Source organism: Lynx canadensis, chromosome D3 (assembly GCF_007474595.2).
Source record: "Lynx canadensis isolate LIC74 chromosome D3, mLynCan4.pri.v2, whole genome shotgun sequence".
Taxonomy (NCBI): domain Eukaryota; kingdom Metazoa; phylum Chordata; class Mammalia; order Carnivora; family Felidae; genus Lynx; species Lynx canadensis.
Window position 1 is genome coordinate 49,717,937 of NC_044314.2, and position 252,518 is coordinate 49,970,454.

Here is a 252,518-nt window from a genome sequence, read left to right on the forward strand (position 1 = left end):
TTGGAAGGGTGTGGGCAGGTCACCCCCACTGGAAAAACCCAAGTCAATTCTGGAGAATTCGAGGTGCCTGGGTGGCTCAGTTGATTGAGCGTCCGACTTCGGCTCAGGTCATGATCTCCTGGTTTGCAAGTTCTAGCCCCACGTCGGGCTCTGTGCTGACAGCTCAGAGCCTGGAGCCTGCTTCAGATTCTGTGTCTTTCTCTCTCTCCACCCCTCCCCTGCTCATTCTCTCTCTCTCTCTCTCTCTCTCTCTCTCTCTCTCTCAAAAATAAACATTAACATTTTTTTTTTTAATTCTGGAGAATTCATTTCTGACCAAAGATTCCAGCACAGATTCAAAATAGAGCTCCCCACCATTCGTTCACTGCCCAGCTCCTCCCTCCCCCATTCCTGTCTTTCTGGAAAGCCCATGAGTTATAAACACAGTGTGCCAGGCTCCAGGGGCCAGGATCAGCCTGTAAGACATTTAGATTTGCCCCTGGGATTAATGACTTCAAGAAGCGTTTGCCAGGAACTCTTCAAAGTTGAAAACAGAAGCCCTGGAGCATTAAATATAAATAAATACTTAGTCGATTGGTTTCTTCCTTGCTTTTCAAAGGGCAATTTACTTCCTGGATTATCATTACAGTAGTCTGCTCTCTCCGGAAACCAAGATTATTCAAGGGCCACAGCTCAGAGTTGGGGAAAAAGAAAAAAAAAAAAAACAAAAAAACTAAAGATCACCTTGTTACATAGTTCTGCTGTGTGCTGTATTTCCTTGTAGTTAGTTGGTCTGCATCTGGAAAGGCAGAAGAAAAAGCATTATTGTGGTGTGTGCCCCACCTCAGGCATATTGTTTCTGACTACAGACGTGTATTTGTCTCCCTTCGAGGTATATTAACTCCATTTGAGGGAGGTTAAAAAAAACTGCCCAGTTTCTCTATGTTAACAAGAAAGCAGGTGTCTGTCCCTGCAGCTCAGGTGGAAATTCAATTCAACAAACATTCAATGAGCTTCTAGAATGTGCCCGAAACTGTGTGGAGGCCACAGAGAGTGCTATGATTTAAGACCTGGTGCCCATTGTCAGAAAATCTGCCATCCATCATGAAAACTTGAATGACAGTACAAGGCCAAGGAGATAGTTATCACAACAGCATGGGTTTTTAACTGAGGCCAACAGACGGCCCCCTGGTCTGTGACCTGCAGACGCAGCTGCCAAAGTGCGCATGTGTGTGCCTAGAGACCTGCCCCCGGGAAGAGGGCCAGACAGTTCTTGCTTCTCACAGGGCTGTGGGACCCACAAGATAAGAGACTTCAGGAATAAAGGGGAGATGCACTCTGACACCTTCCCTTGCACCCTGCATCATTTTGTGGTGAGGTGGTGACCCTGAGACAGGATCGAGGGAGTGTGACCGTTCAATTCCGTTTCGGGAAGGGTTCTTCCATATTCTGAGAGACCCCCTCACATTATCACCTCCCCACAGGCAATCTTGGAGCTGACAACATTAGGTCTTGTCCTCCTGGAAAAGCACCCATATTCATGTTGACAGATTTTGGGGTGTCTTCAAAAGTGTTCCAGACTTTGCATCACTTCCGCTGCTGTGAAAAGCCTCATTGCCTACCTTGCATCTGGTATTTCTCATGGGATTCTGACCCACGTGAAAAACCTGTTCCCAAAATCACAGAAGGGATAATTCACATAATCACATAATTCTAAGGTGGTTTTTCTTACCCCAAAGAACGTTCCTGAAAACTCTAAGTAAACTTTGCAGAGTGATACCAGAATTACCCCAACCATCTCACAGCTGCACTTTCCCAACCCTAAAGGGAGGTGCTGGTGACAGATTGGTTCTGTGATCTCATCGGCTAGAACGGGAGACAAACCACCCCAATGTTCATTTGGGGGCTTTGTACAAAGGAGAATTCTTGACCTTGAAAGTGTTGAAAAAACTGGCCTTCCCATCTCATCAATTCTGTTTTTCATTCTCCTTCCAGCAAACAAATACCTTTTATTTGGAGATTTTCCATATGCTATTTAATTTACTTAGAATGCCTTTTCTCTTTTTGATGACTATCAGCCACGTTTCCTTCAAAATCTGGTTCAGAATGTTCCCTCTTCACAAACACTCCAGTCAAACCCAGACACCTCTGATCACTCCACTGCTTACATTCCTTGAAGGCCCGCTAGCACCAAATCCACTGTAGACAGCGATTCGGCAGGCCGTTCATGCGACGCACACATTATGTGCCACACACTGAAATGAGGAATTCCATTTAAATTCTACATCGATCCTGCAAAGTACAGTTATTTTTTTAAGCTTATTTATTTTGAGAGGCAGGGAGGGGCAGAGAGAGAGGGAGAGACAGAGAACCCCAAGCAGAGATCAAGCCTTCTCAGAGCTTGGGCTCACCTAGCCCACTCTCAACCCCACGAGTTAGGGGATCAGCTTTTGGTGAACCATCCAGATGGAACCCATAATTTTTTTCTTTCTAGTTCATGTTAGCATATAGTAGCATTCCCTTTTTTTTTTTTTTTTTTTTTTTTGAGTATTGTTGACACACAGTGTTCTGTTAGTTTCAGGTGATATCCCTCTTCTGTGCATGTAACTTGCCTGCTTCCCTTGGTAAGTGATAACATCCGATTCCAAATCCCCAGGCTAGACCCATCTCTAGGGCCCAGGGGTCAGTCTCATGGGGATCTGGTCCAGACTCCTCACCATCATCACACCCAATGTCAGGTTCAGCAAGCTTGTCCTAAAATGTGCTTCCCCACCCCCAGTAATCTTTATTTTGGTAAAAGGCTTCACCCAGTCACCCCTTAGTGTTGGGGGGAGGGCAGCCTCCACAGCTCTACACCCCCTCCCTTCTATTCCCCACATGCCCTCTGCCCACCCCTTCCCTGCACTCTCACCTCTGCCACCTTGGCTGAGGCTCTCAGCCCCTCTCCCCTCTCAACAGTGAGCCTGCCTTCCTCCCTGGTATTGGCTCTCAGAAGTAAGTCCAGACTCCTTAGTTTGGCAAAAATTTTTAAATAAAATAAAATTAAAAAGTCTCCAGGGCACACCTGGGTAGCTTAGTTGGTTAAGCAGCTGACTTCAGCTCAGATCATGATCTCAGGATTTGTGAGTTCAAGCCCCACATTGGGCTGTCTGCTGTCAGTACAGAGCCCACTTTGGATCATCTGTCTCCTTCTCTCTCTGCCCCTTCCCCACTCATGTGTGTGCTCTCTCTTTCTCTCTCTCAAAAATAAACATTAAAAAAATTTTTTTAAGTCTCCATGACCCAACAACCCTGCTCAGACTTGAGATGCAGCATTTCAACAGAGTAGAAACAGGGAATTAAACTGAACTAGGAGGCTATCAGGGAAAAAGACTCACAAGTGTGCTGTGTTAAGGATGAAAAAATATAAGCTTATGCAGAACAAAATAAGAATAACTTGACTTAATGGCTATTTCCAAAAAACAACCACCCTAGGGTTTCTGACAACTGTAAATCCAATATGTGACAACAAGATGCTGTCACCATCCACAAAAATGCCGCTCCCTGGTCCTGCTCTCTGGGTGATACATTTTTAAGTGGAATGTTGGCATCCTGGAGTTTTCCCAGAGGAGGATGGCTAAAGGCAGTGAGATTCTGCAGACCTAGCCAGGTACAGAAGTGTTCATTTGTTTGACTTTCATTCAATGAAATTGAGATGTGTCCTTGACCATCATAGGCCATGCTTTAAATCACAAAAGTAAGTTATGAAACCTAATAGAGCTTCAAGATCACTCTCTTCCCCCAAGACTCTAGATCCCCCTTACCCTGTTCCACATTTCCCCATTTTCAACAGCACTTATCTCTTTCTGACATACTATGTAATTTCTTTGTTTATTATGTTTTTTATTGTCTGTCTTCTCCTGCTAGTTCATCACCTCCAAAAAGGCAGAGATCTTGGTTGGCTTTATTCAGGAATGGCTCCCAAGTGCCTGCAGTAGTACCTGGCACATAGCAGGCACTCAATAGATAAAGGATAGAGATAGTATATATACATATATGTATATGTATATATACATATGTATATATACTATATATGTATACTATACATGTATATACATATGTATATATACATATGTATATATACTATATATGTATACTATATATACATATATATGTATATATGTATATATAGTATACATATATAGTATGTATATATGTATATATGTATATATAGTATACATATATAGTATAGTATATATGTATATATGTATATATAGTATACATATATAGTATATATATGTATATACACATATATATGTGTGTATATATATATATATACACTACATAAATGATAGTCTAGTGGAGGCTTACATGGAATTCTGCCCATCAATTTTGTTTCTCTCCCTTTCAGCAAAATTGGAAAGTGTGCCTTCTATGTTTTCACCCAAACTGCTAATTTAATGTGCCTTCTATATTTTCACCCAAGTTGTTGGAAAGTGTGGGACTATAGGTATGCTGATGCATATGCCCCAAGACTGTGTACAAGGATATTCATGGCCACAGGGTCAGACAGAACAAAAGATTACCTGCCCCTGTCAATCGATAGAGCTCTGATATGCTCATGTAATAGACTATCATGCAGGTTTGTTTTTTTCCCCCAAGTGATATGAAGGTACTTATTTATCAGATCTATGGGTACTGGTTTGACCTGATCTCCAAGACATATTATTAGATAAACAAAATGGATTTCTTTTTTTTTTTTTTTATGGCTGATTAAATCCTGCCTTTTGCAACAATATGGATGGATCTTGAAGGCGTTATGCTAAGTGAAAAAAGTCAGGTGGAGAAAGACAAATACCATATGATATCACTTATGTGTAGAATCTAAAAAAGTAGGGCTCCTAGAAACAGAGAATAAAATGATGGTACCAGGAGTTGGGGGGATGAAGGAAACAGGAAGATGGTGGTCAAAAGTTACAAACCCAGTTACAAAGTGAATACATTCTGGAGGTCTAATGCACAGCATGCTGACTATAGTTAACAATACTTTAATACTTTAATGTTGTATTATATACTTTAAAGTTGCTAAGAGAGTAGATCTTTTTTTTTATGCCAGGAGAGTAGATCTTAAATACTTTCACCACACACATGTGAGCTCACACACACACAAAAAGGTAATTACGTGAGGTGATAGAGATGTTAATTATCCTCACTGAGATAATCATTTCACAATTTATATGTGTATCAAATCATCACGTTGTACCCCATAAACCTACATGACATTATATGTCAGTTATATCTCAAGAAAGCTGGGGGAGGGTGCAAAGTGCATAACAGCATTTATTATCCTTCTGTGCCTTTTGTAATCTGAAAAAATTATTATATCAGCCTTGCCCCTGCTTTTGCTTTTTGCTTTGGTTTCTTTGCTTGGATTTTGGTGGTTGCATTAGTATTTATTTTATGGGTTTGTTTAGGAATAATTGAAGAACGAAATATTAATCAAGCCCCACAGTATGTCAAGCAGGTGCTAGAACATTTAAATATGCTATTTCCTTTAATCCTAGGACATAGTGATCACTATTTCTATTTCGCAGTTGAAGAAATTGAGACTCAGTGGCTTGCCCAGGATCACATAGCTCCTGGATTCTACTGGACCTCACCCCTCCATCCCCACACCTCTGTCAGGGCACAGTCTGCCCATGCATTTCTCTGCATCTCATCCCAGTACACAGACTATGCCACGGGCCACTCCACTGGAGCATCATGGTCTTCAAGGCACTCTGTCTTCCTGGCTTGTAGGAGCCTGGCGCAGCCTGGCAGGCTCCTCCTCCCCTCTCCTCCCCCTACCCCCCCCCCCCCCCCCCACAGAGATGTGGAATGAGGAGGCATTGCCACAGCCCAGTCCGAGAGCTGGAGTCTGGCAGGTTTGTCTCTCACCTGCCCAGGAATCAGAACCTTGCAGACATGCAAGTCTGCCCAACTGGGAGAACGGCCACCAGCCCTGCTATGACATGCAGGAGACCTGGTGCCTGCTCCTCCCACCAGCCTGCCTACCAGCAGTTGGGTTGCCTCGCCTACTTCAGGGCTACAGGGAGGAGAGAAGCCTCATGCCATCAGGGCAGCCTCAATATCAAGATGAGCTCTGTTATGTCTAAGGCAGAAGGCTGGAATTTAGTTAATTTTATCATTTTTAGGTAATACAACTGTTTTAATGAAAAGAGGTGACCTTGGGGCTGGTGGCGTCACAGATAAGGAGTGTGGACAGCAGCAGATGGGTGACCTTGTTCTGCTTATTAACGGCTTTCCTTCCCCTTTGCTCTTCCTTACCCCCTCCCTTGATTTCATTTTCTCGTCCAAGGTTTTAACACCAGGAGAGGAAGGAATAATTAGCACAGCCAAGCCTTGGGAAAATGCTGCTTCAGGGCAATCCACATGTGCTCCTCCAGATCCACGGCCTTCAAGCAGGGCCAGGCTCCCACAGGAGGAACGAGGCAGCCGGCCTGGCTCCCCCAGGGGCAGAGAATAAGGCCGTCTGCTGGGCCAGGCCGGCTGTCTGGGCTGAGGCACTCCGGGAAGTGTTAACCCAGGTGGCTCAGGAAGTGAGGGAGCACTGCTAATTCTCAGCTGTGCTAATTCAGTCTCATTCGGCAAACATTTATTGAGCGCCTGTTAGGCTAGGATTCGTAGTTAGGAGCAGGGGATTCAGAGAGAAGCGGCATCTGTCCCACCAGCCACCAAAGAACCAACCTGTGATTGTTTGGGTTGGTGGAGCCCAACGGGTGACCTGCCTGGGGATTAAAAGGAAATTACTGGAATAGACTAAAGCGAGAAATGAACCCAAGAACTGAAACCAGAGCTGTCACTTGGCCCCGGGAAGCCTGCTCAGAAAATGGGAAGGAGCCACACCAGGCGAGGACAAGGAGAGGCTTGGAGGGTCCAAGGAAGTTCTACGTTGTAAATATTCCATCCCATTACCCCCTTAAGGACGTCTGTACTTCTCATCTTGTAGGTGCTAATTTGTGGCTTGAAAATATGTTTTCCTGAGATAAATGTCATGTGATAGGGTGTGCGTGAGTGTGTATGTGTGTGTGCTGTTAATGTGCTTGAACAGCTACTGCCTCTAACCAGTCCTGTCTCTGACTTACACCCTGAGATGTTCATTCACCACACACTTCCATGAATTCTACACATCTAATTGGAAAACCACTGTGTAACGTTTTGACGTATTTAAAACATGAGACAACTTCACTGGCTTATCCATAAGGAGATGATATGATGTACTCTAAATATCATTCTCCAAAAACAATCTATCCCATGTGTAAATAACTTCTCAAGTCAATGTTGGGGTAAATCCCTGGAAGTTTTCAAATAGGGGAGTTTCATTTGTTTGGCATTATTAGTTTACATTCTGTTCCACATGAGTGCCTGCACAAAAACTGTTTTAGCTGAAATATGCCTTCTCGGAGCATGCTGTCTCTTCTCTGCCTTCTAAAATAGAGTGTGCTGAACATTTTCTCCATGACTCAGGGTATTATTAATTATATAATGATAGCACTTGAACATTGTACAATACAATGCCTCCACGTGCTATTGAAGTGCATTGGGCGGTTTCCCTTTACACTGACACTGTTATTTATTATTTTTTAAATGTAAGCTGTGTTCTTAATAATTTTTTTCCTCTTTCCCTCGATGTTAGGCTGTAACTGTTAAAAATTGCTTTTAGCATTCCAGATGTATATAGCACCCACTTTGTTGCCGATACTGATACCGATGACAGCAATGCTAACGTAAATAGCTATTTATTAGGCGGTTACCATGTACCTGGCACTGTGCTAAGCACTTCGGGAATATTTCTTCATTTAATCCTTGCAAGACTCGTATGAAGTATACTATTATTATCCACCATTTACAGATGAGGACACAGGCTTAGAGAGAGAAATTAACTTGCCCTTCTTCACACAGCTAGAGGCAATAGGGGAAGTTACACTGTCCAAATTCAGAGCTCATGCTGTTTACCACATTGCTATACTGACTCCTGCTGTGGCTTGGTCTACAAGCCAATTAAAATCAGTTACAAATATTTCTGGGGCGCCTGAGTGGCTCAGTCATTGGAGCATCTGACTTCATTCAGCTTGGGTCATGATCTTGGGGTTCGTGGGTTTGAGCCCTGTCTCTGGCTCTGTGCTGACAGCTCAGAGCCTGGAGTCTGCTTTCAATTCTGTGTGTATCTCTCTCTCTGCCCCTTCCCTGCTCACACTGTCTCTGTCTCTGTCTCTGTCTCTGTCTCTCTCTTAAAAATAAATAGGGGCTCCTGGGTGGCTCAGTTAGTTAAGCGTCTGACTTCAGCTCAGGTCATGATCTCACAGTTCATAGGTTCAAGCCCCACGTCGGGCTCTGTGCTGACAGCTCAGAGCCTGGAGCCTGCTTCAAATTCTGTGTCTTCCTCTCTGCTCCTTCTGTGCTCACACTCTGTCTCTCTCTCTCTCTTTCTCAAAAGTAAACATTTAAAAAAAATTTTTAATAAAAATAAAAACAAATAAACATTAAAACAATTTTTAATTAAAAAATCATTTATAAATATTTCTAAACTAAGAGTTCCTAGGCTCTAAGTGAGAATCTATGATATTCTCCAATTTGTAAAATCCCTGAGACTTCATAGATGTCCTTTCTTTTCTGATGTCTTTGTCCTTAAGCATAGTTCAAACAGCTAAAATTGCTGACAAATTGAAGCTGGCTAACTAAGTGTTTTGTTTTGTTTTTCTGGAATAACACCTTGTTTCTCTATTGCACAAATCCTGGAATTTGTTCAGAAACAGACATATTGAACACCTTATTTATCTTTACAACTTCTCTGAGATATATTCTTGTTAGTTGGCATTGTTATGGCAGCTTTACAACTTTCAAAATGAAGTTAGGAACACCAAACACCAAAATGAGAATCCACAAGAATCGTGAATGTACACGCTCACCCCAACATTTCCTTGACCCATTGTCCCAAACTGTAGGACCACTTGGTCCCCAGAAGCCCCAGATCTGCTCAGATACCATTAGGCAAATATTTGCTCTCCTTTTCTGTTCTTTTCCACGTTTTTCCATTGCTTCCACGTTGCTTGTTGACGTGGGAGGCCCCACTCCAGGTGCCGAAGACAGCTTTCTTCCCTTCCGTTCCTTCATGCGTGTAGCTACTATAGAATCAGAGTGGGTGCAGACTTGGTGTCTGCAATGACTTTATCTCTTCACCTTCTCAGCAAATGGCTATTCATTCTATTCTTCCAGTTTCTCAGGTCAGGAGCCCTTAAAGCATTCCTGACTCCTCTCTTCCTCATATGTCACATCCAGTCCATCAAAAAATCCTGTCAACCCTACCCCTCAAAATACATCCAGAATCTGATTCCTTCTCACCCACCCCTGCTCACCACCTGGTCCCAGGCCATCCTCACCCTTCTACCTTGTGGCAGTGCCCTCCCAGGTAGCTCCCTGCTCCCAGCTGTGCCCCCTGGTAGCCAGTTAAGTCAGACTGTGTCACTTTTGTGCTCAAAACCTGCCCATGGCCCCAGCTAACGCAGAACAACACCCAAAGGCCCTTTGAAGGCCTGCCCCTGCCTCACCCTCGTCTCCCCCACCCACTCTGTCACCCTCCCCTCTCCTGTCACAGTGGCCTCCTTTAGGTAACAGTTGTATATGTGTCCTTCCGGAGTTCAGGTTTTTGTTTTTGTTTTTTTAATCTCAAGCTTTCGACCTGAAAATGAACGCTGTAATACTGGAAAGAGGTGCCCAGTGGTCCTCAGAAGCCTTGGCGCCTGCTTGACTTTCCTCACGTGCCCAGCAAGGGGGCCTGAGCAGCCCCACCCCCGGGAACTGGACGGTGCCCCCCCACACCCCAAGCAAGCAGGTGTGCTCCACCCGCCAGCGCCCGCCCCTCCCTTGCAGGCCACAGCAAACACTGGTGGCGACAGTCAGGGCACACTTTCTTTTTCTGTTTGCTGTAGGTGGCGGACTGCCCAGGGCCGGCCCAGCACTGGCATTTCAGGGAGAAATTCCTGACTGAAGAGACACCTAGAGAACACGAGAGACGTGGAAATCCCTACAGGTTGCAACAGTTGTCCTTCAAAGCAGGCTGGAAACAGGGGAGGTTAACAGGAAGGCTTGAGGGCTAGTTCAGGCCCAAGCAAAGCCAAACCAGAGAGCTGGGCATCTGGAGGCAGGACTCCTTCATAGGCCAGCCCCTCCTAAGGGTCAACTTCTGGGTGCCCATGCAGCCAAGGCCAAGTTCTTTCTCCTGCTTCACCACTGCTCGGTGTCCAGGGTCAGGAAGGGGTCAGCCAGCCGGCAGACAGGTTCTCCTCCAGTTTTCTCTCAGCGGCATCACACGGCACCTGCACACAGTAGATGTCCCGTGCGTGCCCGGCTGGGAAAGCAGTGAGTCAAAGCCAGCCCACTTCCTGCCCCCCTGTTCTGACCCCCTTTTCTTTTGATTAGGAACCCAGAGGTCCCGCCCCTGTTGTTCTTAAGACCCATTCCTCAGGCTATACAAACGACTGTAATACTTCCCCTTCTGCCTTCCCGTCCTTTTGGAGGGACAAAGGGGCCCTGCTCCCAGAAACACTGTCTCCTGGAGTCGGGAGAATTCCTGGAATGGGCAGGGACCTCGCCTGAAAAAGAGAAAGGAGAACTGTAGGTAAAGGCAGAGGGGAACAAGGGGGCAGATCAAAGAGAGCCTGGCCAGGGTCAGGAGAAGGGAGTGCTGGCAGGGAGACAAATGGGGCTCCCCGAGGGGTCAGCGGAGGGACAGGCGTGCCTACACTCAAATGCACAGTGACAGCGCAAGAGCTCTTCAGGGAAAGACGGTCATTGCAGAGACAATAGATGGAAAAGATAAGAGAAGGTGTAAATTAATGGAGAAAAGGGCCGGCCAGAGATAAGGGGATCTCCCTCTAATTAAAAACGTACAGCCTCCCCATCTCCAGGGTTGGTGGTGTCCCAGACTGTCCTGTGTCTGAGCTGGGGTGGGAGCTGAGGTAAAGGAGGGCAGAAATCGGGCCAGTTAATGATTAGCTCCTCGCTGGGGGCTTAGAAGCTGACTCAGCTTCGTCCACAGACAGGAGGAGTGAACCATCCAAAATTACCAGAGATGAAGTGAGCGACTCACCCAACTCTGGAAGAGCCCGGGGGAACCTCAGACCCCGCACAGGATCTTCACTTCTGAGGCTGCCCAGGGCAAGTCTTTCTCTGATACTTCAGGCTTTTGTCGTTGTTGGTTGGTTGGTTTCAATTCTGGTTCTAAGATTCTAAGCTCTGCCTCAAATACTGATTGAATTTGAACTTGATCTTGCCGGTTCCACACCCACAAGGGGTGCTCAGTGGCAATTTCCGGCAAGATTCATCTGCTTATGGTCAGAGCTAATTAACTAGCAGAATGGGAGAGACGGTAGATTCTAGAGCCAGGCTGCCTGAGGTCACGTCCTGCCTTGTCCACTCACTAGCTGTATGACTTAGTACAAGATCCCTGACCTCTCAGAGGGTCCAGTGTGTCCTGGGCACCGAGTAAGCACTCAACAAATGCTAGCTGCCATCATCAGCCTCATTTTAATCAGTACCATCTTTCTCCCCCAACCTGGAAGCAACGCCCTGATATAACTGCAAACCCCACTTCCTGTCTGAGCAGGCCACGGCCCTCCCGCTCCCTCAGCATGGATACCTGTGGACATATCCTAGCATGGACAGTTCAGAGGATGAGACAAAGAAACCAGGAACTCAGATGTAAGTTGTGGGGGCAGGAGGAGGTGACTACGACACCCAGGAATACTGTCTGTAAATTCCTGCATCTTCCCTCTCTCCTCACATCCAGTCCTTCACCAATCCAGTCTAGTGTACCTGCACAATCAACCCTGACTCCGTCCACTTCTCTCCACCTGCACGGCTCCCCGCTCCAGTCAAGGCCACCATCCTCCACCTAGACTGCTGCACTAGCCCTCTGACTGTCCCCCCGACTCTGACTCCTACCTGCACCCCCTAACCTGTTTTCCACACAGCATGTACAGTGATGTTTTAAAAGCTATGACTACAGAAACCACATCACTCTCCTGCGAGAGCCCCTAGCCCATCCCCACCCACCCTCAATGGCTTCCCACTGCACTCCAGATAAAATCTCAAGTTCTTACTGGCCTAAAAGACCCTGTATGACTGGCCTCTGCCCACCTGTACAATCTCATTCAGCGCCACACTCCTCCTTGTCTACCAGGCTCCAACTTCACTGGCTTCCTTTCAGCTCTTCAAACACCCTTTCCTCCTCTTCAAAGGCCCAACTCTTTTTCAGGTCTTAGGGTCAATGGCATTTCTTGAGAAAAGCCTTCCCTGACTACCCTCTCTAAATACCTCCCCAACTCCTCCCTCTGACTCTCTTTCACAGCATCTTGCTCATTTTGTTCACTGTGTTTGATTCTGTAATTAGATATTTGGTTTTTCCTTTTTGTTTCGGTCATGGTGCTGTACCTATGTGAAAAAAGAGGCCTTTTGTGAACAATGAAGAAAGGAGGAACAGGAATAATTACATCTCCGGTATTAGAGATCCTGGCAGGAAGGAAGAGAAAGGAAGGAGACAGGGAAATAAAGCCATCAATTTTCAAAATTTTTATTCCAAGATGGCAGCGTAAAGACATTTCCATTCTCTTCTCTTTTCAAAATATATATTTTTTAATCCTAAAACATTGAAAACAAGAAACAAACACAAAATTAGAAATCCAATGCAAGTAAAAGATGTTTAACTTCAAACAAAAATATAAGAAGAACAAAACTGATGGACAAATGGTGAGTGACTCAGCACAAAGGAAGAAGGTCAAACACAAGTATTTTTTAGAGTGTGGCGTATGCGGTAGGCATCAGCAATCCCATTAATTTTGCAAAACCCCAGAAATGTTCAGATATTAGAGGCAGAAGTTAATATAGAGGATAAGGATAAGAGAGTATACTGAAAACAGAGGGATTGCTTGAAAGTCTGTGTCAGAAGCAGTCACTTCCTCACCTCTATACTGCGGTCAGGCAACTACTTCTGACCATCACCATTCCTTGACCCTGCATGTCCCCATAGTGAAACTAGAGAGTCAATCTCTAGAGAAGTCAAACAGAGGAGCTTCTATCTAGGAAGTTCTACTTCCAAATACAAGAAATTCCAGAAACATATTAAAAAAGAAATTAGGTGTGTTATGGGCTGAATTGTGTCCCTTCGGAATCAATATGTTGAAATCTCAACTCCCCAGTATTTCAAAATGACACCATTAGGGTGGGGCTCTAATCCAATATGACTGGTGTTCTTATAAGAAAAAGAGGAGACAGCAAGGACATACATGCACAGAGGAAAGACCATGTGAGGACACTGGGAGAAGGTAGCCATCTGCAAGTCAAAGAGAGAGGCCTCAGAAGAAACCAAATCTATCAATGCCTTGATCTCGAACTTCTAGCCCCCAGAACTATGAGAAATACATTTTTATTGTTTAAGCCATCCAGCCTGTGGTATTTTCTTATGGCAGCCCTAACACACTAATACAGGGAGGCAGGTAATTATCCAAAAGAAAAGAACATAAGAAAACTTGAGGGCACCTGGCTGGCTCAGTTGGTAGAGCATACAAATCTTGATCTCGGGGTCATGAATTCAAGCCCACATTGGGTGTAGAGGAAGGAAAGGGTGTATTAGGTGTATTAGAAGGAAATAAGAGGAGCAGAGGGAAGGGAAGGGAAGGGAAGGGGAGGGAAGGGGAGGGTAGAGGAAAGGGGGAGGGGAGGGGAGGGGAAAGGAGGGGAGGGGAAACTTGAAGGACAAACTAAGTCTCTGGATCCAAGCACAAAGAATGAAGACAAAGACACAGAGTCACCAAATATCACAAATGAATAGAATATTCTAAAAGCTTCCAGAAAGGAACTATATGTCATATTTAAGGGGTCATATGTGAGAATGGAATCAATTTTTTCAACACCATCATTGGATGCTAGAAGATAATGAGATAATATCCTCAAAATTCTGAGTACAAATTATTTTCTACTTAGAATTTTATACCCAAACAGAAATCAAGTATGAAAGTAGAATAAAGACATATTTTTAGATATTTAAAGAAATTGAAAAAAAACTGTACTCCCTAAACACTTTTTCAGGGAGGTACTAGAGAATATGTTCCACAAAAATGAAGTCAAAAGAGAATAAAACCTGGATCTGGCAAGGAAGGAATCCAGCAGAAAAGAGAAGAAATGAAATTCCTAAGATGACAGCAAAGAGGAGTTACATGACATCAGCTGTATAACCACAGGCCAACCAAGCAACCATTTCAGAGAGGTTGCCCGGTGACCTGTCATTGGCACAAATGTAAGTGCCAATGAGAGGCACTTAAATTTAAAAGTAAAGGAGCTACTGATGGGTGAAGGAAACTTCTCCATTAAAGAAAACTAAGTAGAAAAAATAAATCGACCATTATTATCTCCAGGAAAAACAAAATTTAAACAGGAAAGGAAATATGATCAGAGTACAGAATTTGGTTTGGCCATAAATAAGATTTATAAATCTGTAATAATTAAAATTTGATTATGAGTGTAATCAGTATTGGGATATAATTATATTCTCAGAATAATAGAGGGAGAGAGGAATTTAAATGAGCTATTATTCCATAAGAGAAAGCCAGTGGTTTATGTCTAGAATTGATTGATCAAATATACCCATATTATTTTGAAATATGAATATAGGAGGCATCCTTCCATTTGACCACAATTGAATAATAAGTTTTGGACTTACTCTATAAATTTAAGCAGCTATGAAACTAAACAAAATATGTGAAGCAACTCTTTTTAGGCATCATACAAGAGCACAAGGTTGTGGTCATTGAGAGACGGGAAACACACAAAGAGAGCTCCACATCCATCCTAGTTTCCTGCTGGGAGTACCTCCCAAACCAAGGCAAAGGGAGGTAGAGCCAAATAGAAAGGAACAGTGTTCCTGAGTGAAAGAAAAAAAAAATTGATTTCAGGGCTACAAAGCCAACTCAAATTTGCATGGAAGGGTAATAGAGAGGAGGCAACTATGAAAAAAAGTTTCATAAATCTGCATGGGGGTCTCCCCAAGTCTTCAGCTAAATATTGTCATACATGCAGAGGAGATTCTGTGAAGTATAGCAGACAACATTTCTGGGAATATGTGAGGTGAACAGAGAGATTCTGGAGATTGGACAATGTTGGGAGAATTGGAGTTCTAACAAGCTGGACTGGAGAGGTCTTACTGAATATCCCAAGCATTCAGCTGAGACTACAGAAAGACCACTCTTGGAAAAAACGCGTGCTCTAGCTTAAGGCTTGGTTAGACCTACCCTAACAGAAACTTAAAATAAGCTTTCATATAATCCAACTGATTCCCCAGGAAAGTAACTACATTCTAGAACAAAATTCAATGCATTTAAAAAGAAAACAACAAATCTAGACTATCATAGAGCTCACCATGTCCAGTAAACTATCATGAAACATTAGACATGTGAAGAAGCAGAAGCAGGAAAGCATGACACCTAATCTGGGAGAGTCTATAGAAACAAACTCAGAGGTGACACAGATGTTGTAATTGGCAGGCAAATGCCTTAAAACAGTTATTATAAGTATGTTTAAACATTATAAACACAAAGATGGACACAATGAGTGAACAGATAAGGGAAATCACTGCAGAAAAATTTAAAGTATGAAAAATAACCAATCAAAAATTCTAGAACTGAAATTAATATCAATTTCAAAATGGAAACTTCACTGGAATACAGTGACAGAACAAGTACAGAACAGAGAGGAGAAAAAAAGACTAAAAAAACTGAACAAATCCTCGGTGACCTGTAGGACAATATCAAGTGATCTTACATATAGGTAATTGGAGTCTCAGCTGTAGAAGAGAGATCAAGACAGAAAAAATTTTGAATATGGAATGGCCAAAAACTTCCTAACTTTGATGAAAATATCAACCTACATATTCAAGAATCTTTACAAACCCCAGCTGGGATAAAAAAAAGAAAATCACATGTAAGCACATCATGATCAACGTGCTGTAAACTGAAGATAAAGAGAAAATCTTAAAAGCAGCTGGGGGGTAGGATAGAATGGTACATGATAAACAAGGGAACAACAATTTATCGTAAGAAATAAGGTGGGGAAAAAAAGAAAAAGAAATAAGGTGAGCCAGGAGACAATGAAATGGCATAAACTGCTCTTTATGACAAAACCTAACAACTCAGAATTTTATATCCAGTGAAAATATCCTTGGGGCACTTGGGTAGCTCAGTCAGTTAAGCATCCGACTCTTAATTTCAGCTCAAGTCATGAAATCACTATTTGTGAGTTCAAGCCCTGCATTGGGCTCTTCGCTGATGGTGCAGAGCCTGCTTTTTCAATTCTGTCTCTCTTTCTCTCTGCCCCTTGTGCTCTGTCTCTAAAAAAATAAATAAATAAACTTAAAAAAAATATATCCTTTTAAAGGATTGGTAAAATGAAGATATTTTCAGACAAACAAAAGCTGAGAAAATTCATGACTAGCAGATTTATACTACAAGAAATATAAAAAGTTCTTCAGGTTGAAGGGAAATGATATCAGATGAAAACAATCTAGACTGAGGGATGAAGAGCTCTGAAAGTAGTAAATAGAAAAGATTTTTTTGTGTATAAATATAAAATACTTTTTTCTTCATTTTTAAATTTCTTTAAAAGATAATTGGCCATTTAGTGCAAAAATAATGACAATGTCATGTGAATTTACAGCATATATAGAAGTAAAATATATGCCATTATATGCAGCAAATGTATGGTAAATAGCAACTGTATTATGTGGGTGTACCATGAGCTATTTAACCAGATCCTTATCAATGGACATCCAGATTTTTTTGAAATTTTGCCATTTTAAATAATCCTACAAAGAATAGCCTCACACATGTGAATGTCCTTATAATTAATATTCTACAATTCTTACATTATACATTAGGTGGTACAATATTAATTAAAGGTACACATAAGTTAATGTTGCATAACAACCCCACTTTAAAAAAATAAACAAAGATATAGCTAAAAAATCCAATGGAGGAGACAAAATGGGATTTTAGAATATATTTTAGTATTCCAGAAGAAGTAAGGAAAGAAGGATAAGAATAACAAAGAGGGGTGCCTCAGTAGTTCAGTTGGTTAGGCATCTGACTCTTGGTTTCATCTCAAGTCATGATCCTGTAGTTGGTGGCATTGAGCCCCACATCAGGCTCTGCACTGACAGCACAGAGCCTGTTTAGGATTCTCTCCTTCCCTCTCTCTCTGTCCCTCTCTGCCTCAAAATAAATAGATAAACTTCAAAAAAAGGAAAAGAAGAATAAAGGATAAATGGGACAACTGGAAACAATAGCAAAATGTTAGGCTTAAACCCAGCCAAACCAATAATTACATTAAATGTAAATAGGCTTAACACTCCAGTTAAAAGGCAGATATTAACAAACTGGATAGAAAAAGCAAGACTAACTGCATGCTGTTTACAAAATAGATATAAAATATAGAAACACAATGCAATTACCAGAAGAAAGAGAATAAAAAGTATAAAGTAGTTGCCTCTGAGAAGGGAGCAAGGAAAAGAAAAACCTACTGGCTTTTAGCATAAACTCTTTTAACACTATTTGTGCACTTAAACGATTTGCTTGTAATGACTTGAAAAATAGTTTTAGAAACTGAAGGAATTGTTCTGAAAGCACTTTACAGGTTGGATCTTACCCTTTATGATTTTGGAGTGCATTTTGAAATTGCAGTGAGGTACAAAAACAGAGGAATAAAACCATTCTACCCAGAAAGGCAGATGAATCATGATTATGATGTTATTTGTTCATAATTTCTAGGCAGAGAGGTGGAAGTACACCTTAACATAATGAGTTCACCAGAAGCACATAACCCCCCAAAACAGAAACCAGGAGTGTTCTTCTCCAGTTCCTCATGCCAGCAGGAATCCAATGGGGTCCAGACTGTAATCATAGGTATTCATACTTAACCCTAGCTACTCTAGTGGTGGTCAAGTCTTACAGACATTAGAGTATAGTTTTTGAATATCCATTACATGCAAGATCCTGGTCTAGGCATTACATAAGGGACACAAAATATGAGACATAGTCCTACTCTTTTCTCTTAGTGATGGAGCACAAAATTCCTTTGCCAGTCATTAGATGATGCAGTAGATTGTTATATTAATGGCCCCCAAAGAATCATGCATCCCTGTGTCTGTATCTTTGTATGAGCTCCTTCTACATTGACTCTATGCTTGGATATGTGGTTTGCTTTGGCCAGTGGGACATTGGCAAACATAATATAAACAGAGGACTGAAAGGTACTCGTGCATTGAGACTTACACTCTCTTTCTTGCTGCTTTTGGAACACAGTAACTTATGAAGAAGCTCAAGATAGCCTGCTGGGGATACACAATCCAATCATCAACGAGCACTAACCATCAGACATAAGACTGAGGTTATTTTAACAACCTAGCTCCAGCCAAGCTGGTGAGTCAGCCTAGGTGAGACCAGCCACAGAACTGTCCCACTGGACCTAGCAAAACTTGCTGATGCACAGAATCATGAGTAAATAAAATGGTGCCTGTGTTATATGAATAAATTTGGCAGGTTGGTGATGCCACAACAGTTAACTGATACAAGTGTGATTGATGATCTTACTGTCACAGGAACATAACAGCAGGCCTTGAAGCCCCATCTTTTCTCTTAAAAGATTCTAATTTCATATAAACTGAGCCATATGTGATTTCCGAAGGAGTTTGAAATCCAGGCTATTTTCCTTCAACACCTAACATGACCTGAATAGTAGGATTCAGTCCCAGACTTTTAAATCTCTATTTTAAAATTCAATTTAATTTTTGAATGGTAATGCATGAACATGTTGATAAATCTAGCAATTCTACTTTGAAGTTCAATCAGAGAAACAGAATCATTAGGATACACACACACACACACACACACACACACACACACAGATTTGTTACATCTAATTGCCGGAGCTAGTTAAGTAATCTCTGTAGGCTATTGTCTTCACATCAGTTGCTACAGTTTGAAGTCCACAGGAAGATGGAGGTAAAGTGGGGAGAGCAAGGACAAGCATGAACCCACAAAGCTGTGCCAAAATCCATGAGGAGTAAGGGGTACCAGGGTGGCTCAGGTGGTTAAGTGTCCAACTCTTGGTTTCAACTCAGGGCATGATCTCTCTGTTTGTGGGTTTAAGCCCCATGTCAGGCTCTGTGCTGTCGGTGCAGAGCCTGCTTGGCATTCTCTCTCTCCCTCTCTCTCTGTCCCTTCTCTGCTCTGTGTCTTAAAATAAATAAAGATTTACAAAATAAAAAGTACTTTAAAAAATTAAAAAATAAATTAAGGAAAAAAAACAACCCATGAGGATGTACTGAAATATGTATCAATTCTCACTGCCTCTGATGTTGATGTCCTGCAGGAGAGGCCAGTGCCCTCATCATACAACTAAACACAGAATTCAGAATTGGCCCAGAAGTCAGAAATGCTGAAAAAGGATCCACAGGAAGGGGAGCCATTGTGGACCTCACTGCGGCTTCACTCTAACAAGGGCGGCCACAGAGAAGCAACAACATACTGAGATACAAAATAGCTTCTACTTCACTTCCACCCTCCAAAGTTCACACAGTAATCTCTTTCAGGGCCTCCTCATACTGGAACATACAAGAAAGAAAATTCTGGCAGATACAGTTCAGCCTAGCCGTGCTGACACATAACAAAGCCGCCACCCATACAAAAAATTCACACTGAAAAATGTCCCCCTACTCCCCCTCTCTCTCCGTTCCCCTCCCCACCAAACAACCAGTTATCAGTCTCAGTTTCTTGTGTTTCCTTCCTGAAATATTCTATGCACATGTAAATATACACATATATCTAGTACTTGGTGCATTTTACACAAAAGATCATATACCATACACATTGATCAACAACCTTCCTTTTTTTTTTTTTTTTAACTAAATGAGATACCTTGGAAATTTTTCCATAGCAACATAGGAATATTTGCCTTTTTTTCCTTTAGCAACTGCATACTGTACTGTGAGGGTATAGACCCTTATCAATGAACATCCAGATTTTGTTGAAATTTCCTATTTTGAATAATCCTACAAAGAATAACCTCACAGATGTATAAGTGTCCTTATAATTAATGTTCCTTGTCAACCTGGTATGGTACCAACCCAAGCAGGCCAGAATGAGAGACTAATGGGGCCAAACAGTACATATGGGCTGCAGCTACAATGAAGTGCCTTTCCCATACTCAGCCCACTTTAAGGTCCATCATTTGTAAATTCACTTTACACCTTCTGTGCATTTCTGACTTTTTCTGTCTCTGTCCTCGCAAGATCCTCTGCACCTTGGGCTACTGCTGAGATCGTTGTGTGAAGATCCTATAATCTAACCAGCAACTTAATATTGATGGGGTCACCCTCTAAAATGCTCATCAGTGGGGCACCTGGGTATCTCAGTCAGTTAAGTGTCTGACTCTTGATTTCTGCTTTGTCATGGTCTCACAGTTCGCGTGTTTAAGCCCCAAGTCAGGCTTGCATGAGTCTGCTTAGGATTCTCTCTCTGCCTCCTCCTCCCCTCCTCTGCTCACTCGCACTCTCTCGTGCGTGCACGCTCTCTCTGTCTCAAAAATTAAAAAATGAAGTAAAAACTTAAAAAATAAAATAAGATGCTCATCAGTGAAAATGCTCTTAATGATATAGATAAAATTATCAAAAACAAAGTAACATGGAAATTTACTGACAGATAAAACAAGTGGTTGACAAAGCTGCAAAATCATTTATTGTTCCACCATCTTAATGTTCCATTTTCCAATGGCAGAAATTGCAACTGTCAGGTGGAAGACAAGCTGTTTGAGCAAAGAAACGTGAGACCCACAAAGAAAGAAATTGCCCAGTTTCTTTTCCTAAGAACACTTTCATTGATTTTTTTCCATTATTGAGTGTTTGCTTAAAGGCCCTTTCACCCTTCATCCCCAAGGGTTTTATAAATATCACATTTGCTTCATTCATACTTTAAAGATCTGGCTTCTCTAGAGAGGAAATATTTTTCTTTTAGGAGTGAGTCCTTGTTTTAAAACATAAGCATAGACTGTCTTGACTCATAGCATAATGGAGGAGAGGGGATAAGACATGTACACAAAAGAAGAAAACTGGGCCGCTTGTAATAGTACATCTCAAAGCAGTTTGTTATGTTGTCCTAACAAAATCCCTCAAAGAGGGCACCTGGTTGGCTCAGTCAGTTACACATCTAACTTCCGCTCAAGTCATGATCTCACGGTTGGTGAGTTCGAGTCCTACATTGGGTGAGCACGAGACCCACTTTGGGTGAACACAAGCCCCGCTTCAGGTGAGCCCTGCTTCTCTCTCTCTCTCTCCCTCTCTCTCTCTCTCTCTCTCTCCCTCTTCTCTCTCTGCCCCTCACTCACTTGCACCCTCTCTCCCTCTCTCCTTCAAAAAAAAAGAAAATCCCTCAAAGAGCAGTGAGAAATTGATGAGGGCAACCTATCTGTCCTGGAGCTTCCACCTGACCTCTTTCAGCCTTTTCTGATCCTCCAGATTCCTTCCATCCCCAACAGGCTGTGGCTTTAGGAGGCATTTACTGGACAGCATGGTAGAAGGTCCAGATTGCAGAGTCAAGATTTTTAGCCAGAAAGGAGAGCAGTCTCAAGAAATAGTGTGAAGTCCTTTCAGCCAGAACAAAATATAGTTGCATGAAAATAGGGAGAACTGGGTTGAAGTTGGATTGGAGAATCCCTGAAACGCCAGGTTTGCAAAAAGAGTGTAGTTATCTGTGCAAACATAGGCCCCAAAAGTGGCTCAATGGGAAAATGCCTGATTAGGAAATATTAAGAACCATTTTATAAATGGATACACTCAAATCTGGATGAGGAATATTAGAACTGGTTCTTGAGAGTGGCAGGTTTCCAGGTCTGTGCTGAAGTGATCAAGTGAGCAGAGCTACTTAACAGAGCTCAAAAGATTTACAAACACATTTGGGGCTCAGCAGAGCCAAAAACCAGCGGTGCTCCCCAGTCCCAGGCTTGGGCTCCTTCATGGAAAGACTGCAACAAAACTGAACCCTTGGCTCCTGGCCATGTAATGAATCAACTAGAGTGAGAAAGCCTCATGAGCTGATTCCAAACAAGCTCCCCCTGGGGCCTCTAGACTGGCTCCTAATTAATAGGCTCTTGGCCCACAAGCAAGAGTAAAAATGTTTGCAACAATAAAAGGAAGACAGCACTCACAATGGGGGAGGGGCTAACAAAGAAAGCAGAGGGGAAAATTACGATGGGAAGATGGATCCAGGTCTAAAGTTAGCTGGCTGAGCGATAACTCAAACCTTTATTTATTTGTTCAAGTCAGATGTGAATAACTACATAAATTTGATTCCTAGTTTGGAAATTCAGTCTACACAGCAGAATATGAGAAAACAACAATGTTGATAGGATTCAAAAATACAGACAAATCTCCATCAATTAATATTTTGGGAGTCTCATCTTAATGCATTCCTGGTGTAGGGACTGGGAGAGTCCACAGAGAGGAAGGGGACACATGGTTGAGATTGAGAAGTGAGAAGTCCTGCCCTGGAAAGATGGCTTCTGAGCCCTAGAACTCTAAGATTTCCAAAGTTCGGAAGTCTTCTCTTTGCTTTTAGAGATGCAAGACAACAGACCAAAGAAGGCTTGGAGCTGTTGTCCAAAGTGCTGGCAGATTAGAAGTGAGGAAGCCAAGAGCAAGGAAGACAAGAGACTAATTTAGAATAATCAGGAATAAGACTTCAGAAAGTTTAGACTCTTCCATTTGTTTTTCCATTTGATGTATTTTCCTGTTGCCCATCTTTTAGCATAAATTTTAGCTTCTCCAGCCTGATAACGCCCCTCATGTTCCAGAAAAAGTTGTAATAAGGAACGTTAGTCTTCAGAGACAGCAGTACAGTCAGTACAGACAGCAGCTCAGACTTCTGTCAACAATTGGCTGGTGTTCTTAAAATGTTTAAGTTGGGTTTTTGGAATCTATAACACTTCTTGTAATAGAAATAGTGTTACAAATGGAAATTAGGTCCTTGCACTAGATCATAAAGCTTATTTAATAAAGTTCCTAAATATCATGTGCTCATTTGCAGTGAAAAATATATAATATTGGAAATGACTTTTTGGCAAATGATGATGTTTTAACTATAGGTTACACTTGAAGTAAAATTACAAAGGCTACCCTGGGAAATTAACTTGTAAAAGTGTTTTTGAGGCAAAAGGTGTTCTGAATTCCATCTTACAACTTGGAACTTGGGAGAAAGTTACACACACACACACACACACACACACACACATACACACACCATGTGTGGCAGCAGAACATACCCACTCAGAGAATACTTCTTGTTCTGGGTGATTCCAGTAAGAAAAAAAAGCTGGTGGTTCTCATTTGTAGGATATTTCCATGTCAGGGTTTTTCAATTTAAAAAAAAAAAAAAGCCTATTTAATTTTTTAATTGGTAACATTCATATCTTTTTTACATTTCCTCCTAAATTCTACACCATTGGCATGTCAGCTAGGCTGACCCTTCTATCAGGAAGGATGCTGGGAACCATGCCTCTCAAGAGCTAGGTCCTGTTCCCCATTGAGTTCCTTACCAGCTGTGTGACTTTGAACGGGCACCCTCACTTCCCTGGGCCTTAATTCATTTAAATTAAAAATGAAGAGAGCAACATCTGGTATCTCGTGCCTGTAGAGCTGCAGTGAGCACCAAATGAAATAACAATACTACCTTCTTTTTGTGTAATACTTTGACTTTTTTAACATGTTCACATGTTTTATTCTCAGGCTAACTCTGGAGAAAAAAATAACTCTTTAGATTTTAACATCCTCCATGAGGCCAAAATAGGAAAAAAATATGGAATAGTCCCAGGGCACTTGGTAACTCACACAGCCAACCACCACACCTCTGCCTTTTCCCACCGTTTATGCCCTAATATAAGCTGGTATCAAGAAAAACACTATTTTTTGTTTCTTCTTCACTCCCAGTGAACGTTCATAAAGGTTCTCCAATTTTTTATTGTGGAGAGCATTATGTAGCATATTATTCTCATTCAAGCACCTTTACAAATAAGTTTCCCTACATCTCCAGCAACACTCACAGGTTCTAACCCAGTTATACCCATCCAGGTATTATATGTGTTTAATGCATTCCTGCCGAAGAGCCCCTCTCCCTTTTGCCTGGTGACAACATACAGGATTGCCCTAATATCCATGATACATTAATTTCTTGCCTGAGTTTCTTTGTGGCCACTCTCAACTCACACTTCGATGGAGACGCACCAACTTCACAAAGAAGCCATGACTCAAACAGCGGTCAGTGAGACTAAACTCAACAGTGTAGCCACTTAGTTAATCATAAATCATCTTTATTTTCTCCTACTTCTTAGAACCAGAGTTCGCCCTTCCAAAGAAAGTCCACGTCCTTCCTTTGAGTAATGGGTTTGACAACCTCAACTCAAACACAAGCCTGCCCGGTGCACAGACTTATCAGAGCTGCTCGGAATGGACAAGGGAAGGTGCAGAGGGAGAGAACAATGGTGCCCTGACTGGAGAGGCAGGCGTTATCAGCCTGCCATCGGAACAGAGCCCGCACTTGTTTTTCTTTCTGTTGAGTGTGCGAGCTGGTTCCAGTGTACGGTACCAGGCAGTGTAAAAGGCTGCTGCTGGGCCTCTCTGTTTGTGAGAGCTGTTGACATAAGGTGGGGTCCAAGTGATATAGGTTAATTCCTGCCCTATTTTTCTGATAGCCATAAATGAAAGAAACCCTCTTGGGCAGGCCTCTGTGCCCAGAGCTCGGGAGTTCCGTCTCTTTGGAGATGTTGTACGTCCTAAGAAGAACGGTGGAATAACGTGCAAGGCCACCGGAGAGAGCACATTACAAAGAAAAGTTGCTTTAGTGAAGCATCACATACAACTGGTATCAAGGAGAAAAGGAAATAAGAACTTAAGAATGACTACAGAACTTGAACCTATGGCCCTCCAGCCAAACCATCTTCTAGTCATGAGCCCTACCAGACAGACTAAGGAAGGGCCTGACACCCACTCTTGACCTTAGCTTTAAGGCCAGAGTATGGCTTAAAATACTCCCCATTCCCCATAGTAATTCACATGACTGGTGGATTTGGGATGGATCCTCCTAGAAGTTATTTGGATTTTTCTGCGTTTAGCCTCTCTGGGAGTAATAAATAATCCAGCTCAGTTAAAGATGCTTTACAGCCCACTTCACCCAATTCAGGGCCCTTTGGCATATATCTTAGTAGCTAACCTTATTCCTAGCCTAAACTTCTTTTTCCTACCTCAACAATCTATTCTCTTACAGTTCAGTTGTGTATTTGTCAGCTACCTGAAATTCTGATTGGAAAGTGGTGAACCATAAGTCAAAAATATAATACTTCTAGAAAGGAGCTCTAGTGCCCTTCCAGGATGGGATTTCAGACCTTTTTTTTTTTTTTTTTTTTTTTACCAAGTTCTTTTTTTAACATTTACTTATTTTTGAGAGAGACAGAGCACGCGTGGGGGAGGGGCAGGGAGGGAGGGAGACACAGAATCCAAAGTAGGCTCCAGGCTCTGAGCTGTCAGCACAGAGCCCTATGTGGGGCTTGAACCCATGAACCTCCAGATCATGAACTGAGCCGAAGTAGGACTTAACCAACTGAGCCACCCAGGCACCCCCCGGATTTCAGGCAACCTTAGGGAACTTTTTTTCCAAACTGAAGACATGATGGAGGGGCTTGGAAGTGGAACTAGGTTTTAGTGACTTTGGGAGCTTGGGAGGGGTCTAATTTCCTTGAGGTACAAATACACATCCTAATTCCAGCTCTTTTCTGAGCTAGCTTGGGCTTTGGTCTCAGGCTGAAATCCCAGCTCCTTCACTTACAAACTTGTTGGACAAGCACTGAAGCTCTCTGAGCCTTAGTTGTGCCCTTGTGCACATGTAGTTCACATCCACAAAGATCCATGCACATTAATGAGTTCATGCATGTGACTGCCCTGGCCCAGCACACAGTGCGTCAGCGGGTGTTCCTCTCCTGCTTCCTTTCTTCTGTCTTCAAACTACTCTCTTCCTCATCCCACAGCAATGCTTTCTTTAGATGCTTTCTTTAAAATTTGGGTATCCCCCGCTTTTGGAAAGTTCATGTTATGTCACTTTGCTTTTATGAAAGACCTACATTAGTATTGCTTCTGCTAACCAAAAGAAATCCAGAGGATTTTCACTTTTACAAAAAAAGGCAAAAGCAAAAATAGCGTTCAGAGTTTATTTTGCAGGAAGCCGTTATAAGGCAGCGTGCACCCCAAACCTTGAGCAGCAGCGAGAGCAGCCCCGCCAGGCTCCTCCCAAACCACACTCAGCATCTCAGCATCAGGCTGCCGTGGCTTTGAACTGTCTGTGACCACCCGTGTTTCATCTTTTATTTAGTGCCTCCATTAGCAAGATGTGTCGTAAGGTATCAGGAAAGCCGAAGAGAGGTTGTTTTTTTGGTTAAGGGAACACCCTCAGTTTTTCCCATGTAAATTAATGGCAATTGTTCCTTCACTTTATGCCATTTCAGCTGACAAAAGCTTTCATAGGAACGTTCTACCTTCGGGGATCGGGGGAAACCAGTATATCAGAGAATCAGGCCAGAAAACAAACCTCACATATGTTGCCACCAAATGGAAAGAATAGCTCGTGCTTTGGTTTTTCAGCATGGTGGCTAATGCAGTGGTTAAGGGAACAATTTGTGAAGCCAGTAGTTTTGTGTTCAGATTTCAGCTCCATTTATAAGCTCTGGGCCTTGTGCCAATTCCTAATCTCCCTAGGCCTCAGTTTCTTTTTTCTTTTTTTTTTTTTAATTTTTGTTATACATTTGTTTACTTTTGATAGACAGAGAGAGACAGAGCACAAGTGGGGGAAGGGTCAGAGAGAGAAGGAGACACAGAATCCGAAACAGGCTCCAGGCTCCGAGCTGTCAGCACAGAGCCCCACGCAGAGCTCGAACCCACAAACCGCGAGATCATGACCTGAGCTGAAGTCAGACGCTTAACTGACTGAGCCACCCAGGCGCCCCAGGCCTCAGTTTCTTCATCTACAAACCGGGGGTAGTGCTGTGCTCATCATATGTGTTTTAAAAAATCAATGAGATAATCCAAATGAAATAATGATTTAACATGCTTGATACATAACAAGCACCCAGTTAATGGTAGCTATGGCCGGTATCTATTACATCATCATTATTGTGGTGGTGATTATTGTTGATTTTATTGTAGTTATTGTTACCATTATCCAGATTGGTATCAACAAGACATTAATCCAACTTCTTGAATCTCAAACTTAAAGTTTTAATATTTATTGATAGCAGCAGTATTAATAATGACCTCCCCCTCTCTACCTCCCGTGGGTCATCAGCTGTGAGGAAAGTATGGATTATTATTGAATTAGGATGAGGCCTGCGCTAGGCACTTTCCATGCATGAACTCATTGAATCCTCATAACAGCCTATGAACTCAAGTACTTTTATTTTCCCATTTCACGGCCAAGAAGAAAAGGTGTACTGAGATGACTTCACCTAGATCACCCTGAAGTGGCACACGGGAGAAGTCCTGAAACTAGCTGGGCTTCAGGAACAAAAAAGGTCAGAACAACGACGACCCCTAAAATGATCCCTGCCAGCTCCAGCATCTATTTTCTAAACTGATCATAATTTTGCTTTATTACCATCTGCTGTATATGTGAATAGATCCTATTGGACCAAGTCTAACTCATAAAGTTGTTGTGACTTTTATAAAAGTTTTTGCTCTAGCAAGTTCTATGTACGTGGATTCATTGTCGCTTGTGTCTCTCCTCCCTTTGCTCCCAAAGCCTGCAAGAAACTGCTCTTCCACCTCAAGATCCTCACCTCTTTTCCAACAGTCCAGGACCGGCCACCCCCCACCCCCCACCCCCACTCCCAGAACTGCCGCATTCCACCTGCCACCAAATCCTAAAGGCTATTTCTCTGAATGTTATCAGGACCCAATTCCAACCAGCAATACCGCTCTGAGACAAAGTCACTTCAAAAAGGCTGCAAAGAACACTACAAATCAAGAACTCATGCAAATGCGGCTTTTATCCTCTCCAAATAGATCCACACACTGATTCTTCCTTGAGAACACAGACTCCTGAAAGTTAACATGCCTGTGAATTATCAGGAAATCTTGTCAAATGCAGATCTGATTCGTGGGTCTGGGTTGGGGCCTGAGATTCTGCATTTCTACAAGCTCCCGGGGATGCTGCAGGTCCAGGCTGGGCCCTGACCACACACCTTATCTTGACTATGCCTCTCAACATCCCTTCAAGGAAGTCATGTGACTCACATCTTACAGATGAGAAATGGGCTAAGAGAGGTTAAAAGACAGACCCAAGGTCCCAGAGCAAGTGAGTAGTGAGGCAGGGATCTGAAACTAGCCAGATCTCTCTGACTCCATACAACAAAAAAGAAAAAGGAAAAATCACACACACACACACACATACACACACACACACAGAACTGTGTATATATATGTGTGTGTGTGTATAATGATATTGAAGATATTTAATTGTCCATCTCATTTCAATAACATGAACCCTCATAAATGACAGAAGAAAACTTTCAGTCAGGCACATTGTCAGAGCTTAGTAAAAATTAAATCTGTAGGTGTGAGTAGGAATGTATGGAGACCTGTTATATGGGAAGCCTGTTCCTTTCATTATGAGCAGGTCTCATGGAGGCCTTTCCAGAAGTTTTTCCTTGAGAATCCATACTTTGCTTATGTTACTGATTAAACTTATTGGCTCTAACACCTTCTTTTCCTCTAGCAATGCAATCCCATAGAGAACCTCGCAAATTAATTAATTAGGGCATTTCCTAATTAATTTGAATTATGAGAATGAGTGTGAATAATAGCGATCATTCACAGTGAGTCATTGCCATCTCATAAAGTAGGAGGAGGATGTTGTTAAGTCAGCAAGAAAGGGGATGGAGCCTTTGCTTCCCCAAGGGGGAAAACCCTGTGCAACAGCCACAAACTGGTCCAAAATGGATGCCTTCAGGGGCCCTGTAATTTAGTTGGAATATGTGTATGGGGTGGGGGGGAAGAATAGAGAGCTACAAATTAAACGGAAAACGCAGAGGACAAAGCAGCAAATACACAAAAGGTTAGCAGAGACCAGATGCCACAGGAGCCCAGAGGGTCAGCCCCTAGGAAGTGGACAGCAAGGCACGGTGGACAGGCCCCACATTGCCAGCCATGAAGGAAGGATGGGATTTGGGGGGGGATGGCATTTCAGACAGAGGCCCAGGGAACAGGGGAGGGGATCCAGGGTATTCTCAGGAAGCAGAGGAGTTGGGGAGTGGGACCCCTGCCCAGGAGACAGAGTAGAGAAATCTGAGTGGCCCCCCTACCAAGGGATGCGCTGATTACCTTGGGGTCTTTGCAAGCCAGGCCAGAGTGTGGTTGCCACACAGGAGGGACATGACTATGGAGAGGCAGCAGGCAGGGAAATAAGTAGTAAACAAGGCTTCTGCAGTCAGGAAAAGTGGCTATGGACCCCATGCTTCACCATTTAACAGGTCAAAAAAATGGGAAGAATCACACCTATTTGAGCTTTAAGTACTTTCATCTGTAACTTGGGCATAATACTTGTGTTTCATAGTATTCTTTCTGCAAGCCCTGGTTTAAAATAATAATAATAATAATAATAATAATAATAAATAAAAGAACTAGGTGAAGGGGATGCTAATGGCACAAAGCAGTGGGTGATGGGCAGCTGGGCACCTGCCAGGCTCTGAAACACTGGTCATTTTCAACTTGGTGATTCACATCCTGGTCCCAAGGTTAGTCAAGGGCACACTAGGTCAATGGTCCCATGTCCAGGATATCCCCAAGGGGTAGGGCGGGAAGAGGAGATAGAATAGTCTAGGACTTTTGTAGGGGGTCACAAGCTCTCCAGTGACAAGTTTGTCCCAGGGTGTTCCTTGGACCCTGCCCGGAATAGGAGGGGAAGGAACCAAGTTCAAACGGGGCTGAAGAGGCAGAGATGCCAGCACCTCTCCCCAGGCACCCGGCCATTGTTCTCTGTCCAGGGCCTTCCAGAAGGGGCCCGGAGAAACACGACAGGCAGAGGGACCAGCTCCTATGGGCTGGACGTTTCTTTGTGAAACATGAGTCAGGGGTCCAAGTGAAGGAAATTCAGTGTGTCTTTTTTGCTAACAGATTAGATGAACAAATAGCACAAGGTCTCCCAGAACAATGAGCCTAAAACATGGCCAGGCTAAAAAGGACGTGAGTGAGCCTGGGGCTCCTGCTCCTTAAGTACAAGGACCAAAGGCCACTTGGGTGGAAGTTCTGTGACCTAGCTGGGAGTGACCTGAAGGGGCTCAGTCCTACTCCTTCTGGGTGGATTTCAAAAGCTGCTCCAGGTTTCCAGGCTCAGAGGACTGAGAGCCTTCAATGAGTCATTATTCAGTAAGAAGTCAGATGCTGTTTAGAAAACAAACATTTCCTGCATATCTGTCCAAGTGGGACACGTTTGCATAATTACCCTACTTATCATCACAACAGCCCTGTCATGTAGGTATTTTTAATCCCCATTTTACAAATGAAGATATTAAGGCTCTCCATTCCAGGGTTCCATCCCCACTTTCCCTCATGCCCAGCCCACCATTTTGCCCAAGATGCTGCAATCAAAGCTTTCTTGCTTCCTTTTTTTTCATAGCCACAGGCAACATTTAGGAACTTGTACTGACGTGTCCATTCCTGCTGTGTTAGCCCATCAGGACACACCTACCATTACCTCTTTGAACTGTCCCCTGTGCTATTCCCAAGGAGAAATATTACTGCTAATAGAAATACTGGCACATGACCACTACGCTAATAAAAATGGCTTTCATTTATTGAGTATCTACTGTGCTCAGCACATGAGTTTAGATATATGATCTCACTGAATTCTATAATTCTGATTATAGATACTGAAACATAGAAAGATAAGCCCACTGGCCCAACGTCACACAGGTAGTAAGTGGTAAAAGTGGGAGTGCAACCCAGGAAACTTGAATCCAGAGCATGCACTTCTTTTTATGTTTGTTTATTTTTAAGAGAGAGAAAAAGCGCATTTGCGAGCGGGGGAGGGGCAGAGAGAGACAGAGAATCCTAAGCCGGCTCTGCACCCAGAGCCGAGCCCAATGTCGGGCTCAAAGTCTTGAACCATGAGATCACGACCTGAGCAGAGGTCAGAAGCTTAACTGACTGAGCCCCCCAGGTGCCCCAGAGCATGCACTTTTAAGCACACCCCAACCTGTCCTCCCCATTTCCTGTCTTGATCATTTTGGAAATGCTCATAAATGACAGAATGACATTTTGGAAGTGATCAAAACAGGGAATAAACATGTGACAGATTAACTTGTCCCAGGGCCTTTCCTGGGAACGGGTTTCATCATCTGCCCAGTTGCTCTGGACCAGGTATCCGAGTCATCTTGATTCAGTATGTTTTTACATATCAGCATTATTTTCTGGTAACTATGAAACAGGCAGTGTCTCACTTACAGTAACCAGTGATTATTCCATGCAACAGAATTTGAATCTATTAAAATGGTGGTCATTCTTCCTGAGCTGTAGCCATTAGTCTCCATTCAGGCTTTAGCCTTGAAACACATCGTGCTAAATCTAATTCTCTGCTGACACGCATCCGTTCTGTGAACAAGTGAACTATCCAGCCTAAATAAATAGAAACTTTTATGACTAGCCACATTGTTTTCACTTCTAAACAAGCCTCCAGGAAAGAATGCCCATTACCAACATATTTGTCAATTGTAAATTGCCATCATTAAAACCAACAAAGTTGAAACCTTTCAAATGTGTGGAATTTAGAATGTGGGGAGTCAAGATGGGGGTTGCAAGAGGAGGCAGCAATTTTTAAGAGTACAGAAGGAACCTCCATCTAAACTAAGAAAAAAAATTCTAACCTTTAAGGATCCATGTATACTTTAGTGAGAACAGCAGGATGCAAAATGAAATTATTCTAGGGGCGTCTGGGCGGCTCAGTCGGTTAAGCGGCCGACTTCAGCTCAAGTCACAATTTCACGGTTTGTGGGTTCCAGTCCCGCATCAGGCTCTGTGCTGACAGCTCAGAGCTTGGACCCTGCTTCGGATTCTGTGTCTCCCTCTCTCTTTGCTCTTCTCCCATTCATGCTCTGTCTCTATCTCTCAAAAATAAATAAACATTAAAATTTTTTTATTAAATAAATAAATAAATAAATAACATTATTATTCTAAAATGTATTGGCATGACATTTTTCACAGAAGGTGGGAGGAAAGAAATGGAAACTGACAGGCTTCCTAATCACCAGCTCAGATCCCTATATGGACAGTGGGGAGCGCATTCCCACTGTCGGTGTGATTTCGGAGGCACATGGCTCAAAGCCAACAATGGTCCTCTACAGCAGCTCTCAGGGTCAGCCCCTCCTATGTCCCCAAGACTCACCCTCCACATCCTCTACAAAATGCACAGATTGATAAAAAAGACACTGTCTGACCCTCCAGCACTCTCCTGCCAGCCTCGCCATGTTTACTTTTATTCATATTGTAAATATTCCCTTTACTTAGCTGAGACCCTTCATTTTAAAGTGTTTGAAGCCAGGCAGCCTTCCGTTGTCAAAGACCCGAAGTGCCAGAAGAAGCTACCAGCTTCCCCTGAAACAAGCGTGGTCATGGTTTGACTTTGCAAAGTTCTTTGACTCATAGTTTAAGAAGCCCTCCAAGCCTAGGAGAATGGAGTTGCCAAATAGAATAAAAACAGTGACTGTTCTGTGCTGTGACACTGCTGTTTGCTCTGTGGTTCGTTGTGCCCATGAAATGGTTGATACCCTCCACCTACAGCAACAAAAGTCGCCGACCTTAAAGTCTGCACAAAACCAAGCTGCTCAGGACGTACATAGAGCTCTTTTCTCTGAAAGCAATGTTTTAACGTATTCATCAACACACCGTCATGAATTTTTTTTAGCTTTGCAAAGCTTTTTTCATTTTATAGAGATGTCACGTTAACAGTGAAAGGGCTTCGCACTCTGTAAGGTGTTGCTTCACTAAACCTCTTACAAAATACTTAATTATAACTCCATTTTAAGGAGGTATAAGGGGCAAGCTCAAAAACCAACAGCCATCTTTAAAAAAAAAAAAGATGACAAGGCTTTGGTCCACAAACAATCAGAAGATCAGCAAGTTTTACAGATATTAACATTTCCATCCTTTCCTTAATGCTTGTTTATTTAGCTGAAGGCCTATACGTGTGATGTTCATTAGCATATCAAATGAGGGTTGTTTGTTTTTTAACTTGCATGGTGATGAATTCTATATTTTCATTCTTTGGGTGGAGGAATGGTGTTGTTTGAGGATGGTGTGGCGGAAAGAGGAAGGGTTTTGAAAACAGAAGGACTTGTCAACTTAATTCAAACTGTGGTTTGACCATTTCAGTCTTCATGGTCTGGGCAAGTTAATTTCACCCCTCTGAGCCACAGTCCATTTTTCTGCAAATTGATGCCACAGGGTGATAGTGGTGATGAAATAACATATGTTGGGGCCCACAGTGCTTCTTGTGGTAAGCATCCCTAATAAGTGGTCACACCTGGTTTTGGAGTCTCCCCATCACCCGCAAGAATCTGGTTCACGTGAGAGGCCTGATCACTCAGGGTGGTGCGGCCAGGCCCAGCATTGCAGACATTCCTTCTATTATTCCCAAATTCTTCTCATTTTTTAACACTCTCTGTCCTTTTCCCCAGGTCAAAAGAAGGGGTATGATCTCTACAATAAAAAAACACTTACTTTTTTCCATCAGCCTGTTGAATACTCCCTACTTGCCCCTCTGTGTCCCCCAAAAATGATGCAATAAACACCCCCAAGGAACTCCTCACCAACATTCTTATCTTTCTTGGATGAAACCGGGTTGGTCATTACAATTTTTGCAGGATTAAAAAAAATAGTAAGATCTGAAAACAAACAAATACCTATGTATTTGTGCTGTCCTTGGATTGTTATGGTTAAAAGTAGATTGGTAGTTTTAAGTTACATATTCCTTGTATTCTATCCACCTATCAAGTGCTAGCTTTGATATTTTATAGACTATGTGGTCTGACCTATTGACCTGGATCCTGATGTGCCCATGGTCAAGCCGGAAGGGCCACCCTTCCCACTGGCTTTGCAATCAGGAGGCTGACAACCACCCAGCCGGCCACCCGTCAAAGTCCCTGCTGGTGACTCTCTCCCCCAGCAAGCTGCCTCCCTTCCCCCACTTTCCCAAATATCTTGGGCATCTCAAACAAACCAATTACACTCAGGTTGTTTAAACAAACAGCAGCACAATTCCCTGGCCCAGAGCCCCAGCTGAGGGATTCTCTCAGGTCCACTCTCACCACCTCTACCCCCCGCCCCAAACCTCTTTCAGGCAAGAGTAGTCCGAGCAGAGACAATGACTCTGCGTTAACAGTGGGCACTTTTGCGCGTCTAAATGTTTACAGACACTTGGTAAAGTGTCCCAGGCCAAGTTTCCAAAGGACAATACCTCCACACCGCGTTTGTTTAAGCAGGCAATCCCAGATAAGAGGGGGGTTGTCTCCCCTCTTCAAAAGCTAAGAATGCAAGACAGAGACTGGAGGCCATGCTGTGGGAGGTTGGGGCAAATTCCACTGGAACAGGGAATACCTGAGTCTCTCTCTCTATTTCTACTATCCCTTCAAAAAATAGACTTACCCTACAGAGAATGGAAATCAGGGCATTGGGAGGATTTTTTAAAAGTATTTCCCAAATAAGACAACTAGGACAGGAAAGGTACAGTTTTCAATTCTGCAGCCGGGCTGACCTACAAGGTACATGGGTCCCTGCGGGACTGACTAGACCTCCCCCACTGGGCAGCCCATAACATGTGAAATCCCAGTCAAATGCCCCATACCGCACACTTCCTGTTGGCCTGTAGAATAGAAAAAGAACCCATCATTCCAGTGTCCCAGGCTCTCCCGGCCATTTCTGCAAGGGCTGCCCCCAAACCTATAGGGACCAGCTTGCAGTTGGATGAGTACTGTCTACAATTCATTTCCTCACCCAACAAATATTTCTAGATTACCTACTGAGACCAAATGCATAACAGTACAGAGGTGGGGAACAAAGGTGAAGTCTAGACTCTCACGTATGATAGAAAGTGAAACCCACCTTCAGAGAGGAGCAAACAAAGCTGCTGGGAGTTCAGAGAAGAGACAACTTCTGGTTGAGAAACAGTAAGCTGAGTGGAGAAAGCTTCACAAGGGAGGGGCTGCAGGAGTCCATTCGGAGCAGCTGCTGTCAGTGCAGATGGGAGTCAGCTCAGCAGTCTGGCTGTGGACAGGCTCTTCCCCACACAGTTGTACTTCTTGCTCCTTCATCCATTAAAAGAGAAGTTCTTATATTTTCTGAGTCACAGAGAATCTCAACTCCCTTCAGAAAAATGAACATGTGCCAAAATACAGCACACAATTTCCAAGGATACCCAGATTTCTCCAGGAACCTCAGATTAAGAATCCTTACAATCGAGGGGTGCCTGGGTGGCTCAGTCGGTTAAGCATCTGACTCTTGGTTTCAGCTCAGGTTCGTGATCTCACGGTTTGTGAATTCAAGCCCCGCTTCCGGCTCTGTGCTGACAGTGCAGAGCCTGCTTGGGATTCTCTCTGTCTCCCTCTCTCTCTCTCTCTACCTCCCCCATGCACAAGCGCTCTCTCTCACTGAAAAAAAAAATAAACTTTAAAAAAAAAGAACCCTTATAATTGAATGTTGGTATTGACAGATTCATTTTTGATAGGAGTATTGAAAGGAAAACAAAATCTCCATTTATCTATCCTTTACATTTTCGTTCTTTTTTTTTTTTTTTTTTTTAGTTAAACAATAGATGTGGTCTATAAAACCCTAAAGAAGAAAAGAAAGGGCCTCTTCCCTTTCCATATCATTTGAAAAGCCCATTGATCTGAAGAGCGACACCTTGGGAGAAACCAGAGAGCCACCCCGACTTGAGGCTGTCATATTTCTCATACAAAAGCCTCTCTGACCTTTCGTACCTTCTTTGGGTTGCGAATCCTGAAGCAAGCTTTTCCAAAGCCCAAAAAACTGATGCTCTGAAAGTGAGTTTCACAAAGGAATCTAAATCAAACTTTAGCGTTTCTCTGCTGCAAAATCTGAGAGCCATGAATCCAGGTGAAGAGATGGTGGCTGACTTCCATTCCATCAAAATGGGGGAGCATGTGGCTCCTAGCCTTGCTCAGATCTGCACACCAAACATACTGTGTGCATGAAAAAAGTCAATAATTGGAGGAGTGGATGAGAGGTTTTATGACAGAACAAATGGGATACTTTATACTACATTTCCTTCCAGAACACTGCATGTAACTAAAAGAGATGTTTTAAAGATTAATTTGATTTACTACTTAAAATATACATACAAGGCAAGCCCATAATTTAAAGATATTAGATTCCAAATCCTGATAACACTGAAAACTACCTTTAACATTTTTTTATTTTTTCAAGTTTATTTATTTTGAGAGAGAGAGAGAGAGAGAGACAGTATGAGTGGGGGAGGGGAGAGATACTCTCAAGCAGGCTCCACACCCTCAACACAGGTCCCAACGCAATACATGGCTCGAACTCACAAACCATGAGAACTACGAGATCATGACCTGAGCTGAAATCAAGAGTCAGATGCTTAACCAACTGAGCCACCCAAGCACCCTTAATTTAACGTTTAAGATAATTGTACATTCACATGCAGTTGTAAGAAATTGTAGAGAGATCTTGTGGACCCTCTACCCAATTTCCCTGACTGATAACATCTTAGGAAATCATAGTGCAATCTCACAACCTGAATATTGACATTACTACAGTGAAGAAACTGAACAGATCTATCACCAGGATCACTCCTGTTGTTCGTTTAACCACATGTGCTTGTCTTCTATCCCACCACCTCCTAAATGCCTGGTAATTACTAATCTCTTCTCCATGTCTATAATTTTGTCATTTCAAGCATGTTATTTAAATGGAATCATACAGTATATAACCTTTTGACTTTTTGGCTCTTTTTCAGCATAATGTCCTTCAGACCCATCCAAGTTGTTAGGTGTATCAGTCATCTGTTTCTTTTTATTATATTCCATGGTATGGATGCACCACAGTTTGTTCAATCATTCACATGTTGAAGGACATCGGGGTTGTTTCCAGGTTTGTGCTATTAGGAGTAAAGCCACTATTAGGGCATCTGGTTGGCTCAGTTGGTTAAACAACTGACTCTTGATTTCAGCTGAGGCTCAGGTCATGATCTCATGGTGGTTCATGAGTTTGAGCCCCTGTCAGGCTCCATGGTGCTCGGAGCCTGCTTGGGATTCTCTCTCTCCTCTCTCTCTACCTCTCCCCTGCTTGTGCACCTGCTCTCTCTCCCAAAATAAATAAACATTTTTTTAAAAATAAACATTTTTGGAGGCTCCTGGGTGGCTCAGTCAGGTAAGTGTCCAACTTTGCCTCAGGTCATGATCTTGCCTTTCCTGAGTTCGAGTTCGAACGTCTCATCAGGCTCTGTGCTGACAGCTCAGAGCCTGGAGCCTGCTTCAGATTCTTTGTCTCCCTCTTTCTGCCCTCCTCTGCTCACACCCTGTCTCTCTCAAGAATAAATAAACATTAAAAAAAATCTTTTAAGGGGCGCCTGGGTGGCGCAGTCGGTTAAGCGTCCGACTTCAGCCAGGTCACGATCTCGCGGTCCGGGAGTTCGAGCCCCGCGTCAGGCTCTGGGCTGATGGCTCAGAGCCTGGAGCCTGTTTCCGATTCTGTGTCTCCCTCTCTCTCTGCCCCTCCCCCGTTCATGCTCTGTCTCTCTCTGTCCCAAAAATAAATAAACGTTGAAAAAAAAAAATTTAAAAAAAAAAAAAATCTTTTAAGAATAAACATTTTTGTAAAAAAGGAATAAAGCCACTATAATCATCCACATATAGAGTTTTGTGTGAATATCAGGGTTGTTGTTGTTAATGTTTATTTATTTTGAGAGAGAGAGAACATGCACACACTCATTCATGCACATGAACGAGGAGGGGGATGGGAGGGGGCAGGGGGAAGGGCAGAGAGAGAGGGAGAAATAAACCCAGGCAGGGGATTCTCCTCCCTGACAGCACAGAGCCTGACCAACCATGAGATTATGACCTGAGCTGAAATCAAGAGTCTGACACTTAAATGGGTGAGCCACCCATTTAACCCGAATATCAGTTTTCATTTCTCTGGGATAAATGCCCGGGAATGTAATTGTCAGGTCACATCATAGTTGCATATTTAGTTCTTTAAGAAACTTACAAACTGTGGGGCACCTGGGTGGCTTACTTGGTTGACTGTCTGACTTCAGTTCAGGTCATGATTTCACGGTTCTTGAGTTTGAGTCCCACTTGGGGCTCACTGTTGTCAGCACCACAGCCCTTTTTGGAACCTATCTCCCTCTCTCTGTCCCTCCCCTGCTTGCACACACACTCTCTCTCTCAAAAATAAATAAACCTTTAAAAATGGGGGGAGGGGCACCTGGGTGGCTCAATCGTTAAGCATCTGACTTTGGCACAGGTCATGATCTCATGGTTCATGAGCTCAAGCCCCACATTGGGTGAGCACAGTCCTGCTTTGGGTGAACTTGAACCCCACTTTGGGTGAGCCCTCTCTCTCTCTCTCGTTCTCTCTCCCCTCGCTCATTTATGCTCTCTCTTTCAAAAAAAAATTATTTTTAAAAAATAAATAAATACAAACTGTTTCTGATTTCCAGAGCAGCTGTACCATATTACATTCCTGCCAGCTACATTTGCTGGTCTGCATGTCTTCACCAGCAGAAATAGTGTGGACACTACTTTTCATTTATCCATTCCAATAAGTATCTAGTGACATCTTATTGCGTTTTTTAAAATTTTTTTTTTCAACGTTTATTTATTTTTGGGACAGTGAGAGACAGAGCATGAATGGGGGAGGGGCAGAGAGAGAGGGAGACACAGAATCGGAAACAGGCTCCAGGCTCCGAGCCATCAGCCCAGAGCCTGACGCGGGGCTCGAACTCACGGACCGCGAGATCGTGACCTGGCTGAAGTCGGACGCTTAACCGACTGCGCCACCCAGGCGCCCCTCTTATTGCGTTTTTAATTTGCATTTCCTCAATGGCTAATGAGTGATATTAACTTCTTTGCATGTGCTTATTTGCCATCTATGTGTCCTCTTCACTGAAATGCCCATTTTCTAATTGGATTATTTGGTGTACTTACTGTTGAGTTTTTAGGGTTCTTTATATATTCTAGATACTAGTCCTTTGTCAGATATGTGCTTTGCAAATATTTTGTCCCAAACCCTAATTTATTTCTTCATCCTCTTCATATGCTCTTTCATAGAGTGAAAGTTTTCAATTTTAATGGAGTACATCTTATCATTTTTTTAACAGATCATGTTTTTGGTGTCAAGTCTAAGAACTCTTTGCCTAGCACTAGATCTTGAAGATTTTCTTCTGTGCTTTTGCCTAAAATTTTTATTTTGTGAAATCTATGATCAATTTTGACTTAATTTTTGTATAATGTGTGAGACTTAGGTTGAGGTTCATTTTTTTGCCTATGCAGTAGGCAAACCTTCAGACTTTTTATTGGATAAGGCTATTTTCCAAAGTAAGCAACTGATTCCTGGGTTTGAAAGTCTTTTTCATCTGCAGTCTTAAAAACAAACAAAAAAAAATGCCATCAGCTCTAAACGCATTGTTTGATGTTACCTCTTCCTGTACCAGTGAGACTGTCCTCCACATGAGAGAATTGGTGGATAAAATAGCATGACCCATGGAAAGGCAGGGGTCTTTACTTCACTAAATATCAACTAAGGAGGGTTATAATGCATACCCCCATTTTCACCTATCAATCTTAAAGAGCCAAGCCCAGGAAAAAAGAAAGTTTAGGATCTTCTCTAAAATAGTTCCCAGTTGGTAAGGGTTGTAAAGCTGAGGAAATATTTTCCAGGAAACCTGGTAAGATCAAGAAGAGGGACAGGGACAGAAAGAGTTCTCCATTCCTTCAATGGCGTTTCTAATTTTGATGACCACAATTTTGTAACAGTGATCTATTAATTCACAGTGAGCTTTGAAAATTCCTCGATTGATTCTGCAGCCCAGGTGAGCCAGCTCCACAGTGCATCCTGTGATCAGTATTTCCAAAAGAACTTGTTTGTTAACTCCAATAAAAAACAGAAGCCTGTGTCCATACCCTTTACTGGATTATTCAGAGTGGGATGGGTGCTGATTCATTTCCAAAGGCTCTGATGAGCAGGCCAGGGATGTTTTCCCAGTGGAGACCCACCCCTCAGCCCCCAGCCCCTCCTGCTCCTCCCCTCCCAGGATAAACACAAAGCAGAGACCAAGCTCCCAGCGGGATGACCTATAAGTGACCCTTGGACTGACCTAACACTCTGGTCACTCTCACCGACAGATTTGTTTATCTTGGAACCTCGGAGCCTCTGCACCCAAAAGCTTCAACTCTAGACTCCAAGTCCTCCCAAGTGAGCTGTCAGTCACAGCTTAAGTGCGTGTGGGACAGTTCACATGATAGCCTGAGTTTATTTACCAAAATCTGATGTTTATGCTGTCCAGCAACGAGTAGGGGCCATGGGCTGCTGCATTTAGTAATTGGGGAGCCAGCTAAATGTCTCCATCAGGCATTAGCTCTTACACTAAAGAATTATCAGTGGACTCTGACAGGGCATCTCCCCTTCAGAGATTAAACGTCCCAGGGTGATCCAAATTTGGCATCTCCAAGGGAGGGATCTGTGGTTAGGCCATTCCCCTAGAGCTTATTTTGCTGAAACATGAAGGGCAGAGCCACAACTGGGATGAGGGAGGAGTTTGGGCCACTCGCCCTGGTTCATCACATTGGGTTTGTCTGATGGGATGACAAGGAAAGTTTACACGTGCTAGTGATACCTTGATATTTACCTAAAAAAGATATAGATGCTGTCTCTCGTTTGAGCACTGGATGGAGTGATCAACAAATTCAAAGTCAAAAACAGGTGGAAAAATTTTACTAAATTACTTTTTAATAGATTTTATTTTCCCAGATACGATCACTTAAGGAACCCCAACTGACACATAGAATCTGCGCTGCTGGTCATATTTCAGTGGTAATCAATCCCAAAGGGATTGAGTCTATTCAGAGGATTGCATTCACTCTTACTCAAGCCCGCCCATACACAGTCTGTCTTCAGGTGCTATTTTCCAATGGTTAATAAGGCAAACGTGGAGAAATGAGGCCTCCTCTTTTGGAGAAATGAGGCCAAACCAAGAAAGATGACAAGGGTGATTACAGAAATGGGCTTTTTCCCCTCCTAGCAGAAAATTTCATTTAGATCTGAATTGTCAAGGAATGCTTTTATTTGGAAGACCAGATGAGGAGAGGGAGAACAGTCCCTTCAGAGGGCAGTGCAGAAAGAGGGCTCTCCTCCCCTTTTATCCCATTAAGCCCTGCTGGTCAGTGACTGAGAAGGCCCCTCTATTATCAGCCTTGGCTTAAATAAACCTTCTGCCTCTGCACCCAGCCGCCCCCCTCCAAGCTGCAGGCCCATCCATCACTGTCACCTTTGCAGAGCGGCTGCCATGACAGTTCATGATCATTAACCAGCTCTGGTGTGCTTTGTGTTAAAGTTAAGACACATCAAACACAGAAACTCCGCAGTTCCTTAAAGTTACAGGAGACGTAGATGCGCTAGGGCAGACATCAGCCAAACTTGACACACAGCTTTGACAAAAGGTGAAAATGAGGCCTGGGTAAAAGTGCCTCAGTATCCCTTCTCATTTCCCACCCCCCACACACTCTGGCGTGTGGGAAACTGTGAGCAAAAGACACAGCGACTTTTGAAACCATCGTTCCTGGTTGCCTTGTGAAGTGCCCCTTCTGTCAGGGTGCCTCCCCAATCCCCACAGCAGAAAGCCTGCTCCCAGAGAGAACACACACAGGAAATTATCTCCCTGCTGTCCTTGGCACACTTATCTTCTGAGCCATTTCATAAACTTCTAACCCATGGGCTCGAATCCCTGAAGGCAATGTCGGGTAAACGGTGTCTCTCTATTTCTTAAAAGGTTGTAATATATAAAGAACAGAGTGCACGAAAGACGTCTGTGTATTTGGGTGATCCTGCTTACATTTCATGATTTCTCTCTGGTCCCACTGTTTAATTAAGACATTTGCTTTTCTTATCATGACTTTTCTGCAACAAGGCCCAGCTTAGGGAAATGACCTTGAGAGGAAGTTTGAGAAGGCAAGGGAGCTGGCTCTGCCAGCCAGTATTTAAAAATTAAATAACAAAGAGAAATAAACAAGCAGCCCACAACCACCCAGCCATCAATGTGAAGGAATATGCATGTAATTCCTCTATGCCTTTCTTCATTCAAATGACATTTCTTCGGTGTCTCCTATGTGCCCCAAGGTTACAAGGAGCAAAAAAAGAGGGTTGTAACTCTTAAGGAGCTTCGGGTCTATGAAGACAGACAAATATAATATCTACAGTGGAGATAGGCACTGGGGGAACTGAGAATGAAGAGGGTATCAGGACAGGATGCATCAAGAAGGACTTCCAGGGGGTGTGGCCAGCTGGCTGGGTCTTGAGGTATGAACAGAACAACAGAGAAGGGGGGGTATAACAGCACGCAAAAAGGTACAAAATTAATGATTGGTAGCATTTATTAAGCCCATACTAAAATCCAGGCAGTACGCCCAGCGTGCTATAGATCTGCACAGCAGCCATTGGCCACAGGCGGCTATTGAGCACTAGAAATTAGACTGGCGAACTGAGATGTGTCATAAGACTAAAATACACAGAGGATTTCAATAACAAAGTATGAGGAAAAGAATGTAGCATATCTCAGTAATAATTTCATATTGATTACATGTTGAAATGATAGTATGTTGGATAAAGTGGGTTAAATAAGATATATCATTAAAATTAACTTCACCTGTTCTTGTTTTTTTAAAGAGGCTACTGGAAAAAACAATTACATACATGACTCACATTTGTGGTTCATCTTCTCTTTCTATTGTTGTAGATGGACTGTCTTTAATCTTCCCAACAACCGTGTGAGTTCTGTGCCCTGATGAAGTTCACTAATGTGCCTGCAGCACACAGCTGGTGAGTAGCAGGAAAGAGGTTTTCAAGGGTTCAGCACACATGGGCAGTGCTGGGGGGCTGGAGCATACCATGTGGGCCTAGAAGGGGAAGCGGAGGGAGTAAGAACCAACACAGCAAAGCAATTTCATTTGATATATTTGTGTGTGTTGTTGTTTAAAAATTCAAAAATATAAAGGAACAAAGTGACATGCAAGGATCCCTCAGCCCCAACCCGTTTGCCACCATTTTCTTCGTTTCCCTGAGTGGTACTCAAGGCATAACATTGATATATATTTGTATTATAGGGGCACCTGTGTGGCTTAGTCAGTTAAACGTCTGACTTCGGCTCATGATTCATGAGTTCGAGCCCCACATTGGGCCCTGCTCTCAGCACAGAGCCCGCCTCAGATCTTCTCTCTCCCTCTCTCTCTGCCCCTCCCCTACTCATGTTCTTTCTCTCTCTCTCTCTCTCTCTCTCAAAAGTAAATAAACATTAAAAAATATAAACACATAACAAGCATATTTATACACACATATTTTGTATATGCATATATACAAAATCTTCCGTCTTGTACAAATGGTATGGCTCCTCTTTTAGCTGTTTTGTGTACAGGGCTAATAAGATTTTGCTAAGGAAATTTCCTTAGCTTTAAAAACACTTTTTTGGGGCGCCTGGGTGGCTCAGTCAGTTAGACATCCAACTTCGACTAAGGTCATGATCTCCATGGCTCATAGGTTCAAGCCCTGCGTTGGGCTCTCTGCTGACAGCTTGTTCAGAGCCTGGAGCCTGCTTCGGTTTCTGTGTCTCTTTCTCTCTCTGCCCTTCCCCCACTTGCACTCTGTCTCTCAAAAATAATAAATAAATGTAAAAAAATTTTTTTAATAAGAAAAATAAAGGCTTTTTTTTTGAATGTTTATTTATTGTTGAAGGAGAGAGAACGCATGAGCAGGGGAGGCGCAGAGAGAAAGGGAGACACAGAATCCAAGGTGGGCTCCAGGATCTGAGCTGTCAGTACAGAGCCCGACGCTGGGCTCGAACTCACAAACTGCGAGATCATGACCTGAGCCAACGCCAGATACTTAACCAACTGAGCCACCCAGCTGCCCCAAAATAAAAACACTTTTGAAGCGACTTATTATATAGTGTCTGAGACCCCTCTGAGCTCAAAAATCCTTTGACTTTGGAGTATAATTTTATCGTTTGGTCCTGCTCTTCCACCATATTATTGGTCACCAGTCTGATTCATTTGATGTGAAATTCTCCGCCAAGAACAAGGCCCTTCATTGCAGCATTGCTCCTATGGGAAAATAGGATTTCGCTTACAATAAGTCACTCTCAAATACAGAACAGTTCCCTTGAACATAAAATGTTCAGTTGCATAGCATTTTTGCCAAATGTATTAATGAATACAATGGAAATTGGACATTTAAACAAAATTATTTTTTCACTTAAAGAGAAGAATTAGTCTTCCATTTTACCCTGTGTATTGGTACGTTCAAATCCCAGCCCGAGTTTTTTAAGGGTTCAGTGGCCTTAGGTGAACTGTTTAACCTCTCCATGTTCATTTTCTCATTGAAAACATAGACATAATAGTATCTACCTCATAGGATTAGGAAGAATAAGTGAAATAGTGTGTCTAAAGGTGCTTAGTTTAGCTCCCTGAATATAACACTAAATAAATCTGATTTACTATAATTATTACTGCATAACTTGCATCTTGTGAACTATAACCTTTAAATTACTTTTTTAATGTTTTATTTATTTTTAAGAGAGAGCGAGAGTGCAAGCGGGGAAGGGGCAGAGAGGGAGACAGAGGATCCGAAGCAGGCTTTGCACTGACAGTAGTTACCGAGCTCGATGCAGGGCTCAAACCCATGAACTGTGAGGTCATGACCTGAGCCAAAGTCAGACGCTCAACCAACTGAGCCACTCAGGTGCCCCTAACTTTTAAATTATAATAGTATGATGTTATAGTTATATACTTATAGTAATATAGTATCGTAAAGTATAGTAATGTAAAAATTAATTATATTATCAAGCTTAAATTCTTAATGTTATTCTAAATGGTCGCTACTCTATGGGAGTATTCTAGCATCATGTTTGGCTTTTATGCTCATACAGGTGATATTTAATATATCAGATCAATGCTTAATAAATATACTAAAGGGTATACACAGCTTTTCCATGCCATTCAAAGTCCTCACGCACAGCATCTCCTTAATGAAAACATCATACCTAAGACCAGATCAATACTGGACACTGTTTTGCAACTAGAGAAACCACAGCTACAGATGTATGGACATAATTTAAATCTTCAACAAGCTCCTCACCTAGACTTAGGAAAGTAGTCCTCGGATCCTGGTTCTAGTTTGTAAGTACCTCTAAAACAGACTTCATGTGGCTCGCGGTGCTCCAGGGCAGAGACTGGAGTAATTCAGGAAGTGAGCTGTGAGCCACAGCAGGCCAGTGGTCCAAGCACACCCTGAGAAGCCACCGCACAGCTCAGTGGCCTGTATGTCAACCTTGCCAAGAGTTATGTGGTGCAAAGTGGCTTACATAACTACTTCCTGACTTTGGGTATTATGTTTTTATTTACCAGCAGGGAAAAAATTACTGTATTTTCTATTCACTGTATTTCTAAAGGACAAAACTAGAGCAAAGAACCAACTGCCCCAGGTTGGAGACTCCCAAGATATAGGGGCAGTGGTTCAATGTCACCCCTGCTTTCACACCCACAAGGCTGTGCTAGGAGACTGGGTCTGGGAGGGGCTAAGACCTTGCTAAGGTCCAGGTGGGGGCTACTGGACAGCAGTTAGGCAGCACTAAGGATGTTTGCCCCAAAGTATTAATAAAATACTCCCCTAAGAGAGGCGTCACTCTGTGGCAAGCAAGACAGAACGACCTTGATAAAACTGTAAAAAGTGGGGCAAGGGGAAAGATCCTTTTCTTTTCTGCCATCACACTGCAAACACGGCCAAACAAATAAATATGAGTTTCAGGTGGAACATTGCAGGTGGCTTGAAACCAAACCCTGAGAAGTCTGTATCCAAAAGGAGAGACATCAAGTTTCTGAGTGAGTGACAAGGCTTTTATTGACACTGTGATGTCCTATTTTGAGGTCTCCCCCAGGGCCATTGTTTATGGAGTTGTACTTTCCGTGGACTTGTGTGAGTTTGCACCTTTCCTCCCAATGGGATTTTCACAAGTCCTAACAGCATCCCCCTGAGGCAGGTGAAGAGAAGTGCTCACACTGCTTCCCAGCACGAAGGCTCTGCTGGCGACCACAGGGACAGTGGGAAGGCAAAGGGGAGACACTGCTTCTACAGTTGCCAGAGGGAATCACAAGCCTCCACCCGTTACCAGTTGGGACATGGAAGGGAGAGGTTAAAGGTCAGGAGGTGAGCGTTACCTCCCCAGTGTCCCCCCACACCCAGAACCATTCCTCCCACTGGACCAGCTCAGGGAAAACAAAGGAAGCCATAAAAAACTTGGCTTTGTAACATAGCCAATCACACGCACTATAACACACTTTTGGTGGACCCGGAAAATAAATATAACCATTTTGGAGGCAATTTGGCAGGGGCTACCAAAATGTGAATAGGTGTTTCTTTTGAGTCAGCAGTTCTAGAAACTCACTCTACCAGCATACTTACCAGAGTATATGAAAATATTCCCCATGGCATTTATATTTACTGTAGCTTCTTTTTGTAAAAGTAAAAACTAAAAACAATCTAAATACTTATCAATAAAAGGATATACTTAAATAAATTATGGTGCCTATAAATCTATGCAGTCGTTACATGGATTGAAATTAACCTATACAGAAAGATATGGAAAGATAGTTGAGATTGTTCTAAAAAACACATTCAAGACTAATAAATCATACTCTGCCACTCCTGCGGTTACGTCATTTGCATGATAATAGAAGGCAAGGATGCCTGAAGCAAAAAGAAATGAGTCTTCTAGAGTGGAATGTGTGGATATCCCGGGGCTACAAGAGAAGCCTTAGTGGAGACAGATATTCCCATGGGAGGCAGAAGTCACCCAGTGGAGGGAGCCCATGTTCTGCTGACCCCTAAGGGAGGCTTCTTTGGTTGCTTGTGGGGTAAGGGAGCAAGGGTACCTCAGGAGAATAGTATCAGATTATGAATGAAGCCTAATCCTGTTTCATAACACTCTCTTCATTGCCTCATGCATCTGCTATTATTTGGTTAGTTTTTTTTTTTTTTACATGTTTCTTTATTTTTGAGAGAGAGAACCCGATGTGGGGCTCGAACTCTTGAACCACGAGATCACGACCTGAACCAAAGTCGGATGCTCAACCGAGTGAGCCACCCAGGTGCCCCTGGTTAGTTATTTTTGATTTTTTTTATAAGCACCCTCCAAACCATAATCCAAAATAAATCAAGCAACTGGATGATAACTCTCATTTAACCAGATGACACGATTCTAGCCCCTTTACCTGCCCACCTGCACCCCTATCCACCATGCCCTCACTCTCCTGAAGAGTTGTATTGACTATGTATATTTTAAAGTATATACATTTATTTTAGTTTTTAATTATAAAAAAAGGAGTATTATGCTGTTTGTAATCTTTTGGAACTTATTGCTTCACTTACTATATGCTAAGATTCATTCACATTGGTATATTTGGTTCATACATTTGACTGCTGTACAATATTTGTCTACTCTCCTGGTGTTTCTAGGTTTTTGCTGTTGTAAACAGTACTGTTTGAGCATTCTTGTGCATTCCTGTTATTGTTATTGTTGTTTTATGTAAGAATCACTCCTTGGTATATACCATGGAGTGGAACTGCCTAGTCATAAAGTTTGTAAATGCCCCACGTTAGGAAATAATGCCAATCAAATTTTCAAAGTGGTTGTACCAATTTACACTCCCACTGGCCATGTATTAGAGATCCTTTCTTGAGATCTGCATCTTTCCGACATTTGGTTTTGTGAGATTTTCTATTTTTGCCAATTGAAACGATGTAAAATGTCCCATTTTACAGGTGTCACAGTGGACTTGATTTGCATTTTGCTGATTGCTGGGAATACTGGATCTCTCTCTCTCTCTTTTTATTGAGAGAGAGAGGGCAAAAGTGAACAAAGGCAGAGAGAAATAGAGAGACAAAGAATCCCACAAGGGGCAGAGAGAGAGGGGGAGAGAGAGAGAGAAGTGGGGCTCGATCTCACGAACCTTGAGATGATGGCCTGAGCCGAAGTCAGATGCCTAGCTGATTGAGCCACCCAGGCGCTTGGATGTCACTTTCATATGTATGCCGACCACATGTATTTTCGTTTCTGTGAACTGCCCGGTTGTGTCTTTTGCATTCAAAGACACCAAGTCTTTGATTGGATTGTTTGTGGTCTAAGTAAATCTTGTTGCTGCCTGAAATGGAAATTCCAGGGGCAACATTTTTGAATGAAACTCGTTTTCCCCTTCCAAGAGACAGGGCCAGAGGGACACTCAGAATCGTAAGAAGCTGGTTTTGACAGAGTTCAGCTGAAGTCTGAGCATGAAATCCTAAACAGCCGGAGACAAAGGAGCTGAGTGGGGCTGGGAGGCTAGGCCAGCTACGTCAAATTCTTCCCCTTTCCTGCCTCACTACCTACAGCCGCTGCAACCCCCGGCACCCTGTGCCAGGGGCTTCCCTGCACTTTCCACAGCACCCTGCCAGGAGCCCTCAGCACCTACATGTTTGGTGTCGCTGCCGGTGGGAGCAGAACAGCAAGTTCAGATTTTTACCCAAGTCATTTGGCAACCAAAGCAATAGCTTCAGCGCGGCTCTCCAGCCATTAGGAAATGGATTTCCAGAGGTTTCTGAGTAGCGAGGGGAAGAACAACATACACAGACACAAATTTTCCAATCCATACACAGGAAACGGCAGATCCAGTTCTGTTAAGAAAAATAGATTGAAATTTAAGAGGCGATAAGAAAATAGGAAGCACAAAGCTCATTCCAGCTCTGCTCCAGACCAAGTCATTTTAAGCATCACAAATCACCCGTTCCTCCTATCCTGCGGCTGCAGCTCGTCCACACTGCCAGGAGCCCCGCAAAGCCGCCTGCGCAGCGGCTCTCGCTCGGATCATAAGGGGTCGACCAGCTGGCATCTTTGTTTAGTTATCAATTAATTTCCTCCTTATGACCGCCCAGGTCTGCCTCCTCATCCCAGTCCTGCAGACTCCCGTTCTCATTCCTCCCTGTTTTGCCAACACCTGACATCAGCCTGTCTTCTCTGGCCACAGGCGAGGTGAGGTCAGGGTGACCTGCCCTTGACTTAGTTCCTGTGCACTGTGTCAAAGAAGTCAAATGTTTCCTCTCACACACACACACATTTACTATATGAGATAATGGTGGGAGTCCTTGCACAATGTGTACTTCTACGAAATCATTGCGTTGTATACTTTATTTATTTATTTCCTTTTAAAGATTTTATTTTTAAGTAATCTCTACACCCAACATGGGGCCGGAACCCACCACCCCGAGATCAAGGGTCACACTGCTCCACCGACAGAGCCAGGCAGGCGCCCAGTGTTGTATACCTTAAAAATATTACAGTTTCATTTGTTAATCATACCTCAATAAAGCTGAAAAGAAAACAAAAACCGAACAAAACAATGACAGCCTGGGAAGGACATGAGCCACCGAGAGGCAAAGGGAAGGTGAGGCTCAAATTGACGATGAAGGCTTTGGTTTCCCTGATTTTAAATAGAAATCATAAAAGAAAATGCTTCGAGGAGTAGGGGAGGGGAGGGTGTGTATGTGTGTGTGCACGCATGTTGTTTTTATTGTGGTAAAATATACATGACATGGAATTTACCCTATTAACAATTTTAAGGGTACAGTTCAGTGGCATTAAGTACATTCGCAGTGTTGTGCAGCCATTACCGCCATCCATCTCCAGAACTTTCTCATCATCCCAAACCGAAACTCTGTACCCATTAAACACTAACTCTCCACTCTCCCCTCCCCACAGCCCTGGGGAACCACCATTGCACTTTCTGTCTCTAGGAATCGGACTAATCTAGGTACTTCATGTCAGTGCAATCAGACAATATCTGTCATTTTGTGCCTGGCTTCGTTCACTTAGCAGAATGTTTCCCAGATTCATCTACGTTGTAGCATGCATCAGAATTTCATTCTTTTTTAAGGCTGGATGATATTTCTTTGTACCTATATACCGTATCTTGTTTATCCACTCATCTGTTGATGGACCTTTGGTTTGTTTCCACCTTTGGCTAATTGTGAACAACACTGCTATGAACATGGTGTACAAGTATCTGTTTGATAAGCAGTTTTGAAACATTTAAAATCGTGTTTTCCTCCAATGCACAAACTACTGAGTACCTATCTAAGTAAAAACTGACCACCAGACTAAGTTGCCCACTGCAATGAGATCAGTTTTAAGATAGGAACCAAAGGACTGTGCACTGCCTGGGTTCTGCACAGTTCCTATAACGCTCAGCACCAGGGGATACATCCAATCAATATGGACCGCTGGGGACACAGGGTGTCACACGGGTGCCTGCTGAGTACTAGACCTCACAAGGGTCAGTGAAGCTCAGGTTATCAGTTCTTGCCACGGCCCTGCCTTATCAAAGGGTTATTTAGCCCTCGTTTTGATTAGTCAAGTACTTTATGATCATTTACTAATAGATCTTTTCCATCATCAACAGCCATCACCCAATATGTGGACATAGAGTATGTAGGGAAGGAGCCAATTTCAGTGGGGTTTATATGCAAATATGGATGAAATCACAGAGACCAAACCTGCTTTGTCCTTGGGAAATAGTGTTTCCATTTAGCCAAGCATAAATATTAAATTTGCTCTTTGGTTAGTGAAGGTGTAGTCGTGAGGCTGGCATGTGGTCATTGTACCTGATCATGGTATTAAGAACCCACTATCCAAAAGGATGGCATTAAGAGCCATGAGCCTGCACTGACTTTTCCCTATGCCCTCCCCAAAACTTCTTAGTTTAGAGCTTCTATTGGTAAGAAGGCAGTAGAGTGAGGAGAACAACCCCATAAGAGCAGATCCTCACTTGCTGAGCAACCTGCCCCAGTGACCTCATACTATCATCTTCTCACTCACTAATGCCAATTATGGGGCTTTCAAATCGCCTTCAAAACTGCAATCTTCCCAGTGTTTTACTGCTCATTGGCATACGCAATTATACAGAGTTCTGAATCTATTTTCTAAAATGAGCACATGTTATATTTAAAATGAAATGAATGTAATACATTTTATTTGAATCATTATTAACATATAAAAATGACTTGCATTGGTAATCATATTAATTTTTATGCCACATATATTACATTATGCATTTTATATGTATAAGATATTTCACAAACTTAAGAATTACTTTGCAGGTACTAGCTCTACTTATATTGTTATTTTTCCATTTTTTGGCTACAATATTCCCAATACACATTTCCATATCATACATGGAACTAGTGAATTTTCTTATGAATTCTATTTATACATTTCTGGCCTAAGGATTAGGATACCAGAAGGTAGCAAGCAGGTGCCAGAAAGTTCACTTATACAAAAATTATGACATAGTTTTCCACTATCTGAAATGGAAACCGAAAAGACAATAAAAGATAGTTACTTTGTAACCAAGAATCTGCATTTTGCAGATTATGATTAGCTAAACCTTAATGACTTTATTCAATACATTCATTTGTTCATTAAGCAACTACTCAATGCCTTTTATGCATGAGGCAAGTTACCAAGATGAGTAAGAGCCCTGCCCCAAGGAACCTCACTGTCAAGTGATTCTATACACCAGCAGTTGGCAAACTTGGGCCCATGGTTCCAAATCCACCTCACATCTTGCTTTTGTAAATAAAGTTTTATTGGAACACAGGCACACCCATTGGTTTATGTATTATCTGTGATTGTTTTCATGCTACGACGCAAGGTCAAGTAGCTGCAAAAAAGACCATATGACCCATAAACATAAAATAATTACCATTTAGCCTTTTACAGAAAAAGTTTGCTAACCCCCGCTCTTGAATGGACCAAAGTAACCTTAAATTTTGGAAAGTTCTGAGAAGATTTGGCCCCATTCCCAAATGCTCTGAAAACTCCAAGAAAATGCTCTTGCTACTCAAAGTGCTATCCACAGACCCACAGCATCAGCATCATCTAGGTACTTAGAAATGCAGAATCCCAGGTCCCACCCTGGAGCTACGGAATCAGAATCTGCAATTGAACAACATTTCCAGGGGATTCATATATACATTAGAGTTTGAGAAGCACGGTTCATGTTAGACAGGGTTCTCCAGAGAAACAGAACCAATAGGATGTGTGTGTGTATAGACAGAGAGAGAGATTTATTGTAAGAAATTGGACCAAGTGAGAGTGGGGGCTGGCAAGTCTAAAATCTGCAGAGCAGGAGGGTGGGCCAGAAATTCCTGCAGGAGTTGATGTTACAGTCTTGAGTGGAAGGCAGTCTGGAAACAAGATTCTTCTCTTTCTGGGGACATCAATCTTTTCTCTTTAGGGCTTCAACTGATTGGATGAGGCCCACCCCCATTATGGAGGGAAATCTTTATTCTAAGTCTACTGATTCAAACATTAGTCACCCCTAAAGAATATCTTCGCAGCAATATCTGGACTGGTGTTTGACCAAATAATTTGACTCCATAGTCTAGCCAAGTTGATACATAAAATTAACCATCATGTGTTTCTAGGTAGAAAACAGAGAATTTGAACCTCACCGTGTTATAGGTGGGAAACTTAGATGTCAGGGAAGAACAGGGGTAGATCTGTGACCCATATGTAGAATTGGTGAAAGTAGGTCTTCTGTCACCATCAAATACCCTCTCTTAGAATCTACCTCAGGCATACATGTCTCCTCCTAGGCCCCTACCAGGTCCCTCACGTGTTAGAAAGAGATTAACACTGGATATACACACGCAGGGACTTAAAGAAGTAATTAGAGTTATATGAGATCATACAGGTGGGACCCTGATTTGATAGGACTCGTGTCCTTATAAGAGGAAGAGACACCAGGATGTTGGCACACAGAGAAAACCCCATGTGAGGACACAGAAAGAAGACAGCTGTCTACAAGCTAAGGAGCAAGTTCTTACCAGAAACCAAACCCTGCCAACATCTTGATCTTGGACTCCCGGTCTCCAAAAACTGAGAGAAAATAAATTACTGTTATTTAAACTACCCAATCCAGGGCACGTTGTTATAGAAACCCTAGTAGCCTAATATTCTACTTAAAGTGTGGTCCATGGACCAGCAGCATCAAGATCACCTGATAGCTTATGAGAAATACGGAATCTCAGACTCCATCCCCGACCGTTGGAACCAGACTCTGCATTTTCACAAGATCCGCAGGTGCTCTGAGGACCCCTGTTCTGGAGCACAGGATCCTTTCAGGAGGATGGGGACATTTGTAAGGGATTTCTAAGAGAAGGGAGAAGGGATATAGGAGAGGTGTGTGGTGGGGTGGAGAAGTTAGGAGGCTTTGCCTGGAGGCCTCTGTCTCCTCTGGGAGATCAAACATCAGTAGATGATGCTGGAGAGAACCCTAGAATCAAAATACCCAGCCCAGAGGGCTTGTCTCTTTCTGACCCTAATGATTAGAATCAGCTTTTCAGAGCTGGAGGTGATCCTTCAGAAACTATGCAGTTCATATCCTTGAGGGGACACTATTCTTGAAGTCCGCTTCATGGAGATAAGAATGTGGCCTCCTCACTCCTAATCGAAAGCATGTTGCTACTGTTAAATCAGCATGAAAATTCTAGCAAATAATTACAATTCTAATAGCCCATGGGCAGAGCTGGTTTTTGTTGTTGTTGTTGTTGTTGTTGTTGTTGTTTGTGTGTGTGTGTGTGTGTGTGTGTGTGTGTGTGGTTTTGTTGTTGTGGTGGTGGTGGTGGTGGTTTCTAAATGCAGAGAAGCCAGTCCTGAGTTGGTCTTAGGGAAGCAGAGAAATCAGTCTGAGTCTCACAGACCTGAGGGGTGAACACACACTCTAATATCAACCACATGTTCTTTGCATGTCTGATAGGGATCCTGCACTTCTCACTGCAAGTTTTCTACTAAAGGTTACCATATGCCATAGGAATGTATCACCACCACGAATTGGCCATATAAGCGTAGAGCTTTAAATTACTGCACAGTCAGAGTGAGTTAATCTATGCCTTGATTATCTGTGTGTCTGGCTATCTAAAGACGTCCCTGGCATGGAGCTGTAACTCATGACTGACTTGCTAATTTGAAATATAGATGCATGCCTCCCTTCCTATCCCCCTCCTTGCGTGGCGTGCACACACACACACACACACACACACACACATTCACACACTTCGAGGTACATTACAACGGAAATTGCAAATGGATTGAATGTATTCTCAGATCTGTCCTCCATTAATTCCTATAGATATATTGCTGCCTGGGAATTACCATGCAGCTGAAAGTCACAGAGGGGAAGCTTGTAGAAGGGAAAAGGGGGTGGAGAAGATGGTGGAGAAAGACAGATGAGAAGTAGGTGAAAATTAAGTAGCTGTTGCTTCAGTTGAAAACTTCAGCTGGACTGAAAGAAAGTTCTAGAGTGCGCGGCTCTACAGTCAAGTCTCAGCTTCACCTCTCCGTGAGTGAGAGAACCTAGGCAAGCCATTTAATCCCTGGGTCTCAGTTCACTCACCTGTGAAAATGGGAATAAGACTTTTCTTGTAGAATTCTTTCGAAAATTAAATGAGAAGATACAGAAAATGCACGTGGTAAGTTTTCAGTGTTGATTTTTTCTTTCTTTCTACCCTTCTACTGAAACTGAGATGTTTTCCACACGTGATGCTGGCAAGGTGAGATTCTTTACACCTGCCCAGTGAAAGGAGCAAGTATGGACAGACACAATAAGATGTCTCAGGGACTTTGATTGCTTTGCCCTGATTGCTCTATTTAGCTGCTCAGTATTTTTCACGTTATCAGGAAACATAATTACCACAAGTAAACAAAGGAGATTTGTTAATAAAAAATAAAAGTGAAACAACAATAATATAATTGTTCCTTGTATACTGAAAATGTACGTGATCTTTGTAGCTGAATGTTTCATATACTTTGAATTTTTTTTTAATGTTTATCCAGAATGTTTCATGTACTTTGAATGGACATCTCAAGGTCTAGCTATTTCTGTTGACATAAATTTAGAAGGTAGGGGTGCCTGGGTGGCTCAGTCGGTTGAGCATCCGACTTCAGCTCAGGTCATGATCTCACGGTCCGTGAGTTCAAGCCCCGCATCGGGCTCTGTGCTGACAGCTCAGAGCCTGGAGCCTGCTTCAGATTCTGTGTCTCCCTCTCTCTCTGCCCCTCCGCTGCTCACACTCTCTCTCTGTCTCAAAAGTAAATAGACATTAAAAAAAAATAATAAAAAAAAATTTAGAAGGTAGCACCTGCAGGTAACTTTAGAGTCAGTAGGAGATATTTTTTCTTAATATTTTCTTAATATTTTTCTTAATATTTTTTCTTAATATTTTTCTTAATATTTTTAGAATGTCCTTGGCAAATAGGGCCTCTCCAAGTAGAGCAGGTTAAAATTTCCTCCATTATTTCAAGTGTCAAAGACACTTAGATGAGAAATAAAGTCCCTCCCTGCGTGAGGGGATCATGCTGGCTCTTGGTCAACTTTGTGGCTCTCTGAGTGGAGAATGAGTAGTCTAACTGGACCAAGAATGATGGCCAAAGCTGTCTGATTTGTCAGCTCATCCCCGGACTTCAGGACTTCGGAATCCCAGAGCCTCTCTCTCTCTGAGGAGCTGGAGTCAATAAAGACCCCAATTGAAATATACACATGCCTCTTTCCATCTACTTCTGCCAACTTGTTCCCTAAATCACCAGAAAATAGAAATAATACTATTTATTGGACCCTTAACTACATGCTGGAAATATGTGTTAACTCATTCAACCCTCAACCTTATGAGGTAGAAAATACTGTGTTTGTTACACAGGTTAAAAATTGAGACTCAGAGGGGTGCGTGGGCATGTGCGCGTTCTCTCTCTCTCTCTAAAAAAAAAAAAAAAAAAAGTAAACTCAGAGAAGTTAATTAACTTGCCCAAGTGCAGCCTGCTCCCCAGATCAGAACCATTTCCTCGGCTCCTTAGAGTTTTAATTTATACCTGTTTTACAAATTCATTATATTTCCTTGGTGTCTCCTTTTCCTTCAGATAAGAAGACATCCAGGATGCTTTTCAAAATAATATCCACATCTTCACCTAATCAGAAATGACTACCCTGTTTAAGCTAAGGAACTTTAGTGATCTGTTCTATTTTGTAAACATTCTTGGATTTTTTTGGTACCTACATTTCGTCTTCTTTCTTTCACTTCCCCAATCTCACAAAGCTGCCTCTGAGGCCACCATCTGCTATGAATTCACTCATTTGTTTGAATGTCCGCTGAGGGTCTACTCTGGTCAGGCACTGTGTTCTTCCCTGGAAAGACAAATATTAATCATTTCCCACTCTCAAGGTGCTCCCAATCTAGTGGGGACAGCAGTCATGCAAACAGACAATTTCAATGGAGTTTTATACACTTGCAGCCACTATCATATGCTTTTATACACTCTTACACAGTTATGGTCCAAACTGGAGAAACACAGAGGATCCAGAAATGACATCAACTTGGAAGCATTAGCGAGTGGTTAACATTTCAGTTGGTTCATAATGGTTGAAAAGATGATGGCCAGCTATCAAGGTAGGGAGCAAGCATTTTAGTAGGAGGCATGATGAGAAGGCATGATAGGATCTGGAGTATTTCAGGGATCACCTGTGTGACTTTGGGACATGGGGAGCAGAAATGCATAGGTGATGGGGGAGGTGTTGTCCAGGCTGGGTATGGCAGGCCTTGTGTCCCTTGCTCAGCTCTATACTGTGGGCAAAGAGGTGCCACAGAGGTTTTACAAGGGGAGTAACATGATGAGATTCTTCTCTCTTTTTTAAATTTTTTTAAATGTTTATTTATTTCTGAGATAGAGAGATAGAGCACAGGCAGGGGAGGGGCAGAGAGAGGGAGACAAGAATTCCAAGCAGGCTCCACGCTGTCAGCACAGAGCCCCATGCAGGACTTGAACGCACAAACTGTGAGATCACAACCTGAGCCAAAATCAAGAGTCAGAGGCTTAACCAACTGAGCTACCCAGGCACCTTGAGATTCTTCTTTTAGGAAGATCCCCTGGTAGCCCTGAGAGCTATTGCCAAGAAGAGAGAAAGTGATGAGAGGGAAATTGAAGGCATGGTGATACAGTCATCCAGATGCAGGATGGGCTTGCTGAAAGGGGATGGAGGCGGGGGACATGTTTGAAGACATTTCTGAGTTAGCATCGGCAGGCTGGAGTGTAGCCTGAATATGAAGGATTCAGGAGCCAAATTCAGGCCAACTCTGACATGTCTTACTTAGGAGTCTAGTGGATGGTGACAATATTGAATGAAATAAGGCATCTATTATAGGAAGAGTAGGTTTGGAGGGTTAGGGAATGGGGTATGGAGTGTGAAATAGAAAAGAAAAAAAAATAGGTACTGATGCCTGGGTCCTCCTCCCAGAGATTCTGGTGTAATTTGTCTGGGGGATAGCCTACATATTAGGATATTTTATTTCATCTTTCTAGGTGATTCTAACAAGAAACCAAGTTGAGAAGCACTGTTATGAAGACTGAAAAAGAGAAGACAGAATTCTCAGAAACACCACAACTTAAAAGGCAAATAGAATAGCACACCTGTCCATTTGTAAGGTGTTGATCAAATTCACTATGTGATTCCAAACTCAGCCCCGAGTTCCAGGTAAGATGGAGTAAGCATGCTCCACCCTGTCTCTCCCACTGAAAGCAGCCATAAACCCAGGGAGAATGCATGACCAGCAATTTGAGAACTCTGTGAGGTAAATAGTATCGGATGGATTGGAAGGGGAGACCAGAGGACAAAGTACCTCTGAATCCATGCTGAGTTTACCATATTGTTGGCTTTGGTGTTGCCCAGTCTAAACTTAAGATATCCTGAAACTGGAAATGGGCTCCAGAGAAACATTCTGGTTCTGGCTTAAGGAACAGGAAAGTGGTCTTCTAATGCTCCAAAGAATGGGAGAAAGTCCCTGTTTTCTTTCTGGTTTTTCTTCTACATGGAAGACTGAAAAGGGGACCCCAGGAACCAGAAAGTACTGGGACATGGTAGAGGGCAAAGACATTGGGAAAGTGACCTTATAAAGTTGTTCATAAATCCCCTAAGTGGCACATGTATGAATCTGACCCTGAAGAGTATACCAATAGCTTCTAGATGGAACTATAAACTGAGATAGACCACCATCCACATCCCATACTGGCCACCAGGTGGCACACATGCAAGACAGATCTGAATAGCACTGCAAAGATTTTAAAAGCGGAATTGACTGTGGAAACCACAGCCCACAGAAGGCTGGTTGGAACTTACAATTGCTTTAAATTGTAAATTGCTTTTAATTTCTTACCAAAGTAAATAAATCCACATTTTTCATTGGATATAAATAAGACCCAGAGACTTGTAATATTCACAATGTCCAGAATCCAGTACAGAATTACTTGACATGAAGAACCAGAAAAATCTCAACTTGCACGCTGAGATGATGCTGATGTATCGCTTCTCGGCCTTTTGGCTAAGATCAAGTGAGATGATGCTGATGTTGGAATTACCTGCAAAAGACTTTAAAGCAGCTATTACACAAGTGACCTAACAAGTAGGGTCAAATTTCCTTTAAATTAATGGAAGATAGTCCCAGCAAAAAAGAGGAAAATATCAAGACCATCAAACAGAGTTTTTAGAACTAAAAATAAAATAACTGAAACTTTTTTAAAAGATTTTAGTTTTAAGTCATCTCTACACCCAACATGGCACTCGAACCTACAACCTAGATCAAGAGTCACATGCTCTACTGACTGAACCAGCCAGGCACTACCAGTAACTAAAATTCTAAAACTCACTCATGGGCTCAATGGCAGAATGGAGATGACAGAGGAAAGAGTCAGTGAATGTGAAGACAGATCGATAGAAATTCTGCAGTCTAAACAACAGAAAGAATAAAGATTTGGGGCAAAAATGAACAAGCCTCGGGAATGTGTGTGACAACATCAAAAGGCCTAACATTTGTTGAAATCTCACAGCCAAATGGAGAAAAACAACATATCACTTATAAGGAGCAATGACCCAAATAACTGCAGACACCTTTTCAGAAATGGAAACCAGAAGGAAGCAAAATAGCATTTTAACAATACTGAAAGGAAGGAATTGTCAACCCACAATTCTATATCCAGCTAAATATACGTCAGGAATGCAGGTGTAACAAATAGAGTAGAATTTGTTGCCTACGGACCTTTTCTAAAAGTACATTCTTCAAATAGAAGAGCAATGATACCAGGTGGAAACTTGGTATTTCATCAGGAATGAAGGAAGAATAACAGATATGGTGAATGTATGGGTAAATATAAGAGAATTTCTTCTCTCAAGTTTTTAAAACTGGAACATGGTTGAAAACCAAAGGTATAACATTGTTTGACATTATATATGTAGGTGTAATATAGAAAACAACTATAAAATGAAGTCAAGAGAGGATAGGCACAATGAGGAGGCAGTTTCCACATTCCACTTGAAGTGGTAAAATACCATGAAAAGGTAAGGATGTATTTTGTAATTCCTAGAGCAACCTAGAACAAAAGATATTGTTTAAAGAGATACAGGGGCGCCTAGGTGGCTCAGTTGGTTAAGCATCCGACTTCAGCTCAGGCCATGATCTCACAGTCCTTAAGTTCGAGCCCCGTATCGGGCTCTGTGCGACAGCTCAGAGCCTGGAGCCTGCTCCAGATTCTGTGTCTCCCTCTCTCTCTGCCCCTCCCCTGCTCATGCTCTGTCTCTCTCTGTCTCAAAAATAAATAAAAACATTAAAAAATTTAAAAAAAAGAGATATAGCAGAACACACACACACACAATAAATAAAATATAATACTAAAATGATTCAAATAACCCAAAGGAAAACATGAGATGGGAAACAGAAGAACAAAAAACAGGGGGAAAAAAACCCAGAAAATAAATGATAGGCTTAAACCCAAACATATAACTACATTAAATGCAGTCTAAACAAAGCAATTGAAAGATACTGGCAGAATGGATTTTTTAAATCTGTTTTATAATAAAGTCACTTAAAATAGTATAGGAAGATTGAAAGTAAAAGGATGTAGCGCTAATCTATCCCAGAAAAATGAAAACTCAGGTCCACAAAAAAACCTGTATGCAAATGGTTATAGCAGGGTTATTTATAATAGCCCCAAACTGGAAACAACCCAAAGGTTTTTCAACCAGTGAATGGTTACAAAACTATGGTACATCCATACCTTGGAATACTACTTAGCAATAAAAGGAATGAGCTACTGGCACAGCTTAAATAATGGAAATTTATTGTCTCCCAACTCTGAAGACTACAATGATGTAGATAAGTCTCATGGGAATTATGTTGACTGAATAAAGCCCATCTCTAAAGGTTACATACTGTATGATTCCATTTATATAGCACTCTTGAAATGACAAAATTATAGAGTTGGAGATAGACTAGTAGTAGCCAGGGGTTAGGGAGTGGGATGGGAAGGAGGTGGCTGGGTCTAAGCCTAGCACAAAGGGTTTTTGTGGTGGTGGTCACATGCCTCTACATATGATAAAATTCCACAGAACTAAATACAAACACACACACACACACACACACGACTGCATATAAAACTGGTAAAATCTGAAAAAGGTCAATGGATGATATTGACGTCAATTTTCCAGTTAAGTAAGATTGTAAGATGTTACCATTGGGTGGAACTGTGCTAAATTTATCAGTTTACTAGGCTGCTGTAACAAATTTCCACAGACTGGGCAGCTTAAATAATGGAAATTTATTGTCTCCTAGCTTTGAAGACTAGAAGTCCAAAATCAAGTTGAAAACAAGGTTGATTTCTTCTGAGGGCTATGAAGGCGAATCTGTTCTAGGTCTCGCTCTGTAGCTTATAGATGGCTGTCTTCTGTCTGTGTCTTTGTATCATCTTCCCTGTAAAGGTATCTCGGTGTTCACATTTTCCCCTTTTATGAGGACACCAGTCATACTGGATGAAGGACCACTCTAATGACCTCACTTTAACTTGATTACCTCTATAAAGACCCTATTTCCAAATCCTTACGTTCTAAGGTTCTGGGGGTTAGGACTTCAACATATGAATTTTGTAGGGAACACAGCTCAACTCATTATGGGTATACATACCTTTTTTTTTTTTTACTATTTCTTACAACTGTATCTGAATCTACAATTATTTCAAAATAAATAAGATAAAAACAGAGAGGGAGGCAAACCATAAGAGACTCTTAAATACAGAGAACAAACTGAGGGTTGCTGGAGGGGAGGTGCGTGAGGGGATGGGCTAAATGAGCGATGGGCATTAAGGAGGGCACTTGTTGGGATAAGCACTGGGTGTTATATGTAAGTGACAAATCACTGGGTTCTACTCCTGAAACCAATACTATACTGTATGTTAACTAACTTGAATTTAAACAAATAAATTTAAATAAATAAATAGGTATTAAAAAAAGAGAAAAGATGAAAAGAATTATAGTCCTACAAAACATTCTCTGATCATAATGGAATTAGACTAGAAATCAATGAAAGGAAAATATCTAAACACTTTGAAATTCAGCATCCTACTTCTACATAATTTTTTGGTCAAAGAGGTAGTTTCAGGGAAAAAAATATTTTGAAATGCGTGATAAGAAAAAATACAGCATGTCAAAATTTGTGGGATGCAGCTAAAGCAGTGCTTAGAAATGTGCAGCATTAAATGTTTATATGAAACATCTAAGCTGTGGGATATCACCAGATGTTAAAATACTGAAGATATAGAAAGACTCTATAGTATGTATTATTAGATGTAAAACAGTGAAAAATCATATATAGTATGCTACTTTTAATGGGAAAGAGAGAAAAGCAGAATAAGTCACATCTGCTTGTTACTGCTTAAAGAAACACTGGTAGGGGCACCTGGGTGGCGCAGTCGGTTAAGCGTCCGACTTCAGCCAGGTCGCGATCTCGCGGTCCGTGAGTTCGAGCCCCGCGTCAGGCTCTGGGCTGATGGCTCAGAGCCTGGAGCCTGTTTCCGATTCTGTGTCTCCCTCTCTCTCTGCCCCTCCCCCATTCATGCTCTGTCTCTCTCTGTCCCAAAAATAAATAAACGTTGAAAAAAAATTCTTAAAAAAATAAAGAAACACTGGTAGGATGTGCAACAAGCTAATTAAAGTAGTTACCTATGTGGGTGGAGGAAAACAGAGCACATAGGGCAGAGGTAGGAGTAAGATTTTTCTTTTTTTTTTTTTATTTTTTTTTAAATGTTTATTTATTTTTGAGACAGAGAGAGACAGAGCATGAACCGGGGAGGGTCAGAGAGAGAGGGAGACACAGAATCCGAAAGAGGCTCAAGGCTCTGAGCTGTCAGCACAGAGCCCCACGCGGGGCTCGAACCCACGAACCGTGAGATCATGACCTGAGCTGAAGTCGGATGCTTAACTGACTGAGCCACCCAAGCACCCCAGATTTTTCAATGCATACCTTGTTTACTGCTTTCCACTTAAAAAAAAAAATGAGGTGAAATCCATATAACATGAAATCAACCATATAAAGTGCACAAGTCAGTGGCATTTAGTACATTCACAATATTGTCCAACACCATCTTTACCAAGTTCCAAAACATTTCATCACTCCCAAAAGAAAATCCTGTACCCATTCAGCAGTCATTGCCCATTCCCCCTTGTCCCCAGACCCTGGTAACCACCAAGCTGCTTCTATCCTCATGGAGTTCCCTATTCTGGGTATTTCATATAGATGGAATCATACAACATTTGTTTTGTGTGTGTGTCTAGCTTCTTTAATTTAGCATAATGTTTCCAAGCTTCATCCACATTGTGGCAAGCATCAATACTTAATTCCTGTCTGCAACTGAATAGTATTCCATTGTATGTACATACTACATTTTGTTTATTCATTTATCTGTTGATGGATCTTTTGTATATTGTGAACAATGCTACTATGAACATTCTTGTGCAAATTTCTGTTTGAGTCTCTGCTCTCAATTCTTTTAGATATATAACTAGAAGAGGAATTGCTGGATCATATGGCAATTCTATGTTTAACTTTTTGAGGAAACACCAAACCACTGTTTTCCACAGTGGCTGCACCATTTTACATCCTCATGGCAGTATACAGGGGTTCCAATTTCTCCACATATTTATCAAGATTGGGGCACCTGGGTGGCTCAGTTAGTTAAGCATCCAACTCTTGATTTCAGCTCAGGTCATGATCTCATAATTTGTGGGATGGAGCCCTATGTCAAGCTCTGTGCTGACAGCACGGAGCCTGCTTGGGATTCTCTCTCTCCTTCACTTCCTGCCCCTCCCTCACTCATTTTCTTTCTCTCTCTCAAATAAAAATAAACTTTAAAAAAGCCATTTATTTTAGCTGTATATTTTAGCCATCCTAATGGTTTGTAAAGTGGTATCTCTTGGTTTTGATTTGCATTTTCCTAACAACTAATAATGTTGAGCATTTTTTCATGTGCCCATTGGTCATCTGTATATATTTCCTTGGTATTGTTTTCTTTTTGTGAACATACTACCTATTAGAAACAAAAAGTAGGGGTGCCTGGGTGGTTCAGTCGGTTAAGCATCTGACTTCGGCTCAGGTCATGATCTCACGGTTTGTGAGTTCGAACCCCACATCAGGCTCTGTGCTGACAGCTCAGAGCCTGGAGCCTGCTTCAGATTCTGTGTCTGCCTCTCTCTCTGCCCCTCCCCACTCACACTCTGTCTCTCTGTCTCAAAAATAAATAAACATTAAAAAAAAAAGGAAACAAAAAGTAAATCAGTTTTAAAGGTAAAAGGCAGAAGAGAAGGACAAACTAGACCACTATGGTAAACAGAATAATAGTCCCCAAAGATGTCCACATTCTAATTCCTGAAACTTGTAAATACGTCACTTTACCTGGCAAAAAGGAGCTCGCAGATGTGATTTGGTTAAGGATCTTACAATGGGGAGATTATCCTGGATTCTTGGGGTGGGATGATGTAATTACAAGGGACCCAATGAGGAGTGAGGCAGGAGGTCAGAGACAGAAAAGGAGATATGATGATGCAAGCAGAGGTCAGAAAAAGACAGAGACAGAGAGACTTGAGGATGCTACACTGGGGTCCTTGAAGATAGAGGAAGGGGGCCACAAGCCACGGAACGCAGGCAGCTTCTAGAAGTGGAAAAGGCAAGGAAACCGATTCTCTTCTGGAGTCTCCAGAAGGAATGCAGCCTGCCGACACACAAGTTTTAAGACTTCTAACTTCCAGAATTATAAGACAATATATTTGTGTTGTTTTAAGCCACTGAGTTTATGGTAATTTACTACAGCAGCCACAGGAAACTAGTACAACCACAAATGTCCTGCTCCTTCCAGAACAAAGTATCTCCTGAGCCTCCTCAACAATGTTTCACTCTCAGGAAACACAGCTGAGTCTCATGTGTCTGCTAAATCCCCCAGGGAAAAAATGAACCACAGAGGGCAAAGTTGCATTGTCCTATGAGGTGTGAAAGATGTCCGTAACAAAGCAACTCAAGATCTGTCTCCTACACATCTCCAGAAGGAACACTGAGCCCTAAGTCTTGTTGGATAAACGTACATGACAGAAAGGACTCGAAAGTCTCATAAAAACTATAAGAGATCATTACCCTTCATGGAGATTGAGCAAGACCCTCAGAAACCAAAGCCAGTGGACTCCTTTTCTATGCCCACCGGCAGTGTTATTACCTTGGCAGCTGCAAGGCCAAGAAGTTTAAAAGCTTCCCTCCCTTTCATTCCACCTCCCTTCCCCTTTCCCAGAGCTCAGCTGTAACTGGCAGCACCTGCCCACCCACAGGTCATTCATCAGCTGAAATGTCTGCATGTGGTTTTGCTTCGTGTCCATCCTCTTCCAAAGCCCCAAATATGCTTCATATCTAATGCATGTAATATGTTCACTTCATGGAGTTGGCCCATAGAGGGTAACTCCACGTGATAAAAGGCCAATATCAGGTTGGGTGGCTGGTCCAAATAGCTGATGGCCTATAAATTTTTTCCAGCTCTTTCTGCTTCAGATGGATGAGGATACCGCCATTACTATCACCACCTTCATAGAAAAGACAGTTTTGGATCTAGGCCAGCTACGACATAAAAATCCACTTAAAACTCATTGAAGAAGCACTTAAAGAATGTGCGTCTATGGCTAGGGGATGGGCCCGAATAAAACAATGTAATATTTCTTAGAAACCAAAAGGAAAGGGTTACTATTTATTGGGGGGGGGGGGGAACTACTCAGTATCAGTCATAAGGAAATATTCTCCAGAATGTGGAATTTTGTTATTTAATAAGAACAATAACAATATTTATTAGGCACCTGCTGCACTAATCCTGTGACTGTCTCCACAGCATGAATTCCACACACCACCCTCTTCCAGACAGTATGTTTGGGTGGGATTTACCCACCCCCCAGCTCAAGGTGGGAGCCCTGATTGGTTAGAGCCAATTCCTTATTTCATCACCTCTGACACAGTGATTGGTTCAGGGTTAAGCACCCAATGCAGACCTCAGCCAATCAACACTTGGCATTTCACAGCCATGGGTTTAGAGTATGACAGCACATAAGGAAATGTAGCTTCATTAGAAGGAAGCCCAGAATTTCTGGTCCGCAGTTGAGGGAGAAACATTCTTTCTTTCTGTGATGGGGAAGCATGCAGTCCTGTACAGTGAGGGTAGCCATCTTGCAAGAAGGATGGAGGCAGTCTAGTGTAAAGCCAATATCTTGAAGGGCCGTGGCAATATGATTGGGTAACTAGATCAAAACAACTCTGAAGCCTGCCCTCTGAGTTTTCAATGACATGAAGCCATAAACTCTCTTTTATTTAGGCCAGTGTGTGTTAGGGTTTTCTCTGCTTCCAACTGACCTCATCTTAATTAATGCACTCACTCACTGTGTGTCAGGCACTTGAGTAAGGGGCTTTCACACATTCTGTCTCAGTTCATCCTCAACATGGCCCAGTGATGGAGGTTTTATCATCCCCTTTTTCCAGATGTCAGGTGTTGTATGTAACTTCCAACTATTTTTTTTTTTACTTTTAATTTAATTTTTTTTTTATTTACATCCAAATTAGTTAGTATATAGTGCCACAGTGATTTCAGGAGTAGATTCCTTAGTGTCCCTTACCCATTTAGCCCATCCCCCTCCCACAACCTCTCCAGTAACCCTCTGTTTGTTCTCCATGAGTCTCATGTTTTGTCCCCCTCCCTGTTTTTATTTTTGTTTCCCTTCCCTTATATTCATCTGTTTTGTCTCTTAAAGTCCTCATATGAGTGAAGTCATATGATATTTGTCTTTCTCTGACTAATTTCACTTAGCATAATTTCTAAGTAGTGCAATTGCTGGGTCGTAGGGTAGTTCTATTTTTAGTTTTTTGAGGAATCTCCATACTGTTTTCCAGAGTGGCTGCACCAGCTTGCATTCCCATATAACTTCAAACTATTGATGAAGGGTGAAGGCAGTCAGGATTTTGTCTCAGATCGTCTGTCCATTCAGACTTCTTTTTTTTTTTTAGGTGTTTCTCTCTCTCTCTCTTTTTTTTTTAAGTTTATTTACTTTGACAGAGAGAGAGAGAGAGTAAGCAAGGGAGAGGATCTAAAGCAGGCTCCACACTGCAGCAGAGAGCCCGATACAGGGCTCGAACTCACACACTAAGAGATCATGACTTGAGCCGAAGTCAGACACCTAACTGACTGAGCCACCCAGGATCCCCTCATCACTCAGACTTCTGCTTTCCACCATGTTCTCTTGGCTCCTACTGTAATACCTGTGGGCACCGTATTTCGAGGAGACTCCCCAGCACCACCCTCTGCAATAACTCTGCAGATAAGTCCTAGGAGAGATTGTTTCTACTGTCATTTAAGCTGTTATATATCATATCTGGCATCATGTTTTAGTAGTTGGATATTTCTTACAAGTGTTGATAATTCACTACACAAAATAGCAATTAATAAATCCCTCATTATAGAGGCACTGCAGGAAGATCTTTAACTCCAGATCCCCTTAACTTAAGCAGAACTTAACTCCAAGATCTCAAAAGTAAACCTCTAATATGAATGTTTCTAGCTCTAATTTTTTTAAAGATTTATTTTTAAGTAATCTCTACACCCAATGTGGGGCCCAAACTTACAACCCAAGATCAAGAGTTGTATGTGCCACCAACTGAGCCAGCCAGGTGCCCCTCTCTAACTGTAAATATAAACCTGCTACGTAAGAAGTCGCTTAAAATTGTTTTCCCGTTTGAAAATTGGGAGTTCGTGACATGAATCTACTTCCAGTTCAGAAAGGTCTGTGAGTAGGATCAGACTTGGAGACAAATAACTTGAACAGAAGCTAAGGGCTCTGTTCTTTGCAATATGGGGCTGAAATCATACCTCAGTAATGATGAAACTAGCACTTTTTCCAATGGGGCTGATCCTGTCCTTGGATTGTTTAGCCACAGTTCCCAAAAGAAAAACAGATAAACTAAAACTTGTCACTGCAAAATGCACATACATGCATATAATTCTCTGAACGATAGCAAAGGAGGTTTTCAGCCTGCTCAGAAAGAAAAGGCTTCAGAGGACATTGATCCAAACCTTAGGTCTACAACAAGCCCCACTCCCAGTTTCTACTTGGCCATCACCGCCGATAAGAAATGTGCCACGCTTCATGAGGCCCAACCCAATTTCAGACATTTTTATCTGATCCAAAGTGCCCTGTATGTTGAACCCAAATCTGTGTCTCCCCAGGAAGCAGTCTCTAAGTTAGACAGACTTGAGTTCAAATGACTGTTCTACCACTTCCTCCTGGGTGACCTTGGGCTGTTTCTCAATGCTTCCATACTCCAGGCTCCCTAGCCATAAAAATGGAGATGGTAATTCCTACCTCCGACCATCAACATAAGGTTTTAAAGGGATAATACATATAAAATGCATGGCAACTATTCCTGGCCCAGTAAACCTCAACAAGTGACAGCTACTATGAGCGATCATGGAGCGCATGCCTGAGGCCGAGTAGGCCTGCCAGTTGTAGTGAAAAAAAAAAATACAGAAAACCTTGGTGCGCCTGTGTAACTCAGTCGGTTAAGCATCCAACTCCTGATTTCAGCTTGGGTCATGATCTCGCGGTTTTTGAGTTCACGTCCCATTAGGACCCAGCCTTGACATTTGAGGCAGAAGTGGATGACAACAGGCAGACTGAGGAGCGGGTAACGGAGGCCAGAGGCCCCTGGAGACGGGACGTATCTGTGATTTTCCCCAGGTTGTGGGTGTGGGTGTCAGATCCGAGTGTCAGGTCTCCTCTGTGGATCAGCTGGAATAATGAACGAGCTGACACCTTGGACCAGGGTGACAGTTCTTCAGAGGAAATGGAGGAGGCAGCCTTCCTCCCGTAGGAAGGAGCCTGGGTGACAGACACCTTTCAGAATTACCAGCACCAATGTGTGCTCACAACCACCTTTCCCAGAGAAGGCATCCAGCCCCGGGAATTGGAAGGCTGGAGAGAGGCTAGGAAACTGGAGGTCCCTCATGAATTATTAGCTGGAAAGGCACGCCACTCCCCAGCCCTTCCCCGTCAGACACTGGCCCCATTGTTGACGAGCAATTTAGCAGTTACTCTAAAGTGGCTAAAATTTGGCACATCCTCCAAGGCCTTTCCTGGTCAGATCAGGTGACCATTTCCCTGAGCCCTGTAGAGAAAGAAAGGATTACCTGCCACCTCCCCACCCCCTCAGAGGCAGGTGAGAGAAAATCCATTTAACTGACCAGCCGCTGTCAGTTTACAAATAAAACATAAACTATAAAAGCCGCCTTTGTTCAACTGAGGCAGCCATCCTGGCGGGGAGGTTAGATTAGCAATTTGTCCTTTGTCAGAGGATTAGTAGAGCCTCATTGTTTTAATGTTTATTTATCAATTTGCATCTTCTAGCAGTTTCCGCCCAACTCAAGGCCCCAATTCCCCTGTGTCCCTGCTCATTTTACTTCAGCTGCCAAGGGGCTAACAAAGCCCTCACACCCTAACACGAAACTCCTTTACTTTACTTTTCTTTCTGCTCAGGTTCAAACTCCTTGGCCTTCTCCGGGCTGCAGGGTGGAAATTACAGCCTTGGCAAAAGGGAAAAGATGATTCATCCAGACAAAGGGATCCTTCTCGTCACCTGTAAATGTGCCATCCCCAGCACAGGACTTTGCACTCCACCAATTCTGGGGATTACAGAGTCCCAGTTTTGATGCCAGTCGTCCTCAGGTGGTTGGACAGGTCTCACCACACCTGGGGGTTTCCTTTAGATTTGGCCAGGGTTCTGGGGGATCTGGGAGGGGTGGGGTTGACCTCTGTGAAGCCAACAATACGCTGCACTGAGCTATCTGCAGAAGCTGACCAATTATTATCACATTCCTCCCAAAAGAGGATTAAGTATTAAGCACCTAATGGTGCACGATTCTCTATAGGTAGAACTAGACCATCCCAATACCTTCTCACCTAGAATATTTTGGTCTGGACTTTAGCGTACCCCTTTGCTTTAAAAAAAATAAAATAAGTTTTGGGTCACTTGGGTAGCTCAGTCAGTGAAACATCCAACTCTTTGTTTCAGCTCCGGTCATGATCTCACGGTTCATGGGGTTGAGCCCTGTGTCAGGCTCTATGCTGACAGCACAGAGCCTGCTTGAAATTCTCTCTCTCTCTCTCTCTCTCTCTCTGACCCTCCCCTGCTCTCCCTCTCTCTCTCTCTTTCTCTCAAAATAAATAAATAAACTTAAAAAAAAAAAGATTTGTTAAAAAATAAGTTTTTAAGCTCTACTTTTTTTTTTTCAAAGCTGCAAAATTGTTTTTCCCAATGAATTGTTATGTAGGCCCAAACTGCATGAAATAAAATAAGCAAACTGTTCTCTCACGTTGGCCACCCCGAGGTATCTCAGAGGAGTGTGTTCATTCTGCAGGACACAGTTTGAAACTTCTGGATTAAATAAAGGGAGTCTATATGTTTTCCTCTGGCTCTCCCAAATCAGGCTATGCCCTTTCCTTATCCATTTGCCCAACCTGCCATGTGTCCCACCAGATACTAACCCTGGCCCTCCGTTTTATCCTCTTTCTTGCATTTTCTAAGCATCACCAGACATTCTGGAAAGATTTCTTTAACATTTTCATCATGTCACCTCTCCACCTTTGGTAAGACATTCAAAGCCCTTGACAACTTGGCCTTCATTTATATTTTAGTTTTATCCTTCGCAGACCCTTAAACAAAACCTTCAGCTCCTGCTAGTCTTAACCACTTATCCTTAAGCACAGCTTGCCAAGACCCACCTCCTTACCCTGGTGCAGGCTGATCTTCACACTGAGGACACCAGCTTGTCCATTTGCAGCCCGACCTAGAACCACTTCAACCTTTAAAGTCCCACCCACCAAGTCTTCAAACTTTTCTGCTCTGTGGCATCTTCCACAGACACTCCGTGTGCTGGTGCATGGCATAGTGTGTGTGTGTGTGTGTGTGTGTGTGTGTGTGTGTGTGTTGGGGACTTGAGATTGTGAGCTCATATTCTATGGGGCTTTGCCTGTGAATCCTGTGCAGCCAGGGATGACAGTACATTTCACCACATCCATTTTGCATTTGCTTCTACCAGGTGCCCCAGGAGTAATATCACTGAAGCACTATTTTTGCATTAGTCAGTTGGCTTGGGGTGGGGGCACTCCTGGACCACATCAGTAGCATGAGTTTAAACCCCAAACCCCTGTGAGGCATCTATAGTTACAAATTCTCACAGGACACATTTTGTTCCACCTATTCTAAGCCAAGCTCCTCCTTGTCTTTCTTTGCTGGTGGGTTAATTTCTCTCTTCAATTCAATCATTTCATTGAAAGTATGGCCCCCTGAGTGTCCCAGATTTATGCAGGTCCCCTCCAATCTTTGGGTAACAAAAGCCACACCTCTAGGTTAAGAAGACAACAGTTCCTGTCTCAGGAGAACCCAAACATTAACTCAAATGCCAACCAGGTTGTTTTTTCAGTTTCCTCTGGTTTTTTGTTTTGTTTTGCTTTGTTTTGTTTGGAACTTGGGGGTTTTCTTTACATTTTATGAGTTCATTTATGCAATTTAAAATATTGGGTTTTTTTAAATCCAGAATTTTCAAGTGTTTTACAGTGAGAAGGGGGCAGAGTTCAGGCTATTAAGTTTGTGATATGTATGTGATTGTTTCTTCAATCACAGTGTACATTCCCACGTGTGTTTCTTTGTATTACACACATAGCCTCTAAAACTGTGCCAAGCACATAGCAAATTAACAACAAATGTTTGACAAATTAATGAATCAATGAATGGCATTTTTGCTCTTTCATGGAGAAAAGGCACTGCTTTAGAGTCATGAGGATCGATCCTGACTCTTCCACTAACCAGCTATATAACTTTGGACAGATCGCTTCTCTGAACCTGATTCTCCTGTGCAAACTCGAGACAATGCCCACCCTACACGAGAGGAGGGAGGATTATTATGTATTTCGTTCAGTGCCTGCCTAGCACTCAGTTATCATGTGGGTCTGGAGGACGCTCACTGAATGTTTTCTACTTAGTGATAAAGGGTTAGGTCTGATAATAATTAAAAAAAACAACCTTCTGTTATTCATTATGAAAGTCTCATCAACACTTGCAGCTCTAGATTGGAATCAAAGAAACAAATACTTAGGAATGTCTACCAAGAGCCATAACACATTTTCTAATTCCCTCGAAAGCCTAATCAATCAAAGTGTTTTTCTTCTCAGAAAACTTCAGAGAAGTTAAAACAACTTTCTGGGTTTTCTTAGTATGGCAGAAAGAAACATTTAAGCCTAGATCTATCTGACTTGTGTCAGTTACCATAAGCTGATTAGATTGTAGAAGGATGAGTATCACATATTCTGCAACAGCTTGATTAACTGGTCATAGGAGCAATTTAGAAATAAAGACCAAAGTTAAGCACCCAATCTCCTCTGCCATCCAAAGTCTCCACCAACCCCAGACAGCCTAACCATCACAAATGCCCACCTCCCTAAGCCATCCAGTCATCCTGAAGACCTCCAAAGCTGTGACTGAGATGTTGTCTCAGCTTCCACTTTTCTCCAAGATGTCGTCAAGGTATTTTGCCACCTGTGACGGGAGAATAAAGGTCATGGAAGATGAGAAAAATAATAGGAGTCTGTATTTCCCTCCGAATCCAGACTTAAAAAGAATCACATTAGTATGAGAAGAAGTAGTAGCAAACTGGTTAAGGGCAAGGCTGCAGATGCAGTCAGCTGTGGATTTGAATTCTGTCTCTACCACCTATTAGCAATTGATCCAAGTAAGTTACTGACCCTTAGTTTCCTTGCCTATAAAATGGGTATAAGGATATTCATCTCAGAAGGTCACTGTAAGGAATTAAATAAAATAACATGTGAGGGGCCCCTGGGTGGCTCCATCAGTTAAACATCCCCCTCTTGATATTGGCTGAGGTCATGATCTCATGATCATGAGATAGAGCCCTGCATGAGACTCTGCACTAAGTGTGGAGCCTGCTTGGAATTCTCTCTCTGCCCCTCCCCCGCATGGCTCTCTCTCTTTCTCTCTCTCTCTCAAAAAATAAACTTAAAAATAAAACCAAATAAATAAATAACATGTGAGATGCTCTTACTACTACCTGACACTTAGCAAGCATTCAATAAATGGTAGCTATACCACCAATAATAACAGAAATTTTAAGAACTTTGCATACATTACTGGGTGTTATATGTAAGTGATGAATCACTGGGCTCTACTTCTGAAACCAATGCTACACTGTATGTTAACTAACTTGAATTTAAATTAAAAAATTTTTTTAAATAAAATACTTTTATCAGCCAAATGGCATCTTTAAAAAAAAAGAGCTTTGCATGCATTAATTTATAATTCTCCTATGAAATAGAAACCCTTATTCTGGTTTTACAAATGAAAAACTGAGGCACAGAGTGGTCAGACTACTTGCCTAAGTTCACACAACTAGGAAGCAACACAGACAGAATGTAAACAGACTAGGTAGACTGCCCACAGAATCCATACTACACTATTCTGCCTACAGAACCTAGTATGCTTCTTGCCATTATCATTATCATTATCAATGTCAATACCATTAAATGGTGGTGACACGGGGGAATGCAGAGACCAATATAGGCAGGCAAAGAAAACAACAGCTCTAAGTTCATCTGCTAGGAGGTCCTCAGACTAAGCCAGGAGATCATCGTAGTGGGGGTGAAAATCTGGGCACCCCCAACCAAGCTTACCCAGAGAGTTCAAAGCCTCTGAAGCTAGGAGGACACCTACTTGCCCACAAATGAGATCTATTCTCCAAAAGAAAATGAAACAGTTCCACGCTTTGGGGAGACTGCTGAATAGTCCCCAAGTCCTTGTGAACAAATGTATGTTAGGTGTTACGTTAAGCACCGTATGAGGTTTCCAAACATGTATGGCCAGGAGCTTAAACCTTAGAAGGAAACATGTCAACACCCATTAAAGTCAGTGCTTGGAGAAAATCTCTTGGTGAACATTGGATTTGGCTGACCTTGAGATTGAAGCAGTCGTGGACAAGTAAGAATGTTCAGGTCAAGGAGCACCTGGGTGGCTCAGTTGGTTAAGCATCAGACTTCAGCTCAGGTCATGATCTCCCATGTGGAGCTTTGTGCTGATAGCTCAGAGCCTGGAGCCTGCTTCCGATTCCGTGTCTCCCTCTCTCTCTGCCATTCCCACTCTTGTGCACACTCTCTGTCTCTCAAAAATACATAAACATTTCTTAAAAATGTTCAAAAGGACCCCTTTTGAACAGCCATCTCACTGGCTTCATTAAAAAAAACTGGTTCACACAGTGGTCTACTCAAGGCGGCTGTGGCAAGAGAATTACCCGCAAGCCATTCTGGGTCAGCCGAGTCACCTGGTCTGAAACAAACCAAATTTCTCACTTCCTTAAGAACATCACTGGGAAACGCCAGGGTGAAAGGTTGATTTGGAAATAGCTGAGTTTCTGGCCCTGGAATTTTTCTGACAAGATGGATTCAGGAAAAATAAATTAATCTGTGCAGCAGGGTCAGCTGTGGAATTGTGAAAGAATGCTGGCCTTCACTGCAGGAAGGGAAAGTGCTCGCAAGCCCTTCAATGAGGGTGCAGGGCTCCAGGAAACGCTGTGTCCTGGCCTCTGCCCCACCCCCTCCACCGTGGGTAATTAAACTGGGATGGGGCGGGAAGGAGGCCCTTCAGCTTTCTCTTCTGTGCTGCTCTGGACAGTGAATACTCTTGTTTACTCTCACAGAGAAATCTTGGTCTTATCTTAATGTAGAAAGAATTAAGGTTGGAGAGATTTTGTTTCAATGGAACTGAACCCAGATGCATCTTGGGAAATTCTAAATTCAACTTGGAGAAAATAGATTAAAATTATACTTGACTAAAGCAAGAACGTTAGACACTTTGAGAACAACTGCTCCAGTAGTCATTTGGTTTTTAAGTACATAATCATTTTATATTTCCTATAAACATCTATGTGTAATCAATATTTTTACTTTCCCTGCAAGATGTAAAGAATCTTAGACTCTCCCCAATCCTTTCTCCCGTACGTTGATAACAGTAAAGATTTTACTGATAGACTGTTTAATATATTATGCAACACAACAAAACCTTTCTGGAATTAATTAAAAGTTTTACTTCTTTGCTCACCAGCATTTTCTGTATCATAAGATATAATAATACAGAATATTAAAGGTACACTACTACATGAGTGGTTTTCTTTTTTAGATTCACTTCTAATTTAACAAAATTACTTCCTTGAATCTTTTTTTTTCAAAATGGGCTCATGGGTAGGACACAGGTATTTGCATTGTCTTAGTCCCTCTGTTAAGTTTTGATTATTTTAAAAATAAACTTTACTTTTTAGAACAGTCTTAGGTTTACAAAAATCATGAAGATATTACAGTTTCCTTATATCCTGCACCCAGTTTCCCCTATTATTAACATCTTACATTAATATGATAACGTTTGTTGGGAGCCTGGTTGGCTCAGCGTCCAACTTCAGCTCAGGTCGTGATGTCGCAGTTTATGGGTTCAAGCCCCACATCAGGCTCTGAGCTATCAGCACAGAGCCTGGAGCCTGCTTCCGATTGTCTCCCTCTCACTCTGTCCCTCCCCTGCTTGCGCTCTGTCTCTCTCTCAAAAATAAATAAACATTAAAAATAATTTTTTAATATGATAACATTTGTTATAATTAGTCAGCTAATACTGATACATTATTAATAACTAAACTCCATACGTATTCAGATTTCCTTAGTTTTTTTTTTTTTATTAATGTTTATTATTTTGAGAGTGTGTGTGCATGTGGGGGAGGAGCAGAGAGAGAGGGACAATCCCATGCAGGCTCCACACTCAGTGCAGAGCCCAACCTGGGGCTCAATCTCATGACTGTGAGATCATGACGTGAGCTGAAATCAAGAGTCCCATACTTAACTGACTGAGCCACCCAAGCAACCTCAGGTTTCCTTAGTTTTAACTGATGTCCTTTCCTCCCCCACCCCAAAAAACGCAAGAAAATTAAAACAAACAAAGTAGTAATTTAGAGTCTAAGAACTAACCTCCTTTCCCTTTCATTTTAATTGAGAAAGAACCTAGGAAATGTGGAAAATGTTCATGCTTAACCAAAGTATTTCTCTATGTTAGAATTACATTTTTGTTTATTTAGTACTGGGTTCTTAATATGTGGTTTATCCAAACCCAACAGCAAGAAACAGACAGCATGTTCAGGGAAAATGAAAATCAGCTGCTTGCTCTGGAGTTAAGATGTCCTTGGAACCATTTACTAAGCCTTTCAGCCAGGCTGCTGTGAGCAGGATGATCACAATTCCTGAAGCAAAACCCAGGACCATCATCTGGAAGGGGGACGGAAGAATGGAACAATAAGTAATTTTCCTACCAGTTACATCTACATTTTCCCCTGGAATCTTCAGTAGAAACCAGAAACCCCAGAGAAAAGAAAGGAAACCCAGAAAGAACAATGAAGGACGTTCTAAGCTAAGAGTTGAGAGACGCTAACTCATTTCCTTTGGAAAAGTCGTTAGTTTGCAAGACAGAAAATAATCCCTAAAATGCATCAGAATGGCTAATTTAATGGGATTAAAGAAAAAAGATGGCCTATTGATTTATCTTTCAAGTTCAATAAATTACCCGGGTCAGATTATTCAACATGCTCCTGAACTAAAGAGTCAGGGTTGAGTGGATACAAAGTTGGATATGAATATGCGGGCTCCTTTTGAAAGGTTCTCTCAGCTCGCTAAATGTTCTGCTCCCCCAGGGAAGAAAGGACTGGACACCACACACCCACGACCCAAGATTTTCCCTAATGTACAGCACAACTCAATGCGAATGCCAGAATGGAACTGACAAAATGTTGAAATTGGACAGACACACCTCGTTGTTTCATATATATACATTAAAAGAATTTTTTGTGACGTTTATTTATTTTTGAGAGACAGAGCATGGGGCGGGGGCGGGGGGTGTGGGCAGAGAGAGAGGGAGACACAGAATCTGCCTGCTCCCAGCTGTCCGCACAGAGTCCGATGTGGGGCTTGAACCTACCAATTGTGAGATCATGACCTGAGCTGAAGTGGAATGCTTAACCAACTGAGCTTAACCAACTGAGCCACCCAGGCACCTTCATTGGTTCTTTTATTTAAACAAGGATCATTATTTTCATTGAGAGAAAATTTGCATGCATTAAAATTGACCCTTCTTAGTGCACAGTTCTGTAACTTTCGTCAAATGTATCATGTAATCATATTACTTCTTCTACAATCAAAATATAGAACAGTTCCATCAGTCCAAAATACTTCCGCAGACCCTTTTGTACACAAACACTCCCTGTCCTCAGCCCTCACAGCCATTGAGCTGTTTCCTGTTCATACAATTTTACCTTTCCCAGAAAGTCATAAAAATGAAATCATATGGTACATAACTTTTAAGCCCTGGCTTTTTATACTCAGCATAATGCACTTGAGATTCATCTATAGTAGTGTGTATATCAGGAGTTCATTTCTTTTTCTTGCTGAGTAGTTTTCCATGGGATGGATAATCCTTCGCTAGTTGAAGTACATTTGGGATTTTTTTTCCAGTTGGGGGCAAACATTTACATAAAGGTTTTTGTGTGAACATAAGCTTTCACTTCATCTGTTAAATACCTGGAAGTGTGATCTCTGAGTTGTACAGTAAACCTAAGTGTCACTTGATGAGAACTATGAAACCGTTTTTCCAAAGTGGCTGCACCAGTTTGCGTTCCCCCCAACATTGCATGAAAGTTCCAGTTGCTTCCCATCCTCACCAGCAGTTGGTACTGTCAGGGCTTTGGTTTGGTTTTCTAATTTTAGCCATTCTAATAGCTGTGATACTTCTTTGTGGCGTTAATTTACTAATGATGATGAACATCTTTTCATGTGCTCATTTGCCATCATAGATCTTTGGTAAAGAGTCCAAATCTTTTGCCTATTTTTTAAATTGGTTTGTTCATTTTCTTATCATTGAGTTTTAAGACTCTTTTACATATTCTGGATACAAATCTTTTATCAGACATGTGATTTGCAAAGATTTGTTCCCAGTCTGCGGCTTGTCTTTTCACTCTCCTAACTGTGTTAAACAAGGATCTTTTTACTTCAAATTACATTAGGTTATGAAACAGCGTGAGCAATCAGTCATAAAAGGGTGTGTGGTTTGTGTTTGCTTTACTACATTCATGATAGAAACTAGAAGACTCAGTTGTCTTTCTCCTGTCACATCCTAGGAATATGCCCTGTTACATAGTGGACACTCAGTAGAGCTGTACTGAGTGACCGATGAATGAAGTGTGGCGTAACCAGGGAGCACAACGGCAGATGCAGGTGGAGGGGAAGGCAGGGACCAGAACTTACTTAACCACCAGGCTCAGAATTTTATTTTTTTTTTCATTTTTATTTTTTAAAAATTGTTCCAATGTTTATTTATTTTTGAGAGAGAGAGAGAGACACAGAGTGAGAGTGGGGGAGGGTCCGAGAGAGAGAGATAGGCACAGAATCTGAAGCAGGCTCCAGGCTCTGAGTTGTCAGCACAGAGCCTGAAGTGAGGCTCCAACCCACAGACTGCGAGATCATGACCTGAGCCAAAGTCGGAGGCTAAACCCTAAACCGACTGAGCCACCCAGGGGCCCCCAGGCTAAGAATTTTGAACCTTAGCCTGTGGGCAGTTGGCAAGCACCAAAGGATTCCAAACAAGGATGTAGTGGAATGGAATTTGCATTTTTGGAAATCTCATACTGGAGGCAGCATAGAAAATGGATAGTAAGAGGAGTGACACCAACAGGGAGACTAATGAGAAGACCTTTGAAATTTTCCAGGCAAGAGAGGATGAATACCTAAGATACAGACTTAGCAGAAGGGACAGAAGGCAAGGGGCAGATACATGAGATATTAAATCGACAGGATATAATTTTGTCCCAACAGCACGTGAATTTGAAAAGCTCTGACCTATACTGTTATGAGAAAGAATGCAGCAATTTGTGGGGGACCCAATGTGCATCATATAATTTTTCCTCCTCAAGCCCATGCAAACTTATACACACCTCCTCCTAATTAGCTCCCCAGCCAAGTCTCTTTTCTAAACAACAACAAAAAAGTGTCCACTTGCTTTTTCTACTTCCTCACCTCCATTTTATGCCTTTTGAACTTGATGTGTGAATGAATCACAATTTACTTTGAATCAGAAGCCCAAGTACATTCTACTAGGATAACAATATTATTGAAATTAAGTAGGTCATTTCAACACGAATGTATGAAACAAGTAATCCCCTCTTTGTGTGCTGCCTAATCAAATCCTGTATGTCACTTCTCTCTGATCTGTTCAGTCAACAATTGTCCAAATGCACACAAACATTGACATTTCAAGTGTCAGGACTCAGGGCATATAGAGTCAGGATGTTGCCTTGCAGACATCTACTTTCAGTGGACTCTCCAAGAAAGCAACAGAAGATGTCAGGAGGTGGGCATTGCCCATAAATTATCATCTGGTATGACAGTAGGAAATCTTTAGGGAGACAATGATTATATTCCTAATTTAAGGGCTTTTGAGACAATGCCTTTGGCACTAGTCTTTCCTGCCAGCTATTGTTGATGGCCTGGTTCACTGTCAAGATAACAACACCTGGAGGTTCCACTGCTGGCACTGCTATTCATAACTCTGAAAAGTTACTTAATCCCCTGGTCCCAGCGTCACCATCTACAGATGAGATTGGACTAGAGCTAGATCATCTTTAAGGTTCCTGATTAAACAAGATTTTGGTTATAAACCTAACTTTAGGAGGAAACATCCTCATTTATAACAATTGACCTTAGTGAATTAGGGCAATAAATGTCTTTCTGAAGATTTAAAAGAGTGAATGCTCCTTTATTGTATCAATGGGGCAAATCAATACTTTTGTTGCTCCACTTACTACAGTTAATCATCTGGAACAAAGAGGAAAAAATCTGGTGTCTGTTAACAAAGTCCCCGTTTTATTTTTTTTTTTTAAATTTTTTCAACGTTTATTTATTTTTGGGACAGAGAGAGACAGAGCATGAACGGGGGAGGGGCAGAGAGAGAGGGAGACACAGAATCGGAAACAGGCTCCAGGCTCTGAGCCATCAACCCAGAGCCCGACGCGGGGCTCGAACTCGTGGACCGCGAGATCGTGACCTGGCTGAAGTCGGACGCTTAACCGACTGCGCCACCCAGGCGCCCCACAAAGTCCCCGTTTTAAAAGAAATATCCAAATGTATATTTGCATGTCAGCCACAACTAAATATTTTGCTACCTAAAAGTCAAACAAAAGAACCCTAATTACTCTTAAATTCTCTTCAGCCATCATTCCACCCCATTACTTATTGAATGAAATTTCCAAAATCCCCTCTAAAGGAAACTTCAACACATACACACACAAACACACACACACACACACACACACACACACACACACAGAACTCAGAGTAGTATGAACTATGCAACTTTTTTCCTCATGATACTCCCCAATTAAGAATTGCTTATAGGGTCTGTTCAATTTCCAGACTATAGAAATGTGATTTCAAGAGACATAATCTTTAGACCAAAATCCCATTATAACTATATCTACAGTTATGTAGATGTAGATAGTTAGGTATAGTGATATACAGATATAGTTATGTAGACTTTGTAATAATAAGATTTCACCAGTACTCAACAGACAAAATCCAGGACCTGAACATTTCTTTGACCTTAAGATGACATGCAGAAAAAAATTTTAGAGTTATCTGTGTCATATGGAGACACAAAGCTTTAAACATTTTTATAGATTTGTATCTGTTCACTTCTTCTCCCCTTTATTATTTTCAGGTTTCCAACATTTCTTTAAAAATTTTTCCCAGTTCCAAAATTATATAAGTATTCTAAATTTTCTCATTATATTTTTATTTGTTTACATTTAAGTATTGTATCTGGAGCTTGTTTCTGTATGCCATGTAACAAAGGAATAATACTTTTTGTCCCATATGGAAACTGCTACTTATGCCAGTATTATTTATGAAATAAATCATCTTGGGGCACCTGGCTGGCTCAGTCGGTGGAGCATGCAACTCTCTCTCTCTCTTTCTTTTTTATTTGAGAAAGAGAGAGAGCATGCACCAGTGGGGGACTGAGGCAGAGGGAGAGAGAAAGCATCTTAAGTAGACTCCATGCTCAACATGGAGCCCAACACAGGGCTCAGTCTCATGATTCTGGGATCACAACCTGAGCTGAAATCAAGAGTCAAACACTCAACCAACTGAGCCACCCAGGTGCCCCGAGCATATGACTCTTGATCTTGGGGTTGTCAGTTCGGACCCCCACGTTGGATGTAGAGATTACTTAAAAATAAAATCATAAAGAAATAAATAAATCATCTTTTCCTCACTGAATTTAAATATTACTTCTATGATATGTCAGATTGCTATATTTGCTGGACTATTTCTGGACTCCATCTATTGCATCTAACAGATCCAAGGATACTTGTTGCAGTATTGTTTATATTTACAAAACCTGGGGGGGAAATAGCATGTCTGTCAGCAGAAGAATTGACTAATAAGTGATGGAATATCCATATCACAGAATAGTATTTACCTAGGAAAAAGTGAATTAATTTATAAATATCTGGACAGATTGCTATGAATACTATGCTTTCTTTTAAAACAACAGGTTGAGAATAATTATTTGATAGATAGAAACTTCTATAACAATATATTTGGGAAAAAAAGTGTTTCTATCAATTATTTCAGAGACTGATGATGAATAAAGGAAGAATATGAAGTTTAGAGGTGTCTGAACTGCTTAATTTGTTGAAATAAGCAGGCGTACACTTTAAGTATATACATATATACCATAAACAAAATGTTACATATTTTGTTTTAAGTAAAACGTTAAAATAAAACTTCATATTTCATTCATCTCCAAAGAGGTTAGCGGCAATTGCGCACACTGCCCCACGTTAGAATAGCAATATTCTCTGTGAATAATATTCTCTGTGAACAATATTCTCTGTGAGGTAGCACAGATGTCCTACTGGAGTGAGGTACCGATTAAAACAGATCTGGACTGACCCCATGGCTAAGATACTACCAACTAAAGAAATTGGCTTTACCCAGTGCTGCTTATTTCTAAGAATAAAGAATTCCTGAAGCAGAGTTGCCTGGTAGAGATCATTCCTGAAAAAGGAACAATCAACAGTGGTTTTATGGTGCTCTATGCCATGGAGTTTACTATTCCCCTCGCCCTAATTCTTACAAAGAGGGACTTGTCCCATGGTCTGGTCTTCATACTTTACGCCAAACACATTACCAGAAACAGCAGCTATTTTCAGGTGTACACAAGCTCACAAGCACAAATAGATACTTGAGAAGAACTTCTTTAATTGACAAATAGTAAGATAAATAATATATACCAGGTAAAGCAGAATTGAAAAGAAAAACAGATGAAGAATTTAAAATGTGCATTATACCTATACATAAGGAAATAGTGGATTATATTAGAGCCATAAAATAAGAATTTAGTATCATAACATGAAGACGGCAGAAAAGTTAAATATAAAATACATAAAAATTGAAATAAGGAGCACAGTAGATAGAAAAAAATAACAGAAGAAAGAATTAGCAAAATTAAGTAGAGGAACTTTCCCAGTAGGCAACAGGAAAGGATAAAGACACACTGCAAGAAAGGTTAAGAAATTTTTCTTATTATTATTTGAGAGAGAGAGAGAGAGAGTGCACATGAGTGGGGGAGAGGGACAGAGGGGGAGAGGGAGAGAATCCCAAGCAGGCTCCCCACTCAGCACAGAGCACGATGTGGGGCTCAATCCCACAACCCTGGGATCATGACCTGGGCCAAAATCAAGAGTGGGATGCTCAACCAACTAAGCTACCCAGGTGCCCCAAGAAAAGTTAAAAGAGATTTAAAAGATAAAATATATGTCAATGTCTAATAAGAGGCCCAGAAGGAGAGAAGTTGTTTTAATGAAAAACAGGAAATATGTGAAGAAATAATGAAGATAAATATAGTAGAACTTAAAAAAAATTAATTCACCAATTAAAAGACTCTAGGAGTAGATTTTAAAAATCAGGTTTAAAAATATGTTGGCTACAAGAGAGCTACTTAAAACAAAAAGACCCAGATATGTTGAAAAATAAAAAAAAAAAAATAGATAAACACATGCTAAGAAAGTATGAACCAAGAAAAAAATGATGTAACCGTCTTATGCAAATAAGAAAAAAATGATGTAACCGTCTCATGCAAATATTGCATGACTCCACTTACATGAGGTATCTAAAATAGTCAAAACTCATTGAAACAGAGTAAAATGGTGCTGACCAGGGGCTAGTGGGAAGAGAGATATCAGAAGCTATTGATAAATGGGTATAGAGTTTCAGATGTGCAAAATGAGAATTTCTGGAAATTGGTTGCACCACAGTCTGATATACTTAATATTACTGAGCTGTATACTTAAAAATGGTTAAGATAGTAAATATTATGGTATGTGTATTTTACCACAATTTAAAATAAAAATTTTAAAAAGCAACGGCACTTTTTTTTAATTAAAAAAATTTTTTTCAATGTTTATGTTTGAGAGAGAGGGAGACAGAGCGCCAGCAGGAGAGGGGCAGAGAGAAAGGAAGACACAGAATCTGAAACAGGCCCCAGGCCCCAGCTGGCAGTACAGAGCCCAATGTGGGTCTCGAACCCATGAACCCGAGATCATGAACTGAGCCAAAGTCTCCCAACCAACTAAGCCACCCAGGTGCCCCTGGCACTTTTTGAACAGAGAGCAGGGAAGGGGGGGGGGGCGGGGCCTGAAGAGTTAAATCACTTCTTATCCTCGATTCTGCAATTCTGCCTTAGTGTTAACAAATAGAAAGTATATTGAATGAGCCACGGAGACAGTTCACATGCAAGGTGGGGGTCAACATCTGGCTCAGCATAGAGCAGTAACAAACCCACACAGTACAAAAGCTCTTCTAAGCAGGGACTATTTCTTATGCTTGTTTTATGCTCCCTGCGGCTCTGATTATGGATACACAATTATGGGTGAATAAAGGTAATATGGGCAAGTTTGCTTTTTTTTTTTTTAACAGAAGGAAAAAACTCATAGAAAGGGGGACTATGTAAAACATATTTGGTTAGAAATCTCTTATTAAAAAAAACGCTAAAGCAAATATCTTTCTTGTTATAATGATCCAGGAATACAAAAGGACACAAAATTAAAAGCACACAATGGCTTATTGGTGCACCTGAACCAAAGGTAGTGACGTTTATTGAATTATTAAAGAAGCACTTATGATAACCTACGGTATCAGAGACGGTGTTGTGTCTGTGAAGCCTCATGTGTTGTTCGCAGGGGAGCTGCCCTCCTTGCTGGCAAAAATGGATTTGACTACACAGATGAGCTTGTTCTCAAGTGCTACATTTAACAAAAGAACATGTATTTATTCCCAAAATTTTGTTAAAACAAAAACAAAAACAAACACCTTCGCATTTCCATTCCCGCCAGGGAATAGAGTTTTAATGAACACACGAAGCAACTAGGTGACATCTTTATCAGCCCTCATAAACCTTGATTGAACACACAGCGATAAGGCCTTGTTTAAACTATCCTCCTGATAACAGGCCTGGAGTCGGCACCGGCCTTAGCAACCAGCCTGGAAGAGAGGCCTCCCCCAAACCCAGAGTTCAGGCCGCTAGACCTAGGGAAGCTGCAAAAGTCCAAAGCTCCAGGCAGCTGGCTTATTTGGGGGTGACAGTAGGGTGGTGAGTAGGTGGGTGCAGGCTGGTCCCCCTGGTTTTCTTGGAAGGTGATTCTCCCAAACCGGCTTTGGCACCTGGGGGTGAAGAGGAGGCTGGAGAGAAAAGGGTGCTTTAAGCCCTTAGTGACCTTTAGCATTTACATCTGCAAACCCAGAGGATTCCAGAGGGGCCGTTTTAAAGGTTTTGGGAATGGCCAGCTCTGGTTTTCTTTCCACCGGCGCCATAAATGAGTGAAAGGTACAGACATCTGAAAAGAGCTGGGAGCCACGGGACTTTTCTAATAAGCTGTAAGTCTGATTCCTACAGCCCTTTTCTTTTATGCTCTAGCACCTCTGATCACTCACTAGCTACTTGGAATCCCATCCGCTGGCCCTCCAGCCTTCCCAGGCCAGAGTCCACAGTGACCCCGACAGGCTGCGGCAGCCAGCGCTATTGATGGGAGAAGCGGTGTTCTATGAAGCGGAAGGCCTGCCCAGCAGCCTCACCCACAGGACCTTCAGCACCCCGCCCCCCAAGCAGGCTGAAGGCCCCCTTCAAAGGCATCAGTGGAAAACTCTCTGCATCTCAGGATCCAGAGCACCTGGCTCTAGCCCCAGCCCTCTCCGACTAACTGGAAGTCCTTGGGTACAGCTTATAATTTCTGGAGTCAGTTGGACTGAAAAGTCTTTCAGAAACCTCAGGCCTATAATTACATGATTCCATTTAAAAGCATTTTCCATATTTCCCTAAGCTCCCTCTCCCCCACTTTTTTGATAATATTTAATCACCACAATGGATTATCTTACAGGTCAGGACGAAGTATACGGTAGTTCATTTCCTACAACACTAAGATACCAATTTTCACAATAGGCTCCAATACATGGATACTAGTAAAATTTCCCCTCTTCTCCCTCCCACTCCCCGCCATTAGACTTGTCGCCAATGAGGGCAGAGTCAGACCCTGAAGATGCCTTCCTGAGGGTCAGTAACTAGAGCTTTGGCAGAACAGTAGTGGAAGGAAGTTGTACCAGCTGGTAAATTCCACTGTCCTATGGAAAACACCTGGCCTGTGTGTGTTCGGGGACTTGTATCTTCAGATGGGTTTGCAAAGGAACTCAAGCCCTACTGACCCAGGAGGTCAATAGGAAGAAACTGGTTTAATACAGGAAACTGGTTTAACACATTATCTTTGGAGCTATACCTGCACATGTTCCTTGGCAGCAATTTCTCTTGAACATTTACATGGAATTTTATATTTGTGAAGTGGTTTCCTGTTACTTTGTCATAAATCTACACTCCCCACAGCAAACAGTATGGTTAATATTATTTGTGATTTTTTTTTTCTATGAAGAAGGGATTTTATGCACAGGGAGAGAGAACAAGCAAGCAACGTGACAAAACTAGCAAATACTAAGGAAAATATTTTGGCTTTATGTGTGATAATCTTACACACATCAGTACACTGCATATATTTTCCAAACTCAAAAGGAGCTCATGAGATGTGATGACCACGGATGTGCTTCTGAGGGGATGAGGCAGAGGAGCTGAAACCCCCAACTGTCTGAGGAAGTCTCAGGTAGTCACCAAACCTGCAGGAGATCCTGGGATGAGTCCCACAAAGCAGACACAGGGGCAGTCAGCACACACATGTACTGAACCATCATGATATTCATGCATCACAAGGGGGGAAAAAGTAGATGGCAACAGAGTACCAATTAATCTAATATTATTTCCTTATACACCTCCTTGCATTCAGAGAACCGGCCTTTTTTTTTTTAATGTTTTATTTTTTGAGAGAGAGAGAGAGAAAGCATGAGTGGAGGAGGTGCAGAGAGAGGGGGACAGAGGATCTGAAGCAGGCTCTGTGCTGACAGGCTGACAGCAGCCAGCCTGACATGGGGCTCAAACTCACAAACTGCAAGATCATGACCTGAGCCAAAGTCAGACACTCAACCGACAGAGCTACCGAGGTGCCTCTGCCTGCCTTAAAAAAAAAAAAAAAAATGTTTATTTATTTTGAGAGAGAGAGAGAGAGCACGAGTGGGTGAGGGGTAGAGGGAGAGGAAGAGAGAGAGAATCTCAAGGAAGCTCCATCTTCAGCATGGAGCTCAACACCAGGCTCGATCTCACAACTGTGAGATTATAATCTGAGCCGAAATCAAGAGCCAGACACTCGACTAACTGAGCCACCCACGTGCCCTGTGAGCCTGCCTTTTCTTTTCTTTTCTTTCTTTCTTTTTTTTTTTTTGACACAATTTCTAGATTTAGGGTGTTGATATAATTTTTCATCTAAACCAGGAATTTGAAAAGGGGACCATATTAATAATTACAAGTGGCATCAGCTGGGACAGGCCAAGGCAAGCAGGACATCTAGTCACCCTGTGTACACACCCACGACACCAGTCCTATCCCTTAGAAGCCATGCCGCCCACAGCTCAACTGAGATTTTTTCATATTTTCCTCTTCTCTGTGAAAATGTAATATGTCAAGGTCAGGACTATTGTAGTTTTTATTTACTCCTTCCTTCAGCATATATTACTGATCTCCTACTATGTGGGAGGCAATGTGGTATCTGCTGGTCCCCTCAAGGAACGGATAGCACAGTGATGCATAGGTCAAGGTTAGAGCCCTGGCTTCACCTTATATACAGCACCTAGCATCTCTGAGTTTCAAGTGTCCTACTCCATCCGTTGGTGATAATAAAGTGACTACCACATAAGATTGTCATGAGGGTTAAATGAGTCCATGCATGTTAAGTGCCAGGCACAGAGGAAGTAGTATGTAAGGTTACTGTAATCAACAAAACCACCTATTTCTGACTTAACCACTTCATTTATAATGAGTTTTCTCACCATAGATGTAGCTCAGTCCACAAAATACTCATTCATTCAGCTCGCTAAATGGCCACCAGATGCAGGACACCAGGGAAGATGCAATAAAGCATAAACAATGTAAAGCTCTGCGTCTTGGGAATTTTCCAGTGAATGGAGAAGAGAAGACGTTCACAACTGGAAATGAAAAGAACCACATGAGTATATTTTTAAAAATCTGTGCTTTGTAATTCTGACTACACATTAGACTCATATGAAAAGCTCTTGAGAAGAAGCAGGGACTCAACCACTTTACTAAATGAGATGCTCGAGGGGTGAAGCAAATAATGCTGAATCTTAATAAAAGAAGTGTTTCACCTGCCAGTGATTGGTGCGTGAGTAAGCTGTAAAGCCTTTGCAATATCCAGTAATAGACTATCAGTTAAGATCTCCCGAGTGTTTACTGTGTGCCAGGCATTGTACCAAGAGTTCCCTGGGTTGATTTGGGCCAAGATGGCCTTGTGGAGGAAGAGCTCAGTCTGGAACTGTGAAAGATAGTGGCATTCAGACAGAGAGAAAGAAGCACAGCTTTTTGTGATGCAAAGGAGAGAGTTTTGGTACTGCGGGTGGAGTGTGCATTTTTGCACTGGGGACAAACAGAAGACAAACAGAAGAATAAACAAATTTAAAAGTAAAACAAGCGATTTTTATTTTATCTGTACACATGTCCTCTGTAGGTATTACTGTAGGTGTTACTGAAAGAGAACATTCATCCAAAAATCTTAAACTGCAAAAGGTATGGCTTACAGAGGCATAAACCAGAGGCCAACCTATATTCTGTCTTCACGGGGCTTTGCGTAACTGCCTATATGTATTCATAACACAGCTACAGGGAGACTCCATGAAAACAAAACAAGAGTAAATCTGAGTAATTTCTTTCCACTTTGCCCTTCCTATCTCCTGACCTCTGCTCTGTTCCCTACAAAACCAGTGGTGAGTTCTCAGGGATCAGCCTGGAAGCAGCACTTTGGAATCTTAAATTTGACTTTTGGATAAACAAAAATAAAAGAATCAGCAATGAGAGAGAGAGACAGAGACAGAGACAGAGAGACAGAGGGAGAGAGATTATTAGATTTTAAGTTATAAAAGTAAAATAAAGGCATGGCCTCGTGCAATGCAGACTCTCTCTCTAAGAGGAGTTGTATGAACTGGGGTGTTAGTTAGAAATGGAACAACTGTGAGAAAGCCAAGATTACACAGGCAGGAAATAAACCTTTCATGTCACACCATACGATTTTCAAGATAAAAATTCCTTATTGAGCCTTATTCCAGAAAAACCCAAATCCCCCTCCGCACCCTGAACACAAGGCTAGATTACACAGGTAGGCCTTTCTTGATTTGTGAGACAACTTTCCAGGCTCCTACAATGTGTAAGACCCTATTCAAGGCAAGGGGCGGAGGAGAGGAGGGGAGCACAGGCCTCCCTGTGAGACAGTCTTAATAAAGGATTGGCATTTCTTCTACCACCGTCTGCGGCAGTCTGCTTTTTGTTTTCTATCATCTCACTTCGATTAAAGTATTCGGGGTAATCCTCAGGCAGTACAAGCCTTCATTTATTGCAAAAAGTCTATACTAATTCATAGATTGGCCTGAAGCCTCTACTAATAACCTGACACTGGAATTTTGTATCATGGACTACAGTGTCTCTACGTGATCCTCCTGTAAGCAGCCTTATGAATTAACCATTACCAGCATCACCGTTTTACCTATAGGAAGACTGAGGGTCGGAGCTTAAGTGGATAACTGAAGGCTATCAGTAAGTGTGGCACCAAGTTTCCGTTGTAAATCCCATTTCTTATTCTACCCATTTGGGGGAGTATTCAATTTTCTCATGTGCCTTGGAGTGAGCAAGATGGAGAGAGCAGCCACGTTTCAGAAAGTTCCTTTTGTTACCATTTGTTGACTTCTACTGACATCTGTAACACCAGCACTCACAACTCAGGGGCATCTGAAAACTCTATCTGTGTGTTCATGCTTTCATGCTGTCCCTTCCTAGTGTGGAGGATTGTATTGGCCCTGCTAGCTAATACCTAGTAACTCAAGCCGCCCAGGGTGGACCCTGCAGAAGTGATCCCTCACCTCTCTCCACACAACGATGAATTGTCCCAGAAGTGCAGTAGACCAACTTCAGGAGCCAAAAGAACAAAACACAGCAAATTTAGTAATCCTGCAACAATCACAAAAAAAGCAAACTTCAAGTATTATCAAGGTCCTGGCCCAAGCGTGGAGACACTCCAGACTCTTTGGTGTGTTGGGATTCCCATTGAGACCTTCAGCCGTCCTCGCTGGCTTTTCAGTCTGTAATGTCTTACAGATTTCAGGGCTGGCCTCTGACAGCTCTGACATATCTGAACTAAGGCTAACCTCAGCCAGTTACTTGAAAGCCTGATAAGTTATACTGTACCTGTCAAAGCCTTTCTCCTCCGAGACTGTCTCTCCTTCTCCAATGGGACAACCAAAAAAAAAAAAAAAAAGGAGGAGGAAGAAGAAAATGTATCCTCCTCATTTGACTAGAATAAGGTCCTCAGCATAAATTGCTGTTATATTTTCCAAATCCTAATTCATAACCAAAAGAAAACATAGACCACTTAGTTGAAGGGAAAACATATCAACTCAATCTCCTCTGACTTTATAAGACTCATTGGCCTCTCTTGGAATACAATTCTAGATTTGAGCTGGGTAGGAGAGAGCTGAAGCAATGTCCACATTGTCAAGAAATAGAGACATATCAATTAGCCCCTTCAAAACTTCAACAAGTCTCTTTCTACCGTTCCCCAGAGTGGAAGTCATTCCTGCATATTGTCACTCTCTGTCACCCACGAGAGATAACCTGGAACGCTCACCCCAGGCCCCAACACCATTTTCGCGCTCGTGCCCATTGTTAGCCCCTGAGTCAGGGTCTCATAAGGAATGCAGAAAGTATCATGGCGAATCTTTCTGGGAGGGCCCTGGAAGAAAGATCCCACGTCTCCAATCCATCTGTCCGCAGTTCTGACTAGTGAGGAGGTTTTACTTTAGGTTATAGAACAATTGAGGATCTAAGGACTTAACCCTTATAACAAGCATTCGTTAGATCAGCAAAGACTTGGAAAAGGAATAAGTCACAAAAAAACTGAACTCATGAACGATTTCTCCTCTTTGCTAACTATTTGCTGTCATAAAGGCCTTCAAAAGATACTTTCTTTTTGTCACAATTCCTCACCTATAAAAAGAAGGGAAGTGTATACATTTCTTTCAAGAGTACTGAAACAGGAAGGAATTTTAAAGCTACCACAATATAAGAATTGCATAAATGTCAAATAACAAATGATACTGTCAATGATTTATTTCTCAGCAAATAAAATTACTCCAGACAGGCAAATACAATTAGAAAAATAAACTTGCAAAGAGGGCTTTCAGGTTAGGTCAGCACAAATATACTGACATGCCAGGGACATGGCGCTGTGGAAGACTTCCCTGCCCTCTAGAAGCTTTAACTCAAAGTCCCTCATTTTCATAATAATTTCTTATGTTTCTTATATGAATATAGTCTTATTTTAAAACTTCAACAGAAAAGTTTTTTAAAGCATCCCCTTTTGTCTCCTCCCACCCCTGTTCCTGCCCCCATTCCCCACCCCCCAGCCCTATCTCTCTTCCAGAATGTAACTCCTGTTAGCTATTTGCTGTGTGACCTGCTGGGCCGCGTTCAGGGCGTTTGCATGCATGTGTGTATATAGTACCAGGCTTTTAAATACACAGTTTATTACTCAAGGATTAAGGTATTGACCCGAGGCACTTAAATATTAATGTGAACCTCTGGATAACAATTTAATCTCTGCAGCTGGCGTGTGCCCTTTTTTTACACAGAAGCTAACTCCAGGGTAATTACAAAAGAAATCAGCATTATAGTTAACTCTCAATCATCCGGGGACTCGTTTTCTGGCCTGGGAACTCTTGAGGCCTCACTGCTTTTGCAAGCCTATTCGAGGGTCCACATCTTGACTATTTTATCTCTCATCAGCATCTCACCCAGAAAGCAAACGGGCTAGATTCAAGACTCCAGGTATAACAGTCGTTCCTTGTTACCCCTTTCATCGGTGCATTCAAAAGCAGAGAATTTGGGAATTATTTTTTTCTCTGATTGTCTAAAATAAGATTTAGGTTTATCTGCAAATTCTACTTACTCACACCCCACAGCGTCTTTCTCCGCTGCCCACAGACACCACAGATAATCAAGGTTTGGCTTTGGCTGAGATTTATAGGGGAACATAGCTGGATTTCCCTCTCTGCCCTGGTCTGCTAATGTCCAGTTGGCTGACGTTCAGGGCAAGATGCCAGGCCTATATTTTGGGGAAGGATCATCCACAGAGATAGGGACGGATGTGATTTGGCAGCTGTGTGAGATCTGGCATGTGATTTTACGTGCTGTGGTGTTATGTTTCTTAAACTTAGTACATGCACTTAGAAGGCTGTTCATCATCATCATCACAGAATATCCAGGCAGCACCTACTTGGCACCAGAGGCCTCCGAATGTCTTTTTAAAATAATATTTTCGTGAGAGGCCCAGGAAATGCATAATGGAGTGGCACTGCTTGGTACTAACATGTTATGCTGATACTGGCATTTTATGGGAAATTAGGATATTTTCCCGTCTCTGCAATCAGAAAGAATTCTGGGGAAAAACACATAAGATGCATTTTTATAATCGTTTTAAATGTATTCAGTGAAGACAATGGTAGGCACATATTTTGAAATAAAACAATATTGGGGCGCCTGGGTGGCTCAGTCGGTTGAGCATCCGACTTCGGCTCAGGTCGTGATCTCGCGGTCCGTGAGTTTGAGCCCCGCGTCGGGCTCTGTGCTGACAGCTCAGAGCCTGGAGTCTGTTTCAGATTCTGTGTCTCCCTCTCTCTGACCCTCCCCCGTTCATGCTCTGTCTCTCCCTGTCTCAAAAATAAATAAACGTTAAAAAAAATTTTTTAAAGAAATAAAACAGTATTTCTAATAAAAACGAAGACAAAAAAGAAACTACTATTAGAACGTAGTCTTCAGTCTTTGCCTTTCTCACTTTCTTGTATAACTCACAGATGAGGAAGAACAGTTTTTACCTTCTCTTCTGAGCCAAGCTATCTTGCCTGCTGCTTGCAAAGCCTTCCAGGAATATTTTCCACTCGAGATCGGGATTTCTGATTTGTGATGATAGCTTCTGGCAGCAGGTTTTGGGAAGAGGCATCTCCATGCTGTATACTGAAACCCCAGTGCTTCACGCAGCCAAATATGTTATTATCTTGCTGTCATCAGAACAGATGCCCGTGTATCACTCAAGAGAATAACGGGGTCCCTTATATTTTTAAAAGGATCCAACTGGGTTCAGTTTTGCAGGAAGAAGTCAACAAAAATCGAGCAAATGTGGCCCCTTGTCCCTGAAGATCATCAAGTAGCTCAACACATCAAGATACATCGACAGAGTATATGGTTCATCTTCTGATTTTGGACAAGATGTTTGGTTAAGAAAAGTCAAAAGGAACATGGTTCTATCAGGAAATTGCCTTGCAGGGGGCTGAATTTCCTCCTGTGTCAAAAGAAGAGGGCAGGCACATGACCTCGAGGCCAGTTCTCAGGCTGCCAGCGGGGTTTTCCCTCGTTGGCCTTTTTCCCAGCAATAAAGTTATTAGAAGATTAGGAGGGGAGAAGTGAGTGAAATGAGAGGTCAGTGTGTTTTCGAGAAGATAGTTCGCTTTACCCAGTATCTTGTCCTCACGCAGAGAGCAGCCCCGCTCACGGGGCCACTTTGAGGAAAGAAACAAGGCTGGCACAATCACTCGAGGTGTGGGTTTGTAGCATTTTAACCAGCTGGTAACTATTTTCCCTCTTCTCCATCAATATCTAAGTTACTAAGAAAATAATTTCTTTAAGTAAAAAAATAAATAATGAGAGGTATTTCTCACACTGTTGTAAGGATGAAATGAGACACTAATCTTTGCTAAATATGGTGATTGGCTATAGGGAATGATCAATAAATGTTACTTAGCTATCAGTTGCATTGGTGACAGCTCCTTTTTGTATATTCCCTTTAATTTATGAAGCAATTTCAAAGGCTATTTCACTTAACCAAATCTTTCACTTAACACATATTTAATGAATGCCTACTATGATGTGCCAGACACTTTTCTGAACACTGAGAATCCAAAAGTGACCAGGAGAGTCAAAGACCCTGCCCTCAGAATTTATGTTCTGGATCGGGGAGAAAAACAGGAAACAAGAAAATATGATAGGGTGAGGGAACCAGGTAGGGATAGGGATCTGTTATACGACGACGACGTAGAGTCAGCTAGAAAGGCTTCTCTAGTAAGGAGACATTTGAGAAGATGCCTAAAAGAGGTGGGGGTGGAGGCGGGGGTGAGCCCTGTAGATATCCATGAGAAGGGCACTCTAGATAGGGAGGGAGCAGCAAATGCAAAGGCCCTGGCGGTAGAAAGGTGTTTGGAACATTCAGTAAAGAGAAAGGAGTCCCAAGTGGTGTAGCCAGCGGATGGGGGTGGGGTTAGTGATGAGAGGGAGGATGCAGTGGGGCTGTTAGCATGGAATAATTCTGTTGTTGTTTTTTATCTGAGTGAGATGCAAAGCTTTGGGAGGGCCCAAAGCACTAAAGACATTTAATCTGATTAAAAAGATCACTCTAGCAGTATTGTGAAGAACCGACTGAAATGGAGCAGCAGCAGAGGTCAGACAGATAAGACTATTGTCGCAATCCCAACAAGACGAGGTGGCTTTGTCCAGGTTAGCAGTAGGAGCAGGAAGGAGCAGTCAGATTCAATCATCAGGATTTGCTGACAGGTCAGAATTAAGGAAGGAGAAACAGAAAGAAATGAATCAAGGATAACCGACACTGAGCTTTTGGATCTGGCAGTGGGAAGGTAGAGTTGCGTTTTATCAAGATGGTAAAGACATTTACTCAAAATTGTCAGACAGATATCAATATGCCCATTATATACTAGATAGATAGATAGATAGATAGATAGATAGATAGGTATAGTGTGTGTGTGTGTGTGTGTGTGTGTGTGTGTGTGTGTGTATCACTCTTCTTTATCCATTCACCCATCAGTGGACACTTGGGTCGCTTCCGTATCTTGGCTATTGTAAATGATGCTGCAATGAACCTGGGGGTGAGTACTTTTTGAATTAGTGTTTTCATTTTCTTCAGATAAATATCCCAAGGGGAATTGCTGGATCCTGTAGTAGATCTATTTTCAATTTTTAGAGGAATCTCCATCCGGTTTTCCATAGTGGATGCACCAATTGACAGGGACAGGATTTGGGAGACAGAGAAGAGAAACTGCACACAGAAAACTGAACTCCCAACAGTCACCCAGAATCCTTGCATATATAAATTCCACAGCACCCCCCCACCCCCCGCCCACCCCGCAGACATCGTGCGTTCTGTTAATGTCCTCAATTTCCAGAGGAGGAGAGCAAGGCCGCAGGGAGGCAAGGGGACTCAGCCAAGGCCTCCCACAGCCTGTGAGGGCAGAAGCAGCACTGAAACCAGGTCAGAATAAGATTCGAGTCTGCTTTTCCTACATTGCCTCTCAGGACAAGCGAAGGTCAGAGGTGCCAGCATGTAGCATGACTGCCTGCATTATGGGTTCTGGTGTGGATCTGGGTTCCAGTGCCCTTGAACCTGGATACCTCACAAAGTAAGATGTTGGGGGTACGAGTGGGGGGTCGGTAGCTAGATTTGGACTACCATCTTGTCAAAAGTCAAAATTTCTAACCAGTTTACTGGAGAAGAAAGGTTCCTTCAAATATGAGCTGCAGAGTATCTGAGAGCCCATTAGCAAAGTTGGGGGGAACTCCGTCTGAATTTCTTCAGGAGATAACTCTACCTTCTCCATCCAGTTAGGGAGTCTCCAGTCCAGCTCGGAGGCAGCTGCCAAGAGGTTTGGTCCTCAGAGAGGAGACAGAACTCCATCAATCAAATAAGTATTTATTCAGTGCTGACATACCCAGAGCTGTGATAGGCCAGGAAGGAACCCTGGTCCCTGTCACCATTTTGTTTATAATCTGGCTAAACAGAGATGGACTTTCGTAAAATGCTTTGTAAGCAATCCACTAAGATTTAACTGAAGGCTAGCCCAGAACGGGTACTTAACAAATATTTGTTGCAGGAATTGTTTGTTAAAACGTGTAGGAGATCAGATGGAGGAGAGGTCCGGGGGGCCTCAGAACTGCTGGGAAGGCTTCGTGACTCAGGGCCGGAATGTGGGATGTGTGCTGGAGAGAGAAGGTTTTAAGCCAAGGGAAAAGTATGAGCAAAGCTTTTATCACCACTGAGTCTTGGGAAAAGTGGATGATTGACACAGGAGACTGTATAATCTTCAGTCTCAGTGTACACTCTCTTCTGTTGTGCTGTGGATGTCCCCTGATCATTCTTACTGATACAAAGACCCAGGCCCTCCCCCCGCAAATGCACTTTGTCCAAAGCAGAGACTGCAATACTAGGGGGTATGGAGAAATCCTGTGTCTTGCCTGTCTACCACTGGAGAAGTCCTGTCACTAAATGAAGGTATTCTTGTCGGTACGGGGCTGCAATCATTTCTTTGCTGCGTGCTTTGAGCAGTCTGTGAGACTGGGGCGTGGCTGAGTTTTCTAAGGATGTATACAGGGGGATATACCCTAAAGTCAGAGAAGCTGACGCTGCAGGGCTCTCACTTAGGCAGGCCCCTTCCAACGACTGGGAAGCGTCCAACGGTGTGTTCGTTGGGTCACGTTGTTTGTAAAATAGGCAAAAATAATACATTTTCACTGCAATCAGGTTAAGACCACTTTCTGTTTCCATTTCCACCTTTATTTTGTCTCTCTGCTTTGGGTGGCCATGGGGTTTTTGAGATGAGGGAGATGAGGATACATTAAAGACATATTTATTTAGGGCGCCTGGGTAGCTCAGTCGGTTAAGTGTCCAACTTTGGCTCAAGTCATGATCTCATGGCTGGCGAGTTCAAACCCCGTGCTGGACTCTGTGCTGACAGCTCAGAGCCTGGAGCCTGCTTCAGATTCTGTGTCTCCCTCTCTCTCTGACCCTCCCCCACTTGTGCTCTGTCTGTCTCCCTCTCTCAACTATAAATAAACATTAAAAATAATTTTTTTAAAGATGTTTATTTGGCATTTAGTTGGATACGTTGATGTGACTTGCAGTTACCTCTGTGTGTACTTAAGTTCTTGCAAAGTTGTCCTGGAATAGACATGGCTTCTAGGAGCATTCCCATCTCTCTGGCTGCCTCATATGAGCTGTGATGCACAGGGGCAGGACCAAAGGGGGTATCACAATGTGCTTGTGTCCTGCGGTGCCCGGCACCTGAAGTACATGGGGTGTGCAGGAGAAAATAGTTTGAAACGAATACAGCCAGAAGCTGGCTTGTGACAAATTCTTCCAGTCATCACACACATAAATGGAAAGGCAAAGAACACCTAGTCAAAATGGACGTTCTCTCCTGTCAAGACATGAGGGGAGAGCATTAGATATGTCAGGCAGTTCCTTCATGAAAATATGCCTTTTCCCCTAGATTTGGAGACGTTTGTAGTCTTTTTTCTAATCGATTTGTTGTGATTTATTTTCTCATTCTAAATAAAAATGTACTTTCATGTTTACATTTTTATTTACTGTTTTTCTAAAGAGGGTGCCCTAAATTATGGAAGTTCCACAGCCCCACAAGATCTTTGGCTTATACACCTGAAAATTACTCTTGCAGAACCATCAAAAACACTGATTTCTGTTTCTCTGGCAGAGAGGCAGGACATCACAATGATCGTAGGCAAGGACTCAGGCCAGACTGCCAGGGTTCAAATGTAACATAAAGCATAAACCAGAATGCCTTAGAAGGCACTTCCTAAGTGTTAAGGATATTGTTTTACACCTTAACATAAGTTAAGGACTGCTTTACACCAGTCATCTCTTGTTGTAAATAGTTATTCAGATACCAGAATTACAAGACATAACATTTTAAGAAATAATTTGTACTCATACTTTATAACTAGTTATATAATCGTATTTTAGCCAAGTTTTAACAAAAACATCACTAAAAGTAGAGAATGAATGGAGTCCCTTTGTGCTCATTGCATTTGTTTCACACCACATGGTAGCGTGAGGATAGAGTTCACATGTCAGATGACTCAGCTTGGAAAAAGCAGCATGATACGGAAGAGAATATATGAAGGTCAGAGGTCTCTTCAATAAAGGGATGATCCTTACTGCTCCACTGCTGAGCCACGGAGTGGTTAGTGGCAACAGGTCTTCAATTCACTAAGAGGATTTTACTGACCTCTTGTGGGAAAGAGAGGTTGCTGCACCCAGTGGTGATTCCAGTTTAGGGACCTTGTTTTACTAGAATTCTTCAGGGAAAAATTCAAGGAGCAGGTAGGTGAGGTATGCTACTAACTGCCCAGGTTCTTCCCATTCAACTTGAAATTCTCATTTCCAGTTACTTCTCATATCAATTTTTTTCTGACACACTTCAGAGCTCTCATCAGAGGCAGGAGGTGTTGCTGTCAGAAACATGGCCTTTGGTTGTTTAAAAAAAGGAAGAAAGGGGGGCGCCTGGGTGGCGCAGTCGGTTAAGCGTCCGACTTCAGCCAGGTCACGATCTCGCGGTCCGGGAGTTCGAGCCCCGCGTCAGGCTCTGGGCTGATGGCTCAGAGACTGGAGCCAGTTTCCGATTCTGTGTCTCCCTCTCTCTCTGCCCCTCCCCCGTTCATGCTCTGTCTCTCTCTGTCCCAAAAATAAATAAACGTTGAAAAAAAAAATTTAAAAAAAAAAAAAAAGGAAGAAAGGAAGGAAGGAAGGAAGGAAGGGAGGGAAGGACACAGGGAGGGAGGAAGGGAGAAAAGAAAAGAAAAAGAAAAACAATTTTGGGGTTTTTTGTGAGTTTTTTAAGTTTATTTATTTATTTTGAAAGAGAGAGACAGCGTGAGTGGGGAGGGGCAGAGAGAGAGGGAGAGAGAGAGAATCCCAAGCAGGCTCTGTGCTGCCAGCACAGAACCCCACCTGGGGCTTGAACTCACGAAACCGTGAGATCATGACCTGAGCTGAAACTAAGAGTCTGATGCTTAACCAACTGAGCCACCAAGGTGCCCCAGAGAAAACCAATTTTGGATCCTAACACAGCTACAAACTAAATGAAAGACTGTGAGAAATTTGTTTAATCTCTCTGAGCTCCCCATCCTCAGAGGTAAAACGAAACTAAAAGTGTTAGTGGTTAAATCAGACGATGTATATAAAGTGCCCATGCATGGCACACATAGGTGCTAAATGAATGCTTATGTTGCTATCATTAAACGTAATGATGTCATATTTACTCATTATCCTGGACTTGTAGACGGTTCCTTCACACTACTTTACAGAACATCTTTTAAAAAGAGAGAGAGAGAGAATAGAATTTTCTCTTCAATGAGCAATTCTCTTAGTTGAAGCCAGGTTTGACACAATCTCTGACCATACACACAGATAAAAAAGACATTTTGTCCAGGATGCTTTCTTTCCCTTGTGCAAGCAAAATTCCACAGGAGGGAGGGGTTTGGAGGGGCACAGAGAACACCACTTCTCCTCCCCAGTGGAGCCAGCAGGACAGTTCTGGGCTCTGGTGTGTGTCTTCATTTATCTTCCCATAGGAAATGCCTAAGATCCCACTCAGAAGTAAATGCTCTTTGCTATGACTGGAAGGAAACAATCCTTATTTTCCCAACCTGCAGTTTTAGGTTCCTAATGTTTGGAGTAAAAAGCCCTCAGCATTCTTCAGAGGATCGGTTCTCCCAAGCAGGGAAGTAATAAGATGGAAAGAAGGAACTTTGGATAAGCACTTAAGCTGACTTGCTTTTGCCCCACAGAGGGTACCTAGAGCTGGGCAACACCTCCTCACTCTTCTTTCCCTTTCTTTCCAGAGGAGGGGAGATGGGGGCTGAAGGATCACAGACACAAACTGGAGAGACTGGGTTAGAGGGAACCAATCAGTCTGGCTTGGAATAACTTGGCCAAGACCCTGGAAGGATTCTCACAACTTTCCGGACAACCTGGACCTTCCAACTCATCAAGCAGGGTAGCCCAGGATCGTGACTTTATAGACCACTCTCCCAAGGTGCCTAAGCTCTGGAATGATAAGCTCCTCTTCTTTTCTTTGTGTCTCTCTACAGAGGAATAGGGAAAAAAAGGTGTATAAAGTATTAAAAGTCATTATTAAAATATGAGGTTAGGTGGAGACTTCATACACAGTATGCATATTTGTGTTTTAAAAAAGAAACAGGGTGTCAATATATTCTATGTATTTCCTAATATTAAGATAAAAACAATAGAGAATAAACCATATTATTTACATGGGGAATGGAGGTTGGAAGGGACAGAGATGGAAGGCAGACTTCTTTGAATATATAATGTTTTGTTGAGCTCACTTTGGAATAGTGTACATATTTTACATAATTTAAAATAAAATTCGGGGCGCCTGGGTGGCGCAGTCGGTTAAGCGTCCGACTTCAGCCAGGTCACGATCTCGCGGTCCGTGAGTTCGAGCCCCGCGTCAGGCTCTGGGCTGATGGCTCAGAGCCTGGAGCCTGCTTCCGATTCTGTGTCTCCCTCTCTCTCTGCCCCTCGCCCGTTCATGCTCTGTCTCTCTCTGTCCCAAAAATAAATAAACGTTGAAAAAAAAAAAATTAAAAAAAAAAATAATAAAAAATAAAAAATAAAATAAAATTCAATAAAGGAATGAATAAAGCAATTCCTAATATCCAAAAGTAAAAGTAAACCTGTGTACCCAGTTGGCAGCATAACTACACAGAATGAGCTATTCCAGCAGGCTTAAAAAACACAGTAAGTTGAGGGGCGCCTGGGTGGCTCAGTTGGTTAAATGTTCGACTTCAGCTCAGATCATGATCTCACAGTCCTTGAGTTCGAGCCCCGTGTCAGGCTCTGTGCTGACAGCTCAGAGCCTGGAGGCTGCTTCAGATTCTGTGTCTCCCTCTCTCTCTGCCCCTCCCCTGCTCATGCTCTGTCTCTCTCTGTCTCAAAAATAAATAAGAACACTTTTTAAAATTAGCTTTAGGGGCGCCTGGGTGGCGCAGTCGGTTAAGCGTCCGACTTCAGCCAGGTCACGATCTCGCGGTCCGTGAGTTCGAGCCCCGCGTCGGGCTCTGGGCTGATGGCTCGGAGCCTGGAGCCTGTTTCCGATTCTGTGTCTCCCTCTCTCTCTGCCCCTCCCCTGTTCATGCTCTGTCTCTCTCTGTCCCAAAAATAAATAAACGTTGAAAAAAAAATTTAAAAAAAAATAAAATTAGCTTTAAAAAAACACAGTAATTTGAGTAAATATCCCTAGTGAGATACACACTAATAACAATTGCAGAAAAAATTTTAACTGTTTTCAGAAGCCATATTGTTGGTGATAACATTGTTTTTGTGCAATAAAAAAATACATTTTTTAATGGTTGAAAAGAGATGTAGATATAAGATCAGTGAGGATAAATAAATAGCCAGTAGTCCCAAATTGGAAGTTTGTTTGAACTCATGGTATATTTTTTTTTCTTAAAAATGTTTCTAGCTCTTCCCATTGAAAAGGCCAAGAAACAAAGCTTTTGCCAGTATCACACTTGTCTTGATAACTTTAGCTTTATTGTAAGCCTTGTAACCAAGTAGTGTTTGTTCTATGACTTTGTTCTTCCTCAATATAGTGTTGGCTATTCTGGGTCTTTTGTCTTTCCATAAAGCTTCAGGATCAGTTTATAGCAAGGTTGCAAGATACATATATACAAAAATTAACTGCTTTTTTATATATCAACAATGAAAACGCAGAATTTGAAATTAAAAACAATATTATTTACATTAGCACCAAAACCTCTGAAATCCTTGGGTATGTATTATATAAAAAAATATGTACAAGAACCAAATGAGGAAAACTACAAAACCCTCATCAAAGAAATAAAAAATCTAAATAAATGGAGAGATATTCTATCTTAATAAAGACTCAATATTGTTAAGATGTCAGTTCTTCCCAATTGATCTATAGATTCAGTGAAGTTTCAATCAAAATTCCAGCAAGTTGTTTTATGGACATCAACATTTGCTTATTAGTTCCACAAGTTTTCTTGTCGATTCTTTGGCAATTTCTACATAAACAATCATATCATCTGCAAATACAGTTTTGCTTTTTCCTTTCCTACATGTATACCTTTTATTTTCTTTATTTGTCTTGCTGTATTCACTGGGACTTTAGCATAATGCTAAATATGAGTGGTAAAGAGGCGATATCCTTTCCTCATTCCCAACTTTACAGGGAAAGCATCTAGTTTCTCACCATTAAGTGTGATGTTAGCTGTAGCATTTTTATAGGCGCTCTTTTATCATATTGAGTTTCTTCTCTACTCCTATTTTACTGAAATTTTTCATCATACGTTTTCTTTTATATCACAAATTGGGATTTTGTCCAATACTTTTTCTCATTCTACTGTTAGGGTGACTTTTTCCTCTAGCATATTGATGTGATGGATTTCATCAATTTTTGAATGTTAAATGGGACTTGTATACCTGGAATAAATTCCAATTGGTAGCAGTGTATAATTCTTTTTATATTTTATTGGATTCAATTTGCTAACATTGTGTTGCAAATTTTTAAATCTTATGTTCATGAGAGATATTGGGCTATGGTGTTCCTTTCTTGTAATGTCTTTGGTAATTAATTAAGGTAATGTTGGCTCTGCTTCTATTTTCTGGAAGAGATTGTAGAGTTGGTATAATTTCTCTTTTAAATGCTTGGTAGAACTCACCAGTGAGTCCATCTGGGCCTGCTGCTTTTTGTTTTGAAAGGTAATTAATGCTTCAATTTCTTTAACAGAAACAGGTATATGCAGATTATTTCTCCTTGTGTGAGTTTTGGTATATTTTGTCTTAAGGAATTGTTCCATTTCATTTATCAAGTTTGTGGGCATTGAGTTATTATCCTTTTAATGTCCATGGGATTTGTAGTGATGGCACATCTTTCATTCCTAATATTAGTAATTTGTGGGGCGCCTGGGTGGCTCTGTCAGCTGAGTGTCCAACTCTTGGTTTTGACCCAGGTCACAATCTCCCATTTTGTGGGTTCGGGCCCTGAGTTGGGCTCTGTACTGACAGTGCTGACCCTGTTTGGGATTCTCTCACTCTCCTCTCTCTGTGCCTCCCCGGCTTGTGCTCTCTCAAAATAAATAAGCTTTAAAAAATACCCCTAATATTAGTAATTTGTATCTTCTCTTTTTCTTAGATAATCTGGCTAGAGGTTTATTAATTTTATTGATTGATCTTTTCAAAGAATTAGCTTTTGGTTCTGATTTTTCTCTGTTGATTTTCTATTTCCAATTTCATTGATTTTTGTTTTCTTATTTCTTCTGGTTACTTTGGATTTAATTTGCTTTTCTTTTTCTAGTTTCCTAAGGTGGAAGCTTAGATGAACAATTTTGTATCTTTTTCTAATGTATACAATTTTACAAGTTGCTTTGTAAGAGCTGCTTTCATGGCATCCCACAAATTCTGACAAGTTGTATTTTCAAAACATTTTTATAATTTCTCTTGAGACTTCTTTGACCCATGTCATTTAGAAGTGTATTGTTTAATCTCCAAAAACTTTGGGATTTTCTGACTAGTATTCTGTCCAATCTCTGGCTTCCAGAACTGTAAGATCATAAGTTTCTGTTGTTTGAAGCCACTACACTCATGGTCATTTTTTTCCAGCAGCAATAGGAAACCACTATGATACTCTTGTACTATACTTGTATACTGACAGCATATAAACTTTTTGAATCTCAAGTCTTTTTTTCAGTACGGGTTGGCCATGGTCAGAGCTCTCTTATTTGGTTGCTTCCCTATTTCCCTATTAAATCAGGGTTAGCATCCCCTGTAAAAGCTTTTTCCAATCTGTATGTCAATGTTCCACTCAAGATGTTAATTGGTGTTCTGTAGGAAGGAAGAAAAGAACAGGAAGGGAGGGTAATACTCTTAAATATAAGAAAAGTAAAGAATGTTTATTTGACTTGAAAATTGGCCTTTCAGAAAGCTGCCATATTTGAGAATGCAAGGACCTGATATAAATAAGGTACCTAAAGCATGAATACACACATTTGATTAGAGCATTAGTGCAGAGGCAGCATTACCTAACAGTCTCATTGATATGTCACCAACTCAGTGATCAATGGCCTCTGTTCTGGATCTTGTCTTATCCTCTCATACTATGCTTATAAGGGGTGTGTGTGTGTGTGTGTGTGTGTGTGTGTGTGTATTTAACAAAATGAGTTTATCAACTAGTTTTGTTTAAAAGAAAAAAAAAACTATTTGCCAAATGATCGCTCTTCAGCAATTAACTTATCTGAAATAACTTCTGGTGTTCTACTTTAATCCATGCATTCATTCTATCTTACAAACTATCACTACTCTGTAATGCACCATTTAAAAGTTTTCACTGTCAGTAAGTTTGGGAAATGCTACACTGTAAAACTAACAAATAATTTGAATTTCTGTGAAAGATGAATGACTATCAATGATAAAAAATATAAATCAGATTTTCTAAAATGTCTTTATTTTAAAAACCTATACAGTTTCAATTTAATAAAAAATATTGCCATGAAATATCTAATTATACAGCAACAGAAATACAGTTAGAGGTTATCCAAAAATAAATTCACAATTTTAGAGTTGGAATACAGATTTTTTTTCAAATAAACAGTTAAAAGATTTTGTTTCAGATGGTTTTCCTCTTGAACATTCCAGATACACATACTGAATTTTTGAACTAGAACCAGACAACCTCTCAATGACAAATAACTGCTTCTATTAACTTGAAAAATAAAATAACTCCAAACCATTCAAATTACTGATTTAGTCACAAAACACTAAGAAAGCCAAATAAATCATTGCTTTAAAATGTATATCTTTAGAACATGAAATCTACATCTGAATTTTGAAAAGGAATAAACTCTGTATAGAAAAAGTTGAGTCTTCCTGACTGGCTGACTTATTTTCTATCAAATTTATCCTATTCAGACTACTTTCACAATATCCTGAAAGAGTGTGAGGTGTTAAAATATGAAAAGCTTCTTTGGCCCTGTAGATAGAGGTACCTTAAATGTAAACAATTGCAATGAGAGCCTTCCAGATGTGGGCACCTATGTCTTATATTGAGTTGGAGATGTATGTCCTTGTTTCTCAAAGACATGATAATTTCCTTTCCAATAACAGATTTGATACATTGAGATATGTCTTCAAATACCTTAAAAATTAAAATTCATATATACTTCTATAAAGAATACTTCAAAAGATCAGAGAAAAGCATTATAGAATGATATTACATCATAAGTTTTATTAATGGTAAATGTTTGCATTAATTTTTAAAAGCTTAGTTCTTGCTAAGCATTTTTTTTAACAAAAGCTAATAATAAGCAAGAATCATTTGCCATACAGAAACTCTATTCACGAGCAAGACTTTAATCAAGTGGGAGCTAAAAAACACTGGGAAAAACACAAAGCAAAAACACTGCTATGCGTCGATTAAATTGCTTTCTATCACACTGAATATATGGTATTTAGAATGACAAGCATACTGAAATTAACAGAAAAACAACTTTGTGGATTCAGGCTAAATAAGACTAGCATTAAGAAGAACATGCAATCCATTATTTCCCTTAAAAAAGTTTTTTTTTAAACCGAATCACGTGAACAAAAGTTCTTTTTTTCATTTGAGGGGAAGACAATCTGTGTTTACCAAACAGATCCTCTTTTCATTTTAAAACAGCAAACTATATGAACCCTTGCTCTTCTTCCCAGATGCTACTTATACATGACTTTGCATGATGACTTACAGAATTATTTTTCTACTAACAGTGTCATGGCCATAAATAATCAGTTTTTTAAAAAACAAATATCAAGTGCAAATCTAGAAAACTCCCTTTAAAGAATTACCCAAAGCCAGCACACATGCAGTATTGCTATCACACAAGCTAAGCAATACGCCGTATAAATGTGTGTGATGATACACGCACGCTAAAGACAGCCTTCTATAAAGTTTTAGTAGTGTTGCCAAGTTAATAATTCTTTCAAGGCACTGAAGAATTATGTAGATGGATTTTCCAAAATATAATTAACAATTGCTTAAACTTGTTACAAAGCCCTGAGTCAGAACTTTCAATAGCTTCCTGAAATTATAGATTTCAGACAAAATGGCATATTTGTTTCTTTTATAGAAAATTACAAGACCATTTTGCATTGTGTAGGAAAGAAGTCATGTTTATGAAACAAAGTCATGTAGACCACACAGGAGAAGTAAAACAGCCAGTAATATTATCTTTCTCACACATTTTGTACATGTCAATTACAACCTGTAATTATGGATTTTATGCACCAAAGTGACGTGACAGGTCACCCTTCCTGTACCTACTTGCTTCAATCTTCAACAAAATAAGAATCTCAATTTGAACCTCGGGTTCCCCTCTCCGCCTTAGTCACAAATAAGAATAAGAGCTGGAAAAGCAATACTCTGACAGAAAAGGAGGTAGAAAATGCTGATGTAGCAACTTACAATTTTAATTCATCAGCTCCCCTAACTCGTTCATATTTTTATATTCTAGTTTCATCCACTACTAACCATTTACCAGTAAACTGAGTCTCAATCTAAAGGCTTCCCCCTCATTGTAGCAAAGCAATGTACAAATGAGACATCATTAAATAGTTTTTCCTCAAATTTAATGTTTTAAAGAAGTACAACTATGATTATTAATACTGCTATAGATATATATATATATATATATATATGTTAAAGTTCCAAGGCTATTATATGATTATCAAGTAGTATCAGTATGCATTCCTATCATTAATATTCAAGCAAATAAAATTAGGTTGAGTTTTTGAGAGAAAAAAAATATTTTGAGACCGTTACAAGGAGACTTAAAGACAACTGACATTTTTGACAAGGCACACATAGTCTGTGAAAATCTATTACCTTCCCAAATTCAGAGCTAACCTAATTCTAATGTTTAAAATGTGTTTCTCCCCTCCAGCTCCAAATGAAATAACAAACCCTTCCAATTAACAGACATTTAAAATCAACTCAATTATGATTTATAACAGTTGGGAGGAAGGGAAGAAATTGTCATCCCTCAAATTTTAAGGAACTTAGTATTAACCGTGACTTTAAATCTTGCAAACACAAACAATTAAGATAATTAAGGTTGTTCCTTGATTTATATTTAACCATAATGCTATTCCACTGGGGGGGGGGCAGTGAAGAGAAAAGGGAATTTTGTTCAATGGGTATAGAGTTTCAATCCTGCAAGTGAGAAAGTTCTCCCAGATAGCCGTTTAACAACAATGTGAATATAGTTAACACTACTGAGCTGTACACTTAAAAGATGGTGCAGATGGTAAATTTCATGTTATGTGTTTTTACCACAATTTAAAAAAATGTAAAAAAAATTCTATTCCAAATATTCAATTTTTACACAAATTATTACTATAACATTTTAGACACTCTGAGAGGATAGGCGCTTTTCCTTTGGCCTTTTTTTAAAGCCAGATGTATTAAACTGTATAGTTTACAAAGCAATTGTAAATTAAATGACACTAAAAACTGATTAAGAGACCTTTTTTATATTGTTCAATCAAATATACTCTCTCTGCTTACCGCTTTGATGAAATCTACATGACTTTCTTAAACCCCTTTTTTTCTCTAAACTCAGATACTGACTTTTCTTGCTTGCTTGCTTGCTTGCTTGCAACTCCTTACTGTCTTCCTATCCTACCCCATCACTAAGGGTCCAAAATTCATAATAAACAAAGGACAGCAACTGGGCAACACATAACAAGATTGTGTATTTCTACTATGTAAAAATGACCCAGCAAGTTTATACATTTGAGTTGGACTAGTCCTAAGCAGCATGCATTTCAACATGCTAAAATTTAGTTCCTACAGGCTAAAGCCATCAAAGATACAAATTTAAGAATGCTATTTTCAATATTATCAATTAATGTTATAGCTGGTCAATTTGCAATGTTTAAAATTACAAACACTTTGTCCAAACATGATTTGGTCAGCTAAACACTGTCTAATATCATACCCTACACTAATACAAAGTGATCTTCACTTGAAAAGCCTTCTTGCTCCCAGAAAAATTCAATACGTTAGTAATATAAGCAGTAAGAATGTTAAATTATGTGAACAAAAATGACTAGAATAGCACCATCTGGTAAGTTGTGTGTGTGTTTTGGGCAACAAGGCTGACAATCTTAGAGTAAAGGCGAAAATGTGGTAGGAGTAAGGGGATACAGAGAGGGAATCCAAATGCTACTTTAAGACAACTCTTCTGAAACATTAGGAAGAAATGTTATCAGTACCTTTGGATCCCTTCTTGACTACAGAGTTCTTCAAATGTACAACTGCTGCATGATAGACTCAGTGTGTGCTAAATGCTGACCATTTTTCAATGTTGTGTATCTAGCCCCTGAGGCCCAATAAATACATTTCTGAATGAATGTCTGCTGTGTTTTTTTAAATGATTCTAGGAAAAGTAAAAGCTCTTCTGAGGCACAAGATGACGAGCTGATGAGAAGGAAACATACCTAATTGGGAAAGTACTGCTGAGAGACACATAAGAGGTAGCAATTTCAGAGTTAGAAGACAGTCACTTAAACAACTCTGTTCTTAACCTTATTCTTGCTCACAAGCACGAAACAAATTTAAAATAATTTTTCAGGTGCTTGAAAACATGAAGAGAGAAACATTTTCTATTCATCAAACAAATTTCAGAGTGGTACAAATATAGAAAATGCACAAATACACAACACTATAATCACAGTGACCTTATATGACTTTTGTAATAGTTTATGTTATTGTATTTTTAATTTAGAAGAAATAAACTAGTCTGGAAAATGAAATTGCCCTTTAGGGATGTAAGTTTAAGCACAGCAAGCTCAAAAGACAAAAAAGATGTAAGTAGAGCTCTAGACAGAATTCACTGGCTGGCCAAACTGTGCATGAGTCAGCCAGGTGTTCCCTCCTCTCCAGCTGACCTAGTGGAAAAGAGATGGGCAGCCTATGGCATGGAAGGAAAAAAATCCCGACTGTTGCTATTTTCAAATCTGAAAGAAAATAAGTCTGTTTCTTTATGTGACATCATGTCAGATGCTCTTTTTATAACTTTGAAATATGGCTTAAAAAAATAGCCTCAGTGGCCCTTTATTAGATAACTGAATCCATACAAATTTTCAAATTCAAAACTTATAAAAATTTTACTATTCTAAATGCTAAATTATTTAGCTAAACACAGATACGGAATCACCAAGACTACAAAATCAGCCAGCAAAGCTCCACTGTTTTCACCAGGACTTGCAAAAGCAGCAGCCATTAAATTGCCAGGAATATTCTTAAATTTAGTTGCCGAAATGAAAGAAACAGAAAGGAAGAAAGAAAGAAAAAGAAAGAAAGAGAAGAAAGGAGGGAGGGAAGGCAGGCAGGCAGGCAAGAAGGAAGGAAGGAAGGAATAACCAGAATCAAAAGAAAAAAAGAAAAGAAAAAGCTACAAGATAACTATCCTTAGGAGTAAGCTTATACACAGTATATAGTAGACACCATTGTAAACAGGTGATATTTTTATAATCTAGCAGCAATGACCTCAAAACACTTATTTATATGTATATTCATCCTAGACAGAGTAACATTACTCATTTAAAGGGCAGAAAATGATTAGATGCTCTAGAATCAAAAGTTTGAGTTAAAGGAAAAACTGCAGATAATCAGACATATTTCTGTAAATGTCCTGGTCACTCTTTCTAAAGTATTTATTATTAGGTTACTTACTATGTCTTGGATACTGTTGGCAATTTAAATAATATCCTCATTTGTAGATAAAGAGTGTTTTCTTTATAACAAGTCTTAGCAACTGAAAGAAAATGGAAGGAGGGCTTACGATGTAGGTAGAACCAGTAACACTGTCAGAATCAACAGGAACAAAAAAAAGATTGTTGCCTTGAGACAATGCACTACCCCTTCTCAGATCACTGGGGTACTACTCAGTACATGAGAAAAGCAACATGCAACCTCAGAGCCCAAATAGGGCAGTATCATTTCACTGGTCAGGTCAAGCCTGGATAAGTGACCACAGGGAAAACTGAGGTACACTTTTCATACACTTTTTTTTTTTTTTTAAAGGCTGGCTAAACAGAACAGTGTATAAATTAATACAGGAAAGGCAACTGTTAATGGTCAGTTAAAAGGTACTCTTTCATTGGCCACTTTCCCCCACCTCAGTTCCCCACTGTGACTGCTTATTCTTCCTTTTCATGTCAATCATTCTGAAACTGGCAATTTGATTCAAGTTTAACAATTTTCTTTTTAAGTCTATAAATTAAGCTAAATGCAAAGTCACTACTCTCTCATTCCATGCTTCCATTTACTGTAAGAATTCAGAAACAATCATTTGCATAACTTTTTATCTTAAAAAGATAATCCTCTCTTCAGATAATCTTATCTTCAATATTAACTATGTAAAACTCATATTATAATTTTGTCATTTAATATATGCGGCATAATGGTTTGACTTGCCCTGTTCACTTGATGCATGACTTTTCTGAGTACCTGTGTCAACTGTGTAAAATCACAATAAACTGAAGGACAGCTGATCATCAGGATCTACATTTCTTGAGGTCTAACAAATTTACAAACTATAAGAAAAATGCAATAAAAACAAAAATAACAGGACATTCTTAAAGGACTTTCCCCTTAGAAGTGACAAGTAAATTACCTATGAATTATATGGATTTGATGTTTCAAATTAAAAGAAACAAAAACAAAAACCACAACTTCAAACACTGTCTTATAGAGGTTTTTTTTTTTGTTCTGATACATTTACAGTCTAATTACACTCTAGGAAAGAAACTATGATATTAAAAATTAGTTCATTAGAACGTCCAACTAGCTTAACAGCTTCACTAAGAGCTCATGACCAAATACTTTAGCTAACAAAACACACTGAGTTTCTTAATTAATACAAAAGAATCCTTCGCTCAATAGCCTTGCGACAAATAGGACATTCACTCATTCGGTCTCCACAGAGCTGACACGTTCCATGGCCACAGAGGAAAATCATATTCTTCAAACGATCCAAACATACAGGGCACATGGTCTGGAATGGGAGATAACAAGGTAATAAATGCTGAGACATTGTATATTTTGACATTGTATATAATAACTTTGTAACATTTTCTTTTGTTGTTTTAATCTTTTGTTGCTTTAAAATGTTCGAGAAATTTTTTTTAATTAAAAAATTTTTAAATAAAGTTATCCCTTTATATAAAATAGAAATATCAGTTGTACTGTCATGTATAAAAGACACTTCATTAAATAAATACTATATAAAACAAAAAATGCAAATGTCAAAATCTAACAGGAAATGAATGAAAAATAGCCCCATTCAGTCTCATTCAGATTCCCCAACTCTGTGAACTATATGCTGTTCTTGTATGAAAGTAACACAATACATCAGGCCTATGGGGGAGGGGGAGCAGTGTACAGATGTCCCTAAAGACACATGCCACACACTATGATAATATCTCAGCCCTATTATCACTATCACTTTAAAAACGAGCAAACTGGGGCTTCGTGGGGCTAAACACCTCCCCACCACAGGCCATAATGTAAACTGGATCATGTGGCCCCAGAGCTCTTGCTTTGAAACATCCTTCACTGGATTACTATTAATGTAGATCCCCTTCAATTAAAAACAATTAGCCTTGGGGCGCCTGGGTGGCGCAGTCGGTTAAGCGTCCGACATCAGCCAGGTCATGATCTCGCGGTCTGTGAGTTCGAGCCCCGCGTCAGGCTCTGGGCTGATGGCTCAGAGCCTGGAGCCTGTTTCCGATTCTGTGTCTCCCTCTCTCTCTGCCCCTCCCCCGTTCATGCTCTGTCTCTCTCTGTCCCAAAAATAAATAAACGTTGAAAAAAAAAAAAAAATTAGCCTTACTTACATATTAACAAATGTAACTTCATGAACTCAGAAAAATTTAGAAGTACGTTAGGTATACGTTGGTGAAAACACTCTAGGAAATCACATAATTTTTCACAAAAACACATTTTACGTTTTATTTTCAGAAAAACATTTTTTTTACCTTACTATACCACAATACTTCATATTATGAAGTCATTTCTATGTTATTTGGGAAAAGTATCCATGGAAAAGTATCCTAAATAACATAGAAATGACATAATCAAAAAGAATTTCTAGATTAATAAACTAGGCCTAAGGCCTATACGAAAATGTAATGATCAACTTTGACAATCATCACTGTGGCAGGGAGGGGGAAGGAACTACAAATCTAATTGTTAGCCCCACCCTTCCAAAGTAAATTTTCACATGTATCTATCTTAAAGCTTGAGAGACAAAGCTGTAGAAAATTGTATATACTTTTTTATTTTAAAAAGCCAAACCAGGGGCGCCTGGGTGGCTCAGTCGGTTAAGCTTCCGACTTCGGCTCAAGTCATGATCTCACAGTCTGTGAGTTCGAGCCCCGCGTTGGGCTCTGTGCTGACAGCTCAGAGCCTGGAGCCTGCTTCAGATTCTGTCTCCCTCTCTCTCTGTCCCTCCCCTGCTCATGCTCTGTCTGTCTCAAAAATAAATAGAAACATAAAAAAATTAAAAAAGCCAAACCAGCCTTTTAGTACCATTAAAATGGTTTCTTTCCCATTAAATTTCCAAGAGTTCTATGCAGTCAATTAGTAACTTCAGTTACTTTGAGATTAATATATTCTTAATAGCACGTGAAATTACACTGGGGTAAGAGAAAGATTGGAGATTTAAATTTTAAAAAGAGTTATTCAGATGCTTTGTCTTAGTTACCTTGACAAAAGCCAAGGACCAAGGTCCCTGCAAGAAATCCCATCAGTCCTCAGAATGAATTTTGTTGTAACTGTTTAAATATATTTTTGTGATGAAATCTGGTCATGAATATTATTTAAGGGGGAAGAAACTTCTTTGGAGTGCTGAACTTGGGATAAAAGTAGAGCTGGATTATTTATTTATTTATTTATTTTAAGTTTATTTGAGAGAGACAGAGGCAGAATGAGTGGGGGAGGAGCAGAGAGAGAGGGAGAATCCCAAGTGGGCCCCATGCTGCCAGCACAGAGCCCCACTTGGGGCTCGTACTCACGAAACTGTGAGATCATGACCTGAGCCAAAACCAAGAGTGGAATGCTTAACTGACTGAGCCACCCAGGCGCCCTAAGCTGAATTATTTTTTCAGGACCCATAATAGGGTTCAAAATTATCATTATTCACAACTAATTTTAATTCACAAATAGGAGATGAAATGCTTTTCAGAGAAGACTTGTTCAAAAATCAGTTTTATCTTTCTATAAGGGTCTTATGGGAAAGAAAATGAGATGCTAAGGAGCTTTAAGATTTAAAAAAAATTTTTTTTAATGTTTATTTTTGAGAGACAGAGAGTGAGCAGGGAAGGGGCAGAGAGAGCAGGAGACACAGAACCCGAAGCAGCTCCAGGCTCTGAGCTGTCAGCACAGAGCCTAACATGGGGCTCGAACTCACAAACCATGAGGTCATGACGTGTGAAGTCAGACACTTAAGCGACTGAGCCTCCCAGGTGCCCTGGAGCTTTAAAAGATTTTTGAAACATTCTATTTTATATTAGAATGAGCTAAATATGTTCCTATTTTTATGTTGCTACATAAGAACAGGTAAATCCATGTTTATCTTTACTCAGTCACCATATAACAAGTATTACTAGGTACTAGATTTCGAAACAAAAACTAGCCAAGTCATAGAGTTTTAATCTTTTCGGATGGGTGCTTAAATTCCTAATAAATACATATGCTTAATTCTTTAATAACTATCTACTATATTACTCTATCACAAGGGTCATTAGTTATCCTATTTATTGACTATATTACTTATAAACTCAGGTAGAAAAGACAAGTGATGACTAACAACTGCATGGCAACACTGATGTGATACCCAAACTAAAGAAATAACACCCTATGCTTCTCAATCTTTTGAATCAGATTTAATTGCTAGGTCAAATGATAAGGTGGGAAGGGAAAAAAGCAGACTTTCTTACTTACCATATATGTAACAAGTTTTAACTAGCTTCTTTATTTTACTGTTGCTGCTATGAAATATTGAGTAGATAAGAGAGGACGTCTGTTGGTATGTATAAGATATAAAGAACAATATAAACCACCACCCAGCTTAAAGCATGGAGTGCTACCCTTTCTTTTGAAGCCCCTCCATATATCTTCCCAAATCCTTTCCATCTACCCATCACTGAAACCCACTATTCTAAATACTGCATTTATCTTTCCCTTGCTTTCTGTTATGACAGAGTGAGAGTGAAAGAGAACATATATATTTTTCCTTTCTACTGAAGTATCACACTTATATAGAAATGTGCACAAATCATAAATGTACCATTTGATAAAAGTTCACAAATTGATCAAATGCACGTAATGGGCACTTTATATCCCTCTATACAGAAACTTCCCTTGTGCCCCACCTTCCAGCCATCCCAAGAAAACCACTACCCTTGGTTTTAAACACCATCTGTACAATTTTTTCCAAATTTGCACTTCAAAATAATATCCTGCTTAGTTAATATTACAGTGACAAACTTTTCCAAAGTGTTTTTACTAATTTGTACTCCCGTATTCTAATACCGTGTACTGATCATTTCTTTCTTTTTCTTTTTTTTTAAGCAGGCTTCACTCCCAGTGTGAAGTCCAACACAGGGCTTTAACTTACAACTGTGAGCTCGAGGCCAGAGCTGAGATCAAGAGTCATTCGCTTAACTGACTGAGACTCCCAGGTGCCCCTATACTGACAATTTCTAACACAGAGTTTTCTACTCAGTCTGGTAGGGAGACAGGCACCTCACTGTAGTTTTCTTTTCTGTAATTTTCCTTTCTTCTACTTCCTCCTCTTCTTTTTTTAATGTAAGCTCTATGCCCAAAGTGGGGCCTGAACTCACAACCCCAAGATCAAGAGTCACATGCTCTACTGACTAAGCCAGCCGGGCACCCCAATTTTCATTTCTTGATTACTAGTCTGGTTGAGCATTACTGGTCATCTGTTTGTTTCTTATTTTGGAAAAGGCCTGATTAAATCTTTTAATCATATTACCTTTTACAAACTATTCAAATACTATAAATGATACCCTAATGTGAATCCTACTTACTATGTAAAACACCAACAGCTTTATAGAAAAATATTAAATGCCATCCTTAGAATCATCATTTACCATGAAGAGATCATCATTACCTGCTCCTTAATGTCCTGTAACTGCTGTTGCAACTTTTGCACATCTGCATTGACATTGGTATTATCCTTGTCCTTTTGTAACACAGGAATATTTCCACTTGCTATAATACAAATAAAATATTTTAATGTTATGACTGTTTTGACATAGCAATGATTTTTTTTATTTCTAAAATTATTACTACTTTATTAAAAACCAGACTATTACTAGAATCCCCTTAAAATTTTTTTTTCACTCATGGACAACCAATACAGTAGTGACATTCACGTTATACTCCTTCATTTATAATCTTTAAAAAGAAAACAGGTTTGCACATTATTTTCTAATTCTATTTAACTCAGCCAGACAACAAACTACACAGACTTTTGAGTTCTCCGAGGCGCTTCTACTTGCTTCCTTTGGCAAGCTCACAAACACATTCTATGCTTGTTTTCTCTGTTCCTGCATTTTACAAAGCCAAGATGGGAGGTAGCACAGCACTTTGGCCAGTTTGGGCAGCAATAATCATAAAGTCTCTTAGATGATGTTTAGGAGAACACACAAAAACCTAACCTCCTTCCTTTCTTCCCAGCCCTCCTTGTTACTGATTGGAGATGAGGAATTCCATGAAAGAAAAGATGTGATCAGTGGGTCTACTAAACGGAGGGAGTTTTTGTTTTTTTTGTTTTTGTTTTTTTTGTTTTTTTTTGAGAGAGAGAGTGAGAGAGAGGGAGAGAACAAGCGGAGGAGGGGCAGAGGGAGAGAGAAAATTCAAGTAGGCTGCACGCCCAGTGTGGAGCCCGATGTGGGGCTCAATCTCACAACCCTGAGATCATGACCTGAGCCGAAATCAAGAGTTAAACCTTTAACTGAATGAGGCACCCAGGCGCCCCTAGAGGGAAATTTTTTATTGCACTTTTCCTACTCTTTATAGACTTTTACTCTTTTACTCTAGTTAACTTGTTTCTGGGATTTTAATTCTGCTCTATCAGTGATAAAGACAAAGAGCCCTGAGCAGAATTGGCTACACTAATGTTCTTCCTCGTGCATACATAGAACAAAGAAATCAAAGGTACCATTCCAAGCTTCTATCTAGTGCAAAGATGAAAAATATTTTTATACAGCTATAGTACTGAAAAGGTTGAAAGTAGGGGGCGCCTGGGTGGCTCAGTCAGTTGAGGTTCTGACTCTTGGTTTCAGCTCAGGTCATGATCTCGATGTTTCATGGGTTTGAGCCCCCACATTGGGCTCTATGCTGGCAGCGTGGAGCCTGCTTGGAATTCTCTCTCTTTCCCTCTCTCTTCCCCTCCCCCACTCACACTGTCTCTGTCTGTCTCATAATAAATAAATAAACTTTAAAAAAAAAAGAAAAGAAAAGTGCTGGAGAGGATGCGGAGAAATGGGAACCCTCTTGCACTGTTGGTGGGAATGCAAACTGGTGCAGCCACTCTGGAAAACAGTGTGGAGGTTCCTCAAAAAAATTAAAAATAGATCTACCCTATGACCCAGCAATAGCACTGCTAGGAATTTACCCAAGGGATACAGGAGTGCTGATGCATAGGGGCACTTGTACCCCAATGTTTATAGCAGCACTTTCAACAACAGTCAAATTATGCAAAGAGCCCAAATGTCCATCAACTGATGAATGGATAAAGAAGATGTGGTTTATATATACAATGGAATACTACTTGGCAATGAGAAAGAATGAAATATGGCCTTTTGTAGCAACGTGGATGGAACTGAAGAGTGTTATGCTAAGTGAAATAAGTCATAGAGAGAAAGATACCATATGTTCACTCTTATGTGGATCCTGAGAAACTTAACAGAAGACCATTGGGGAGGGGAAGGGGAAAAAAATAGTTACAGAGAGGGAAGGAGCCAAACTATAAGAGACTCTTAAAAACTGAGAATAAACTGAGGGTTGATGGGGTGTGGGCGAGAGGGGAAAGTGGGTGATGGGCACTGAAGAGGACACCTGTTGGGACAAGCACTGAGTGTTGTATGGAAACCAATTTGACAATAAATTATATATAAAAAAATAAATTAAAAAAAATTTTTAAAAGGTTGAAAGTAAATAATTTTTCATCTTTCCACTTCTTTACTGAGTTACATTTCAGTTTATCTACAGTTACTCTGTCCCGAATAAATGCTATTCTATAAAATACTGACATGTGCTAGGTGAAATGTGCTACACCCAAGAATGAGATGTTAACACTTATATAACTGAAAAAATAATTTGTAATATGCTAATTCACCAAGATACTCTAAATTTAATGTTAAAAAAAAGCAAATTTTCTTTAAGCAAGAACACAACAATTTTCTTTATATTACACATGGAGGTTTCTTAAAAAACCAATGCTCAAAGTTCTATAATCATACTGCAAGCTAGAAAAATACAATCTCAAGTTTCCTGTGATAAGAACAAAACCCCATCTGTTCCTCTGTAGACTGAGGTCACGTAACCTTGTGCTTCACAAGCCAACATTCTACTACACATGAGAAGAGATGTTCATGAAAGTCCCAAGAAGACAGCAAAGTAAGAAAAATACACTTACAGATGTCATCAGTGGCATCTTCTGAACTTTTCCCTCCACAACACATAATGAAAGGCACTCTTCGTTCAACTACTGCCCGGCACTGCACACACTTCTTCATCAGGCTAGCACAGTCTGGAAAACAGCAATAGGATACTTCTTACAAGAGACAAGGTGATAAGAGGGTTGGCCTTTTTTGTTCATTTTTAAATTTCACACTAAGATGGGGCACCTGGGTGGCTCAGTCAGTTAAGCTTCTGATGTCGGCTCAGGTCATGATCTTGCAGTTTGTGGGTTCGAGCCCCACGTCGGGCTCTGTGCTGACAGCTCAGAGCCTGGAGCCTGCTTCGATTCTGCGTCTCCCTCTCTCTGCCCCTCCCCTGCTCACGTACGCTCTCTCCCTCTCTCTCTCTCTCTCTCTCTCTCTCTCTCTCTCTCTCTCAAAAATAAATAAACTTAAAAAAAAATTTTAATTTCACATTAAGATAAACATTAAACAAGTTCTATGAATACACAATTCTATCTTCTTAAAATGTTATCATCTTACAAATGTATATTCTCTAGAGGCAGCCTCTAGAAGAGAGCACCCCTTGTCATGAAAATAATGACATTTTCTAGTAATATATTAGAATAAATTGTCAAAGTTGTTTTTCTGGGTTTTTAACTGTTTTGTTTTTTTTTTTTTTTTTTTGAGAGAGAGAGAGGGCATGTGTGAGCAGGGACAGGGCAGAGAGAGAGAGAGAAAGAGAGAGAAAATCCTAAGCAGGCTCTCTGCACTGTCAGAATCCCAAAGTGGGGCTTAATCTCACGACTGTGAGATCATGACCAGAGCTGAAATCAAGAGTCAGACAGACGTTCAACAGACTGAACCACCCAGTCACCACCCCCCTTTTTTTTCCACCTGCAAATAAGCACAATTTTATTTATCCCTTTTCAATATGTACACCTTTTATTTTTTTTTCATTTTTTCTTTTTTTCATGCCTTGTGCCCTAGTTTTTTTTTTCAACATAATACTTAATTTTTTTTTTTTTAATTTACATCCAAGTTAGTTAGCATATAGTGAAACAATGATTTCAGGAGTAGATTCCTTAGTGCCCCTTACCCATTTAGCCCATCCTCCCTCCCACAACCCCTCCAGTAACCCCTAGTTTGTTCTCCATATTTATGAGTCTCTTCTGTTTTGTCCCCCTCCCTGTTTTTATATTATTTTTGTTTCCCTTCCCTTATGTTCATCTGTTTTGTCTCTTAAAGTCCTCATATCAGTAAAGTCATATGATATTTGTCTTTCTCTAATTTCACCTAGCATAATACCCTCCAGTTCCATCCACGTAGTTGCAAATGGCAAGATTTCATTCTTTTTGATTGCCGAGTAATACTCCATTGAATATATATACCACATCTTCTTTATCCATTCATCCATCAATGGACATTTGGGCTCTTTCCATACTTTGGCTATTGTTGATAGTGCTGCTATAAACATGGGGGTGCATGTGTCCCTTGGAAACAGCACACCTGTATTTCTTGGATAAATACCTAGTAGTGCAATTGCTGGGTTGTAGGGTAGTTCTATTTTTAGTTTTTTGAGGAACCTCCATACTGTTTTCCAGAGTGGCTGCACCAGCTTGCAGTCCCACCAACAAAGCAAAAGAGTCCCTCTTTCTCCGCATCCTTGCCAACATCTGTTGTTGCCTGAGTTGTTAATGTTAGCCATTCTGACAGGTGTGAAGTGGTATCTCATTGTGGATTTGATTTGTATTTCCCTGATGATGAGTGATATGGAGCATTTTTTCATCTGTCGGTTGGCCATCTGGATGTCTTCTTTGGAGAAGTGTCTATTCATGTCTTTTGCCCATTTCTTCACTGGATTATTTGTTTTTTGGGTGTTGAGTTTGATAAGTTCTTTATAGATTTTCAATACTAACCCTTTATCTGATATGTTGTTTGCAAATATCTTCTCCCATTCTGTCAGTTGCCTTCTAGTTTTGCTGACTGTTTCCTTCACTGTGCAAAAGCTTTTTATTTTGATGAGGTCCCAGTTCATTTTTGCTTTTGTTTCCCTTGCCTCCAGAGATGTGTTGAGTAAGAAGTTGCTGCGGCCAAGATCAAAGAGGTTTTTGCCTGCTTTCTCCTTGAGGATTTTGATGGCTTCCTGTCTTACATTGAGGTCTTTCATCCATTTTGAGTTTATTTTTGTGTTTGGTGTAAGAAAGTGGTCCAGGATGCTGTCCAGGTTGCTTCTGCATGTTGCTGTCCAGTTTTCCCAGCACCAGTTGCTGAAGAGACTGTCTTTATTCCCATTGGATATTCTTTCCTGCTTTGTCAAAGATTAGTTGGCCATACGTTTGTGGGTCCATTTCTGGGTTCTCTATTCTGTTCCATTGATCTGAGTGTCTCTTCTTGTGTCAGTACCATACTGTCTTGGTGATTATAGCTTTGTAATACAGATTGAAGTCTGGGATTGTGATGCCTCCTGCTTTGGTTTTCTTTTTCAAGATTGCTTTGGCTATTCAGGGTCTTTTCTGGTTCCATACAAATGTTAGGATTATTTGTTCTAGCTCTGTGAAGAATGATGGTGTCATGTTGATAAGGATTGCACTGAATATGTAGATTGCTTTGGGTAGTATCGACATTTTAACAATATTTGTTCTTACTATTCAAGAGCATGGAATCTTTTTGCATTTTTTTTGTGTCTTCTTCAATTTCTTTCATAAGCTTTCTATAGTTTTCAGTGTATAGATTTTTCACCTCTTTGGTTAGATTTATTCCTAGGTATCTTATGGTTTTTGGTGCAACTGTGTAAATGGGATCAATTCCTTGATTTCTCTTCCTGTCGCTTCATTGTTTGGTGTATAGGAATGCAACCAATTTCTGTGCATTGATTTTATAACCTGCAACTATGCTGAATTCATGAATCAGTTCTAACAGTGTTCTGGTGGAATCTTTTGGGTTTTCCATATAGAGTATCATGTCATCTGTGAAGAGTGAAAGTTTGACCTCCTCCTGGCTGATCTGGATGCCTTTTCTTTGTGTTGTGTGATTGCAGAGGCTAAGACTTCCAATACTATGTTGAACAAAAGTGGCGAGAGTGGACATCCCTGTCTTGTTCCTGACCTTAGGGGGAAAGCTCTCAGTTTTTCCAAGTTGAGGATGATATTAGCGTTGGGTAATTCATATATGACTTTTATGATCTCAAAGTATGATCCCTCTATCCCTACTTTCTTGAGGGTTTTTATCAAGAAAGGATTCTGTATTTTGTCAAATGCTTTCTCTGCATCTGTTGAGAGAATCATATGGTTCTTGTCCTTTCTTTTATTGATGTGATGAATCATGTTAATTGTTTTGCAGATATTGAACCAGCCCTGCATCCCAGGTATAAATCCCACTTGGTCATGATGAATAATTTTTTTAATGTACTGTTGGATCCAGTTGGCTAATACCTTGTTGAAGATTTTTGCATCCATGTTCATCAGGGAAATTGGTCTATAGTTCTCCTTTTTAGTAGGGCCCCCTTTTTTTTTTAAATAAAAAATACTTCAAGATCTTAAGGCTTGAGAATAAAAAAGGAAGATACTTTTTATAAGTTTTAACTAATATAGAATTATAAGGTTGCTCACATAATTTTCTAAATGTACTTTCTATTGTAAACAGTTTGTCTCTAAAATTCCTAAAATATGTTGAACAATTCTCTTCCTTCTCTATCAAATTGATATCATTTATTATGGAATTGTTTAGTAACTACTTGTTTAATGTAGTAGCCATGAAAATATCAAAAATATATCATAATGGGCTTTCTAATGTTACGTATCAGAGGAATGCTCTCCCATCCCAAGAGGAAATACCTAGGCAAAATTACAGGTTGTGGATTATTAATTCTATACCTAAAGTTATTAACTAATTACAAAATAACATCCTGCAATATACCCTTCCTCATTAGCATGTATTATGAACGTATACTCCATATCTTAGTCTATGTACCAAGTGTCTTTATCGTCTCAAAAACAGGGGGGACAAAAAAACCCCAGGAAAATTGTGACAGGTATCCAGGGATAATTTATGTAGATAAGATGGGGCGTACGCTCCTAATGGTGCTTGCACTGGTGGACAGAAAAGGATTATCAAGACCAATCCCATGTCAAGGCCCAGACAGAGCTGGGTCTGATGCTGGCCTATGCACGATGCACTAGGTAGGAGCAAATGCTAATAGAAATCTGGTTTGGGATTGGTCTTCAATCTGAGGGCACATTTTTTCCTTAAATTTAGTGGATTAAACTAATTAATTAATTTGATATGTAACAATTATTTGAAATTCTTTTAAGTTAGACTGTTATACTGTTTCTACAAAATCTTTCTTACTCCCCCCAAAATGGATACAATCTCTCCTTCCTCTGGTCTGTCAAGGCATTTACACTCTTCAAGGTTTCAATACTCTGTTTAACATTACTGGGATATGGACTGCTTCACCATTCCTTGAAAGAGGGGCATTTTCCACCTCAATTTCATCTTCCCTAGCAAATAAATGTTTAACAACTTGTCTGTAAAATGGAGAAAACAATCTACTTCTTAGGGTTGTTGTGAAGATAAGTGAGGAAGTATTCTAAAAGAAATTAAAATGTCTGGTACCAGTCAAGAGCTTAATAAAAGTTAGCTATTCCTCTTGTTATAAAAGTTAGCTGTTACACTTGTTACATCTGAATACAAAGACAATGTAAGAACGTTGGGAAACTCCTGGGGAAAACACCACAATAAGGCCTGAGAATCTGTATTATCAACTACTCATTATAACCAGCTTTCAAGTCTCTTCTGTAGGTATCACTTTGTTCTATCACATGTGTCAGTAAACTACAGCCTACAGGCCAAACCCAACCAGGTCCCTGTTTTTATAAACAAAATTTTAAGGAAGAACAATCCCGCCTATTTATTTACATGCTGTCTATGGTTGTTTTTGCACTACAGTGGCAGAGTTGAGCAATAGGAAAGAGTTAAGTACTTACTACGGAAACCATGTGGCCTATAGAGTCAAAAATATGATTTGACCCTTTACAGAAAAAGTTTGCTAGCCCCTAGACTATGAAAACTTAAGTAACCTGAGCTCTTTTCACTTAAGACAGAAATCTCTTTCCACAAGCCCTCTGACAGTTGATAACAGCCATTATACTAGTCTTTGGAAAACAAAACCAATTACTTGAGGCAGAATGTTATAGGAGGAAACCTTGATCCTTTATTTAGTTAATTCGCTGCTTATCAGAATGAAAAAACCACCAAGGTTTAAAACAAATCTATGTCAATTAAATTAATCTATCATATAATCTGTGTATTACTTAAATATTACACTGAAAATCAATACCTATTGACTAAACTATTTTATAATAGGAAACACCATGCTTTACTTTGAGCTCATTTAAGTAAAGTATAAGTTGTTAAACTTGTTTAAAACCCTTCACTGACAAATGAAACCAGCAAAGGGAAGAGGAGAATGTTGAACAGTGCATGAATTTGAAAAGAACAAGAGGGGGATATAAAAAGGAAGGGACTCTGAGATAGTATGTTTAAAAGATATTTTAAAACATCATGAACTTTCAATATATCCTCCAAAACAGCTCTTTTAACATAACGACTAAGAAAGGTTAAGAAGGCCAGACAGTATAGCCCCAAATAGTTGCTGTGGGTGATTCAGTAGTGGGGGAAAAAAGTATGCAGGAGAGGCAATATTAAGGTGAAGACAAATGAAGATGTGCTAATTTTATATGTGAAAAGGCCTAGACTAAATGTTTCAAAATTCATTTTTGGAAATAAATTTCTATTGTGTGTGATAAGAGATCCTTTTGTGCTGATACAAATGAAATCAAAATGTGAGCTGGTAGAACATAGCCTGTTCTGCCTTCTCTAACCTCAGAGCAAGGAGGGACATAGGTGACATTGTACATAGTACCAAGGAAGAGATGGAAGGTACTAGAAAGGCTGACCAATGTTTTTGCTCATGGGTTATATATAAAAACAAAACAAAACAAAACAAAAACAAACAAACAAACAAAAAAAAACCTCAAAGCTATACTTTGTTTCATTTTCTAGTTCTATGAAAACACCAAGGAAGTTCTGTACAGGCTACTTACTCTCACAAGCACACATGTGTCCACAAGGTTGAAAAAGAACAGCTGCTTTCTTGTCAGAGCATACCACACATTCTTCAATCTACAAAAAAAGAGGTTACAGCATAAGTGTGAACATGTACAGATAAATCCTGTAACTCTAACAGTTTCTTTTATATCCAAGTGTATTTCCTCTATAAGGAAACACTCTTAGCACAGTGAAACTTCACACACTACTTCTCTGTCCCTGACTCTCTGGGTTGCTCATTTTTTCACCTTTATAAACTCTGGCCCTTCATAGGTTCTATTTCCATGTTAGTCTTCCTACCTATCCTAAAGAATGATAAAGAAAACTCCATTTCCTCTGTGGTCAGAAAGACCAGAATAGACTTTAATTCTCTTTTATTCAAAAATTACTTTGAAAGAAAAATAAGAAGAGCAAATAAAGGAGTATAAAAATAAATCTAAGATAAGCTAGATTTCTAATATTAATAAAAAACCAGCCAGATTAGCAGACTGCTAGGGCCCAAGGGGAATTTTTCTATTTATCCACATCCAAGGAACTCTACCCAACATATCCTTTTCTGGGACCTAGTCAGTTCTCCCATGCTGGTGGGAGTCCATGGCTTTGGCCTGTTCTTTCTCTATAATCTCTAAAGGCACAAGTCTTCCACTATCTATTCATAATATTCCTTAATTTTATCTCCTCTTCATCTCCACTTCATCTGAGTTTTGAGTGTGTAACTATTTCTCAACCTTGGCTCTTGGTTTTTTTCAACCCCATCCCACCCCACTGCCCTTGCATTTTTCACTTGTTCTCCCCCCTTCTGACACACATTCACATTTACCCATATCTTGTGACATTAATATTACTGCCCCAAAATGATGACCACCACTCATCTATAATTTCACCTAACTAACCAAATTTTGCATGTGCTCTCTCTATGGACTTTCCCAATGTGTACCTTGCTATGTACATAGAATTTCTATAGTTGAATTAACAGGAGAAAGCAGTAAGATATGATTGGTTGGGACCTTTATATTTCTGGATTCAAATTCCAGTCCCAATAAGAACAAATTACCTAACACTGTTGAGCCAAAGTTTTTTTTTTAAATCTAAATGATAAAGAACAAACCCTTCTTCACAAGGTGGTTAAACCAGATATTATGTATGGAGTGTTTAGTTAAAAAAATCTTTGTAGCCTTAACATTTTTCCCCCTTTGGATTTTTTTCCTCAGGTTACATTCCCAGGAATGAAATTACTAAATCAAAGCATGTTTATTGCAAAGGTTCACAAATACTGTCAGCATGGTCTCTCAAAAACATGAACCCATTTATTCAGCCTCCAGCAGTGTTTAAAAGAGTGTGCATTTTCCACTGTCCAGGATAGCATTTTTTAAATTTTATTTATGCTAATTTGATAGGAATGATTAATGGTAATTCATAATTTTTTATTTATATTTCCTTAACTGCTAAGGAGATAAAGCTTATTTACTCCCCCTTCCTCCAAATATTAGTTTTATAATTTGTTTGATCTTTAATGAAGATGTTCATTACTCTTTAACCACTTGGGGTCACTATTTCTTTATATTCAAAGCTCTGTCGCTAACCTGGCAAATCTGTTTGGTGGGTATGTTACTTTTTGTACTTTTCTGCAGGTTTGAAAATTTTAGAACTTGAAAGTCAAACTGAAAGCCTACTGATTCTTGGAATTCAGAAATGGTCTAGAAAGGTATGACAGCACATTCCTCCCTCTCTACCTGCTCCATCAATTTTCCCTTTGTAGACACTCTTGTCTGTGTATCATCACACGGGGGAAAGAGCAGGGACTTAAGAATCATGAGACCTGCATTTGATTCTTTGAGTACACTTCTTTGAGCTTCAATTTTTCCAACTGTGAATCCTAGAGTTAGACAACCAGTAAGGGTTATTCAGTATCTGGGACTCCGCTTCTGGCAACCTGGGGCTCTGAACTCTGAACTTTACATCTCTCTCAAAGCACCTACAACATCCTATATGGCAAAGTAGATTTTAATCTAAGTTTACCAGCACATTACCAGTTTTTAGCAGCTAATTATCATATTCATCTCTGTCCTGACTACAAAACATGTGCTCAATAAAGATTTGTTAAAATAAGGCTTAATCCAACACAAAAAGTTTCAGGCCCAACAACAGAATGCATAGATCAATCTAAAAAATAAGAGAATGGCTTGAATTTTTACCCTTTCAGATTCTTTCCCAAACTGTTGCTTAGTGAGCAGGTAACTAAAGCAAATTATAAATACCAAGTAGAATGATTTGCATTAATCTATTAAGCAGGGATGACCTAGATAGAATGCATATAAAATACCACCACAGCACCTGCAGTTACGAGACTGTCTGCACTTAACAGACAGTTAAGTGTTGTTAGTTCATCCTTCCCACCTTTACAAAGAGACTAAGCAGCTATACACACCTTACTACTCCAAAATCCTCTATCCAAAAATAACTTCCTTGTAATTTTCCTGTGCCAAAAATTTTACCAAAGATTTGTTCATTTGGATCACAGAAAACATCTAGTTTTAGAAGGCTCCCTATGAAAATGTACAAAGCACCGGCAATGTAACACCTTTTAAGTCATTGCCAGCTAATTCATTATAAGAATTAGTGCCGGGGCGCCTGGGTGGCGCAGTCGGTTAAGCGTCCGACTTCAGCCAGGTCACGATCTCGCGGTCCGGGAGTTCGAGCCCCGCGTCGGGCTCTGGGCTGATGGCTCAGAGCCTGGAGCCTGTTTCCGATTCTGTGTCTCCCTCTCTCTCTGCCCCTCCCCCGTTCATGCTCTGTCTCTCTCTGTCCCAAAAATAAATAAATGTTGAAAAAAAAAAAATTAAAAAAAAAAATTAAAAAAAAAAAAAAAAAAAGAATTAGTGCCAGCTCCTTTCTAATTAATGAAGGTTAATGAACAGCTTAAGAAACATCAAGGGGGAAAAAAAAAAAAAAGAAACATCAAGGGGATAATGAAGAGAATAAAAAGAGAACAAAAAAAAAGAGTATAAGCTTTATAAATGAAACCAAAGAAAACCAAGAGATCTTTTGGTTTAAGCTACTCACCTTAAGAGAAATCATTTGTAAAAAACTTAAATCTCATTTTAACACACACACATGGAAAAACTAACAAGGAAAATCAATTATTTCAGTACAACCAAAATGGGTAAGACAATATAGTTATGATAGAGCACTAAGTTACACAGAAAAAGAATGAAACCAGAAACCTAGAAACGAGTAATACTTCTCAAAAAGTAGAGTCAGACAAGATAAAAAGTTCAGAGTGGATACAGAATTTGGCCCTTGCTAACAGCAAGATGACAGACAGACTTTATTTGCCTCTTGGTGGGACACAATACAAAGTGAGTACCACCATCTGTGAGAATTTCTTGCCAAAAATGTTTAAGCTGACCCTAATCAAGCTGTTAGATCTAACTTCCAGTTTACAGGAAACACAGAGGATAAAGAAACAAATTACACAACACTCTGATAAAACAATCAAATCCAGAATGTGTGACATTCTACAAAAAACAAACAAACAAACAAACACCTGGTGTTTTATGAAGATGAATGCAAGAGAGTCCGTGTACTCAAAAAAGGTGCAATATATAATAACTACAATGAAAAATGGGATTAAGTACAGCTTTAGGTTATAAAAGCAAAATAGATTGATTTTTAACTTCTATAGTTTCTATATACAAAGAAGGAAACTCAAAATTGTTTTCTTCATAAATATATAAATTATACATTCTTAAATTTAAATCATCCTTTTTTTTTTTTTTAATGTTTATTTTTGAGACACAGAAGGAGCATGAACAGAGGAGGGGCAGAGAGAGAGGGAGACACAGAATCCAAAGCAGGCTCCAGACTCTGAGCTGTCAGCACAGGGCCTGATGCAGCGCTCAAACCCACGAACCGTGAAATCATAACCTGAGCCAAAGTCAGACACTTAACCTACTGAGCCACCCAGGCACCTCAAATTTAAATCATTCTTAGAACAAAGTTTAACAGACATATGGCATCATATAATCTTATTTATCATAATTTATAATCTCAAAGAACTTCATAAAATGATAAAATACTGTATTAAAAATATATTACCTTTGTCCTTGACTGAACTTGTTCTTTACAGATGAGGCATTTCTTGACTCGTGGAGAACACAAAGAACAGGTAGCAATATGTCCACATGGGCCAAAAAGAGTATCTCTCTTCATATCTGAGCACACCATGCACTCTTCTAAGGTTTCAGAATCATTACTAATCATGGAAGGACTTCGAGAACCCACTTGACCACTAATAAAAGAAAATACTTCTCATCAATCCTATCAGAATATTTATATTACAACTTCATTAAAATATTTTTAAAACACCTAGAGCATCATTCATATACATAAAAACAGCTTTACTTATATTAAAAAATTAAGCTTTAACATCTGTATATGAAACACTGCATACCATATTTTTCCATTTGTATACATCTCTGCATCTTTACAGGCTTCTGATACTATTTAAATTTCAAATTGAACAAATAGCTCACCCAATGGAAAAGGGTGAATCTTCTTTTAACAAAGAAACCAAAAACACTAGTTACAAAAAATTTAACATAAACAGTTTCACTCAGAATCTGTTACCTATAAAGAACCAGCAGAGAAGGGCATAGGAATAAAACACAAATTCTAGCTAGAGCCCACATTAGTTATCCTAACTACAGACAGAATGAAGCATCATTAGAGTCCACAACTGACAGGGCACTGTGGAAAATACGTCACTGCAGCTGCTGTTTTGACATTTCTTTAAATGTATCCTTAAGGGGCATAAAATTCTACTATGGAAAGACAGAACACATCTATAAATAATTGGATACAAGACACAGAAATACATATATATGACCAACTACAGCTATACAAAAGGGATACTCTGTTTCTACCATAATCTTCAGAAACTCATGAACATCCATACACACACACATACACACACACACACACACACACACACACACACACACACACACACTGGTTCCATCTTAGACCCCAGCATTAAAGTTACTACTGCAGGAATTATAGCGCTTTATATCTATATTTTTAGATATGCTCTGTCCTGCTGTAATAGAATTTTATGTTCCTCAAGGACACACTTAAAGAAATGTATATACCTCATATGAATTTCTCCATTAACAGCTCAATGTATATAGATTCCAAAGAGATGTCATTTCATCTCCACACCCAAATTAAAAGAGAGACAAGAGAACACAAAGTTAAGGGAAAACTACCAAAATGTTGAATGGCCAGAACCAGGTATAAACGGCAGTAATAGCTGCACAGCATTGTTGGGATAAAAAAAGGAACAAAATATACATACCTCTTTATATGTCTACAATATTTCATAATAAGAAAAGCAATTGTGTTATAAATAATTAAAATTACTGACATATTTTACTTTTAGAAAAAAAAAGACAAGTGTGAAATCATTTTTAGAGAAAACCCCATCAGGAATCGGTTCCTTCATGTGTTCATTCTTTCAATCCTTCAGTGATACTTAGTGAGTGAGTGTCTGTCAGGCATTGTACAAGGTGCTAGAATTATTACAGACTTTGTGTGACATACACCCTACTGGTGAGCATGTACACTGCCTCTCTTATAAAAGTCTACCGAGCACCTGGGTGGCTCAGCTGGTTAGGTGTCTGACTCTGGATTTCGGCTCAGGTCATGATCTCATGGTTTTTGAGATCAAGCCCTGCATCGGGCTCTCCACTGACAGTGCAGAACCTGCTTAGGATTCTCTCACTCTCTCTCTCTGCCCCTTCCCCATTTGCATTTGCGCTCTTTCTCTCTCCCTCTCTCCCTCTCTCTCTCTCTCTCTCAGAATACATAAACATTTTTTTTAAGTCTATTAAAAATTTCAGGGCACTTGGGTGGCTGAGTCAGTTAAGTGTCCAACTCTTGATTTCCGCTCAGGTCATGATCTCATGGTTTGTGGGTTCAAGCCCCACACTGGGCTTTGCACTGACAGCATGAAGCCTGCTTGGGATTCTGTCTCCCTCTCTCTCTGCCCCTCCCTTGCTTGCTCTCTCTCTCTCTCTCAAAATAAATAAACATTTAAAAAAATAAAAGTCTAGGGGCGCCTGGGTGGCGCAGTCGGTTAAGCGTCCGACTTCAGCCAGGTCACGATCTCGTGGTCTGTGAGTTCGAGCCCCGCGTCAGGCTCTGGGCTGATGGCTCAGAGCCTGGAGCCTGTTTCCGATTCTGTGTCTCCTTCTCTCTCTGCCCCTCCCCCGTTCATGCTCTGTCTCTCTCTGTCCCAAAAATGAATAAACGTTGAAAAAAAAAAATTAAAAAAAAAAAATAAAATAAAATAAAAAAAATAAATAAATAAAAGTCTATTACAATTTTGAATACATCTAACATTAATCACAGCAATTTCACTAGTACTTCTTCCTATAGATGAATTCCTCTAATGTATAGGAGCACTAGAAGATCACGCTGGTTTAGAAAAGTTTCTTAGCACTTATTATGCATAAAGCATCGTATTTAGTAATGCAGAGAATAGAATACTAAGTAAGAGACACAGTGTCTGGAGAAAAATTTTTAAGGAAGAAAGCATCAACACAAGGAAGATGAGCAAAGACCAAGACAGTCTCAAGTAATCAAGTCCTCCATTATGAAACCACATGGTGCTTTACAAAGAACAGTAAGTTTTATGACACGAAATGATACAAACCTGACTTTTTCCTTATGACACTTTGCCAGTGCTTTGCAGAGGCTTGGATCAGGACAGAGATCAAGCGGCGATTGACCTTTCTTATTTCGAATGCTAAGGTCAGCACCATTGGCAGCCAAAAAACAGGCAATAGATGCTGCACTCTTCTTCTCCGCCCCCTGGGTACCAAGTCCCATTATTAACTGAAATCAAATGAAAAGAGTCATTATTTTCCCCTTAAGAATCTGTTATCAGTTCTCACCCCTAAATGTGTGTGCACGTCTGAGTGTATATTATATAAAAATTATATTAAAATGTCTGGAAAGAACTCACAGCCTACACAAGTATGGTGGGCATTTATGAGCTGCAGTCCTAACATCCATTCCCCTTCACTCCAGTTTTCTCAGGAATATAGTATGAGGAATGATCCACTCTTTAGTTTTACAGGTGGACCAAAGAAGGCTGAGACCAGTCAGATATCCACTTCATCTAGGTGATTAGTTCAGGGATGACAAATCAGATCAATTAAGGTCAATAAAACTCAAGACCAGGACTTCTGATTTAAGATATTGAGGAAACAGTACTCTCATTTCTTTTTTTTTTTTTAATTTTTTTCTTATGTTTTATATTTGAGAGAGAGGCAGAGAGCAAGTAGGGGAGGGGCAGAGAGACAGAGACAGAATCCAAAGCAGGCTCCAGGCTCTGAGCTGTCAGCACAGAGCCCTACGTGGGGCTCAAACTCACAAACCGTGAGATGGTGACCTGAGCCGAAGTCAGACACTTAACCGACTGAGCCACCCAGGCGCTCCAACAGTACTCTCCTTTCTATTCAATTTAGCTCTGGAGCTGTTAGCAACTGACATGAAATAGTAAGAGGAGAGACAACAGAGAAAAGAACCAACACCAAGGAAGTGAGCCAAGAAAAGGAGAAGGCAATTAATCAGGTTTTGATTTCATCTGAGCTACTGACTCAAACATGTTATCAAACATCTGTAGAGCATCTGTAACAGACCAAGTACTATTTTTAGCACTTTCCATGAATTAACTCATTTAATCTTTGTAACAACCTTATTATGGAGTTAATTATTTCACTCCCTCCTTTTTACAATGAGAAAAAGGAGGTACACAAAGGTTAGAGAATTTAGCTATGGACATAGAGAAAGGTGGCAATTCTACAACACTTTGGTCTCAGACCCCCTTTGCAGTCTTAAAAATGATTCTAAAGTTTATATGGAATGGTCAAAGACTTAGAATAAGTCAAACAACTTTGAAAAAGAAGAAAAAAGTTGGGAAGACTTATACTACCTGAGTTGAATGTTTACTATAAAGCTACAGTAATTAAGACAATAGGGTTGGCATTACATACCTAAAGACACAGATCAACAGAACAGAATACAGGATCTAGAAAGACTTCACATAATATGGTTTATCGATTTGGGACAAACGCACAGCAGGCAATTCAGTAGAAAAAGACAATCTTTTCAACAAATGGTGGTGGAATAACTGGAACATCCACAAGGAAAAAAATGAACCTTGATCCATACCTAACACTATATATAAAAATTAACTCAAAATGAATGGTAGTGCTAAATGTAACAGCTGAAACGTTATAAACTTCTAGTACAAAAGGGGAGAAAGCCTTAGTGTCCTTGGGTTTGGCAAAGATTTTTCAGATAAGATACTACACAAAAAGCACAAACAATGACAGAAAAATTTATAAATTAGATCTCATCAAAATTAAGAACTTCTGCTCTTGCAAAAACACTATTAAAAGAATGAAAAGACAAGTCACAGACCGGGAAGAAATATGTGCAAATCCCATAAACTGATAGGGAACTTGAATTCAGACTCTCAAAACTCAATAGTAACAAAACAGCTCAACAAAAGAATGCACAAAAGATGGGAACAGACACTTCATCAAATATATGTAAGTACAAGCAAATGAAAAGATGTTCAATATCAGGCAGTGGTCATTAGGGAAATGCAAATCAAAATCCCAGCATAGCACTACACACTCAACATGAATGGCTAAAGTTAAAAAAGAACAACCAAACAACTTTCAACTTTCACTAAGAATTTGAAGCAATGTAGTTAGAATTAACTATTGCTTAGTTCATACACTATATTTCTACATATGCAGTTCTGAAAAAATATTTCATCAGATTAAATTAGCCATAAATTTAAGATCTTGCATTAAAAGATACTTCCAAAAAAAAAAAAAAAAAGATTCTTCCAGTAGTACTGAATTAAAGATTAATTTACTCACTGTGTTTTTGGATGGCTCCCATGCAGCATCAACCTTCCCCACATCCTGCATATCTTGGAGTTGACGTAGCTGAGACAAGGTATGGTGCCTCAGAGCTTCGTGCAAAGGAGTATCCCCATCTTTATCCTGAATATCTAATTTGGCACCTGCACGGACCAAAAGCTAAAAGAGAAAGACATCTCATTTGCTAAGGTCTCTCTGGCCCACAAGAAATTACAACATATCTAAAGTAACAGTGACAGAGCCCTGGACCTACCTGAAGGGGTTTGCCACTAAAGCCAATTATTTTTATGTTTTCGCTTGCTACTCTCAAAACTCCTGTGTCTCCTTTACAAATAGTGATGAGCTCTGGTTACTCAAATATATTGAATCAGAGAAAACAGAAAGAAATGAGAACCAATTCACAGACTCCAACATCAAGATAACTGGGAGAAATTGAAGACTTTTTTTCTCTTTTTCTTTCCTTCCTTCCTTCTCCTTTCTTCCTTTCTGCCTTCTCCTTCTTTCTCCTTCCTTCTTCCTTCCAGATTTTATTTTTTAAAGTAATCTTTAAAGTAATCTTCATAATAAATGTGAAGTTCACTAAACTACAACCTCTGATATAAAATGCATAATTGATATAGTTCAGTAGATGTTTTAAGTAGCAAATATAACTTTGTAGTTAAGGCTTTGCTTATGGTACTTTTTAACGATTTTCCTAATTCTTTCTACAAATGCTGTCAGAGTTTTAGAAAAACACCATAATCAATCTCAAGCATATGGTCTTACCTGTCTTGGCAAACGGCCATTTTTTGGTGGTGTTTTGTTTTTTGGGTTTTTTTAAATTTGTCCCCAGAAGTTTACATGAGATGTCACTCTCTGACAGTGTTTCTCAAATTTGAACATGCGTGAGAATTACCTGGTGGGCTTGTTAAAGCACAGAATGCTAGTTCCCACCCCTGCAGTTTCTGATTTACTCGGTCTGAGGAGCCCAAGAATTTTCTACCAAGGTCCCAGGTGATGCCGATGCTGCTGGCTCAGCTTCTAAGCTTTAAGAATCACTGCTCTACAAAAAAATTTTAAACTGACAATCTTTCAAATATTTTGTCTGGAATATCAGGTTAGTCAAATATGTATACATTTGTGGCAAACGTCCAGCCTAAGTTTTTAATTATAGTTCACTCTCAATTATACAACCCTGGGATCAGGACCGTACCCAAAATCAAGAGTCAGACACTCAAACAACTGAGCTATCCAGGAGCCCCAGGAATGTACTTTTTAAAAAACTAATTTATATATTACTTTGAAATTCTCTGATTTAATATTTTGGCAACAAAATAGTCTGGCAACAAAATTACATAACAGACTTTGAATATCAGTTTTAAGATTTTCCCCATTATAAATTAAAACTCTCTGCCCAATATTAGCCAAAACTCATAATTTGTTCATCTAACTATGCCTTCTGAAAAATCTATGTATCATTTTCAAGACCTTCTAGAAATCTATCTGGTAAAACACACTTGTAAGATTCTTGTTAGTAAATACTTTACCCTCACAATCTGGGTGTGCTGTCGTTCAACAGCAAGGTGAAGGGCAGTTTGCTGGTTCACATTCTGGATATCGAGGTTCGCATTACCCTGAACAAGAAAAACAAAGTTTATATACTCAACATTTGACAATCGTAAGCAACACTAAAACTATAACTCTTCATGAGAAATAAATAACACAAACACTGCTGACCAGTTTCCTCTCTTCTAGCTACTGCAACACTGTTCTCATAACAGTTGCTGGTAATACAGGAAGAACCAGATGGGGCAGCATCTTTCAGAGGCGGAAAAGCAAGTTTACAATAATTATTTTTACTATAGTGACTCCATCCAGGAACAGTTAAATAACAAAGTTCAATACAGAGCTCAAACACAGCTCCTTCTCAAGCTCCATTATACGGCAATAGAGACAATTAGCTCCTTTCAACTGTAAACAGTATCTCCTAAAACGTTCTATTAATGAATCGTCATATTGGATTTAGATTTAAACTAATGACCTAATAAGGTCATGTACCCTTGCTGCATAACTGAGCTCTTATTCAGTGAAAAGGAACTTCACTTGAGGATGAGAAGACAATGTTTAATTAGTATATAAAAATACTTATTAAAGGGAAAGCAGAAAGCCCTACCAGAGTCCTGGGGTAGTCAAAGCCCTATATGAGAACAGCTGATGCCAAGGACAGAGGAAAGGAGCAAAAGTCCAGAACTTACTGGCACCAGGGGACCTAGAGCTTCAGGAACTTAAGCAAGCATTCCACCATCTCACACTCATTTCCTTGCTTCTAACATGGTGACAGTACAACCTACTACACAGGGTCAATGGGATTATGGGGTTCAGGGTGGGCTGCCCCTAAATAATGCCACTTTGGCATACTAATTATTTTGAATTAAGGTTACTTAAACAGCTAGCACAAGGACACTCAGACCTTCCTTTGTCTCCTGAAAGCAAGAAATAAATTCCCCATGTGAAGGCTATCTTCCTTGACCCTGGAGGGTAGAAGGCATCCTTATTGTCAGAGATAGGGAATTAAGGGCCAAGAATGTACTATATAAATAAACTTTGTTACTTCATTTATTTATTTGCTACCCCAAGCCCAAACCCCTTTGTGAATTCTCCACAAGTAACTGTTTGTGTAAAAGGTACAAAGGCTGCCTGCTTTGGTCACTTAGGAGAGTCTCATATCTGAGCTCCCATGTATGCAATATTGAACATGTTTTTCTCCTGTGGTTATGTCTCATGTCAGTTTAATTATTAGACCGGCCAAAGAAACGGGAAAGAAAAATTTTCTTTCCGTCCGTAAGGATTAAGAAAAATAACATGTAAATTGCCTAACCCAATGTCTTATATACTAATAATTTTAAAAATGGAACTAAGCAAAGGGCTACAGATTCAAAAGATAAACTTTATCATTCTGTTTAGCCCTCTGATTACAACTCTGAAACCCACCTGTGCCCTTGCTTGGGTAGAGCTCAAACTCTACTAATACTATGACACTCCAGAAGATGGAGTTTCTGATTTGTTTTTATTAGTTATGTTGCTCTGAGTGTAATTACAAGGAACTCGATCTTAGCTTGTTTTCTTATCATGCCTTGTTCTCATATAAATGCAGAAAGTGAGGGATTTTCTTTTTAAGTTTCCTAAACTTTCCATCATTAGATTTTCCTAGTATTAACCATATTCGTTGTATGAATGTACCATAATTCATTTATCTAGACACTAGCTGATGAACATCTGACTTGGTTCCAGTTAGAGGTTATTACAAATAAAGCTGCTACAAATGTTTAGTACAAGTATTTGCATGGAAATATGTCCTGAGTTCTCTTGGGTACATACCTAAAAGGGGGATTGCTGGGTTGTATAGTGAATACATGTTTAACTTTATTAAGAACTGCCAAATTGTTTTCAAAGTGGCTGCTTTGAAAAACACCAGCAATGTATGTGAATTCTAACTGTTCCACATCCTAACCAACATTTTGTTTTGTTGGCATTTTTAGTTTTAGCCATTTTCATTGGTGATCAGTATTTCATTGTGGTCACAATTTCTAATCCCCTCGTGATCTACGGTAATTTAAGCTAAATTGCAGGATATATGGTCCACATACAGAAAATACTTGTATTTCTGTATATTTGCAATATACAGTTAGAGACTGAAATTTTAAACAACTTACAATAGCATGAAAAAATTACTTAAAGATAAATCTAAAAAAAAAAAAGATAATTCTAAAATGTGCAGAACCAAATTGCCATGACTTTCTAATAGAAATAATCCAATTCTAAAATTTATATGGAAATTCAAAAGATCTTAAAGTAATTCTAAGAAAGAAGAACAAAGTTGGAGGGTTAACTAACTGATTTTAAGACTTACTAAAAAACAACAATTACCAAGACAGTGTAATGGTCAGTTATCTGTATCTTGAATTGAAAAGGAAATTATCCCAATTAACAATACTTTTATGGGCAGTAACTTCAATATTTAATAACCAAGGCTTACTAGTCAACGGTTCTGTAATAGTACCGTACAGTGACAGATGGTAGCTACGCCTGTGGTAAGCACAGCACAACAAGTAGCATTCAAGTTGTCAAACCACAGCGTCATACACCTGAAGCAGATGCAACACCGAGTGCCAACTACACTTCAAAAAAGTAAGAATAAAGGCTTAAAATGGCAACTATTTCTTTATCTTAGCTTCTATAGTTCATGCAGTGTCTATCTTCTGATGTGGTACTTAATTATACACAATGAACTATTCGCTAAATTTGTCTGCTATTTCATCTTCTTCAGTAGCCTGTAAGCTCCTTGAAATCAGAGATCGTAAGTAATTCTTTGGTAACTTCATCGCTTCTATATGACATACACTTGACTGAGATATTTAAAAGTTTTGCTGGAAAACCTAAAACATCATAAAACTACACGAACTAAGTTCCCCCAAAATCCAATACCATAAGAATGTAGCATTATCTTATCTCAGAGATGAATGGAATGACTGAAGTGAACCCGTACTGCTATCCAGTCAGTTTCCAGGAATCCAGCAGGAGTCATGAACTGAACCGCCAGATCCTGGCTGCAGTCTTGTTACTAGATGGCAACTGGCCACACTAGCTTTGGTATCAACATGATGGTTCTTGGTCCTTGTACAACAGTGGTAGTGATTCTGGGAAATCTCTGTTCGTTGATACCTATTTCACTGGACTAATCCAGAACACTGTGGGAGGGAATACAAGGGGCTAAGGGAACCCCCCCAACCCTTACACACATATACACACCACCTCCCTCCATTTAAGAACCCATGTTAGGCAGAAGAATGAAAACGCACCATATCTGAATTTGCATCATCATGGGGTTTTACTGTAACCTACCAAGAGGTAGCTGATGAAGTAATAAGTACATAAATGGTAATGGTCCAAAGTGTTAAAAATTATTGCACAGCTTTTCCTACCTGATGTACCAACAGTTCAGCCACTTCTACATGATTGTTAAGGGCAGCCAGATGCAAGGCAGTATAACCATCATCTTTCTTCTCATCCACAATCCATGGTCTTGGTAATTTAGACAGTAAAACACGCATTGCACTGAAAGTCAAATTTACATGATTTTGGTATTTATACAATCTGATATTTAAATTATTTTCTTTAAAAAATTATTCAAAAGAAACTTGAAGTCAAATAAAACTATTCTTCTTTAAAGAAAATTATGCCCTCAAAGACAAATGAAGTATCTTTTTTCTAAATCTCAAATACACAGCTTTTTCATGCTTTAAGAGGTAAAGAAACTATCACCATTTGGGGGACAGAATCAAAACAGAATGGGAGTGTTACAAGGGGAGAATATTATGAGAGGGAAGAAAAAAAAAAACCAAAGCGTTTTTTTTTAAAAAAGACAAACTTCATGTAACTGGCAGATTATCATGAATTGCAGCTAAAAATCTGATATATGGCATTTAGCAGTGATAAATCTAGTTATATCAAAACACACAAAATAAATGGTAATTATAATTTAATATTTAAAATTTAAGTACCAATAACAAAATATTTCTAGAGTAAAAAAGTTATCCTAAAGACCATCAAAGAGTAAAGTATTAAAGAGCAAGAGAAGTAATTATCAAGAAGGGATGCTTCTTCATAAAATAAACTAATGGGAGAGGCACCTGGGTGGCTCAGTCAGTTAAGCGTCTGACTCCTGATTTTGGCTCAGGTCATGATCTCCTGGTTCCTAAGTTCAAGCCCCACATTAGGCTCCACACTGACAGCACGGAGCCTGCTTGGGATTCTCTCTCTCTGCCCCTCCCCCACTCACATGCATGCTCACACATGCACTCTCTCTCAAAAATAAATAAACTTTTAAAAAGTGTATAAAAAATTAAACTATTTTGACTACATTAAAATAAAAAGCTTTTGCACATCAAAGAGAACCATCAACAAAACAAAAAGGCCACTGACTCAATGGGAGAAGATACTTGCAAATGATATAGCTGATGAAGGGTTAATATCCAAAATACGCAAAGAATTTACACAACTAAACACCAAAAAAAACAAAACAAAAAAAAAAAAAACCACACAAACAATCTGATTAAAAAATGGGCAGAGGAACTGAATACACATTTTTCCAAAGAAGACACAGAGATAGCCAACAGACACATGAAAAGATACTCAATATCATTAATCATCAGGGATATGTAAATCAAAACCACAATAAGATATCACTTTACACTTGTTAGAATGGCTAAAATAAGAGACAAGAAATAACGTGTTAGCGAGGAGGTGGAGGAAAAGGAACCCTACTATACTGCTGGTGGAAATATAAATTGGTATAGCCACTGTAGAAAACAGTATGGAGGTTCCTCAAAAAACTAAAACTAAAAATATCATATGATCCAATAATTCTACTACCAGGTATTTACCCAAAGAAAAGATATATGCACTCCTGTTTACTGCATCATTATTGACAATAGCCAAGATATGGAAGCAATCCAGGTGTCCACTGATAAACGAACAGATAGAGAAGATGTGGTACATATATACAATGGAATATTACCCAGCATAAAAAGGATGAGCTCTTGCCATTTGTGACATCAGGAATGAACCTAGAGGATGCTACACTAAGTTAAATACATTAGAGAATGTGATTTAACTTACATGTGGAATCTAAAAAGCAAATGAATAAACAAACAAACAGCAGAATCAGACCTACGAATACAGAGAACAAACTGATGGTTGCCAGAAGAGAAGGGGACATGGGGTTGGGAAGTGGGAGATCTGGGCTTACAGTTATGGGATGAATGAGTCATAGAATGAAAGGTACAGCATAGACAATAGAGTCAATAATTAACAGCACCGTATGGGGACAGATGGTATCTTCACTTGTGGTGAACACAGCATAATGTATAGAGATGCTAAATCAACTGACAGTCATGTAACACTGTGTTTCATCTACACTCAAATAAAAAAAAAAATTTAAAGAAATGATGTGTCTTAAAGAAAAACCTAGCCCACTCCCAAAAAAGAAAAGTAAAATTAGAAGTAACTTTTCTTGGGGCACCACGGGCTCAGTCGGTTCAGTGTCCAACTCCCGATTTCAGCTCCAGTCATGATCCCAGGGTTGTGGGATCAAGTCCCCTGCTGGGCTCTGTGCTGAGCACAGAGCCTGCTTAAGATTCTCTCTCTGCCCCTCTGCCCCACTCACACATGTGCACACACATTCTCTCTCAAAATTTAAAAAAAAAAATGTGATTTACTATATGGTAGTAACTTTTTTTTTAATGTTTGTTTATTTTGAGAGAGACAGAGAGTACACTTGCTTGTGTGTATTGAGAGAGAGGCAGAGAAAGAGAGAATCTCAAGCAGGCTCTGCGCTGTCAATCCCACTAACCTTGAGATCACTGCCTGAGCTGAAATCAAAAATGGGATGCTTAAACAACTGAGCTACCCAGGTGCCTGCCAGTAATTTTTCTTAACAGAAAGATTTTATGTAGAAAACTCATAATTTGGAAAAACCCTCCCCTAATATATTTAGCCACTATTTTGTTTAAGACTGAGAAAATAACTGCTGCTATACAGTGCTGGACTTGGCATGGACACCATTGACACACACATTAGACTACAGATCTTTCCCCCTTCCTAACAAAGAAAGTAAAAACAGAAACACTTTTAAAATTGTGCCAACAGAATATTAAAGGGCAAGAGATAATAGTAAGATACATATCGGGATAGTTCTTCCCAAGATGATATACATTAAAGATAAAAATCTGAAATACAGAAATGTTACAAACATACAGAAAAACAGGCTGAAGATACAGAATAAGAGTGTGTATAAAGGAAACTATAAGTCTCTAAAATAATGAGAATAAACCCTAACATGACCCAGGATATGTTTCCTTAATAGTAGCCATCTTTAGGGGTTCCTGGGGGGCTCAGTCGGTAAAGTGTCCAATTTCGGTTCAGGTCATTATCTCACGGCTTGTGAGTTCGAGTCCTGCATTGGGCTCCGTGCTGACAGCTCAGAGCCTGGAGCCTGCTTCAGATTTTGTGTCTCCTTCTTTCTCTGCTCCTCCCCAACTCATGCACGCACACGCCACGCTCTCTCTCTCTCTCTTTCTCAAGAATAAATGAAACATTAAAAAAAATTTTTTTTTTTTTTAAAAAGGTAGCCATCTTTGAATCCCATGTAGGAAGCCCAAGAAATCTCAGGACAGGCTGACAGGCTCTGGAGGATCCAAGATCTTCTAAAATTGTATTTAAATTTGGAAGTTTATAGCTCTTATCAGATTTTAAAACAGGTTTATAACCCAAAGTACACTGAGAATCAGAGCTTAAAGACAGCTTTCAGTGGTTGTTACTGAAGTTGTATCATTGCTAAGGAGCGACAGAATTCTTTGGAAATCTATGGAAAACTATGGACTTCCTTCCAGAGAAATGCACATGTATATATCTATCTACCTACAATTTTGAGAGAGTCTACAAACCCCTAAATCCCACTCACAAACCTCATACAAAGCTAAGGTTTCCTGCTGTTATTTGTTTACAGTAACTGTAAGGATTACGGGGGTGCCTGGGTGGCTCAGTTGGTTAAGCATCCAACTCTTGATTTCGGTTCAAGTCATGATCTCACAATTCATGAATTCGAGCCCTGCATCGGGGCTTTGTGCAGACAGCTCAGAGCCTTCTTGGGATTCTGCTTCCCTCTCTCTCTGCCCCTCCCCTGCTTGTGCTTTCTCTAAATAAATAAATAAACATTAAACATACATACATACATACATACATACATACATAAATAAATAAATAAATAATCCAACCTTCCTCATTTGGTGGATTAAAATAAGATACTACAACTCTCAACAATAGCCAAATTATGGAAAGAGCCTAAATGTCCATCAAGTGATGAATGGATAAAGAAATTGTGGTTTATATACACAATGGAGTATTACGTGGCAATGAGAAAGAATGAAATATGGCCCTTTGCAGCAACATGGATGGAACTGGAGAGTGTTATGCTAAGTGAAATAAGCCATACAGAGAAAGACAGATACCATATGTTTTCACTCTTATGTGGATCCTGAGAAACTTGGCAGAAACCCATGGGGGAGGGGAAGAAAAAAAAAAAGAGGTTAGAGTGGGAGAGAGCCAAAGCATAAGGGACTCTTAAGAACTGAGAACAAACTGAGGGTTGATGGGGGGTGGGAGGGAGAGGGGGGGTGGGAGGGAGGGGAAGGTGGGTGATGGGTATTGAGGAGGGCACCTTTTGGGATGAGCACTGGGTGTTGTATGGAAACCAATTTGACAATAAATTTCATATACTGAAATAAATAAATAAATAAATAAATAAATAAATAAATAAATAAATAAACAAACCAACCAGAAAAAAATAAAATAAAATAAGATACTACATACTGGGGCACCTGGCTGGCTCAATTGGTAGAGTATGTGACTCTTGATCTCAGGGTTGTGAGTTCGAGCCCCACATTGGGTATAGAAATTACTTAAAAACAAACTCTTAAAAAAAAAACAGATATTATGTAACTTTGACTCAGATTCTTAACTGGGAAAAGTACTGGTACCACATTACACTACTGAATGTTTAGATCTGGCATAATCATGATGCTAATGCCAAACATCTAGTATGCTACACATGTGACCATGTGAGAAACGGAATTTAAAAGGTTTTAGGATTCTTTTTAGAGAGTTAAGAAGATACAAGTATAACTTGGGGGGGAAAAATTTTATTAAAAACAATACGTAATCATAAGATAATGTAAACACTTACTGATTTAAACAAAAGTTGTGATAGGACTATGTTGAGAGACATGGGGATAATAGACAATGTCAAGAGTTTTAAATCTTCTTTTTCCATGACATGAAATCAGCAGACAATGTCTACAATTGATAATTTAAGAAAACTGCAGGATAGGGGCACCTGGGTGGCTCAGCTGGTTGAGCGTCCGACTTCGGCTCAGGTCATGATCTCATGGTTTGTGGGTTCGAGTCCGGCGTCGGACTCTGCACTGGCAGCTCAGAGCCTGGAGCCTGCTTCCGATTCTGTGTCTCCCTCTCTCTGCCCCTCCCCCATTCACGCTCTGTCTCTCTCAAAATTAAACATTAAAAAGAAGAAAAAAAGAAAAAAAAAGAAAACTGCAGGATAAGCTGGAAGTTATTGGGTGGGGCGTAGACAAAGGGATGAAGAAGGATAAAGCAGAACACAGTTCCCTATCATTATAAGCTTTGCAGTAGTATTTGACTTAACTACACATATACATTAGTTTGATTTTAAAAAGTCAAAACACTAAAATAATATTTAGGCTTACTATATTAAAATATTTTGTATTTTCTACCTTAGTTCTTATAGTCAATATATATAAATACGACAGTAAGTTTTGCATTCCAAGGTGTGGTTTATGCTAATCTCATCAAGGTTTTTTTGGTTTGTTTGTTTTTAATGTTTATTTTTAAGAGAGAGACAGAGTGCAAGCAAGGGAGGGCAGAGAGAGAGGGAGACACAGAATTCCAAGCAGGCTCCAGGCTTTGAACTGTCAGCACAGAGCCCGAAGTGGGCTCAAACTCACAAACTGTGAGATCATGACCTGAGCCAAAGTCAGACGCTTAACTAACTGAGCTACCCAGGTGCCCCTAATGAGGTTTATTTTTTTTTCAAGTCACATTATTCACTAGATCTCCTTGAGAAGATGGTTCTTATGACACCATGTTTCCCACTGACTTGTATTCCTGTTTCAGAAGTACCTTCCCATATTATACTGCCAATAACTCAAAGGAGAGAAAGGGAAAGAGGAGCAGTTCCTTCTCTGGGCATAAGCTATCCACTGAGATGGAACCATCACTAACTTGTTCTCCCAGGCTTGCACTTACTCAATGAAAGAACCGGAGAAAGCTGAAGTCTCTAAGAAATAAGAGCCAATGGCTCAGAAGAGTAGCGTGGTACTCAAACAGAAAGAGATACGTATTCTTGAAAGCCCACTGCCTCTCTCTCCTCCCTCACTCCCTTGTGTCTTTTTGCTTTTTCCTCTCAGTACAAAATGTATAACTGAACTGTGAGAACAAAAGAAGTTAAAAGTGCCAAAAAAGATTCCAGTCCCTTCTAGATCACATTCTACAAAGTAAATCAAATCCTAGTATTAAAATGCAAAATTTAGACTTTCAGAGAACAGTTTTCACTTCAGAACAAACCCATTCTCTGTTAATTAGTCCCACTTAAGTGGGGTGGACAATCTGAGGAGCCTACAATACAGCCAGGAAGGCCACTGCAGGTGTCCCCTGCAGCACTGTAGTTAATGAAGAGGAGACTTACACTACAATCACTGAGGTCCACAGAGCTGCAGAGATAAGGGTGTTACCAGTTCAATCCATCAGTAATTTTATTGGGGCACCTGGGTGGTTCAGTCAGTTAAGCATCCAGGCTCTTGGTTTCGGCTCAGGTCATGATCTCATGGTTGGGGAGTTCGAGCCCCATGTCAGGCTCCGTGCTGATTCTCTCTCTCCTTCTCTCTCTGCCACCGCCCGCAGATAAATAAACAAACTTAAAAAACTAATTTTATTGAGTCAACAGACTCTCACCTGTGGAGCACAGTATATGAGATTTGGAGGTATTTTTCCTGATGCCCAAACACTCTTCTTTACTTCTCAATCTGGTTGTTTTCCAAGAGGTTAAGGACATGGATGGTTTAAAGATAAGATCTTACGACCAGTTAAGCAGGCATTTGTGAATAGTGCCAAAGAAGCATTAAGTTCCGGAACAACTAATAGTGGTGCCTAGCATAATCCCTGGCACATGGTAATACTCAAACGTTTGCTGAATGATGAACAAATGAGTTCTAAGAAGTAGAGGGGACAAGCAGCTGTCCACATTGGTATGTAGCAGTCAAATGGCACTGGGTCCATTTTTAGGGCCTGCCATGCCTTACAATCTTTCTTCAGAGATAGGCGAACATTTTTCCAAACAAACAAAAGTAGCTAACCTATGGAGGCTTTACATGTTAATATTATTTAATGTAAAAAGACATTAGAATAGCACTATAGCACATACTAGGTGTTCAATAAATGCTAAGTTAATGAACAACTCCTCAAATAATAAAAACAGTTGGTCCAGAATTCATAAAAGGAACCTACTAAAAAAGTTGATTGATCCCCAGCAGAAGTTCTTCAGGGCAAACTAAAAGCAGATTAGTATGTGACATTCTAAACATATTTTTGTTCATTACCCATCCCTATCTGAATGGATGCAGACAAGAAACCTAGGAGGATATATACCAAAATGCTACCCATGGGAATCACTTTAAAAAATTAATATCGCTGGTTTTTATTTTCTTTTATCTAGCTGTAAGTAGAGGAAAGAACTACAGTGAATAGACATTACTTAGATGTTTTCAATTATTTTGGGGGGGTGGGCTTTTATTTTTTCCCCACAAACTCTTATTTTATGTATGCCACAATTAAAAGCTTCATTAATTTAACTTAATTTCATTAAGCAGGAATTTGGTACTGTAGTAAAATTTAGCTCAAAATGAGAAAGAGATATGTAACAATGCAGGCTGCCTAAGAGTTGTATAGCTAAGTACTCAATCATTAAACACAACCAAAATTATCTCTTAAATGACCAGTTATTTCTCCTTCTATGTTTTAAGCCAGGGAAACCCGTTTTACTTAGCTTTTTATCTCCTTTGTATGCCTAATGTAAGGAGCTCAAAGTTTTGTTGAATGGAACGGAAGAAACAATCAAATGAATAATCATTTTCTGAATATAACAGAGACAAGGATATTAGTAGCCTATTAAATTCTGGGTATACTCTCAAGTCCCCAAAAGTGGTAATTCATTAGGAATTATTTCATGATTACAAATTAGAGCAACAGCATGGCATGGTGGTAAAGAGCTCAAAGTTTGAAGCCAAACTATCTGGGTTCAAATTCTGGCACTAGCAAGCTGAATGGATGATGACTTAAGTAGGTTACTTAACTTCTATGCCTCAGTTTCCTCATGTATAAAGTGTGAGAAAAATCACAAATCCTGTCTCAAAGAAGTTGTTATGAAAATTTGAAAGGGGTTAGAAGAGTTCCCAGCACTACAGGTGTTTGCTTAAAAAAAAAAAAGCTTTCACTGCTACAAAATGGTTAGAAAAAAATGAGGCAATTTAGAAACCTGAAAATTAACCTATCTTAAACTGAGACACGTATATCATCTTCTCTCAAGATGTGTAAAAGTATTCCAGTATCTACAAAAACTGACTCTTTAAAATTACCAAATGTCTACAGAAGCATTCTTAATGTCACTATTTTATTTTTATTTTTTAATATGAAATTTATTGTCAAATTGGTTTCCATACAACACCCAGTAATCATCCCAACAGGTGCCCTCCTCCATGCCCATCACCCACTTTCCCCTCCCTCCCACCCCCCATCAGCCCTCCGTTTATTCTCAGTTTTTAAGAGTCTCTTATGGTTTGCCTCCTTCCCTCTGTAACTTTTAACAGAATACCATGGGGGAGGGGAAGTGGGAAAAAAATGTCACTATTTTAAAATAGCCATCCAAAATAATTCACCTGCTAAGGTATTAAATGCTAAAGACAAAAAGAATGTCAAGAACAAAATTTCCTTGTAGGAGGACAAGCTTAAAAAACTGGTAATAGTTTTTCTTGATTCTTAACTGAATAAATACTTAACAGAATATTATTTGAATTAGGAATAAAATATAGGTTTTGCTTAGGGAAGAACAAGGCTTCTCTTGGGCATTTTTAGGTTTGTAAAATCTTAAATTATATCTCTACAAGTTCATTAGATTTGATGTATAATATTTTTTCCCTCCTTGGTTAAAAAAATAAATTTCAACATTATAATTTATTGTGAATATGCCATTAAAATTTAGAGCAAAAGTACTTTTCCTTTGAAGCATACACTGTGCGGCAATATTACAGATTAGGTTAATGACTATTTTATAATCTCTGATATGTAGAAATGATCATGCCTAAATGTTATTTCAGGAAATTTTAGAGGAATGGCAACGTCGACAGGAGGGGGGAAAAACCACTTCACGTTTGAAAATGAGATAGAATTAATAAAATGCATTTTAATAGTTCTATAGGTAAATATAATTTCAATATAAAAGTACACAAGAACTCAAAAACATTCCAGACCATTTCTCATCTAAGCACTACAAAAAATTAACTAAAATTGACACTGAATTAAAAGTTTTAAGGAGCATTTTTCCAAGATTTCTTTTACACACTACTCTTTTCTTCCTTAATAACCTCTCTCCACCTTTAATATGTAAGTTCTACTTACCATTTCTACATATTTTCCATTCAAATATTATTCATTAAATGTAAAAAGCATGTGTAGCAACAACTAGCTCTAAAGATAACCCTGCAAAATCTCTTTAGGCCTTTAGTTATGTAAAATATCATCTTCCACAATATTTTTTACCAACAAAAAATTAGGTTATGAAATATATTTTGGCAGCAGAGGGATTTTACTTGTTCCAGATCTGTCTAAAGACTGTCTTGCGACTAGCCAGAGTAATATTTTTCCTCTTTCCTTTTTTCTCTTCAGTGCTTCTAAGTATAGTGACAGCCGCATCAGGCTTTCCTAGACTCAGCGCAAGCTCAGTGAAAATCTGGGAAATGTAAGTAGAAACATGAGAGACCGCTTTATTTGGCAGTGCTTAAAAAAAAAAAAAAAAAAAAAAAAAAAAAGGGCAGAACAAATGGCAAAGCAGTGTTTGGACCGCAGGATGAACAATCAATAGGCAGAAAGCAAGATAGAGACTTCCTCAGCTTTTGGATCGACAATCGACAGCTGAGAGACTATTTTTTGCTATGGTTGACTAAATATGGTCAGGGAAGAGAGAGGCACAAGAGAGCCTGTTTGCCTGGGAGTGCATGTTTCAAATGCTTAGCTGCCTATAAAGCTGTAACAGTTTAGCCCGTGGCCACTGAGGGAAGAATATAAGTTAACCTCTGTAGTGACCATGTGGAAGTCCTGACCTTGCTTGCAGACTTGACCTCTGGATATGACAAGGTGGCTTCAATACAGATCTACCAATTAATCTTGGAAACTAAAAACCAAAAAAAAAAAAAAACAAAAAAACAAAAAACAAACAAACAAACAAAAAACTTCACAGCAAGAAAGATACAGAATATTTCCTGCGAAGTCAGAAGAACCCAATGTATTCTGGTGGGCAAAGGAAAATAGGGTGAATGTTTAGTTACTTGGGGGGAGTGAGGTGTGTTTTGGTTTTGGCTTTTTGTCTTTTTTAGATTATAAAATTAACTTCTTCTGCAACTTTCTCCCCTCTTCTGAAGCATTTCATCTGAAAAATAAGCGAGGTTCATTTTCTTGGCCGTTACAGCAACCTTCCTTGGTTGCTTAACTTTCTGTACAGCAGATACAAGGTACTCCTATCTGTGCAATACTGGTAATATGACATTGCAAATCAAATGGCCAACTGTGATTCAATTTTATTGCAGTTTTTTTATTTTTTTTTAAGGTAAAGGCAAGGGAGAGGAAAAAGACAGCTTATTTTTTTGTTTGTTCGTTCATTTGTTTTTCAAATGTATCTTAAAAGGTGAGGTTCTTCATTCACTGATACAGCCCCCTTACTTCTCTCGGCTCATGAAAAGAAGTGCTGAATCAGCGAACAGAGTGAAGGAACAATCAAGATGAAATGGCTGCTGCTGATGTGACTCTTTAGGTCACCATCTCTCTTCCTCCTGCAAATGCTGCATGGCACTAAGCTTACCAGGTAACAGAGCATGATGAGGTCTGCACTTTTAAGGATGCTTATGACTTTCTGCATGCTTACCTATTACTGGCTCAATACATGTTTCTATTGTTAAATTCTATCTGGGCATTGCCTAACTTCACAGTTCAAGTAGATAGTTTATGTAGTATAAAAAGAAATGTTGTTCAAATATCTTGGCAGATAATTCTTGATCTCAAAAATGTACAAATCCATTACTATCACCTACATTACTAAAGATTGAGTCTTTCTTGTTTCAGATTAAACGATGATTTTGCATCCTTAGAAAATCCTGCTTGCAAAGTAGGCTACCCTTTAAAAACTACTATTTCAAGGTTTAGTGAACCAAGAGACTTGGTAGATCACAAAATAGTTTTTAATGCTCACTTTGGGTTGGTCACAAAAATAAATCAGACCGTGCATGGTAAATTCTACTGCTGCGTTGCTGAAACTGCTATGGAGCAGGGCCATTTACTGCTGTGCTCTGACGTGCTCTCCAGGAGCTGCACTCGCTCTTTATCACAGGCTGCAGAAATTCTGTTTTCCCTGCATTCCCCAAATATGAACATTTCTTATGGTGTTCTTTTAAATTAACCTTTTAATACCACAATAATTAAAAGCAACTTACCAACCATAATGTCTTTTTAAGCTAAATGATGAAGCTCAAACCCAAGTGCTCACAGGCTAAGCACTAAGAACCTTTCCGTTCTTTTAAAAGTGAGACTTTAGAAAAGTTGACTGTTCTGGTAGTTTTCCTTTATATTAAAAAAAATTGAAGAATCAAAAGAACCACACTCATTAAAATTAGATATTTATACATCTATTCGAATGGGTATTCAACTCAAAGCACCAAAATGCAAAATTCAGGGAAGTAACTAATAAAGGAATGACAAAGAAGTTTTCAAATAATCAAGAATTCTTATCTGTGACCTTTAAAAAAAACTAACAAAAAATTCATCACCTTTAAAAATTCAGTTCATTCACACTCTAAGAAGTTCTAGTTTTCTCCCTATTCTTTCAACTTTAGAGTCAATCAGAAGAAGTACTAATTGGTTAACTGGTTAAGTTTCAATAGTATCTAGTTTGTAATATCCAGTTTGTAAAAGAATTTGCACTGAATTCATTACTATCTACTTGTAGGATCTAGAAGCAAACTACAAAATAAGAAGAAATTCTCTCTGAAGACTATGAAGAAACATTAGGCTGATCTTCCCAATTTCTGAAGTATACTCTGTAAAAACTCCACTGATTCTATGAATCTCTGGCAAAAACAACCAGACCAGGACAAAGTTCAACAGATAACTGGTTAGTGTTTAGACATGTCTATGTCTACCAAGAACAAGGAACCATAAAAGGCACTAATGCTATGATTCAGGTAAATCTGTTATAGTTTAATCTTTGATAGTCTCTGCAAATGATCTATTATTGCTCTGTATCAGTAAGCTCAATGTTTTACTAACAAATGGGAAAATAAAACATTTCATGTTTTTACAGCTAACAACTTAGTGAAACCTACTCAGAGTACATACTTCTTTATGTACCCATATGAACATACAATGCTATGGAATGTAAAGAAGTATGTATTTTTGGTAGGCAATAAACTGCCAAGAGGGAACTAAACTGCAGCTAAAAGAAGCCTTTGCTTCTTTCTATGTGAATGACCTTCATACGGTAAATTAACCTAGTATCAAAGAGATGACCTTTGACCATACTAACACCATAAAAATGTACCTACTACTTTTAGATGGAAACAAAATGCTGCTAAGATTTCTATTTTGTGAAGAAAAAAGAGTTTGAAGGAGATTTTAAATTATCATAAAACTCCTTTTAAATCTTTTAAGTTTAAAATATACTACCTTTTACATTTTTAAATTAAGTATGCACATGATTAAAATTTGAATACAGAAAAGAAACCAGTATTACTAGCAAAATGAATGAGGGATACATACACATGACCCAGTTTCTGTCTCCACAATTCGACCTTAACTGAAGTATATCATATCACATTAGTAGGATCAACTGATTTGTTAAGAAAAATAAGATATGACAAAAGCTTAGCTCCATTACATTTCAACAACTGCTCTTCATATGTTGATTAATTTATAGTCTGCTAATATTAGAGGGATTTCTGAAGCAAGTTTCGTTATTTTAGGCTTTCTTTTTTGAAAACTACACAGTCATAATTCTAAAAGACTATCTTTTAAGTAACACATTCTACTTAAAAAAAAAAAAAAAAGTGGTGGTGTTAATCACCAAGTTAATCAGGTCCTTAACCCAGTCTTCACTTTAAATGCTAAATTATTACTTAGAATAAATTAAAATATAAAATTTATGCAGGAAAAATGACATATTCTGGGCCACAGTTGTAAGTTAACAGGGCAAATTGGTAATAGATTGCCAAATATTTAAAAGAAATTAATTTATTATCTATACTATCCTTGAACTTGCTTTCTCCAAAGCAAATGAAAACACTATAGTTAAGAAATCAATTTACACAGAATAATCATCTTTTACTGGTACTATGCAACTGCAATTCAATTTTTACCAACATGATAGGCCCACTATTTATACTATGTTGGAGATATCAAAACACTTTTTTCGTATTTTACACAAAATTTATTTTATACAACTATTAATAAAAATCATAAAGCTGCTGGCAATACTTTATAAGCAGTGCCTGTTTCAAGCTACTATGATAGACTTAAAAAAACCTAATATTTATATTCATGTATTCTAATCATTTCTTACTAAAAGTTATAATTTCAGACATATATGAAAAGCAAAATGATGTTTAAAATTTATACATGTCACAAGTTGAACAGAAATGGCTATGAGGTTTTAACTACAGTTAACTACAGTTAACTACTGAAAATATGTATGTCAAAAATACAGGTTCCTCTATAAAACTATTCAAAGGGTATTACTATACTCATGCTTTATAATGAACGATAATATTCATTATTCTATAGGTATACAAGTTTTTAATAATTATTTTGAAACAGCCCAGTGACTAAGACTCTCATTGCTATAATATTAAGAGTACATAATCCTTAGGAAAAAAATGACAGCACCTGTTATTCACTTTAAAAAGTATGATTATATACTGATTCTAGTGCTTACAAGTTTAACTTAACATATCTAAGAGTATTTTCAATCACTCTAAAATGTCACATCCATCACTTAGATCAGCTGTTCATTTTTAACTGAGTACATAGTAAACTCTGGGCATCTGCTGACACTGGTGTAACTCAAACATTTCAACTGTCTCTCTGACAGGGATAACAGATGCTGACATTATCAAATGCCATGGCCTCTCCTTGCCCCGATATGGCCAGTGTATGAAACTGCACTGCCATCCAAAAGCACACTTGAGCAACTGGATCTGCTAACCAGCTCCCATATAACCAGTAAAAATAGAAGTCAGTTTTATTGCTATCTTCAGCACTTAAGTCTACGCAATTTAACACCTGTTTCATTTCTATTAGAATAAATGGAAAGAGTCGTAGTTACATTAATTTCACCAGCAGCATGATACTTAACAACCAACAGATGCACAATATACGTAATATGAGAATTGTTTAAATATTGCCTGAATTAGTGTTGACCTTCTCCCAGTTTAGTTCAAAACATTAACTGTTTCTTTACTCTGCATTTCACTGAAAGTACTTAATTCATTACTTTATAGGCCAACTATAATTTCTCAAACTTTTATTTTTGCAAGTATATTTCAGAGGATATCCCCTCCCTGATTCTGAAATGCAACACTGAAATCACATTATAGCAAAAATCTGCTCTACTGACTTTTAAAGGATTACTTACCTGATTTTAATATTCAAGTTCACTGATTATAGCTGTACACCAAAAGTCAATGTATTATTAAGCTGATAATGGAAGTAACTAGGCAATCTGTACGCAAAATGATAGAGAATTCCGCAGGGGAAACAGACTTGAAAAGGGTTACATTACTAACCTAGGATTAGTAACACTACATAAGCAAAAACAAAGAAAAAAGCTGGCATGCATGGTAGTGCCTTTCAACACAAGTCCAAGCAATACAGTGAATACACATGTGATCTATTTATAAACCAAAGGGCAGAGGTACTTTCTTAAGGCCACTCATATTCCTCCATCCCTTCCCTGTCAGCAACTTGCTATTAGTCCCAAGTATAATACTGAAGGAGCCACAGTAGAAAGGTATGACTTTAGTGCTCTTCCCTATTAGCTTATTCACTTGGTTCAGTGCCTACAAACAGAAAATAGTACTCTGAAATACATCAAGGTCTATTTGTTCCTTTAAATGCTGTTGGTTTTAAAAACAGGTTATTGTCCACACTTAAGAATTACACAAAGGTGTACACTGATAATCCCTTAATACATCAACAAAACATGAAAGGGCAAAGACTTCTGTTCCATTCGAGTAGGAAGTAGGAAAAGTGCCTTCAAAATACAAAAGTTTACATGTAATGACTGAACTACTACTGATAGGAGAATCTCTAACATTTGTAGAACGTCCATAACCATAATTATACAAATAAAAAACAGCTCTGCTGTTTTGTATCCCAAACTAGCAACACTGCAATGCTTTGCTAGAGCTGGTAAAATGGAACCAAATCGCCTCTTCAATGGATTTGGTCCCCTTCAACCAGCTGTAGCTATGCATTGATTACTACAGGACAGCCAACGTTTCATTGATAAATATCAATCACATGTAAATGAATTTCAGCTTATTTACATTATTTGGATTGTGGTTTCAATCAAATAATTTGTTACTGTTAATTCCCCTTGGAAGAACCATAGTGGTTAACAATGTTTATAAAATGTTTTATGAAAAATGTGTGGACAACTTAAGGATTGCAAATAAAATAATTTTACTTATTTATCCTCTCTTGGTGTCAAATTTCTTATCCTTCAGAAAAGAAACGGTAATGAAATGTAGCCTATGCTTCATGATAAAAGAAATGAAACTTCCTTCAAAGGAAGAAAAGAATTGGGAAGGTCACTCAAAACCTAACTGAAACTATAATGGGACACTACAGTGTGGTTCTCATGGACACGCACATATTCTAAATTAAAGAAAAATATAACATTAAATATAATAATACTCTAGAAATGTTGGGTCACTATCTTCCATAGGATTAGCATTTAATTTTACTGCTATTTACCTGAATATTGTTCAGTTAGGTGAAAAAGGAGATGATACTGCAGAATATCTTGTGCAGAGACTGAAACAGTATCTAGCCCTTCCAACCCCAAAACAGAAGTTTTTAACCCTCAGAAAAGAAAGAAAATGCCAAATATCATGTCTTTTTACTGTGTAGATATTCCAACTCTACATACTGGTTTCCTTAGTTGTAAAATGAGGATCTCTTCTAATAATAACATCTTATGACTCTCCTCACTCTTCTTCTTTGTCCTTCACAAAAAAATACACATACAAGCCTCCCTCTCTCAGTGGAGAGAAAATGAAGAGAAAAATGACAAGTTATCCAACATCTCTTTGTTTTTCTTACTGACCACAATACAACCATAGATAATGTCATGTTCCTTAATACATGGAAACAAACATTTCAGGAGTTAATCAAGGGTTACTGATGTCCAAGTAGTAGTTTAAAACTCTACATGTTCACACAATCCTCAAGAGACTACTCCTCTATTTCAAAGTGAAGACCATCCCTTAAAAGAATGGAGGCAAAGTGTGTGTGTGTGTGTGTCTGTAAATATATATATAAATATAAATTTTATCACTTCATTCAAGTTATTAGGCCTTCCTGCTCATATCAATCACATTTCAACTAGTCCATTAAATATATTTATGTATTACAAGGCACACAGTGTTTGAGACTGGATGCAGAGCACATATAAGAGAAAATGGACACACTATAAGTATAGTCTCATTTAATAATACTCTCAGCTACATTTTATATAGCACCCAGAATATTCAAATTTTATTAAAAAAGAAAAATATTCAACACAAAGATATGGATTGGATTATCAAATCTTTATATATTCAACACAATATCATTCATTTATCACACCTGATTTCAGAATTTAAAAAGTTAAATGAAGGCATCATAATATTCTAGAGGGAAAATTACGAGTTGTTCACATATTCAGTAAGCTTTAGTATGTGCCTTTGTTAGAATAAGCAGTAAGAAATGCCTGTGAAATTATCTTAGCACTAACCTGAAAACACAAGATTATTACATCATGTGGTCCATTTATATTTTACTGTTATTCTCACACTCAATTTATATTAAAGAAAAATGTGTAAATAACACTATGTAAGGTAACTTCATAATACTATTAACAGTGCCTCCAAAATATCAATCTGGTATCAGTATCTCCAAAACACTTGGCTGGTTTTTGGCCAGCTCTGCAGAGAATATTGCTAATTTATTCTCATGCCTGAGAAGGAGCTCTAAAAACTTAAAGGAAGCTAAAAATGCAACACCTTCACAGAAAGTACCTAAGTAACGTGCTGATTAATACTAATTCAAAGAAATTTAGTTTTCATTTTCAACAACAGAAATGATTTCTGCTCTTCATTTAAATCTGAAATTTCGCCTGTATATAAGAAAAGATAATATGGCTAAACTCTATGGAAACTATCTCTATAATAATCAAAAATAAAAATGCAGCATTGTTTTTAGTTAAGATTCCTGAAATTAAAAAAAGACTATATTAAGACACATTGGAACTGCTATTCTACACTGCTCCAAATTTTATAAACCATGATACTATAATATTCAGTGTCTCAGAGTAAAAACTTATATGGTCTCCCACAGTTCTGAAAGAAAAGAAATGGCTTTATAACTCTCTCTTAATGTCTTTATTTCAGTTACTGTTACATCATGAGGAAACATCAAGATTAGCTTTGAAATCTAGAACCTACATTGATCTGAAACTTTGAAATCCAGACTTTGTATTTTCCAAAATATATGACATCTAGACATATTTTTGACAACAAGGAATATCACACTTTCTTTTTAAAAAGCACTACCAATAATTAACTCTACTATATTATTAACTAATTGCTGAAAAATTATTACTGCTTACTAAAGGCAAAGCTAAGGAATAGAATGCTACTTAAATCCCACATGTATATACACGCACATATAAATTTTGAAAACTTTTCCATATTATTAACCATAATAAATTGAAATAATTATTTGTGCTGGTATTAGGCTATATTCACAATGATGTAAATATTTTACTGTAGAACTAATATATACTAGTAAAAGAAAAACCTCAGAATTAGCTAAGAATTATACTAACTAAAGTACCATCCGTTGCAATTAAAATTGACTATACATGAAATCCAACAATTAAGCCAAGTATACGAAGAAGTATAACTATAATATAAAACAAAGATCACAAAGAAAAAAATGTTATAATTCAAAGTAAGAGATTCATCAAGATATATAAATTATAAAACACAAGAAAGGGGGAAATGTTGACACATGCTAATCACATCTAATATTTTATTCAAAAATGCTAATTTCATCAGGTTCTGGAAATAATAATTTACTATAATCTGGTTTCCTCAAATAAATGTAAAGGCCAAAGACTTTTAAGATTTCTTTTTTAATGTTTGTTTTGAGACAGAAAGAGGGAGACACAGAATCTGAAGCAGGCTCCAGGCTCTGAGCTGTCAGCATAGAGCCTGATGCAGGGCTCAAACTCACAAATCGTGAGATCATGGCCTAAGCCAAAGTCAGATGCTTAACTGACTGAAACAACCAGGCACCTCAAGGCCAAAGACTTTAGATAAAAATTCTAAGTACACCAGAAATGGCTCATCTGTCTTCTGATATCACTGACCAGTGCAAGGAAGAAAAGCAAATTTTAAGAATAAAAAATTTGATATGAAAAGCCTCAAAACAACCTCAGTTGTTTTTGCAATTCAATTTCAATTTGCAATTTCAACTGATATATAAGTTGTGTCATCTTCTGATACTCTTCAGTGTCCAATTAAAATCACACTCTCTGGGGGGCGCATGGGTGGCTCCGTCAGTTAAATGTCTGACTCTTAATTTCAGCTTGGGTCACAATTTCACAGTCCTGAGATGGAGCCCCATGTGGGGTTCTGTGTTAGGCATGGAGCCTGCTTAAGATTCTCTCTCTCCATCTCCCACTCCCTGCGACCCCTCCTTAAAAAAAAAGGAATCATACTCTTTATCTGGCAATCTAGAGTCACAACTGCATGAAATATCTTGAAGAAATAAGAATTTAAAAAGTCACGTAGTTTTAGCTAAAGCATCACTTTACTGCAGAATAACAATGGCTTTTTTCCCTTTTATTAAATGTCACCTGACACCAATCATTTGGTTGGAAGAGTCACTGTACAAATTTTCAGCAGAACTCTCAAAATTTATACAAGAACTGAAGAAATGTTAAGTAGGATACTCTCTCTTTCTTGTATAGGCTTATTAGCACTATTAAATATACTACCCTACCCCCAGTAGAGTGAAATAATTCAAAATACTTAAAAGTCCCTCATTTCCTAAACACTTCAATTTTCAGTTTATCTTAAACTTTATGATTTAACCTATTGGGATGAGCACTGGGTGTTGTATGGAAACCAATTTGACAATAAGTTATATATATAAAAAAACTTTATGATTTAATATAACCTAAATATCCTTAATAAAATCTCTTTTCAACCATTTTAATCTGAAATAATTGTTCTGTTTGACCTCTAACAGTTTCTCTACAGAATCTGTAACTAATCATATTAACATCTTGTGATATCTAGCGCTGTCATGATTGTCAAATTAAGACTAACATTTATTAACTCCCTATCATAGTCAAAGCACTGTGGGAGATACACAGATGAATAGGCATGCTCACAATTTTAACAGAAACACAGAAATGCCACACTAATAGACATAAAGTGAAATAAATAAGAACAAAGAACAAGTTAGTGTAGGGCAAATAGAAAATAATTTCAATGATGTGATCTAGGAGCTCTGAAGGAAAAGATGCTTAAGATCAAGACAAAGGATAAGGGCACTCTCACTAAGGGAAACAAATAAATGAGGAAAGTAGACAAAATATTTTAGAAAAAGGGCATAGCATAATGTCGCTGAAGGGCAAGGTGGAAAGGGGGATTTAGTGGGAGATGAAGTTAAAAAGACAGGCTTAGGGGCGCCTGGGTGGCGCAGTCGGTTAAGCGTCCGACTTCAGCCAGGTCACGATCTCGCGGTCCGTGAGTTCGAGCCCCGCGTCAGGCTCTGGGCTGATGGCTCGGAGCCTGGAGCCTGTTTCCGATTCTGTGTCTCCCTCTCTCTCTGCCCCTCCCCCGTTCGTGCTCTGTCTCTCTCTGTCCCAAAAATAAATAAACGTTGAAAAAAAAAATTAAAAAAAAAAAAAAAAAAAAAAGACAGGCTTAGGACACATCACAAATGAGTGTGAAGGCAAAGTTCAAGGTGTATAAATTTTATTCTATGTACAATAGGAAACAAATGAAGATTTGGGAAAAGGGAAGGGGAGCCATTATGTCTTTAGAATGGTAAGTTGGCAATTAGATAAAAGTTCAATCAGAGATAAGACTGAAATCAGAGAAAACAATTAGAAAGATATTGTAATAGTTTAAGTAAAAGTGGTGAGTACTTAATTAGATCAGCAAAAATGGGAATAGGAAGAATGGAATAGATTGGAAAGCTGGGTACAATAAATGGAATTTTGAGAACTGAAGTTGAGAATTATTGACAGTGTAGTCAATGACAACCCTAAGCAAAGAGGCAGGAAGGGGGGTGATGTATTAATACATTCTCAGTTAAATCATTCTCTGTCCATGTGTTTCAGTCTTGCCTCATATACAGACCATAATACAGAAAAAGTAACATAAGGTGGGTAAGACCTATGATTCTTAAGTCAGATTCTTGCTCAACTTCTAGCTACTCCACTAGTCACTATATCTTGAATAAATAATGTCATCTCTTTATAAGCTTCATATTCTTTATCTACAAAGAGAAGATATTAACACCTGCCTCAAAAAGCTGTTGAAAGGATTAAAGGAGATAATGCATGTAAACCACTTAGTGGAGGCCTTGCCTATGGTAAGTACTATCATCATCATCTTCTATTTAAAAGGCAGGGAACATACCATTTTGTCTCCTTCACAATGCCAAAGTACAAAGTGTTCAAATATTCGTAATTTGAAAAATCAAAACATAATATAAAATATGGTCATTTGCTTCATCCTACATTATATACCCCTCGTTAAGAGTACCAACAGGCAATAGCAATAAAATCCTCTTGTTCTCTGTGCTCACCCTCTAGTGGTGATTCTAAGAAACCAAAAAAATAACAAAAACTAGAAGGAAACACAATATAAAAATACCATATGGAACCAAAGGATAAGAATTCATGGGGATGTAATATAGTTAGTAATACTGTATTGTGTATTTCAAAGTTGCTAAGTGAGTAAATCTTAAAAGTTCTTATCACAGGAAAAAACATTTGTAACCATATGTGGTGAAGGATCTTAACCAGACTTAACATGATAATCATTTCATGATATATACAGATTTCAAACTATTATGTTGTACAACTGAAACTAAAAATGTTATATGTCCATTATATCTCAATTTTAAAAAAGAATTTAGGATAGATTAAAGTGTCAAAATAAACTTGAAAGTGAACAGCTCCCTCAGTCAAGAAATGCAGGCTTAATTCAACTATAAACAGAGGACCTCTAATACTAAATTTTCTAAAATGCTTTTCGTGGTTAAGATGTTCCCCAAAATTTATTCATAGAAAGCTCTAGATTAAGCAAAACTAAGCTTTTTCCTATTCTCTGAGACAGTGCAGATCCTTCATGAGTTCTGTGACTTCCCAGAAGTTTTTTTTCAAACTATAACCAGCAAATACTTTTTTTTGGCAGACTGCCCATCACTATTGTTACAACAGCTGGGAATATCCTCACCAGAAGCGTATATATTTATGTTATTAATATGGAGTTAGGTACTTAACAGTTATCTAGCCACATGTTAAAAATAATCATGCAAATAGATAAAAGGAGATGAGAGGACACATTGAGAACGATCTTAAAGAGACATAACTCTCAAGATGGAATGCATTTTAATTAAATCTTTACATATAAGTATTCTTGATACTTTATATCCATACTTAATATATATTTCAGTAATCATTTTATAATATTTGTATTAATTTCTGTTTGTTTGTTTTTAGAAGGGGGGGGTGCAAGTGAGCAAGGGGCAGAGAGAAAGAGAGAGAGAGAGAGAGAATCCCCCAAGGGGTGGAAGGGAGGAGGGGGGGAGGTAGAGGGAGGAAGGGAGGGGAAGGGAGGGGAAGAGAGGGAGAGCGAGAGCGAGAGCGAGAGAGAGAGAGAGAAGCAGGGCTCACCCAGGCCTCCTGTTTTTACCTGAAGCAGGGCTCGAGCTCACCCGATATGGGACTCAAACTCACCAACTGTGAGATCATGATCTGAGCCAAAGTCAGATGCTTAATGCTTGAGCCACCCAGGCAGTCCTTGCATTAGTTTAACAACCAAAATATAATATAAAATTAATAGTGAAGACATAATTTCTACAGACCTTAAAATGATTTATAAAATACTAAAATAAGTCATTATTTCCTCATCAGTATCAGAAAAAGAGAACTAGCACTAGGAAAATATTTTTAAACTGCCAGAGTAAAAAGTGGGATCTTTTTACCTGGGATTTCCTCTTAGTGCTGCATGGTGCAGAGCATTAAATCCATTATTGTTTGTAATGGTAACATCTGCTCCAGCTTCTAGAAGAACTGCCAGGATGTCATCACGTTTCTTACTTATTGCATCATGAAGAGGGGTATCACCTTCAGAATCCTTTTTTTAATTTAAAGAGACTTTCATCAGTTCTTGAACCAAACATCATATGTAATACTAATATATATACTGAACTACTAAACAGAAGCCATATCCAAAAACCATCAACAAAACATCCTATGTTAAATTTTAAGATGCAGGCAAGAGATATGAGCCTCATTATATTAAATAAATTCATACTCAATCTAAACACAATGAACACGTAGCCTACGAAAGAAAAGGAAAAATAATCACGTTCAAGTATGGTTCAGCTAATTATAAAAAGTAATGAGGTGAAAAAGCTGCGCTCAAAATTCATTAGTTTAAAATAGCCGGCTATACCCATTCCTACCAGTAATTGTTATGCCTGAAATTTCAAAACAAACTTACACCAGTCTTTGGGCCCTATAGAAATGAATTAAAAATCAGTAGTTCTCGATCTTGGCTGCACATTTAGAATCTATAGGGGAGCTCTTAAAAAGATACCAGGCTGTTCTCCAGACCAACTAAACCAGAATTTCTGGGAGTGAGACCCAAGCATTAGTAGTTTTTCAGAGCTCCCCAGCTGTATATATTGTGTAGTCATGGGTGAAAATCATTAATCTAAATGTTTGCAAGGGGCAGAAAAGCAGTTAGTTAATCAAAATAGAAACAAATGTAAAAGAAAATTTAGCAGTCTCAGTCTTCCTCTTTTTTTCAAGCTACTTTTTTCATTAATCAACTTACTTAGCAGTAAGTTATTATTCATTTTCAGTTATCTGCATAAATGGGTAATTTAGACCGCATTCATCTCATAGTTCCATAAATGTTAAGTCATACCTATGGCATGTCCCACGGTTGCTACATCCAGCCTGCCACCTGTTTTTGTCAATAGTTTTATTGGAACACGGCCACACACAGTCATTTATGTATTATCAATGGCTGCTTTCACGCTATAATTGGAGCACTGGATAGTCATTATAGAAACTATATGAAAGCCTAAATTATCATCTGGCCCTTTATAGAAAAAGTTGGCCAATCCCAGACATATACTCATGTACCCTCATAACAGATTCCTAACCCAAGTTCAATCCAACCGTCTACTTTCTGTCCTCCGATGCAGTGGCACTAAAAATTCATACTCTTCAACTTCAGCTAGGCTCTTCACATGGTTGGAATAAGCTTCTACAGGCCCTGCTATGTCATACCTTCTGGTCCCCACAGTAGCTATTCCAAATATCCTATCACTCTTCTCAATTACCTTTTCTATACCTACTACTGGCCATTCACTCTCAACAGATGACTTTGCCTCCCATTTCAGACCAAATAAAATCAATAGGTATAAATTATCTCTCCTTCAACAGATTAACACTCTCTACTTCCTCCATCCTTCAATTCTGCCATCCACTTAGAGGGTCTAAGTTCCAAACCCTGTCAGTTCCAAAATGCTGTGCCTCAGATATATCAGTCTCTGATAACCATCTAGCTGAACAAAATCTCCAATTCTTTCAGTTCTCAAACTTCCAGTCCCATTACTCCTGTTTTTCCTCTTCATTACTTCTCTGACACTTATCCAATCTAATCCATCTGGTTGCTAAAACTGTGGAAGGAATCATCTCTTAGGTGATTCTTGCCTCAAAAATTAGGTCCTACTGTAAATTAACCCTAAAACCCTGTATATTTTCAAAAACAGAAAATCTTCCTGAACTAATGACTAGACTAAGACTCTAAGATAAATTAAGATACAATTAAAATAATTCAGATGGTTATAAAGCATCATGAAATGTAGCCTATTACACTTCCTTAAGCTGCAGAAGCTCATTGTTATGATCAATAAAATTAAATCAATTCATAAGCTGATATATTTGCAAGAAGTCCCCATCCTCACCTTCCAATATAAAATTAATCTACGGACACTTTCTTTAAAAAGGCTTTTCTAAGAAGGAATAGCTGCCAATTTTATCATATTCTATGCCTTTGGGATCATTTCCTATGACCGAACATACACAATGAACTGGTAACAAAGGAATGCTTACCAGAGAACTTAGTACTTCGCTTTAACAGAATCCTAGCAATGCCTGCAGAATATTCTTCATGAAAGACTTTACCTGGAGACTAGGATGACAGCCGAAGTCCAATAAAGTCTTCACAACCTGAAGATGGCCCTTATTAACAGCAATATGAAGTGGTGTCTGTCGGCGCTTGTTGCGAGCATTCAAATCAGCACTGCCCCGGTGCAGTACTTCTATAACAGCACCTTCATCTCCAAAAGCTGCGTGGTGAACAGCTCGATCTCCATCTTTATCCTAAACATCATCATTGAAATCTGAATTAGTGAGTGAATTATTTTAGAAATAAAAATAATACCTGAAGCTATAATAATTCATCAAGAACCAGATTAATGTGAGAAAAGGTTACAAAGAACAGAGCCAACAAAATAACTAGCAAGTCACTTGAACAGTGATTAACTCCAAACAGAAATGATGAACCTGGATCAATACACTATTTCACATATATAATGGACCAATACTTTTATCAGAAGTTAACAGTGATGATGGTAAGCCAACATTAGGAAAATGTTAAATGATGAGACAACCATTTATAAACGTTTTTTCCATTCAAAAAATTTTACAAAGGCTTTTTAATGACATAAAAATTATATAAATATTAGTTGAGCAATTTAAAAAAGACAGGATGCCAAATTGAGATCTCAATTAACTTTGAGAGAAATATATCAATATATCAACATTGGTTATCTCTGGCTAGTGAGGATACATTCTTCTGTATATTCAAGAACAGAAAAAATTTAAGTACTACCTGAAAAGATAAAAAAATGACACACAAATCAGCATAACTTGACATATCCAAAACCCAAAATTATTTCAGAAAAATCCAGGAGGTATGCCTTACCTTTTTTTAAGCTCATTTATTTATTTGGCGGGGGTGGGGTGGGGAGGTATGCACAAGCAGGGTAGGGGCAGAGAGAGAAGGAGGGAGAGAACCCCAAGCAAGCTCTGCTAAATCAGCACAGAGTCCCACGTGGGGCCCAATCTCATGAATGGCGAGATCATGACCTGAGCCAAAATCAAGAGTTGATGCTTAACTGACTGAGCCACCCAGGTACCCCTAAAGTCTTACCTTTTATAACAGGCATATTTCCGGAGATGAGAGGCAGAGAAAGACCCAATTACTTATTTTTTCAAATATAAGAAACAACTTTTTAAAGAGGAAAAAAATGTCCATACTGTACCATGAAGATAATATACATAGTCTACACTAAAAAAGAAGTCCCATCACTTTGCTCGATCCAGATGGAGATATGTATTATAAGGATACTATCTTTATTTCAGACATCTCAAATTCTGACACTCAGAAGTAAGCACGCTCTGAGACTTTCTCCAGAGCAATGATTCCCAACCCACAGTCCTTCCCTCTCATGGAGTCCAGTTTTAGCAAGTGGTTTGAAAATCCATATGGTACTCAGCATTATTTGAACTACTTTTCACAGATTTAAATTAAAAACAAAACAACAGGGGCGCCTGGGTGGGTCAGTCGGTTGGGCGGCCGACTTCAGCTCAGGTCATGATCTCACGGTCCGTGAGTTCGAGCCCCGTGTCGGGCTCTGTGCTGACAGCTCAGAGCCTGGAGCCTGTTTCAGATTCTGTGTCTCCCTCTCTCTGACCCTCCCCCGTTCATGCTCTGTCTCTCTCTGTCTCAAAAATAAACGTTAAAAAAAAAAATTAAAAAAAATAAATAAAAATTAAAAACAAAAAATCAAAAAACAAAACAACAGTTCAAAACAGTTGCTGAATTCAAAATAGTTTTTAGCCTCTTCCTTCTCTGTAATTTGTTTAGATTTATTTTTTGTTATAATTTTTAAGGCAATCTAAGTGGTTCTTCTGTTAAAAATAACATCAATCCACTAACACTCGCCAAATAAAAACAGGAACTATTTATGAAATGTACCATATGTTTATGATTGTTAGAAAGCTGTTACTGAAACACTGTTATGCAGGTCCTGTCAACAATTTATTTACACAAAAAAAAAACCACTAAAAAATTAAAAACTCTTATATGTCAAAAGGATATAAAAATAAGAGAAACTTCAAGATTCTGGAAAATATATACAGTAGAAAACAATTACTTTGTTTTTCTTCAAAATAAAAAACCTCAGCTGCATAAAAACTTGAATAGGTTTTGTTGCTTTCTTCTGAATCCATTTGTAGTATCCAAATACACCTAATAGAAGTTCATTATGTCTCCCATCCTGGCACCAAATGAGATGTTGAGGGACAGGATCACAGCTGATCTCAATAAGGCTACCTGAAAGGATTTGTGCAGGGGCCTCAAATTAAACCTGATCTTGGGTCTTTCTACCCTCTTATCCCCCTCTTTCCTCTGAACTTTGCAAAATCTGCTCTCATTCCCTAGGTTAGCTGACAGAACCACAAACCACATGGTCAACAAAATCAGTATGTGTAAGTTATGCTCACCTACTTCCTCTCCCTGAGACACAAAATATACAAACACAAAATTCTATGCTTGTTACTCTTCAATTTACATTCAGATCTCTTCTCTCTTCTCCAGTCCTACCACGAATTAATTTAGGTCTTGATTCTCAGTCACCTAACTTATTGCCACAGCTTACCCTGCCTCCACTTTATTTTACCCCAATCTATTCTGCGCGCTCTCTCGCTCCCTCTCTCTCGCTCGCTCTCTCTCTCTCTCTCTCACACACACACACACACAAATTCCCTCTGTAAAGTATAACATCTATGTTTAAAACTCTAATATAACCCTACTATATAAATAACAAACCTCTTTTAAAACCTATTTCTGTGGACCATATCATATTCATCTGCTGCCATCATTGCTTCACATATAAAACTCTAACTTACCAACTTATTTGACCCCCTATGTTCATATACTTCACCCCAGATATCAACGCGTTGATTCCTCACCTTGTTGGCTTGAGAACAGATACCCTTTACAATTCAGCTCAGACAACCTCTCCCTCCCCTATGAAACATCCCCTCTCACAAAATCTTATTATCACTCTGTAGTATAATTATTTGTTTTCAAGTACATCATTTTTAAAATGTTTATTTTTATTTTTGAGAGAGAGTGAGAGTGCAAGCAAGGGGAGGAACAGAGAGAGAGAGAGAGAGAGAGAGAGAGAATCCCAAAAGGGCTCTGTGCTGCCAGCATAGAGCCTGATGCAGGGCTTGAACCATGAGATCATGATCTGAGCAGAAACCAAGAGTTGGTGCTTAACCAACTGAACCACTTAGGAACCCCTCCAAGTACATTATTCTTATTTGACTGTGAGTTTCTTTTGGGCTACAACTGTATCTTTGTCATCTTTATCCCCAGGATGCACCACAGTACCTACTAGCTAGTAAGAACCAAAATGGGTACAGAGTTGAATCTTTAATATGCCTTAATTACAATCATGGGTTTTTTGGTTTTATTTTTTTCAAGAGACAGAGCATGTGCACACGTGAGGGGTAGGGGCACAGCAAGAGTGGCAGTGGTGGGGGAGAAGGGGAGAGGGCGTAAGAGAGAGATCCTAAGCAGGCTCCAAGCTCAGCATGGAGCCTGATGCGGGGCTTAATCTCACAAACATGAGATCATGACCTGAGCCAAAATCAAGAGTTGGACACTTAATTGACTGACCCACCAAGGCATCCCTACAATCATGGTTTGTTTGTTTTTTTTCAAGTTCATTTATTCATTTCGAGAGAGAGCAAGCATGAGCAGGGGATGGGCAAAGAGAGAAAGAATCCTAAGCAGGCTTTGTACTGTCAGGGCAGAGCCCAATGTGGGGCTTGAACCCACAAACCGTGAGAGCATGACCTAAGCTGAAACCAAGAGTCAGATGCTTAACCAACTGAGCCACACAGGTGCCCCTACAATCATGTTTTTTAAATGATTTTTTTTTACTGTAAAATACAAGTAACATAAAATTTATCATCTTAACCATCTCTAAGTGTAAAATTCAGTGATATTAAACATATTCATATTGTTATGCACCCATCACCACCATCCATCTCCAGAACTCATCTTGTAAAACTAAAACTATACCTTTTACACAATAATTCTCCATTGTCCCTCTTCCCAACCCCTGGAAACCATTATTCTACTTTCTGTCTCTATGATTTTTGACTAGTCCAGGTACTTCACATAAATGGAAGCATATAGTATTTGTATTTTGCAATTGTCTTATTTCATTTAGCATCATGTCCTCAAGGTTCATCCACATTGTAGCATGAGGCAAAATTACCTTTCTTTTTAAGTAAATAATACTCCATTGTATGTATATACCACATTTTGTTTAGCCATTCATAAATCAAGAATACTTAGGTTGCTTCCAATTTTTAGCTACTTTGAATAATGATATGAACACTGTTCTTTCAATTCTTGTGGGTATATACCCAGAGATGGAATTGTTGGATCATACGGTAATTCTATTTTTAACAAATCACCATACTGTTTTCCACAGCAGCCATACAATTTTACATCCTCACCAACCTCCCCAAAGGGTTCCAATTTCTCCACATCCTCACATATTTTCTGTTTGGCTTTTTTTCCTTTTTTTTTTTTTTTTTTTTTTTATAGTAGCCATCTGACTAGCTAGCTGTGAGGTGGTATCTCATTATGCTTTTGATTTACATTTCCCTAATGATTCGTGATGTTTAGCATCTTTTCAGGTGCTTATGAGCCATCCATATATATTATTTGGAAAATGTCTATTCAAGTCCTTTGCCCAGTTTTGAATCAGGTTTTGTTATTGTTGTTAAGTTTTAAGTATTTTCCATATCCTGGACATCGACCCATTATCAGACATACAATTTGCCAGTATTGTCCCATATTCTGTAGGTTGCCTTTTCATGGTTGATAGTGTCCTTTGGTGCACAGAATTTTTCAATTTTCATGGAAGTCCAATTTGCCTATTTCTTCTTTTGCTGCATGTGCCAACAAATCACTGCCAAACCCAATGTTGTGAGCTTTGCCCAATGTTTTCTTCTAAGAGTTTTATACTTTTAGCTTTTGCATTTAAGTCTTTGACCTACTGAGTTAATTTCTGTAGATGATTTGAGGTAAGGGTCCACCTTCATTCTTTTGTACATAGATATCCTGTTTTCCCAGCACCATCTATTGAAAAGACTGTCCTTTCCTCACTGAATACTCTTGGCGCCCTTGTCAAAAATTATTTGGCCATGTATGCAAGGATTAATGGACTCTTTATTCTGTTCCACTGAGTTATAGATCTGTCTTTATGCCAGTACCAAACTGTTTTGAGTATTGTACCTTTGCAGTAAATTTTGAAATCAGGAAGAATGAGTCTCCCAGATTTTTTATTCCTTTTCAAGATGGTTTTGAAACCATCTTGGTATCTTGAGATGACATACTGAACTATAGAATGGATTTTTCCATTTCTGGAAAAAAAAATCACTAATATTTTGACAAGGTTTGCATTGAACATGTGGATTAGTTTGGACAGTACTGACATCATTATATAAATTCTTCCAATCCATGAACATGAAATAGGTTTCTATTTGCATATGTCTTCTATAATTTCTTTCAGCAGTATTTTGTAGTTTTCATTGTACAAGTCTTTCACCTCTTTGGTTAAATTAACTCCTAATTATTTTTGTTGCTATTGTAAATGGAGTTGTTTTCTTAATATCCCCTACTGATTGTTGATGGTTAGTGTACAGAAATACAGCTAGCTTTTGTACATTGACTTTGTATCCTGACACTTTGCTGAATATCTTAATTAGTTCTAAAAGTTTTTTGTGTGGAACTTTAGGGTTTTCTAGATAAAAGGATCACATAATCTGCAGAGATAATTTTACTTCTTCCTTTCCAAGGTCGATGCCTTTTATTTCTTTTTCATGCCTAATTACTCTGGCTAGGACTTCCAATACCATGTTGAATGTGAGTGGAAAAGTGAGTATCCTTACCTTTTTCCTGATCCCAGAGGACAAATTTTCAGTTTTTCATATATGGTTTTTATTATGTCAAGGTTGTTTCCTTCCATTCCTAGTTTGCTGGGGGTTTTTTAATCATACAAGGGTACTGAATTTAATCAAATGCTTCTACATCAATTGAGACGGTCACATGGTTTTCTCCCTTCATTCTGTTAATGTGATGCTATCACATTGATCGATTTTTGTATGCTAAACTTTCCTTTAGTCCAAGAATAAATCCCACTTGGTCATGGTGTATAATCCTTTTAATATGCTGAATTTGGTTTGTTAGTATTTTGTTGAGGAACTTTATATCATTCTTCACAAGGGATATTGGTTTGTAGTTTTCTTATAGTAACTTTGTCTGGCTATGACATCAGGGTAAAGCAGGCTTCATAGAATGAGTTAGGAAGTGTTCTCTCCTCTGACATTTTTGAAAAATCTGAGAACAACTGGTATGAGCTCTTTAAATGTTTGGTAGAGTTCATCAGTGAATCAATCAGTTCCAGGGCTTTTCTTTGTCAGGGTATTTTTTTAAATTACTGATTCAATCTTCTTACTAGCTATAGGTCTATTCAGATTTCCTGTATCTTCATGATTCAGTCTTAGGTTTTGTGTTTCTAGGTATTTGTCCAGTTCATCTAGGTTATCCCATTTGTTGGCATACAACTCTTTAAAGTACTCACTTATACACCTTTCCATTTCTTTGGAATGGTAATGTCCCCACTTTCATTTCTTATTTTAGTACTCAGAGTCTTTTTTTAATGTTTGTTTATTTTTGTTTACTATTTTGTTATTATTATTGTTTATTTATTAATGTTTATTTTAAGAGTGCATACACAAGCAGGGGAGGAGCAGAGAGAGAGAGGCAGAAAGAGTATCCCAAGCAGGTTCCACGCCTGGAGCTCAATCTCACAACCCTGAGATCATGACCTGAGCTGAAATCAAGAGTCGGACACTTAACAGACTGAACTACCCAGGCTCCCTGAAAAATTTTTTTTTTTACTGTTTATTTATTTTTGAGAGAGAGACAAAGCCTTAGTTGGGAAGGAGCAGAGAAAGAGGGAGACACAGAATCTGAAGCAGGCTCCAGGCTCTGAGCTGTCAGAATAGAGCCCAACGTGGGGCTCAAACCCACAAACTGCAAGATCATGACCTGACCCAAAGTCAGACACTTCAATGACTGAGCCACCCAGGCACCCCTATCTGATCTATCTTTTAAATGTACCCATGTATAGCTATAAACTTCTCTTTCATACTGCTTTCACTACATCTCACAGGTTTTAGTTATGTTCTGCTTTTGTTTTCATTCATCTCTAAGTATTGTCTTATTTCCCTTGCAATTTCTTTGATCCATTCATTGCTTAATTTTAATTTCCACAAATTTGTGAATTTTCCAGTTTTTCCTCTGTTATTGATTTGAAACTTCATCACATTGTGGTCAGAGAAGATACTCTGTAAGACATCTACCTTTTTAAATCTACTGAGCCTTAATATGCAACTTAACGTATGGTCTGTCCTGAAGAACGTACAAGGTGCACTTGAAAAGAATGTGCACGCTGTTGTTAGGTGGAGTGTTCCATAGATGTCTATTAGCTCTATTTGGCTTTATTGTGTTGTTCTATCCATTACTGAGAGTAGGATACTGAAGTCTCAAGGTACTATTGTAAAAATGTTTATTTCTCCCGTCACTTCTGTCAATTTTTTTCATCTATTTGTTTGGTCTATTATTAAGTATATAAATATTTATAATTGTCATATCTTCTTGCTGTATTGAACTTTTTAAAAATAATGCCCATCTCTGTCTTTTATAACCTTCATGACTTAAATTCTATTCTGTCTAAAATTAGTGGAGCTACTCCTGCTCTCTTTTGGTTACTATTTGCATTAATATCTTTCTCCATCCTTTCACTTTAAACTTAAGTATCTATGCACCTAAACTGAGTCTCTTATACAGAGAATATATTACATCATTTTTAATCCATTCTGCCAGTCTCTGTCTTTTATACTTTAATCCACCTACATTTGAAGTAATTATTGATAAGGAATAACTTACTGTTGTCATCTTCCTATATATTTTCTAGATACCATACAGCTTTTGTTGCCTCATTTTCCAAATTAATGTCCTCTTTTATATTTAATTGTTATTTTGAAGTGAAACATTTTAATTCCCTTCTCATTTCCTTTCATGTATATTCTATATCTATTTTCTTCAGTCACCATGGGGGTTATATTTAACTTCCTAAAGTTATAATACTAATTTCAAATTTATACCAGCCTAACTTCAATAACCTACAAAAACTCATTAACAGGTCCATTCACAACACTTTCAGTTACTGTCACCACAAAATTACAACTTTGTACATTGTGTGCCCAAAAATATAATTTTTTTAAATCCATCAGTTCTTAAATTATGCAGAAAACAAAATGTAGATTTACAAACCAAAATTACAATAATACTAGATTTTAGACTAATAATTTTTTCATGTATTAGTCTCTTAAACCATGTGGGAAACAAAAGAAAGAATTATAGACAATATATTGTTAAAATAATGCTATCTTTTATAAATGCCTACATATTTTACCTTTACAGTGATTTTATTTCTTCTTATGGCTTCAAGTTACTACCTAAAACAACTCATTTCACCCTGCAGGACTCCTTTTGGGATTTCTTGCAAGGCAGGCATAGTGGTAACAAACTCCCTCAGTTTTAGGGAATGTCTTAATTTCTCTGCCATTTTTGAAGGAGAGTTTTACCAGACACAGGATTTTTGGTTGACAGTGTGTGTGTGTGTGTGTGTGTGTGTGTGTGTGTGTGTGTGTGTGTTCTTTTTAGCACCTTGAATACATCAGTCCACTATCTTCTGGACTCCAAGGTTTCTGATGAGAAATCTGAAAAATCTTATGAGGATTCCTTATAAGTGACAAGTCACCTCTGTTGCTGCTTTCAAGATTCTTTGGCCTTGGCTCTTGAAGTTTGATGATATTGTGTGTGTCTCAGCATAGGTCTCTTTGAGTTCATCCTACTTGGAATTCACTGTGCTTCTTGGATGTTTGTAATCAGGTCTTTCTTCAAATTTGGGAAGTTTTGGGCCATAGTTTCTTCAAATAATCTCTCTGCTCCTCCTTCTCTCCCCCCCCCCCCCCCCCCCCCCCGCCAATCTCTTCTCCTCAAACTCCCACAGTGCATATCATGGTCCACCTGATAGTGTCCCACAGGTCCCTAAGGCTCTGTTCATTTTTTCTTCAATCTTTTTTCCTTCTACTCCTCAGACTCCATAATTTTCATTGTCTTATCTTCCAGTTCACTGGGTCTTTCTTCTGTCTGGTTAAATCTGTCTTTGTATATCTCCATGAATTTTTTCACTTCAGTTATCGTACTTTTCAACTTTAGAATTTCTTCTTGATTTCTTTTTAGTTTATCTTTGTGTTCACTGTTATTTCCATTTTGTTCATACATCATTTTCTTGACTTTCTTCTCATCTTCAGTTAGTTCTTGGAGCATCTTTAAGATAACTGTTTTAGAGTCTTTGTCTAGTAAGCCTATATCTGGTTTTATCACAAGCAGTTTCTGTTGCCTTATTTTTCTTCCTTTAAATGGATCATACCTTCCTATTTCTTTGTATGCCTTGTGATTTTTTTTGTTGAAATCTGGACATTTGATTCTAATAACACGGTAACTCTTAAAATCAGATGCTTCCCTTTTGCAGGGTTTTCTGGGGTTTTTTTTTCCTGTTTTGTTTTTAATTGTTTTAGGCTTTCTTTGTGCTTATAGCCTAAGGTGTAAAAAGGTCTTTTCTGGGGGCGCCTGGGTGGCGCAGTCGGTTGAGCGTCCGACTTCAGCCAGGTCACGATCTCGCGGTCCGGGAGTTCGAGCCCCGCGTCGGGCTCTGGGCTGATGGCTCAGAGCCTGGAGCCTGTTTCCGATTCTGTGTCTCCCTCTCTCTCTGCCCCTCTCCCGTTCATGCTCTGTCTCTCTCTGTCCCAAAAATAAATAAACGTTGAAAAAAAAATTTAAAAAAAAAAAAAAAAAAAAAAAAGGTCTTTTCTGAACCTGCACCTTTCCTTGGGCATGTGCAGTGACCTTCTAGTTTCTCACAGTAGTTGCTTTTGGATGTCCTAGTCTTTAATGCCAGGCTCCCAGAAGGAGAAAAAGAAAAAAGGGGGGGGCAGGGGGAAGAGGGGGAGGGTGTACCAATCTTCAAATCTTCTGGAAGTCACTTCAGCGAAGGGGGAATGGCTTACAACAATGGGAGGGTACAACAACGGCGGCCCACCTCTGTGTCTCCACCTCCATGATCAGAAGCAGCAATCAGTGATCAGAACACAGATCCTGATGTTTGTAGAAAAGAGTCCTTGTTGCCCACCCTGGCTCCTGCAAGCTGATCTAGGAACATAAACACGGCTGCCTGCCACTGGGCTAAAGGTTGGCATATAGGTAGTTCCTGCTGAATTAAGAGCTAAAATTGACAACATTGACCACAATTAACCTCCAACCCTTCCCCTGGAAGTAGCAAGATTTCAACAGAATCCAGAGTTCTAAAATAGTTATATCAGAAAGAATTCTACAAGTACTGTTGTTATCTAGGTGGGGCGATGAATTTCTACTACTTCCTACATCACTATATTCCCAGAATCCTCTCAGTAACTACCATGATTTTTAACATCAATGGAATTAAACATTTCCTGAATATACTGACACTTTCAGTAAATTAAACTATTTTATTATCCCCAGATATAATTAGTAGTATTTTACTTCATCTTTTTTTCCTAAAACTCATTCAATTCATCAAGATGCTGGTATTCTGATCATGCTAAAACTTCAACACAATTGTTTGGAAGTGGTGTATTCTGGTTGATTCATTCAGTGAGTATTTAATGGGTTCCTACTACAAGCTCAGTATTGTTCTGGATAGTGGTGATACAACAATGGACAAAATAAAGTTCCTACCCTCATAGAGTTTACATTCTAGTGGGGGAGATAGAATATTATCAACAAAATAAGTAAATAAAATGTAAATTTTAGGTAGTAAAAGGGCCATAGGGAAAATACTGGAGGGAAGAAGGATTAGATGACCAAGGGATGGCCTCCCAGCCAAAGAATAGCTGAAGATGTGAGAGAGAGAAAGCTATGAGGATATTTGGGGGAAGAAGTGTGAAGACTAGGATGGTAACAGCAGAAAGGATAAAAAAATGTTCAAATTCTGGATATATTTTGAAGAGCCAACAGGATTTACTGATGGTAATTACTCATTACCAGATAAGTAATATGAAAAAACAAAAGAGAAATCAGCGAGGATTCTTTTTTTTTTTTTTTTTAATTTTTTTTTTTTCAACGTTTATTTATTTTTGGGACAGAGAGAGACAGAGCATGAACGGGGGAGGGTCATAGAGAGAGGGAGACACAGAATCGGAAACAGGCTCCAGGCTCTGAGCCGTCAGCACAGAGCCTGACGCGGGGCTCGAACTCACGGACCGCGAGATCATGACCTGGCTGAAGTCGGACGCTCAACCGACTGCGCCACCCAGGCGCCCCCAGCGAGGATTCTTAAAACTCAACCTGAGCAACTAAAAGAATTTACAGATAAGGGAAGGCTAAAACTCTAGTGTGTCCCCTTGTAAAGCTTGACCTTTTTGTTTGGGCAATCTCAGATTTTAGCCTGCCTTCCTGTAAAAGCCAACTTAAAGACTGTTTTCTAAGTCTCACAAATCTAATCTTTTGTTGACATGCCACATTTTTAATAGTACCAGTTTTGGGGGTGTAGTGTGGAATAAGGAGGTAGGGAAGCCTCCATTCATAATCTAAATCAACATGGATCCTTCAGGAACTATGTATACCAATTCCTAGAGCCACTTTGAAGATTATTATCCTGAGCCCTAACTTGTTTTTAAGAAAAGAATTTCCTTAAACTGCCCAGTCTTGAAGCCCACTTGCCCTTTCCTTCTCAGTTTTACATTTACATAAACTGTTACTACAGTTTTGGGTTTTTTTTAACTTATTTACTTATTTTGAGAGAGAGAAAGGGCATGCACGTGCGTGGGGGAGGAGCAGAAAGACAGGGAGAGAGAGAATCCCAAGCAGGATCCACAGTGTCAGCACTAAGCCCAAGGCAGGGCTTGATCCCACAAACCATGAGATCATGGTTCAAAACGATCTGAAACTGAGCCAAAATCAAGAGTCGGACACTTAACTGACTGAGCCACCCAGGTGCCCCTACAGTTTTGTTTTCATTACTAGACAAGCAGAATCGGACCTTCTGCCAGTTGGAAAGAAACAGTCAAACAAAGGCAATAATAACATCATAAATTCCTTTGGTGGTGTTGTATACTATAAATAGTATCTTAATTATTTCCCTTACTCCACACCCCAACCCTTTAAGTTATTATCATAGATAAGGAAACTGAAGCTTATACCAGTTAAAGTTTTTGCCCAATATCTCTTTAGACAGCAACAATACCATTAAAACTTGGGTTTCCTGATAAAATTTAGTATTGTTCTTCTTCAGAATAGTTTTCATTAATCTTAAATAATAAAACCACCCCAAGTTTCCTGACAACTGCAGTATATATTTGTACTGTATTTGAAAACTAATTGTAAATGACCCACTTTTTAGAACTGGTCTTCCATTCAATCCTTCACACCTTTAATATTATACTTCATCAGTGGAAAAAAAATACTTAGTCCCTGCAGGATCCAAAATTAGCTCACTTATAAAAACATACCTAAGATTTCACAGTCCTCAGTGCCTTTACCTATACATTAAGGAGGTAACAGAATGTAATCCTACTGTACTTAGTAGGTTATGACCTACATGGAGACAACTTTTCAAAATAGCTGAGTTTTCCCTAAGAAAAAGAAATAGGAAAAAAATATAATCTTATCACATATCAGAAAGGTACAATATATATGAAATAATTAAGTGGTTACTTTTTCAAATTTTTATTTAAATTCTGGTTTGTTAACATATGGTGTAACATTGGCTTCAGGAGTATAATTTAGTGTAATGATAGCTTAAATCAACTGAAAAACAAAAATGCAACAGTCATCTATACTAGGGACTAGCAAACTTTTCTGTAAAGGCCCAGAAAGTATTTTAGATTTTACAAACAACATAGTATCTTGTCACAACTATTCAACTCTGCAGTTGCAATATGAAAGCAGCCATGCACAATAAATAAATGAATGAATGAATGTGCTGTGTTCCAGTAATACTTAACAACATAAATGGAGGGCTGGATTTGGCCTGCAGGCTATAGTTTGCAACCCACTCACTTCCTAATACACATGAAAAAAATGAAAGGTTACAGAATGAGATGACTAAAGAACAAAATATATTACTCTCTTTATTCTTCAGCTAACCTCAAAAGTTTTAATAAAATTAGTTTTTTAAAAACATTGTGGGCTCAGTCGATTAAGCATCCAACTTTGGTTCAGGTCATGATTTCATGGTTCATGAGTTTGAGCCCCGTATCGGGCTCTGTGCTGACAGCTCAGAGCCTGGAGCCTGCTTCGGATTCTGTGTCTGCCTCTCTCTCTCTCTGCCCTCCCCCACTCACACTCTCTCAAAAATAAAATGAACATTGAAAAAATAAAAATAAAAAATACTGTTAATTATTATTGCTTTTACACTTGGAAAAGGTATAATGAAGTTTAAAGCACTTATCTTTTAGGATACATACCAAAATATTTACAGATAAAATAATATATCTAGATCTGCTTCAGTATAATTCAGTAGAGGGAGCAGAGCGGGAACAGGGTACAGATAAATCAAAACTGGCCGTGAAAAATAACTGAAGTGAGGTAATGGGAACACAGGATTCATTATACTATTCTTTTACAAATATCTAAAATTTCCAATAAAAAAAGTTAATAATGACAAACGATGAACCACAAATTTAAGTGCATTTGTAAAATTAACTATTTTCTCCATCTTTTAAACCAGGGTTTCTCAATTTTGGACCTATCTACCTTTTGGGCCAGATAGTTCTTTGTTATGGGAGCTGTCCTATGTGCTATGGGATATTCAGTAGCATCCTTAGTTTCTACCCACTAGATGCCAGTAGTACCCAAACCACCACACCTCCTACCAGTTATGACAATCAAAAATGGTTCCAGACATTTCCAAATGTCCCCCATAGGACAAAAATGCCCCCACTTGAAAACCACTGTTCTAAAAAAAAAAAAAAAAAAAAAAAAAAAAAAATTTTTTTTTTCAACGTTTATTTATTTTTGCGACAGAGAGAGACAGAGCATGAACGGGGGAGGGGCAGAGGGAGAGGGAGACACAGAATCGGAAACAGGCTCCAGGCTCTGAGCCATCAGCCCAGAGCCCGACGCGGGGCTCGAACTCACGGACCACGAGATCGTGACCTGGCTGAAGTCGGACGCTTAACCGACTGCGCCACCCAGGCGCCCCCACTGCTGCTTCTAATAGAGTCTTAAATTCTAGAAAAATGAGACTTTGAGGATGTTTTGTTTTAGTCTTAGGCGATGAATTGGCATTTATATTTTAACCCAATTTTTAAATTTGGTTTTTGTTTGCAATTGGTAAACTGTTATTAATTCACCTTCCTCACACTATTTTATAGAAATACATATAGAAATAATTTATAGAATTACATCTGCCTGCAATGGTTTTTAAAACAGGAAATGCACAAAATGGAAATCCAAATGAGGACGTATGGTTGAAGTCCAGATGTATCCCACTGATCTGGTGACATAGTTTTCAAACTCTCAAAGAAATTATTTGTAAACACTTAGCTTACTGAGCCACACTCCAATCTCATCAGGTTTAAGTATCAACTAACCATTTGTTGTATATTTGAGTTCAATAGAGGAACAGTGCCAACTTTGTTCCCAGTCCCACAACTGCACTCCCATTGTACACAACACCTAATGTGAACAAGAAGTCTTTAGAAACACAAATGGCTAGATAGTCCCGCGTTGTCAGGTGTATTAATTAAATTCTGAATCAGAAAGCACACTTTATAAAAAACGAGGCAAAAAAATTTGGTTTGGGGCCTCTTGCCTTATTAGCTATAATCAGAAAGGCCGTGGTTTCTTAGTAGTTGTTGCTACTGTAGTTTCTGGATTCATTAAATTAAAAAATGGGATACTGAACTCAGAGAATTTCATTCTATCTCTCCAAGCCATGACACAATAAAGTAACTGTCTCCCATTTACAAAACACTAAATTTAAATTGTCTTTCTTTCATTACCAAAAAAAAACCCCTGTGATACTGTGTTCCTAAATTCACAACTAAGAAAGAAGTGACTTAAAAATTGCTACTGTAAAAGCAAAATCAAATCATATAATCTCATTCATAAAAACATGACAATAATGAAACTATCATATAGTTCATAAACATCTACATGCCAATTTAAAATTCAAGGGGCACCTGGGTGGCTCAGTCAGTTGAGCGAACGACTCATGATCTCGCGGTCCGTGAGTTCGAGCCCCATGTTAGGATCTGTGCTGACAGCTCAGAGCCTGGAGCCTGTTTCAGATTCTGTGGCTCCCTCTCTCTGACCCTCCCCCATTCATGCTCTGTCTCTCTCTGTCTCAAAAATAAATAAACGTTAAAAAAAAATTTTTTTTAATAAATAAATAAAATTCAAGTTCTTTTTAGACAACAGAAAATTACAGTATCAAAAATCACTTATTTACAACTACAACACCAATGATTCTTCATAGTTAGCTGTCAACTGTAAAAAAACAGTAGCTGTCAAAATACATTCAATCTGAGAAAAATGCAAAAATAACTTAAGACTTCTCTTTTGAAATATGTGTCTTTAAAATGTTTTAATTAGTAAAAATAGGCTCATCTACTAATTTAGCCCTCAGAAATCCAAGTCCTTATTAAGCTTCCTCAAATGGGAGTATCATTTGGACAAAATTACAACATTCTACCTAGTCTAAATTTGATAGAATTTTACTTATTCCTAAATAATCTTCCACTAGACTAAAACAGATGTGATTTTAACATTTTTTCAATAATGAGGTTATAGTTAACTATAACAAAGGAAGCCATCCTTCACACCATACATAGATTCTCAACTAAAATTCCAATGATAGTAAAAAATATTCATTTCCCTTTTAAAAGAATATACTCTGGGGCGCCTGGGTGGCGCAGTCGGTTAAGCGTCCGACTTCAGCCAGGTCACGATCTCGCGGTCCGGGAGTTCGAGCCCCGCGTCAGGCTCCGGGCTGATGGCTCGGAGCCTGGAGCCTGTTTCCGATTCTGTGTCTCCCTCTCTCTCTGCCCCTCCCCCGTTCATGCTCTGTCTCTCTCTGTCCCAAAAATAAATAAACGTTGAAAAAAAAAAAATTTTTTTTTAAAAGAATATACTCTAAATTAATTTAAGCGCACACACACACACACACACACACACACACACACACAGTGATAAACACGCCGTGTAAAATTTTCAAAGATCCACATTAAAATCAAGAAACAATAAGACTAAACAAGTTCTAAATTACTGATTCCCTTATGAAAGGGAAAACAAAAAGCAAAGAAAGGCCTCTGAGTGTCACAGATCAGTAAAAATCTTGACCTACATGATCTATACATTCCCCTTCCCTCAACTTCCTCAGTATGATTTTTGGATGAATCCAATTCAGCCCCCAGCAGCATGGTGGTCCTACCATAGTAAAGGAAAACTCAATTCCTATCTTCACTTATGGTTATGGCTACAATATTGAAGAATCAAAAGAAAAACAAGAAATGCGGGGCGCCTGGGTGGCGCAGTCGGTTAAGCGTCCGACTTCAGCCAGGTCACGATCTCGCGGTCCGGGAGTTCGAGCCCCGCGTCGGGCTCTGGGCTGATGGCTCAGAGCCTGGAGCCTGCTTCAGATTCTATGTCTCCCTCTCTCTCTGCCCCTCCCCCGTTCATGCTCTGTCTCTCTCTGTCCCAAAAATAAATAAACGTTAAAAAAAAAAAAAAAATTTAAAAAAAAAATAAAAAAAAAAATAAAAAAAAAAAAAAAAAACAAGAAATGCTTCATGTTATCTCTTGTCAAATTTTTCTTTTCAATCAGAAGAGCCTTAGGTGAAGATTAAACTTTAGGAATGAAAGCAATCCATCTTATAATATAGAAGTATAATTTCTAGGACATTAATTTTTACTTATGTTTCAAACAGTTTAATTACCTCTGCTTCTACATCCACATTTTGCTTCAAAAGTAACTTCAAAATGTCAACATGTCCATTCTGACTAGCAGCTTGCATAGCTGTGTGACCAGCACATTGTCCATTTACCTATACAAAAAAGAAAGGATGAAGGAATGTCACCAAGAGCCAATATATAATGTAGGTTTAAATCTAGCACATTGTAGGATTCTTTGAAAATAATTTAGGTTGGTTTTCCATATATCCTAGCATAGACCACCAGAAACTCTTCTGTAATTTAGAAGTGAGGCAGGCATTTTTTTGTTTGTTTGTTTTAAAGGTTAAAGTTCCACTGTTCAAAGAGCTATGAAAGAACTATTTTAGCCAATCTGAAAAGTTAAAAAAAGAAAGGGAGGGAGAAATGTCGTTTTAGTTTTGTATATTCACTTCTATTTGAATTAAAAAGCTCAGAGTATGTTTCAATGAAAAAAAAAACAATGAGGTGAATAAAAACTTTCAGAAAAGATGGCCTACTATATAAATAAATTCAATTTGACAAAGATACTGAATACTAACTGTAAGCAAACTATCATGAGGAATACATAAATGAATTAGCAAGGTAGCCATATACAACTATTATATTATAAAGCAATAATTTCCAATCTTTTCTTCACTTCAGATGTTGAATAAATGCATAATTTCCCAATGACATACCCAAGGCTAAGTACAATTCCTTAATCCCACCCCATCCGCTCCCATCCATAAAACCATAAAAGATGGTTAAAAATGGTAGCCTGGTCACACGTTTATATCACATTTCTCCTCAGACTACACTAAAAAGACAGTAAAATAATTAAAAACACAAAAAGACATAAAGACAAAGAGAAAGGAAGAGCTAACATCAGAAAACAATAAAAAGCAACACGTTTTTGAAAGAGAGAAAGCAGACAGAAGTTCTGACTTTACAGACAAAAGAAACACAAAACCTAGGAACTTCAGACAAAGTCAAAGCCTGCAAAAACAAGCACATCACAGGGCTAAGAAGAAAAACCCCAGGCAGATGTCTGATGTGCAATGGCCACACTCCAGACCCTCTCCTCAAACTCAATGACAGAGCATTAGTTGCCATGCAAATAGACCCTAGACAGAAAAATGGTTTCTTCCCTTAAACAACTGAATAGCCATGAAGAACAGACCTCTACATGATAGCATTTAGAGACCCCAAAAGCTCCACATGCATAATCACCATAATGCAAAGTCAGTCACTAAGTTCTATCCAAGCGAAGAGAGCACCAAGTAGCTTAATGTCTTATTCAGAGATGAATGAACAAGCAAAGATCAGAGATTTGAGCAAGACCTCAAATTAAAAAAAATAACTTAAAAAAACACATCTTTCTCCTATGTCATCATCTCTCAGAAGATGAAATGAATACATACCTGACATAACTAAGTGTCTTGGAAGATTAGTCAATTAGAAGTTTGGAAAAGAATTAACTATAACAATACAGATTACAAACAAATGAAAAAAACTTTATGTGTGAAGTTAAGAGGGACTGACTGGGAAAAACTACAAGTGAACTTTCTGGAATAAAGGAAAAGTCCTAGATCTTATTAGGGGTGTGAATTACATGGATGTTTGCATTTGTCAAAACTTTTCCATGTATTTCACTATATGTAAATTACACCTCAATTTTTTAAATAAAAAAAAATTATGAACATCAAGGAAAGCAAACAATTATATAGGAAAATACAATCTAGAATCAGTCACAGCTCAGATATGAATGTCATTTAAATAATAACATGCACAGTCGATTTTAATCTTAACAAAGTTACAATACAACCTAACCACATAAAGAAACTGGGAGGAGCATGTATGTGTGTGAAGGGAATGGGCTGGAAAGAAAGCTGAAACCTCATTTTCACAGTGAAGTATTGAAAGATAACTCCCCAAACATAAAAATCAAGAAAAAACAATAGATGTTACTGGAAGATATGGAGGCAAAATATATGAAGAAAATCAGCTGAAAGACGTGAAAACATCTGCCCCTAAAGGATGGGAAAACAGAGTTGAGAAGGAAATGATTTTTGTAACAAACCCTGTAGAACTATTTTTTCCCTTTAAATTTTTAGAATGTATATTGTTTTTAAAAAAAAAAAACTAAATTAGTAATTAAATGAAGAAAAAATTAAGTATAACAAAATATAAATCTGCTTGGCTGAATATAAAAAAAATCTATCAAACACAAAAATCATTTGATACTTTAAACTTTGATAATTTACATAATTTTGATAATTTAAATAAATTATTTGTGATATCTGACAATAAAGAAATCACTGTGCTGGGGCGCCTGGGTGGCTCAATCAGTTGAGCATTCAACTTCGGCTCAGGTCATCATTTCGCAGTTCCTGAGTTCAAGCCCTGCATCAGGCTCTGTGCTGGTGGTGTGGAGCCTGCTTGGGATTCTCTCTTTCCCTCTCTCTGCCCCTTCCCCACTTGCGCGTGCACGGCACACGCGCTCTCTCTAGCTCTCTCTCTTTCTCTAAATAAACTTAAAAAAAAAAAGGAATCACTGTGTTGTGCTGCTGCAACTGACATCTCCCTAATAAACATGAAATGCCACATGAGCTCCTGGGAATATGATGTTTATATCTTACAATTATAGATCAGATCTTCAAACTGTCTAGCATACTTAAATACAAAGGCAACAAACAGTGTCACAGAACAGTGACAATGACTCAAAGTGCCACTCCAACCACAATCTGGGCCAACATTGAACACTGTATTGGTGCTGACATGGGAGCAATGGCAAAGCCAATGAATGACTAAACTAGAGCCAAAATGGCCCACTTAAAATATGGTTTATGTGAATGGTAAAATATAATAAACTACTAAGATTTACAAAATGTATGACCTCTACTTCATCTGCATTCTAAACTGTAAGTCAATTCTCACAGGAAAAAAGTTTAAATGTTTTGAAAAGAGGGATAGAAAACTGCTTATAAAATTTACTACAATATATTTTAAAAACATGGTAAGATGACATCTCCATGAGAAGAATTCACTGAATTTCCCAAAAGGACACTAACCACTTAAAAACCTAAATGTAAAAATTATCAATTATAGTGGCGCCTGGATGGCTCAGTCGTTTAAGGGTCCGACTTCAGCTCAGGTCATGATCTCATGGTTTGTTGAGTTCAAGCCCCACATCAGGCTCTGTGCTGACAGCTCAGAGCCTGGAGCCTGTTTCAGATTCTGTGTCTCCCTCTCTCTCTGCCCGTCCCCTGCTCCTGCTCTGTCTTTCTCTATCTCTCAAAAATAAATAAATGTTAAAAAAAAAATTTTTTTTAATTATCAATCATAAATTTAGGAGGTCACAATGTTAAAATAAGAAAATGTCAAGATCTTTTAGAAAAGTACACTGAAGAATGATGTCCAGTGTCTTTAAAATACCTCAGAGAAAAAAGGAAGAAGGAATAGATGAAGCGCAGTTGGAAATTAATTGGACTTAAGTGAAATTACTGAACTCTAATGTTCATTATACTATTCTATTTTTGTGTATGCTTCAAATAATTTTTAAAATGCTCACATCCACATCTGGTCTTTTTAGCAAATCTTCCACTTTAGCAACATCTCCATTGGCAGCAGCCTTAACTAATTCTTCATTGAGGTCACCAGATTCTTGGGTTTCAAATAATTTCTTCAAGAGTTGGGAGAGTCTTTCTGTAAAGCATCAAATAAAGCTGCTAACATAGGAGGATCTCAAACCTTAACTACTAACAGACAAGCATTACCCATACATCTAGAACACATACTTTTCCTTTTTTAATATTTCTATCATCAGTGTTATTTTTGTACGCTACTACAGATAGTACCCAGGCAAGTTATAATTACTACCATAGAAAGCTGCATTAAATTCCAACCCATAAGTATTCCCAGCTTTCTCCAATTCATGTATTTCAAGTTATAACTTCAGAAAAAGTAGAGAGTTAGAGACAAGTAACAATTCAAGATTTAGAAGCCATACCAAAGATAATCACAAATAAAAACACTACAATGGGAGTATGATAACAATACAAACTTTCTTTCAGGTTTTAAGCATATCACATCAATTCTCAGATTTCAATGCTACAGACCTTAGAAAAAATCAACAAATGAATGATTATGATTCAGAAGCAACGTACTCTCTATAATATTTGGGGAAACATTTTAGAGACAAACCAATTTTCAGTTGAAAATGGTCATCTAAGTGCCAACAACATACATATTGGTATTGACTAACAAAAAAGAACTAGGGGCATATTTATATAGACTCATTGTCATAAGATATTTTTTCTAAATAGCATTAATCAGTAGAGACATTACCCAGTACCATCCCTTAATTCTTAGATCTACTTAGTAGAAAGCAAAGAAATCACCAAGTGGACCACCACCAAGTACACATGATTTGAGTAGGATATTAACCATCCCTCGCTCTTTCAATTTGTAGTAGTCAGTTGGCTGTAATGCCACCTAACCAAAAGGTAAAAATAACACCACCTAATTTAAACTTTAAGTACACTAGCAAATTACAACAGGAAAGAAAAGACAGCAGTAGAGGAAGTAGAAAGCAGTACAAAATAAAACTGGAGGTCGCCCAATGTTTTCCTTTACTTTCTTATAATTTATAGTTATGGTTCTATCTTCTTTTCTGAATGCTAATACACAGTAATTTGTTTTAAAATGAATTGAGGTTATGTATATAAAGCTGGAGCACAGGAAGGAAAGACTTTGGGCATGAGTCTACCTGAGCATCCAGCTTATTCACGTTTCAAAATGGTTTTCTACTTATTGTGGCATGTATAATAACTCTTATTAAACAGTAAGACATAAATATGGCCGATATGTAAAAATATCCAGGAAGAAAGCCATCTGCTAGCAATAACATTGAAAATAAAAAGAGAATAAAACAGTCTAAGAAAGTGATAAGTTCTGACTAAAGGGTACAATATTGAATTAACCCTTGATATAATATCCAAGAAAAAGCACCTACTTATGGAAATTTTCCAGGGCATACCTCAGCCAGAACAAAAACTGTTCACCATATGGAAAAAAACAAAACAAAACAAAACAAAAAACACCTGTAGTGAAAATGCAGAAGTTAGTTGACATTCAAGTGAGGTTATCTATGACATTATCTGTACATGAGAACTGAGGAATTAGCAAAGGTTCTAATGTAAACCATATTACTTTTAAAGAAACACGATACAAACATACCACCAGATGCATTGCTAATGGCTGATCCAGCAGATGCCACCTTGGAAACTGCTGCTGGATTGTATGTCCAAGATGTTCCACAAACTTCCACCTTTAAATCACTGTCTGAATAAATCTGCTGTACTCGGCCAACTTTACCTAAAGTCTTAAAAAAAAAAAAAAATTTAGTTCATGTTGTCAAGTCTAAAGTACGTACCGTAAAAATAGATCACCAGTTCTTACACGTTTAAAGTATTAATTTTTCTTTTTTACTAAAGAAAAAACATTTAAAGGACAATCATTTTCAAATGGGTTATTTACAAACTTTAAAGAGCATCCCTAAAAAACATTTTAATAAACAGGGCATCTGGGTGGCTCAGTCAGTTTAGTGTCCGACTTTGGCTCAGGTCATGATCTCATGGTTAGTGAGTTGGAGCCCTGCATGGGGATCACTGTTATCTGTGCCGAGCCTGCTTCGGATCCTCTGTCCCCCTCTCACTCTGCCCCTCCCCTCCTCACACTCACTCTGTCTCTCACTCTCAAAAATAAACATTAAAAAAAAATTTTAATAAACAAAACTACTATACTTCCACAAGAATATAAAAACAAGGGGGTCTGAGTGGCTGACTCAGTTGAGCATCCAATGCTTGATTTCAGCTCACATCATGATCTCATGGTCATGGGATCAAGCCCAGCACTGGCTCCATGCTGACAGTTCAGAGCCTGTTTGGGATTCTCTCCCTCTTCTCTGCCCCTCCACCGCTCGTGCATGCACACGCTCTCTCTCTCTCTCTCAAAATAAACTTAAAAAAAAAAAAGAATATAAAATCAAAAATATCATGACAGTCTATCATTTATAAAAGTTCACAAAATTTTGCTTTTTGATATTCAACCTTTTAATCCCATAATCTTATGTTACATCTTGAGAATTTGTAAATTAAATAGTCTAAAATCCATCATTAATGTAGCCTAAAAAAATAAAACCTGATTTCTAAAACAAATTACTTACACCAAAATGGGAATCAGTACTGATTCCAAGACAGAAGTAGGTAGAAATAACATGCTTATTAAATATACAGGGAAAGGGGCATTTGGGTTCAGAACACAATCAGCGGCAACTCTTACCATGTGGCAGATAGTATTCTAAGAGCTTTATACATATTGACTTACCTAATACATAAAATCCTGAAAATTAAGTACTATTAGCTCCATTTCAAACTCCAGTCCAAAACCCATTCTCTTCAACACAAGAGAATAGCAAATTACAATACTAGAAAATTAGTTTAGAATATTGACAATATCTGACTACTTCCTAACACAGAGTAAACTGCCCTTGATTGAGTGCTTTATTTTTTGATCTCTCCACAGCATTGGACCCTAACTTCTTGAAACTATTCCTTTGATTTCTGAATGACAGTCTAACCTTTCTGCCTATTCCTTCTCTTTCTTCACTCACTGGCTCCTTGTCCATTTTCAGATCCCTAAATCTATTCATTCTTCCCCAAATTTTATTCCTTAGTTTTTTACTCTTCCTCCTTAAAAATGTAATCTACTCTGACAACTATCACCTTATTTCCAAAGACTCCAAAATATAATTCTATAGCCCCATTTATTCCTCTCTCTGCCCTCCAACACACACCAATTTTAACTTCTCATTACACATTTCCTCTTGGAATTTTCCATCCTCTCAAACTCTATGAGGCTGCATTCCTTGTTTTCCCCCCTTAACCGCTTATTATAGAAAGTCTCAAACATACATAAGAAGACAATAGTATATTGAATCCCTGTATACCCATCAACTCTTAACAATTTTCAGCTCATGGCCAATCTTATTCTCCCCTACCTATTGTTACTCCCTGTACTATTCATCACATAAACTTAAAAAAAAAACAAACCTGATACTACTACCAACCCTCCCAAAATTATCAACTCTGTAATATCATAAAATACCAGTGTTCAAATTTCCAATTGCTTCATAAATGATAAAATTCTTCAGTATGCTTAAATCAAGTTCCAATAAAGTCCAAAATAAAGTCCAATAAAGTCAGTATGCTTAAATCAAGTTCCAATAAAGTCCAAAAATATATGTATACATATATTTTTCTTTGCCAATTATTTGTTGAACAAACAGGGTCAACTGTCCTATAAAGTTTCTTACAATCTGAATTTTGCTAATTGATATAATTTAATAAATTCATCTTTCTCTGTATTTAATAAGAAACACTTCAAATTGGCTGCTAGATCCTTTTAACATGACCTAGAAATCTTTGATAGCTTCCTTGCTACCTGGTATGAGACTCATCTTGTTCACTTCCAAAGAGCTAGAATTAGCCATTTCTCCAAAGACTGGTTTCTATACAGAGGGAAAGGCTATTTCAAGACTGTAATCTGGGGGCACCTGGGTGGCTAAGTCGGTTAAGCGTCTGACGTCAGCTCAGGTCACGATCTCGCGGTCCATGAGTTCGAGCCCCGCGTCGGGCTCTGGGCTGATGGCTCAGAGCCTGGAGCCTGCTTCTGATTCTGTGTCTCCCTCTCTCTCTGTCCCTCCCCCATTCATGCTCTGTCTCTCTCTGTCTCAAAAATAAATAAACGTTAAAAAAAAAAATTAAAAAAAAAAAGACTGTAATCTGGGCACTAAGGTTGGTATTGTTATTAGAATGGTTACTGTTTCTAGGTCTTTTCATGGACAAAGCTAGGAAATAGTGGGGGGGAAGGGGAGGAGATGTTTTGTTTTAATGATAAAATAAATCATAAGTTCAAACATTCTTCCAATTCAAATTCAAGACTACAGGGTTTTTACTTAGCCTCTTCTATGTTACATTCATATCTCCTTTTCCCACTCTGATCATTCTGGTTCTCAAAGTCACTGGGGATAACAGAATTAAAATTATCATATAACTACTCATTTGTTTTGTTTTTTTGTCACATCACACATAAAACAATCTCAGGATAATAATATTAGCACTACCACAGACAACAAGATCAATGCAAATTGTTAAAAATCCCTTTTTATAGGCAGTTCTTTAGTGTATATTCTTCCTAAAAAGATATAAAGACAAACAACTGTGTTAAAAATCACCTGTACTTTTCTCTGTACAGTTATGACAACAGGAAACACATTTAGGTTCATTTATTTCATTTTATTTTCTACTTTCAGGAACTTCCTTTTTGAATTTAATTTTGCTTAATAATTGTATAAAAGATATATGTGGTTTTAAATCAAATCTATAAAACAAGATATATTCAAAGATGTCTCCTATCTACCTTTCTCCCTACACCATATTCCTTTTTTTAGATATGAAACATGTTTTTTTAACTTCACGGTTAATCCCTCCATTGTTTGCTTTTTGTCACATGAACTCTGCATTGTCCTAATTAGTTATACTTACAATAATACTAGTATTTTATACATATATATATATATATATATATATATATAAAACCTTATTCCCTCTTCAAAAAAAAAAAAAAAAGAGAGACAGAGTGAGTCAATTGGTTCCCTAGTATGTACAACATTGAAATTAGTCATTCATGTTCTTACCCTTACCTTCTTTCTCCCTAATATTTTGGTTTAGAAAGACAAATATATGATTTCATTCATATATGTAATTTAAGAAACACAACAGATGAACATAGGGAAAAGGAAGGAAAAATAAGATAAAAACACAGAGGGAGGCAAACCATAATAGATTCTAAAATACAGAGAACTGAGGGGTACCAGAGGGGAGATGGGGGAAGGGGGATGGGCTAAATGGGTGATGGGCATTAAGGAGGGCACTTGTTGGGAGGCGCCTGGGTGGCCCAATCAGTTAGGCGTCCGATTTCAGCTCAGGTCATGATCTCATGGTTTGTGAGTTCTAGCCCCACATCGGGCTCTGTGCTAACAGCTCAAAGCCTGGAGTCTGCTTCAAATTCTGTTTCCCTCTCTCTCTGCCCCTCCCCCACTCATGCTCTCTCTCTCTCTCTCTCTCTCTCTCTCTCTCAAAAATAAAAACATTAAAAAAAAAAAATTTAAAGGGGCATTAAGGAATCTACTCCTGAAATCATTGCTTCACTATATACTAATTTGGATGTAAATTATAAAAAATAAAAAATAGAGTTAAATTATTAAAAAAAAAAAAAAGAAAAAAAAAGGAAGGCACTTGTTGGGATGAGCACTGGGTGTTATTTGCAAGTGATGAATCACTGGGTTCTATTCCTGAAACCAAGATGATACGGTATGTTAACTAACTTAAATTTAAATTTAAAAAAAAATATATATATATATAGGTTTAAAATAATAGTATTTAGTTCCACATAATAACTAAAAGGCAATCGAGCAGCTTGCTAAACTTTCCATATATGCTCTCTCCATTCCCACCCCATTTTTTGAGTTATACTCTATAAAGTTACATTTTATCTGAGTTGTTAGAGCATAAAACCATTATACAGACTCTACCTCTTCCTTTAACCATCATTTAATCTTAGTTCAACAAATAAATACATATTTAATGATCACTATCAGCTTTCAGTTGATATCTCTCATGTCGGTTGTCTGAAACATTTTTCAGGAGATTAATCAGAAAAAGCTAATGGGAACAAGATTCTATAAATTCTTACATGTTCATAGCAACTTGTAGCTTTTATACTTGAAAGTCAGTTGGTTATATATAAAACTCTTAGCTTACATTTTTGTTCCTTGAGTATCTTAAAAAATGTTATTTCGCTGAGATCACAAAGCAGAGATCAGTTTTTTTCCTTAACAATAATCTGATTTTCTTTTCTTTGTAAGTAAAACCTGACCTTTTTCCCTAGATACCCAAAGAATTGTTTTCTTTTCTTGAAGATTCAATTATTTACCAGAAAATGGCTCAGTGTTTGGTGTTCTCAGTTTTCCCAGCTATACAATGTATCCTTTTAACATTTAGCTTTAAAGTTTTTAATTCAGGGGCATTTTTCCTGGAATTACAAATTTTAGTAGCTTTATAGTCCACTGCTTTGTCTTTTGTTTTTCCTTTTTTGCAAGGACTCCTAATACACATATATTAGGTAATCTATATTTGTCACTTTCCCTGAAATACTTTTTACCTTTTTTATTTAAAAAATTTTCTTCCTTTTACCTTGTTTCTCTTAAAGGCATTATGTTATATTTATTTGATGTGTTGCATCAAGCTTACTCCTCATTTCTGAAATTATCTTTCCTTTTCAATTCTTTCCTAAGTTCTATCACCTCATTTCTAATTATGATCCATTTCAGAGTGCCTGGGTGGCTCAGTCAGTTCAGTGTCTGACTCTTGATTTCAGTTCAGATCATGATCTATGGTTCATGGGATCTAGCCCCGCCTCGGGCTATGTATGGGGATTTGATTATGATCGCTTCAAACTTTTATCCTTCCTCTGTCCCTACTGTCTCTATCCTACTCAATTTAGTTTCTATTCCCAGCACCTTCTCCTTAATGGAGGGCTCTGCCCAGAAAGGGAGCTGTGGCTGATTCATTCTGAGAGTTTACAGATTCAGGCTGCTCAAGCCCCTTCAAACTTTGGCATGGACCTATTACCCTCACCCCAAAATGAGGTCTGCAAATGCCCTCCCAGGTTTAGCTGTTGTTTCCACATTCATCTACTATACTAGCCAATGAATACTTGTTAGCTATATTGGAGCTCCCTTGTTCTTGGGTCCATCTGATTCCCATTAATTCTCTCTGCTGCCAGACAAACAGATATAGACCCAGTAGCTGTCAGTGTTTTCTCACTACTCATTCATATTTTAGGGTTCAATTGGCTACTCTGTCACCTGGTTTTAATATAGATGCTTGCGCCTTTTTTTTTTTTTTTGGTTATGCTAATCTAGTTGTTGACTATTTTTATCAAGACAATTTAGGAAAATTAAAATTCTACACCATCACCAGTGGAACCCAAGAATTCCCCTCTAGCTATAACCTACAGGTTTTGCTTATATAAAAGCTTACTATGGGAGATAGAGCACTTAGGCTTTGAAGTAAAACAGATTTGAGTTCAAACTTCAGTTCAGAAACTTAGCTCTGATTCCTCATCTTTAAAATAAAGATGCCATACAACCATCTGCTTATAATGCTCCTATGACAAAGTCTGTGTATGTGTTTGTGTGTGTACACATATCTGTGTGTGCACATGTGTGTGTGTGTATATATATATATGTATGTATATATATATATCATTTAGCACAGTGCTCAGAATAACTAGGCACACAAAAGACATACACTGCTATATATAAGCTGTCACTGCTAAGGGGAAAAACAAAAACATTTTGACTATAAAAAAATCTTGAATAATATATGTATCTCATATAAAACATGTCAAAAGATTCCATTTAACTAACATAGGCTTAAAGTACATCAATACATTTTTTAACCAACGTTACTATCAAAAGCAAACAAAAGGCACATGGGTGGGTCAGTCAGTTGGGCAGCTGACTCTTGATTTCAGCTCAGGTCATGATCTCACGGTTTTGAGATCCAGACCTGCACTGGGCTCCTCACTGAGCATGGAGCCTGCTTGAGATTCTCTGTTTCCCTCTCTCTCTCTCTGCCCGCCCCCCACTAGTGCACATGCATGTACACTCTGTCTAAAAATAAACTTTAATAAAAGCAAACAAAAGATCATATGGAACTTAATTTTTTGACACCAGAATTCTAAAATACAGCTCCTGCAACACAGACAACTATCACTTAGTCACTACCTACCTAAAACAATAAAAAAATGATGTCGGCAGCATCTGAAAACTATGAAATGTCTTGGAATGAAAACACCATAACAATAGATTTCTTTGTGTTTTGTTCACTACTAAATCTTTGAAGCCTAATAGGTACATTGTTTGTGCTAAAATATCTGCCAAGGAAGCAAGGCAGAAAGGAAGGATGGACTGATGGAAGGGCAGCACAACATGAAGGACAGGGAGGGGGTAATGGACAGGATGGGAGGAGGCAGAGGGCTAGACGAGATAGGAGATGGTGCTGGCCAGGACAGAGCACTAGACAATACAGGATAGGGGGATGAGACATGAAGAGAGATGGGAGGGGGGGTACACAGTAAAGGAAGGAAGCACTGAATGGGATGGGACTCGGGTGGAGTGTGGGGTGGCCAGGATAGGACAAATTTTGTGACTGGATGAGAAAGGAGTAGGGGTAGCAAAGTGGAGGGCTAAACACGAGGACACAGCAAAGTGGAAGGAAATGGGATATAGGGCAAGAAAGTATGGGGGGCAGCAGAACAGAACGGGTAGTAGTACAGAAGGAAGGGACAGAAGGTAAGAGCGAGGGACAGATGGAGAAAGAGGATGGATGCAAAAAGGGCAGAACAAACAAATTTTTCTGTTATTCCTGAACATTTGGTGAAAAATGTGTCGAATGAATAAGTTAAAAATTACACCATAACTCTTTGGGAGCAAAGGCAGCTCAGAAGGCACACATTCAGAGTTGCTCTTTCATACTCTAAGTTTTAGAGAGGCAGGCCCCCAACTAAGGCAAGCAGTGGTGGTCCAGCACTGCTAGCAACTGGATGAGCATCTCTCTCTCATTCTGGGATTAAGTATCAGGGAAGTCCCTGTTACCTTCCACCTACATTACATTCTCCAGTAACAGCTCTTTAAAACACTACTAACTGTAGCCCTACATGGACCTTCCTGGGCTAATTTAACTGGAACAAATTAGACAATAAAAGACATAAGTATGCCTAGCAGCCAATGAAAACAGAGAGAGGCACAGAGTGCAACTGAGGGAGGGACAGAGAGAGGGAGACACAGAATCTGAAGCAGGCTCCAGGCTCTGAGCTGTCAGCACAAAGCCCAATTTGGGGCTCAAACCCATGAACCTCAAAATCATGACCTCAGCTAAAGTTGGACGCTTAAACTGACTGAGCCACCCAGGTGCCCCCAAGTACAATTCTTGAAGAATTATGCTAATTTAGTTTCCAAACTTCAAATATTTTTTAAATCTACACACATATAATGTAATTCCTAGTCTAAAACTGTTTCATTATTCCTAGTCTGAAACTATTTTAGATATACTTACTGGGAGCATAGCTTCAGCCCATTCTCCATGTCCTCTCTGTAGAAGTTTGATTCTTTCCAGATCATAACAAACTTGTACAAGATCACCCACTTGAAACTGTGAGGTACCTCCTTCTGCACCTTGAGCAGCATCCCCACTTCGGACAATGTTTGCTTTAGTGAGAACGGCAGGATTGAAGGTCCACCTAAAAATCAAAGCCAAAACTCAAAATAGGTAACTTTACTTAATTTTAACACAACATTCTTAAACATTGCAGGGCAAAAAAATTTTCTAACACATGAGCACAGTAAAGCAATCCTTTGCAATTATATCCTGAACAATTTATTTTCCCTTTTATAATTACACATATTTAAGGAAAGACTTACCTGTAATCTCACACCCTAATACGATCCTTCTGTCTAGTTTCCCCTTACGTTTTAAAAATTGTTATAAAATACACTACTGTTAAATATTAAAACCTTTCAGAAACATATAAAGTGAAAGTGAAATTTCCATTTCACACAAACACACCTGGATCCCCATCCCCTATCCCATCCCCAAACCACTGTAAATACTCACTGTGGTGTCAACTATATACTTCAATTAAAAAAATCTAATGAAACTGGGACACAAACACTCCATTGTGTATCCCTGTGATCTTCTATTAGTGCACTGATACTTCTAACATACAGAGTTGCTTCCTTTTTCATAAACAGATTTTATATATTTTATATTTATATGTATGTATATATACATATATACACATATACACATATATACATATATATAAATAAAATTCTGGGACTTCTTTTTTCTCAGAGAATGTACTTTGGAAGATTTATTTTCAATGTCACAGAAATAGACCTACTTATTTCAATTCAGTGGCTACAGCAGTCCATTACATGGTTATACATTAATGCATTTAACCATTCTCCTACTATCTTTTAAAGTATTTCCAAATTTTCACTATTACAAACAATACTATAAAGAACATCATCGTATGTACATCTTTGTGCAAACAGGGTCAGTATTTCATTAGTGATTCTTAAAAAGCCACCTAATCACCATATGTATTTGTTTACAATTCCGACAGAGCCAAATTGGCTCTAGAGAGTGTACTATTTCTCCATACCATTAATAATCTCATGGATAAAAACAATATCTAGTTTTAATTTGTCATACATGGGTATTTCACATGACTGCAATCACTGCTACATATTCTTCTCTGCTACACATAAGCATTTTTCTTTTTTTTTTTCTTTTTTTTTTAAAGTTTATTTTGTTTTGAGAGAGAGACAGAGTGCAATCGGGAGAGGGGCAGAGAGAGGAGACAACACAGAATCCGAAGTAAGCTCCAGGTTCTGAGCTGTCAGCACAGAGCCCAACGTGGGGCTCGAAGTCACAAACCATGAGTTCATGACCTGTGTCAAAGTTGGACACTTTAACCAACTGAGCCACCCAGCCGCCCCCATTAAGCATTTTTCAATGCTGTTACCATTTCTGTTCCCCCAGTCCTATATGTCACTCCAAAGAAAAAAGGTTCCCTGAATAAGCTTTTACAATATGGCACTATTATATCCTCCTCTATTTAATTTAAATGAGAGGTCTTAACATATAAAAACCTGTTACTAACTTCCTGTAACCATGGAAATAAATTCTTCTTTCTAAAGCAACCACAAAGAGAAAGAAGTGTCTCTGACCAGTTAAGAATAAAAATCAGATATGCAAAGATTTCTTTCTAGGGGTGCCTGGGTGGCTCAGTCAGTTAAGCATCCGACTTCGGCTCAGGTCATGATCTTGCAGTGAGTTCGAGCCCCATGTCAAGCTCTGCACTGACAGCTCAGAGCATGGAGTCTGCTTCGGATTCTGTATCTCCCTGTCTCTCTCTGCCCTTCCCCTACTCACATTCTATCTCTCTCTCAAGAATAAAGATTTTTTAAAAAATAGTTTTTTAAGATTTCTTTCTAGCCTTACAATCAGTGCTTTTTTACCTTGCTCCCAATATTCCAAAATTTATTTGACCTATTACAGTGCTTGAAACACAGCAGTACTTACTCGAGTTGTTCCCTCTGCCTACAGTGCCTCCCTCCCTGGTGAAAACTGAGTCCATCTTTTAAGTTTACTCCAAAGGTAATTTTTTCTCTGAAGTTTTCTCTGATTTGCCTACCTGAAATGACCACTCTTCTTTTGTACCTTCAGAATACCCTGAATACTCACCTATCGCAATTACATTTTAATGCAGTTATTTCTGGTTTTATCCATCCAAACTAAAAAGGAAACCCATGCAAAGCAAGGGACCATGTCTTAATTGTCTTTGAAATCCCAGTGCTAATCACAGGGCTAATACAGGATAAGTACTTAATAAATCCTTGTTAAAAAAACAGAACAGAAAAAAAGGTTACTTTCTAGAATTCATATTATGTTACTGTTAACACTACTGCCCAAGTTCTGACCAAGAAAGAATTTGGCAAGTAATAATGCCAATTTAGCTTAACATTTCCAAACAACAAACAAGATAACACAAAATGTTAGTAAAAAGTAACACTAAATGTCAGTATGTACTAAACTGAAGATTTTCTCCTCTTTTTATTAAGAGCTTTGAGATAAAATTCACATTCCATATAGTTCCCTCATTTCAAGTGTTTAATTGGGTGGCTTTAGTACATTTACAGCCTTGTACCACCAAGCACTATCTAATTTCATTTTCATCACCATAGAAAAATACTCCATGACAAGTAGCAGTCAATCCACGTTCACCCCTCTCCCTGGTCCTCAATAATTAGTAAGATACTACATATTTGGTTATTCTGCATATTTTACAGAAATCACATAATACGTGACCTTTTGTGACTGGCTTCTTTCCAGCATAACATTTTCAAGATTTATCTATTTGCAGCATATGTCAGTATTCTGTTCTCCATTCCTTTTTATGGCTGAATAAGATTCCACTGTATGGATACATCATATTTTGTTTATCCATTCATCAGATGATAGACATTTGGGATGTTTCAAATTTTGGCTGTTATTAAGAATGCATCCACAAACATTCATGTACAGGTTTTCTTGTGGACACACTTTCAATTCTCTTTTTTTTTTTAATTTTTTTAACGTTTATTAATTTTTGAGAGACAGAGAGACACAGACCATGAGTGGGGAAGGGGCAGAGAGAGAGGGAGACACAGAATCCGAAACAGGATCAAGGCTCCGAGCTGTCAGCACAGAGCCCGACGCAGGGCTCAAGCCCATGAACTGCGAGATCATGACCTGAGCCGAAGTCAGATGCTCAACCGATTGAGCCACCCAGGCGCCCCTCAATTCTCTTGAGTGTAAACCTAAGAGTGGACCAGCTGAGTCATATGCTAACTATATTTTCAAAGCATCAAGACCAGTTCACATTCCTATTATCAGTGTACGAGGCTTTGGTTCTAATTTCTCCACACCCTCACCAACACTTGTAATTATATACTATTTTATTCTAGTATGTGATTTTGAATTACATTTCCCTACATTTACATTCCTCATTGTGATTCTGAATTACATTTCCCTACTAACTAATTGCTAATAATGTTAAGCATCTTTCCGTAGGTATTAACTCCTAACTTCTACTGTGACTGTATTTGGAGACAGAGCCTTTAAGGAAATAACTAAAATTAAATGAGGTCAGAAAGGTGGGATGCTAATCCACCAAGACTGATGTCTTCATAAGAAAAGGAACAGATTGAGGAGATGTCATTCTCTGAGCATGCACAGAGAAAAGGCCATGGGAGAACATAGTGAGAAGGCAACCAACTATAAGCCAGGAAGTGGTCTCAACAGAAACCAACCCTAATGGAAACTTGAACTTGGACTTCCAGCCTCCAGAGCTGTAAGAAAATGAATTTCTGTTGTTTAAAAATCCTTTGTCCAGGGGCGCCTGGGTGGCGCAGTCGGTTAAGCGTCCGACTTCAGCCAGGTCACGATCTCGCGGTCCGTGAGTTCGAGCCCCGCGTCGGGCTCTGGGCTGATGGCTCAGAGCCTGGAGCCTGTTTCCGATTCTGTGTCTCCCTCTCTCTCTGCCCCTCCCCCGTTCATGCTCTGTCTCTCTCTGTCCCAAAAATAAATAAACGTTGAAAAAAAATAAAAATCCTTTGTCCATATTTTAAATGGGTTAGTTGTCTTTTGTTGTTGAATTATAAGAGTTCTTTATATATTCTAGATACAAGTCCCAAGTCTGGCATATGATTTGCAAATATTTTCTCCCACTCAAAGTTTCCTTCAAAACACAATTTTTTAATTTTGATGATGTCCAATTTATTCACTTTTTCTTTGGTCCTTCTGCCTTGGGGGTCGTATGTAAGAAACCACTATCTAATCCAAGGTCACACAGTCTTATATTTTAGGATTTAAAAGTACATTTCATCGGGGCACCTGGGTGGGTCAATGGTTAAGCACCCAACCTTGGCTCAGGTCATGATCTTGAAGTTCTTGAGTTCAAGCCCTGCAGCGGGCTCTGGGCTGACAGCTCAGAGCCTGGAGCCTGCTTTGGATTCTGTGTCTCCCTCTCTCTCTGCCCCTCCCCCACTTGTGCACACTCACTCTTGCTCTCTCTCAAAAATAAACAAACATTAAAAATGCATTTCATCGGAGCGCCTGGGTGGCTCAGTCGGTTAAGCGTCCGACGTCAGCTCAGGTCATGATCTCGTGGTCCGTGAGTTTGAGCCCCGCACCGAGCTCTGTGCTGACAGCTCAGAGCCTGGAGCCTGTTTCAGATTCTGTGTCTCCCTCTCTCTGACCCTCCCCCGTTCATGCTCTGTCTCTCTCTGTCTCAAAAATAAATAAATGTTAAAAAAAAAAATACATTTCATTGGGGCACCTGGTTGGCTCAGTCAGTTAAGCATCCAACTCTTAATTTTGGCTCAGGTCATGACCTCATAATCGTGAGACCAAGCCCCACACTGGGTTCCGCACTGGGTGTGGAGCCTGCTTAAGATTTTCCCTCCCTCCCTCCCTCTCTCTCTCATTCCTGCCCCTCACCACTCACACTCTCTCTCAAAAAATTAAAAGGAAATAAAAAGTATATTTTCATAGGGTTATATCTACTATAGATAGTGATTCCGCCAATGAACTGGGAAAAGTAAACTGAAAACCTTTGGGAGTGGATTCACCATTACAGATGTCATTGAGAACATTTGTGATTCATGGGAAAAGGTCAAAATATCAACTACTGTTGATCCTGTATATCCTGTATATCCTGTATATCCAACTACAGGAGTTTGGACGAAGTTGATTTGAATGTTTATGGATGACCCTGAGGGGTTCAAGACTTCAGTGGAGGAAGTAACTGCAGATTACTAGAATTAGGAGTGGAGGGGCGCCTGGGTGGCTCGGTCGGTTAAGCGTCCGACTTCGGCTCAGGTCATGATCTCACGGTCCGTGAGTTCAAGCCCCGCATCGGGCTCTGTGCTGACAGCTCAGAGCCTGGAGCCTGCTTTGGATTCTGTGTCTCCCTCTCTCTGCCCCTCCCCTGTTCATGCTCTGTTTCTCTCTGTCTCAAAAATAAATAAACATTAAAAAAAATTAAAAAAAAAAAAAGAATTAGGAGTGGACTAGAATTAAGAGTGGAGACTGAAGATATAACTCAATTACCATAACCCCATACTAAAACTTTTGAACAGATGAGGAGTTGCTTCTTACGGATGAGCAAAGAAAGTGGTTTCTTGAGAAGGAATTAATTCCAGGCAAAGATAGGGTGAAGACTGTTGAAATGAAAACAAGGATTTAGAATATTGCATAAACTTGGTTGATAGAGCAGAGGTAGGATGTCAGAAGACTGACTCCAGTTCTGTTAAGAAGTTCTATTGTGAGTAAAATGCTATCCAACAGCACTGCATGCCACAGAGAAATCATTCATGAAAGCAAGAGTCAATCAATGCAGCAAACATCACTGTTGTCACCAGAAATTGCCACAGCCACCCCAACTTTCAACAACCACCACTCTGATCAGGCAGAAGCCATCAACATTAAGGTTGGCAGTAAAAAGTTTTCAACTCGCAAAGAGCTCAGATTATAGTTAGCATTTTTGGACAATATTTACAGTATAACTGCACATTTAATAGACTACAGTATTGTGTAAACATAATTTGTATACACAATGGGAAACAAAAACTTCATTTGACTCTCCTTATTACAGAGGTCTGGACCGAACCTGCAATATCTCCAAGGTATGCCTATATATATTGTCAGCATCATTTACTGAAAAGACTATTCTTTCCCCACTGAACTGTATTGGATCCTTGTCAAAAATTAAATGACTTTAAATGCAAGGGCTTATTCTCAGACTCTCAGTTCTGTTCCATTGATCTATATGTCCATCTTATGTCAATAATAGGCTGTCTTGATTACTATACCTTTATCATAAATTTTGAAATTAGGAAGTGTGAGTCCTCCAATTTTGTTTTTCTTTTTAAAATTGCTTTGGCTATTCTGGGTTACTTGAATTTCCATATGAACTATAGAAATAGATTGTCAATTTGTATAAAAAAGGTACTAGGGTTTTGATACAGATTGCATTCAATTTGTTGATTAGTTTGGGGAAAAACTGGCATCTGTTATAGGCTGAATTATGTCATCCAAAAAATATGTTGAACTCCTAATCCCCAATACCTCTGAATGGGACCATATTTAGAAACAGGGTCATTGCAGATTTAATCGAGTTAAAATGAAGTCATACTGGATTAGGGTGGGCCCTAAATCCAATGATTAGTGTCCTTATAAGAAGGTCATGTGAAATCAGCTTTGGTCATTTTCTCTGTAAAAGATTTTAGAATTATCATGAGCTCAATTAACTTACTTCTATGTTTCCTCAGGGTTCTTTCCTCATGGATGGTTAAGCTGCACCAAAATAAAATATTGGGCTGGAGGACTGATCATATGGCTCTCAGTCTCAAACAGTCGATTTGAATGCATTTAAAATAAAATGTGTACCTCCCCCCCAAAAAAGGAGGCCACGTGAAGACACAGGGACACACAGACTCACAGAGGAGAAGGCCATGTGAAGACAGAGGCAGAGAAATGGCATCTACAAGCCAAGGAACACCAAGGATTGCCAACAACCACCAGAAGTTAAGAGAAGCATAGAACAGATTCTCCCTCAGAGCCTACACAAGGAACCAATCTCCCTAACACCTTGATTTTGGACTTCTAGCTTTCCAAAACTGTGAAAGAATAAGGTGCCATGGTTTGAGTCACCCAGTTTGTGGTAATTTGTTATGGCAACACTAGGAAACTAATACACAATCTGAACAATATCAGATCTTCTGGTCCATAAATATGAGATGTCTTTCCATTTATTTAGGTCTTCCTTAATTTCCTTCAACAATGTTTTGTAGTCTTCAGTGTACAAGTCTTGCAATTTTTTTTTTTTTTAAGTAATCTATACATCCAACATGGGGCTCAAACTCATGACCCCGAGATCAAGAGCTGCATGCTCTACAAACTGAGCCAGGAAGGCTCCCCAAGTCTTGCACTTCTTGGGTTGAACTGATTCTTAGGTATTTTATTCTTTGTGATGCTACTATAAATGAAACTTTTCTTAATTTCATTTTCAAATTGCTCATTGCTAGTATACAAAAATACAATTGACTTTTCTACATTGATCTTGTATCTCTCAACTCTGCAGAACTCACTTATTAGTCCTAACAGTTTTCTGTGGATTCCTTAGGTTTTTCTATTCACAAGATCATGTCATCTATGAACAAAGACGGTTTAACTCCTTTTCTCTTACTTCTTCCTTTTATTTCTTTTTCTTGCCTAATTGCCCTGGCTAGACCCTCTAGAACAATGCTGAATAAAAGTGGGGAGGGCAGACATTTTTATTTTGTTCCTGATCTTAGGGGAAAAGCATTCAGTCTCTCACCAGTTCGGTATGATGTTAGCTGTGGGTTTATTTTATTCATTTTGTGTGTGTGTGTGTGTGTGTGTGTGTGTTTGTGTGTGTGTGTGTGTATGAGAGGGAGAGAGAGAGAAAGAAAGAGAAGAGAAAGAGAAAGAGAGAGAGGGAGAGAGAGAGAGAGCACACACAGGGAAGGAGAAAGAGAAGGAGAGAGACAGAATCCTAAGCAGGCTCTGCACTGTTGGTGTGGACCCCAATGCAGGGCTTGAACTCACCAAACACAAGATCATGACCTGAGCCAAAATCAAGAGCTGGATGCTTAGGGGCGCCTGGGTGGCTCAGTCGGTTAAGCATCTGACTTCGGCTCAGGTCATGATCTCACGGTCCCTGAGTTCGAGCCCCACGTCGGGCTCTGTGCTGACAGCTCAGAGCCTGGAGCCTGCTTCAGATTCTGTGTCTCCCTCTCTCTCTGACCCTCCCCCGTTCATGCTCTGTCTCTCTCTGTCTCAAAAATAAATAAACATTAAAAAAAAATTTTAGAATAAAAAAATAAAAAAAAGAAAGAGCTGGATGCTTAAATGACACCCTAGGCTGTGGGTTTTCATAGATGTCCTTTACCAGCAAAGAAGTTCCCTTCCGTTACTACTTTATTTAGTGTTTTTATCATGAAAGGGACTTGGATTTTGTCAAACGCTATTTCTGTACCTCCTGGTATGACCACGTGTATCCTTCAGATTTGAACACAATTAGAGCTAATTCTATACACTGGGAAACAACTTAATGTTAATTTTCTTCATCCTATATATAACCCCTCCCCTAAGGAACCTCAACAAGTTTGTTTCTTTATGCATATATCAGTAACAAAGCTTTGACAATTGTTCAATTTGACTACTGCTTTTTCTTTAAAATACTATAAACGGGTGCATGGGTGATTCAGTGGGTGGGTTGAGCATCCAACTCTTGATTTCAGCTCAGGCCATGATCCCAGGGTCATGGGAATGAGCCCCGTGTTAGGGTTCTTGGGATTCTCTCTCTCTCTCTCTCTCTCTCTCTCTCTCTCCGCCCCTCCCCTGCTCTTTCTCTCTTCCTCTGCCCTCTCCCCTGCTCATGCACATTCTCTCTCTGTAAAATAAAAAATAATTTTTTTTAAAAATAAAATAAAATACTATAAACGTGCCAGTAAATTGAATATACTTTAGCCCCTAAGAGCAAATAAATCAAAGGCTCCAAGAAACTCACAACCTAGATGTAAAATAAATAACTATTTTCATATATAACAGGAGACCTACACATATGAATAGCATGTACATATACCAGGGATTGTGGAATAAGAGAGGAGGTTCCCAAAACATATAAGCTCAGTATTTACAGGATGCAGGAGTTAATCCAGGCAAAGAGGCAGAAAAGGAGAAAAGGGTATTCTGCATGGAAGAAGTAGTATGTGCAAAGGTAGAGAGTGAAGAAATGCATGTAATTCTATGTTGCTAATAAGGACTGGTGTATTCACACGTCTGTGGCAAGAAAAAGCTATGGTACCAAGAGATGACTGGAGATATGGGCCAGAGTTCTAATTTTATTCTCATTCAGGGCAAACTGATATGGTCTATTATGAACAGAGAACTTTTTAGCTGTATTTGACCTAATACCAATACAATGTATTCTCCTCCTCCAGGAAAAAAAAAAAGTGCACAGAACATTGTATCATAAGCATATTCATATAAATTCACATACATACCACACACACATTTATCATTTGTTCCGCTCCACTTTACCAACATATTCTGGATTTTTAGCTGCTATCTTAAGAGCTAGCTTAAAGGAGTCTTTGATTATAGCACATTATTTGCTTTCTCTAAGGTTCTTTCTTCTATATACTAACTTTATTTGCCATTACTAAAAATCAAGAAATATCACCAACCTATTGCCACTTGGATACTGTACTACAATGTCATGATCTTCATCAATGCCACAAACAGTTCCAGTTGTAGTTAAAGTCTCAAACATGCCATCAGTCCATCCTCCATGACCGTGCTGCAAAGACTGTACAATTTCTAGGTCAAGATCTATATTCACCAGGTCACCAATCTGCAATCCACCAGGATTCCTGTTGCCATTCTGCTCACCTGTAATTGCAGAGGGAGTGGACAAAGGTAAAGGAAAACCCCTGCAATAGCATGCAACTGTATTATTTTTAAACAAGAGCAAGCTCTAGATATTTTAGTTTTAGTTACCCTCCAATTTTAAAATGTTTTGAGAATATATTGTAAGTATCAAATTCTGGAGCTAGGGAGCTTCAAAAATAAGAAGAAAAAAAACAATCAGACTCACAAATTGAAATAATGTGATGATTCATAACAACAACCGAACAATAACCCTATATCAAAGTACAAAGTTCTGGGTTTTTAAAATGTTCACTTTTCTGCCTGGATGACTTGTTGACTATTCCTGCAATAACTACAATTAGACAGTTATTGAGGTTAAGTAACAAACTACAGCCACCATAACCAGCTAGAGAATATGAAAGAGAATCTTAAAATTATTTTCTTCTCTGAAGTGCTTGGTACTATTTTTTACCAAATGGCCCTTTTGATTTTTTTTCCTAAAGAGCATCTTTAGATATTTAAAAGCCCATTCCCTATATTATTCTCAAAGCTAGGTCTGGGATAGGGGCACCTGGGTGGCTCAGTCAATTAAGTGTCTGACTCTTGATTTCAGCTCAGGTCATGATCTCACAATTTATGGGTTCCCACCCCGCACTGGGCTCCAAGCACTGACAGTGTGGAGCCTGCCTGGGAATCTGTCTCTCTCCCTCTCTCTGCCCCTCCCCTGCTCGCTCACTCTCAAAATAAATAAATTTTAAAATTAAAAAAAAAAAAAAAAAAGAAAAAAAAACCTAGCTCTGGGATAAAGGATTCATGATCATAAAACACTATGATGAGGGATCCAAAAAATATGTTGATTCTATACTTCTCTTGTGAAAGCAAGATCCAAAAGAAGGAAATTTCTGAAACATGGAAAAGGAATGATCTTGTCAAAATATAAGTACTTCTTCTACATTCCTTAAAAAAAAAAAGAAAAAGAAAATCAGGGTATGCTGCAAAAAAATAACACTTTTTGGCCAGAAGGGAAATCAAATGATTTTAAAAAAGGAACACAGAGCTCATATGAAAAGGCAAACATTCACAGACTAAAACCTTAATCTGAATACTGTGGTAAATGTTTACTGTGGCCACAATAAAGAATCTATAAAATAAAGAATTTGATTCCCTTATCCCTTACTTTAATGGCACATAAAAAATTATATTTATTGGGGCGCCTGGGTGGCGCAGTCGGTTAAGCGTCCGACTTCAGCCAGGTCACGATCTTGCGGTCCGTGAGTTCGAGCCCCGCGTCGGGCTCTGGGCTGATGGCTCAGAGCCTGTAGCCTGTTTCCGATTCTGTGTCTCCCTCTCTCTCTGCCCCTCCCCCGTTCATGCTCTGTCTCTCTCTGTCCCAAAAATAAATAAACGTTGAAAAAAAAAAATAATTTAAAAAAATAAAAATTAAAAAAAAAAATTATATTTATTATATAACCTTAATCTTCAAACTATTTTTGTATTAAGAAGGCAATTTTAGGGGTGCCTGGGTGGCTCAGTCTGTTGAGCATCAGACTCTTGGTTTCAGCTCAGGTCATGATCTCATGGTTCGTGGATTAGAGGCCCAAGTCTGACTCCATGCTGACAGCTTGGAGCCTGCTTGGGATTCTCGCTCTCTCTCTTTCTCTTGCTCTGCCCCCTCCCGCCCTCAAATAAATAAAACTTTTTTTTTAAGCCAATTTTATAAAACTTCTAAGGAATTTATAAGCATTAAATTGTCAGATTCTATTCTCAATATGTAAGACATACTGATAATCTAACACAAAATTTTTCAACACTACGTTTATAACTAAAGACAAAGTTTCAAATATGACATATAAATGGTATACCAATTTTTAAGACATGACAACCTTTTCAGTCTAAATAAATTGATAAAAAAGAACAAATGCTTTAAAAAACAAAATAAAACCCAAAAAGTATCCCTTAAATAACTTTTTTTTAAAGTCCCATTTAAAGATTTCTGATTCCAAGAACCCTGACCTGCTAGTTAGTAATTTTCTCTAGTCTGCTGACTCACCTAGCACAGGGCAGTGATCTCTGTAGAAAGAACCTCCTTTGGCATCCTGGACACACTTGAGATCAGACTAAGAAGAAGAAAAGAAACCAGAAAAATCATGCTTGAAAACTTCAAGTATAGCTCAGTACCTAAAATAGGCAAAAATGTTCATTCAGAACATACCCTCAGCAAAAGTTAAGAGTAGCTCTAGGTTAACAGTAACACTAAACACTGCTTTCAAAAGCACTCATCAAAAATTAAAAGCCTGATCTCCAGATAGGCCATACTTTATTTACTTTTAGCTTTCCTTTAAAGTTCAAAATGAAAATGCCTAGATCTTCACCACTAAAATATTTTCAACACCACATATAGGCCCTCAACAAATACCTAGTATTTAAAATGTAACTAACACATTCTATTTTAAAAATACTTTTACAAAAAAGAACTCAATTCATTTACTCTTTTCAACCAGTTTTATGACATATACAAGCCAGGTATTAACTCATTTAGTAAAGAAAAGTATCCAAAACTAAACAACCAGAAAAAAGAAAAGGATAGGACCAAATTTAGTCTTTTGGTTCCCGGCCAGGTAATTTTCCATTTACATAAACTTTAGTCCTTACTTCATAAATTGATTAACTCAAGTTCCTTCCCACTTAGTTTTTATAAGAAAACATACTATTATTTAAATATCTGAATGGGGAGGCAGTGATATAATCAAAAGTACAGAAAACATGAACTTACAAGAACCTTGAAAGTTACTAGGAAAATTTAGATTTAAAAGTATCTAATAGTTCCTAACATACACATACACATACACACACACACACACACACACACACACACACACACACACACACACAGAGACTCTCTTTTACAGCCTCCTTTCCCACCAGAGCATCACATTTAGCTCAGTCTCAGCCAAAGAGACATGGGTCAAATTATTTTAATGTGATACTTTAACCCAGCAATCCCACCTCTAGGAATCTATCCTAAAGAAATATACCCATAAATGTGCAAAGATATGTCTAAGGATGTTTACTGAAACAATGCTTACAACAATTAAAAAAAAAAATCTTGCAATAATTTTAAAAAATGGAGGTACCACCAACAGAAACCTTATTAAATAATGGCATAATCATACAGAGAAGTACTACTCAGCCATCAAAAAGGATCAATCTACATATACACTACTCATTAAATACCTCTACACATACATCCTGTAAGGCTTCATCTGAAGCAAGTTAATAATCAGTCAGAATTCCCAGAAAAATCCACAATTTAAAAACAGGAGAAGGCATAAAAATACTAATAATACTAATACTAATGAAAAACTGATAACTAATGCAATATACAAGTATTAAAATTGGTAAATGAAGTATTTGCTTAGAGTCTACATTGCTGGCTTTTAAAAATAAATGGGGGGCGCCTGGGTGGCGCAGTCGGTTAAGCGTCCGACTTCAGCCAGGTCACGATCTCGCGGTCCGTGAGTTCGAGCCCCGCGTCAGGCTCTGGGCTGATGGCTCGGAGCCTGGAGCCTGTTTCCGATTCTGTGTCTCCCTCTCTCTCTGCTCCTCCCCCGTTCATGCTCTGTCTCTCTCTGTCCCAAAAATAAATAAAAAACGTTGAAAAAAATTTATCAAAAAATAAAAATAAACGGAATAAATTAAAGGCAAACAGACAGTGGGATATTTTTCCCCTCCTACCAAGGGCATATAAGAGTTGGGAAAAAATCCAATTTAAATTCTTTGAGGAGGAATGTATTCAAGATGGAAAAGATATGATAGGCATTAATGTTTCGGCATTAATATATTTAGTTGTACTTCATAAATTAAATAGCCGAGGTCAACATTTAAACAGTTTTCCAGGAAATGCAGAAATATAGGGCAATCCATTGAATAAACCACTATTATTCTCCTAAGCACTTAAGTAATTTAAAGTGCTTCTAAGTCAATCATTTTCAATTACCAATACTACTCTTTAAAAAAGGAGGGGTGCCTGGGTGGCTCAGTCGGTTAAGTGCCTGACTTGATTTCAGCTCAAGTCTTGATCTCAGGGTCATGAGTTCAAGCCCTGCATTAGGCCCCACGCTGGGCTTGGAGCCTACTTAAAAAAAAATAAATAAATAACCAGAATAAAAATTTTAAAAATAAATAAAAATAGAGGGGGAAAATCTCTTTAAAAACAACTGTAACATCTACTGTAATTTATACTTTTATTAGCTACTAGAGCCAGAATACAAACATCCCATAAAAACCTCATTATAATATTATACTCTGTGTCCATGCCAAGGAGCAGCCTTACAGATGATTCTAAATTTTTTTGAGATCGATTTTAATAAATAAGCCCCTAACTTGGATTCCTAAGGGATCAGCTCTACACAATCAATATATAGTAAGTTACCCAAATATTCACTGAGGGCAAAATCATATTTACTATTTTTTTCTTTCTTTTTTTTTTTTAAATTTAAATTTTAGTTAGTTAACAAACAGTGCAAAATTGGTGTCTGGAGTAGAATTCAGTGATTTATCACTTTCATACAATACCTAGTGCTCATCACAAGTGCCCTCCTTAATGACCATCACCCATTTATCCCATCCCCCTACTCATCTTCCTCTATCAACCCTCGGTTTGCTCTCTATTGTTAAGAGTCTCTTATGGTTTGTTTCCCTCTCTTCTCTTTCCACTTCCCGCCCCCCACTTTATGCTCTTCTGTTTCATTTCTTAAATCCACATATGAGTTACATCACATGGTATCTGCCTTTCTCTGATTGACTTGTTTCGCTGAGCATTAAACATTCTAGCTGTATCCACTTTTTTGCAAATGGCAAGATTTTATTCTTTTTGATGGCTGAGTGATATTCCATTGTGTATATATGTGTGTGTGTGTATACACACCACATCTTCTTTATCCATTCATTAGTCGATGGACAAGTGAGCATATTTACTATTACATACTTTAAGCAAGTGTACTAAAAATGTAGTTTTATTAAATCCTCACTTTACAGATTTTTCTCCTGTTGCATATTCATAATTCAGATGGCTATATTCTGACAAAAGCATATGACAAAAAAAAATACAATAAGGGCTATTTTTATTTTCATCTATCTAATATTTTTATCTTTTGTGATTCTTACTACTCACCATGCCCTCAAAGCCAACTCTGTAAAGGTTCTTAGCACCATTATCCCAGAGAACATATGCTGCACTATGTGGGCTTGATGCGCTCCAGTCCTGGATTTCCGTTACCTAAGGGAATTGTTGCAGAAAACAATTTTTAAAAGGGGAGGGGAGAAGTTAGTTCAGTTAATTATATTTAAAATCTTAAATACCATTTCAGCTATCATCCTCTGTAACAGGATCATGAAAAATACTATTTTGTCAACTAGGTCAATTCTAACATATAACTGAATTATAATTAGAGACATTTTTCCAGGAATTATAAGGTAATTCCAAAAATCATTGTAGAAATACTGAATTGGGAGGCTTGGTGATTATAGTAACAGATCATCAGAAAATACACAATTCAATATAAAATGTTAGATTTATATTCTTAAAGGGTTCCTTTTAAGAACAGTGTATTATTTTAAATCCATTATTCCTTACAAAATTTAAAATCTTTGGCCAGATCCTCAGAATGATTCAAGATAAACCGGCTCTCTAGGGGCACCTGGGTGGCTCAGTCGGTTAAGCATCTGACTTCGGCTCAGGTCATGATCTCGTGGTTTGTGAGTTCAAGCCCTGCTTCGGGCTCTGTGCTGACAGCTCGGAGCCTGAATCCTGCTTCAGATTCTGTGTCTCCCTCTCTCTCTCTGCCCCTCCCCCACTCATGCTTGCTCCTGCTCTCTCTCTCTCTCTCTCTCTCAAAACTAAACATTAAAAAAAATGTTTTTAAAGAGAGTTTTCAGATGACCAAGACTTTTAAGTTTATTTATTTATTTATTTTGAGAGACAGCGAGCATCTCTCTCTCTCTCTCACACACACACACACACACACACACACACACGAGCAAGGGAGGGGCAGAGAGAGAGAGAGGGAGACAGAGAATCTCAAGCAGGATCCACACTGTCAGTGCAGAGCCTGTTGCCGGGCTCAAGCCCACAAACTGTGAAATCATGACATGAGCCAAAATCAAGAGTTCTGACGCTCTTAAGAATGGAGCCATCCAGGTGCTCCAATGACAAAGACTAAAATCATCATTCACCAATTCTAAAAACAATTTTTTCAAGAAGGTAACAGTAGAATGAACGGATAGTGACTGACATCTAAGTCTCATACGTGAAATGTTACTCATTTCAGTACATCTAGCATCTAGCATAACACCAAACAATACATGTTCAAGATTAGTTGACTGACTGAATCAATGAATGAATAATCAGCAAAAGCAACATAAAATCCAAAATAAATGAAACCAACAACCCACTTACCCCAATATCTCTGGCTATCCCACCCCAATTAAACAGGCTATACAAAATTCTGCTCAGAATAACTGCTATAATTTGATTCCTGGACGATTTACTTGAGAAGGGCAACAGAGTTAAGTATACTGGATAACAAAAGTAGCTGCCTAGAAACAGGCCTTCAAGGGAATGAAATATAAAACAAGTAAATTCAAGTGAAATGTTAGTAACAAGAATGTCAAAAGCATGACATACTGTTTAAGAAGGACTGGCCCAAACAGGATCCTCAGAAAAGCATTCTGGGCAACAAAATGGCAATATGAAGCCTAAAAGTGGAAAGGTAAAATCTACCCAACAACCTTCTCCATGAATGTCAATATTTACAACCTAGCAGGAACAATCTTTTTTCTTCCGGGAAAAAAAAGAAATGAAGATTTTAAAAAACTGTTAGTGACACAGGAAAAAATGGGCCAAGAAATTCAATTATAATAATAAAAATCTTCTGAACATACAATATTCTAGAATAACATGATGAATTAATAAAAAAGTTTCACCTTTCCCCTACGTCCATTTCCTCCATCCTGATCTTCCCACTGCCAGTCCACTCCTCGTACCACTCTGGCACCTGCAAAGATCCCTCTGGCTGTAATCTTCTTAGATTTTCTACGAGACTCTAACAGAACCCTAAAAATAAAATTATTTTTAAGTTATACAGAAATAGGTTAAAAAAAAAAGAAATAGGTTAACAGCAATTTATTTTTAAAAATAAAATTATAAAAAAGGTTACTTTAAAAATATAAAAGAGTTTTCTCTGTTCTAGTTAATACTTAATAGCATGATACATAAATACCTTTACATTCCACAGGTTATGATGATGATGACAGTAGTTAGAATAGTGATAATATCTAATATTTACTGAGCTTTTACCATATGTGTAAAAGTCTGTTACACTCCTTAAGAGAAAGGTATTGTTATTTTACCCATTTCACAAATGAGGAAATAGAGTCTCAAAGAGGTAAGTGATTTACCCAAGGTCACAAAAGCTAAATAGTAATGGAATCAACATATGAATCCAGTCCAACCACTTCAGAGTATCACTATTTCCTTCACCACTTAAGAAGAGACAAATTCAAATCTCTAAAACCATCAGGAAAGTAACCTAAATTAAGGCCAAAGAAAGACAACAAACACCACAACAATGACAAAGGCCAACTGGCACTTGACCCCACGCTAAGGAAGACAATAGGGAGTGGCAGGGACTTCGGTGAACTGAAGACCATGATTTGTCTAAAGGGTGCAGGTGGTACTCTGCTTCAGCCAACTGTTGCTGACCAGAGTTAAATGAATAAATGCAGGCCCACTGCTGACATTAGGGGTTAGGGGTTAGGGGTTAGGGGTTAGGGATTTGGGTGTGTGTGGGGGGGGGGGGGTGTTCAAAAATTTAGAGCACAGTATGGACCAAGTAAAATACATCCGTGGCCTGGATTTGACCTGACACTAACTTGCCTCCAAAGTATTGAATCCTTACAGCAGACTACAGGCCTTGAAAAAATTCTATACTCAAACAATCTGGACCAGCTTGGCTCTCCAAGACCATCTATCCCTTATTCTTCTATATCCTTCTTATTCATAAAATCAAAAAGGTTTGGGGTTTCTCTTTTGTTTTTCTACTTTTATCTCATTATTCTACTTATTTTTACAATGTCTTTATTGTACCCTAACTTTAAAAATTATAAACAAAAGTCAAAAATAAACAACTTGTTCAAAACCACTCAGTTAATAAATAGCAGGCCAAGGATTTGAACTGGGACAGGCTAATACCCAAATCCATTTTTCTACTACTGCTGCCTCCCTATGACTGGCTAGATTCTTGCTCCTATACACTATTCACATCTATGTAAAAAGACTCAATCACCTGAAATTCTGTACCACTTCGTGATATTCCTCTCTCTCTTTGCTAAAACACTTTCATGCTAATAATCTCTACATACAGTCCAAAACATCACATGATAATCATGTTGGTCAAATAATCCCTTAGTTTATGAACTCCTTACGAATACTGTGTCTTCGTTTTCTTCAAATTCACATAAGCACAGTAGCTGCCACAAGTCTTAATAAATGCCTGTTGACTCAATCAATGGGCCCTAGTGTTCTTTTGGTAGTGATTAAAAGAATAGAATGCACAGTGAGAAGAAAATAATCAGCCTTCTGGGCTGCCCTTGCATTTCCAAATATTGAGGGGTGCCAAGTCTCCATGCTAGAGATGAACAGCCCAGATCACCTTGGAAAAATATGTACAGCTCCATCTTCACAGAGCTCTTTTCTCACTATATGGCAGGCCTGCTCCACAACTAGCCTGTTATCTCCTACCTCTGGTACTAAACCAGCTGTCAGACACTATTTTTAAATCCTACTTTTAAGGCTCAATAGTATAAAAAGTTGAATACAAACAAGGAATTGCAACTGAAGAAAAAACTGTTTGCCCTACCGCTCACTTCCTGGTGTAGTAATTCTATAAAAGCGATGTCTTAAATGATGTTTATCTCCATGATAACAAACAGTGCACAAATCATAATTTGTACATTCTGCACATTTCCATCGAATGCCAATGATTGGTTGCTGGCGGCAGGTATCACACATGGTTCCATCATGCTTGATGCCTATTAAAACACGGATACATGGTTACATTAACTGCAAGTATTATTCACTTGAATACTGCTCCCTGGGGGAAAAATAAGAACGGAGCATTTTACAAAGTTTCTCAATAAAGTAGGAAATAATATTTTAAATATACCACATATGTTTTCAAGACAAGATATTTCAAGTATTTTAATCAATACAAATTATAGACTACACATTTTCTATCACTTCTTTCTTCATTAGTAAGAGCACTTCTTAGTAGCACATTCTATGCTGTCAAACTGAAACTTAGGTTCAATCTAGTGACAGAAAGAAGAATCATTTACCACCAAGATGTTTCAGACTTCAAACATTCAGATTCTTTTCAGGAATTTCAACCTACTCTCCATGCAAACAATTACTCCAAAAGAAGAAACAAGTTTATCCCCATGATTCACAGAGACAAACTATCAATTAACTTAAGCATTTATCCCTAGGCATTGACAAGCTCCCCACCCCAAACAAACTTCAGAAAACCATTACCAAGTAAATTTCCCAGTTTAAAAGGAAACAACATACTATAATTGAGTTTGCTGTTTGTTTTCCTTACAGAACAAGAAGTAATAAACCCTAGAAAAAGGAAATAAGCACTTGGCAATATGACCTCTACTAAAAATGTTCACATGAATGACACAGACGTTAGAACTATGAAAGGTACCACTATAAAGTAATGAAAATAACTAACATTTGAGAGTAACAAGACTGGGGATAATGTTCCTTTACTATTCTGTTATTCTTAGATCGCTTGATAAGTAAGTTAAAACTAGAAGCTTTTTAAACAATGTGTGGCCTGTGAACATCAGTGTCACTACTTTACAGTAGGAATGGTCAGGCCCAACACTGAACAGCAAGGGCTGTATTGTCCATTGAACGCGAACACTCTTCAAGATTCGAGTTCTGGCTTTCACCAGCTATCTTTGTGCCCTTGAAAAAGTCATTTTAACTGAAGTATTTACATATAAAATTATAGTATTTATTTCAAAATAATGGGGGGGCAGGGAAGTAATGTGGGGTTTGGATGAAACAAGATCACTCATGTTGAAATTGGGTAACAGGAGGAGGTTCATTATATAATTCTCTATTTTGTGAAGTTTAGGAATTTCCCAAAATTAAATAAAAGGAGTCACTTTAGTTCTCAGAACTTCAGTTCCCTTTGGAGGAGGCATTATGTTTTTTAATGGTTAAGGATGTTCTAAGAATCAAATAAGAATGTGCTGTAGATGCAAGAATTAGAGCACAAAAGTAGTAAAGTTAAAACTAAACTCCAGAAGAACATACTATTGCTGCTTCCTGATAAGGGGGGGAAAACCCGTATAATTCATTTTCTATATTCATGTTTAAAGTCCCATAAGGTAACCAGATTCTAAATAAAGAGCCAAACCTGAAGATAAACCTGTGCCTGAGGTGAGATGGTTAATAAAGAAGGGGTGGGAGGAAGAACAGAAGGAAGCTGGGATGCCTCATGAACTACAAAAGAACACGACACCCAATACCAAGTATGTTTGGTGTGCAATCTTTCCACAATCTCCTGCTACTCAAATGCTTGACTGCAGGGACAAGGAAGACAGCAGACATCAGTACCTTTTGATTCATTCAGTAACTATTTTACTGCTACTGCGGGCAGGCCCTCTGCTGCTTTCAAATATCACTCTAGGTGTAGTACGGAGAAGAGAATGGAAGAAAATTAAAGTGGCTAAAGAAAAGGAGTCAAATCATAAGAAGTTTCCACAACAGTTGAGAAGAAAATAATAGTTTAAGTAGGGATAAAGCTAGTAGAATTGGAGAGAAAATGGAAGCCAGAAGAGGTTTAGGACTTGGTGGCTGCAGGTTAGAAAACAAAAGATGTAAAAAGTAACTGAAAAAAGTATAAATGAGATCATTCAAAAGAAAACAAATAGGTAAGAGATATTTAGGAACAAACAGTGCAATAAACTGAAATTTAGAACTGTTCTACTTAAAAAAGACAGAGAGAGAGAGAGAGAACCATGAACAAAAAAATAAATAAGCACATACTAATTTAAGATTGTAAGTCCAGGGGCGCCTGGGTGGCTCAGTCGGTTAAGTGGCCGACTTCGGCTCAGGTCATGATCTCGCGGTCCGTGAGTTGGAGCCCTGCGTCGGGCTCTGGGCTGATGGCTCAGAGCCCGGAGCCTGTTTCAGATTCTGTGTCTCCCTCTCTCTCTCTCTGACCCTCCCGCGTTCATGCTCTGTCTCTCTCTGTCTCAAAAATAAATAAACGTTAAAAAAAAAATTTTTTTAATTGTAAGTCCAGACCTCCATTGATAGACACTCATCTAAGAAACAAAATGAAAAAAGAATCAGGACAAGTTTCCTGGAAGTGGTGGATAATGGACTTTTCACAGGAAGAAAGAAGAAAATCTCAGAAGAGCACAATGTGTGTTCAACAAACCAGGAGCAACTTCATTTTTTGGGCAGGAATCTGAAATACTGTCAGAGACAGAGATGAATTATAGTCAGGCTGGGAAATAACCACTTAAGACATGATTTCTGATTTGCAGACTTAAATTGTTGCATTAATGGTAAAAACAAGGGTATGTGATTTAAGAAACTAGTTCTCTAACTTACTAGCTAGGTAATGTTCAGAATTAATTTAAACTACTCTGGGATCAATATTCTCATCTATAAGTTGAGAAAATACTTCCTTTCATAGGTGTTATGAGCTGAATGTGTTCCCCACCCCCAAAAATTCATGTGTTGAAGCCCTAACCCTCAAGATGCTGATATTTGGAGATGAAGTCTATAGGAGATAAGTAGGTTTAGAAGAGGAAATGAGGGTGGGGTCTCCACAATGAGATCAGTGTCCTTAAAAGAAGAGAAAGAGGCTAAGAGGTCTCCCTCTGCTGTATGAGGACATAGCCAGAAGGCAGCAAGCCAGGAAGACAGTCCCCAACAGGGTACTGAAATTAGCCAACACCTGGATCTTGGACTGCCCAACCAATAAATAAATTCCTGTTGTTAAACCACCTACTCTGTGGTAGTTTGCTATGGCAGCCCAAGCAGACAAAAACAATAATGGAAAGAGTCCTTATGAAGCTAAAGTGATATATAGAGGTAAAAACACTGAAAGATTTTAAGGCAAATTGCAAATAAAAAGAATTATACTGCACTTATTTTTTTTTTTTTAACGTTTATTCATTTTTGAGACAGAGAGAGAGCATGAACGGGGGAGGGTCAGAGAGAGGGAGACACAGAATCTAAAACAGGCTCCAGGCTCTGAGCTGTCAGCACAGAGCCCGACGCAGGGCTCGAACTCACAGACCGCGAGCTCATGACCTGAGCTGCAGTCAGCCGCTTAACCGACTGAGCCACCCAGGCGCCCCTATACTGCACTTAATTTAATCTTAATATAGATTTGTTAAATGTACTATTTATCTATTTAAATAATTTGGTGATCAAAATCATCATATATCCCAAGCAAATTTGGCAACTTATGCAGAAAATCAAAGAACTTTTAGGGGCACCTGGGCAGCTCAGTTGGCTGAGCGTCTGACTCTTAATTTCGGCTCAGGTCATGATCCCAGTATGTTGTGAGATCCCAGTATGTTGTCAGGCTCTGGGCTGAGTATGGAGCCTGCTTAAGACTGTGTCTCTGTATCTCTCTCTCTCTCAAAAAACAAAACAAAACAAAAAACTTTTAAATTCTCAATTTCCCAGAGACTACACATACAAAACATTCAATTATTCACACATGGAGCCTGCTTAAGATTCTCTCTCTCTCCTTCTGCCCTTCCCCTGCTCATGCAAGTGAATGCTCTCTCAAAAAAAAGTTACATCCAAAGATACTAAGTTGTTTGTAAATACAAACAAAACTTAACCTATGTCAAAAATAGGGACTATGTATAAACTATGATAATCTATAAAGTGAAATTCTATGCAGTTATTAAACCATGTTGTAGAAGAAATATTACTGATATGGGAAAATACATTTTTTTAAAAACCCATTATTATTTTATAAAACAGTTTGCAAAGAACTGCAATATACCATCACAAAATACATAAAACACACACGTACAGAAAAACTAGAAAGATAGTCCCCAAACTGTACTGGTGGATTTACCCTTTGTGGGTTTCCAAATTGTCTATGCTGAGTGTGTATTAATTCTTTTAGCTAGGTGAATAGGGGCATTTAATATGAGAATATCAGCAGAGATGTTGATGTATGTCACCTATAATTAAAAACTAAAAATAAAAACATGATATTTATAGCAAATATTTACAGAAACCAACTTTCATATAGTTACTCTAGTAATAGAGTATGTAACTGCTACTTAGAAGTTTTTATTTCTCATAACCCTTATACTAACTGAGCTATTTTATGCTTATGTAAAGAAAACATACTTCATCTGTACACTCCTCACTGGCACATGCCCACAGTCACAGTCTAATCTGTCTTACCACAGGAAAGCACCGTGCCAAAACAACATAATCAATATCAAATGTCATACTTGCCTACTCAATGGTGAAGCTTCTGAACAGGTCTAATATAGGTGTCCTATCTCATCACAGAAAGTAAAATGCATTAAACTAATCACAATCCACTATGCATTTAGAGGTTTATCCTTAACTATACAGCTCTTCAAATGAGAGTTGATGAAAGAAAGGCATAGGGAAAACGTATCCCAACTTCCCCATCTGATCAAAAAAAGAAAAGTCCAGTTTTTAGCTATTCTCCTACTGATATATTTTTCATCTCTAAGTTCATTTTCCACAAAGCACAATGATAACATTCATGAGCTCATAATCTAAGTATAGGCTTTCTTTAAAAGGACCCATTTAAACACACCATGATAACTGGTAAAAAAAAAAAAAAAAAAAAAAAAAAAAAACCTACAATTCATGGTTTTAAAGAATACTTCAGGAAAACCATTAATGCACACAAAAGCACATCCAAATCCTTTTTGGTTCCCACAGTTCAAATGCCAACAAAGCTACTGAACAGCTGTGAAACAGACTAAGCCTGAGAATTGGAGAAAGTAAACAAAGCAGTCCACTCCACCATCAAAATGCACACTACAGAATTTTCAATGAGAATACAATTAATTAACCTTAGAACAAAAGCTGATATTTAGAGAAAACACAAAACAGGAGATCAACATTTTACTGATCTCTTACTTCAGCAGCTTTTTGTTTCCCCTTACTTTATCCACCCAATTCATTCCCATCTAAAACATTCCCTTCCAGTACAAACCTTCTTAGCCTTGGCAAGTGTTATTCCTTAAAATGTTCATTTCATAAAACTTAATTCCCTAACTAAACCTATTAGTCGTTTTTCTCCTTCCTATACAATATCGTATTACCCTAGAGACTTAATGCTCTTTTCCTTTGCTACGCTTTATGAAGACATCTGCCACCGTTAAATGAACCACCTGATGATAGCTTTTGACTCATTCTACCAATACTCAAATGACCATCTGCTCTACATTTTAATGGCAGCTCGCCTAAATTCAAAAACTTAGAGAATTTACATAGCCTTAAGCTTTTTGTTAGAAAATTTTATGAGAGCAATAAAACATGCTAGTCAAGATCAATGACCACAGTTCTTAAGAGAGGCAATGAAAACAGCTCAAAATCACAAAGCACTGATTTGTTTAAATGTTAAATTTCTAGTTAGAAAAAAGTGACCAAGAGAACTAGAATTCTCACTACAAACAATTCACTCTACAAAACACTTCAACATGGAACAAGAATATCTAAATTATCATTTTGTATAATAGCAAAGGAAAAAAGTAAACAATATAACTATTCATTAACAAGAGAATAGAAACATATATTAAGTATACAATGGAATACCTAAAATTAATGTTCCTCATACGATTCAATATGAATGAATCCTTCAACCATAATGCTGAATTTTTTAATTATACAATACAAAATGTTACAAATAAAGTACTATATTTGCTTACATAAAAACACAGCACAAATGTTAAGAAAAAAAACATGAAAATGATAACAAATTTCTAGATAATGGTTACCTTAGAAAAGGAGGGAAGGGAATGAAAATTGGACAGAAGTATACAGGATGTTTCAAATATATTAGAAATGTTTTGTTTCTAGATAGGTTCACAAGTATTTATTACTCATTAATCTACCTGGATATCTTATATATTAAGTGATAAATTTTAAAACAATTTTAAAATTAAAAAAATCCTAAGAAGACTAAAATGGTACCTAGTTAACCCTCTAAATTTGTTCCCTAATTGAAATATTTCACCTAACATAAAAAAGTATTTACAAATCATTAACCATTATTTAAATGTAATTACTTACTGTGGCATAACTGTTTGTTGATGTCATTTAACCAGTCAAGAAATCCTATTTCTGAGTTAAGGATTCATTCAACTTTAACCCCAAATCAAAACATGACAAAAACATTACAGAGATTAAAGAGGGCTAGCCACCTACAGTATGCATCCTATTCTCCCTGAAACTTTAAACTACTTAGTGGTTTAGAAATTGTCTCAACAATAATTAAAATTCCTAATGAGGGTAAGGCCTTTGTGACCTGCCAGCTGGTTGCTGTATTCTACATTCCTTTCTCTTGAGAAATACTAAATTAATGAAAATAAGATTGTTATTATTAATAACACTAGCCACTGTTCATTACCACATCAAGCTAATGAGACTTACACACATTTTAGTTTAACCTTCCCAACCACACTAAAAGGCAGGCATTATGATCCCCATTTATAAACGAAGATATTGAGGCTCAGAAGTAACCTATGTGAAGTCACACAACATTAGCAAGTGCCAGGCTCAAATTCAAACCTAGGTGGGTGTGAGTACAAAGCTTGGCCCTCTTAAGCTCTTCACTCCACCAGGGTTTTTTCTCCATCTGATCTTATTTAAATAATTACATATCTAGAGCATCATGTTCCCCATTTAACCCACTAGATTCAAAATACTATGTTATCAAAAACCTATTCTAATATTCAAATAAATCTTAAAGAGATACACTTTAAAAATTGAGATTACTTTTTAATTTCACCAATGTAGTAGACTGAAACATCACTACTTCCTAACCAACTCTTGGTACACACTAAGAAAATGTCCTTGAAGGCATTTCACCCAAAATCTCCCACTTCTTTGTCGTATCTTTCTGTTGGACAAGTTCTTCTCTCATCTATTTTTGCATCCTCTACTACTCTACTGTATTACAAGTTTGCATAATAAAATTACAATCATGCCCCATACAGTCCAAAGAAAAGAAACAAGTTATCAAATTAGGCATACAATTGGGAATTTTAGTAGTATGTTTGTTATTTTTAACCACTTGTTGCATAGAGGTAGAATGTGAATGAAGTCAAACAAAATTAAGAATTTTATCACTTTTGGGGCGCCTGGGTGGCGCAGTCGGTTAAGCGTCCGACTTCAGCCAGGTCACGATCTCGCGGTCTGTGAGTTCGAGCCCCGTGTCAGGCTCTGGGCTGATGGCTCGGAGCCTGGAGCCTGCTTCCGATTCTGTGTCTCCCTCTCTCTCTGCCCCTCCCCCGTTCATGCTCTGTCTCTCTCTGTCCCAAAAATAAATAAACGTTGAAAAAAAAAATTTTTTAAAAAAAAAAAGAATTTTATCACTTTTTTTCCTGCTACCTGGTAAAAATTCACTATTTCAATTTAGAAGCAAAACATCTGTCTGTGTACCTTGACCTACTCCAACTTCATTTTACAAGTGAAGAACTAAGGCTCAAAAAGACTAATGTTATAAAGTTGAAAAAGTAAAGAAGACTGACAAACCCAGATTTGAATCTCCACCATGAACTTATTACTTGTGAAATCCTGGGCAAGTTAGTTCATTTCTCATAGCCTATTTTCTCATCAGTAAAATAAAGGCTATCAAATAATATTTTTTCAGGATTAAATGAAATAAAGTTTATAAAACACTTAGCACAGTGCCTGACACATGACTGGAGCTCATGAAATGTTAGTCCACTCCCTAGTTAACAGTCTCACTTGATAAAATATAGAATGAACAAATACCTTAATTTCCCTACTAAGCTAGAGCATTTTCCACTACTGTATGAAAAGAGACTGGAAAAGGGGGTGAGCAAAACACCATAATGTTAGCTATGGCAATTCTAAGCTGTTATGATTTATTATCATTAGCCCTGCAAAACATTTAAATATCAAATAATGACCTTTTTTTTTTAAATATAAAAACATTTCTATCCCATTGTTTGTCTTTTTAGAAACAAAATTATCATCAAGAAGATAAATATAGGGGTGCCTGGGTGGCTCAGTCAGTTAAGTGTCCAACTTCAGCTCCGGTCATGATCTCACTGTTTGTAAGTTCAAGCCCCACATCGGGCTCTGTGCTGCCAGCTCAGAGCCTGGAGCCTGCTTCGGATTCTGTGCCTCCCTCTCTCTCTCTGTCCCTTCCCTGCTTGCATGCTCTCTGTCTCCCTCTCAAAAATGAACATTAAAAAAAGAAGAAGAAGATAAATCTACCCTGGAAAAAAATCAAATACTCATATCATGAGTATGTTTACAGAATATGAACTAATTCTAACCAAAGCAACTATCTACAAAGGGAAATACGCTTAAAAAAAAAAAAAAATACTCCGAAACAACAAATGAATGTCTGGTCTATCTGCTGTGTTCCCCTACCTCCTGAACTAATTTAAATCCCCAAGATCTTACTTGTGTTCTATAAATTCATTTATAAGCAAGCTTTATAGAATTCAGAACCCATTTTCTTTCCCAAACAAAGTTTTAAATGTACCAGACTATTTCACAAGAACCTGTTTACACAGAACTATGGGCATACAAAGGTAAAAACTGTTAATTAAAATTGATAAAAACTCTCAACAAAGTGGGTTTAGAGGGAATACATCTCAACACAATAAAGGCCACATATGATAAACCCATAGCTAACATCATACTCAATGGTGAAAAGCTGAATGCTTTTCCTCTAAGATCAGGAACAAGACAAAAATCTACTCTTTCCACTTTTATGCAACACAGTACTGAAAGTCATAGCTGCAGCAATCAGACAAGAAAAAGACATAAAAGGCACCAACACTGGTAATGAAGAAGTACAACTGTCATTATTTGCAGATGTCATACCATTTATAGAAAACCTTAATGATACCACGAAAAAACTATTAGGATAATAAATGAATTCAGTAAAATTGCAGGATGCAAAATTAATATACAGAAACCTATTATACTAATAACACTAATAATGAAGTAGTAGAAAGATAAATTAAGAAAGCAATCCCACTTACAATTGTATCAAAAGGAATGAAATACCTGCAAATAAATTTAATCAAGGAGGTGAAAGACCTCTACTGTGAAAACTGTAAGATATTGATGAAAGAAACTGAAAATGATAGAAACAAATGGAAAGAAATACCATGCTCATAGACTGGAAGAATTAATATTGTTCAAATGTCTATACTACCCAAAGTAATCGACAGATTTAATGTAATCCTTAACCAAAATACCGACAGCATTTTTCAGAGGTAGAACAAATAATCCTAAAATCTGTATGGAACCACAGAAGATCCCAGATAGCCAGAGCAATCTTGAGAAAGAAGAAACAAAACTACAAGTATCACAATCCCAGACTTCATGCCACACTACAAAGTTATAGTAATCAAAACAGTATAGTACTGGTATGAAAACAGACAAGATCGATGGAACATAATAGAAAATCAAGAAATAAACTCACACTTATATGGTCAATTAATCTACTACAAAAGACACCAAGAATATACAACAGAGAAAAGAAAAAGTCTCTTGAATAAATGGTGCTAGGAAAACTGAACAGCTACATGCAAAAGAATGAAACTGGACAACTTTCTTACACCATACATGAAAATAAATTCAAACTAGATTAAAAATCTAAATATAAGACCCCAAACCATTAGAATTTGTGGAAGAAAATGCAACATTTTTCTGTATTTGTCTCCTCAGGCAAAGGAAACATAAGCAAAAATAAACATCACACTATAAATAAAAGGCTTTTACAGCAAAGAAAACCATCAACAAAATGAAAAGGCAACCTATGAATGAGAGAAGATATTTGCAAATGATACATCCAGTAAAGGGTTAATATCCAAACTATATAAAAAATACATCAAACTTAACATCAAAACAATACAATAAAAAAATAGGCAGAGGACCTAAATAGACATTTTTCAAAAGAAGGCATACAGATGGCCAACAGACACATGAAAAGATGCTCAGCATCACTAATCATCCAGAAATGCAAATCAAAACAACAATCACACCAGTCAGAACGGCTAGTACCGAAAAGATAGGAAATAACAAGTGCTGGCAAGGATGTGATGAAAAGGGACTCTCATGCACTGTTGGTGGGAATGTAAGCTGGTGCAACCAGAATGGAAAACAGTATGGAGGTTCCTCAAAAAATTAAAACTAGAATTACCATATGATCCAGTAATTCCACTGTTGGGTATTACCCAAAGATGGCTCAGGGTATATAGAACAAGATTCTGTGAAATGCAAGAGAAAATCGAAGTCCACAATGTCTTATGGCTCAGTAGGTTAAGCATCCAATTCTTGGTTTCAGCTCAATCACGATCTCATGTTTTGTGGGTTTGAGACCTGTATCAGGTTCTCCACTGGCAGCATGGAGCCAGCCTCGGATTCTCTCTCTCTCCCCCTCTCTGTCCCTCCCTGACTCGTGCTGTGTCTCTCTCAAAATGAATAAATTTAAAAAAAAATTATTTGGGGCACCTGGGTGGCTCAGTCAGTTAAGCATCTGACTTCGGCTCAGGTCATGATCTTGTGGTTTGTGAGTTCAAGCCCCCTGTCCGGCTTTGCGCTGACAGCTCAAAGCCTTGAACCTAGTTCAGTTTCTGTGTCTCCCTCTCTCTCTGCCCCTCATCTGCTCATGCTCTGTCTCTCTCTCTCCCTCTCCTGCAAAAATAAACATTAAAAAACTAAATAAAGTTATTTTAAAAAGAAAAATGAAAACACTTACTAATACAAAAAGATACATGCACCCTTATTTTTACTGCAGCATTATTTACAATAGCCAATATATAGAAGCAACCTACATGTCTAATGATAGATGAATGGATAAACGTGATGTGGTAGATATGTACAATGGAAAACTACTAGGCCATAAAAAAGAATAAAGTCGCCATTCACAACAACATGGATGGATCTAGAGGGCATTATGCCAAGTGAAATAAGTCAGACCAAAAAAAGACAAATATCGTATGATCTCATTTATATATGAAACCTAAAAAAAAAAAAAAAAAAAAGAATAAAAAACAACAACATAAAAGGGACACACACTCATACAGAACTAGTGGTTGCCAGAGGGAGAGGGGTAGGGGGATAGGCAAAATAGGTGAAGGGGTTTAAGAGGTACAAATTTCCAGTTATAAAATAAATAACTCAGAGATGAAAAGTACAGTATAGGGAATATAGTCAATAATGCAGTAATAACTTTGTATGATAACAGACGATAACTACACTCACCATGGTGAGCATGAATAACTACAGAATTGCTGAATCACTGTTGTACACCTGAAACTGATATAACACTATGTCAACTATATTTCAACTTAAAAAAAATAAAAATAAAGGAGCACCTGGGTGGCTCAGTTGGTTAAGCATCTGACTTTGACTCAGGTCATGATCTCGAAGTTCTTGGGTTTGAGCTCCACATCAGGCTCTGTGATGACAGGTCAGAGCCTGGAATCTGCTTCGGATTCTATGTCTCCCTCTGTCTCTGACTCTCCCCCACTCACGCTCTCTCACTCTCAAAATTAAAGTAAAACATTAAAAAATAAATAAAAATTGTTGCTATGTTCCTAGTTCCAATGGAGGCAATGTTCTATCACTGTAATCCAGATAAAATGGTAGAAGAGGCAAGCTAAATGATGTAGGGACATATGAAAATGTGTGAGTAAAGAAATGAGTTTTAAGAAGGAGAAATGTTCTTGGGGCTCCTGGGTAGCTCAGTCAGTTAAGCCTCTGACTTTGGCTCAGATCATGATCTTGCAGTTTGTGGGTTCGAGCCCCACATCGGGCTCTGTGCAGACAACTCAGAGCCTGGAGCCTGCTTCGGATTCTGTGTCTCGCTCTCTCTCTGACCCTCCCCTGCTCACACTCTGTCTCTGTCTCTCTCTGAAAAGTAAATAAACATAAAAAATTAAAAAAAAAAAAAGGAGAAATGTTCTTAAAAACAAAAACAAAAAAAAGGCCATTTTCCCATAGATACTTAAAATGCATAAGCTCTTGCTAGGTGACTTAGAGCAATGGTTTCCACAGTGAGGTACATGCTCAGGGTATATAGAACAAGATTCTGTGAAATGCAAGAGAAAATCGAAGTCCACAATGTCTTATCTATAATGCCAAACTCCAAGTGTTTTTGTAAGTTAGCAGCAAACTCAGTTAGTCATAAACCCTGATCTGAACAAACAAGAGGCTATATATAGTATATAGTCTTTATCATCCCCGTAGTATAATTATTCATATGCTTCCCTGAAGAAATGTTAATTTATTTGATTACATGGTACTGCTGTGGACCTCAAAGTGGATGTTATATACTATGTTGCACACATACCGTATTATAGTTCTAAAATCCAGAAGTATACACTTGGTCCCAAGCATTCTGAAAAAAAGGGGGGGGGTTGGATTTCCACTGAAACTTTTATATTTATTTTTTCTCTAAAAATATTAAGATTGAGATTAAGTTTCACTAATTGTAAATCACTGAGCTGACACCAGCACCCTCAGGGAGTCCACACAAAAACTCACAACTCACACAGAGAACACAGGTGTCCTGGAGGTGAGGGGGTTTGAGAGCAACGGGTCCTAACAATGTTGCTCACCTCTAGCACATTAAGACATGCTGCAACTTTTTTGTGCCTACTTAAGCAGATTTGTGGAATGTATGCTAGTAACATAAAACAGCATGCTGTTGATTATCTTGAGACAAAGGGCTTAAAAGGCAAAATTAAGAATGAGTTCCATATTTTTCATTTACAAAATAAATAAATGAAAAATAAATGCTTCAAAATTGCACACCTTTTCTGTGATGAAAAGTAGGTGTTAGTGGTATGCCCCTTATAAGACTTTTTTTTTAACTACATCTATTTAATGTGTCCCAGGTAAAGATGACATGAGAAAATAAATGCTGTCCAAAAGAAACTAGAATAAGCAAAGTGAAAACTGGTGTTTAGAGAGGTTTCAAAACATCATTATACGGTCTTTAATACCAATGATGCATATCATGAATAAATTTTTATACCCACATCCTTAAAATAATATTTCACTTCATTTTAAATTCAGTAAATTCAGAATTCACTGATTCAAAATATAAAAGTAACACACCTTCTAATTCATATGTAAGAAATGACCAGCATCAGAAAAAAACAAAATTACTAGCTAAATTTCAATAAAAAAACTTTACTTAACTGGTAAATGGAATAGAAAAATAAGATTGAGATTTAATGAAGATACTGTATTAGTTACAGTCCAGTAAGGAGACATAAACTACACCAATCCACCACTTCTAGAAATAGGGAAACAATGAAAAAAAAAAATGGGATTACTAAAGGAGGGATTCTATAGGGGTAGGATCCAGACCTTTACAAAGGGGTTGTGACTGGCTGGTGCTGGTGTCACTGAGTGGGGACACACTGATGATGTTTCTGGTTATATTGGAAGTAACCTGGAATCAAATACTGATACTGAAATCCTGCTAGATGAGATGATGCCAAAAGAAAGCAAGAAAAACAAAACAGCAAGTTCCTTCTCCCACTTTAGCCTTCCAGTCTCCTTTGAGCGCCCCCTATTGGCAGAGCCAGCAAGGATCCAGCTGGCAAAAAAAATACATGCAGAAGCCATCCCAGCCTCACAGGGTAGAATACAGAGAGTGGGTTTGACGCCAAGACATAAAAGCTTAAAAACCAGTATAATATACTCAGAAATGCACTTCATCGCTTTGGATTATCTATCTTTATGAGGTCTCCTAAAAGCTAAAGCATCTAGCAAAATCAAGAATGGGATCAAACTGAATTTAGAAATCAGACCTGATTTACTAATATATTAAACTAAGATTTTCTAAAACAATGAAGAAAAACCATACTGCTCTCCTTTTTAAAAACATTTTTTTAGGGGCGCCTGGGTGGCGCAGTCGGTTAAGCGTCCGACTTCAGCTCAGATCACGATTTCGCGGTCCGTGAGTTTGAGCCCCGCATCGGGCTCTGGGCTGATGGCTCAGAGCCTGGAGCCTGCTTCTGATTCCGATTGTGTCTCCCTCTCTCTCTGCCCCTCCCCCGTTCATGCTCTGTCTCTCTCTGTCTCAAAAATAAATAAAACGTTAAAAAAAATTAAAAAAATAAAAAAAAATTAAAAAAAAAAACATTTTTTTAATTTTTTTTTAACGTTTTAACATTTTTTTAATTTTTTTTTAACGTTTTAACATTTTTTTAATTTTTTTTTAACGTTTTAACATTTTTTTAATTTTTTTTTAACGTTTTAACATTTTTTTAATTTTTTTTTAACGTTTTATTTATTTTTGAGACAGAGAGAGACAGAGCATGAACGGGGGAGGGGCAGAGAGAGAGGGAGACACAATCGGAATCAGAAGCAGGCTCCAGGCTCTGAGCCATCAGCCCAGAGCCCGATGCGGGGCTCAAACTCACGGACCGCGAAATCGTGATCTGAGCTGAAGTCGGACGCTTAACCGACTGCGCCACCCAGGCGCCCCTAAAAACATTTTTTAAGTTTATTTTTATTTATTTTGAGAGAGAGATAGAGAGCAAGCAGGGGAGGGTCAGAAAGCAGGGGAGACAGAATCCCAAACAGGCTCTGCACTGTCAACACAGAGCCCGATGCAGGGTTCGAACCCACAAACCGTGAGATCATGACCTGAGCCCAAGAGTCCGACGCTTAACAGACTGAGCCACCCAGGTGCCCCTTGCTCTCATTTAAAAAACAAAACAAAACAAAACAAAAAATTCTGAATATAAGCAAAATACCAAAATACCATGCTGAAGGCTGGATCCTTTCAGCCTAAGTGTTTATTTACCCTTTTTCCACATATATTTTTTCCATAATTTTCAGTATTTAAATTTTACATATGAAGCACAGTATTATCTACAGTAATTCTTTGTGGTTTTTGGTTTTTTATATGTAATTTTGAGTCTGGTGTCTTTTTTTTAAGTTGTTTTTTTTTTTTTAATTTATTGAGAGTGTACATGCACACACAAGCAGGTGAGAGGCAGACAGAGAAAGGGAGAGAGAGAGAGAGAAAGAGAGAGAGAGAAAGGGAGGAGGAAAGAGAGAGAAAGGGAGGAGGAAAGAGAGAGAAAGGGAGGGGGAGAGAGAGGGAAAGGGAGGGAGAAAGGGAGGGAGAGAGAATCCCAAACTGACAGCACAGAGCCCCACTCCAGCTCAATCTCACGAACAGTGAGATCAAGACATGAGCTGAAATAAGGGTCAGACACTTATCCAACTGAGCCACCCAGGCACCCCTACAGTAATTCTTTGAAACCTACTTTTTTTTACTCAACATATAATTGGTAAATATACACTAATTTTTTCATTTTAACTAATATTTTACTGTATGAGACTCATGTAACATTATATACAAATTACATATAAACTTCTAGTAATTACCAAATTATTGGTTTTATAAATACTACAATGAATTTCTCTATACATAACCTCTTTACAGATTTGTGCCTGAGGATCTCATGGACATACACTTAAAAGATTTTCTCAGTTGCAGGATATGTGCGTTTGTAAAGTTTAAAGACTGCCAAATTGCTTCTCAAAGTGGTTGTATCAATTTTCTGTCCCACCAATAACCTGAGAGTTCTGATTTCCCCATATTCTTTATCAATACATACTACTTTTAGACTTTAAATTTTTGTCAGTCTGACTGGGGTGAGGTGAAAGATATCTTTTCTTAATTTATAGTTCCAGGTTAGTTGAGTCAGCTATATAAATAGTTATTAGTTCTTTACTATTTACATCAAATCAAACTTTTAAAGCTAGAAGAAAATTTTTATTTAAATTGATCTAATCCATATATCTCATACATAAAGAAAAAAGTCAGCTAGCTGTCTTCTAACTTCTAACTGAAAATTTTCTCCCACACCTGGTAATGCAATTATCTATGTTGCCCCTAACCAATAAAACAAAAGAAGCTTTACATATATGAGGTAAGTTTTCAGTAATTTGAATTTTGGGTAAGATCTGATAGTTTAGATATGACAATGTCATATCTCTGTCAACAGCAAAGCTTGGCTTCAACAGTATAGAATGACTGGAACTTTGAGCTGCTGTTTGGAACAAAGAAAACTCAAAACATTAAGAACCTTGATAAAGTGAAAAAATAGAAGAATAAAGACCGACAAGCTGGAGAAGTTGACAGTTCATATGCAGCTCAATTACTACATGCAATGAGTGATCCTGGGTTGGATCCTGGACCAGAAAAAAGACATTAGTAGGACAAGTGATGAAATCTTAATAAGGTCTGTAGATTAGTTAATAGTATAATATTAATGTTATTTTTCTGGTTTCAGTAATTGTACTTTGTAAGCTGTTAACATCTGAAGAAGATGAGCAAGGGCAAAAAGGAAGTCTTTTTACTAATTTTATAATTTTTGTAAACCTGAAATTATTTCAAAAAGGTTAAATTTATTTTTAACTATTATGTAAATAAATATCAAGTACAATATAAATGTAATATTTAATAAATCTCAAGAATATAATAAAGTACCAACAGATATTAATTGTTAAATATTTTGAAGAAAAAAGAGAAAAAAAATTGAAAGTAGTATTATAGTCCTGGGGCAAAATTAGATCTAAGAACTTGTGATCTGTTCAATCCTTTAAGGAAAACAAAATAAAAGTGAAGAAATTAAATCATAGAAATTAAAATATTTCAACAGCACTGCATAAGAAGGCTAGCTATCCTGTATCTAGAAATGCTTTTTTTTTATTTTTTTTTCTTAATGTTTTTATTTTTGAGACAGAGAGAGACAGAGCATGAGCAGGGAAGGGGCAGAGAGAGAGGGAGACACAGAATCGGAAGCAGGCTCCAGGCTCTGAGCCATCAGCACAGAGCCCGATGTGGGGCTCGAGCCCACAGACTGTGAGATCATGACCTGAGCTGAAGTCAGACGCTCAACCGACTGAGCCACCCAGGCGTCCCTAGAAATGCTTTTAAAACGTCTGCTAAAATAATCAGATGAACAAGATGAATTGTTACATATTACAAATTAAATGTATAAAGTCATGTAAATTAAACTGAGATTTTAAAAAAATTACCTCTAAAAACACCTGCTTTTATAAAAGATAATGAAACTATTTATGACAGATATACTCCGTACCACAAAACACACAGACAACATTAACACCCCTTCAAAAACTGCTGTAGTATAGGATTTGTTACACTTTACCCTGGAAAGATATTTAAATTTCCCCATAAACCTGCAATTACTGATACCAAGATGCCTCCAAATTATTTAGTTGTGGTCAAACTTTAGCTTGAACTAGCATGATAAAATTTTAAGAGTGTGCAGAAACAGGTACATGCCTCATACAGTGTTGTTGAGAGTGTAAAGTGGTAAAATGTCTTTAGACAGCAGTTAACCAACATCTATCAAAATGTTAAGTATGTGTACCCCTTGATCTAGCAATTCCACATTAGAAGTACTCAGCACTGGGGTGCCTGGGTGGCTTAGCCAGTTGAGTGTCCAATTTCGGCTCAGGTCATGATCTCTCAGTTCGCTGAGTTCAAGCCCTGCGTCGTGCTCTATCGCTGACAGCTCAGAGCCTGGAGCCTGCTTCAGGTTCTGTGTCTCCCTCTCTCTCTCTCTCTCTCTGCCCCTCCCCTGCTCACGCTCTCTTACTCAAAATAAATAAACTTAAAAAAAAAAAGTGGACAGGGGCGCCTGGGTGGCTCAGTCGGTTGAGCGTCCGACTTTGGCTCAGGTCATGATCTCGCGGTTCGTGAGTTCAAGCCCCGCGTCGGGCTCTGTGCTGACAGCTCAGAGCCTGGAGCCTGTTTCAGTTTCTGTGTCTCCCTCTCTCTATGACCCTCCCCCGTTCATGCTCTGTCTCTCTCTGTCTCAAAAATAAATAAACGTTAAAAAAAATTTAAAAAAAAAATGGACAGAGGATCTAAAGAGGCATTTTTTCAAAGACATACAGATGGCCAACAGGACACATGAAAAAATACTCAACACCACTAATCATCACAAAAATGCATATCAAAACCACAAATGAGGTATCACCTCACATTTGTTAGAACAGCTACTATCAAAAAGACAAGAAATAACAAGCATTGGCAAGGATATGGACAAAAACAAGGATGTTCTCTGTTAGTGGGAACATAAATGTGTGTAGCCAATATGGAAAAGTGCCTCAAAAGATTAAAAATAGAACTACTATAGGATCCAGCAATACTTCTGGGTAACTAATGGAAGAAAATGAAAACACTAATTCAAAATGATATATTCATTCCCATGTTCACTGCAACATTATTTACAATAGCCAAGACAAGGAAACAACCTAAATGTCCATCAATGGATGAAAGGATAAAGAAAATGTGCCATATATATATATGCCATGTATATATATATACATATATATGTATATATATATATATGGCACATTTTCTTTATCCTTTACTTTCTTACATTTCTTTCCATTTTATATATATATATACACACACACACACACACACACACATATATATATAATGAAACTACCTCTTGGTAGTTACCAGAGGTGAGTGAGAGTGGGTGAAATGGGTGATGGGTGTCAAAAGGTACAAACTTTCAGTCATAAAATAAATAAGTCATGGGATGTAAAGTGTACTTTACATGATGACTACAATTAATAACACTGTAGTGAATATTTGAAACTTGCTAAGAGAGTAAATCTTACAAGTTCCCATTACAAAGGAAAAAAATTTTTACAACTATGGATGGTGATAGAGGTTAACTAAACTTACTGGGATGATCGTTTTGCAATATGTACAAATATCGAATCATTATGTATACATGTAAAACTAGTATGTCAATGATACCTCAATTTTTTTAAAGTAGCTTCTTTATGCATTCTGAAAAGTAACAACTTTTAAATTTGAATTATTTTCAACTAAATAGATATCATGGACAAATCTATAAATATAGCCTTGATTAAAATAATCCAATAAAATAAAGTTCAGTTTACCCCATTACATAAAAATTCTAGAGTCAATAACAGATCCCTGAAATTTTGTGAATCAAACTGACTCCTGTGAATGGGTAAGTCTCTGACATAACCTTACACACAAAAAAATCTGGCGTCTAATCCACTTGGAAAAAGTATTTAACACAAAGAAATGGTTCAGCAGCTTAGATTGTTTTTCCCTCTACTGGTAATGAACCAATTGAGGTGAAAAATCATTCTACAAAGCCCCAATTAACATTTGGCTACTTAATTCCAAGTCTGTCTTTCTATGTGTTACAGGAGGCCATACATACAAATGTACGTACGTTACGTACGTACATACATACACACATACATACATACATACATAATTGGCATTTCAACAATCCGAGGTACCAGAAGCCCCTCGGCAATTGTAACCCGCCAACTAAAGACCATATGGCTAGGCAAGCCTCTCTTCAGACAGTTATCACTCGGTGGCTGATTAATTTCAATGGCTTATTAGACAGGCCTCTCCAGACCCTTTCCCTAGAGAAGGAGGAGGAGGGGAACGGTCTGTTGTTTTCCCGGTGCTTTGTGCCCTCCAGGCTTGAAAGCATCCTGGTGACGGTGCAGCCATCATTTCCCGTGGGGGCAGCGGTGTCTTTTCGGCAAGTTTTTGTTTACGAGGTACTGAACCCAAAATCCCTTTGGCTCTCTCCCTTTCCATCTCGGGCTTCTCCCAGGCGTCCCGACGCCCACCGGGCCTCGCCCGTTCCCCGCACGCGCGCAGACCCTGGGCCAGGGGCCAAGACTTACCCGTGGGCGCGCTATCCAGGATGCGCAGGTCGTAGGCCCCAGAGCAGCGGTAGTTGGCGGCGGTGCCGTTGTCCCACACCACCACCACCTCCTCGGGGCTCTCGAAGCTCCGGACCGTGCCCACATGGCCCTCGCCGCCGTCCTGCTTCCCCCACTTCCAGTCCGGGCCGCGCACCACCCGGGCCCCGACCCCTTCCACCATCACCCGGTTATTCCGGGAGTTACTCATCGGGGCCCGGGCGGTGGGCTCTGCCGCCGCCGCCGCCGCCGCCGCCGCCGCCGCCGCCGCCGGTGGGCCCGTGAGGGAGTTGGGCCCGGGCCGGACTCTCGGCGCCGGCGGGAGCGGCAGCGAGCCCCGGGGGACGTGGGAATAACTCACGGGGGCGGCGGCGCGGTCCCCGACAAGCCCACAGCCGCTCTCCAGCCGTCGCCGCCGCCGCCGCGCCCCCCGCTCGGACTGGAGGCCGGACCGCAGCGGCTCAGAGGCGGCGGCGGCGGGCGGGCAGAGGGGAGGGGGCCGTGGGCGGGGACTCCCCCGCTTCCTCCGGGCTCCCCGGCCGGGCTACAGCGACGGCCGCCAGGAAACCACGCTCTCCCCCGGCCGGGAGCGCGGGGAGCGCAGGGGGCCGGGGGAGGCTAGCCCGGGGGGGACGGCGAGGGCAGCGGGGAGCAAGCTTAACTGTCGGCCTTTTTTCTCCCCCAGCCCCTCGATCCGGGGTGGGCGCCCGAGTGCCGGCGCCGTCTCCTCCCCCGTGGGCAGCGGTGGTACCTCCCAGCGTCCGGCGAGCGCCCGGGCCCACGGGCCCCCTTCTCTGTGCCCCCGCGCACGCCGCCGCGCTCCGCCCCGCCACAGAGTCCCCGCCGGGCGAGAGCGGCTCCACATCCGGATACTGACGCACTCAAGACTGGAGCAACCCCTTCTCTCACTAGGAGGGGAATCCTCAGCAACAGTAGGGCGGAAAGGGTTTTGGAGAGTCGCGCGACTGGGGAAAGAAAGGAGAAGAAAATCGATCCCTAAGCGTCTCTCCAGGGCCCGATGAGAGTGCGCATGCGCCTGCCCCCCCCCCAAAAAAAAAAAAGGAGGGGGGGCTAGACGGCCAGCCCAGCCAGAGGCGCTGGGAGGGGCGGTAAATGGGGTTGTGCCCTACGGGTGGTGCGGCGCGCCCCATTGGTTGTGAGAAAAGGGGCGGAGCAAGAAATCCGTCCCACTGACCTGGAGGTGGGGCTGGAGGAAATCAACTGAGATTGGGATCCGACCCGGGCGCTGAAACTGGGTAGCTATGAAGAGGTCAGTCTTAATCTTTAAATTCTAGTGTACCTCGGTGTAGAGTATGTGTTTGGGATTCCGTGTTGTTTTAGTCTTTTTTTAACAGGGTCGGAAATAGAATAGATTATAGCACAGATTAAGGGCGACCTGTATTTTTGTATGTGTAAATTGCAAACATTTCAAACCAGAGTGAGTGATTAAGGATGTACTTTTTTTGGGGGGAGGGGGGAGCGGGACAAAGGAAGAGAGAGACTCTTGCGAGGGGTGGGGCTCGATTCCTGAACCCTGGGATGAAATCAAAAGTCAGATGCTCAACAGGCTGAGTCACCCCAGCAACCCTAGGGATGTATTTTAACCATTCGGTAGAATGGTACCGAATGTGAGCAATGCACAAAGTCCTTTGGAAGGTGTGTCTTGTCTTCAAGTGGAGTCAGGGTGCTAAGTAGACTCCAAACAGTACAAGCTCCTGGGAGAGTTTACATGCACCTTGCCCATTGATAACTCCCATCATTCAGTCCCTGAATGCAAAAGACAACCTTGAAAGGAAAATAAGAGGACTGTAAGAGTGGTTTCTGGCTATTACTTAAATGACATTATGGTGTGTAGGATTTTTGGGGCCCCTGGATGGCTCAGTTGGTTGAACATCCGACTTTGGCTCAGGTCATGATCTCGCGGTCTATGAGTTCGAACCCGCGTCGGGCTCTGTGCTGACAGCTCAGAGCCTGGAGCCTGCTGCTTCAATTCTGTGTCTCCCTCTCGCTCTGCCCCTCCCCCGTTAATGCTCTGTCTCTCTCTCTCTCTCAAAAATAAATAAACATTAAAAATAATAAAAAAATAAAACTCTTGTTTTTCAGCCCAGCATAGAGGCATTGTTAGCGTAAATTATTGCTTTTCCTGAGAGTCATGGGAGCGGGAATACTCCCGCAGAATCAAATAATCAAAATCAAGTGGGCAGAAAGGGAGTGTAAAATGTGACCAATTAATTATCATGTAATCAAATAAAATATTCTTAATTTTTCACGTAAATAAAACTGAGGAAAATACAAATATGGAGTCCCAAAGTTCAAATAGAGCTAATTTGAGAGACTAAACAAAAGTTAAAATATTTGTTCAGAATAGGCCAACCAATTTCTAGTCCATTTCAAAATATTTTGACCCCAGAAATTTTATTTTTTAATGCTTATTTATTTTTAAGAGAGAGAGAGAGAGAAAGAGTATGAGTGGGGGAGAAGCAGAGAGAGAGGGAGACACAGAATACAAAGCAGGCTCCAGGCTCTGAGCTGTCAGCACAGAGCCCAACAAGGGGCTCAATTTCAAGGACCACAGAGCCACCCAGGAGCCCAACCCCAGAAATTGTAAACATGCTATTGACAGAGCTACTTAACTGCAGCTGTTCAATTAAGGGCACTATTAATTATTCCTGCCTACCAACTCTTCCTTCTCTCTGGGATCTTTTCTGGTTTCATTCTTTTCATGATGACCAGTTAGATTAATCATTTAAATTAATAAATTGATAAAACAACTTTGGAAAAAATATAGCTACGATACAAGTTATACTTATGGTTGACTTTGTAAAGTAAGTTGATTAAAGGCCAATTTGTAATAGTGCAACCTTACATTTTACATCAAGCACAGTATATTAATAATGGCTTTCCACATATTTAATTGTATTTACCTCACTGTGGAGTTTTATACTTATTAAGACATAATAATCTAATATTTAGAAAGACTTTTGTTCTTGATACCAAAGATTAGTTATAATAACTTAGAATTTTATTTGCCCTTAAAATGAAAAAGATCTTAAGGAATGATCTAGCCTAGTGGTTTTCTTTTCTCTTCTCCCTAACTACTCCACAGACCCTATGTTCCTATCCTGTGCATTTGATCTATAAAGGGAGCTAGGTAGTGATACAATATAGCAAGGCTAGAGCTCACCTGTAGTTTTCCCTTCCTCTTACCTTTGCAGGCCTCTACAGGAATTCATCAAAACCTCTGCAGTATAAGTAAGCATAAGTATGAAACCTCAAATTAGCCCATTCCCCATATTTGATAAGAAGAAAATGAGGCCAGTGGAGCGCCTGGGTGGCTCAGCGGACTTTGGCTCTGGTCGTCATCTCACCACTCATGGCTCTCAGCTGTCAGTGCCGAGCCTGCTTCAGTTCCTGCCCCCCTCTCTCTCTACCCCTCCCCAGCTGGTGCTTCCTCTCTGTCTCAAAAATAAATAAAAACATCAAAAAAACGTTTTTTTAATTAAAAATAATTTTTAAAAAAAGAAGAAGAAAATGAAGCCAGGACTGATTAAGTAGAAACTTGTCCAGTATTACAGAGGAAGTTAAGACATACAACTAAAACTATAATCTAATACTGAATGTATTTCTCTTTTTAATGAGGGAATTTTTTTTCATTTTTTTTTAATGTTTATTTATTTATTTTGAGAGAGAGAGGCAAAGACAGAGGGAGAGAGAGAATCCCAAGCAGGATGCATAGTTCGTAGATCATAGTTCATGAGATCATGACCTGAGCCGAAATCAAGAGTCGGTCACTTAACTGACTGAGCCACCCAGGAACCCTGTAGTATTTCTTTATGTTAAACACTGTCTTATCCATCCATCCTCTTATTAAATACATTGTGACTTTACAACACCATCATCTTGCTAATACTATTTCAAGACTACTCAATGCAGTTTGCCAATAGTCTCTAAATGGTTTTGATTATACACCCTTTTGGTTCAAAATTTTTGAACATGCACTTCTGATATATGTACTTATTTGCGTATAAATTATATATGTACTACCATGTTGTATGTGTAATATAATTTACTTAATTGAAATTACAGACATACCTCAGGGATATTGAGGGTTTGGTTCCAGACCACCAAATTAAGCAAGTATTGCAGTGAAGTGAGACAAATGAATTTTCGGTTTCCCCATACATATAAAAGTTATGTTTATACTATACTGTAGACTTTTAAGTGTGCAATAGCATTATGTCTAAAAAAAAGTACATACCTTAATTTAAAAAGTACTTTATTGCTAAAAAAAAAAAAAAAAATGCTCACCATCATCCGAGCTCTCAGGGAGTTGTAATCTTTTTGCTGGTGGAGGGTCTGGCCTCCATACTGAAATCTGCTGACTGATCAGGGTGGTGGTTGCTGAAGGTTCAGGTGGCTGTGGCAATTTCTTTTTTTTTTTTTTTTTTTATCTTTTTTAAGTTTATTTATAAGAGGTAGAGACAGCATGAGTCGGGGAGGGGCAGAGAGAGAGGGAGACACAGAATCCAAAGCAGGCTCCAGGCTCCTAGCTGTCAGCACAGAGCCCATTTGGGGCTCTGGGGCTCAAAACCACGAAGTATTAGATCATCACCTGAGCGGAAGTCAGCTGCTAAACCTACTGAGTCACCTAGGCGCCTTGTGGCAATTTCTTAAAATAAGACAACAATGAAGTTTTATGTATCTACTGACTCTTCTCTTTCACAAATGATTTCTCTGTAGCATGCAATTATGTTTGATAGCATTTTACCCACTGAAGTTCTTTCAGAATTAGTCAATCCTCTCAAACTCTGCAGCTGCTTTGTCAATTCAAGTTGATGTAATATTCTAAATCCTTTTTTTTTTTGTCATTACAACAATCTTCACAGCATCTTCACCAGAAATAGATAGAAAATTCTAGTTCTCTTGCTATTTCTACCACATTTGCAGTGACTTCCTCCACTGAAGTCTGGAACTCCTCAAAGTCATCCATGAGGGTTGGAATCAGCTTCTTCTAAACTCCTGTCCATGTTGATATTTTGACCTCTTCCCATGAATTACAAATGGCATTCAGAATAGTGAATGTTTTCCAGAAGGTTTTCAACATACTTTGACCAATTCTATCAGGGTTATCACTATCTATGACAGATATAGCTTTATGAAACATATTTTTAATCATAAAACTTGAAAGTCTAAATTTTTCCTTGATCCATAAGCAACAAGATCGATGTTATGTTAGCAGGCACAAAAACAATATTAATCTCATTGTACATCTCCATCAGAGCTCTTGTATAACCATGTGCATTGTCAATGAGCAGCAATATTTTGAAAGGAATTTTTTTTCTGAGCAGTCAGCCTCAACAGTAGCCTTAAAATACTCAGTAAACCATGTTGTAAACAGATATGCTGTCATCCAGCCTTTGTTGTTCCATTTATACAGCACAGACAGAGTAGATTTAGAATCATTCTTCAGGGAGCTCGGATATTCAGAATGGTAAATGAGCATTGGCTTCAACTTAAAGTCTCCAGCTACATTAGCACATAACAAGAAAGTCAACCTTTCCTTTGAAGCTTTGAGGCTGGGTGTTGACCTCTCTTTAGTTATGAAAAGTCTGAATAGCATCTTCTTCCAATAGAAGGCTATTTTGTCTATATTGACAACCTGTTGTTTAGTGTAGCCACCTTCAGTAATGATCTTACGAGGATCTGAACAACTTGCTGCAGTTTCCACAACAGCACTTGCAACTTCACCTTGCACTTTGATGTCATGGAGACAGCTTCTCTCCTTAAACCTCATGAGACACCTTATGCTATCTTCAATTGTTTTTTTTTCTGCAACTTCCTCACCTCTCTCAGCCTTCATAAAATTGAAGAGAGTCAGGACTTTGCTTAGGATTAGTCTTCAGTTTAAGGGAATATTGTGGCTGGTTTGATCTTCTATCCAGACCACAAAAACTTTCTCCATATCAGCAATAAAGTGGTTACACTTTCTTATCATTTATGTGTTCACTGGGTTAGCACCTTTAATTTCTTTCAGAAACTTTTCCTTTACATTCACAATTTGGCTAACTGGTGAAAAAAGCCTAGCTTTCAGCCTATCTCAGCTTTCCACCTGCCTTCCTCACTAAGATGAATCATTTCTAGCTTTTGATTTAAGTGAGAGGTATGTGACTCTTCCTTTCACTTGAACACTTAGAGGCCATTGTAGGGTAATTAACTGGCCTAATTTCAATATTGTTGTGTCTGGGGGGGAATAACGGAGGCACCTAGTAGAGGGAGAGAAATGGAGGAACAGCTAGTCAGTGGAACAGTCAGAACACACACATCATTTATCGATTAAGTCCACTATCTATTTGGGTGTGGTCCATGTGGTAACATCAAAGGTCACTGATCACAGATTACCATAACACATAATAATGATGAGAAAGCTTGAAATATTGTGGGAAGTTCTAAAATGTGAGACAGAGACATGAAGTGAGCAAATGATATTGGAAAAATGGCACCAAGGGACTTCCCCAGCATAGGTTGCCACAAACCTTCAATTGAAAAAAACAAAAAAACAAAAAAAAGCATTATCTGTGAGGTGTAAAAAAGCAAAGTGCAATAAAACGAGGTATGCCTGTGTATGGGGATAAGATATATAATATATGGAAAATTTTTGCCTACTTTCTTTCCTCACTCCAATAGATCATTTTCTGTATCCCTAGATGTAAATTTTTTTAATGTTTTTATTTTATTTTTGAGACAGTGTGCGGGGGGGGGGGGGGGGGAGGGACAGAGAGCAAGGGAAACAGAGGATCTGAAGTGGGCTCTGTGCTGACAGCAAACAACCCGATATTCAAGAACTGCGAGAGCATGACCTGAAGTCAGATGCTTAACCAACTGAGCCACCTAGGCACCCCCACCCCCCGATATGTTTAAATTGGTATTCCTCAAAGTAGACACATTCCACTTTGGAGACCACTGTGTCATATATGTGTCTGCCATGTTTAGAACACAGTTATTTTGCATATATGTTTGTTTATCTGCCCATTTGTTCAGAAATACTTAGGGCCATTCAAAACTAGTAAGAATTTTATTCCAACCATAAGTAAGATATAATAAGTAAATCCTTGCCCCAGAAATAAAGTGGTTTCATTATTTGCCTATTATTCTACTACTATGAACAAATTTCTGGCTGCTTTACAAAGTCTACAAAAATGTACAATATTTGGAGAGTAACTTTACTAGAGTAACACTGTCTGCTATAACAAATAGACCCAAAACTTATAAAGACTCTAATACAGTTAAGTTTTATTTCCCATTCAGGGGTGCCTGGGTGGCTCAGTCAGTTAAGCATCCAACTTCAGCTCAGGTCATGGTCTCACAGTTCGTGGGTTCGAGCCCTGCATCAGACTCTGAGCTGACAGCTTAGAGCCTGGAGCCTGCTTCAGATTCTGTGTTTCCCTGTCTCTCTCTGCCCCTCCCCTGCGTGTGCGGGCTCTCTCTCTCAAAAATAAATAAATATATTTTTAAAAAGTTTTATTTCCCATTCATGTAATAGTTTAACATTTTCCTCCATGTGGTGATTTGGGGACTCATGCTGCTGTTCCATGATCACCCTAAGGTTATCTCTGTATAGCTGAAGGAAGCAGGGAAAAGTGCAGAGAGGGTCATACTCACTTCTCAAAAGTTTTGGCCCCAAAATGGCACATATTACTCAGTTACATTCCATCATCTAGAATTCAGCCACATCTAATCAAAGGCGGGGGGAGTGGGGACTGTAGCCTAGCTGTGTATCCAAGAAGAAAAGTGTATCAGTATCCACTTAGGAAAACATAAATCACTCCAAATATTCAAACGGTAGGAATTTAATACAGCAAATTGTTTGCAAAAGTGTCAGAAAGGCTGCAGAAGCAAAGAGAAATTAATGACTATGGGAAAACATGACCTGCCCCCATAGGATTAAAGGAGAAAAAGAGAAAATGATATTACCTAGGACCTATAATCACTGTGCCCTTGAGCTGCTGATGTTGGAACTTCTGCTGTTTCACAGTAAGCCAGGAACCCACACTCACATTGAAGCTGCAGGAGACCAGCTACCCAATGTTGCCTACCACTGTCAAAGTCAGAGCTCCATGAGTGCAGGCAGGGCACACACTACTGCCGCAGCCTCTGGAATCGCCCTGCCTGAGTAGGAACCCAGAAGCTGCAGGAAGCTCCAATAGAATCAAACAAAAAATGGCTTCTCCTCTCATCAGTTAGTCTGTCATTAGTCTCCCACAAATAACAGGAATATTCTACTGTTCTGGGGACTCAGCACCATTCTCACCGTTCCTCCATATTTAAACTTCACATAACAAAGAAATAACATCATGCATCTGCCTGGGAGAATGCAACTATGCCACTTAAAATGAAGACACGTTCACCTTCTCTCTCTCCCATAAACAAAAGTCACAAAAGTCCTATTCATTACCACATACATATCTGGAAGATATTAATTCCATTTCTGATTCAGCCACACTCTCTCCTGGATGCCCAATAACCTACTTTAAAGTTAACAACCACCAACAAAACTGACAGATGTTTTGCTAGACTGACCAAGAAAAAAAGAAGACTCAAACAACCACCAACACTCCATATATAAAATAATAGGAGAAAGGAGAAGGAGGAGTACAACTGATACTATGCATAATAAGTGCTCCATGTTGTATTATGTTCTCCAAAAGGATGTGTTGAAGTCCTAACTCCTGAAAAAAGAGTCTTTGTAGATGCAGTCAAGTTAAGATGAAGTCATACTGGAAAAGATTGGGTCCTAAATCTAGTGACTGGTGTCCTTAAAAGAGAAGGGAGAAGTAAATTTGGACACAGACATAAGAAGGCCATAAGATAAAGAAGGCCAGATTTGAAGGGGTGCCCTACAGGACAAGAATGCCAAGGATTGGGATGCCTGGGTGGCTCAGTCAGTTGGGGAGCTCTTGATTTGAGCTCAGGTCATGATCTCATAGTTTCCTAGGTTCGAGCCCCACTTTGGGCTCCATGCTAACCACATCGAGCCTGCTTGAGATTCTCCCTCTCTCTCTGCCCCTCCCCTACTTGCACTCTCTCTCTGTCTCTTTCAAAATAAATAAAGAAACTTAAAAAAAAAAAAAAAAAAAAAGAATGCCAAAGATTGCCAGCAAGCACAAGAACTAGAAAGAAGCAAAGAAGTCTTCCATGGAGCCTTCAAACAGAAAGCATGGCCTTGCCAACACCTTGATTTTGGATTTCTAGCCTCCACAACTGTGAAGGAATTTCAGTTGTTTTAATCTACCAAATTTGTGGTAATTTCTTACAGCACTCCTAGAAAACTAACAGAAATAGAAAGAAAATAAGCATAGCTGTTACTGTCCTCATTTCTGTTACTGGTCATAAGGCCATAGTTGATATTTATAACTCTCTCTTTTCAATACAGAGCCAATATTTACTTTTCCCTCACCCAGCACATCAACTGATTGGAGTCCCATACCTGGCAGGTGGTCCAAACCTTTATTCCTGAAAGACTTTATTCTCAGTCCTTAGTGGGTTGTTGTAGTGTGATAGTTAATTTTGTGTGTCAACTTGACTGGGCTACAGATTACCAGACATTTGAGCAAACATTACTCTAAGTATATCTGTAAGATGTTTCTGCATGAGATTAACATTTGAATAGGTTATGAGATTAACATTTGAATAGGTAAACTCTAGGTAAAATATAGCAGATTGCTCTCCCTAATGTTGGTGGGCCTTATCCAGTCAATGGAAGACCTAAATATAACACAAAATCTGAATAAGAGAGCACTCTTCCTCTTCCCATTACTTGAGCTAGAACATTGTTTTGTTTTTCTGACCTTTGGACTCGGCCTGAAACATCAGCTCTTCTTGAGTCTTCAATCTGTGTGCTTTGAGAATAGAACTTACATCATCATTTCTCCTGGTTCTCAGGCCTTTGGACTCAAACTTACACATCAGTTCTCTTGGGTCTCCATCTTGCCAACTGGAGATCTTAGGACATCTCCATAATTGTGTGAGCCAAATCCTTATGATAATTCCCTTTATACACACACACACACACACACACACACACACACACACCCTGATGGTTTTGTTTGTCTGGGGAACCCTAACTAATGCATATAGTCTACCATTAAATTTTACTAGAACAATACTAAAATGAGCCCCAGAGAATTTCCAGATTGCAAACACAGTCCTTTCTTAACCTTTTCTGTATCAGGAATCCCATTTCCACCTAATAATTGGGACCAATCACTCAATCGATACAGTAATTCTTTTCTTTGCCTGTTGGTTTAATAGCTTGAGAAATTTAAAATGTTCACGGGGCCCCTGGGTGGCTCAGTTGGTTAAGTGTCCGACTTCAGCTCAAGCCATGATCTCACGGTTTGTGAGTTTGAGCCCTGTGTCGGGCTCTGTGCTGACAGCTTAGAGCCTGGAGCCTGCTTCGGATTCTGTGTCTTCCTCTCTCTCTGCCCCTCTCCTGCTCACACTCTGTCTCTCTCTCTCAAAAATAAACATTAAAAAATTTTTTAAATAAAAAATTTAAAAATTTAAAAAAATAAAATGTTCAAATGGCAGCCCCAACTACCAATTCACTGGAATTATTATCTCTATTGTCTGATGGAAACATTCCTCACTTGGAAAATACTTGCATTAAACTAGTAAAATATAAAGTTGTAAAGATAGAAATCAAAAAGCTTTCGTATGTCAACCACCCTTTGATTCCTGAATCTATCAATTCTGACTATGGGAATACCATATATTGGTCACCTGTTCAAAGCCTATATCTCAGTTGGTATTTCCTGATCAGGAATTTAGTTTCAACCACAATTCAGGAGCAAACAGGAGCTATTTCTCAAAGGGAAAATAGTTATTGGTAGAAGAGGGGGGCATAATTTTCCTCTAAAATCCTAGAGTTTTGCACTGGGATTCTACTATTCGGCATTTGACTGGATCCATATAGTATATATGTCACAGATATTAATAACATTGTCTGTCCTGGGTCATATGGCCCACATGGGCAGAGAAGCTTGCCCTGCAGCCTAGGCCTATTGCAGAATCTTCTCTTGCTTCGGTACCTACTTGAAACTGGTTTAAGGGACAGAGCAATACAAATGTGATATATCTTGCCTCTAAAATCCAAACAGGCCCAAGTGTTTTATTTCTTTCTTAGCACCTAAAGGTGCAATTTGCCTCTTATTTCAGAAAGGATATTCTGATATGGTCCGTTACTACTGGACTCCTGGCAACTTCACCAAAGTGGTAAGACCTAAATTTTCTGGAAGAATATTTCCCATCCACTGGCATACATGTGTCTTACTACTACATCTAGGGTTCTTGACACTTCTAGCCCACCAAATCAAATCAATGTAATGTTACAATTGTAATGGAGCCTCTGCAAAGGATGACAGAGAACAGGAGACTTTACATAGCCCCAAGGAAAGACACTGAAAGTATGCTGCTGCTACTTCTAGGTGAAAACAATATGTTTGTGATGCTTTTTGTCAAGTGTTACTGAGAAAAAAGCACTTGCCGGACCAATAACTGCAAAAGCTAGAGCTGCATGTTGATATGCTCCATTAAAGAGGCCACATATAAAACATAAAAATAAAGAGGACACATCTACAACAGTAGCTATAATTTAGTCACTACCTGATTACATTTACAATAACGTGTGTTTATAAAAATACACAAAAGCCATCATCCTTTACAGGCTAAATAGCAGGTTAAATAGGGAAGTGATAGGAATCACTATCTCTGTATTTTTCAAGTCTCTGATGTAGCTCTAATCTCTGCAATCCTTCCAGGAATGTAGTAATGCTTTTGGTTTATTTGTTGTGGTAAGAAAAGGCAGTTACAGAACTTCCATCAAGACTTTTTTTTTTTATCATTTATTTATTTTTGAGAGACAGAGAGAGACAGAGCATGAGCAGGGGAAGGGCAGAGAGAGAGGGAGACACAGAATCCGAAGCAGGCTCCAGGCTCTGAGCTGTCAGCACAGACCCCGACACGGGGCTCAAACTCACAAACCATGAGATCATGACCTGAGCCGAAATCGGACACTTAACCAACTAGCCACCCAGGCACCTCTCCATTAAGAATTTTTACTATTATGTTTCACTCCATAGATCAGAGAGCCAATATGCATATCCTTCCGGTTGCCAGGTATGTCTGTTCCAACTACGCTTTCAGAAATCATACAGTGTACTAGAGCCAAAACTGGGTTAACCATGAGACCTTCATGACAACCACTCTGACCAATGGATTTTAATGGCTTGAGTGCCCACAGAGATTGGCATACTCATAGCTAATACATAGGAACTTCTAAAAGGGAAATTTCCTTTCTCTCATGCCCCTTAACTCTGGAAAATGTCAGCTGGTTCCTTTTGTGGAGGAAAAAAAGGGGGAGGAAGAGTTATAGGATAAAGTTTTAGCTGTGTCAGAGTCTATTCTCCTGAAGACCCAACCTCCTCTTCATTCAAGGTCCTGTGAAATGGCTTCTATTCCTACACTGAATAAAAGTCTATGGCTCATGTGGTGACTGAAGGCAGGCCTCTGTCTACTAGAACTAGAGTTTTTCTGATTGTATAGATCAAAAATTACTTCAGTAAGATGCCCATCTGTTTAATTCACCATGATTAATTGCCACTACTAAAGACCTATGTAAGTTAAAACATTCTGATTTCCACTCTAGTCCTATTGCCCTTTTCAGTAACTGTATTCACCTAGTCTCTGATGGTTAAGCACTGATACCTGGCCTCTGTTACTCTGGCATGAAATCCAGGAACCCATTCAATGGTGAACTCTCCTACCATCATCTGTGATATGCAGACAGCAGCTCGCAATGAGCTTTTTAATGATGCTGGTGATCCCCTCCTCAGAGCAGTTCTCAATGTCTTAGTGAAGAGTGTCCTCTGGGACAACTTTTCTCCTGAAGCTTTTGGGTTCCTTCCTTGAAATTATACCAAGGAAAGTGACATCTAAACCTACTGAAAGTAAGCCACCATTCAGTCCATTTTTCAGTCATCCAAACTGCTGCTTGAGCTACACATTGTATCTGAAAACTCTGGTAAATGTTCCCCTGTTGATCATTTCAGCCCAGTCCAATGTTAAGTTCTGTTCAAAATCAGCACTTACAGAATTCATTCCCAAACATATTCTCATGTCTCTGACAATATAAATTTCCAAATTCTTGCATTTCGGGTGGGGGAGGTTATAATCTATCTTCTCCCAGGTCAGACAAGGAACTGCTTGAGATGATTCACTACAGTGTCTTCAATCAAGGAGAAGCTAGTATTCTCAGACATGGAAAGAAGGAGTGTTTTGGGTTGGCAAAGAAGTCTCAGGGGAATGAAATACTACTCTTCCATGAAAAAGAACAAACTTATTGCACACAACAATTTGGATGGATCTCAAAGTGTTACATACTGTAGGGGCGCCTGGGTGGCGCAGTCGGTTGAGCGTCCGACTTCAGCCAGGTCACGATCTCGCGGTCCGTGAGTTCGAGCCCCGCGTCGGGCTCTGGGCTGATGGCTCAGAGCCTGGAGCCTGTTTCCGATTCTGTGTCTCCCTCTTTCTCTGCCCCTCCCCCGTTCATGCTCTGTCTCTCTCTGTCCCACAAATAAATTAAAAAAAAAAAAAAAAGTGTTACATACTGTATAATTCCATTTATACAACTATTTTTGCAACTTATATGAGCCTTAAACTATCTTAAAATAAGAAAGAAAGAAAGAAAGAAAGAAAGAAAGAAGAAAGAGAGAGAAGAGAAGAGAAGAGAAGAGAAGAGAAGAGAAGAGAAGAGAAGAGAAGAGAAGAGAAGAGAAAAAGAAAGACTGGGAAGGAAGGAGACCCTAAGGTGGACATAGAGGTTCAAGTTTCTCAGATTTATCTGAATTCACCCAAATGCCTGCATTCTAAGTCTCAGAGCACCACTTTCTCCCAGTCTATGCCCCAACTTTTGCATAGAGGGGATTCTGGGCCCTCAGTGATATCATTGCATGAGTTAACCAACCCTGATGCTTCCTTGCTTCTCTGCTGCTAGACTTGTTTTATGTAAAGTAATATCCTCTTGTTTAGTTACCTTTGCTACTTGAAGCTGAGAGAAGTCCTGATTCAAACTCTTGACTCATAATTAGATATATTATTTTTAATATATCCTAAATGCATAGGTTTGAGAAGTGCCAAAAGTTGGTGTCAAAGGAGTCACAGCAAACACCTGTGGCCAAACTTGTCATAAATGCAAGCATATTGGAGGCCATAATCTTGGACGTGTGTGAGTCTGGCTCTCGAAGGCACTCTGCATAGAAGTAGGGACAGTATCAGCCCCCCTATACCCCTTGCCTGTCAGAATCTATCTGGGAACTTGCATCATCAAGAAGTGACAAGCTTGTGTCTGCCCCACAAATTTGTACCAGCATCTCAGATCCCAACCAACAAATAGCACTTCTTTTCCTTGTCCTCCCAAATTAGATTCACCAACAGTAAGAACTTGAGCGATACAACAAGACTTGTGAAATCTTAGATTTGTTTTTTGTTTTTTACCATGAAGACTTTATAGAACGATTTTTCCCTTCTTGTTGGCATGTGGTCAGACACTCAACACACAAATTTCAGCAATTCCTCATGTTACCATAAACCTTGTGAATGCTCCCAGTCATTCCATCACAGAAAAAAATGCGAATTGGCAGAGACCAGAGACCAATTATAATTCCTAGTGCCAAACTGTACAAACTTACTTTCATCTATAATTTCTCTACTTCCAAGATCTGCCACACTTAACAACATTTCACTGAAATATTGTATCAAGAAGATGAAAAAGTTCTAGAGATGGATGGTAGTGATGGTTGCATACCAGTCTGAATGTAGTTAATGCCACTGAACTGCACACTTAAAAATGGTTAAAATTATAAATTTTATGTTATGTTTGGCCACCAAAAAAAACCAATAATTACAATCTAATTCAGCAATTCCATATATATATATATATATATATATATATATATATCCCCCAAAGAAATGGGGAGAGGCTGTGGGGAGTTGGGCAAAATGGGTAAAGGAGAGTGGAAGATACAGACTTGCAGTTACAGAATGAATACGTCATGGGAAGAAAAGGCGTAACATAAGGAATAGTCAATGATATTGCAATAGCAATGTATGGGGACACGTGGTGTACACTTATGGTAACATAACATAATATATAAAATTGTGAAATCACTATGTTTTATACCTGATTGTACTGTAACATTGGGTCACAGGTAACATTTGTGCCAACTATACACAGATAACAAAAGAAAGAAAGAAGGGCGCTTGGGTGGTTTAGTCAGTTGAGTGTCTTGACTTCCACTCAGGTCAGGGTCTCGCGGTTCATGATTTCAAGCCCCACATCAGGCTCACTGCTGTCAGTGCAGAGCCAGCTTTGGATCCTCTGTTCCCCTTCTCTCCCCTCCCCCGCCCATGTTCTCTCTGTCTCAAAAACAAATAAACATTAAAAAAAAAAAACAGGGGTGCCTGGGTGGCTCAGTCGGTTAAGCGTCTGATTTTGGCTCAGGTCTTGATCTCTCAGTTTAGGAGTTCGAGCCCCACATTGCGCTCTGTGCTGACAGCTCAGAGCCTGGAGCCTGCTTCAGATTCTGTGTCTCCCTCTCTCTCTGCCCCTCCCCTGCTTGTGCTCTGTCTCTCTCTCTCAAGAGTAAATATTAAAAAAAAATTTTTTTTAAAGAAAGAAAGAAATTGGAAGCAGGCACTCAAATAGATATTTGTATGACAATGTTCATTATAGCATTATTCACAATAGCCAAAAAGTAGAAACAATGCAAGTGTTCATCAACAGATGAATGGATAAACAAAATATGATATATATGCACAATGGAATGTTATTTTGCCTTAAAAAGAAGTGAAGCTCTGATGCTACAACATGGATGAATCTTGAAGGCATTACAATAAGTTTATGCTGGACAGAAAAGGATAAATGTTGTATGGTTCCACTTATACTAGGTACCTATACTAGATATAGGTAGACAGCAAGTAGATTAGAGATTAAAGTGGGGGTTGATGGAAAGGCAATGAAGAATTATTGCTCAATGATTACAGAGTTTCTGTTTGGGGTAATAAAAAAAGTTCTGAAATAAAAGTGGTGATGGTTGTATAACATTGTGAATGTAATTAATATCACTGAATTTTCTATTTAAAAATGGTTAAACTGACAAATTTTGTTGTATGCATTCTGCAACATATGATACATATAACAAAATACCACACATATTTACTACAAAAATAAATATGTATTTATTTATAGATTTTTTAAAAATTTATAATATCCTAAAAACCATTGAATTGTACACTTTAAGCAGGTGAATTGTATAGCATGTAAACTATAACTCAGCAAAGCTATTTTTAAAAACAAGACAGGGGCGCCTGGGTGGCTCAGTCGGTTAAGCGTCCGACTTCAGCTCAGGTCACGATCTCGCGGTCCGTGAGTTCGAGCCCCGCGTCGGGCTCTGGGCTGATGGCTCAGAGCCTGGAGTCTGCTTCCGATTCTGTGTCTCCCTCTCTCTGACCCTCCCCCGTTCATGCTGTGTCTCTGTCTCAAAAATAAATAAACGTTAAAAAAAAAAAATAAATAAAAACAAGACAGAGGGGCACCTGGGTGGCTCAGCTGATTAAATGTCCGTCTTCAGCTCAGGTCATGATCTCGTGGTCCCTGGGTTCGAGTCCCGCGTTGGACTCTGTACTTACAGCTCAGAGCCTGGAGTCTGCTTCAGATTCCGTGTCTCCCTCTCTCTCTCTGCCCCTCTCCCACTTGCACTCTGTCTCTCTCTCTCCCTCAAAGATGAATTAACATTAAAAAAATAATTAAAATAAAAACAAGACAGAAAAAAAAAACAAGACCGAGATAGCCAAATGGATTAAAAAGTAAGTTAAAAAAAACCACACAAAAGATTCACTTAATTTTTTTATGTTTATTATGGGGGGCAGACAGAGAGAGAGAGGGAGACAGAGAATCAATCCCAAGCAGGCTCTATGCTGTCAGTGTAGAGCCAGATGCGAGGCTCAACTTACAAACCAGAGACCATGACCTGAGCCAAAATCAAGAGTCAGACACTTAACCAACTGAGCTACCTAGGAACCCCAGCAAGAGATTCACTTTAGCATCAAAGACACAAATAAGTTGAAAGTAAAGGATGGAAAAATACATTCCAAGTGTACAAGTTCCCTATGACAAATCACCACACACTAAGTAGCTGAAAACAATGGAAATTCATTCTCTTGCAGTTCTAGAGACCAGAAGTCCAAAATAAAGGTGTCAGTCAGGTTAACTCCTTCTGGAGGTTGAGGGAGAACTCATCCCATGCCTCTCTCCTAGCTTCTGGTTGCTGCTGGCATCCTTGGCATTCTATAGCTTATAGGTACGTTACTCCAATCCCCACCTCCGTCTTCACATGGCCTTCTTCTGTGTGTGTGTCTTTCAAATATCCCTTTTCTTTCTCTTACAAGGATGCCTACCATTGGGTTTAAGACCCAACCTAAGACCAAGATGATCTCATCTCAAACTTAATTATGTCCATTAACTTAATTACCTCTGCAGCAAAGACCCTATTTCCAAATAGGTATCAGAGTTAGGACTTAAATATATCTTTCTGTAGTCACTATTCAACCCCCTACAATATGCAGATACTAATCAAAGGAAAGCTGGGACAGCTAGACTAAAAGCAGACTAAATAAACTTTAAGTAAAAAATAATTACAAAAAACAAAGAATATATTGATAAGAAGGTCAATCCATCAAGATGTCACAACAGTTATAAACATATATCCACTTAACAACAAAGTCCCAAAATATATGAGACAAAAACTGGCAGAATTGAGAGATAAATAGACAGTTCTACAATAATAGTTGAAGATTTCAATATGCAATTTCAGTAATGGATAGAACAACCACACAGAAGATCAATAAAGAAATAGAAGATTAAAACAACACTATAAGCCAACTAGACCTAATTGACATATATGGAACACCACACCCAACAACAACATACATTCTTCTCAACTGCACTGGAAATTTCTCCAGAATAGACCACATATCAGTCCACAAAGCAAGTCTCAATGAATTTTAAAAGACTGAAATCATACAAAGTATGTTATCTGCTACAATGAAATAAAGCTAGAAATCAATCACAGAAGGAAACTTGGAAAATTCACAAATATGTGGAAACAAAACAACACACTCTTAACTTGTGGGTCAAAGAACAAATTAAAAGAGAGATAAGAAGATAATTTCATTTCATTCAAATGAATGAAAACAAAAACACAGCATACTCAAACTCATGCAATACATCAAAAGTAGTGCTCAGAGAGAAATTTGTAGCTGAAAATGCTTACATTAAAAAAAAGAAGAGCAATTCCTATCAAAATAACACCAGCATTCTTCACAGAGCTAGAACAAACAATCCTAAAATTTGTATGGAACCAGAAAAGATCCCAAATAGCCAAAGCAATCTTGAAAAAGAAAACGAAAACTGGAGGCATCACAATCCCAGACTTCCAGCTGTATTACAAAACTGAAATCATCAAGACAGTATGGTACTGGCACAAAAACAGACACTCAGATCAATGGAACAGAATAGAGATCCCAGAAATGGACCCACAAATGTATGGCCAACTAATCTTTGACAAAGCAGGAAAGAATATCCAATGGAATGAAGACAGTCTCTTCAGCAAATGGTGCTGGGAAAACTGGACAGCGACATGCAGAAAAATGAACCTGGACCACCTCACAAAAATAAACTCAAAATGGATGAAAGACCTAAATGCAAGACAGGAAGCCATCAAAATCCTAGAGGAGAAATCAAGCAAAAACCTTTTTGATATTGGCCTCAGCAACTTCTCACTCAACATGCCTCCAGAGGCAAGGGAAACAAAAGCAAAATTGAACTATGGGGACCTCATCACAGTAAAAATCTTCCGCATAGCAAAGGAAACAATCAGCAAAACGAAAAGGCAACCAACGGAATAGGAGAAGATATTTGCAAATGACATATCAGATAAAGGGTTAGTATCGAAAATCTATAAAGAACTTATCAAACTCAACACCCAAAAAATGAATAATCCAGTCAAGAAATGGGCAAAAGACATGAATAGACACTTTTCCAAAGAAAACATCCAGATGGCCAACCAACACATGAAAAGATGCTCACCATCACTCATCATCAGGGAAATACAAATCAAAACCACAATGAGATGTCACCTCACACCTGTCAGAATGGCTATCATTAACAACTCAGGCAATAACCGAGGATGCAGAGAAAGAGGATCTTTTTTGCACTGCTGGTGGGAATGCAAACTGGTGTGGCCACTCTGGAAAACAATATGGAGGTTGCTCAAAAAACTAAAAATAGAACTACCCTACAACCCAGCAATTGCACTACTAGGTATTTATCCAAGGGATACAGGTGTGCTGTTTCGAAGGGACACATGCACCCCCATGTTTATAGCAGCACTATCAACAATAGCCAAAGTATGGAAAGAGTCTAAATGTCTAAATGTCCATTGATGGATGAATGGATAAAGAAGATGTGATATATATATATATACAATGGAGTATTACTCAGCAATCAAAAAGAATGAAATCTTGCCATTTGCAACTATGTGGATGGAAATGGAGGGTATTGTGCTAAGTGAAATTAGTCAGTCAGAGAAAGACAAATATCATATGACTTCACTCATATGAGGAATTTAGGATAGAAACAGATGAACATAAGGGAAGGGATGCAAAAATAATATAAAAACAGGGAGGGGGACAAAACATAAAAGACTCTTAAATATAGAGAACTAATAGAGGGTTACTGGAAGGGTTGTGGGAGGGGATTATAGGGGCACCCGGATGAACTTTGGCTCAGGTCATGATCCTGCAGTTCATGGGTTTGAGCCCTGTGTTGGGCTCTGTGCTGACAGTTCAGAGCCTGGAGCCTCCTTCGGATTACGTGTCTCCCTCTCTCTCTGCCCCTCCCGCACTCATGCTCTGTCTATCTGTCTCTCTCCCTCTCTCCCTCCATCCCTCTCTCTCTCTCAAAAATAAATAAACATTAAAAAACCTTTTTAAAGATTATTATATAAAAAATACTATGAAGGGGCACTTGGGTGGCTCAGTTGGTTGAGCATCTGACTTCGGCTCATGATCTCACAGTTGGTGAGTTCAAGCCCCACATCAAGCTCTCTGCTGTCAGCATAGAGCCTGATTTGGAGCCTGCTTAAGAGCATCTGTTCCCACCCCACCCCCGCCTCTCCCCCACTGTCTCTCTCTCTCTCTCCCTCTCTCTCTCAAAATAAACAAACTTAAAAAAAAATACTGTGAACAATTGTAAACCAACAAATTAGATAATCTAACTGAAATAGACAAACTTCTAGAAAAATACATACTATCAAAGGGCGCCTGGGTGGCTCAGTTGGTTAAGCAACCGACTTCGGGTCAGGTCATGATCTCGCAGTTTGTGAGTTCGAGCCCCACAACGGGCTCTGTGCTGACAGCTCAGAGCCTGGAGCCTACTTCAGATTCTGTGTCTCTCCCTCTCTCTATCCCTCCCCTGCTCATGCTCTTTGTCTCTCTGTCTCTCAATAATAAATAAACGTTAAGAAATTTTTTTTAAACTGACTCAAGAACAAACACAAAAATTGAACAGACCTATAACAAGAGATTGAATCAGTAATCAAAAACCTTCCCCCTAACAAAGCCTAGGACCATAAGCTTTCATTGGTGAACTCTACCAAATGTTTAAAGAATTAATACCAATGCTTCTCAAACTCCTCCAAAGTATAAAAGTGAAAGAAGCACTTCTGACTCATTCTATGACACCAGCGTTACCCTGATACCAAAGCCAGACAAAAACAACCCAAAGGGAAACTAGAGACAGCATACCTTATGAATATAGATGAGAAAAATCCTCAACAAAATACGAGCAAACCTAACCCAGCAGCACAGTAAGAGGATTATACCTCATGACTGAGTGGGATATATTCCAGAATGCAAGGGTGCTTCAGCATATGAAAATCAATCAGTGTACTATACCACATTACCAGAATAAAGGGGGAAAAATAACACATGTTCATCCCACTTAATACAGAAAAAGTATTTGAAAATATCTAACACCTTTTCATGATGAAAATCCTGAACAAACTAAGAGCAAAAAGGAATTTCCT

At 39.1% G+C, this 252,518-nt stretch overlaps 1 protein-coding gene and 1 long non-coding RNA gene across 3 annotated transcripts; one reads left to right on the forward strand and one right to left on the reverse strand.

Moving 5' to 3' along the window:
• Window positions 1-108,968: 108,968 nt before the first annotated feature.
• Window positions 108,969-231,605, reverse strand: MIB1 (mindbomb E3 ubiquitin protein ligase 1). The gene is made up of 21 exons (XM_030335688.1): window positions 231,301-231,605; window positions 211,139-211,310; window positions 209,205-209,334; window positions 207,394-207,498; window positions 204,271-204,337; window positions 202,037-202,241; window positions 192,270-192,453; window positions 184,264-184,408; window positions 182,597-182,730; window positions 179,052-179,159; window positions 162,033-162,230; window positions 159,815-159,966; window positions 137,338-137,470; window positions 133,903-133,989; window positions 132,374-132,535; window positions 130,129-130,310; window positions 127,512-127,704; window positions 123,410-123,488; window positions 117,320-117,433; window positions 114,788-114,888; window positions 108,969-110,647 (listed from the first exon to the last, which is right to left on the reverse strand). The coding sequence occupies exons 1-21, from the start codon at window positions 231,527-231,529 to the stop codon at window positions 110,507-110,509; spliced, it is 3,021 nt and encodes a 1,006-aa protein (XP_030191548.1). The 5' UTR covers window positions 231,530-231,605; the 3' UTR covers window positions 108,969-110,506.
• LOC115527920 lies at window positions 148,074-152,444 on the forward strand. 2 transcript variants are annotated; one of them, XR_003973102.1, is made up of 3 exons: window positions 148,074-148,136; window positions 149,274-149,508; window positions 151,410-152,444. It is a non-coding gene; the product is annotated as an uncharacterized LOC115527920 (long non-coding RNA). The 2 variants fall into 2 exon arrangements; XR_003973101.1 differs by lacking the exon at window positions 151,410-152,444 and having other exon boundaries at window positions 149,274-149,655.
• Window positions 231,606-252,518: the final 20,913 nt, after the last annotated feature.

Excerpts from the sequence above, each read along its gene's own strand:
- MIB1 (XM_030335688.1), bottom strand. The coding sequence starts at position 231,529 with ATGAGTAACTCCCGGAATAACCGGGTGATGGTGGAAGGGGTCGGGGCC. Across the intron at positions 159,967-162,032 it reads GCTGTCATCCTAGTCTCCAG|GATTCTGAAGGTGATACCCC; the intron begins GTAAAGTCTTTC and ends AATTAAAAAAAG. Across the intron at positions 117,434-123,409 it reads ACACATGTGTGCTTGTGAGA|ACTGTGCTAGCCTGATGAAG; the intron begins GTAAGTAGCCTG and ends GCTGTTTTCCAG.